We start from the raw sequence: 288,358 nt of genomic DNA, 5'->3' as shown, positions 1-288,358 counted from the left end.
CTTACTAACAATGGTACAAGTACCTAAATGTAAAACCTTAGAAAGTTCTATTTAAAAGGTTAAATTTAAAGTGCTGTGTTCTGGGAAATTTTGGCTTTAAAAAGTTTTTTTGATGCCTTTTGTTTTTTTCACCCCAGTAGTCTCCTGATAGTTCCCCATTCACTCTTCTTCTCCCCATACACACACTGAACCCTACCTTGAACAAAGAAAATCAGTTAAGCAAAATCTACCATCATAGCTCTCTAATATCCCAACCAATCAATCATTCTTTTATTAAGCACCTACTTTATGCCAGATACTGGGGGGAGGAGGGAACAAGTAGAAACACAACCCCTCTTTCTAAGAGCATACATTCTGTGGGGGGAGTGAGGGTAGTAAAATATGTTCACATACAAAATTTTGTAAGTGAGGAACCCTTTGAAATTTGGCAATTGCTTCAGCTGATCTTTTAAGATAGATAGGAATTCTAAGGAGACAGCTAGGTGGATCAGTGGATAGAGCACTGGGTCTGGAGTCAGGAAGACCTAATTTCAAACTCTGTTTCCATCATTTCCTTCACTTAACTTCTGTCTTAATCCTCTGGAGAAGGAAATGGCAAACCAGTCTAGTATTTTTACCACGAAAACCCCATGGATAGTCTTAGTGTGCTAGTGTCTGTGGGGTCTCAAAGAGTCTGACGTGACTGAAAAACAACATCAACAACAGGGAGTTGAAGAGGTAGAGGAGCAGAGGGAGGGCATTCAAGCCAGGGACACAGAAGTGGGGGATAATGGTTGGATAGTCCTGCAAAGAAATAAGAGCAAGAGGACCAAGTGGATTGGGATGTGGAATATATGAGAAGAGTAAATAGCAATAAAGCCTGAAAAGGGCTGGAGGCTGGAGGCACATTGTGAGGCCTTTAAAGGCCAGAAAGAGAAGACAATTTTATCCCAGGAGTAATAGGGAACTCTGGAGCTTGTTAAGGACCTGAGATTCAGGACTATCATTTTGGTAGTTGTGTGGTCCATTATTTGGAGAGGGAAAAGACTTGAAGCAAAAAGACTGATTAGGATAGGCTGGAACACTGTAGGCACATAATAAATGCTTGTTTCCTGTGCCCTCCCGCCCCCATATATGTTGTAAGCGTGTTCTTTTTTCTATTAGATTGTAAGCCTCTTGATAGTAAAGACTTTGTTGCAGCTATCTTTGAAACCCCAGGACCTAGGACAAGACCAGAGAAGGAACTTAATTTTTTTTTTTAAGTTAAACTGTGTTATCTTCATAGAATTGAATTGAATGATAGGAGCTAGGATAGACTCCAACCTACCTTCTCTGCCTCAAGTGACTCAACCATTTTTTAACAGTTGAATTGGCCAGGGGGAGGTGTGGGACTGGGAGCTCCTAAAGTGAGTAGAAAGAAGGGGAGTCCAGGAAGTGATATCAAAGTAGAATCAAGAAAACTTGTCAAACCAAAATAATTCTGAGGTATCATCTCATACCCATCAGATTGGCTAAAATGACAAAAGGCCAAGATAACAAATATTGGAGGAGATATGGGAAAGTAGGGACACTAATGCACTGTTGGTGGAACTGTGATGTGATACAACCATTTTGGGGAGCAATTTTGAATTATGTCCAGAGAGCTAAAAAACTATTTATATCTTTAAGCCCAACAATACCATTGCTGGAAGTCAAAGGATTAACCATCAATTGGAGGATGGCTAAACAAATTGTGGTATATGATTATGATGGAATACTATGAGCCATAAGAAATGATGAGCAGATTAATTTTTTTTAAACTTGGAAAGAACTGTACGAGATAATGAAGAGTGAAACAATAGAACCAAGTGAACATTATATACAGCTACAGATTTAATATTTGAAGAATAACTTATGGATGCTCACTTCCACAGAATGAACTGAAAAATGGAAACACCAAAGACATAATTTATGCATACACATCTGTTTGTCAGATGATGCCTTCTATGGTGGCATCTTCTATAGAAGAAGTTGAGATACCTGGAAATAAATTCTAATAATAAAAGAAAAGGAAACTTGTCAATTGATTGGATAGGGGAGGGGTGGGAAAGATAGGGAAGATAGGGAAGAGTTAAGGATGAATATGGAATTGTCATCCTAGTAACTAGAAGGATAGTGATGCCCTCTATGCATATAAGGAGTTTTGAAAGAAGTAGCTTTAGGGGAAAGAGAGTAAGTTTATTTTTGGATATACTGAATTTAAAATGTCTATAAGACAATGATAATGTAGCAATATTCTGGAACAGTAGGGAGGCAACATGGTACAAAAGAAATAAAGCAGGCCCTAAAGTAAGAGGACCTGAGTTTGAATTTCACATTTGATGCTTACTACTTTAGGGACCTTGGATAAATCAGTTAATTTCAATGGACTTCAATTTTTTCATCTGTTAGACTAAACAACTTCTAAAATCACTTCCTAAAGAGATGATAAATATAGTCAAAGCTGATCCTGATGACAACAGTCTAGGGACAGTTAAAAGCAAGAAATACTTGCAAAGTCAATTTTCTTGTTATGGCCATATTAGAATTCACATGATTTATTAAGTACTGAAACCTTCAATTAAAGAATTGATTTGAATAAAAAGGCTAAATGCAGCAGACAGAAAACAAATTTAATTTATCTGTCTCAAAAGAAGCACATCCTTCCAGCTTCCCAAATCTTCAAAGTAAGCAGATTCGTTATTCTGCATTGCAAGCAGTTTTTGTACAGCTGGGAAAGGACACTATAGATAAGATACATTGCAAAGGAAGCTCAGTGAAGCTTATGCTATGACATACTTTCCAGGAAACATATATGTCTATTATAACATATTTTTAGAATCATGGAATTTAGGAAGAAACATCCTGCATCAACAGTTTTGACTTATCTTTGTGGAATCAGAACATATAACTTTGAATGAACCATTATTATGCTTATCAAGATGTGCTAGTAAGCTAATTAGTTGATACACAAATAAATATTCCTGCTGAAGAACTCTTCAAGGCTCCTTCCTATCCTTGTCTTTGTGTATCCTCTTGCCCTTTTGCCTTCTTTCTCCCTTTCCCTGTGTCCAGTTTTCCTCATAGGTTAAGAACCCAAGTACTTATATTCTGTGTGGACTGCAGCAACTTCCAATTCTAGATCTATGATACTATGATTCTCATATTTCTTCACTTGGAAGTATATTTCATCATTTATTCTCTCAGACCAAGATTGGTCATTGTAATTCATTTGAGTCAAGCTGTCTTTTAATGCTGATATATTATTACAATCATTTTGTATATTAAACTATGGTTCTTCTGGCTATATTTTCCCTTCATTCAGCATCAGTTCCCATGAATCTGCCCATGTTTATCTGAAATCCTCATATTTGTCATTTTTTGAAGGACAGTAATATTCCTTTTGGGACAGCTAGTGGTGCAGGAGGTAGAGTGGTGGGCCTGGAGTCAGGAAGACTCATTTTCCTGAGTTCAAATCTGGCCTCAGACACCTATTAGCTGTGTGATCCTGGGCAAGTTACTTCATGTTTGCCTCAGTTTCCTCATCTATAAAATGAGTTGGAGAAGAAAACAGCAAGCCACTCCAATATCTTTGCCAAGAAAAATCCAAGTGGGGTCACAGGGAATCAGATATGACTGAAAACGACTGGACAACAAATATTCCTTTATTTTCGCATACCACAGTTTGTTCAGTCATAAGCCTATTGGTGGGCATCTGCTTTGTTTCCAGTTTTTACTTGACACGAAAACTCCTGCAATGAATATTCTAGTATATATGAAACTTTTTTGTCTTTGACCTCCTTGTGAGGTCACTACTGAGTGAGATTAATTAGTTTTAGGACAACAGATTTAGAGCTAGAAGGGACTTAGAGGTTATTTAGTCATCTAATCTTTTTATATAAAAAAGTTTTACTTTAAAACTAATTTACAGGTGAGGGAACCAAGGTCAAGAAAGATGGGTGATGTGTTCAAAGTCACATTGGTTCTAAGTGATACAGATTAGATTCAGAACCACATTTTCCGACTCCAAATCTGTGATCTCTCCCACTGAACATAGTTATCTCTAAGGATATGAAAAGACCTTTTATCATATAATTCCAGACTGATTTTCAGAATGGGTGAAACTCTTTACAACCACACCAGTAACACAGCGAGATTCTTAATATTTCTTTGGAAGGCCTTCTCCTCACAAAACCAGGCTTTACTGAAACCTGTTCCTAAGGTAGATTGTAAAAAGGCAGGTTTATTGCTGTTGTTCCTAAGGGAACTATTGTTTGTGAAATGAAGTATTGATGTAGAGAAAGAGAGAGGAAAGCTTTGAGACCTTTTAGTAGGAGAAAGATAAGTGCTGCAGAACTGTGACATTTTCTGTGGAGGGAGGCAGGGAGGTTAGAGCAGAGGGGTCAAGGGTAATTACACTGCCTCTTTATTGACTTTCATTAAATCTCCCGGCAAGGGAATAGTCTATTGGCTACTGAGGTGGAAAAGAGTCATGATTAGTAGAAAACAGAGGCTACAGACCCAGATAGAATTTAAAATTGAGAGGCTTGGACCAAATGATTTCTGAGTTCCCTTCTAAACCTAGATATGTGATCTTATGATTTATGAAAAACATATTCTTGTCTTTAATACTTCTTCCACATTCCACAATGTCTATAAAAAGAAACTGTATTCAGAACTAAGAAGTAGGGGGCAGCTGGATAGCTCAGTGGATTGAGAGCCAGGCCTAGAGACGGGAGGTCCTAGGTTCAAATTTGGCCTCAGACACTTCCTAGCTGTGTGACCCTGGGCAAGTCACTTGACCCCCATTGCCTAGCCCTTACCACTCTTTTGCCTTGTAGCCAATACACAGTACTGATTCTAAGATGGAAGGTAAGGGTTTAAAAAAAAAGAACTAAGAAGTAACTATTAATTCCCCTATTTCTATGTACATGCAACCCTTATTTGATCTTTCTATCTGCTAACTATTTTCCTATGTATCTCCTGTTCTTTGAGGCCAAACTCCTTGAAAAGGTTGTTGGTGCTTCCACTTTCTCTCCTCTTATTCTCTTCTTAATACCTTCCAAACTTCTACCAAAACTGTTCTCTCCAAAGTTACCTAAATCCAGTAGTCTTTTCTCAGTCCTCATTCTCTTCAACCTCTCTACAGCCTTTGACACTCTTGATCACCCCTCACCTCCTTGATCCTCTCTTCTATCTAGACTTTCAGGGCATCACTTTCTCCATGTTCTCTTACCTATCTGAGTGCTGCTCCTTTGCTGGATCCTCACCTAGCCTGGGCCCTCTAATCCTAGGTAATTTACAGGTCTCTGTCCTAGGCCCTCTTCTCTTCTTCCTCTATACTACCTCACTTGGTGACCTCATTAACTCCCATGGATTAAATGACCATCTCTGTGCTCATGACTCTCAAATCTACTTAACCTGCTCCAAACCCTCTCCACCTTTAATCTTGCATCTCTGACTGCCTTTCAAATATCTCAGGCTAGGTTTCCAGTAGACATCTTAAACTCAACATGTCCAAAACTGAACTCATTATCTCCCCCCCCTAATTCTCCCTCCTCCCTACTCTCCATATCCAATCTTTTGCCAAAGGCCTATTGATTTCACCTTTCAACATTTCTTGCATAATCCCCCTTCTTTTCTCTGATATTGCCACCTCTTGGAGCAAGTCCTTGTTACCTCACATATGGACTATTGCAAAAACCTGCTGATGAGTCTGCTTGTCTCCTTTTTCCCTACTCTAATTTATTCACCATTCAACCACTATGATGATCTTCTCAAACACAAGTATGACCATGTCACCCTCCCCTCCCCTCCAACCCAATAAATATCAGTGATTCCTTCTTGCTTCCAATACAAAAATCCTCTGTTTGATGTTCAAAGCCCATCATAACCGAGCCTTCTCCTACCTTTCTGGTCTTCTTAAATCTTATTTCTTACCTTGTCTACTTCAATCTATTGACACTGGCCTTTTTGCTGTTCCCATCAATTGACCACTACATATTTATTAAGTGACTACTATATGTAAGACACTGTGCTAAGCTAAGGGATTACAAAAAGAGGCAAAAGAAAGTCCCTGCCCTTAATAATCTGACCATCTAATGAAGGAGAAAAAATGAACATGATTAAAGGTATCCCTTTTATAGCATGACTTTCCCCATTTTGGTTTTGGCATATCCTGAGTCAGCACAAGAAATTAAATGAGTATTTTGGGGAGGTTTTTGGAAGTCACAGACCACACACAAATGCTGGTAGATGACATGGAAAAAGTTTAGAAACTCAGAAATGCATAAAATATATGTGTAGTATTATATAATATCAAAATATTTTATCTTTAATACCATAAACACACACTTTTAAAAGTTAAAATAAGAAAAAAGTTAAAATTTATGAAAGGAATGCTAAAGTCAGCAGATGACACACAAAGGCTAAAAATGTAGATATCTTTAAAAGTTTAGTAAGTCACAAATGAATAAAATGTATGTACTGTTATGTATAACACCTATACATTATGTTCAATCTTATTCTCCTCAAATGCATTTCATTTAAAAATTTTAAATATTTATTTCATATTTTTTATTTTTTTCATACAGCATTTTTACTTAACATTGACCTACATATAACTTTTTTTTAACCCCTTACCTTCCATCTTAGAATCAGTACTGTGTATTGGTTCCAAGGCAGAAGAGTGGTAAGGACTAGGCAATGGGGGTTAAGTGACTTGCCCAGGGTCACACAGCTAAGAAGTGTCTGAGACCAGATTTGAACCTAGGACTTCCCATCTCTAGGCCTGACTTTCCATCCAATGAGCTACCCAGCTACCCCCCTACATATAGCTTATGACAAAATAATAACCCAAATTTTACAATAAAATACTATAAACATTATTACATAAAAGAAAAAGAAAAAAATTGACTTCCTTGGTAAGAAAGGAAGTCCAGAAAATTTTAAATAGATTTTACAGATCTTGGGGGTGCTGTGCCCCTAACTCCCTTGATGTGGACAGAATACCTATATATACAAACATGAGATAGGTGAGGTAGGTGGGAAAGATATTATCTCCATTTCTTCCAGATCATGAAGTGGCTTAGAAAGAAGTTATTTGCCCAAAGTTGGGAAATCTTATAGTCAAAGAGCTAAAATTACCAGGTCTCTAAGTCCAAGTTCAGAGCTATTTTTACTATACCTTGTTACTTCATGATGTAATTTAAGGTGTGATTATTAGATCAAGGATTGGCAACCATAAAGAGACTGGGGCACAGGCTGGGATTTGCTGGAGCCAGCTTGAACCACCTCAGGAGAAATGATTCTTAAATTTTTATTGTGTACATTTATACCTCAGAAACTGGCTACAAATCAGGACTTGATTTTTTGTTTGTCTGAAATAAAGAAAATGATGGTGAAAATGTTCATAGTGAAGATTAAACTTAAAACTGGTATGTGTGGGGCAGCTAGATGGCTCAGTGGAAAGAGAGTTGGGCTTAGACACAGGAGGTCCTAGGTTCAAATCTGGCCTCATGCCCTTCCTAACTTGTGACCTTGCACAAGTCACTTAACTCCCATTGCTTAGACCTTACTGCTCTTTTGCCTTGAAACCAAAACTCAGTATCAATTCCAAGGCAAAAAGGTCAGAATTTTTTAAAAAGGTGTTGAATATTTGTACCATTTACTCCCCCCCCCATATCTGGTTGTAAAACCTTTATCAGCATACTACTGGATCAGGAGGATGGGTAGACTTGGAAAGGGTCAGGGATGAGGATATTCTTGGGTAGAGTAAAGGACCTTCACTAGGTCATTCATAATCATCTCAGGAGCCAATAATAGTCATTTTAGCTCTTAAAAATGTCAAATGTCTTCTGAAGAATTGAGAGAATATCTGGAAAAATTTTTCTGGGGTTGCAAAAAAAAAGTTTATCTTAAGGGAACTGCAGAAGAGATTACCAGAATCAGTAACTCTCCCAAAAGCAATCAATAAGGTCATGTGTTTTTGGCATTGGGTAAATGTCATATGCTGAAAGAGTATTAATTTTCCTGAAATCAATGTTCAGGATTTGCCCGTATTTCTTAGGTGACATTATGGATAGACTAGACTCTCTCAGTCCTCTTCTACTTCCCATCACTTCATCACTTGGCCCAGAGACAAGGAAACCATGAAAACCAGATAAAGTTTTAAAATTGTGCATCTCTTCTTCTTGACCGGTCACTCTCTTTACCTAACCCCTGGAAACTTTGAATCTCACTCTGATATGTGTAACTTGACATCACAAAATAAATGTCTCTTTACCACAGAGTGCAGAATTTTCTCCATACTTAAAATATACTAATAAAAATCAATGTTTAAAATAATTCTTTGGTTTTTTTTCTATCTGCATGTTGTATTTTAAGCAGCTGCTTACATTGTCTACTGCTAGGTTCCAGGTCTGACTTGTTTTCAGAGAATTCAATGCTCTTGGATTCCAAGGCTTTGGCTTTGGGCTTTGAAGTTGGGCTGGGGTGAGGGCAAGACAGAGTTATTACACTATACATGCTAAATACCAAAGACACTTCCAGGGTCCATCATCAGTGTATGCTGACATCTTTTCGTTGCTATAACATAAAAAAAGAGTTTTGAAAAAAAATCCAATATCTTTATTATTATCTGACTTTGTTTTCTACATCTTACTGAATCTTTCTCTTTTCTCAGTGGAATGCAAAGTTGGTGAATTCCAGAGATGGTCAGAGGAGCCTATTAATTTTCTTCTGTATTCTTCTTTAGTGTGAGGTTCCCCCCCCCCCAAAATGATCCTGCCTTCAAAGTATTCTCTGAATCTGTATCTACTTTAAAAAATCCATCTATGTGTTTACTTAAACTAGATAGCTAGCTGACACAATTAGTTCAAAGCAAAGATATTTAATGAAATATTTCCTTAGCATAATAAGGAAAATAGCACTAGAATATTGTGGGAGAGCTTGTTCTCCCATAAATATGCACACCATCAGTGAGAAAAGTGGTTATACCTAAAGAACATATATGAAGAAATAGATTCATAACAAATATGTGTGACCAGGGCAACATATAGAAGGTCAACATGTAGGGAACTCATAAGACCAGGACTCACACAGTGGAAGGGATCATACAGGGGGTGCTGGTAACTGTAAAAATAACTCTCTCCATGTAAAATATATGTACACATGTTTAAGTTTAATCTTCATTATTTACATTTTCTATCACTTTCTTAAGTTTAGACAATCAACAAAATAATTAAGTTCTGATTTATAGTGTTTTCTGATATCTAAGGTATAAACATCCAAACTGAAAATTTAATAATTGACTCTTACAAGCCACTACAAGTTGGATCCAACATACCTCTGGACTCATATACAGGGAACATGTATTTCCAGAAGGCATTTGCGGAAGGGCAATGCATACCTCCATCATCGAAGGACCATCCATATCTTCTGGTAATATGATAGAGTAGCCCCAATGCATCTGTTTCCTACTGGGTGTGACACGAATTTTTCTGCTATAATGTGTGATGTGACTATTATTTAGTCTTTGACAGGCTCTGCTCATTATGATCTCAATTGGTCATTTCTGTGTGTTCCACTGATTTTCTAGTGGCATACTTCAGCTGGTTTCTTGGCTACTGATTTATTCTCTACTACTAGCTTCTGGATTCCTCTATTCAGAGTACCAACTGGTCATTTTGGTTGTTGTCTATAGTCATAGCCAGAGCTCATATGAGCTACTTGATACATTTAAGATGAAAGTCAGAATGCCCTACTGCTATCATTGCATGCTTTTTTAACTCATGTCTAGGACTGAATCACATTTCTTTGTCTCTAAAACCTGTCTGACTTAGAGTAAGAAAATCCTTGTAATTTTTATTTAATTGTCTCATGGAGAGCCTGTGTTCCCAAATGTATTTTATGAATCTCAGACAAAGAAACTCCACAGAGCATGTGGTTTAAAAATACTGTGCTTTTTTTCCAGACTTCTCAAATCTTTTGGGCTTTGCCAAGCAAATGAATCTGAGCAAGCATTAATGTTAAACTAAGAGAGGAAGGTCATTTTCCCATTCCATTAGGCTGCATGCCTGTCTTTTATTATATTTATATGGCTGATAACAAAATTACCAAGATTTGAGGTCTCACATTAGACTTTTTTGAAAAATTAGACCAATGGATTGACTCAATGGTTTAGGGCAAAGAAGGTTTAGGAAACTTGTTTGAGAGGCTGAATGTGGTGTCACATGCTGATTATCCCTGCTCTTGGGATGGAGAAGGCTAGCAGATAGCTTGAGCTCTAAAGTTCTGAGTGGTGTAGTGGTCTGTAGTGGCCTGATCTTCAATGGCAGTTTCAAGCAACAATATGATTGCCTAAGGAGAGGCAAACAAGGAAGTCAAGAGTGCTTGTGTCACTAATGAGATCAGACCTGTGAGTCATCACTGCATTGCCAACCCAGGCAAGTTAGAGAGAGATCCAGGCTGTAAAAATAAGAAAAGAAAAGAAATGGTTTTGACATCTTAAAATCCAATTCACTTTGCTTATAGAAACAGTTTCTCATGTCTCTTCAATAGATAAGTTGTCATAGGACATGAATAATTAAAAAAAAAACCCTTACCTTCTGTTTTACAATGATCACAACTATTGATTCTAAAGCAGAAGAGTACTAAGGGCTAAGCAACTGGTATTAAATGACTTGCCCGAGGACACATAGCTAGGAAGTATCTGAGGCCAAATTTGAACCCAGGACCTCCCAACTCTAGGCCTGGCTCTCTAATGCACTGAGCCACCTAGTTCACCCTCATGAACGGTTATTTTAACAATAAATGTACTTATTTATTTATTTTTCAGTTACATGTAGAAACAATTTTTGACAATTGTTTTCTGACATTTTAAGATTCAGATTTTCTCCTTCTTTCCCTTCCTCTCCTACCCCAGGTAGTAAATAGTCTGATTTAGATTATTACCAATTCTTTCATGCAGTACATATTTCCATATTGCTCATGCCATGGCAGAAGAAATATATTACATATACAATAAAAACTCATGAAGGAAATAAAGTGGAAGATGACATGCTTTGATTTGTGACCAAATTCTAGTAGTTTTTTCTTTGGCTGTGGAATAGCATTTTTGTGAACAATTTTCAAAAGATTTGCAAACCCTAAATAAGTATATGAAAACATTTCCAATTGTTAATAGAAAGAAAAATGTAAGTTTATCTCACTCTATCCAAATTGACCAAGATGAAAGAAGATAATAATAGTCAATGTTGGAGGAAATGTGGGAAGATAAGCTTGCTACTTACTGTATTGTTGGTGGAGCTGTGAAGTAGTCTAATTATTTTTGATTTTATTTTTAATTATGTAAGAAAATTCATAAACTTTGACTCAACAAATCTGCTTCTAAGTATATTTTCTAAGGAAGTCAAATAGAGAAACGGAAGTCCAAAATATTCATTGTAGCACTTAGTAGTAGCCAAAAAAAGAAAAAGAAAAGAAAAGAAAGTGTATTTGTCATTTGGAAAATGACTTCAATAACTCTATAGTAGGTGTATATAATAAATATTTTTTAACCCTTGCCTTCTATCTTAGTATCAATATTGTATATTGGTTCTAAGGCAGAAGAACCGGGGGTTAAGTGACTTGCCCAGGGCTACACAGCTGGGAAGTGTCTGAGGTCAAATTTGAACCCAGGACCTCTCATCTCTAGGCCTGGCTCTCAATCCACTGAGCTACCTACTCCTATGAAGATATTATTGTGCAGTAAGAAATATTGATTATGAGGATGAGACATGAGCATGAATTGATATAAATGGGAAAAGTAGAAACAAGAAAATGTAAAATAGTGACTAAAGCAGAATAAATGAGCTCACTAAAGGGAAATTGAACTCTGAGTACTGCGGAAAAAATAAGTAAAGTCCTGAAGGAGATATAATGGAACATACTTTTTCCTTCTTTCAAAAGTAGGGACTACTTGTATAAAATATTGTTCACATTGTCTCAGAAAAATTCCTAGGGATGTTTTCATTTATTTTCCTTTGTCACAACTGTGGTTTCAGGAGGTAAAGGGAAGGGCTATGATGTAGACAACAGGCTATAATATATTTATATAAATGTACACATGCACATATATATATATATATGCACACACATATTAAACTTTCACAACTTAAACTCATAAAGTATGAACGCATAAAGCTGAACACAGTCCCAATGCATGCTTTTTCCTCTGCTGGAGACACACATCCTGGCATTCAGGACCTGGCATAATCTAACTTGAACCTAACTGCCAGGCTTTATTTTACACAATTTCTCTTTACATACTCTGTGTTCCCATCAAAGTGAATGATTATCTGTCCTCCTATTCTCAAACTATTTTATCCATGGCTATCTATGACTTTTCAAGTCAACATCCTCCTCCCCAGTACTTAGAATGGAATTACCAACTCTACATACAGGTGAATATACTTTTTTTGGAAAAGGACACATGAGCAAAAATAATTATAACATCTCTCTTTTGTTATAGCAAAAAACTGGATCTAAGAGTTTTCCATCAATTATGGAGTGCTGACAAACTATGGTACATGAATATAATGGAATATTATTATGCTATAAGAAATGATAAAAGGAATGGGCTCAGGGATACCTGGAAAGGCTTCTATGAACTGATATGTGTAGTCAAGTGAGCAGAAACACAAAAGTGGTTCACACAGTGATAACAGTATTGTAAAGATGAACAACTTGGAATACTTAGCACTCTGATCAATACAATGAGAAACCATGATTCCATGAGACCAATGATGAAGCAGACTACTCACTTCCTGACAGGAGGTGATGGACTTAAGTTGCAAAATGAGAGCTAAATTTTTCAGACACCATCAGTTTAGGGATTTGTGGTTTTTTAGTAAATAAAAATGTGATGCTTTGATTTTAGCAACATTAAGAATTAAACAGAAGTGGGGAAATGTTTAAATAAGGAAACATTAAATTCAAATATATATATATTTAAACCCTTACCTTCCATCTTGGAGTCAGTACTGTGTATTGGCTCCAAGGCAGAAGAGTGGTAAGGGCTAGGCAATGGGGGTCAAGTGACTTGCCCAGGGTCACACAGCTGGGAAGTGTCTGAGGCCAGATTTGAACCTAGGACCTCCCATCTCCAGGTCTGGCTTTCAATCCACTGAGCTATCCAGCTGCCCCCTTAAATATATTTTTAAAAAATCATGAATGCAAAAATATACAGTTAAAGAATATATCCATGACTATAGAAACCACAAGATTCTTTTATGAATTGCAGTCTTATTTCCAACTACCTGTTGAGTAATCTCACTTGTATTTCTAAGCATTATATAGTCTAAATAGGCTCATCTTTTCAGAATCACTTTAGATATTAGTTCTTTTTATTATTCATTTCATTAAAAGTAATTTACTATAAGTAAAAGTTGGAGGATTTGTTTTCCTAGATTGTGCATATTTGTTGCAAAGATTTTGTTTTTTTTGTTTCTCAAATTGGTGGTATGGGCAATAATTAGGGGAGGAAAAAGAGGTAGAGTTAGAACAGACAAAAAAGAAAGAAAAGAACAGAAGGAAAATAGGATTGTTGAAACATTTTCTAGTAGGAGTCATAGAAAAATAGTACTAGCTTAGAAAGGAATAGATATTATGGACTTAAAAAGAAAAGCAAGCTACATAATGGAGACTTGCAGTTTCATGTAGACTCCTTTTAGTTTTCCCAGGTATAAGGACATCTCACTTTAGTTGATGTTCATTCTAGAATGTTTTTTAAAATGGGAAAAACAAAAAAATGTTAAAATTCAGGAAAAAAAGAAAAAAGTTCTTCCTTTACATCAAGGTACAACTCAGATGCTACCTTCTCCATGAAACCTGATTAACCTTCCCCTCCCCCAGCCACAAAAGTCATTTTACTCCTTAGTTGATGTTTTCTTACTTATTTAACTTTATTTATTTTTAGAAGTTTTATAGTTGCCTTTTATATGCACAACACGTTCCTTCAATTGAAGCCTTTCTTGTACTAAAGGAAAACATCTAAGCAAAACCACTAGACACAACAACTATATGTGACACTATATACTCCAGTTCACATTTTTAGTGCCAACCTCTCTACTGATAGAAGGAAGGCATGTTTGTTTCCTTATCAGTTTTCAGGGAATGAGATCATTCATTACAGCCAGGTTGCAATTAATTCAAATAATGAATCCTCCTGATGTGACCATATGTATTCAAATTTGTACTATTTGAAGTTGTAATTATGTAAAATTGGATAATTTGTTCCAGGTCTAATTGAAATATGCAGTTCAACTTGAATAATGTGACCATTGCAGAGGGATTAATTATTTGTACTAATTGAAATCTAGCTGTACAATTCACCAGAGTTCAACTACTTTTTAGCATTTTTATTTACTTTATTATAGTTATTTAGTATGTTTGCCTTCATGGCTCTGTTCCTTTCATTCTTTGTTACTTCAAGCAAATCTTTCCAAGTACCTTTAAATTCCTCATATATGTTGTTTCTTTTGGGACAATGGCATTATATTTCTTTAATGTGCTACAATTTGTTCAGCTATTCTCAAATCAATATCAAATCAAACCCATTTTCTTTCCATTTTTTTGGCTACCATATACAGTTCTGCTTTTGATATTTGTTTACATACAAGATCTTACTTTTCTCCCATTGACTTTTTGGAGGTATATACCTCGCAGAGGGATCTCTGATTCAAAGAGTAATTTTCTCACCAAATTCTAAATTGATTTCTAAAATGATTGGACCAACCCATAGCTATACCAATAATGAAGTATGATGTCCATCTTTCCACAGCCTCACTAACTTTCTCTTTTAAAAAAAAATCATTTTTAACCAATTTGATGGTTTTTAAAAAAAACCTCACAATTGCTTTAATTTGCATTTCTCTTATCATCACTGATTTAGGTTCATTTCAATTTCTCTTAAGTTGCTCATTACTGATCTTTAATAAGGTTGTTGATTATTTGCATTTCTTTGTTCATGTCCTTTGACCATGCATCTACTGAATCAACAAGTCAACAAACACATATTAAGTTCTCACTATTTGCCAGGTACTGTGGTAAGTATTGGAAATTCAAATAGAAATAAAAATAAAGTCCCAGCCCTCAAGAAGATTACTTTCTTTTTTTTTTAAACCCTTACCTTCCATATTGATTCCAAGGCAGAAGAGTGGTAAGGGCTAGGCAATGGGAGTTAAGTGACTTGCCCAGGGTCACACAGCTGGGAAGTGTCTCAGGTCAGATTTGAACCTAGGACCTTCTGTCTCTAGGCCTGGCTCTCAATCCACTGAGCTACCCAGGAGACCCCCAAGAAGATTACTTTCTAATGGGAGGAAAAAAGCACATAAAAGGAGGCTGAAATGCTAAGGGTAGAGGAGAAGATATTTAAGGAGGCATGGTAGAGAAAGATATCAGGAGAATCAAAAGCAGAGCCTGGAGAAGAATGAATACATGAATATGATGGAGTCCTTCCTTAAAATGGAGGTTCTTGGAGGAACTGACCAATTAGAGGAAGAAACCACAGTAGCAGAGGGATCTTCCCAGGTTAGAAGGCTGCTAGGACATGATGGAGAAAGAAATCTTGAGAATCTGGAATGAAGCTAAAAGAAGAGAAAAGAGTCTTTAAATGTCTCATAACCCTTTACCATTTGCCACAATCATATTCTACCTCACATACTTGTTTTCATACATTTAATAATCCTCTCCAAGAGACTGTAAACTTATTGAAGTCAAAGGCTAAGTCACTTTTCATCATTGCATCCCTAGAATCTTGGATGGTGTGTTACATGTTGTTTGCTATTGTTCAGTAATTTCAGTTGTATCCAATTCTTCATGAGCCCATATAGGTTTTTTTTTGGCAAAGATATCAGAGTGGTTCACAGTTTCCTTCTCCAACTTATTTGCCAGGGGAGGAAGTGTACTTTGCCTGAAATAGGTATTTAATAAATGCTTTTTAAAAATCTATGATGATAGATCAGAAGTCTTGCCTTCCGGTAGGAAGGATGGCATTTTGGTCAAATTAAGGCTTTTTTCTTTGACTGAATCTCTGACAAAAATGACTTCCTTTTTGTGAGGAAAACCTATCTTTTCTTCCTACTACACTGATATATATCCAGGGATTGCTGTAGAATTTCATGGGTATATCAGACTCTCTCTAAATGATAAAGGACAAACAGTATCATTAAAGTAGGGGTAATGTTAGTCAAATGCAAACACATGCTGGCATTTGGATATAAAAACCACAGATGCTCTCTTGTTTATTATTTTTTTCCAAATGTCAAAATTCCTGGATTTGTTCAGGGCACAGAGGACATTCTTTGCCGTGGCCAGGAGGGGGAGCTCCCAGCCTAGATTGGGAACCATGGAAGGGCCTGCAGGAGATCTGAGTTGGGCAGAGTTTAAGAACAAATTGTCTTTGAAAGAAAAATACCCTCAAATTACTTTATTTTACATATTTGTAAAGAAATGGAGAGAGAATAAAGCACAGCTTGTAGGAAGACCCAGGGAAGAGTTCAGAACTTGGCTGAAGTCATTTAATGACTTGAATGTAAAATGTTTCTTCTATAGCTTGAATGCAGGCAAAATTACTTTCCATTTGCCTTCTGGCAAAGCACTATACAGTCAACTGGAACAAAACAGGGAGAAGCTGCATTTTATATGGTTCCCTCAAATGCCATTTATGTAAGTCTGTATTTCTATCTTTCGTTCTTTAGTTCAGTTTTCATCCATTCATAACTCCAGAAGTATTCAATCTTCCCATGAGTCCAAAGCAATTTTGTTGAGGTAGTTTTCTTATCTTACTCATTGGCTGCTCAGAGGGCTGATCCTACTGTCATGGATATTTTGACCTGCTCCATTTTTGACCTGGATTGATTCACTCCTTTTTAATGTCTCTTTGTGGCCTCTCTTGACCCCCAGAGGCTCACCACATTGATGTCAGACTTAGTGCAGAAACTCAATCAGCGTTAGCCCCACTGCAGCTCAGAACCCTAGAGATCAAGAGATCCAGCAGCCTCAGCTTCTGCAGTAGCAGGGATTACAGGCATGCACCATCACACAGAGCCCAAAGCACTTCTTGTAAAGTCTGGTAGCTTTCAGAATCCTACTTCAAAATATGTAAAGCTTTTTTAAATATATGGAAACTGAGACACAGTTGGAAATAATTATAATACAGTAATATATGGAACTGAACCAGAAACATCCAGTTCCTACCTTCTCTAACGTGTATACATGTATGAAAAGTTAAGTAATAAGATATGTATTGGGTGCATTTCAGATTATATATAGCCAAAAGACTTGTCCAATGCTTCATTGTGGCATTCGTAACCCCCACTCTCCACCAATGGAATGTTGGCTGCTCTAGGTCAGACAGTTTTTTCATCTTTGAGTTTCCAGTACCAAGGACAGTACCTTCCATTTAGTAGGTACTTGATGAATGTTTGTGGAAATGATGTGGAAGTATTTAGTGTGCTTGTGTTTTTATAGGGAACTGGGTAGCCATGGAATTTGTGACTTTCACCTGTAGGGCAGCCTAGTTAAATTTAGAGAAGTTTTATCATGTTTCACATGATAATACATATATAACTCAGATTGAATTGCTTACCAGGTCTGGGAGGGGGAAGGGAAGGACAGAAGGAGTGAGGGAGACAATCTGGATCATATAACTTCAGAAAACTTATGTGGAAATTTGTTATTACATGTAATTGTAAAACTAAAATAAAATAGAGAAGTTTATCAGGAAGATGACTCTAGGTAAGGAATTTTAACACCATAGAAACTCATGAAACCATCTACTAATTAATATCTACATAAGTGGAGGGAGAGCCTATATGAACAAAATCATACAATATTTTAAGTTTGAAGAAATATATGAGTGTATGTACATATGTAAGTCTATATGTACTTATATACATATATTCATGTATTTATATATACATACATATAGAAGAGGTAGCATAGTATTGTAGAGATGACCTCAAAATCAGGAAGATTTAGGTTTAAATCTTACCTCTCACACATACTGGCTGTGTGGCCATAGGCAAGTCATTTAATCTCTCAGTGCTCTGGACAGCTCTCTAAGACCATAAGCTAAACAGGTGATGACTTGCATTGGTAGAAGGAGTTTCCTTTTCAGAAAGATCCCTAGGTCAGTGAAATGACAAGTTCAGTTATTGTTCCTGTCCCTTTATCTATCAACATATGTAATTGTAGGATCCTGGAGGTTATCCAGCCTAGCCTTAAACATTTCCAGTGATGGGGAGTCCATTACTTCATAAATCAGTCCATTCTACATGTGGGCAGCCCTAATTGTAAGGAAATTTTTCCTCACATCAAACCTAAATCTACCGCTCTGTGACTTCCTTATCTAAGGTCTTTGGGGTCCAAGCCTTTGTCAAGAAAATTCCAGTTCATTTACAGATTGAACTAGATGATGTCTGAGATAACTTCCAATGCTGAGATTCTGTCATAGGTACAATAGGGAGAGAGAGTTTTTGGACTTTAAAATTTCCCAACAGCTCATGGAATCATTGTAAAGAGATGCTGCAGCTGGGTTGAAACCATACCAAATACTAAAATGAAAGCAGAGAAAAAGCCAGTCAATTTTCTGAGAGTTTAGGATTGTTTGGATACAGTTACCATCATTATTGGACTCCTGTCTTGAGTTGGGGTTAGAATTATAATGATATCAGTTCTGATAGTTTATTGATAGCTGATACAATTGGAATCAGTGATTCTTGAGCTGATTCCTAACAAGCAGGTGTCCTCATTTTAAAAAGCATAAAGCAAACTGCCCTATTTGGCAGCATTTATTTTTTTTTCAAACTTGTGTTGCAGCTGTATATGTATATGTATTTGAGAGAGGCAGTAAATTGTCTGTATCAAAGATATGGTGAATGTGTTCACTTAGATATGCTAATAATTAATGAGAGACAATATGTAGGAATAGAACCAGAAACAAAACCCATGGCAACAGGTATCTACATAAATACATACAACATGTGAGTAATAAGCAGGGTGAACTAGAAATTCAAATGCAAGAAGGCAAATTTAGTGTGCTAGGTAGCATTGAGGTTTGATGGCATGGGACCTAGGACTGGAATTTTGCCCTAAAAAATTTGCCTTATTTAAGAGGAATACTATAAATAAAAGGGGGATGGACTGGTACTATTAAAACTATATACTTATACGATAAATCCAAGAACCTAATGAGAGAAACATGGTGGAGAGCTTTTGAATGAGGAACAATTGATGTGGAAGTTAAAGTGATGCTGTTATAAGCATAAGGTATATACTCTATGACCAGAAGGAAACATTTAATGAGAAGATTGTTAAGCAGATCATAAAGTTGGCATGAGAGTAATTGTAATGATGGGGGACTTCAATTATCAGTAGGTCTTCTGGCACAATCTGCTCAAAGCTGCTAAATAGGTGATTTGATTTGGTGATAACTTTATCCTTCAAAAGATGAAGGAAACAATATGGGGTTGTCATTCAGAATCTGATTCTGATCACCAAGGAGTAGCTAATTGCTCAAATAGAAATATCAGGAATTTTGGGGGTCATGTGACCACTACCTCACAGAATTTACTAAGAGAGGAGGAGAAAGGTGTGAATAGATTGAGATGAACCTAGATTTGGGGAATGCATATTTTAAGGAGTTTAGGAAAAGGGCTTGTAAGATCCAGTAACCAGATATTTTGAAGTGAAAGTTATCTCAAGAAAGATAAGAAACTCTTAAGGATGACATTCTGAAGACCCAGGTAGAAATAATTACAAAAAAAAGGATAAAGGGGAGCTACCTAAGAGACTGATGTGGATGTGTAGGGAATTAACAGACAAACCAAGATGTTTTAAAAATTGTTAAGTAAGCAAAGACAAGTACATGAAACAATAAATGTTGTCATTAGACTATGTTATTGGAAAAGAAAGTAAGCTAATTATACAGAAAGAGGAAGAAATAACTGATGGGAAGCCTACATATAATGCGAAGACATCTTGATGAAGGTGTTCAATACATTGAATTATCTCTCTGTGGAGGATTTATGGAAGGATATGAATCAGAGGTGTATAGGATGAAGTGTTGAGTGGGTTGTAGTCTGTTCCATTAGAGGGAAAGCAAATGCTATCACAGCCCCACTGGAATATTGAAATACCAAGGTACCATTTTGTAAGAATTGCTTTAAGAGTACTAAAGTCTAGAATGATCTGAAGTTGATGGTGAATTCTAAAAACAAAACAAAACAAAAATACACAAAAAGTTTTGATAGCTATGTTGGGGGGCAAAAGGAAGATCAAAGAAAGGACAGAAACACTGATCAGGGCAGATAAAGTGATAATGAGTGATAGAAAGTGAGAAGACTGAACTATTCCTCCCTTATTTTTCTTCTGTTTTCTCTGTCAAGGAAAATGACCTCTGGACTAGGAAGGATAAAAAACAACTGTGGTTTCCAGGGAGTGGATACCTAAGAGAAATGGGGAGGAGGCAGCATTTTACTCCATTCCTGAGTTCAAGTTACAAGGCCCAGGTGAACTATATCTGAGAGTCCAAAAGAGTTGTGATGTAATTGCTGAGTAAAACACCATTAGTGATCTTGGAAAGATCTTGGATAATGGGAGAGATACCATGAGATTGGAACTTGGTAAATTTTGTTCTCATTTTATGAAATTGGAAGAAAGTGGATTCTATAAAATATAGAAGTAGGATCTAAATTTTGATTCCTTGAAAAATTAATTATTAAAGGGAAAACTTAGAAAAGGAAGCACTGATCATTAAAAGCTAACACGATTATATCATAAAAATTAACCAATTATTAAACTTTTTATGGTGCCTAGCCATCTGAATATTTAATCCCATCATTTTAGCTTATGTCATTACTAGAATAAAATATTAGGGAAGGAAAATACTAATTGCTTGAGATCATAATTTATACTAGGTAGTTATAATTTTTAAAAAAAAACTTTCAGCATTGTAAAGCAAAGGTCTCAAGTCTATGGATGGATTTTTGGGAGCTCCATGAATTTGCTTTAAAAATATTTTGGTAACTATATTCCAATATAACTGGTTTCTTTTGTAATGCTATATTATTTTATTTTATACATTTAAAAACATTTTAAGAAGGGTACCATAGGTTTCAGCAGACACAAAAAAGTTCTGAATAGATAAAAATAGCCTATTTCTCCCTTTTTGAGCCTACTCACCAGCATCACAGGTTCCATGTAAGGCCCTTTAGCATCTATAGTTTTTTCAACTTCAGCAAGATGTGATTCAGCAAGAGTTTACCAAGCAATGTCTAAACATAAGTTTAATAGCAACTATTGTGCAAATACATGGAAAATGCTTTTTTCTTGAAAGAAAAAATGGTACTTGGAAGAGTAAATAATTTAGTAATTCTTCACTAATATTCTTCATATTCCTTTAAATTGCTGATAGTATAATTCAAGCAACATTGTGATGGCTCTGTCAGACTATTTCCTTTGTTGATAGGGCAATTGGACTTATAAATATAGTATACCTAGATTTTAGCTAAGTGCTTGACAAAACACCTAATGCTATGCTTAGAGATAAGATAAAAAGGTGTGGACTAAGTAATGATAAAGGTATGTGGATTTGAACTGCTGTAATTTCAGAAGCCAAAGAGTAATTGTTAATGAGTGAATATCAACTTAGAGATAATTCTGTAATGGAGTGTCCCAGGGATCTGTACTTTATGCTATTTGACATTTTAAATCAGTGTTTGGGAGGAGGACATAGACAACTTGCTTATAAACTTTGCAGATGTCATGAAGTTGAGAAGGATAGTTAACAGGGTGGATGCTAATAGTCTTGATCCAAAAATATCTTGACAAACTAGAATGATGGACAAAATAGAAATAAGCTCAAATTAAATATAGTTCAATGTAAAGGTCCACATTTGATTTCAAACAACCAACTTTACAAATGCAACTTGACTCAAAGAAGTTTGAATAGAAAACAATTCCTATAAAAAAGATCTTGGGGTTTTAAGAGAATCCAATAGGAGGCAACTATGCCAATGCTAATGCTGTTCTAGATTGCATTAAGAAAGGTATAGCATTTAGAATGTGGGAGCTAGTGATTATACTATAGTATACCCTGTTTGGGACATCTCTGTCCCATTCTATTTAGTTTTGAGCATGAGAATTAGGAAAGCCATAGGTAAAATGAACTCTTGAATGAAAAGAGTACTTCACTGGGTACGAGGACTAGAGAATGACATTTTTATGATCAGGAGAATTAGGGGCAATAGGGAGGAGATATTTCAGAAGCTTAGGCTAGATGTAAGGAAAATCTTAATGACCAGAGCTTTCCAAAATTGAAATGGAGTCTTTTGGAGGTAATGGACTTCTCCTCATTGTGGGTAGTGGTAAGAGGAAGGTAGGAGTGGTACAACTACTTACTGAAGATAATGTCCAGAGGAGGGAGATAGCATGATTGCATGAGAGTAGGGATAGAAGAAGAGAGAAACAGGGGATTGGAAATCATGATGGATACTTAAATATCTATCAAAAGAATTGGGCAAGATTGACCTGAAAAGGGGAAGACTCAGGGGTCATGGTTGTTGTGCACTTGTGACCCACTTTTCAAGACCTCATGGACCATAGTTAACCTGGGGGTTTTCTTAGCAGTGGATGTCAATATGGAGTATGATCTATGTTGGGGGCAAGAGGAAAATAAAATATCTCAAATATTTGAAAAAGTCATATGAAAGCTGGATTAGACTTGATTTCCTTGTTTTTAGGGGACAGAACTATGCTAATGAGTGGAAGGTGCAGAAAGACAAATTTCAGTTGGAAATAAGGAAAAGTCCTAGGACTAAGAGTTATATAAAAGTAGAAAGGACAGTTATGTGTACTGGTGCTTTCTTTTTCACAGGTCTTCAAGCATAGGTGAGATGCTGTAGAGGGAATTCTTGTTCAAGTATGAGTACCTTTCAATATATTCGAAGGTCCCTTTTTGCTATCCTATACTTTTTATCTATCTTTTATATATCTATTTCTAGTTAGCTATTCTATATGTTTGTGATTCCTTTCTATTAACCCGAGTCTAAAACAGAAAGCTTTTCCCCAAGCTTTAAAAGTATGCTCTTTCTTATTTTAGACTGAAGGATCAAAAGAAGACATAACACCTAATAAGATGAGTGACCAAAGAGGAATTCCATTCTGGGAGAATACAGATGGAGGTTGGGGGTGGAAAACAAACCCCAAAATGCACTACAGATTACCTGACAGTAGATGGAACCCCTGTTCTTTCTTATGCAACACGTCCCTTCCCTACCCTACCCCCTTATTCCACCAACAAACACCTTCAACAAGATTAAAGGAATCTATCTTATTTACCACTTTCTAAGAATTCTATCCCCAGAAACCTAAAAAAAAAAAATACTCTGGGCGCTTGCCTATTCCATAATTTTAATTGCACAGTGAAAACCTGTATTTTACCTGGAAATCAATGGAAGGAGAAGGTTCATTGTGTCAGGAAAGATTGTGATTAAGATTTAGATTGTAGCATTCACACGTGAGTACAAATGCACTGGCTAAGACAGGTAGGGTAATACTATAAAATCCTGGGAAGAGAGAATAAAGTTACTGTTGCTTTGACAGTGACAATTCATTTTCATACCATATATTCTAGGATTGTATCTATTTTCTCTGGATCATCAAGACCAATGTTTCTCATGTATCTGTTTTAAATTATTTTCCTTTGGCTTATACTTTTGTTTTTTTCTAATTTGCATTTGGGATTTGGTTGTAATGGATGATAATGAGAAGGAAATGAAAGAGAGTGTATATAACTCTTGATAATTAATTTAAAAGTTTGAAGTTTCCACTTGTCAATTTTTTTTCATAATTTGAAGAGAATATGGAACCATTTCCCTTCTTTGCAGAAGTGGTGGACTATGGGTGTAAAATATTATATACATCCCAAACGTAGTTGATATGTTATTTAGTTTCCTTTTTTTTAACTTACTCTAAGTGCTGGCTCATTGGACAGGAGGAGGGGAAATGATGTATTTAGAAATGAAGGTAATGTAAAAACAAAAAAAACTATCACCAAAAATTATAACAGGCTCTTAGGTTTGTTGGTGGACAGACTTCCAACATCCTGTTTTTTGAAGTAAATTTTATTTCTTCAGTGCATACAAATTAGTCTTTTTTCCTTTTATCCCTTTGCCATTGAAAAAGAAAAACAAATTCCTTTAGCAAATATGCATGGTCAAGCAAAATAAGTTCCTGACCTGGCCAAGTCCAAAAAATAAATGTCTCCTTCTGAACACTGAGTCTATCACCTCCCTGTGAGGGGGCAAGTAACATGCTTCATTGGTCCTCTGGAATCATGGATGGTCATTGCATTTGGTCAGAGTTTTTACAACATTCAAAGTTTTTTTATTATAGTATTTTTTTTATTGTATCAATTCCTCTCCTACTCTCTTCATTCTGTATTAGTTCACAGAAGTTTTCTTTATCTCTATCATTTCATATTCACAGTAGTGATACATCACATTCATATACCATAATATGTTCAGCTGTTCCCCAACTGATGAGCATCCCTTTAGTTTTTAGTTTTTTGCTCCTATTATAAATATTTTAGTGGGGCAGTGATGTGGTACAGTAGATATAGCACAAGTCCTGGCATTAGGAAGATGAGTTCAAATCTGGCCTCCAATATTTACTAGCCTTATGACTTTGGTAAGTAATTTAACCCTGTTTACCTTAGTTCCTCATCTGTAAAATGAGCTGGACAAGGAAATGGCAAACCACTCCATTATCTTGGCCAAGAAAACTCCAAACGGGGTCACAGAGTTGGATGTAACTGAAACAACTCAACAATGAGTAAATATTTTTGTACCTATGAGTCTTTTCCTTCTACTGTTGATCTAATCTGTGGGAATAGACCTAGTAGTGGTATCACTGGGTCAGTCAAAAGGTAGTTATGACATCCTGTTGCAATTTTTTGGAAGACCTGTGTCCTTAAAATCATAAAACCTGGATTTAAATCCTAGTTCTTCCAATGAGTAGCTGTGTGTAGGTTAAAAATCATATGTCTTCTCTAGACTTTGATTTATTGCTCTCTAAAATAAGAGGCTGGACTAAATGACCTCCTGGGTCCCTTCTATTTCTGAAAATCCATGATTCTTCAATCCATCTCTACTTTTTGGAATTCATGATATCTGTGGTCATTTAGGCTCTTTAAAAAAGCCCTTACCTTTCACCTTAGAATTAATACTGTGTATTGGTTCCAAGGCAGAAGAGTGGTAAGGGCTGTGCAATGGGGATTAAGTGACACTTGAAGGAAGTGTCTGAGGCCAGATTTGAAACCAGGTCCTCCCACCTCTAGGCCTCTCAAACCGCTGAGCCACCTAGCTGTCCCCTCTGCAATTTTAAAGAAGCTCATAAGAAGAGCCTAGATAGGGGCATCTAGGGGGCTCAGTGGATTGAGAGTCAGGCCTGAAGTGGGAGGTGTGACCCTGGGCAAGTCACTTAACTCCCATTGCCTAGCCCTTACCACTCTTCTGCCTTGGAATCAATACACAGTATTCATTCTAAGACAGAAGGTAAGGGTTAAAAAAAAAAGATCACAGAGCAAGTACTTTCCTTGAGTTCTATAGTACTTTCAAAATTAATTGGGCTAAATTTCTTAGGATTCAGAAAAGGACACTGATTTTGAGGAATGATTTTTTAAGAATAAAAACTAAAAAGTAAATTCAACTTTTGGACCTCTTGAGTTTTTAGAAAGATGCCACCTTGCTAAAGATGGCCATCTTAGATAGAAATATTAATTCCAAAGTCTATTTGACTGATAAAGAACTCCAGGTATAATGGAGGTCCCCTTCTTTGAGCCTTTCTGTGCCCAAAGTCATCAGTAACAGGTTGAGTGCTGGATTTGGAGTCAGGTGAACTTGGTTTTGAGCCTTGTCTAGCACTCATTGTGTGGCCCTGGGCAAGCCATTTAACTTTTCTTAAACTCAAATGCCTCTTCCATATTATTGGAATAACAATAGCATCTACTTACACAGTGCTATTATAAGGGGCTTTGCAAATCTTAAAGGACTATATAAATGTCAGCTCATTCAAAGAAAGACACTCAGAGATCACTTAGAAAGTGAGTCTCGGGAATAAGGTCATTTAGGTAGAATCATTTAGCACAGTGATCCTCTCAGAGCTATTGTCCCCAGAGCCCCAGGGTTTTGACTTTGTAGTATTTGATGCTTGGCTCTGTCTAGCAGCTGATTATTATGGACCTATCTCTGTTCTGATTAAAGATTTGGTTTTGCTGACCACTTTAGTGGTTCTGTGTTTTTCCAGGTTGACATATTTGGAGGTCCCACCGAGATTCAAAGTTCTGATCAATTAAAATAGAGAAAAATTCCTCATGGCATGAAATGCTATAGCTTAAGGTTTTAATGGTTGTAAATTTTTGTGAAAAAGCTTCTCACAGAAGCTTGAGAACTTAAGTTCTGTATTTCTTCTGGGTTTTGCCTATATTGTATTTCTAATGTATTTCTTAGATGGAGGCTTCTCTAATAATAACCTTAAAAGTTTGCCATTTAAAGCTTAGCCAATAATGTCAGAAGTATTAAGAGTTGATTCCTCCCCAAAGCTGAAATGACAGAAACTTGATATCTGGATTTAGGAATCTCCAGCAGGAGACAAAAGAAGGTCCAGGATTCATAACTTTAAATTCTAATCTTTTCTTTCCAGTTTTGGCCTGGATAATGTGAGAAATATTGTATATCAACAGCAGTTAATTTTTAATGATGCTAATAAGGAGATTCATTTTATTCTAGGAATTAACTCTTGATTTGAATGCTATTATTTCACATTTTTGTTAAGGAATAAGGCCATTTACTCAGTGAGGGGGACCTTGCATGGAATTCCTGGTCGATTTGACTGGTGCACATTGGGATTTATAAATAGTCTCAATATGATTATGATTCAAGTTATAGATGTAGGACCAGAAAAGGGAGACAAGGAACACAGAAGATGGAAAGCATTATGGCTCAATGCCCCTCCCTCCACCCCCCACCACCAAATCAATTGCATTCTGATGCTTGGCAGAGGACTCTCTGGTTGGAAAGATTTAACTGCAAGGCATAAAAGGCGCAAGCAGCCCAGCAGCCCAGGCATCCCAGAAGGTGCTCCTTTGCTCATCTGCATCTGTTCCTTATCTTATAGTTGTTAACAACAAATAAACTCTCCAAGAGGCAACGTTGGGTTAGTAAGAGCTCCAAGATGATAAACAACAAAAGGCCTCATCAATCATACCTCCGGTTTCCAGCTACAATTAGCAAGTTCTATTATCTCCTGAAGGACACTTGTAGCACAGTGCAAACCATAGCATCCCTAATATTATAACACTGCATGGAGAAAGGAGAAGACTTGAATTGCATTAGCATTACATTAGGGTCCCATGACTGTTTATATCAGCACTTTGTGGTTATTTATGAATTCATTTATTTGCTAGGACAAGCCTTTCTGCATTCTGTTGCCATGGTTGCTGTAACTCCTGTATCCTATTAATTCTGCATGTTTTGAAATAAATATAGATCAGACAATTATGTTGGAGTTTTTTATTTTTTTTATTTTTTATTGTGTTGTTTGATTCCTGATGTCTTGGTAGGAAAGCTTTAGCATCTAAACATCTCATGGAAACATCATTCCAAACAATTCATCATATAACTGGGATAAGGGAGACTACCAAAGATCCAGAAAGACTCGGGCACTGAAAGACAGATGCAGAGAGACACAAATGTAGAGATCCAACGTATAAATATCTAGTTGAGTCAACAACTTCTACATTTTTTTACAGTGGTGAAAAGTAGTTACAATGTAGATTCATCCATTCATTCACATATATTTTTATGTGCTCACTATGAGCAGAGATCTTTGTTTGGTGCTGAGGGAAACACAGATAATCAAGACATTTCTCTTTTCAGGAGTTTATAGATTAAAAAGAAAAATATATTTCCCAGTAGGTTAATTTTTCTTTAATCTTATATAAGTGTTTTGTCTATCCTGAACAAAGCTTTACACATTGTAGTAATTTAATGTATGTTCATTCAGTTTTGATCAAAGAAGATAATGGAATCTTCACACAAATAAGCCAAAAAATATGAAGGAAAGAAATATTCTACTTCTATCTTTTGTGTGGTAACTGTTGGATATCTGAACCTTATACAAGCAAAGAGAGATTTTATTATTTGTAATGGGGAGTATTCTTTCCCAGAACCAATTTTGTTAAGTTTTGAGGGTTTACATGTTGGAGATTAGTAGCGGGCATAGAAGAAGATGGTAGAGATATAGATATAGAGGTCAGTATAATATAGTTAAAAGAGTATTGGATTCGAATTCAGAATACCTGAGATTGAATCTCACATTTGGAGGTAGCATTTGAGTTGAGTTTTGGAGAACAGATCGAAATTCAAGAAGTGAAGAAGGGGGGACAAGGTATTTTAGTTCACAGGGAATGAGTGATAATATAGATTTTGGAAGGTCAGGGATGATGAATCATCTGGTTTGGTAGGAGTGTGTGGAGAGGAATAATGAGAAATAAAATTGAGTTGAGTCAAATTATGGAAAATCGTGAACGGCAAGGAGAGGGTTTTGCAAAAGAAAGTCTTTTGCACAGAAAAGTGACTGAAGACTTTCACCAAAAAGTAATATAACCAGATTTATGTGTGAGCTCTGTTAAAATGGCTGAGTGTAGTAGCTATGTCTTGTCATTATTCTATTTAAAATCTGCATGAAGCTCTATTAAAGGAATTTTTTTACTGTGCCTTTTTGCTTTCCAAAGGACTTTGAAATGGTTCAAACAAACTGATCTAAATCTAATGTTCTCTCTAGTCATAAACTTGAAAATGGTGTCCAGTTTGTCTACATTTGGATGGAGAAGGTAAATATTTATAGATAGAAATGTGCTGTAGGGCCCATGGATTCGAATCCAAGAGATAATTTTCTAAGGTCTCTCTCTCTCTCTCTCTCTCTCTCTCTCTCTCTCTCTCTCTCTCTCCCCCTTCCCTTTTATCTTAGAATCAATACTGAGTATTGGTTCCAAGGCAGAAGAGCAGTAAGGCTAGGCAATGGGGATTAAGTGACTTGCCCAGGGTCACACAGCTAGGCAGTGCTGAAGGTCAGATTTGAACCCAGGAACTTACATCCTCAGGCCTGGTTCTCTATCCACCTCGCCACTTCACTGCCCTTTGAGCTCCCTTAAATGTTGAGATAACCATTGTGACACAAAGAATGCTAGGCTTAGTCAGAAAACTTGGATTTAGAGCCTTACTTTTAATTTATTATCTGGTTGGTCTTGAGCAAATTTCTTATTTCTAAAATGAGGAGATTGAATTGGATAATCTCTAAGGTTAACTCTAAATCTCATGGTTCTGTGACCTTGGGCAAATCTTTTACCGTTTTTGAACTTCAGCTTTCACATATGTAAAGCGACAGGGTTGGATGAGATGGCCTGTAAGGTCTTTTCCAGTTCTAAGATGCCATGAGTGGATGGATGAATGAAAAAGCAATCATTAAGTATTTATTATGTGCCAGGCACTAAGCTAAATGCTGGCAATAGAAATACAAAAGAAAAACAGTTCCTGCCTTCAAAGAGCTTCAAAGAGCTAATGGGAGAAGTGACTGGTGGTGAGAAAAGGGTATTTTGTTCTTGGAAAAGCAACCTGGAGAAATGACAAAGCTATTCTTTTTATTTTTAAAACTCTTACCTTCTGTCTTAGAATTAATATGACATATCAGTTCCAAGAGAGAAAAGCAGTAATGGCTAGGAAATTGGGTTGTGATTTGCACAGGGTTGAACAGTTAGGAAATGTCTGAGGCCAGATTTGAATCTAGATCCTTCCCACTCCACGCTTGATTCTATAATCACTAAACCACCTAGCTGCCCCTAAAGGCATTCTTCTGAGATGCCTACGACAAATGATACCATGTCCTGCTTAATTGCTAGTACTCTGCTTTAAAATTATCTTTATTTGTATTAGGGAAAACAGATGACTCTTTTTGGATTCTACAGTGCCTTCGGATGGGAGGGAGGAGGATGGGAGCCATAGCATCTGCTCAGTAATTCTGCTCCCCTTTGCTTCCATAGTGTCAGCCTGGTCTATGAGGTGGCTGATTGCTGTACAGTATTTCATGCTGTAAAATTGACAAACTCCTCACTCCGGGCGCCAACACTGATTGATCCAGTTTGTGTAAATTACTCAGAAGCGTCACAATCCTCTAGGGTCTTATACAGAGCATCCAAAGAGCATGAGCTCTCACCATTTTAATTAAGCTTAGTTTAATTAAAAACCTTGAGCTCTTTATTAGTCTCAGTAATTGATTTAATTTTCCTGTGGACTTCTATTGCCAAACACCTCTAGCTTGTATGCTTCTGAATTCCAGGCGGTAGAGATGAACCAGCCAAACGCCCCTCAGTCAAATATTCTTTTATTGAAGAAGATTTGCTTCATGTTGCACTTAGGATGTATATGTTCTCACAATACTTCTCAATTAGATTATAAAGATATGGCCCTTCCAGCATACTCTGCCAGTGACGATTCTTATGTTCCTTTTCATCTAGTCTCCAGTTAGAGAATTTACCTGTAGGGAAACAGAGGGGAAGGTAGTCTATTTCCTGCCCTCATGGCTTGCAAAATGGTAGATCCTTCTCTTTAGTCTTTATCCTTCTATAGTGGATAGTTCTCTCAGTTTCAAGCCCTGACACACTACCTGTGTGTCTGTGGTTTAACCTCTCCAAGCCTCAGTTTCTTCACCTGTAAACTGAGGGAGTTGGACTAACTGTCCTCTAAGGTCTTCTCTTGGCTGTATATCTGTGGTGGTTGGGGCAAACTTTCAGAAATGTTTGGACCAGAAGATATCTACTATGACATTTTATTCCTGGGTTTGTTTTATCTTCAGTTATAAAAATGAGAGTGATGGGTGAAATGATCTTTAAGGCGCCCCTTCCAGTTTTAAATACTATGATTCTAATGTGATGACTCTTGCTTTGGCTTTGAAAAGAACAAGAGAAAACTCCATTTCACCTGTGCATTTTCTATGTGGCTGGAAAATGCAGGGTTGGGTCCTCTAGTTTCTTGGGATGTATTGCTTCTTGAATGTTCATTGAGTTAGTTGTTTGGGGGGTTTGTCAGTGGTAATATTTGTACCCAGGTTGACTCTTCTCATTGAGGGTACCCAGCATGAGCCTAGTCTAACATTACACAAAATTCATGGGAATGCATGTTTTTCAAAATGCTAATATAATTAGAAAAGGGAATCTATTATTTCAAAGCTCACAAGACTATATTCTAAAACCGGAAATAAATAATGCTTTGAATATCCTCTAGCAGAGGTTATTCATGAAACTTTCCTTCACTGTTTGTATGGTTAATTGAGACCTAGGATTGCTAATATTTTGATCACTTAGAGAGGCAAGAGAAACAGGGAAAAAATGGTGCTACATTTCTAGACAGAAATATCCTCATATTTCCTCCTCACAAGAATACCACTGTCTTCTTTAGCTGGATTTAACATGCCTCTGAGGTCCCCAGTGAGATTAAAATATCCTGAAACATCTGGGGCACCACAGCTTGAGGTGATCCTTTATTATTAAGAACCTTAAAATAACTTTGAATGTTACCATGTCAATATGCAAGTACACCTTTGAATTTTAGGTTCTTTTGAGTCTTGTTCTCCAGTGTGCCTCTCTTAGAGATTTCTCTCTCTTAAAATTTGAAAGGACTGAAACATATCCCTTTGATATTAGTAGTTCCAGGTCTTACACTTATTTTCCTCCTTCCCCTCATTATCTGAAACACCGATATTTAAAAATAATAGATGCTTTATTTTCTGTTCTCATTGGCTAAAATACATCCTCATTGCTCTCTCAATATTAAACAGTCTCATGCCAAGATCTCAGAGGAACCACAGAATACTGATTGCTTATCAGTATCATTTTAAAGATCATTATAACCATAATAAAATATCTCATATCTAATGAAGTGCTAAATAGTTTCAGAAGTAATTTCATTCATCTGCCATTATCTAAATTGATGTTATATTTATGTCAACTCAAGTGAGTAGGTTAGGAAAGATTATTCCCATTTTGGGGGCAAGTAGGTAGCACAGGTTATAGAACACCAGTCCTTGAGTCTGAAGGGTCTAGGTTCAAATCTGGCCTCAGACATACCCTAGCTGTGTTACTCTGGGCAAGTCATATAATCCTGTTTGCCTAGCCCTTACCCTTCTGTATTAGTGTTGTTACTAAAACAGAAAGCAAGGTTTTAAAAAAAAGTTTTAAAGAGCATTCTCATTTTGCCAAAAGGAAAATTGAGGACCAGAGATATTAAATGAGTTGTATCATTTTTTGAAACAGGAATTGAACCCAGATCTTTAGACTTCAAGTCCATTGCTCTTTCTCCTATACTATATTGGTTGGAAAAAAAACCAAAATTTGATTTCTCCCTGCCTTTACCTGGAATACTTGAATTGAATTGTCTGGTTGGTCAGGACCTCTAATTGTGTTCTAATGCTTAGATAGGTAAGAAATCCTTCCTTATTCCAACTTGTGCACTTTGCTTAACTTGGAATGTTCTCTTCTAACATTTTTACTCTTCTCTTCTTTTTTCTTCTTCTTTCCTATAGTGCTAACTATATACTGCTCCTTTGGCATCTATATATGGCACTGCATTTAATGTAGATAACTCAAATACTGGGAGGCTTGTTGTCAGCTACTTATACATAGTAAAGAGGAACTAAAGACAAAGAATTATTTATACACAAAAAATGGAAGATTGCAATGGGATCACCTGTTCATTTTGTTGTTATTATTCTCTACCCCACTACATTACCAAACGCTCTTCATTCTCCAGGGATACCAAAAGACCTTTGGCATTTCTTAGAATATGAACCCTGAAATTATTTGAAAGGAAATCAGATTGACCATTGGAAAACGATGAATCTTAAAGGAAACTTTCTTCTTTCTTAATTTCTTTTTTATATTTAATATGTTTTTCTTGATGTCTTCTATTTTGTAAATCTTATAGTTTGTTCCCAGTATTCTTCTCCCTCCCCTTCTCCTAGAGCCATTTTATATAATGAATAGTATTTTTTTCCCAGAGGAAAAAAAATCAGCACAACAGATTGATATACTGAAAATTCCTGAAAACATGTGTAATGTGTAACACTTGTGGATCTCTCACTGTCATGAAGGGGCAAGTTAGGGTTGTTTTTTCATATCTCTTCATGTCATAGTTAAGGGACAGAGGCATTGAACTTCCTAATATAAGGCAGTAGGTTTAGAGATAGACTTATGAACATTAATTAGCTGACTCTCTTCTGTTATTTACAAAGAGCTTGGTCCTTGAATACTAATATTCTAGTAGTTGAAAAGCTTCTTTGGAGAGAAAACAAATTTACCCAGAAAAACTGAATATGATGTGATGAATCTGGGCAGTAATGGAATAGAGGACTTTCAATCTTTCCTGATGAAAACATGGAGCAGCCACCTTTATTGGAAGGGTCACTTTTCAATAATGCCAAAGGACTTTGAATCTCCTTTGCAAATGAATAGTGTATGTGGTGGGGTGGTGGTGGAGAAACTTTGAAGTACAAACACAAGAATGATGAGAAAGGGTGAACGTGAACGAACAATGAAAAAGGATCCTAACAAAGACAAACTGCTTATATTCAAATATGGGGTGATGATACACTGTCCCCTCTGTACCCTATCATCATCAGTGTTCATAGAGGGAATTTATTATGTCTCAATCTAAGAAAAGAATGGAAAGAGGGGGAGAAGAATACACTGGAGGGGAAGGAAAAGGAAAATTGGGAAGATTTATCTCACATAATGAGTATGTACAAGTAGAAAACTATATAAACTTCACTCTCATCTGAACTTGTTAAAAGAAGGAATAAATATGTAAAAAGAAGGAATATATACTTATACACATAGTTGAGTACAGAAAGTCATTTCAGGCAATAGTGAAATAGGAGGAAAAGAAGAGGAGAGAGAAAGAATTAGAGAGAGGGCAAATTAAGAATTAGTCCTAAACAAAACAAATTCTAAAGATGTACAAAAATATTTATAGCTCTTTTTGAGATGGTGAAAAAAGGAAATCTGAGGTTGGCACTCATAAATTGAGGAATAGTTAAACAACTTATGGTATATAAATGTGATGGAATACTATTGTGCGAACTTTTATCAGCGTAATTACCAACTAGGGTTACAGATTCATGATGATAAATGAAAAATTTAGAATGAAAAATGAGACTATGATTAGGTATGTGAAAGGCTTGATTTTTACTACCAAAAGAGCTGAAGTTTAAGCTTTGGTCCCTAGCCTAAAAGAGAAATGACAGACCCAATTCCTCCTTTCATAGGGAAAAAAATACCTCTTCAGAGGATTTTAGCTGAGGCCCAGAAGGTGGCAGCAATGGAAACAGGCCAGTAGAAATGGGGGAGAGGAGGAAACAGCTAGGTGACGTAGTGGATAGTGTGCTGGGTCTGAAGTGGGGAGGACCTGGGTTCAAATTTGACCTCAGACATTCCTAGCCATGTGACCATTAGTCACAATTCCAATTGCTTAGCTCTTACTCCTCTTCTGCCTTGGAACTGATACTTAGTATTGATTCTAAGACAGAATGTAAGGGTTAAAAAAAAAGAAATAGAAGTGGGGAGCAGCAGAGATGCCACTATGGGGATGGGAGGAGAAGATGGGGGAGACAGAAAGGAAGAGGTCAGAGAGCAGGTTCAGAAAAACCAATGCAGTGATACCACCAGAAGAAATTGGAAGTCTTATAGCATTGGAGGCAAAAACTGTCCTTTCATATGTGTGCATTAGACATACACGTTCCTATGTGTTTGTCCTCTTCATACATTTTCTAGGAACATCCAGTATCTTCACTGATTGTGAGAAGTATTGATGTGGGTATTGGTAAGAGAGTGTGTTGCTGGGTTTATGGGTGGCAGGGAGGAATAACAACTATTTTCCTTATTATATTGTGCTAATTTTGTCCTCTGGCTACCCAATAAAAGTAAATATGATAGTGGCTAATGGACTATGCTTATGATGGAACATGGACCACAGAACACATTGGCTCACATACGGGGACACTTTTATGTGAATGGAGTTGTCCTCAGATGCTACATTAGTTATCTTTTTACATGAAGATATTCTCTCTCTTCAGGTACATGTTTGATTTTTTTGTGCACATCTCAGTGTCTAGCATACAGTAAAAATGCAAGATATCTACTGATTGTGCAGTTGATCCACTTTAGAACATCCTTGGGGGCAAAACTCCCTTAAACCTAAAGTACCTGAATTCAGGTGCTGGGAACACCAGGTTAGGTCAGAAGTGTGAGGGAGGCAGAGTAAACTTTTTCCTCTTCACCCTATATATTTGCTCCTATGGATCTTTTTTTTCCTTCAACCCTTACTTTCTGTCTTAGTAACAACTCTAAGACATAAGGGCAAGGGGTAGGCAGATGGGATTAATTGACTTGCCCAGGGTCACAGAGTTAGGAAGTGTCTGAGGCTACATTTGAAGCCAGGTCCATTCAACACCAGGCTTGCTTCTCTATTCACTGATCCACCTAGCTAAGCAGCCCTCTCCCCCCAAGTGATGTGTAGGCTTCAAAAACCTCAAATGAGATAATATATGTAAAGCACTTTATAAACATTAGAGTGCTAGTTAAATGCTAGCTACTGTTATTAATAGTACTAGAAACATCAGCAGTAGTAGTGATGGTAGCAGTGCAGCAATAACAGTAGCAGTAGCAGCAGCTGCAGTAGAAATAACACAGCAGCGGGAGCAGCGCAGCAGCAGTAATAGTAGGAGTAATGGCAATAGTGGCAGCAGCAGTAACAGCAGCAGCAGCATTAACAGTAGCAGCAGCAATAGCAGCAACAGTAGTAGCAGCAGTGGCAGCGGTAGCAGTAGTGGCAGCAGTAGCAGTAACAGCAGCTGCAGCATTAACAGTAGCAGCAGCAGGAACAGTAGCAGCAGTAATAGTAGTAGTATCACACAGGCTCCCAGCTTCCAGTCCCTACTCTACAAGAAAAATGTTCACCATCTTTGGAAGAAAAACCAAATAAATTTAACAAAGATGTTGCTGCCAATTACTACTATTTGAGACCAGGGCTTCAGAGGATCATAGGTTTAAAAGCTAGAAGGGACCTTAGGTTTCATTTAGTTCAGCATTCTCATTTTATTATTATTTTTTATCAAATTAATATTTATTTTAAGATATTTTCCCATGTTTACATGATTAATTTTCTTTCCCTCACTCTTCCCTCCCCATTCCAAGAACTGACAAGCAATTCCACTGGGTTGTACAAATGTTATCACTTGATATTATTCATTTTTGCTATAAAGCAAGTTTTTAAAGCCAAAACCCCAAATCACATGCCCATATATACACGTGATAAGTGATGTCATATGTTTTGCTTTTGCATTTCTACTCCTATGGCTTTTTCTCACAATGTGGTTAGCATTCTTTCCCATAAATCCTTCAGGAGTATCCTGGATTGTTGCATTGCTACTAGTAGCAAAGTCTATTATATTGGATCATTCTACAATGTTTCGCTTTCTGTGTACAATGTTCTCCTGGTTCTGCTTATTTCACTCTGCATAAGTTCGTTGAGGTTCTCCTAGTTCACATAGAATTCCTCTAGATCATCATTCCTTACAGCACAATAATATTCCATCACCATCAGATACCACAATTTGTTCAGCCATTCCCCAATTGAAGGACAACCCTTCATTTTCCAAATTTTTGCCACCATGAAGAGTGTGGCTATCAATATTTTTGTACCAGTATTTTTCCTTATTATTTCTTTGGATGCAAACCTAGTTGTGGTATTTCTGGATCAAAAGGGTATATATTCTTTTAAAGCCCTTTGCAAATAATTCCAAATTGCCTTCCAGAATGGCTAGATTAATTCACAACTTCCACCAGCAATGCATTAGTGTCCCAATTTTGCTATATCACCTCCAACATTTATTATTTTCCTTTACTGTTATATTGACCAATCTGTTATGTGTGAGGTAGTACCTCAGCCTTGTTTTGATTTGCATTTCTCTAATTATGAGAGATTTGGAACATTTTTTCATGTACTTATTGATAGTTTTGATTTCTTTATCTGAAAACTGCCTATTCATGTCCCTTGACCATTTGTCAGTTGGGTAATGGCTTGATTTTTTTTTTTTGTACAATTGACTTAACTCCTTATAAATTTGAGAAATGAGACCTTTGTCAGAGGTTTTTGTTATGCATTTTTCCTCAATTTGTTGCTTCCTTTCTAATTTTGGTTGCATTGGTTTTGTTTGTACAGAAACTTTTAAATTTAATATAATCAAAATTATTCACTTTATATTTCATGGCATTCTCTGTCTCCTGCTTGGTATTAAATTCCTTCCTTTCCCATAGATCTGACAGGTATACTATTCTATGTTCACTTAATTTGTTTAAGATTTTTCCTTTTTATATTTAAGTCATTTACCTAGTCTGAGTTAATCTTGGTATAGGGTGTAAGATGTTGGTCTAGACCTAATTTCTCCCAAACTGTTTTCCGATTCTCCCAGCAATTTTTATCAAATAGTGGATTTTGGTTCCAAAAGCTGGGATCTTTGGGTTTATCAAACACTATCTTGCTACTGTCATTTACCCCTTTTATTCCATTGATCTACCCTTCTATCTCTAAGCCAGTGCCACATTGTTTTGATGATCACTGCTTTATAGTATAGTTTGATATCTGGTGATGCTAGGCCTCCATCCTTCACATTTTTTTTCATTAGTTCCCTTGATATTTGTGATCTTTTGTTCTTTCAGATGAACTCTGTAATAATGTTTTTCTAATTCTATAAAGCAGCATTCTCATTTTAAAGGTAAAGGAGGGAGCAGCTGGGTGGCTCAATGGATAGAGAGACCTAGAGATGGGAGATCCTGGATTCAAATGTGGACTCAGACACTTCTTAGCTGTGTGACCCTAGGCAAGCCACTTAACCCCCATTTCCTAGCCCTTATTGATCTTTTGCCCTAGAACCAATATATAGTATTGATTCTAAGATGGAAGGTGGGGGTTTAAAAAATAAATAAAGGCAAGAGAAACCAAGACTCAGAGACCTTTAGTGACTTGCCCTAAGCCATAAAGGCAATCACTGGCAGAGAGCTAGGATTTAGATCCATGGCCCTGCGTCTCCATCCATGGTTTTTTCTACTATACCACACTGTTCTTAGCGATGACCCCTTTCTGAGTCTGATGACATTAGCCAGGCCCTTCTGACTAACTTTAAAGAGCTGGAGGCTTTGATGGTGAGCTGTTTATACAATATGCAAAGCATGCTTTGCTTCTTAAGGAGATAAGAATCTTTACATAACCCATTTTTCCTTTAACACTAATCCTTTGCCTGGATTAAAGAATCTTAAAACATCTGGAGGGGCTTGGTTGACAGATGCATGGAAAAAACTACTCAAGAGGAGGACATATGATACACTAAACTTCTAAATGTATTATTTCTGCTGCAAAATAACCCATTTTTCTCCTGCTTCCTATTGAAAAATAACATGTTGGTGTAACCATTTAAAAAATATTTTGCCAGAATGAGGCAATTTGGTCCTTAGGTCAGTGGAAAGGGTACTGAATTTGAAGTTAGAAAACCTGAGATCAAATCCTGGTTGGGTCACTTCCAATCTGGTCATTCCCTTCACAAGTCACTTCCCTCTTTATCAACCCCTAAAAAATAAAAGCAGTGCACTAGATGTCTAAGGTATCTTTCAGCTCTAAATTCTAAATTCTAAAATCCTGTGACCCTGTTCTTAAAAAGCAATCTAATTTCAACTGGGTTATTTCTAATGCTCAAAGATACATGTGCTTCACCCCCCACCCCTTCCTTTTTTTATTTTTAAACCTATCCCTACCTGGAATCACTGACTCCCTTGTGAAATATCTATCCTGAGATCTATCTGAGGTACTCAGTGTTCATTACTAGATGCTTTAGGTTAACTTACCTTATACAGAACTGACTCAGGGGTTTTCATATCTGTTGATGTCTTTCATTTGAAGTACCTCTCTTCCTTTTACTTCCAACTTTCACTTGAACTGGGGTTTGGCTCTCAGAGAATGGCTGCTATCTTGGCTTTTTTTTTTAATCCTTTCTGTCTTATTAACAACTCTAAGACAGAAGGGCAAATGCTAGGCAAATGGTTAAGTGACTTGGTCAGGGTCACATAGGTAGGAAGTGTCTAAGGCCAATTTGAACCCAGGTCCATCTGACTCCAGGCCTGGAATTCTATCCACCAAAGCCACCTAGCTGCCCCATTAGTTGGATTCTCAAGGTAATCCTATGAGTGGCTATACCTATCACTGTAGCTCATGAGCCCCCTCACTAAAAAAATATTCATTAGCAATCAGCCAGTAGACACAATTAGCACACAATAAAGTATTTATTAAGATGGCATAGTAAAAGCTATAGTAAAACATTTCCTCCAAAATCAGCAGTATTTGATTTCCTTTAAAGACCCTCTATAAAGCTTACTTTTTCACAAAAACACTTACAGCAAGGGTCTTAGTGTGGGAAGAATGGGCTCAAATAGTAGAATTGGAGTATGACAGTAGTGACGTCCCTTTATAAGGTACTTATAAATTCCTTATACTATAGAGCCTGGAAATCTCTCTCTCTACTCATAGTCACCCTTAAACATAGCATCTTTTCCAAAGGGATTATTTCGTTGTACTTTCTTTTCAACAAAGTGATACATTTCTGTGAGATGCATTAGTTGGTTAAGTTCCCAGCACAGGTCTGCCCCCTCTCCATTGTTTGAGTCTCTTCTCTGCTGCTAGGAATCATATTCCTTGAAGCTGCCTTCTTCCCTGGGTAACTATCTCTTTATGTCTGGGATTTTCTAGAGTGCATATATCTACTTCCTGCTGGATAGTTTCCCTTACTGGTCCAGTACCTCTCCCTCAAATCTAAATGACTGATTTGGGGGAAGGGAAAGACCAATTCCTTCCTCTCTATTTTCTACAGGTGTTTCCTACATAGGCAACTTCTAGCTTGCAGTCCCTTTAGAGCTTGGCCATCTAAATCCCTAGTTCTCCCTATCTTGACTCAAAGGTTTATTTACGACTTAAAAAAGGGTCACAAGGTACTATGCTTGGTTAATATAGTAGAACTTTATGGTGTGAGCTGGGGAAGGGAAGGGTAGTGTGGGATCATGACCCCACTCCTTTACAAATTCCTGTTTTCTCATTCACTCTTCTGCCATCTTACTCCGGAACTTTCCTTATGGCCTGAAGTCTCCTTACCTTTCACCTTGCCAGCTGCTTTCATCCATTAGTGAGTTCTTTCCAGGTTTTCCATTTTGGGGAAGGGCCTAGGCCAGTAATAGTATTCGTGCCAAAGATGATATGCAGAGTGCTCTCTGTTGACATGTGTGCTGTCCTTCCCCCACCCCCACCCCTGAAAGGCAGAGGGACTCAAGGAAGAGCTACTCCTTTCCCCCTCTCCATCATGCCTAATGACATTTTTTTCACATCCTCCTCCTCTCTGCCCAGTAGCCCAATGGGAGAGCTTCTTCCCTTCCTTCCTCTGTGGGGAAAGGGGGGTAGGGCATGGCATGAAATTTCTAAAAGGTTCACCATCATTGGCCTAGGGTGACAAACCTTCATTCTCTTCTTAGCTCTGCTTCTGACTTTCTGGATGTAAGTTTCTTGGGGGGCAGGAAAGGGATGGTTTTTTGATGAGCTGTCAATCAGAGGACTTTATGTTTGATACTAGAGTTAATAGGAGGCAATTAGAAATTATTAAGTCAGGGTGGATTAACATGGTTAGATCTGATGTCCAAAAGGTATTAAATAATTGGGACTATAGTTCAGGAAAGAGAATAGGGCTAGATACATAGATCTGGGAATCTTTGGCATAGAGATAATAATGGAAACCATGAGAAATGGAGATTACCAAGTGAGATGGCATACAGTAAAAATAAAATAGAGCCCAGTATAGAACCTGAGGGAATCCTACAGTTAGTGAACATGACATAGATGAAGAATCAACTAAGGAGCTTAAGAATAAGGGGTCAGAAAAATTGAAAGCAGTGTCATAATTTTTGAAATCAGGGAGTCTATCTGGAGCATCTCTCCCCCTCCAAAAAAGGTAACAAAAACAAACCCAACACAAACCCTTTAGTTCTCATTTGTTGAGGTCTTATTGATTATTTTCCCATGGGGAAAATGTTCTTTTTTTCCTTTAAAAAAATACAAGTTTTTGTTTGTTTTTTACACTTTTAGGTGCTGATTGATAGTGCAGAAAAGGCCAATTATTTTGTAGCCACATTCTTCGTGGTTCAACTTGTTTTCCAACATACTATCTGGGAAAGATAATGTCAAATATAATGGGATAGAGAATCATGAAAGGCCTTCTGTAGGACTTGGGATTTGAGCTGATCTTGAAGGAAGCCAAGAAAAACAGTAAGCAGATATAAGGAAAGAGAGCACTAGGACAAGTATTTTTATACCCATATTGTAGATGAGGTAACAAAGTCACAGAGAAGCATGTTGTGAGTTGTCCAAGATGATACTTAAAGACAGAGTAGGGTTCCCAGTCAGATGGGAAATCTCCTTCCTCTCCTTGTAGCCTATTCTCTTCTCTCACAAATATATGTGAACTTATAAAAAAAACCAAAAACTCCTCCTAAATTTGTCCTTGACCTAATTTTTCCTCATAAATTTTGTGTTCATCCTTTTCAAAGAAAGGTTGAATCCCCTTCAACACACAGTTACACACTCTCATACACACATACACACCCCTGCCAGCTGCAATGTGGAGAGCTCACATTTAAGGAGGTTAAGAGGTGTATTAACCTTTTCCCCATTTCAGATCATTGCATGGCCAACAGTTACCACCTAAATAAAGAAGAAATTCCCCAGTGCCAGAAAAACAGTAAAAGAAGAGACAGAATCCCCTTAAATCAAGAAGACCATATCTATGTTCCTGTATAAGTTATTCCCCCTGCTTGTTAAGACGCCTCCCTCCCAAAATTTAATCTCCGGCACGAGGTACATTCTGGCTGTTTTACATTGTAATGTGGAATTTGGTGTGTGCTGTCCTATATATATTGATTTTGCTCTATTTTACTGGTTTTAACTTAATGACTAGAAAACCCATATAAATAAAATTTCCTTTAAAAAAGCAGGAAGATCAATGAGAAAGCCATCGAGCAGAGGATCACTATTCTACAAGCTGGTGGGGAGAAATCCCTCTGGGGTAACTCACCAGTCATAGCTCACGGACAAGCAAAGCCCAAAATACATTTTCAAAAGGCTGATTGAGGAGTGCAGGAGATTTTGTACTGGAACTGGGCAGCTTTCCTAATAAAAGGAAGAACCCCCCTGCCCTCCCCCCCCCACCTCCCACCCCAGGAAACATTCTACTTTATAGGCCTGTCTCCAGGTTGTAAAACTGGAAAAATTTAAAACATATTATTCTTCTTTTCCAATACATAATGGGCCAGGCCCCAGCGCCATGACCTTTAGGGGCTGACCAATGCTTCAAACCATAAAGACTTCCCTCAGCCTGGGAGACTGGGAACATCAGGGGAAATCCAGACCAACAGAAATGGCTCTCTTCACTTTATACCTCTTATTTATAACACTGAACCCCCTGCAGAGATATCAAGAAATAGGCACATATTTTCATAGAAGACAAAGGTGACTTTCCTCTCCCCTCCCTTCCAAATGAACAAGAAAATGGTTATATTTTTATTTACTGAATCTTAGACATGAAAATATACCAGCTGATGTGTTAAAACTTAATATTGAAACCTGGATTTTTTGTAGTTGGACAGAAGGAAGATCAGAGAGTGTTTGGGTTTTAAGAGAGATTTAATCTTATTCTGCTTCTCAGTAGGAAAAATACACCTTCCTTTGCTTGTTCTTCCCTTTCACTTTGATGCCTCTTCCTGAGTTCTCTTGGCTGAGCACATGAGTTCAATATCTTCTCTATCAGCACACCCCCCTTCTGTGGACAACTCTTCATTTCGGTTAAGAATGGCATGTCAGATCAGTATTCTTTTTTTTTCCTTCCTTAAAACCGTTACCTAACCTTCCTTACCTGCAGTTTGTTGATCCCAGGGCAGAAAAGCAGTGAGGGCTAGGCAATGGGGGTTAAGTGACTTGGTTAAACAGGAAGTGTCTGAATTCAAATTTGAACCCAGGACCCTAACTCCAGGCCTGGCCCTCCACTGAGCCACCTAGCTGCCCCCAAAGATCAGAATTCTAAACCTAGCATTGATTTGCTGAACAATCATGGGCATTGGGTCTAGGGGTAGAATACAACTTCATTGAAAGAAGAGTTCAATGAAATTACTCAAAAGCTTCAAAGAAACTTGAGGGAATTTAGACACCTTATATCAAGCACAAGACCAAGTACAGGGTGGATTCTTTCTGGATGTTGTAGTCAGACAGGTTATATCTAGCTGTTTACCAGCAAAGATCAGTCTCTGCTACTCCAGGGGAATGCATTCTTTGTCTTGGATCTTTGCCTTGACATTCTCAATAGTGTCACTGGGCTCCACTTCAAGGGTGATGGTCTTACCAGTCAAGGTCTTCACAAAGATCTGCATCCCAAATGTGAGACGTGAAACGTGCAGTGAAATGACATATAAGTTTCAAAGAAACTTGAAGGAATTTAGGCACCTCCTCTCAAGTGCAGGATGGATTCTTTCTGGATATTATAGTCAGGCAGGGTGTGACCACCTTATAGCTGCTTCCCTGGGAAGATTATTTAGTCTTTGCTGGTCTGGGAAAATGCCTCCATTGTCTTGATTTTTGGCCTTGATGTTCTCAGTGTCTCATTGAGAGATCACTGGCAAATCACTGCCACTTTTCAGAACTCAGTTTCCAAGATTATTCTTCTTGTTTTCAGATTATTGAGTAATTTTTCAGTCATGTTTGACTCTTTGTGATCCCATTTGGAGTTTTCTTGGCCAAGATACTAGAGTGTTTGCCATTTCTTTCTCCAGATCATTTTACATATGGGGAAACTGGGGCAAACAGGGCTAAGTGACTTGCCCAGTTACATTGCTAGTAAGTATCTGAGGCCAGATTTGAATTCAAGGAGCTGAGTCTTCCTGACTCCAGGTCTAGCCCCCTATCCAATTTGCCTCCTAGCTGCCCAATTTAGAGATTATAAAAGGAAGTAATTGAATTGGAGGAACTTTTCATATCTAACATTCTATATAACCTTCTTTGACAAAGGTTTATGTCATGGACCCCTTGGCATTTTGGTGAAGTCTATGGACCTCTTCTCAGAAATGCATAAAATGTAGTATATAGTATTATGGAATTACCAGTTATATTGAAAAATAGTTATAAAGATTTTTTTTTTAAGTTCAGCATACCAGGTTTAAAAATTCTTGTTCTATGGAAAGACTAGGAGACTAGACTCCACAGGTTAGGGGCAGGAACACCGTATGCCAGCATTATAGAATGTAAGGGAGCCAGTTTGAATCAGGATAAGTTCACCAATAAGTGATGAGCTGTCTTGTGGAAAATTGTTTCTCCTTTCCTACTTTGTGGGATAGAGTTAAGACAAGAATTTTCCTTACTGAGGTAAGGATAGTGGTACATCACCATTCACCTAGTCCATTTTTCTTTATCCCTGTGGTTAATTTGCTTTGGTGGTCCCATTTCAAGGCTAGAATAGGACCTTGTACTTTCTTTTTTTTAATTAATTAATTTACTTTTTTAGAATATTTTCCATGGTTACATGATTCATATTCTTTCCCTCCCTCCTCTCTGAGCTGACAAGCAGTTCCATTGGGTTATACATGTATCATTATTCAAAACCTATTTCCATATTATTAATATTTGCAATAGAATGATCATTTAAAGTCAAAATCCCCAATCATATACCCATCGAACCACGTGATTGATCATATGTTTTTCTTCTGTGTTTCTACTCCCACAGTTCTTTCTCTGGATGTGGATAGTGTTCTTTCTCATAAATTCCTCTGGATTGTAGGACCTTGTATTTTTAATGGGTAGAAGTTATGGAGATGCAGATTTTTTATTCAAGGTAAAAAAAATCTTGGGGCAGCTAGGTGGTACAGTGGATAGAGTGCCAGGCCTGGAGTTAGGAAGACTCACCTCCTTGAGTTAAGATACTTACTAGTTGTGTGATGATGGGCACTACGCCCTGTTTGCCTCAGCTTCCTCATCTCTAAAATAAGTTGGAGAAGGAAATGGCAAACTACTCTAGTACCTTTGCCAGGATCAAGAAGAGTCAGACATGACTAAAATGAATGAACAATAACAATGGAAAAACTATTTAACAACTAAAGTTCTTAGAGGAGCAGAATGATGAAATAAAAAGGAGAACAGAAGATTTTGGAATGGATCTGAGTTCAAATCTAAACTCTGATGTGTGGTCTTGGGAAAGTAACTTAATCTTTCTGTGTCTCAGTGTCCTCATTTAGAAGATAAGATTGAACTAGATGACTTTTAAGGCCCTTTTATACTCTAAGTCTATGATCCTATGGGTGTCTAACAATGGAACAGGTTGGACACATCAATAGAAAGAGCTTCAATGTAAGCTCATTGGGTTTTGAGCTTTCTGTCACTAGGTATGCTCAAGCAGAAGCTGGATGGTAATCTGTCTAAGATTATGTAGTAGGGATTCTTACATGGGACTGGGATCTTGGAGTAAATACTCCATTAGAGTCCCTTCCGACTCTGATTTTATGATTTTATGAACCTTGTGGAATTAATTCTTCTCTCATGATCCTACCTTCCTTCCTCCCCCACCCATCTCACTCAATATAGACCCATCAGGCTGACATGGCCCACCCTCCCTCTCTTCCCTTTCCCACCAGCCTCAGGCCATTAGCCTGATTACTAAGGGTTGGAGAGTTCAGACAAAAATGTCAATTTTCATTTGAAAAAATGATCCCATTTTCAGAGCAGTGTTTTCTTCTCTTTGCCTTTTTTGAGACACCCCTTTGACTGTGAAATCATTGCTCCCTGGGGGCTTGCAAATTCCAGGCTGCAGAGAGGTGCCAATAGCCTGGTAAGATTAACAAGGGTCAGCCTGGCTTTCCAGCTCCTCCTTCTGAGTCCCTGTTGGGGACCCCATCCAAGCCATATTAACTATTACCTATTTCCTCTCCAGGGTTCATCATGAGCATTGGGCTCTTTATAGATTTATTGACAGGACTTTGTCGTTAATCTCCTCAGGCCAGGAACAGCCCACGGGGGTCACTTGTAGGTCCAGTTCATACGCAAGATTTTTCCTGACCGAGGTAAGGATGGTGATCCATCACCACTCACCTCCCCCTTCTCTTCTTCATCCCTGTGGGTTCACTTGCTTTGGTGGTCCCATTTCAAGGTTGGCTCTACTGAAAAGAAGGGTAGAGGATTATCTAGTACAAGGAGAAGCACAGGGTCTACTGTTCAAAACATCCTCCCCACAAATATGTGCCTGATCCTGGAATTCCTCCACCAATTTCACTTTTGGTGGGGCTAAATTCTAACCTCCAAGATGATGATGAAAAAATTTCACATTTCAATACCACTTCATGGTCTTCAAAGCATTTCTCTACCTCCAATACCTCATTTGTCCTTTATAATACTTGTGTGAGGTAGCCAGAGATGATCTTTTTGCGGATAAGAAAATGAATTACATTTTATTTTATTTTCAAATACTCTAATTTTTCCCTCTCTTACCACCCCATTTGAGAAAGCAAAAAAAAATCTCTATCACAAATAAGTATACTTATACAAAATGAATCCCACCTTGGCTAAGTCCAAAAATATGTTTTAATCTTTGAGTCTTTGAGTTCATCTCCTCTTTCTCAGAAGGTGGGTAATATGTTTTATTGAGTCTTCTGGAATTGTGATTGGTCATTTTGGTGGCCAGAATTCCTAAGTTTTTCAAAGTTTGTCTGTACAATATTGTTATTATATACATTGTTCTCCTGGTACTCTTCACTTCACTGTTTCAGTTCATACAAGTTTTCCCAGGATTTTTTGAAACCATTCTCTTCATTATTTCTTACAGCATAATAGTATTCTATCACATTCAGATCCCACAACTTGTTCAGCCATTCCCAAACTGGTGGGCATCTCTTCAGTTTCTTTCTCTTTGCATTCACAAAAAGAGCTGTTATAAATATTTTTGTATTTATGAATCTTTTTCTTTCCTCTCTCTTCCCCTCTCCTCCTCTCCCATCCCCTCCCTTCCTGTTCCTGCTTCTCCCCTTCTCTTCTCTCCTCTCCTTTCCTTTCCTCTCTTCTCTTGTTTTCTCTTTGGAGTATGAATCAGTCTATTGTTGGGTCAAAGGGTATGCAAAGTTTAACAGTTTTTTGGTCATAGTTCCAAAGTGCTCTCCAGAACATTTGGACCATTTCTCTGCTACACAGTGGTAAATACACGTGTGTGTGTGTGTGTGTGTGTGTGTGTGTGTGTGTGTGTGTAGCAGAACACATCTAGGAGGAAATCAGGAATCAAGAAAGGCTTTGTGTAAGTTATGACAGCTGAGACTTGAATGGAACTAGAATTCCAAAAAATAGAAATGAGGAGGGAGGGAAGGCATTTCAGAGTTGGAATGCACTGCATGTTCATTGTAACTCATAGAAATGCACAGAAACTGGAGATGGAGCTCTGTTTATGAGGATCAAGAAGTAGGCCAAGTTTCCTAGAAGTTGAGTGTGAAAGGGGAAGTTCTCAATTGTCAGTATAGCCAATACCAGATTGCAAAGGGATTTAATGAAAAAAAGTTTGCATTTTATCCTAGAGGCAATAGGGAGCCACAGAGGCTACTTGATCACGGGAGTGAACCTGATTAGATATGTACTTGAGGGTGATTTTTTGGGGGAGCTGTTGAAGGAGGAACTGGAGAAGGAAGAGACTGGACGCAGGAGAAACAATTAGGAGGCAAAAAACTATAAAAGCTGTTAACCCAGCAGCAGTCTCTTTTGCTTCCACTTTCACTTTTTTGAAGGTTTTGTGTGTATGTGTGTATGTGTGCAGAGGTGGTGGGAGGCCACCAATACAAGCCAAGAGGCAGGAGCAAGGAGAGAGCACATCTATATTGAGGTCAGCAGGTGTTGGCTTATATCTGTGGTTTCAGCCATCAGTGGTAGGTCTTGGAACATATCCTCTGCAGATATGGAGGCCCTAGTATACTACATAAATGTCAGTTTTAAAATTATTATTATTACTACTACTATCCGTTGGCCAGGACATATTGTATAGCAGGAAAACACACCTGCAAGGTAGATAGTTCAGCAGTTTCAGACCTGAGGGTACCAATATGACTGTATTTTTCTTTTTTGTTGTTGTCATACAACACACACTTCTATTTTGGTCATTGTTATAAGAGCACACTCATACATAACCAAAAACCCCAAATAAAACTAAAGATGCCCTGATGTGAAAGACAACTCCAACAGTTCTTTCTCTGGAAGTGAATAGCATTCCCCGTCATAGATCTTTTAGGATTGTCCCAGATCATTACGTTGCTACGAGTAGGCAAGTTTTCACAGATAATCATTGTCCAATATTATTGTCATTGTGTACAATGTTCTCCCAGTTCTACTTATTTTGCTCAGCATCAGCTTCTGCAGATCTTTCCAGCTTTTTCTGAAATCATCCCGCTCATCATTTCTTATCACACTATAGTATTTCATCACCAAAATATACAACAATTTGTTCAGCCATTCCCTAATTGATGGGCATTCTCAACTTCCATTTTTTTGCCACCACAAAAAGAGCAGCTATAAATATTTTTGTACCAGTAGGTCCTTTCCTTTTTTTAATTATCTCTTTGGGATACAGACCGAGTAGTGGCATTACCAGATCAAAGGGTTTGTGCAGTTTTATAGCTCTTTAGGTGTAGTTCCAAATTGCCCTACAGAATAGTTGGATCAGTTCACAACATCAACAATGCATGAATCCTAGGATTCCATGAACATATGAGAGGATTTATGACTTCCCAGAGACATATATTTATTTCTCTGGTCGATGTTTCTTTGGGAGAATAAGTTTCCAGAACAGGGCTGGTCAGGTCTATCTGGAGCTGAGGGAGCTTCAGTTCCTAAACCTATATGCTAAATGACAAAAGAAAGAAGCATGAATAGGGAGAAGCCATCTTGGCATTAAAAACCTTGCCACAGATAATCCATAGAAGAGATATCAAGATTGATTTCTAGTATCAAATGTAATGGACTTCTCTACTAGTAGCAATATAATGATCCAGAACAATTCAGGGGGACATATGAGAAAGAACGCTATCCTCATTCAGAGGAAGAATTGTGGGAGTAGAAACACAGAAGAAAAACAACTGCTCAATCACATGGGTTAATGGGGATATGACTGGGGATGTAGACTCTAAACAATCACCCTGGTGCAATTATTATCAATAATATGGAAATGGGTCTTGATCAATGATACATGTAAAACCCAGTGGAATTGCACATCATCTATGGGAGAGGGTTTGGGGGAGGGGAAAGGGAAAGAACATGAATCTTGTAACCATGGAAAAATATTCTAAATTAATTAAATAAAATTCTCAACAAAACAAACAAAACAAAACAAAACAAAACGAAAGATTGACTGTCAGTTACTAAAATCAATAAGAACACAAAGTTCCGGGGAGGGCTGGATTCAAAGTTGGGGAAGTTGACTTTAGATGTCACCTTTACCCCTGTTAGTTATGTGACCTTGGGCAAGTTACTTGCCCTATCTGGATCTCTGGCTTCTTCTCTGTAAAATGAAGAGGTTGTACTAGATATCTTCACTAAGGTCACTTCCAGCTTTAAATCCATGATAAAATGAAACCTTAGAGTTGATCTCTTCACAGACTCCCTAAATAGGTAATAGAACAAACCCAGTATAAATTAACAAGAAGTATTATTTTCTGCTAACCCAGAAGGGATGACTACTGCCCCTTGAATTTGGGCCAGTAATTATTTGCAAGGCTAAATTAAACATTTTGGGGTGAGAAAGCAAGGACAGGAAGCTGGGGATAAAGTTCAACAAGATCTCCAAAGTTCAGGATTAAGGACACATAATCCTTTCATGTACTACTTGCTCTTTATTCCACATCTTAAAAACACAAGCTCATTAAATTAAATTTCCAGCCACCTCCTCCTGACATATATTTCCATATTCTCCTTGCTAATATAATTGTGGAAGTGGCCTGGGCTGACCATTTATAATGCACTCTGGTTGCCAAGCTAACCTTGTTTATTCAGGGTTTAAAGTTAGGTGGGACCAAGGGAAATCCTATCCCAGGTCTCCTCTAGAGGGCCCTGAGCTCAACCCTAAACCTTAGTGGGTAAAACAGTTCCAGAATACTCTTTGTTTTCTTTTCTGGAAGAGAAGAAATGTAGAGGTTATACAAAGAAGAATATTCCAAAGAATACATTAGAGTAAATGAGGTCTTCATCTGGGAGCAAGAGATCTGAGCTAAACTAAGGAGGGAATAATCTCACCAAGGGGAGTGTGCTCTTTAGGGCTGCAGTGCTGGAAGTCAGGGAACATGTTGCAGAATCTGCTCACTCTAGATATGTCTGCAGCTCTGGAGCCACAATCCACCATTCAAAAGTCTGTTGTCTCCCCTCTCTCTTAGTTTATGTCTCTCATGGTCCTGTCTTGAAGTGTCTTTCTGTCCAGCTACAGATGTACAACATTTTGTTCAATCAGGAGTCAAATCTCCCTCCTGTGTACCAGGGCTTTCCTTCTTGAAAAATTGGCCACTTAGGTGAAATAGCTCAGTGGATAGAGAGCCAAGCCTGGAAACAGGAGGTCCTGGGTTCAAATATGACCCCAGGCACTTTCTAGTTGTGTGACTTTGAGCAAGTCACTTAACCCCAATTGCCTAGTCCTTACTGCTCTTTTGCCTTGGAACTGATAGATAGTATTAATTCTAAGATAGAAGGTAAAGGTTTAAAAAAGAAAAAAAGAAAAATTGGCCACATAGTCAGGGGTGTGTGTAGCAAATGAGTAATCTACACCAACACCTTGTAAGAATTTAAAATCTAGGTTTTATGCTAAATATATGAATTCTCAAGTAATATTGTGGTCCCTGATTTAAAAATAGTACAGTTTAAGTCAAAATGACCTTTAGCAGCTTTATTTACAAAGAGGTAGAAAGAGTGAAAGTGAAAAAATGTAGATGGTGGGGATGGATTCTAATAAGCCTACCAGCCCTTCTCCTGAGAAGCCAGGCTCAGCTCCAGCAGGGCTTCCTCAAGACTCCATGATGAATCTGTTTAAGTACTACCATCTATCTATAGGAGACAATTCCTGGTCTCCTTAGCTATTTCCTGGTCCAAGATTACCTCGTGTCTTCTTTCTGTGTCTTGCCAATACTTACATGATATATATGTATATATATATGTATATATATATACACACACATATATACATACATACGTACATACACAGACACACACACTGTATCCTTCAATAAAATGTAAGCTTCTCAAGGGCAAGAATTGTTCTTTTTTGTCTTTGTATCCCAAGTACTTACTACAGCAAGCAACATATACTAAACACTAAATACATGTGTATCGATTGATTGACAAGCCTCTCCTACTATCCAGATATTATTTTCTCCATTTTACAAATGAAAAACTTGAGTCCTAGAGAAAGGAAAAGACCTGCCCAATGTTATAAGGCTAGTGGGTGGCAAAGGCAGGACTAAATTTCAGGGTTTTTGACTCTTGGTCCAGAGATAACTCTTTTTCCTTCCTTCCTTCCTTCCTTCCTTCCTTCCTTCCTTCCTTCCTTCCTTCCTTCCTTCCTTCCTTCCTTCCTTCCTTCCTTCCTTCCTTCCTTCCTTCCTTCCTTCCTTCCTTCCTTCCTTCCTTCCTTCCTTCCTTCCTTCCTTCCTTCCTGTCTTCCTTTCTGAAAAAACAAACAAACAAAAGACCCCCAACAAACCATTGCCTTCTGTCTTAGAATCAATACTGTATACTGGTTCCAAGGCAGGAGATCAGTAAGGGCTTGGCAATGAGGGTTAAGTGACTCACCCAGGGTCACACAGCTAGAAAGTATCTGAGATTTGAACCCAAGATGTCCCATTTCCAGGTCTGTTTCTCAATCCCCTGAGCCACCTAGCTGTCCCCTTCTTTCTTTTCTTTTTTTTTTGACAGTGGTGATAATAGTAGTTGTGTGTGTGTGTGTGTGTGTGTACACACATGTATGTATAGGGTATCCAAACCTGTGATTCCATCTACTTAGCAAGTTCCCTCTACCAATGCAAATATGCTGGTCCTTAGAGAGCTTCCTGGGGGCACTGAGAGGCCAAGCAATTTAAATAAATTCATGGGTGCTGAGGCCTCATTTTTCTTTTCTTCTTTTTTAAAAATCCTCACCTTCTATCTTATTATCAGTTTTAAGATAGAAGAGTGGCAAGGGCAGGCAATTGGGGTTAAGGTACTTACCCAGAGTCACATAGCTAGGAAATGTATGAGACTAGATTTGAAGCCAGTACCTCCTGTTTCCAGACCTCCACTGTGCTATCTAGTTGCCTCCAGGACTCCATTTCCTCATTTGTAAAATGAGAGGTGATATTCAGTTATAATATTCTAGAATCCACCATGGTTACCAAGGGAAATTAAGATGGGGGGAATTTTGATCACAGAGAGTAGCTCCCTTCATCCTTCATTAGAGATATAATTCTATGCTTGAGAGAATATGGGGATGATCTCAAGATGGGCTATTCCTTGTGTTCACAGTAAAATATCATTCCTTCTCTGCCTGGCAAAGACCCCACAGCTCAAGCCTGGCAGGTCTTTGCTCCTACCCCTGTCCCCCCCACCCCCCAGCCACAAGAAAGGATTTAGTGAGATTTACATAGCAGTCAAGGTCATTGGAGACTTTCTGGTTAAAGATCCAGTGCAGGGAGCCATCTATCATGGAACATCCCTTTGAAATGAAGTAACTTAAACGTAATTAAGGAACACCATGGGTGTTTCAGTAATGAGGAAATCATTGACTCACTAGAGCTGAGCCAGGGTTGGGGGGGTGCCACAGCTGAGCTTCAGGGAATTTGGGGAGCTGGGTTAGAATTTGGATTACATTTCAGGTGGGTAGTAAGGTACCAGGTGGGGACTGGTCCTAGGGAGGGGAATGGCTCTTCTGATCCCAGGAATTTGGACCCTCATCTTTAGCATTATAGCATAGGATTCTGGATTTAGAGCTGGGAGGGGCCACAGAGGCCATTTAGTCCAACCTCCTCATTTTACAGGTGAGGAATTTGGGGACCAGGGAGATTAAGTAGTCATTTAAATAAGTGATTGTCTAAGATCCCGAAGGTAGTGTCAGAGACAAGCCCTAAAATTCCAGAATGATACTCTTTCCACTATACTGACAGACCTAGCCATACCCTTTCATACAAATACTCTTTATGATATGACCAGTGACATATGTTGGCCCCGTGGCTATAAATCAATCCTTTGAATCCTAATTCTGGTCAGTGATCTTCCCGCCCCCCCCCCCCCCCCCTTTACGTTCTGTCTTGGAACTGATAGAAGTATCAGTTCCAAGGCAGAATCGCAGTCAGGACTAGGCAATAATGGGGATTTAAGTGATTTGCCTAGGGGTCAAATAGCTAGGAAGTGGCTGAGATAAAATTTGAACCCAGATTCTCCCAACTCCAAGGCTGATATTTTTCCAATAAGCCACCTAGCTGCCCCTCTAGTCAGTTATCTTATGGAATTCTCTCTCTCTCTCTCTCTCTCTCTCTCTCTCTCTCTCTCTCTCTCTCTCTCTCTCTCTCTCTCTCTCTCTCTCTCTCTCTCTCTCTCTCTCTCTCTCTCTCCCCTCTTTCTGTCTCTCTGTTTCTGTCTCTTTCCTCTCTTTGTTTCTCTGTCTTTCTGTCTCTGTCTCCTCTCTCTGTCTTTCTGTCTCTTTGCCTCTCTCTCTGTTTCTCCTCTCTTCCTGTTTCTGTTTCTCTGTCTCTGTCTCTTGCTCTCACCTACTTTCTGAAAATTCCCCAAATCTGTACATGCAGTAGAGGGAGACTTACATAAAGATTCTCCTTTCTTCTCTCAGAACAAAAGACATCATATAAATGGGATTATTGTAATAATTGCTATTACTTGATCTTCACATTAATGTGTATTGTTATGCCCATTTGACAATTGAGGAAATAGGGTCTCAGGGCATGACATGACTTATCCAAGCTTAAATTTGGATACTTAGTAGGAAAAGACAGGGCTGGAACTAGAGGAAGGGTCTCCTGATTCCCAACTCTGGTCTCTTCCTTTTTTTTTTTTAATCTACCTATAAATCTACCCAGGCAAGAAATCAACAATTTCTCTTTAAGGATTCTCTTCCTTCTCCCGTTGCTGACAATGTACCCCAATAATATTATGCAGTGTGCCTGACAGGTCTGGCTGTGTGCATACAGACTGTTTCATCATCCCTTCCCCACTTTATGCCCCCATGCTGCAATTTATTGGTGTTAGCCAGGTTAATGGAGTGTTGTTTTGCATATTTATGGTATCTTATTACTTCTCTTCTTAAGGGTGATGTCATGTCCTCTTGTTGGGGATTAATACCTGCTCTAGAATATTTCCATATGCACGTTATTAAAAAATCTTCATGATGGCTTCTGCGCACTAGAGTTGCCTCTTCACACTGCCAAATCCTTCCCCTAATCTGGCCCCATAGCTTGGAAATGGAAGTCAGGTGAAAGAGGGCAGGGACCTTGATCTTCAGTTTAAACCCCTACAATTCCTCTGACTGGCTGCCCCCTGCCACCACTAGCTTTGTACAAGATCAGTTGCCACAGGTCAGAATATAGTGTTCATGCCAGACTAACTCATCATGGAGATGGATGCTGCCACAAGTGTTTTCTTTCCTTGGTTCTAAGAGAAAGAGGTGAGAGAATGTAAATGTTTCTATGCAATCTATCTCTGCTATGGATTTTTATAATATTAGTCTTATATTCCAAAGATGCAGTATTATTATAAGACCTGATTTATCTAGTGAATGAAAAGTTTAATGAGTAAAAGAACATTAACTTATTCAAGAAATCAACAAACTTTTCCATACAGTGTAAAGCATTGTGCTAGGCATTGGAGATGGTAAAAAATGAAATAGTTTTTGTCTTTAAGGGACTTATATTTTGTCAGGTAAAAAAACATGAATGTGTTTCTTTCTGTGCAAAATCCATACAAAATAAACACAAGGTAATTTTTTTGGGGGGGAAGTAGAGTAAGGAAGGGTCCTAGCAGTGGGGAGGGGGGTCAGGAAAGGCCTCATTTAGGAAGGAATAAACATTTATTTAGTGTCTATTATGTGCTCAGCACTTTATAGATATTATCTCATTTGATCCTCATAACAATCCAATGAGGTAGGTTTTTATTTTTTATTGTTGGAAAAACTGAGTCAGACAGATGTTAAGTGATTTGCCCAGGGTCACACAGCTAGTATGTGTCTGAAGTCAGACTGGGAATCAGGTTGCTTGTGATTCCAGGCTGGATAATGTGTCCAGGGAGAACTAGTTCCTCTGGTGTGAGGGTTTGTGAGAGCTCTTTTTCAGGGCTGCTCATCCACTTTTGGTGTCTACCTTTTGTCCAACTCTCACCCGTGGCTCCAAGAAGTTGTAGCATGTACAACAACCACAGTCCAGTAAAATCATTTCCAAAGTTGGGCTAAACCAAATTAAAAGTAACTAACAAGTCTCAAAAACATGGATGAGTTGGGATCGATGTCTACCCCAAGCATGTGAAGGCTTCTCCAGTAGAAGGGCCAGATGAGAACAATTTGTTCCAAAAGCCTTGAAGCCAGCTGAAGCAGATGCTGTGGAATGTTGAGAACTTGGTCAGATATTGAAGAGGCCAAGGTCATCCACTGCATCATAGCCATCTCCACCCCTCTTGACTCTTGTCTTGCCATTGGACTTTGATGACTCTGGAAGAGAGAGTGAGGCTGATGAATTGCCAAACCCTTATATCACTGGTCCTCTTCAAAATGAAGGGCAAACAGTGGTTGTGACTCCAGGCCCAGTATTCTATCCACTATGCTGCCTAGCAGCTTCTGGCAGTGTTTGAGTTGAATTTTGAAGGAAATTAGTGATTCTAAGAATTGGTGGTGAGTAAGGGTGCTTTTGAGACATGGAGAACAACGTGTACAAAGATGTGGAGGTAGGAAATGGAACTTCATGTTCAAAGATTATTAAGTAAGCCAGTTTGACTAAGTAAAGGAGGGTAATAGGAAATAAGCCTGGAAGGATAATCAGAATCAGTTTGTGAAGGGCTTTAAATGTAAAGCATTGATTATATTTGACACCAAAGGCAATGGGGAGTGATAAGAGTTTATTGAGCAGGAGAGAATATCTGTTTGGTGGCTCTCTTCCTTTTTTTCAGTCTTAGATAATGAGATGACCCTTCTCATTGCCAAGAGCAGCCCTTGTACATGTGCTTTTTATTCCATTCTCTCCCATTTTCTCCAACAAACTGTCCCCTCAACCTTCCTCCCATCATCCCCTTTTCCTATTTACTGGTTTTTTCTTGTGGTCTAAAACATGATTAAGTCTCTCTGTCCTTTAAAAAAATCCCGACCATAATCTCAAGATATAGTTTTTATCACTTCATAATTTCTCATCCAAATGCCTAGAAAAAGCTATCCTCACTCTCTTCACTTTCTCTCATCTCACTCCTCAATCTTTAGTCTTTTGACCTTCACATTCACCTGAAACTACTCTCTCCAAAGCTATTAACATCTTAGTTGCCAAAGTTGAAGGTCTTTCTTCAACTCATTTTTGTGAGCTCTTTGCTTTGTCTGAAACTCCTGCCCATCCTCTCTTCCTTGGCATCTTCTTTTACTTGTCTGGTTACTCCTTAATTGCCTTTGCTGGTTCATCTCCCATATCATGCTCTCTAACTATGGATATATACCTCCAAACTTTGACCTGAGCCTTTTACTCTTGCTATATTCTCTCTTGGTGAGCTCATCAATTCCCATAGATTGATTTAATTATTGTTTCTATGTAGGGGACTCACAGATCTATAAATCAAGTCTAAGTCTCTGGACTTGGATACTCTTTGGAGTTTTCGCCCTGCATTATTAAACTACTACTTAACATTTGCAATTATATATTCCAAAGATATCTCAAACTCAACATGTCTAAAATGGAACTTATTTTTTTTTCTTCCAAATCCCTCTTCTACAAAACTTCCCTTGCTGTCAAAGGCATTACCATTCTACCATTCTCTCAAGTTCATAACTAGTTCATATCCGTAATTCCTCACTCTCATCTCAAATATTCAATGAGTATCTCTACATCTCTTCCATCTGTCCTTTCTACTCATGTAACTCACTGTGGAGGGAGATTTTGCCATAATGTTTCCCTTGATCACCTGAAAAATAGGTGAGAGAATATGGATGTTTCAGTGTAGCCTATCTCCATTTCTACAGATTGTCAAACTTTTACATTTCAAAGATGTAATATTGTTATAGGACCCAATTTGTCCAAAAAATGAAAACTTTAATGGGTAAAATAATTTTACTTAATTTATGCACAAAATCAGCTCTCAACTCTTGCATGGAATGATGCAAATAACCTCCTGATTGGTGCCCCTGCCTTGTCTTTCCCTACTTCAATTAAGCTTATACATAGCTGCCAAAATTATGCTTCCTCGGTCATAGATCTGACCAAGTCATTCCCCTATTCAAAAAAACTCCAACAGCTCCATATTGTTTCTGGGATAAAATATAAAGTCTGACTTATAAGGATCTTTACAACTTGGCTCCAATATCTTTCCAGCTTCATTATACATTATTCCCCTTCTCACACTATGGTCTAGCTAAATCAATCTTCTCTCAAACATGACACTTGATCTCCCATCTCTCTGCCTTTGCCCTAGCTTTCCCCCATGCCTGAAATGCCCTCCCTTATTACCTCTATCTCAAAGAATCTATCACATTCTTCAAGATATAGTTCCAGTTCTCCCTTTTCTATGAAACCTTTCCTGATCTCTGTAAGTGCTAGTTCCCTCTTTTCCTATCTTGCATATATTTTGTATTTATTCTCTATATACTTCTATATGTATATATTTCTTCTCCAATAGGACATAAACTATTTGAGAGAAATAATTGTTTCATCTTTTGTCTTTGTGTTTCTAGCACCTAACACAGTGCCTGGAACAGAGCAGTTGCTTAATAAATGCTTGTTGATCAATTGTTTTATTGGAGAAGGAGAAATCGATCAATAAACATTTATATTTTTAAACCTTTACCTTCTGTCTTAGAATTAATACTAAGTGTTGAAGGCAGAAGGTCTGCAAGGGCTAGGCAATTGGGGTTAATTGACTTGTCTAAGGTCACATTTCTAGGAAGTGTCTGAAGTCAAATTTGAACCCAGGCCCTCTTATCTCTAGGCCTAGCTCTCAATCCACTGAGCCACCTACATTTATTAAGAGTCTACCAAATGTTAGGTACTGTGCTAAAAACTGGGGAAATAAAAAGAGCCAAGAAAATAGCTCCTGCCTTCAAGGAACTTACAATCTAATGGATGTGGGACAAGACTATCTATTATTGTTATCAAAATGATTTAGGAAAGGCACGATAAGGAGCTACACTATAATGGTAGCTAGGTTAATGAAAGAAGCCAATTGTATTGTTAATTTAATATATCTTTTTTGAAGTCCTTGTGATTTCTCCTTCCCAAAGCTGAGTTTACCCTCAAATCAGATTTCTATTGTAGAAGAGATAAAGGCCACGCTAAGAATTCTTGAAATATCAAAATCAGAACAGAAACTTTATGTAGTTTTCCGTTCTGCCTGTCTTTCCTTTCTCCCTGATCCCCATTAGCTCCCATCTCTGTGTCTCCTTATCCTGCAACATAGCACTCTACTTGATCAAAACCATTTCCCATATTGACTCTTGCCTACATCTTGCTTATTTTCACTTTCATGCCCATGATTGGGCTATCTTCATGGAAAAGTTCCATGTCATCTCTTCTCCTAATCCATTTCCATGACAACTTTTAAAAAATAAAAAATAAAACCAGTTCAAGACTCACCACTTCTAAGAAACAATTCCATGTTTCATGGAAACAGGCAATTTATTAAACACCCTACTGTGTACTAGACGTTGTGCTAATCCCTTCACAAATTTATCTCATTTGATCCCCACAACAACCCTGGGAGTTAGGTGCTATTATTATCATCTCCATTTTACAATTGAGGAAACTATAGAACAGTAGTAGGCAGAATTTAAGTGTCTTGCCCAAGGTCACACAGTAAGTATCTGAGGTTGGATTGGAATATAAGTATTCTTGACTTCATATGTAGGTCTCTAAACACTGTGGTTCAGTCATTCAACTCCCCAGTCTTTTTTTTTTTTTTACTTTTGCCTTCTGACTTGGAACCAATACTAGGCAATACTAGAGTGGTAGGCAATGTCAGTTAAGTGACTTGCCCAGGGTCACACAGCTAGAAAGTGTCTGAGGTCAGATTTGAACCCAGGATGTCCTATCTCTGGGCCTGACTCTTAATCCACTAAGCCACCCAGCTGTTCCCCAATTCCCCAGTCTTAAATAAAATTTCTACCATAATAAATTTTCTTTAATTTTCACTATGTGCTTCTCTTGTCTTTTCCAACTAGATGACTAAGGACAAAGGCCTTTCTTTCTTCCATTCTGAAATAGCTCATGGTCAGATGCATAATAAATGCTTTATGAATAAATGCACAAATGAATGAATGAAATTTCTACATGCTTTCAACAGAACCAACATCACTACAAAAAAAAAGGCTAAAATTTTGAGATAATGTATAAACCTCAGGATTCTTTTACACACACTACCCTCAACCCACCAAAGCCCCAATAAAGCCAGTATCCCTGTCCTTATGGAATATCAATTCAGTCATGGCCTGTTAGATTTTTTTTAAGCCTGCTTTCCAAATGTTATCATGAGTTCAATTGTTTATACTTTTCATGAAAAATTAATGGCCAGGAATCTCTCGCTCTTTCTCTCTCTCTCTTTAAAACAAAACAGCAAACAGACAGACTCAGGTGGCTTGGTTTGCAGGTGCAGAAGAGAAGTTTTGGCAAGAAGGAGCAGATAAACACCTTGATTAGGCTGACACTCACCTAAAGTGTTAAAAGGGGGAAGTCAGCAACTTGAGGAATGTTTAGATGAGATCGCACTAAAGGGGGAGAGACATTTGCTGGTGCTAAGAAAGGGATTTAAAATGAGGGCATGTAAATATTTGGGAAGGATTGTCAAGAGTCTTGAGGCTTCACTGGGCTTTTCTGAGGGGTTGGTATGGGACCAAAGAGAAGTGATCGGGACAGAGCCTTCCTTCAAGAATCAAGAGTTGAAGGAACTGGCTGATAAAGAATAATTCACATTTTAGTACTTTAGAGATTACAAAGTTCTTTTCCTTGTGAAGTGGGAAGTATAATCACCATTTTTTTATAGATGAGGTTCAAGGGAGTCAAGTGACTACCCTAAGGTCAAATAGTTTGTAAGTGTTAGTCATGGAATTTCAATCCAGATCTCTCCTAATTCTAAATCCAGAATATTTCCCCTCAAGCTATTTCTGAATCTAAGTAGTGTTTATAGCTGGGTCATTAGATTCAGTTAATTTGGGGCAGAAGAAGATGTGTCTAGATAGGGGAGTGGGGAAGGGCCTGGACAGCTAGGGAAAATTGGAAAAGGTAGTTGAAGTGCTAGGTGAAGCCCTTCTTGACCCATTCATTATTCCTCTTCCAATGGCTTACCTCCCCTCCTGTCTGGTCTGAAATTCCCACTATTTGAATCGTAGAATTTTAGAACCAGAATGAGACCATAGCCTGTGTCCCTTAGGGGGGAAACAGCAGATTGGTGACCAAAACAAGACTAGATTTCAAGTGTCCTGATTCTTTATCCAAGATGTTTTTGGGTAGTTTAAGCTGGCCAGATGGATGAGTCATTAAAATCGGTGCCTTGTCCCCAAAAAGACCCTTGTTGAAAAGCACATCACCCAGAAGGAAATTTTTTAAAAAGATATTTGCAAATTTAATGATTTATATTAAGAAAACATATATTTATTTCTCTTAAAAATTGGTGACTTGAACTATAAGCCATGCTAGATTAAATCTTCATTTATTTTCTACCCACTGCCATTCTGAGCTGGTGATCACCCCATTTTCAGTCCCAAACCAAAGTCATGGTGCTCTAAAAATGGAAAGGGGTTAGGGAGAGGTTTGGCCAGAGGCCTGAAACTCAGATACTGGAAGACTCCAGTGCTTTGAGACTTTGGCTGAAAATGTCCTGCCAGACCTAGTCCAATGGCAGTCTATTCACTAGTACATCAAATGGATCAATTTATTAGACTATCTAGTAGTCATCTTTGGTCTAGCACGAGCCAGGAAAAAAATAGACTTAAAGTTCATAGGAGTGAGGAGGCCTGAGGCCTCAGCTCAGCTACTAACTTGATATGTGGCTAAGATAAGTCATTTATCTTCTCTGCCCAACTATAATATGAGTTGGATTGAGTAGATGGTTTCTAAATTCCTTTCTATCTTTTTGATGCTGTGATTCTATGATAAAATCAAGATAGAGAAAAGGCTGGGGGTAGAAATCCCTTGAAAATATGAGAGATCAAAAACTGGTTATTTCCTTTTTTTCCATCCTTTAAAAATATACTTATTAGGAACTTAGGAATCAACAAAAATGAGCAAATAAAGGAGCAAAAAATGTTCTTGTTCTATGTCCCCTCCTAAGTCTTCCTGAAATCCTACTACCTCTGGCTTTGATTTTCTATTTGGAAAGAGTTGTAGTCAATATTGGTACAACTTGAATTCAGCTCATCTTTTTGTACTGTATTAGTGGGGAGTGGATAGAGTGTTAACCTGGGAGTCAACACCTGAATCAAATCCTGACTTGGCTGGATGATCTTGGGCAAATCCCTTAATATTTTTCAGCCTCAATTTCTTTATCTATAAAATCAGGATAATAATAGCACCTCCCCCTCCCCTTCCCTTTTTTTGTTGTGAGGAACAAATAATAATAAGAATTTATATACATATATTTACACATAAATATATAATATTTCCCATATATTAAGCATTTATGTAGTACCTACTATATACGAGACCCTTTACAAATATTAACTCATTTGATCCTCAGGACATTAGGAGATAGCTATTATTATTATTATTTCCTTTTTGCTGTTGAGGAAATTGGGATAAGCAGAGTTTAAGCGACTTGTCCAAGGTCATACAGCTAGTAAATGTCTGGGGTTGAAACTGAACAGAGAAACTGACTCAGGCTCAGCATCTCTCTATCCTGCCTCTCAGCCGCCTCTTAAATGAGTTCATATGTGTAAAGTGCTCTGCAAACCTTAAAAAACCATATAAATATCTATAAAGAATAATAATAACTAACATTGAAATGGCAATTACTATGTGCTAAGTGCTTGATGATTATTATCTCATTTGATACCCACGACAACCCTGGGAGGTAGGTGCTATTGTTATCCCCAATTTATGGTTGAGGAAATGAGGCAAATGGTGGGTAAGGGACTTGCCCAGGATCAACAGACCTTATCAATGTCTGAGACTGGATTTGGACTTAGAAGATTAGAACCTCCTGACCCCAGGTCCCACGACTGTCCGACTATCCGACTATCCAGTGTGCCATCTCATTGCCTCTTAGATAAGATAATGCATATACTTCATATATATCATAGTACAAATATTTTAGTAGCGTATTATTATGTCATAGGGGTCTTTCCGTATTTCCTTGTGTGATTAGCTATCTTTCTCTTCCTAGAAGGAAGTTTGTCCCCCAAATGTGGGGCAGCCCAGAAGTGTAAACAGACTCCAGGTGGGTTTGCAAGAACCCCATTAAAGCCGGAGGGAGGTGACGTATGGAGGGGAAGTTGTTGGGGGCTGTCCCTGACCTCAAAGTGGTAAAGGAAGACAGTTCTGATCCTTCCCCAACCAGACCCAGACCCCCTTCATTAGAGGGATTAAGAGGCATAGAGAGAGTGGGCATCTTTTACAAGCTTTCGAATTAGAGGAGAGTTCACCCTCTTGTTTGGGAGGAGACCACCCATGCTGCTGGCCACACAGACCCCTCAGTAGCACCCTCCCCTCTCTGAGCAGGGCAAAAGGACATGCCTCCCCCCCCCCCCCCCCCATCTCCTCCTGGAGTATCAAATGACAGCCAGTCACCAGATCAAGGCCTGCAAAGCAACTTGTTCATGAATATCTCACAATTGCTTCTGAGAGCTCTGGAGGCAGACCTCGTGAATTATGCACGGGGAGAGGCCAGTGAGCAGATGGCTTTGCTGATGGAACCTGAGCTAGTGGTTGGAGAGGAGGCTTTGGGCACACGACACAGACAGCAACTAGTTAACCCTCCCAGAAGGGGAACTTGTCAAGTACTCCTTCTGGAGGACCCGCGTTGAAACCTGGCTCTTCTCTAATTTACTGTGTGAATCGGGCAAGTGGCTTCCCTTCCCAGACTTCAATTTCCTTAGCTGTGAAATGGCAAGGATCCCATGAGATGATTTCGACAGACACTTTCACCTCTAAATCCTGTCTGTAGAGAGGACGACACCCTTCAACCAATACCACTTTCTGCCTCTAGCCCGGGCATTTGGTTGCATAGACAAATAATCTGAATAATTTATCAAAGAAACTTTCCCCTTTCACACCAAGGATTCCCCTCCACCCTCCCTTGAATTACAGTTAAACTGCAGTTAATCAGAGCGAACTCAGCACCAAACTTTGAGTTCTACTTTAAGAGAAAGAAAACAAAGGGGCATTATGGACTCCGTGGAACAAAACCAATCTCCCAGAGCCTATCAGTGGCTGAGCAGCAGTTTAGAATAACCTCCTAGAGACAGTAAGGTACAATGGTCAGAGAAAGCCACTGGAAGTCAGGTTCTAAACCAGGAGATGAGAGAAGAGATGGAGGGTTAATAATAGTTTAAAAATGGGGGCAGCTAGGTGGCTCAATGGATTGAGAGCCAGGCCTAAGCTGTGTGACCCTGGGCAAGTCATTTATACCCCATTACCAATACACAGTATTGATTCCAAGACAGAAAGTAAGGGGTTAAAAAAATAATGGTCTAAAAAGGATGACTAACATTTTATAGTATTTACTATATAGCAAGCACTTTGAAAATATTCTCTCATTTGATTCTTACAACAACACTAGGAGGTAGCTGCTATTATTATCCCTATTTTATAGATGAGGAAATGGAGGCAAACAGAGGTTAAATAATTTGTCCAAGGTCATAGAGCTAGTAAATGCCTGGAGTTGGAGTTGAACCAGATCTTGCTGATACCAGGACCAGCATTTTCTCTACTCTACTGCTAGATGCTACTAAAATGAGACCATATGTGTAAAGTGTTCTGTAAACTTTAATGCTTATTAATAATAATGTATAAATAATATATAACATAAACACATTTTAAATATCTATATATTTACATATAGCATCCTATCTAAAGCTTATATAAAATGTTTATTAATAACAATAATAACTAACATTTATATAGCACTTTGTGCTAAGTGCTTTACAATCATTATCTCATTTGATCTTCACAACCACCCTAAGAAGTAGGTGCTATAATTATCCCCATTTTACAGATGAGAGAACTGGAGGTAAACAAAGATTAAGTGACTTGCCCAGGGTTGCACAGCTAGTAAGTGTGTGAGGTCACATTTGAACTCAGTTCTTCCTGATTCCAGGCCTTTCTTGGTATCCATAGCACTACCTAGCAGCCAGAGAAGCAAGTGTGGTAGGTATATTCAAGGCATTTTGGAAGATGGTGAGAGCAATGCTTCTGGAGTTAGGTGACCAAGGGACAAATCACAGCTCTTAACACTTTGCTATCTGCATGATCTTGCATGACTCACTTCTTTTGGTCCTTGATTTTCTCATTTGCAAAGTGAAAGAGTTAGTTTAGATATCTCCTAAAGTCCCTTCTACCTCTATGATCCTGGATAGAAGAGAATGAGCCCTGGGCAAGGATCTGGAAGACCCAGGTTTTAGTCTGGGCTCTTTTGTGGACTTGCTGTATAATCCCAAAGAAATAGCATCTCCTGGTCCTCAATTTGTCCATCTATAAAATGAGACTATCGAACAAGGCAATCTCATAAGACCTTTTCCAGCTCTAATATTCTAGGATTCAGAACCAAAAGGCAGCAAGCCACCTAACGATTGAAGCTGGAAAGGGCTTTTTGCAAGGACCCTCCATAAACATTTTCCACCCCAGAATTTCATAGCTTAATATTTCCTTTTTAGTAACTAGTTAGAGTATCTCCATATGTCTCTAGAATGTAAAGGAAAGGAAAAGAGGAAGGGGAGGGGAGGTATTCATTAGGTACCCACTAAGAGCCAGGCATTGTGCTAAATGCCTTACAAATATGGTTTCATTTGATCCTTACAACAAACCGGGGAGTTAGGTGCTGATATTATCTCCATTTTACAGCTCAGGAAACTGAAGCAGACAGAGGTTAAGTGACTTGCCCAGGGTTATGCAGCCAGTAAGTGTGTGAGTTCAGATTTGACCTCTGTTCTTCCAGACTCCAGCCCTTGTGCTCTGTCTGCTGTGTCATTTCACTACTACATTGTAATGTTATTTTAGATAGGATGTTTATTGTAAAGATTATGATATAATAATATCTAAAAATCAGATGGACAGACTTTAGACCTCACCAATTAGAATATTTAACTCAGATAGACAATGCAAACAGTCAATGAATTGGACCCAGATGTAGCCATGAGGAGAGTTGCCTGAATTGCTTAGGTTTGTTTTATTTTATTTTTTAACAATCTCAAGCTTTTCCTCAAGCTCATCTTTTTAATACTAAAATTCTTCAAGTATATGTAATGGCTGTGAGATATAAACACTTCAGTCCCTGGAGAACTGAGGCCAGGAACACCTTATAGTGTTCCACCCTAGAGGGAGAAGTAGATGCATGGTGCACAGGAACAGGTTGAAACACATTACGAACAAGGAAGTCCATAATTCCATAACATGTAAAAGATGTCATTGGAAGAGATGTTCAAAAGATCATGCCATCTAAGAGCGTGACTGAAAAAGAAGATAGGTTAGTTGTGTGGCCAGACCAAGGAATAACCAATGAATAGCCCTCAAACTCCACTGGTATCCTTATGCTAGCAAAAAGGCTTGACCCAGCTGTGTGACCCTGGCCAAGTCACTTAACCCCCATTGCCTAGCCCTTACCACTCTTCTGCCTTGGTGCCAATAACAGTATTGACTCCAAGATGGAAGGTGAGGGTTAAAAAAACAGCCTTGAGAGGCACCTATCACATTGTGTGAACCCCTTGGGGTGAACTTAGGGGAGGTTATAGACATTTCTAATATGGGAGCTGAATGTAAACACTTGGACACCCAGAAAATTCAAGAAACCATAACACCCACTTCTCCTTCAGACCAAGGAGACATCATGAGCAATTTCATAGGATTTGGAGCTGTAAGGAATGCCCAATTTAATTCTCTTATCTTTGCAGGATGTGGAGCATGGGGAGGGGTTGCAATCTGCATTGGCAGATGCAGTGTTCTTGCCAATGTCCTTGCCAATAAAATTGGAGCTCTGTTGCAGAATGGTAGTGTTGCCTTTTAAGTACAATGCAATTCCCAACGACATATTCTTTGTTCACATTTCTTTCAAAGACTACATATTAAACTCTGAAGAGATGCAGGGGCCCTTGGGGTTGTGGGTTAATCATCTCTGCCCTCACCTTCCTCCTCCCTACCTCCAGCGTGAATACACAGTAGTGCAAAGGTGGCGGTGATAGTGAGTGGGAAACCCACAATGGATTTAGACAAAGAGAGCATATAGACTTGAATTCCAGTTTGACTACTTACTATTTGTGTGATCTTGGGCAAATCACTACCTTCTCTTCATCTTAGAATTCTTTTCTGTAAAAGGAAGGAAGTGGTGAACTAAAGGATTTCTAAGATTCCTTCCAACTCTACATCCTGTGATTCACATAACAATGACCCAAAGGCTCCGTGAGATTATAAGATTATAACTTTAGAGCTGGGAGGGATTTTAGAGGTTTTCTAGTCCAACCTCTCCATTTGAAAGATGGGGAAACTGAGGCCCCTCTAGAGGAGTGAACTGACTTGTCCAAAATCAGATATTGTCAGCACCAGGATATGAACCCGGCTTCTCTGACTCCATATCTAGTCTTCTTTCCACTCTAGTATGCTCCTCAATTCACAAAGAAAGGTCCAAGTAGGTTCCCAAGACCATGTTTCTCTGGACAAGAAAATGAACTCAGACACTTCAGAAATATTTCTAGAACTTAGCTCTTAATATGGGAACTGAATGGAACATTTGGTAACCCAGAAAATTCAAATAACCTTAACATCCACATCTCCTTCAGACCAAGGAGAATTCATGGGCAATTTCATAGGATTTAGAGTTGTAAATGATGCTCAATTCGGCCCTTTCAGCTTTTCAAATAAAGAAATTATGTCCAGAGAAGTTAAGATATTTGGCTAAAGTAATTTTAAGACTTTCCTGTATATGTGAACTCATTGATGTGGACATTCCCTCCAAAACTTCACCCATCTGAGCCTGCCCATGCTAAAATCCTTTTGGCCAAGTTCTTTCACAAAAATCCCTCCCGTAGGGTCAATCTAACATTCCTGGAGCCTTCTGCTAAATCTCTTGACATTTTGCAGTGACTGATTGTAGCATGTTGGCTATCCATTTGTTATCTCCGGCTCTCACTAAGTGACCAGCCCCTCTTTTGGCCATACATTTCTCTGTAATTCATTGTTTGGAATGTCTTATAGCATACTCATGTCTATGGCACAGCCATTTGGGTGTCCCCTACGTAGTGAGTAAATAGCAAACATGGGATTCTAATGCAGGTCCTCTGACTCCAAATCCAGTGATCTTTCCACTCTTCCAGAGGACATTCACCCTGACTGCCTTTGCCTGCTATCCAGTACTTTGTCCTTTCCATTCCTTCTCTGAGGGAGCTTGGCAGCTCTTGATTTATGGTGGAAAATAAAAGTCATATGAATCCCTTTTAAAATGAAGAGAACATATTGATATTTTCTCCAGGAAGTGAAAGAGGGGCTATTATAACCAAGAAGCTACTCGGGGCATTGCTGGCTAGTTTGAAAGAAAAAAAACACATCAAAATCCTCAATAAATAGGAACAAATCAGGGGACAGCTGGGTAGCTCAGTGGATTGAGAGCTAGCCCTAGAGATGGGAGGTCCTAGGTTCAAATCTGGCCTCAGGCACTTCCCAGCTGTGTGACCCTGGGCAAGTCACTTGACCCCCATTGCCTAGCCCTTACCACTCTTCTGCCTTGGAGCCAATACACAGTATTGGACTCCAAGACAGAAGGTAAGGGTTTAAAAAAATATACATATATATGTATATATATATATATATGTCTCACTCTGTATCTTAAGTCTATAATCTTTCTGTCAGGAGGTGGGTAATATTGATCATTATTAGTCTTCTAGAGCCATGAATGGTCATTGCATTGTAATGTGTTTTATTGGTAACAACTTTGAAAGAGTACTTGAGTTTTTCAAATGCAAACAGTGTTCTTGAGTCTTTCTTGAGTTGTTTATCTTTACAATGTTGATGTGGTATAAATTGTTTTTTGGGTGCTGCTTACTTCACTCTGCATCAATTAATTTAAGCATTCCCAATTTGCTTTGAAACCAACCCTTTTGTCATTTCTTAGGGTACAATAGGATTCCATTACATTCAGATGTGATAATAAACTCAGTCATTTCCCAATTGATGAACATGTCCTTCTTTTCCAATTCTTTGCCACCACTAAAAAGTTGCTGTAAATATTTTTGCATACAAGTCCTTTTTCTCTTTCTTTTATCTCTTTGGGTTGCTATTCATTTTATCAAGATTTTTTTCTTGGTAGGTCAGGTCTTGATGCATCTTTATACAATAAATATCACTTGAATTTCTTTTTTTTTCTTTCTTTTTTTTTAAACCCTTACCTTCCATCTTGGAGTCAATACTGTGTATTGGCTCCAAGGCAGAAGAGTGGTAAGGGCTAGGCAATGGGGGTCAAGTGACTTGCCCAGGGTCACACAGCTGGGAAGTGTCTGAGGCCAAATTTGAACCTAGGACCTCCCATCTCTAGGGCTAGCTCTCAATCCACTGAGCTACCCAGCTGCCCCCTTCACTTGAATTTCTTAAGGGATGCAGTATTACTTTTAGTCACAACATCAATACAAGTCACAAAGATAGATCTCACCTCCCCTTTATGATTGTTTTGAGAGCTGTAGATGGATTTCTGAATAAGAGTTTTTGGCCCTAAGATCAGGGGTCTTGAATCTTTCTGTTATAGTCAATTTCCAACTGCAGCAAATCTTGCTTTCAAGTTCTTATTTAACCTAAGTAAGCAGAATTTGTGAGAATCCTAAGTTAACACAACTCTGATTTACTTTAACTTTAACTTACTTTAACTCCAGCGTGAAACTGAAAGACTAGTTAGAACCTGCAGTTTTCACTAAGATTACTTATGCCTCACAGCTTCAAGAGGGGATGAACCTTTCTGTTGCCACCATGGCAAAGACATAGATTACTCACCAGAGTTCCCACCAGCACTCATTTCTCTTCAAGTCCTTCTGTTGGGGGTGGGCTGTGTCCATCTCTCCAAACAGTGATTTATTTTGGAATTAAATGTATTACATAAAGAACTTGCCAGTAATGTCCTGCCAGCATGTGTAGGAAATCTGACTAATTAAATATATTATGCAGTGTAGACTTGAATGTTGTGCATGAATCAGCTTAATTACAATGAGAATCAAGCCACATAATTAAAATAATAGCTCTAAATCATAGGCAAAGAGGAAAGCCAGGTGGACAGACAGCCACTCCTATTCTCTTACCCAGAGGGACAAGGATAGGGAGATGAAGGCTAAATAAGAAAAAGTTAGAGGTCAAAATTACGATCAATCTTTGCTCCAGTGGCTCTTGCTCCCCACAACCTAGAATGCCCCACCAATCCTTCAAGCCCAGTTCCTCAGTCTTCTTCTAGAAGCCTTACTCCATAACTTTAACCTTTCCTGCTGACTTCCTCTCTTAACTGATTATCCATGACACCTATTACCTGGATTAGATATCAGAGCCCTCTATGATATTCCAACAATACATTGGTAGAGGTTCTCCTTAGATGTTCTCCAGTCATTTTCTCTTCATATAGCTTATCTTCCGAATAATTCTATGAACTACCTGAGAGCAAGCATCATGTCTCCTTTCAGAGAAAGAGTTACAGTCTCAGAATTCAAAGGAACAACAGAAGGCATCAAGTTCAACTTGTACTTGAACAAGAATCACTTCTATTATAGTATTTCTGACAAGTAGTCATTCCTCCTTCCCTATAGTTTAATATTTTTGGAGAAGGAAGAGGGACCCTTTGATTTTCTTGGTATAGTAAGATCCAAGTTAAGAACTTCCTTTGCTGATGAGGATCAGTACCTTTTTCTGCAACTTATAGATTTAGAGAATTGCGGGGGGCACTGAAAGGTCAAGTTATTTGCCCAGTGCCACATGGTTGTTGTTGTCCTTTCTACTTGAAGAGAAACAAAATGGCATCACTGAGGGATGTCTTTGCCTCAAGCATAAACTGAATTTAATTGAGGCAGAGTTGAACAGTTGTTTGCCCTACTTTCTCTTCCAGAGTCATCCAAGTCAAGTGGCAAGACAAAAGTCAGGACAACTGATGATGACCCAGGATACAGTGGCTGACTGTTTGCTGTCAGACCAAGTTCTATGAGCTTCACAACACCTGCTTCCACTGCTTTCATGGCCATTGGAACAAATTGCTCTCATCTGCCCCTTCAGCCAGGGAAGTTTTCAGACGCTTGGGGTAGATGCTTCCACCTCCAATTTATGAAAGGATTTGAAGTCTGTCCATTACCCTTAACCTGATTTAGCCCAGGGGCATGTAGTCACTACATTTAAAGAGTGGGGTTTGAATTCATATTGATGTAATGCTTTAAAATCTGCAATGTAACTGCAAATAACCCTGTGAGGTGGGAGGTATTATTATCCCCATTTTACAGAAGGGAAACTGAGACTCAAAGCTAGAAGTTTGTTGGCAATCATGCAGCTAGTAAATATTAAAAAACTTTTCCCACTACAAAGAGAACTCTCTTCCCATTTCACCACTACTGAGCACACAATAGTTGTTCAATAAAAATTTGACTTGAAGAAACTGGGAATATGTAGTCTAGTAGACCTAGTAGAAGTAGGATCCTAGTAGAAGACTTAGGGTTAACATCAACCAATTAATAGGCATTTATTAAGCACTCACTATAAGTAAAACACTAAAGACATAATATAAAAGAGTCCCTAACATTAAAGAATTTACATTCTACTTTGGGGAACAACATGTTTACAACCAAATAATGATGCACTATTTATTCATAAGAGAAATTCAAAACAATTATAGAGAGGAGGTCACTAATAAGTAGAGGATTCAGACAAATGAGATAGAATAAGTTTATTTCTTCCACCTGATTGACTAAGAGACAGTGGCTAAATTCACTAGACCCTACCATCTGCCCTTAAGCTGTCATACTCTCTCCTCATTTATACAACAGAGCTCCTAGAAAAAGCAGAGCTCTCCTTATTTTGTCTCTAGAGTGGAATTTGGAAATCAGTGGGATCTGGATTCAGAAAAGGAGGTCACTTGAGCTCAGTACTGAAGGAAACTAGGAAATACTTCTTAGAACTCTAAGAGGTAAGGGTAACTAGGTAGCTTAGTGGACAGAGAACCAGGCCTGGAGATGGGAGGTCCTGGGTTCAAATCTGGCCTTAGATACTTCCTAGCTGTGGGACCCTGGGCAAGTCACTTAACCCCCATTGCTTAGCCCTTACCACTCTTCTGCCTTGGAACCAATATACAGTAGTGATTCTAAGACAGAAGGTAAGGTATAAAAAAAATCAATTTGGTAGTTCTGTGGAAAATGAATTGGAGAAGGGAAAGTCTTGAGAAAGAGAGACCAATTAGGAGGCTGTTGCCACCATTCAATAAGAGGCAATGAGAGTCCAAATGGAGATGGTTATCATGGAGGTAGAGAGAAGGGAACAAATGTAAAAGATATTAGAGAGGCAGAAATGGGAAAAACATGGCAAGTGACTGGATATGGGAATCAAGAACACCAAAGTCTGGGAAGACTCTGTCGGGAATCTGAGCAACTACAAGCACGGTAGAAAGCTCAATAGAAAAGGGGCAGTTAGGAGAAAGATAATGAGTTCTGTGTTAGATATGCTGAGTTAAAGAAGTCTAGGGGACCATTTGGGTAAGAGTACTGTGCAGTTGAATATATAGGATCAAAGCTCAGGAAGACAAGGAGGGCCGGATATCCAGCTTTGGGAATCATTTGCATTGAAATAATAATTAGAACCACAGAAGCTAAGGAGTCCAGATCAAAAGAGAGAAATAGAAAGAAGGGGGTTCAGGCAGGGCAGGTAAGAGAATCATGATGGAAGTAATGCTGTGCAAACTCAGAGAGGAAAGAATGTCCCTAAGGAGTAAGTCATCAACAGGGTCAGACGCTGCGGAGAGGTCAGGAAGGATTAGGAGTGAATTAAAAATGGCCATTGGATTTTAACAGTAAAGTGATCACTGGTGTTCTTGGAGAGCGAGGTTCCAGTTGAGTCAAATTGCAAGAGGGTGAAAAGGGAGTGAGGAGGGAGGAAGTGTGGGGGAAGAGCTTAGCTTTTTCTAGGAGCTTGGCTGTATAAAGGAGAGAGAATATTACGGCTTGAGGGGATACTAGAGTCAAATGAACAGTCTTTAAATATTTGAAAGTCAACCATGGGGAAGAATTAAACTTCTCTAACTGACTATATGAACAGGACAAGGACCTAGGAGTAAAAATCACAAAAGTGTAAAATATGTATATTTAATATCATCGCATCTTTAATATTTTATTTTTCCCTAAAATAATTTTTAATATTTGTTTTTTAAAATTCAGAGTTCCAGATTTTCTCCTTCTCTCCCTTACTTCTCCCTGAGATAGCAAGCAATTTGATATGGGTTATACATGTACAGTCATGCAAAACATATTTCCATGTTAGTCATGTTATGAATGAAAACACAGACCAACCCCCCATCCCCCAAGTATGCTTCAGTCTACAGGAATGTAAAATAATCAAAGGACATTAGAATTGGAAGCGACCTTAGGGATCATCTAACCTAACACTTTCATTTTACAGATGAGTAAACCGAGGCTCAGAGAAGCAATGACTTATGCAAAATCACAGTTGGCAAAGTAGCAGACCCGAAACCCTGTTCTCTTTTCAGACTAATGGGTTAAGAGTTCACAATTAGACAGCACTTTAAGTTTGCAAAGTGTTTTATATATATATTATTTCATTTGATCCTCAGAACAACAACCTCATAAGGTAGGTGCTATTTTTATTTCCACTTCATGGATAAGGAAACTGAGGATGAAAGAGGTTAAATGATTTATTTGTTCAGTCATACAGTTAGATAATGTCAGGCAGGATCTGAACTCAAGTCTTCCTGACTCAAAGTCCAGTACATTATCCATTATGCCACTTATTTGCCTCAGGATTTGTTTATATATGGTGTGTCCTAGGTCTGGCGGCTGCCTTAGAGGTATATGGAATAGAGCCCTTGAGTGTGCTAAGGGGTGCCACGGAAAGGGTGTGAGGGAGCACTGAAGACAAACTTCCTAGACTTCACAGTTATTCCAAATCCTGACCTGCAGTTCCTTTTTCCTCAACCTAAGCCATGCAGCGATGGCAGGCATAGCCACTTCTGCTACTTCTGCCTGTGCCCTCCAAAAAGTTGTCAGAGGTCATGGCTATGCCAAACAAGAGTCCAATTGACATCGACACAGCTTTCCATCCCCTCCCCAGTGAGGACTCAAGAGGGGTCAGAGTCCTGGGGCAGGTCAGCTTAGGGAGCTGTGCCCAGAGAATACAGAAACAGGTCTGAAGGGCAATCAGACAACTCCACAGTCCGGAAAGCTCAGGGATGCGGGGAATGGGCATGGCCGATCACTATTTTATTCTGTTTTAATTTTATTTCTCTGATGAAAACAGCGGAATCAATTTTATTTACCATTCAGCAGTGTTACCCAATTTGCATGCTTAAAGATTGAACCTCTCCATTCCTAGACCTTCCCTTTCAAGACTTGTGGGGAAAGAGACACGGTGGGGGTGGGGAACCTTTCTCGCCTGTTATTTTGGTTTGATTGAAGCTGAGGTGTGTTTTGGCAAAAGGATTCAATTTCCAAGAGCGTACTCAGAATAGATTACCGGGGACTGCTTTTCCCCTGTTGCGACATTGGACTTCTCTCACTAGAGAGAGAGAGACAAGGAAAAAGTATCTTTAAAGAAGCAATATGTATTTGCTCAATGTCAATTCATTTCAACATCTCTGTCCAGAGGCTGGTTTGGGCTTGAGGAGTTATTGATTTTTAAACACTTAAAGATCCCCCCTCCCTGCACATACATCTATACACTCTTTTTTTTAAGTGAATTTAGTACATGTAAATAGTGACAGATGAATTCATTTGGATAAGATGAAGAAAGCTCTGAGTTGGGAATTAGGAGTCCTATTCCTGCTCTCTTTCATGGACTAGCTATGTGACCCTGGACAAGTCATTTTTCTCTTCAAGCCTCAGTTTCTCTAGATGTAAAATGATAAAATGAGACTATATGACTTTTAAGTTTGATATCCTGTTTTCTAAGTTTCTTATTTTAGCTCTGCCATTCTGAGATTTGTCTGTATCCTTATATTTGTTGTCCTTTGAACCTGAAATGATATGTTCTCATCTCTGCCACCTAGAATCCCTTGTTCTCCTCAAAAATCAGCTCAAGCATCACCCTCTTCACGAAGCCTTTCCTACACCACTCTCGCTCACTACCTAACCTACTATTGTCTTCCCCCAAAAGTTGCCTTGTATATACTTATATGTGTATATATATATATATATATATATATATATATATATATATATACACACACACACACAATAGAAAGTAAACTCTTTGAAGGAAGGGACTGTTTTACTTCTGTTTGTCTTCATTCCCCTGGGGCTCATCACAGTGACTAGCTCAGTGATGGTGAACCTTTCAGAGACTGAGTGCCCAAACTGCATCCTCACACTGCATGTGAGCCCCCTGCCTTAACCCAGACAGGGAAGGGAGGAAGTGCTTCCATTGGGCTGCTGAACAGAGGGTTGGGTGATATGAGAAATGTCCTCAGGCACTGTGGAGAGGAGGAAGGGAGAAGCCCCCTCTGGCACATATGCCATCGGTTCACCAACATGGGTCTAGCATATAGTAGGTTTAAAAAAAAAAACCCTTATCATCTGTCTTAGTCAATTCTAAGACAGAAGAATAGCAAGTGGTAGGCACTTGGGGTTAAGCGACTTGCCCAGGGTCACATAGCTAGGAAGTGTCTGGGGCCAGATTTGAACCCAGGACCTCCTGACTTCAGGCTCTATCAATTGTACTACTTACCTACTCCAAAGCAAGTTTTATAAATTAAATATTTGTTGATTGATTTATTGAATCTATGATTCTCTATTCAACCCCTCTGTAAATTTCACTTTGTCATTATTGTTCCATCATTTCATTTGTGTCTGACTCTCTGTGACCCCATTTGGGTTTTGGGGGGCAAAGATACTGGAGTGGTTTGCCATTTCCTTCTCTATCTCATTTTATAGATGAGGAAACTGAGGCAAACAGGGTTAAGTAATTTGCCCAGGGTCACAAAGCTAGTAAGCATCTGAAGACAAATTAGATCTTCCTGACTCCAGGTTTGGCATTATATCCACTGTGCCACATAGCTGCCCCAACTTTTACTTACTGAGCTAGTTCTTCCCTTTGAGGCCAGGAAAGATGGGGACTGAACTATGACCTAGATTTCATTAGGCCCATACTGTTAGCTGGACTCTATTCTTAGAGCCACTCAAGAGGTCAGATCTGGAGTCTCAGGAGATTGGCTTTCCTAGCAAGACCTCTGGTAATGCTCAATGAGAAATGCAAGCATATAAACCTTTGTTTGACCCGGGGACACCCTGGCTGCAACCATATCCCTTGTCAACTGGGAGTCATTTTCCACAATTTCCATTTTCAACTGGGAGATGTTCTGGGCCCTTCAGAGCCCCCTTAGTGCCAGGGTTCACCCACCCGGTAGGGAGGCTGGGTTCCTATTGTCTTGTCTTAATTGTTGCTTTCTTTCTCTGAAGTTGAGCTTGTACTCATCTTTCACTTTGCTCTTATTCCATGAAGCTGGTCAGATTTCAAGGCCTGACCCCCTCTAGCCTCACAGAAGCTATATTTAGCTGGGGAGGCCCAGCCGTTCTTGGCCATGAACTCAAACTGGGGAGGGTGCTCTCTTTTGAAAACCAAACTGACTGAAAGTAGAACCCAGAGAGAAGAATGGTTTTCTTTTGAGTATCTTCCCCTCCTCCCCCTCCCCGCGTTCCCGCACAACTTCTGTGTCTGATCCACACTTAAGCTTGGGCCGGGTACCTTCTGCTGTGCTTTGTCACCCCTTAACTCAGTCTGACCCCAGGCTCATAAATTTACTATGCAGCATATCCAACTAAAGTCAATTGTTACATTATAGGATCTTAAATAACACTATCCTGTCAAAGTGCCAGGAATAACCATCAACAAACTTCCCGATACTCGCATAAAAATAATCTTTTTATCTGCCTCATTGCTGAGGCTCTGGGTGTACACAATGCCAGAGAGGAATAAACCCACAACCCCACATCTAGATATTTCCAAATTCCAAGCTTTTTGGTACCATGGATGGATGCAGTAGACCTCCCTCGTGTCATGCACCCTGAGGACGATAATCATTCTTTTCTTATGTTTCTTTAGTTCTGCTTAGTTTTCAAAGGATTTTCATGTTGATTGTTTCATTTTATCCTTAAAAATCATCCTATGATATACTATATATAGTATAGTGGTTTTATCCTCATTTTACAGAAAAGGAGACTGAGGCTTAGAAATGTGACATGAATTGGAATCAAATATATATATTCAAACCTTTACTTTCTACTTTGGAATCAACAATGTGTATTGGTTCTGAGGCAGGAGGGCCGTAAGGGCTTGGCAATGGGGTTTAACTGACTTGCCCAGGTTCACACAGCTAGGAAGTATCTAAGGCTAGATTTGAACCTAGGACCTCATGTCCCTAGGCCTGGCTTTCAGTCCTCTGAGCCACCTAGTTGCCTCATGAAGAATTTTATAACAAAGGGATTACAGAAGTCATTTAATTCAGCTCCTTTGTTTTATAGATGGGGAAGATGTGACTCTAGTTGTGAAATGACTTGCCCATGGTCACACTATGGATTGGAACCAGAACCAGAACCAGAGACCAGGACCCAGACCTCCTGTTTTCTAATCCATTGCTATTTTCTAAGGCACTGTACTATATTATTATTATTTTTTAAACCCTTACCTTATGTCTTAGTATCACTGCAAAGACAGAAGAGCAGTAAGGGCTAGGCAATGGGGGTCACACAGCTAAGAAATGTCTGAGGTCACATTTGAACCCAGGTCTTCCTGAGTCCAGGTATGGTTCTCTGTCCACTTTGTTACCTAGCTGCCCTCTCTGTGGTGTTTCTCAAGGACAGAGACCATCCCTTAAATGTGTTTCCTTCTTTTAGTAGCAGTTTGTACCTATATCATAATAAAGGGGAATCGGTTTTCTTGATATGATAGGATGACAGGACTTAGAGCAGGCAGAAGAAGCAATAGTCTACGCCATGGCAAAGGACAAAAACAGAGGGAAATTCACTGCAATGATGATACCTGATTGCCCTCCTTAAAAATCTACCCACTGACATCCAAAGCCCAGCACACTGAAAATGGAATCATTCCAAATAGCAATAAACCTCAGTTTTTCTGCAGTGAGAGTAGTTCTGGTTGGTTTGTGGACTAATTATTTCTAACATCAACTTCAAAAAGGGATTAGAAAATACTTATGGACGAAGCTATCTTCAGACATAATTACCTTTTTGCCTGAAAGTGGGAAATCTGCAGAAAATAAGCTTCTTCTCATCTTCTCTTTAAAGTCCTTTAATCCCTTTCTTTGTACCCAGTCCACCCATTTCCCAGTAGCTTATTGTATGTCTCTTTTGTCCTGGCTCTGCTCACTTCATGCCTCATACCACAGAGTAGGTATTCAGTATTTTATTTGTTGAATGACAGATGTTCATAAACTTGGGTGTGTGCAAGGAGGATGTCCAATATAGGGACTGGAGATCAAGCCAAACAGTAATTAAGATGGAAGGAACTGGGGATACTTAGTCTGGGCAAAAGAAAATTTGGGAGGGACGTCATTGTCTTCAAGTATTTAAAAGACTGTGTCATACCATGGGGAGACCAACCTTATTTAGCTTATTTATAAAGGGTAGAGCCAAAACCAATGGATGGCAGTGGGAGAAAGAGAAATTTTAAGGAAAATTTTCCCAATGATTAGAGCTATCTCAAAATGAAATGACCTGCCTGGGGAAATCCATTAATCAATGGAACACCAAGTAGTTATTGAGTATCTATGTGCCAGGCTCTGTGCTAGACACTGGGGTACAAAAGACAAAAATGAAGTCATACCTGCCCTTGAAGAGCTTCCATTCTCTAGAAGGAGACAACATGTATGTCTTTAACATGAATACAAGAGATTGGGAGGTCCCTTCCATTGGAAGTTTTCATCACATTGGAGATGACAAGAAGGGATTTTTTTTAAACACAGGTTGGAGTAGATGGCATCTGAGGTGTCCTCCAATTCTGAGATCCTGCGATTCTTTGAAAAAATGAAAATTCAAATGAGTAAAAGTACCTGGTGTCATTTAAGGCATTTAATAAATTTATCATATTAATAATAAAAATTGAATAATGTAATAAAATAGAGAGGTATCTACATTTTAATGGTAGCTATGAACCCTAAAAGTCTTTAAGGCCCCAGTGGTAGAATTTCAAGGAAGGAGATGGGCAGAGGGTAGGGGAGCCATTTGAACAGGGGACCCTTTCATACCTACTTATCTTTGTGTGCCCGGCTACTCTCTGCCCAGGTGCCACATATGTAGGTTTCTAAAGCAGATATACCTGCTTTTGTGGGTCAAGTTTCTGAATGACCTGAACATATAAAGTATTGTAGAAAATTCATTATTTCCTTCACCAGGTAAGCTGGTGCCCATTCCCCTGTCTCAGGTTTGTGGGTCTGGTGAGCTCCCATGGGTGGCTCTGGCTAGGCAGATTGTCATCTGGGATGGAGTGCCAGAAGACAGGACCAGAGGTCCTAGCCTCTTCTCCCCTGCCAGGATCATAATCAGGGCTTGTAATCGGTTAAAAGAGCAGATTAAAAGATCTAAAAGAACCTCATTGGGGCCGATCAATCTCCCTTGCTCTCCCTTCAGAGTGGATTCCCTCCCATTCTCTTCAGCAATCTGTCCGCGCTGGCTTTCACGGGGCCCAGTTGTTACTCATTACCTTGGTAGAATCGTCACAAATCACCCTGACAGACCAATCAACAGGCCTGGAAATTTTTATACAGCTCTGCCTCTTGAAGGATGATTCACCCTCTGCAGCGCATTTCAGGGCATCAGAATAAATCTTTTCAAAAAACTTTTCCCCCCTTCCCCAAACCCTCCCCCAGGCTTTGGCTACATGCTACCAGTTTCCGCCAGGACCCGTTGCTTCTTTGCAGAGCTTCCTCTCCTCCTACCCAATGAGCACCGCCACCTCCCCATGTAGCTCTCACCACCCCGATGGGTTTTTCTTCCTTTGTTTCTGACCCGTCCACACTGACAACTTCATCCTAATAGTCTCCTTAACGGCATGATGAATGCAGGGGCCCCTATTGATCACTGCCGTGATTGATGACCAGATCTCTGTGACAGATGAGACCACTCTGGGCCCTGCCGATATCAGGCCACCGTCGGGGAAGGTTCCCAAACCCCAATGCCTAATGGTATCTGACCTGCCAGGGCAGAGAAGCAACACCCTCATTTCAGCAGGAAGAAAAGACTCTTTATAAAATAATTCATAGGAAACTTAAAACACTCAGACACCGAGAAATTGCAAATAGAGAAATATGATGGATTATGGGTTGAAAGAAGGCGACTTCTACAGGCAAAATTGATCCCCTGGAAAATGTTTTTGTCTGCTATGAAAAATGGGCAATATCTCGCCGGCACTCGAGAGCTATAATCCTGAAAATAATTTGCTTTTGATTTCCTTTTAGTTTCTGGCTCTCCCCCCCACCCCCTTCCAAGTTGGTGCCTTTTGGTTTTGCTACTCAGATTTGCTTTCTGGAAGGCAGGCAAGGTAAGGACTCTAAATTGAGTTGTGCTCCCAGCTATAAAGCTTCCCCCACCCTTTGAGTCAGGCATCCCATGAGAGGGATCTTTTATCCATCCACAGTGCAAACATTTGGCCAGCTAACAACCACAGCTGCTTCCCCAGCTCTTCTCCTCCCAGCAAAATCCAACTCACCTCCTTAAAGTATTTCCTCATTAGCTTCATGTCTCACCAGCCCATTCCAAATAAGAATGTATGGGGAGGATGGGGGAATCCATCAGTGGCTTTTGGGATAGTCATCTACTCATAGCTAGGATTTGGAATATTGATTTTTCTGAGGGATATTTCAATCAACAAGTTATTATAGAATCATCAAATGTCAAGTTAGAAGCGATCTTAGACATGATTTCGTCTTAATTCCCTCAATCTCAAAGGTGAGAGAATAGAGGAGAGGGGAAGTGAGACCCAACGTAGATTTCAGACCAGAACTTGGGTCTCTTAATTCCCACATCAGGACTCTCTGTACTAGTGATCAGAGAAAAAACCAACTAACCCAACTCCACAAACAAATAAAATCAACCACCCCCAAACCCAACAATGTTAGTAGCTACTGTGTGTTTAGCTCCGGGGGTGGGGGGTACAAGAGAATCTTAAGACATGATCCCTACTTTTAAGGATAGTACTATCTGGGTAGGAACCTACCTAAATAAAATCTAATGTAAACTCTGTGGCCCCGACTACAGGAAGGCCACCCTTGGCTTAGAGAGACTCAAATTATAGTCCAGGGTGGGTATGTACCCCCATACTGTTCCCTAAAACAGGCAAAACACACCCATGACTCTATGGGTCAGTTAATCATACAATTCTGAATGCTACTGCAAGTCCAGCAAAGTGGTTTCTCAGGTTTCTGCTGGCAACTGGGATATTTACAGTGAGACTAGTGAGACGATCTCCCTGGACAAATGGAGAGATGAAAATAATTTGTTAGACATTGAGGAAGCCAGAATCATCCTCTGCATCTCAGGCCATCTCCAGCAGTCCTGACTTTTGTCCTGCCACTGGGCTTCAATGGCTCTGAAAGAGAGAGGCTGATAACTTTGCGCAACTCTGCCTCATTTAAATCCAGTTAATGGGCATGTCACCGGTCCTCTTTGAAAATAAAGGATCAACAACCACAATCACAACAACCTAACTGTCAAATCTGATTTTTTATTTTTTGATCTGGTCCTTATGATTTCATCAATGTAGGTAGGGGGCAACTAGGTGACTCAGTGGATTGAGAGACAGGCCCAGAGACGGGAGGTTCTAGGTTCAAATGTGGCCTCAGATCCTTCCTAACTGTGTGACCCCGGGCAGGTCACTTGATCCCCATTGCCTAGCCCTTATTACCACTCTTCTGCCTTGGAACCAATATGCAGTATTGATTCTAAGATGAAAGGTAATGGTTAAAAAAAATAATTTCACCAATGTGAGGAATTTCTTATATAGAAAATTCCTCTTTCAATGCTGATCAAAGTAATTTATAATTTTAGCTTTGGGGCCCTGAGAAGTAGTGACCTGTCCATGGTCACACACCCAAAACAAGTCAGAGATAGGATTTGAATCCAGATCTCACTCCAAGAGCAACTCTCTACCCTATTTATCAACTCCATCATACCACATTGCCCTGTATCTGTGCAATAGTTTCTCAAAAAATTCAGCAAGATCCCTAAGTCACTCCAGGATGTCAGAAAGATGACTGTCAAAATCTCCCTAAAGAAATTCTTTCATATCCCAAGACCCCCAAGAAAGAGTTCCTTACCTGATTATTATAATAAAAATAAGACAAGAATTATAAAGCAGAAAGAGATGTGGGACGGTGCCCTAAATCAGCATGATGTGGATAAGCACTGAATTTTGAGTCTCAGTGCCCTGAATTCAAATCATAGCTCTGCTCCTTATAAACCTGTACGACTTTAGGCAGGCCTCTTTCCCTCTCCCTGGGTTTTAGCTTCTTCATTTGTATAATGAGAGGAGTGGACTTGCTCTTCAAAGTCCTTTCCTGTGATTATTTTATCATCTTCAATAAAATTGTGTGTGATAGCTACTCTTTTACCCTATTTAATTGAGATGCAGACATTTTAATTTTATTTTTCCTTCAGTAATGTTTTATTTTCCCCTAATTACATGTAAACCATAATTTTGGGCATTCACTTTCTTTCATTTTGAGCTCCCAATTCTCTCCCATCTGCCCTACTTCCCCGTTCCTCTCCCTGAAATGGTAAATAATTTTGATGTTGGTTATATGTGTATGTGCACATTTTAGAAAGCTTTCTGCTATGCACAGATTAGCCATCTCTGTCCAGCTAACTGGGATATCTGTGGATCATTTCTGTTTTTTAAAAAATAGTGTAGGGGGCAGCTGGGTGGCGCAGTGGATTGAGAGCCAGGCCTAGAGATGGGAGGTCCTGGGTTCAAATCGACCACAGACACTTCCTAGCTATGTGACCCTGGGCAAGTCACTTAATCCCCATTGCCTAACCCTTACAATTCTTCTTCCTCTGAACCACTACACAGTATTGATTCCAAGACGGAAGGTGAAGGTTTAAAAAAATAGAGTTGATTATCAGGTCCTTATTCTGAAGTTTAACCCACCATTATCATTTCACTTAATTTGTTGTCTAACTAGTCCAATCCCTTCAGTTTGTTTCTGTGGGAAAAATCAGATACTCATGGCTCCCCTGTCTACACAGCTTCACTTGTGAGGAGCAGAGAGTTTCAGGGAGTAGCTGAAAAGTGAAAATTTGCTTCACTGTACCCTTCCCATTGTGGGACAGGGATTCTCACCATGTCTAGCACCAATATCTGCCTGTTCTGATAAAGAACCAGGTCTTCTGAGCTGATCCTGCTTTCTTTCATTTGATTATGAAAACTACCTTGTAATGCTTTATGTTTCCCTTTTTGGTTTTGATGCCAAGAAAATGAGTCAATAATTGTGACCAATAATAGCGACAACTTCATTTCAAGGGCTTGACAGCATCTATCCATTCCCAACTTCCCCTACCCCAGCCCCATACCCTTCCTTATATTGTCTCTGTTTTATTTCCAGTCCTAATTGTGCCTTTGTGTATGAATGAGTTTTTACCTGAAAGATGCCTTTTGGAAAAGTCAGGACTTAAATGAATAGGGTTGGAGAAATGGAATACCCTATTGCTTTCTTTCATTAACGTTCCTTCTACCCAACTGTCCAACTTTCGAACAATAATGAACAATTTCCTTCCGTCTGTTTCTTCTGTCCCCTCCACCCTCAGAACCTCAAAGTAGCAAGGTCCAGCAGCAGCAGCAGCAGCAGTGAAGAGTGAATTAACTGAAGGGGAACGGGACAGACAGGAATCTGTTTAAATTGTCTCCATGGTGTTTGCCTGGGAGGGCTTATCCCCCTGCCCCCTTAAAAATGTCATCTCTCAGAAGGTCATAAATCATGTTGGCTCTACCTGGACTCAAGGTCAGACCCAGCCAAGGGCTTTGATGGGAGCAGATATGCCGCGAAACTGGGAAATTTACCAAACCTGGGTGTATTTCAAAGAGACATTTTCATACGTGGGTTGGGGAGGAGACACTAGTATCATGGTGTGATCTATTTCTATTGCTTTCAGGAGGATGGACTGGGACCAGTCTATAGAGCTGCCGCCAACTTAAGTACACACACACATGGACCTATTTTTCAAACAATTGATGAATTCTGCAATGAGTTCCACCGCAGTAGTTCACCTTATTGCTACAATGTATGACTTTCTGTTCCTCCTCCCTGCCTTTAATATTCCACAGCTGATGGGTGGAAACCGAGAAGACTCTCTCGAAAAGACTAATTCAAAACTTAGCCGAGGTCATTGATCATGGTTATTTTTTGATGTCAACTTTGAAAGCAGAAAGGGGAAGCTTGGGAGGCAAAGTTGAGGGGGTGTAAAGATGAACAAACTTCTGGCATTAGGGGCAGAGGTAGCCAGTGTAGCCTTAAACCTCTGAATGGGGAGAAAGAGGGAACCATTAACATGTGCTTCAAAAGGGCTACATCTACCCCAAATGGGTAATCTAAATCCTTTTCAAAGGTCCAAGTTAGTGGATAAAGTCACACACAAATTCCAAGTTCATCACTCAGACATAGGGGATATTTTAAGTGGATGCAAATCCTAGTAAAAATATTTTGGATTTGAAAAGAACTCATGAAAATGACCATATTAGAACTCTATCTTCAGATGCTGGTGAACTGGAGGGAATTTAGCAACTAAATCTATTTCATCAACTAATCTATTTCATAGACCCTAAAAACTTAGTTCAAACAGTCCTTGAAGGATCCTTTATAAAGTAGTCACTATATGCAAACATTGGGCTAAGTGTTGTGCATATGAATAGAAAAATAGGGCAATCCCTGCTCTCAGGGAGCTCACATTCTACCACAGGGAGACAACACATATAAGAAGTTTCAGCTTCAAGTCAGATGGAAAAGTCCCTCAATCCTTAGGGTGATGGTAATATAGGTTCTTTAATATCATTTCCCACTGATCACCTCATTTCTGATGTTGAAGCATTTGTTAGGACCAAATATTGGATGGACAGCATTTTCTTTTTCAGAGCTTTAGTAACTGTGGATATTGAAGGGAAAGGATGGGGGAGGACTACAGCAGGTTTCATGTTCACAAGGATTGCTACCTTGGACAATGGCTAGAATGGTGAGACTAAAAACAGGACCAGTGATTAGAATGGCACTGCCATCCCTGGAGCTCTTACTCAATAAGTGATCATTGATTAGCATTTGGCGTTGGTGGGGAGGATGACAGTGGCCTCCTTGTCTATTGAGGTTCCTCCTCTTAAGAATGGCTACAAGAACAGGGTTGGAAGTAAGGCCAGTGGTCTAGAGGGCACTGTTCTCAGGGAACTTGGGTTCAGGGTTCTAGATTGTCTGTCTCTTCTAAAGCTCCCCATTGGCACAAACATGGAGAATCAACAAAGACCTCTATAGTGCTGAGAGAGCCTATACCCCTCACCATTCTTTCCCTCCCCACCCCTAGCTAGGACCCAAAAAGACAGAAGGAGCACTGGTCATAGCTTCTTTGCCCAGCTCCTTCTTAAAAAACCTCCGATAGTTCATCACCTAAAACCAGCTGCTGTTGGTCGAGTAAGGAGGTGTTTTTGTTTGCAGCCCTAAGGAAAAGTCTTGATTCTATTAGACAGATAATTATTGATCTGGCTACAGTTTATCCCTGCTGTCTAATTTCAATAAACAGCAGTTTGGAGGAATTAGCAAGGGATTCTGTTTCCTTCCCCCTCCCTCTTTGTTCTTCCCCCTCTTCTTCTTTTGAATTTGTCAGAAACTAGAAGATTTATGGGGATTCAAGTCAGATTCTAATTTGTTCATAAGACGAAGACAGCAGGATTTGTTTGTAGACAGGTGCTGGAAAGACCTTGTATTTAAATGTTCTTACATAAGGATGCATGGGATGCCCTGCTCTGCATGCTAATTTCTGAATAATCACCAAGTCAGAAGCAAGAACATTTTCACCTGAAATGTCAGATCTGATTTCTCATTTGTTTCTTTTTTTTCCCTACCACAAATAGGAGCCAAAGAGCAGGGAGATGGGGGTAGGAGTAGGAGGGAGAACAGGGCTGGCTAGGATTTTAGGTTTAGATGATGCTTTTAAAGAAATTGTAATATTTATTTTCATTCCAGCTGCTAACATGACAGAGAGCTTCGATGGTGGGCAAAGCAAAAAGTTTGTGGCTGTATTGCTCAGCGGTAATATCATAGTAATAATGAGGCAGAGGTCATGGGGGTCAACTACCACGTGGACTAGTAAGTTTTGTTCTATTCCCTGGTGACAAGCTGACCTTTGATCCTAGCTACAGAGGAGCTTTAACTCTAGCTACTAGTTGACCTTTGACCCTGGCCACAGACTGACCCCTAACCTGAAGCAGAATCTGAGTCCTGATCCTCCTGGCCATAGACCGAGCCCAAATTCTGGCTCTAGACTGACCCCTTAACTTGGACCAACCACTCCACCAGCCACCATCTTGGGTTACCAGGGAGAAGAATAGAGAGTATGAATGACTTAATGCAACCTATTTCTTGGCTAGAGACAGAGCTCAGAAAGGGTTAGAAATTTTGTCTGTATGTATACAGAGAATTGTCCATTTGCAAGGACATTCAACACCAACACTTCCTTTAGAAGGGAGCATAGGTGAATGGGAATGAAAATGTGCCATCAACATCCTTTGCCATCCACCAAAAATGGTTTTAGATAAGTGAATCTGCGTGTCATTATTTCATACAACTAGAAGGGGCCTTAAAGATATTCTAATCAAATCTCATTTATGGGAAATAGAGGCTAAGTGACATGCACAGGTATACTAAGAAAGTAAGTGGCAAGGAAAGGATTTGAACTCTGGTTCTCTGACATTAAGTCAAGCATGTCTTTAGACTGCCAATGTGTTTATAAGGCTATTACAGTGAAAGTATACAGACTTCCTGTATTTTCAATTATTAAAAAAATTCCTCAGGCATATTCTTCCTTTCTTTTGAACAAGTTGAGGATTTTCCTAAATGATGGATTTTCCTTTACTTGTCAGAGAGGATTTTTTAAAAAGGAAAATGACAATTGTTGAAGGGGATGCAGGAAAGTAGGCAGTAATGTGTTGTTAGTAGAGCTGGGAAGTGCTCCAGTCATTCTGGAAATCAGTCTGGAACTAAGTCCCTGAAGTAACTTAATTGTGCTTATTTTTTGACCCAGAATGTCACTACTAGACCTATGCCTCAAGCAGATGAAAGAAAGACAAAAAAGACCCAAATACATACAAAGCTCTACCAGGCATTCATGTGTGGTGGCTGAGAACTAGAAACTAAGGGAAACTTGACTTGAGAATGAGTAAACAAATTATGGTATATGAATATAATGGAATAGTATTCTTCCATAAAAAATAATGAAAGGGATGGTTTCAGAGAAACCTGGGAAGAATTATATGAATTGATGTAGAATGAAGTGGGAACTAGAAGAACAATTTATACAGCATTTTCTTTTCTTTAATTTTTTTTGAAGAGAGCCAAGCATGACTTCAAGAATAATAGTCATGCCAGACTAACCTTTATTTCTTCTTTTTTAAACCCTTACCTTCCATCTTAGAATCAATACTGTGTACTGGTTGTCATGCAGAAGAGTGGTAAGGGCTAGGCTATGGGGGTTAAGTGACTTGCCCAGGGTCATATAGCTAGGAAATGTCTGAGTTCAGATTTGAACCCAGGACCTCCCATTTATGGGCCTGACTCTCAATCCACTGAGCCACCTAGTTGCCCCCTAACCTTTATTTCTGAATAACCTAAATTTCTTCCAGACATGTTAAATAATGTAAGCATTTTTTATTTCCATATTATTCATTTTTGTAAGTGAATAATCTTATAAAATAAAAATCCCCAAACATATATTCAAATAAACAAGTAATGAATCATATTTTCATCTGCATTTTTACTCGAACAGATCTTTCTCTGGAGGTGGATAATGTTCTTTTTCATAAGTCCTTCAGAATTGACCTGGATCATTGTATTGCTGTTAGTATTAAAGTCCGTCTATCACATTTGATCATTCTACAATATTTCAGTTACTGTATATAATGTTCTCCTGGTTCTGCTTATTTCACTCCACATCAGTTCATGGAGATCTTTCCAATTTACATGGAATTTCTCCAGTTCATTATTCCTTTTAGCACAATAGTATTCCATCACCAACAGATACCACAATTTGTTCAGCCATTCCCCAAATGAGGGACATTCCTTTAGTTTCCTATTCTTTGCCACCACAAAAAGAATAGCTATAAATATTTTTGTACAAACAGCTCCTTTACTATTTTTTTTAAATCTCTTTGGAATACAGACCTAGTAGTGGTATTATTGGATCAAAAAGTATGCATTCTTTTTTAGCCCTTTGGGCATAGTTACAAATTTCCCTCAAGAATGGAGTTCACAGGGGGCAGCTGGGTAGCTCAGTGGATTGAGAACCATGCCTAGAGACAGGAGGTCCTAGGTTCAAATCTGGCCTCAGACACTTCCTAGCTGTGTGACCCTGGGCAAGTCACTTGACCCCCATTGCCTAGCCCTTACCACTCTTCTGCCTTGGAGTCAATACACAGTATTTTTATTAAAGGGTTAAAAAAAAAAAGAATGGAGTTCACAACTCCACCAGCAATGCACGAGTGTCCCAATTTTGCCACATCCCTCCAGCATTTATCATTTTCCTTTACTGTCATATTGGCTAATCTGATAGGTGTGAGGTGGTACCTCAGGGTCAACAACAACATTTTGAAGAAAAAAACAACTTTGAAAGCCTTGATCATTCATCATTTCAGTGATCAATCATAATTCCAGAGGACTGATGATTAGTGGCTACACAGAGAAATGTTTGACTCAGGGTACAGACTAAAAATACATTTTTGACACAGTCAATACAAGGATTTGTTTTACTTGACTATGCACATTTGTTTCAAGGGTTTTGATTTTATTTTCAGAGAGGGATGAAATGGGATGTAGAAGAAGGATAGAGATATGATATTTTGCCCCTCTCCTTCCCTCCAAAAGAAAAGAAATAAAAAACTAGAGGGCATCTTTTAAATGATGAACAGAAAACAAGGTAGGGTAGGCCAGAAAAAATAATAGATAATGGGTGAGACCGTTTTGAAAGGGACAGTTTTAATTTTTTATATTTATATTTAAGAAAAGAAAGTTGTGTGTGATAGAGCACCACAATTTTAGTCAGTCATCTAACATTTTTAAAACACCTATTATGTGTCAGCCACTGTACTAAGTGCTGGGTGTACAAAAAAAGGCAAAAAAATCTTTGCTCTTAAGGAGCTCAAAGTCTAGTGGCAGGAGACAACATGCAAACCACTGTGTACAAAATATATACGTAATGATAAATCTGGGGTAGTCTCAGAAGGAAAGATCTAAGATTAAGGAGAACTGGGATAGATTACAGAAAGCCTCCGACTTTAACTGAGATTTAAAGGAAGCTAGGGAAGCCAAGGGGTGGAGATGAAAACGGAGATCTCATATGCAATTTGTTTGTTTTACTATGTACATGGAAATGCCCATTTTATTTGAAGTTTGTTAGGTTCAGAATAAAAGCCAATAAATAAATGATTTCCAGTATGACCTTGCATAAGTCACTTAACTACAAGTAGATTTCTTCATGTATAAAATGATGTGGTTGGACAAGATGGCCTCTGAGGTCTCTGATAGTTCTATCACTCACCTTTATAACCTCTGGTTTTGCTGAAGCATCCCTAGAATACACATTAGCTTTCTTAGGTACCCTGACACCATCGCTGATATATATCTGCATCTATCTTCACTATCTGCCAGATGGACTCAGAGATGCCAATTTCCAAATGAAAAACTAGTAAACCAGGGTTTTCTCCCTTTGCCCTTGGGGTAGAGTGAATCTGTAGCAAGATAGTATTTCCTAGATTAAGAGACTGAAGTTTTGCTAAACTCCTCTGAAGCCTTAAAGGCCTGGATCATCTACGCAAACCTCTAAGGGAAATGACACTGCCTTTTCTGGGAGCAGAAGATCAAAATGAGGATAGCCACTGGGACAAAGCCTCGGCTCCAACTGCAGGATGAGAACCAAATTGGATTGGGGTGAATGATCCACTCCTTGTGGTGTTTCCTCCAACAAAGTGATCTTTGGCAATGAAACCCCCAGCCCATGCAGGACAGATCATTAGCTTTAAGTAAATGTATCAAAAGGGGAAAATGAAGCTTTTAAAATTGGCCTCTTAGATAGCAGGGCACCTTCAGTGCTTTGGAGTTCTCACTCTGACTCAAGAAGAGAGCCTGGTTATTTTGGGAAAGAACTCTGGTACTGGCATCTGTTCCAATACCAATTCACCAATTTTTCCTTAACTCCAAGTTACTTCTCTGTGTCTGTGAGTGAAATCTTTCTAGTCCTTGTGGCTTGATGACTGAAACATCTTTGAATCCTTCCTTTCCCACAACACATCTGACAACTCACAAGTTTACTGATTTTTATCTCACAATGTCAAGTTAAGTCAACTGGAAATTAAATGCCAACTGTGTCCCAGGCGCTCTCCTAAACCCTGGAGATAAGAAGAAAAGCCAAGAAAAGATGCCTCTGCTCTCAGGGAGCTCACAATCAAGTGAGGGAGACCACATGCAAGCAACCATGGACAAACAAGATACAGACAAGATAAACCGAGAGTCTCAGAGGGAAGGCATTAAGATTAAGGAGGACTAGGAAAGACTTCTTATAGAAAATAGAACTTTAGCTGAGATTTAAAAGGGTGGCTAGATGGCACAGTGGATAGAGTACCAGGCCTAGAGGCAGGAAGCTATGTGTTAAAATCTTCATGTGTTAAAATCTGACCTCAAACACTTAGTTGCTCTGTGATCCTGGGCAAGTCATGTAACATGGTTTGCCTCAGTTTTCTCCTCTGTAAAATAATATGAAGGAGGAAATGGCAAACTATCCCAACATCTTGGACAAGATAATCCCAAATGGGGTCAGAAAGAGTTGAACATGACTGAAAAACAATTGAACAAAGGAAGTCAGAGAAACTGGAAGGTAGAGATAAGTTTGGACAGCAGATAAGGACCTACATTAAAGTGGAGTCAGTGTCAGAGGAGAGAAGAGGATACATAGGAGATGTTTCAAGGGAAGAATTAAAAGAATTTGGCAACTGATTGGTTATAAGGTGGGGTGAGAGAAATTTCAGAATTGAGGATGACATCTATGTTGCAAGGCTGGGTGTCTGGAAGAATAGTGGTACCCTTGACAATACTAGGGAAGATGTGAGATATATGGAAATCAGCATCACATGAAAGTACTGGCATAAACTTTATCAGACTTTTTACCACCTCAGGAAGAGGGGAGGGAGGGAGAGAATCTGAATTGCAAAATATCAGCAAACAATTGGTAAAAATGGTTTCTGCATGTAATTGAAAAAAAAATACCCCCCATCAGTATTAGGGAAGCAAGGAAGAGGGGAAGGTTTGGAGGGAAAGATAAATCAATTTTGGATATGCTGATTTTAAGATGTCTATGGGACATCCAGTTTGAGATGTTTAGTTTAGGTTCAGAGAGAGCTTAGGACTGGACAAGTAGATATGAGTTATCAGCAATGAGATAATCTTTAAAACCCTGGGAACTGATGAGATCACAAAGTGAAATAGTATAGAAGAAGAGGGCTACAAGAAAGACTTGAGGATGCCACAGTTAACAGGCATGATCTGGAAGAAGATCCAGCAAAGGAGACAGAGAAAGAGTAGTCCATTATGTAGGAGGAGAATCAGCAGAGAACAATATATTGAAAATCTAGAGAGAAGAAAATATCAAGGAGAAGAGAGTGATTGACAGTGTCAAAGGCTATAGAAAGGTCAAGAAAAATGAAAATGACAATTGAGAAAATGTCATTAAATTTGCCAGTTAAGAGATAATAACTTTGGAGGAACCAATTTTCCAATTTTTTATTCAAAGATTTTTTCCCAATTACATGTAATAATTTTCAACATGTTTTCTGAAATTATAAGACCCAAATTGTCTCCCTCCCTCCATTTCTTTCCCCCTCTCAGAGATGGTAAGCAATTTGATCTGGGTTATACATGTATTATCATGCAAAACATACTTTCATATTGGTTATTGTAAAAGAATATTCATATAAAATCAAAATGCCATAATTAAACCAAAACTAAGCTAATGTGAAAAATAATATGCTTTGATCTGCATCTGACTTTAACAATTTTTTTTCTTTAACGCCTTCAGAATTGTCCTGGATCATTTTATTGCTGAGAGTAGCTAAGTCTTCACAGTTGATCATTGTACAATATTGCTGTTTCTGTGTATGATGTTCTTTCAGTTTTACTTATTTTGCTCTCCATTAGTTCATGTAGCTCTTTCTTGCTTTTTCTGAAATCCTCCTGTTCATCATTTCTTACAGCACAATAGTATTCCATTACCAACATATACCACAGTTTATTCAAACATTCCCCAATTGATGGACATCCCCTCAATTTCTAGTTCTTTGTCACCAAAAAAAGAGCTGCTATAAATATTTTTGTATAAGTAGATCCTTCCCCCCTTTTTTAAATTATAATTTTGGTATACACACCCAACAGTGGTATTACCTGCTAAAAGAATATTCATTATTTTATAGCCCTTTGGGCAAAGTTCCAAATTGCCCTCCCAAATGATTGGATCAGTTCGCAGCTCCACCAACAATGCATTGGTGTCTCAATTTTTCCACATCCTGGAGGGAGCCTAGTTGATGTAGGAAGCCAGCCTGCAGAGAATTAAGAAGAGAGTAAGAGGAAAGAAATTGGGGGCACCAGAAAGTAGGGGTCATCTCAGTTAAGTTAGCCATAAAAAGAGAAGAGATGTGTGATGATAGCTGGTGAGGCTGGTTAGATCAAGTGAGGGTTTGTTGAGGATCAAGAAGACATGGGCATGCTTAGAGAAAGTAAGGAAGCAGTTAGTAGTAGGAAAGAGATTGACAATTAATGAGAGAACAAGGATAATAAAGGGGGAAAATTTTCTGGGGAAGAAGGTATGGAATGGGATCACTTGTGCATTTAGAGGGATTTGCTTTGGCAAAGAGAAGTTTCATCTTTTCATTTGGAGGGGATTAGTGGCAGAAGACATCTGAGTGATGAGAGATGAGGAGCAGGGGAAAAGAGGATACTTTCTACAAATTACTTCAATTTGTAGAGACAAGGTTCTCTATGGAGAGAATATTGGGAGAGGAAGCAGGAAGAATTAAAGAGGGGGATTGAAAAGGTTTGGAAAAGTTGTGAGTGAGAGCATAAGTCTTTTAGGGAGGTATAAAAAGATTGCCTTGCTGCAGTGAGGGCCCAGTTAAGATTATGTAACATAAACTTGTAGTAGTTCTAGTCATCATAGGTTTTTTAAAAAAGCTTTTCTCCAATTTTGTTCAGCAGAACATGCCAGAGCAAAAGCAGAAAATGGTGGGAATAACCCAAAGGAAGGGTATGGCAGGGCAAGGTTTTTAGTAGGATAAAAGGGGTAAGAGATTTGAGAGAAGAGGCAATATAGTTTGAACTGTTTCATGAAGGAGGCAAGATATAGAAAGGAAGAATGCAGCTGATGCAGGAAAGCTGGTCTATGGAAGAACTAAGGGATAGGGTGATTGGAAGTCATGGCAAGGATGAAGAAAAGGTTTTGAAGGTGCAAGACAGAGAGAGAAGCGGAATGATAATATATTATGATCAGATAAAGGAATTTAGGAATTCATAAACACATATAAAACATTTGTGGGTGATGGCAAGATCAAGGGTATGACCCCCATCTCTGTGTGTAGCTGTGGTAGGGTGAAATTGGGCATAAGAAAACAATAAATTAAGAAAGTGTGGGTTTGGGGTCTTTGAGAGACTACCCATATTTATGTTGAAGTCCCTTAGTAGGGCAGGAGTTGGAGAGATAGAAAGCCATGCGCCAAACTCATTAAGGAAGGAAGGAGAGTGTCCTGAAGGTCTATAGACAATAGCTACAGAATCTTTATTGGGTGATAAAAATGAACTGAATGAATTTCAAGGGAGTAGCATTTAATTATTGATAATGGTATAGGAAGAGTCTGGAAGGGGCAAGAAGTAATTCAACTCCTCTACAACCAGTGAGTGGGAGTGGGGAGAAGGGGAGATGAATGAAAGTGCAAACAGTGCTGGAAAGGGTGGTGAGGGAAGCAGAGTCATCAAGAAGGAGTCAGGTCTCTGTGAGTGCATGAAGATAGAGGGAGCAAGAAAAGAAAAGGTTTAAGAAGAAAGCTAGTTTGTTACTTATGGCGAGGCAACAAGAGAGTGCAGTGAAAAGGTTGGATACATTTCAAGTGGGAGTTTGGGTAAAGAGGGATGGGAATATTGGAGTAGTTAATAGGTAATGGAGATTGGGGTTTGAATAATGGCAGCCAGGGTTTTAGGAACATTGACCTAGGGGTGGTTATATTTTTTCAATGTCTTCCTCCTCCTCCTCCTCCTCCTCCTATTCCTCCTTCTTATCCTTCTCTCCATTTCCACTATTTCTAGATTAGTCAAAGTATCCATTTCATCCTGTAAACAAGCCTCAGACATCTTCCTGTTTCCAATCTCTCCATTTTTGAGCTCATCCCTAACACATTGCCAGATTTCACACAGACAGGGATGATCTGTGGTTTTTTAGCATAAGGAATTCCCTCTACTAAGGCAGAATTCAATCTTTATTAGAGAAATCCCAGAAGTCACTGGTGGGACACTGGTATAAAATGGATTACATAGTATGTGACAGAGGTGGGATTTGAACTCAGTTCTCCATAACTCCAAGCTTAGCAGTCTGTCTACTATGACACCAATAAAGAATATAAAATATTATAATGCATAATAGAAGGAGCAAATGTAGGAATTGGTTGACTCAGTTCTAAAAACTCCTTTTTCTGTAATCTTTTATTTTAACCTTTATGCATTAGAATCAACACTATGTATTGGTTCCAAGTCATAAGAGTGGTAAGGACTAGGCAAGGGGGGTTAAAGGACTTGCCCAGGGTCACATAACTAGGAAGTGTCTGAGGTCAGATTTGAACCTAGGACCTCCCCATCTCTAGGCCTGGCTCCCAATCCACTGAGTTACCCAGCTGCTCCCCTCCACAATCTTTTAAAGAAACCTTCTGGGAACATTAGCCTTGCTTATAAATTCTCTCGGAGGAAGCCCCATTTATGTGGTGTGTTGGCTCCGATCCAATACAGGAAACCTCAGATTCCTTTGGCTGTTGAAATACTGTAGGTATTTGCAAGAGGAGCAAGAATGGTTTATTTTCTTTTGACATCAAAATTACAGCCCCAGTGCATTATAAAGAAATTACCCACTCAGTGACGAGCACAATACATTAACAGGATCAGGCCCCTCTCTTAGCTGCCTCATCTCCTCTTAATTCATGCCTAAACTTAGCTACTCTGATGGAGAGTTTTGTCCTTGGAGAGTATGGCTTTGAGAGGAAAATTCCTGATGGCTCAACTCAATTCAAGCATTATTTCCTGAGCAACCATTCTGTAGTTGGCCCTTTGCTATGGGAAGACAGCAAGGGAAGCACTGCTTTCCAACCTTAAGGTAACTGCCTATAACTGCCTCAGGAGTGGAGGTACAAATGGAACTATTAAAGAATGGCACAAGACAGCAAACAACACAGACATACACTTGTTTGGCCATCTGCTTTTTAAAAATTGGAAAAGGTGTAAAAAACCATTCAGGCTTCAAAATTGTCTTTTTAACAATCATTATGACAGAATTTTTCACTCTACAATCCAGCTAGTTTGGAATTATGTAGGGAAAGGAATAGACATTTATATCGCCCCTTCTATGTGCCGGGTACTGTACTAAACACTTTATAAATATCTTATTTGGTCCTCACAACAAAACTTCAAGGTAGGTGCTATTGTTATCCCCATTGTGAAGAGAAGGGGAGGGGGAGAGAAGGATGAAGGGAGAAGGATGAAGGGAGAAGGGGAAAGGGACCCAGGGAAGAGGGGTGGGAACAGTTAGGGTTAGTGATGATTTTTTTATGTTTCCTTGGACTAATATACATTTTTAAAAGCCACAGAATTAAAAGCATAATAGAAGAGAGAAATGAAACATGTGTATGCTGAAACATGAAACCCAGCACTCAGCTGAGAGAGTCCTAACCAAAAATGAGTTAACAATCTCAATCCAGTTTCACAGTAGAGTTTCAGAAGCATTATTACGGTCAGGAGTCAAATGAAACCATATCAAAATTATTACTTATTCCAAGCAATTTACACAATACTGTAAGTGCAAGATAATTTGGGGGAGAGAAAGTAATAATAGCTAACATTTATATAACAGATCGAGGTTTAGAAAGCACTTTACATTGATTATCTAATTTGATCCTCACAATGCCCTTGTGAATCAGATGTAAAGACTATCTACATTTTGGAAATAAAATAGGTTAAGAGACTGTCTGCTCCAGGTCAAATATCTAGCCAGTACCTAAGGCACAATTCAAACTCAAGTCTTCCTCATTGCAAGTCCACTATACTGTGCCTCACTTGTTTCAAAGTAGAGGTTGATCCAAATTCAACTGGACTAAGAATATATGAAGTCAAGGGCAGCTAGTTGGCACAGTGGATAGAATGCTAGGCCTGGAGACTGGAGGTTCTCATTTCAAATCTGGCCTCAGACACTTCCTAGCTGTGTGATCCCGGACAAGTCACTTAACCTTAATTGTCTAGCCTTTAATGTTCTTCTGCCTTAGAATCAATAGTCTTAAATTTTTTTTTAAACCCTTACCTTCTGTATTGACAGAAGAAGTAAGGGGGCTAGGCAATGGGGGTTAAGTGACTTGCCCAGGGTCAAACAGCTAGGGAGTGTTTGAGGTCACATTTGAACCTAGGACCTCCTGCTATAGGCCTGGCTCTCAATCCACTGAGCCACACAGCTTCCCCCTGCTTAGTCTTAATTCTAAAATAGAAGGTAAGGGTTAAAAAAAAAGAATGTATGAAGTCTCCTACCATATGAATCCACATTAATCCTTTGAGTCCCTCAAGTTTGTTTGTTTTTTTTCATTCCCAAGAAAAAGAAAGTGGGAGATGCTAGAAGGCCTATTTCTAAGTAGGATGTATGAACACAGAAGAGATAAAAAGTAAGAGCGCATGAGAGATTTCATGTTCAGTTCTGGGAGGGTCAGAGATAAGTGAGAATTTGTTCAGAAGAGATTATCAGATTGGCAAAGGGATTGGAGACTTCCATTAAAGAATCTGGAGTTGGGTGTAGCCTGGACAAGGGCAGAAGAGACATAAAAAGCTGGCTCTGAGCCTTAGAAGGACTATCACGCTGGAAGAATTAGATTTGCTCTGTTTGTATGTAGAGGACAAAAGTAAAAAACAATGGGGTGACAGCTACAGAAGGGGCAGATGGCACAGTTTGAGATAAAAAGAATCCCCCAACTAGCAGGGCCACAGGGCCAACAATGGAACACATAGCTTTAGGAAGAGGTGGGCTCCCCTATTATCAGGGATAGGGGAATCCCAACCTAAGGCTGGGACACTTATTGTCAGAGATTCTGTAGAAGGGATTTTTATCCAGGTACAGAGTACATCCCGTGGTTCCTTCTCATTTAGAGTCTTGGAGGAAGATGAAGAGAAGGGGGTTGGGGAGAAAAGGAGGGAAGTCCAGTGTTCTTTCAGTCACTAACCCATTCCTCCTCCCCTGCGGACATAGATTGCTGCCACTGCGCCCCCCCCCCCCAAGAGCTTGCCTATCTAAAGATATCATCTGGTTCTTTCTCAGTCTCCTTCTTCTGGATTTGTCCAGTCCTAGGTCCAGCCCTACGGACAAATATTCTGGCTGCATTCAGAGCAGGTGTGTAAAATTCCCTTCTTGACTCTTTTCTTTATGCTTCTCTCCCCTCTACGGGATAACTTTTCAGAAGTTTCTAATGTGTTGGCTGGCAGGCAGCAATTTTTCTCTGAGATTATAAATTTCAGCTCTCGGCCTGATACAGCAGATGTTGGTCCTGTACCGGGACTCAATTGCTCCCCCGTGACAGAAAGCGATTGATTTTTTCCCTCAGACTGCATGGACGGATTAACACTGTGATAAATGACTCAGGATTGATTTTCACTTAATTGACAATTTGGTGAACCTGTTTTAAAAATCCCAAGGTTTGGCCCACGGAGTGAGTATTCATGGGTAATATATAGTTTGATCAATAAGGGCTGGCTTAACAGCCCATAGTCTTAGGAGAGGAGGCAGGTAGGCCAGCCCAGTAGTGGGAGGTGTCTGCCCCCCGGACCTGATGGGATGGAAAGAACAGCAACAGAGGGCAGTAGAACCCCAGTGAACATGGAAACTCTGGCTCCTTCCTTTTTTCCTATCCTGAACAGTGCCAGAGAATGAATAGGAAGAAACTGAACCCTGTCCAAGCTGGCTATTGCAAAATCTCTTAAAGGAAGTGATGTTTTAGCATCACTATAAATTCTATCTTGTAATAGAAAGGTTACTAGAGTCAGGGCATCTGGGTTTGAATCCTGCCCCTTCTATTTATTGCCTGTGACCTTGGGCAAGAATCCTAACGTTTGTGGGCCTCAGTTTCCCCATTTGCAAAAGAGGGGTGTTGGACAATGTGACCTTTAGAGTTTCCTACTGTCTCTAAGTCCTGTAGTCCTATGACTCCTACGTCTTACTGCATGTTCCCTTGGGAAGCCATATCCTTCACTTCCTTTTCCAAGGAGAAATTAAGAGCCCAAGTCTCAGACTTCCTCCCTTTTGATCAGGGCCTCAGTATTTATGATGCCAATACTGATGATAGATGAAGATGATAACATGAAGATGATAACAGCCACTATGGGATGGTCTCTAATTTAGAATCATAGAATGTCACAGATGGAAGGGACTTTTAGGTCCACTTAATTCAATCTTCTCACTTTACATATGGGGAAACTGAGGTCCAAAGAGCATTATTTGCTCAGTCACACACAAGTTACTGGCAAAGTTGGACAACTACTACTACTACTACTACATTGGTACTACTATAGCTAGCTAGCATTAATATAGCACCTAATATTTGCCAGGCACTGTGCTAAACACTTTATAAATATTACCTTATTTGATACAACCCAGCGAGATAGGTGCCATTATGCTCTTTTTACAGTTGGAGAAACTGAGTCAAACAGTAATTAAATTACTTCCCAGGGGCACAGCTAGCAAGTGTCTGAGACTGGATTTGAATCAAGATCTTTCTGGCTCTAGCCTCAGCACTTTATCCACTGTGTCACCTAATTACCTCTAAGACTAGCACTGAGGTCTCAACTCTACTCTGCTCTTTCCTCTCTATTGTCTTCAGGTATGAAGGTAGCTATACTGACTCACAGTCTATCTCCAAGTGACAGATTGGCTACCTGCAGCAATCTAGACTGTTTCATCTTGTTTCCCTGCTGACTAATGGTGTGGATTTCTAACCAAATATAGGTGTTTAGTCTGTATCCAGGGAGCAGAGTGAAACTATTTTAGAGGGTAGGATACCATCCTGACCCCCATGAGCAACATGCTCTACCTACCTGGCAATCCAACCACGGATCATTTTCCTACTCATTGCCCATTGATTTTCCTCCAACAAAACCCTCGAGTTTTTCTAGAGTGCTCAGAGAATACTGAAGAAACACATTGGAATATTTTTTGTCGAACTGCAAAATCTTAAGAGTTAGGACCAGACAGGGGGCAGCTGGGTGCCTCAGTGGATTGAGAGTCAGGCCTAGAGATGGGAGGTCCTAGGTTCAGATCTGACCTCAGACACTTCCCAGATGTGTGACCCTGGGCAAGTCACTTGACCCCCATTGCCTAACCCTTACCACTCTTCTGCCTTGGAGCCAATACACAGTATTGGGTTTTAAAAAAAAAAAAGAGGACCAGAGATGTCAACACTCCCAATCCTCACCTGAAGTATCTATTTTTAGGTATTTTATATACGCTTATATATGTCTCTTATAGATTGGAAACTCCTCGAGGGTAAAGACTGCTTCATTTTTGTTATATCCTTGGCCCCTGGCAGAGTGACTGGTATACAGTAGTTGCTTAATAAAATGTTTATTGATTGATTAAATCATTGATCTTTTTTTTTAACTGTTACCTTCCATCTTAGAATCAATACTGTGTACTGGTTTTAAGGCAAAAGAGTGGTAAGGGCTAGGCAATGGGGGTTACGTGACTTGCCCAGGGTCACACAGCTGGGAAGTGTCTGAGGTCACATTTGAACCTAGGGCTTCCCATCTCTAGGCCTGGCTCTCAATCCACTAAACTACCCAGATGCCCCCTCTTTTTTTTTTTTTAATACAACTCTTACCTTATCTTAGAGTCAATACTGTTCATTGATCCCAAGGTAGAAGAGCGGTAAGGGCAAGGTAATGGGGGTTAAGTGACTTGCCCAGGGTCACACAGCTGGGAAGTGTTTGAGGCCAGATTTGAACGAAGGCCCTCCTGTCTCTGGGCCTGACTCTCAATCCACTGAACCACCCAGCTGCCCCCTAAAGCATCAGTCTTATCTCTAGTATCCTTGACAAGTAAGCCATCTATCTTCCTTCTGGACACTTTCAGAACTAGGGAGTTTGCCACAGGGGGCAGGGCTGAACTTGGTTCAAATCCCAGCTCTGACACAAAGTAGCTATGCAACTAGGGAAAATCCTTTTAAACTCTTTGAGTCTTGTTTTCCTAATCTGTAAAATAGTAATAAACATATTGTCGCACCTGTCTTGGATTGTTGTAAGAAGGAAAGCAACATTTTGCAAGCCTTAAACAATGCCTGTTGTTATTGTTACCCCCCAAGGCAGCTCATTTCACTTGAGGACAGCTCTAAGGGCTTCCTTCTAGCCATGTGAAATTCATTTCCCTATAACTTCCCCTCATTGCTCAAGTGCTGTCTCTAGGGCCAAGAAAAACAAGTCTAATCCCTCTTTCTCATGTGTGTGGCCTGTTGGGAACCTAAGTCGAAGTGTCAGAGAAAAGTCACTTCGGGGACAGAGCAACCCCCTCAGTCCCATCTTCTGAAACGTGCCCGTTTCCCCCCTCCCCCCATCTCCCTCCCCGCCCAGCCCAGTGAGGATACTGTTTCTTAAATGAAATAAAAACAGCAACCAAATTCACCTTCGCCACCTGTCTCTAAACTCATTAGTGCTGGCTTAGGAGGAGCCACTGTAACCTAACCTCCCTATAGAGCGGGTAATCTCCACCTGGGGCCCACTGCAGACAAAAGGATAAATTAAGTCAAGGGAACAGTGAAAGTCAGAGGCCAAGTGGTGAGGAATTTGCTCCTCCCTCCCCGCAAGGAAAACAATGACTTTCCCCTATATTCACTATTGTAACTTTCCAACTCTCACCTGCTCTTGCAAGGGCATATCCTCAAGGCTTTGGCATTTAATATAACATTTGGATATAGTATTTTATTAACCACTTTTCTTTGATCTGAACTTATTTAGGTGGTTCTCGTACCACGTTGCGTAATGTAGTAGAAAGAACTTTGGTTAAAAGGCGCCCAGAAACATGGGTTTGAGTCCCAGTTCTGCCACTCGTGTGACTGCGCAAAATACTTACCCTCTCTTCCTCAGTTTCCCCAGTTATAAAAGGAAGATGAAGTGTTGTCTTAGTTCCCGTCTATCTTTAAATCCTGTAAAAAACAAAAACAAAACAAACAACAACCTTTCAGAATTAAAGGAATAGGGGACCTAATTGAACAAGTGAAGGCAGAGGACTTGGATTTGAATCCTGACTTTGTCTGTTGCTAACTGCTTGACCATAAGCAAGCCTCTTGGCTCCAGTTTTCCCCCTCTATAAGAGAAGAAGTTGGACTAGATGACTTTTAAGATCCCTTTTGGATAAGATCAGTTCAGTCCAGAGGCCTCTGTCCCAGGACCACAGCAAGCTTATGATGGGTAGACTTGCTTTTTTCTCTTTTTCTAAGCTATATATTTGCCATGAAGGAAAAATGAGGATGAGCTAAGTTAATTTCACCCCTTCATCCCCCTGGACTCCAACCCATCCCCTCAAACCTCATGAGGACCATGTTCAGAGAGAACAACTGTCCTAGTGGAGGGGAAAGAGCACCAGACTGGGAAGAGGGAAAAGAAGAATTTATTAAGCACCTACTATGTGCCAGGTGCTGTGCCAAGCACTTTACAAAGATCTCATTTGATCCTTGCAACAACCCTGGGAGGTAGATGCTCTTACTATCTCCATTTTACAGTTGAAAAAACTGAGGCAGATAGAGATTAAGTGATTTGTCCAGGATCATACTGATAGTGAGCATCTAAGGGCAGATTTGTGAGTTTATAGTTGGGTCAATAAGGTAGCAAAGAGAAGGTTTAAGATTAAGTCCTTGATCTGCTACTTCATCTGATGATGGGTCATTTCCCATTAAAGTGGCTCCTTCAGTATCATTGTCTATAAAATGAAGATAGACCTGGATGATCTTGAGGTTCTCCTCTACCTCTGGTGTCCTGGGTTTCTCTGATTCTATGGAAATCTTTATGTTTTGTTGTTGTTGTTGTTGTTCAGTTTTTTCATTTGTGTGTGACTCTTTGTGATCCCGTTTAGGGTTTCCTTGGCAAGGTTGCTGGAGTGTTTTGACATTTTCTTCTCCAGTTCATTATACAGATGAGGTAATTGAGACCAGCAGAGTTAAGTGACTTGTCCAGGGTCACACAGCTAGTAACTTTGGTAAAGCTGTTCTTAGATCATGGGGAAATCAGAGTGATGGCTCCAGTCCCTTTGCTTTTTTGGGGGTGGCAGGGGATGGGGTGGCGGGCTGGGGAGAGAAGGTGGATATGGAGGTACAGATGGAGAAATAGACTATACTGCTGACTGAACAGCAACACAAAGATCCAACTTGTAGGGAAGATCTGACATTCATACAAGCTAGGGTACCGATCCAATCACATTATTCTTCCACTCTAGAATACTTTTTTCTTTTGCCTTTAGGATAAAAGAAAAGATTGTCTATTATTTATTAAAGTCCTTTACAATCTGGGTTCCAGTTTACCTTTCCAAGTTCATTTCTTCTTTCAATCTTTTCTTTTTTTAAAATTCAAATACATTTTATTTTCCCAATTACACTTAAAAATAATTTTAAATATATGTTTTCCAAAATTAGAAGATCCAAGCCAGCTCTCTCCATTCCTTCTTTTCCTCTACTCCAGACATGGTAAGTAATTTGATCATGCAAAACACACTTCCATATTGGTCATTGTTGTAAGAGCACACTCATACAAAGCGAAACCTCCCAAATAAAACCATAAAAACACTGATGTGAAAATGCTTTTATTTACAACCATTCCACTCCAACAGTTCTTTCTCTGGAAGTGAATAGCATTCTTTGTCAGAAATCCTTCAGAATTGTCCAGATCATTGTGTTGCTCAGAGTTGCCAAGTTTTCAGTTGATCATCATACAATATTACAGTTATTGTGTACAGTGTTCTCCTGGTTCTGCTTATTTCACTTGCATCAGTTCCTGAAGATCTTTCCTGCTTTTTCTGAAGCCATTTTGCTTATCATTTCTTGTTTCCAGGTACATTTCACATGACTCTCCTTTATACATTCTATTACCTACCAAACTAGCCTTGTAGTTGTTCCACCTCCATGATTGTCCATCTGCCATTTCAATCCCTTTGCACAGAATGTCCTCTGTGTTAGAAATGTCCTCTCTCCTGGATCTCTACCTCTGCAAATCCTTCTTCCTTTCAAGGTTCTTCTGTGAGGCTTCTCTGGATCCCCACGCTTGGTGGAGTTCTCCCCTGACTCCTGACCATATCTTGTGTCTATTTTGTATTATTTATCATTTACCCATTGTTTCCCTTTAATAGAATGTAAATTTCTTGAAGGCAGGAATGATTTTGGTTTGTGCCACTGTAAATCCAGTACTTCATACAGAGCTGGGTGAGTGTATAATTGATACTTTGGAGCTTATTGAATAAATGAATGAACCAGGCTATATATCCTCCAAAACTGAGGCAAGGAGAAAACTGTCTTTTCCATTACCTAACTCATTGGGTGGTTCTGAGCAAAGTATTTCTTGACCATTAAGGGCTTAAGAAACGTGTTATTTTATCATCATTGACATGTTTCTAGATTCTCTCTTAGGGATTTGCCTTTGTGTTTTATTTCTTCTTTTCAAGGAGGTCTTTATGTTTTTTTCCCCCTTAAACCTTTACCTTCCATCTTAGAATAGTCAGAAGAGCAGTAAGGGCTAGACAATTGGGGTTAAGTGACTTTCCCAGGTACACACAGCCAGGAAGTGTTGGAGGCCTTTTGAATCCAAGATTTACTATCTACAGGTCTGGCTCTCAAACCATTGAGCCACCTAGCTTCCCTCTTTATATCCTTTTTGACTTGGTCTTATGAAGAGTAAATATATTGGGGAACGGGGGACACAATGTATTCTGGACCCTGGACCTTCTAATGATTATTTTGGTCCTTGTATATTTTTACTCATCTAAGTATCAACACTCTGGAACCAAATCAGTAGCATGGTGGAGTAGCTAAATTATAGACTCATATCATTTTGAGTTAGAAGAGGCTATGGTTTTACTCTATCCCAACTCCATCATTTTGCAAATGAGGATAGCTTTTTAAAAATCCTTATCTTCTATCTTAACATCAATACTAATACTGGTTTTAAGGCAGAAGAACAGTAATGGCTAGGCAAGTGAAGTTAAATGACTTGCACTAGGCCACACAGGTAAGCAATGTCTGAGGTTAAATTTGAACCCAGGACCTCCCATCTCTAGGCCTAGCTCTCTATCCACTGAGCCATTTAGCTGCCACTACAAATGAGAATTTTTGAGGCCTAGGGGCAGGAAATGACTTGTCCAGGGTCACACAGGAATGATGTAGCAGAGCCAGTGTCGGGTATGGAGTGTTCAGGGAGGATTACACCACCAGTTTGAGGGATTGCTGAGCAACTCTGCCTCACTTAAATCCAACTCACAGGCAGGTCAAGTTATCACCCTCATGACACCATAGGTTTTCTTTGAAAACAAAGTATGAACAATAACAGAGTTAGGATTCAAAGTCAGATGTTTTGAGTCCAAATTTGGTGTTTTCTCCACTATACAGCACTATCCTCAATGGCTTAATCTTTAAAAAAAATACTTTACTTATTTAGAATACTTTTCCATGGTTACATGATTCATGTTCTTTCTCTCCCCTTTTCCCTCCCCCACTCCCAGAGCTGACAAGCAATTCTCCTGAGTTATATGTGTATCATTGTTCAAAACTTAAAGGCTCAGCCTTAAAGGCTACCTCTCATGGTCAGAGAGAAGGGTAAGGAGAAGAAAGATTTCATTAGGGCAGATATTCCTGCTTATAGGTGAAACATTCTATTTAGAATACTATTTTATGAGACCCCTAGTCAAACTGCCTTTCTCCAAATAGTACAACTGTGTATAGATATGTCTGTAAAGACCAACAGAAATATAATCAGTTTTTGGTTATCATTTATGGACTAGGTGATCTTAGGTTAGTCATTCTTTGTGAACCTCAATTTTCCCACATATAAAATAGGAGAGAATGATTCACTGCTTCATAGATTTATTATAGAATGATATATGAGAAGCGTTGGCTGAAAAGTCTGTAAATAAGCAGATTTAAGCTTAATAGAAGGAAAAAACTTCCTAACAGTCAGAATTACCCAAAAATACAGCAGGAGGAAGGAAGGAAAGAAAGAAAGAAGGAAGGGAGGAGAAGAAAGAAAGAAAAAAGAAAGGAAGGAAGGAAGGAAGAAAAGAAGGGAGGGAGGGAAAGAAAAAAGGAAGGAAGAAAGAAAGAAAGAAGGAAAGAAGAAAGGAAGGAAGGAAAAAAACAAAAAAGGATGGAAGAAAGGAAGGAAGGAAGGAAAAATATTATTAAGTGCTTACAATGTGCCAGGTGCTTTATATCTCATTTTATCCTCACAGCAATTTTGGGAGGAAGGTGCTCTTATTACTTCACATTTACAGCTAAGAAAATTGAGACAAACAGAGGGTGAGTGATTTTTCCTAGGATCACCCAACCAGGAAGTTGGGGATCAGGAAAGCCTTTTGAGGGTGGCAGTATTTTAAATGGGTTGGAGGCTGGCCACTGGTTCCTACTCACCCCTGGGCTTCAAAGTCACTGAGCCTAAATCAGGTGGTTTCTATTGCAACCTTTTTAACAAGCTAAACAATATTCTGGCCCTATCCCAGAAAAGTTGGCAAACACTACACATTAGAGCTTTAATTATTGGATTCACAAAATCATCTATTGCCCATTGATCTGTTTTTTAAGAATGTCCTGGTACTGATTAAAATAGCTGGTAATTAACCAGTGATTAGAGAGATTTTCCTCTCTTAAGCCAAGCCCCAGAATTGGCACAGACTCGAATTCATCAAGAATTGCTGATAACTAGTAGACAAGTCTCATTAAAGATCGAAAAGCCCAAGCGTGGTTGGAGAAAAACAAGGAAAAAATCAAGATGCATAAGAAGGGCTTTTGTTAGCTGGAGCTATGCTAGGTTCCAGATTCCAACATTGTTGTCTCTGAGCTGTTTCAAGCTAACAATGATCAGCCATGACTTGAGGGGGGCTGATGATGAAGAAGTGATGGATCATATATACAAAATAAGACACATTTTTGGACATGGCTGCTATGGAAATTGGTTCTGTTTGAGTATGCATATTTGTTGCAGAGTCTGTTTTGTTTTCTCCAGTATTGGGGGACAGGAGTGATAGAAAAAATAAATGCTTGACAATTAAAAAATAAAAATAAAAACAAAGCCAAAATTCCAGAGCAGCAATGAAAACAAGGAGTAGATGATGCTTTTGGAAGTACTGCTGCCAGTGTTGCTTAATTCCAGGAAGCTGGGGTACTTAACCGAGGGACAAGCCACTGCTGCTCAAGTCAGGATAGTTATAATGGCTATAAGGCTGCTTCCCCAGATCATGAAGCATTTCTAGCCTAGTTCTATGGGGGAAAGGTAGGAATGAATTGGGGATCATGGGTCATTACACTAACTCTTTCACTCCCAAATAATCTTCAATCCTAAGGGACATTTCCTAGAGAACCAGAAGGTGTTGGTCAGTGGACACTACTATACTATTGATCTTCTCAGTTTGAAATCTACCTTGAAAAAATGCCCCAACCTATTTTTCTAGTCCTTTCCCCACTACTTCCCTGCTCAAACCTGGCCACCTCAATTAGACTGTCCTCCCACCTATTCACTAAGCATGCCTTGTACACACTCACCTCTATGCCTTTTTTTTTTTAAACTCTTCTCCAGTCTGGAGTGTTATGCCCTCTCTTCTTGCCTACATAAATTCCATTCATCATTTAGGGTCCAGATCAAGGTCCACCTCTTTCATGAAGTCTTCCCTGACTATCACACCACACTCCGTACAAGACAATTTATGATATACTTGCATCTGTGAGTCTTCTTTTCTCATCTAGGTTCTGAATTCCCTGAGAGCAGGAAGCGTATCTTATTTCTTTGAGTGGAAAGGGTCCATGATTTGGAATCAGATGATCAAGTTCAAATTCTTCCTTCAGTTACCTGTTGTATGGCCTCAGGCAAGTCCCTTTCTCACCCAGGACCTCAGTTTCCTCATCAATAAAATGAGAGACTTGGACTAGATGGCCTCTAAAGTCTCTTCCAGCTCTAAACCTACATATGACTGATACATGTGCACAACAATGATGCAGGACAGTAGCTTACAAGTTTGAAGCTCAGTAAATATTCAAATACTAATACACTGGAGCTAGAAAGGCCTTTAGGCTTCCCTCATTTTGCACTTAATAAATTGAGGTCTAAAGAAGGTAGCTGACTTGTCCAAGATCACATGGATGGACAGAGCTGAAACTAGAACACTTGAATCCCAATTCAAGGCTCCTTGCCTTGAAGCACAATGTATTTTCCTTGGATTCTAGAGATCAGAAAGGGTTAATGTGGGTTTTTTCTCCTCCTTCCCCTAAAGAGATTTTGCTTTCTTTGCTGCATTTTGATGTTGCAGACTTACTTCAGAGGTTCAGGGCTTTGTAGCTTAATCCCCACTGTAGTAATAAAAAATTTTAATCCTGTGTTTAAAATATGAGATTTACTTGTCAAAAATCTGGCTGTTGAGATCAGAGTGGGGGTGCAAAAATGACAATGTCAGTTTAGAAGAAGCAATTCTCTTCATGTCCAGCCAAAGACAAATTGGGCAGAGACTCAGGGCTGACCTTTTAGGGGTGGGGAACAGGTGAACAATCACATTGCCCTTCTCTCTCCCCAACCCTCCTGTAATATTTGTATTCAGGTAAAATCAAATTATGCTGGCCACCCAGGACAGGACATAAAGGTGAAATCCTTGGTAGCCTTCTCTTTCATGGTAAGCGATAAAATTGTATGGAACCTGGCTAGAATAATTGACTAAGTTGAGTTATAGCAATGAATTAAGCAAGAAGAATTTTCCTTGGAGCTCAGGAACATGAATGCTATGGTCTTTTCTCCCCAATTCACTTGTAAACTTCTCAAAGGCAGGTATACCAGATGGTATGGGGGAGAATGCAAAAGCGTTGAATTTTTTATAGAATCTTGAATATTTCTGGGTGTGTTTTATTTTTTTTTAACCCTTACCTTCTGTCTTAGAATCAATACTGTGTATTGGTTCCAAGGCAGAAGAGTGGTAAGGGCGAGGCAATAGGGGTTAAGTGACTTGACCAGGGTCACACAGTAGGAAGTATCTGAGGCCAGATATGAACCTAGGACTTCCCATTTCTAGGTCTGGTTCTCAATCCACTGAGCCACCCAGCTGCCCCCTCTGTGTGTGTGTTTTAACAAAAGAAGATACATTGGAAAGGGTTAGTTTCATTTTTTAAAAACCCTTACCTTCCATCTTAGAATCAATGCTATGTATTGGTTCTAAGGCAGAAGAGTGGTAAGGACTGGACAGTGAGGGTTCAGTGACTTGCTCAGGATCACATAGCTAGGAAGTGTCTGAGGTCATATTTGAACCCAGGACCTCCCATCTCTAGGCCTGGTTCTCTATTGACTGAGATACTTAGCTGCCCACAAGAGTTAGTTTTTTATTATCATGATTTTTATTTTTCAAACTCTAATATTCTTCCAATGATACTATGTGCCTGTGGGTCATAGAACATCGTAGTGTAAAAGAATAAAAATGTCAGGGGACCCAAAAGAAGGGAAAAAAGATGTATAGGGGATGCAAGAAGGTTGAAGCATATTACTGATGTGACTTGCATGAAAGAAATGGAATGAGACACCATTGAGGATATGTATGATCAGAAAGGGAAGTGAACTGGTCATGTAACAAGAACAAAGAATGAACAATGGCTGCACCAGTATTCATGAAATATTAAAAGATCCCAAGAAAAGCTTCCAATATATTAGGCAAATTCTCTGTGGAGGAGTTATAGAAAGACATAGACATGAGTTCAAATTCTGCCTCAGACATTTATTAACTGTGTGGCCCTGGGCAAATCATAAAACCTTTCAGCATCACCTGTGATATATGTATATACATACACACACACACACACACACACACACACACATATATATATATATATAGTCTTTCAATGTCTTCATCTATAAAAATGAGGATAGTTGCATTTATCTCTGAAGGTTGTGGTGAGAATCAAATGAAATAACTTGTGTAAAGTGCTTTGCAAACCTTAAAGGTTATAGATGCTAGCTATAGCTATATATGATAACAAAAACAATGAACATAAGAATTGTCTGATCTTTTTTAATACTTTAAGGTGTGCAAAGCACTTTTTTTAAAACCCTTACCTTCTGTCTTGGAGTCAATACTTTGTGCTGGTTCCAAGGCAGAAGAGTGGTAAGGGCTAGGCAATGGGGTCAAGTGACTTGCCTAGGGTCACACAGCTGGGAAGTGTCTGAGGCCAGATTTGAACCTAGGACCTCCCATCTCTAGGCCTGACTCTCAATCCACTGAGCCACCCAGCTGCCCCCCAAAGCACTTTTTTGTAGAGATGAAAAGTTTCTCAACTGACTTGGCAGAGGGAGTTGAGTGCCTGCAGATGAGATCACAATGTATCATTAACGTTAATTGTTATTAATAAAAATAATGGTTTAAGTTTCTATAGTGCTTTAAGCTTGACAGAGTGTTTTCTTCCCAACAAAAACTGGGAGGAAGGTACTACAACAATTTCGATTGCCATCGTATGAATGAAGAAACTGAGCCCCCGAGAAAGTAAGTGGACTTTCCAAAGTCACAATGTAGGGTTCAAACTCAGGCTTCCTAACTCCAGGTCAAGGTATTTTTTTTCTTAAGGGGTTCTCAAAGACCAGCAAGGCCAGGTCTTATTGATGCTGAGTGCCTCGTTTTAGATGAGAGCAGGTTAACATGGTTGAAGTATTCCCCCAACAAAGCAAGTTGAATTTATGCTGGGAGCTTTTAACCAAATGTATCCTTCTGACCCATCCATTATTCACACTGGAACTGGGCATCTGCCACTGCTGTCCCAGTGTTCTCAGAAAGCCTGACTCAAGAGGAAAAAAATAGAGAGGCTTGTTTCAACTATGTTAAAATGAACACTAATATCACTGGCATTTAAATAACTCAAGAGCCTAATCTCACACTCAGGGACAATTAAAGGGCCACTAGTCCTGATGGGTTCCTTCCTCAGGCCAGCTAAACATGCCTTCGGGGAGAGGTTATGGGAGTAAGAGTATGATGCATGCCCGGGTTTAATAAAGTGAAAGTTGTCTCATCCAAAAAAAATGGAGGTTTCAAGTGAGGGATTCAAGGACTGCCAGTGTGTGAGACTAATCAACCAAAAAGGTTTGGTCCTTTGGAAACAATTTGATTCATCAGCATAATGGCTTTGCAAGACGAATTTGAGGGAGCTGAGGTGTTAAGGCTTTTGTCTCCCGTGCCAATCACCAATCCCTCTGCCAAGGCAGGAATGTGGGCTCAAAATCTGCACAAAGCCGGGGGAACTAGATCTCCGTGGTCCTGAAACTAGAATCTCTCTACTTCCCAGGGCTGCTCTCCCTTCTTGGTTTTCAGGGGCTTTGGTGCCAGCATCGAATGTCTAGACCAGACATTCCTCCATGCTGGCCTCTGGTTCTGACAGACTGCTATGTCCCCCTGCCCCCAGCAGAGTGATTTCTCTAGTACGCTTAATTCCGACCGAATCTAACCAAAACACTAAATCTTTTTGTTTCAAATTCCAGCCTTCATTACTTTTTGTGAACTGACACATGATGACATTATAGTAAACCAGGGGTAGAAGGACGCGGAATTTAAACTACTAAATTATTCTGTGAGAGCCAGCACCTTGTAGGTAGTGTGGGCTGGCTGGGGAGCCAAGAAGACCTGGGTCCCAGTCTTGCCTCTGACATGTACTGGCTGCTCAGCTATGGGCAAGTCCCTCGAAGATGAGTGCTCCCAGAAAATTTCCTAAACTATAATGGCAAAACAGTTAATATGATAGCAATTTCCTACAAGACAAAATGGTATCATCCAGCTAGAAGGACATTGTTGTTATTGTTCAGTCACTTCTGATTCTTTGTAATCCCGTTTGGGGTTTGCTCGGCCAAGATACTGAAGTGGTTTGCCATTTCCTTCTTGAGGTCATTTTACAGATGAAGAAACTGAGGCTAATAGGGTTAAGTGACTTGCCCAGGGTCACACAACTAGTGTCAGGTCAGATTTGAACTCAGGAAGATGTCTTCCTGACTCTAGGCCTGGTGCCCTATCCAATGCTGTGCCCCTCCTCCCCATTTTACAGATTAGAAACTGAGGTCCAAGGAGTCTGAATGATATGCCAAAGTATCCTCCCGATAACACATGGTAGGGTCAAGATCTGAACCAAGATCCTCAGATTCTACATCCAGAGTCCCTTCTACTATATCACACTGCCTCACAGGTCTGGAACAAAATTATTTTTTGAAATGTTCTGGTAGCATAAATTATCTCTTTGTGTCAGACCATAGAGCCTTGAGAGAGGATGAATAGAAACAAATTTGCTTCTGTTTTTAAATTGGGTAATTAAGTGATTATTATTCCTCTAATTTCTAACAGAGAGAATCGCTTATTGACTTTGTACAAACCTGTGTTAATTTGTTGGGGAAGTGGGGGAAGAGGAATTGACTGTTGAAATGTCAGAAATGGTACAGGAATTTGAAGTTAGAAGTATATTTTCTGCTTCTTTTAAACTGAAATTAACAATTAATTAGCCAAATCCATCCCAAGTCTATGAAGGGATCAGAAAGTGATCATCTAATCAATCAGGAAAATATTTATTAGATAAGAGAGATACAGAGATACATAGATAGAGACAGACAGACATAGAAAGGGAAAAAAACAGGAACAGAGCAAGAAACAGAGACAGAGACAGAAAGATAGGGAGAGAGAAACAGACAGATGGGAAGGGGGAAAGGGAGGGAGAGAGAGAGAAAAAGAGGGATGGAGAGAGAGAGAGAAAGATGGAGTGAAGGAGAACAAGATGAGAGAATTGAGACAGAGAAAGAAAAAAGAAGATACAAAAGGTAATGTTGAAGCAGAGGCACTAGCAGCTGCAGAGTAACATGGTGCTTGACCTGAGTCTTAAAGGAAAACAAAAATTCTAAAAAGTGGAGGTGAGGAGGAAAAGCATTATAGGCAAAGGGTTTGTAGACAGCTGTTCTAACCTCTTGATGGTTTTTTTTTAGTGCCTCTGCACTAAAACTAAACTCCTCCTATGGTGCTGGGGGCATCTGACAGAGCCACGCTTTGCTGCTTCATGAAGAATTCTGAGTAAATTCTCTAATCATCACCTAGCAGAGACAAGCCCTGTTTCTTTCACCATCTTCCTCACTGTGTCCTAGACCTTGCCCTGAAATATCTAAATTTCAAAGGGGAGAAAGACTGCAAAGGTATTGTTTCAATTCTGGGGGGCTAACAATTTCTTGTCTTCAGTATCAAAGTGAATATAATATTCTTAGGTTGGTGTATCTGTACAGGATAAATAGTCCAAGGGGGAGCATATTTTAGAAAACTACAGAGTTTGCATTAGGAATGACATCCAGAAATTGAGAAAATCTTGGGATCTCTAGCCACTTGGTTTGGGTTTACAATTCCTCAATTGCTCAAACCGGCACAGAAGTTAGCAAAAGGAAGTTAGCTTTTTTTGTTGTTGTTGTATAAGAACTCAGAAGCTGCCAGGATTCTGTAGGGGAAGAAATGTAGGCAAGCTTTGAATGCCAGGTTCCCATCCTGCCCCATTCAGCACGTTTGGCCACTTACTTTGTCCCAACATAGTGACCTAAAGCAAAATGGAGAGAGCCAACCTTTCCATCAAGAAAGATTTAATTTATTGGGAGCTCAGAATAACAAATCATATGCCCTGAGATTTATAGCTTTCGAGATCGGAATTGACCAGAGAGAGAACACAACCTTTCCAAGCCTGGGAGCCATTCCTTTAATAAAGTTGAGAATGTAAAATATGTACGTGCATTCACGCGGCACCAGCCCAATCTGACTCTTATGTAAAGTATGCAATGAGTTTATGGAGGAAAGTAACATACGACTCTTCGCCATTTCATTATGGAGAAAGACACAGTGGGGACCTCTTAGGCCATAGCTCAGGCATTTATGATTTAAACAATCAAAAACATCGAACCAGAGGAATGGTAAGAGTGGCAATCCCAGATTGAATAGAGGTAAAAGGGAGTGAGAGGGCCCAGGGGGTTTATGAGGACTTGCTGTGGGTTTTGCTAAGTCTAAGGAATTTTATAAGGTAGGCATGGTATAAGACAGAACACTACAGGAATGGAATAAGAGGATCTAGGTTCCAATTTTGGTTCTATAATTTATTGTTTGTATGATCTTGAGTAAATAAATGGTCTTACCTCTTTGGACCTGTTTCCACATTTGTAAAATGAACAAATTAGATAAGAGAATTTCTAGGGTCCCTTTAGCTCTATATTTTGTGATTCCTATGGAATCTTTGTGGGACAGTAATGGAGAAAACTTTTAGTCTCCTTCCTGAGTCATAAATAGTGAAATGTGACAGGGCTTTTGAGATACCCAAAGTCATATTTTTAAACCACTATGGTCTGAACCAAGCCTCTCCCTAGGTGTTGTGTATGTTGCCAACTCTCAATTTATCCATCCATATTGGACAAGTCAAGATGGTGGACAATCAAAAATTCCAAGATCATAGACCATATTATCAGATTTAGAATTCAAGGGGTCCTTAGAGATAATCTGGGTCCCTTCATTTTACAGATTCCCAATAAGAGAAGACAAAATGTAATGACAATCCAAGAAGATATCCTGGGCAGTCCTGAAATACACTAGCTCTTTAAGGGTATTTTACCCTCTTCTTTATAATAATTCTTTTTTAAAAAAGCTTAAAAGAGAAACATTTAGGAGTAAGAAATTCTTATCTTATGAGGATTAGATTCATTATTAGATATCAAAGCGTTTTAAAAAAGTCAAAAGAACCAGGTACGGGTAGAGTGGTAGGAGTCCTTGCATGGGGGGGGGGGGTGTCAGAAGATCTGGGCTCTCATTCGAACTCTGCCAATAACTGTGGTGAGCTTAGGAGGGTGTACACACCCTCCTTAGGCCTTAGGCAAAATGCAGGGGTGAACTAGTTGGTCTTAGAGGTTCTAGGAAGTCCCAGAATAAGTTTAGGACTAAGGCTCACATATCAAGAACAGGAGGAAAGCAGGTTAATGGAGAGACTCTGGCTTTAGATGTTCTTGTTTTAATAGCCTGCTTTACCATGAAGCACATTGCTTCCAACAACTCTTGAGTGCTTGTTATTAGAAATATTGTTATCCTTTCATTTTGAAGATAAGGAAACTGAGGCACAGAGAGGTAAAAGTCTTCACTCATCACTAAACAGTTTGTGCCAAAGTCAGGATTCAAAAATATTGAGTTCAAGTTCCGAGCTCTGTGAATGGTACCACAAAGGCTGCCATTTGAGCAGGAGATCACAGCAGAACCAGACCACTGAGGAAACAAACAAACAAACAAAAGCTGCTATTTGGCATGATGCAAAGAAAGAAGCAAAGAGGTCACTCAGCACTATTTATCCCCTTTTCTACCAGTTACAATATTGTTTCGGAGTCGCCTGTGTTGGGCTTTGGGGAAGGGAGGGGATGTGGTATATTAGTACACAATCCCAGCCCAACCTTCAGACATCAATCTCTCAGCTCCGACGAAGATGCCTGCCCAGGCTCCTGAAAGCAATCTCGCTCCATCTCTGTGTGATTAGAATCCCGCCAGACCAGCAAGCAAAGAATAGCTCTGGGAGGGTTACTCAGCTGGGCTGCTCACCCCAACCGGCCTTTAACCCCCTGTCCGGAAGCCACAGCAGTGGAAAAAAGACACCTCTCCGAAGAAAAGCTAATCCCTTCCCAAATCAGACTTAATCCCCCATTCAGGTAATTTTTTCTTCTCCCAATAGGTCAGGGCTTCACAAATGTGCCTGTTAATTACTAACTGGACAGGGAACTTGACTTGGGGCCATGGATTGTTCTCATCACCTCTATCCCTGGGGCCTTTTATGTAATGTTTACTGGCAGAATTATTTCTCAAAATGTTGAATGACTCAGTCTAGCTCATGCAATTATCCCAAGCAAGTTTCCTACCCGCGGCTTCTGGCTAGCCGAACGCCAATTTGGGCAGCAAAGTTTTTATTGGATTAAGGCAAGGATATTTTTACGAAATAAGAAAGAGTTTCCTTTATATGGTCCACATTTTATCCATTCCTATTCCAAATGAAATATTTCTCCCAAAGAATTCAGGAAATGAAAGCAACTTCTACGAATCTCTTTGGACTATAAAACTCTGAGACATTTGGCATTTGACTCCTCTCCAGGCAGCTGGAAATTGTGCTTGTGCCAATCTGAGAGCCACAGTATGAGTTCCCCTTTCTGTTCTTTATTTCACCACCATAAAGTTTATCCATATGAAAACATGTAAAAAATAAGAGTGGCACAATAGGGAGTGCTGTCACAAATGTCTGCTCTTATTTCATTGTCAGGACCTTTCAGTATTTAGCTTTCAGTCACGGGCTCTAATCCTGTGCCAGGTGGACCACTCAGCACCAAAAGGCACTCTGGGGTCACTGCCTATGATTCTCAGTGTAACTAGTTGTTACTCATCCCTCAGCTTTGCCCCTTTGTGGGTAGTATTAACATTCCCAACTCTCTAAGGTAAAGGTTGGCATTTATTTCTTTTTAAACCCTTACCTTCTGTCTTTGAATCAATAGTAAGAATTGGTTCCAAGGCAGAAGAGTGGTAAGGGCTAGGCAATGGGGGTTAAGTGACTTGCCCAAGGTCACACAGCTAGGAAGTATCTGAGGCCACATTTGAACCCAGGGCCCCCTGTCTCCAGGCTTAACTTTCTATTCACTGAATCACCTAGCTGCCCTAAAAGTTAGCACTTCTATGAGCCAGATAGTTAACTCTGTCCTGATCCTACCAATTCCTCCTTTTGCCCCTTCATCCTGCTACATTTTTTTAAATGAACAAAGACATCATTATGTAGAAGCTTTAATCAAAATAGTAAAAATGGATCAAAACAAACTAATAGCCCTGCACCTAGCATGAATACTCAGCAGCCCTCACTTCTCCTGAAGTCCCCATGGCAATTCCTTAGCAGCAATCTGAAATCCTGAAATTTCAGTTTTCCATATGGCCCCAAATGAGCACTTCTGGAGGCTTTTCACATAGTAGATGAGAGGCTGATAAGCCACAGAAACTCCACATACTCCATTCTTCTTTTCTGAAGATGACATGGACTATGCAAGCAGGATGGTGTCTGGTGAGATGCACTTTTGTATAACCATTTCCCAGTTCCTAGTACTAGCAGGTGTATGGATTTAATTTATGAATTTGACCCTATAGAACTAGGGAGGTATGTTTCTGTGTAAAGAGACGTGCTCCTCACTAATGAAGTCCTAGATGGAGCTACGGATAGAATGCCAGATCTAGAATCAAGAAGACTTCTCTTCCTAAGTACAAATCTACTCTTAGACACTTCCTAGCTATGTGATCCTCAGTAATTCACATAATCCTATCTGCCTCAGTGTCCTCATCTGTAAAATGGGCTGGAAAAGGAAATGGCAAACTACTCCAGTATCTCTGCCACCCCCCCCAAAAAAAAACCCACCAAGCCTCAAATGTAGTCACGAAGAATCAGATATGACTGAAAACAACTGGAACAATAACAACAAAACCGAAGTCCTACCAAGGCAGTCAGAGGAGGAAAAGACACTAGCTTCTGCCAACGGATCTGTTTTCTCAGATTCACTTCCTACATTTTAACTCATTCCTTTTAATTTCTCCAACTTTCAGCTTCTGCAAGCTCCCTGGTCAGATTCATCCCTGAATCTTGAAGGAGGGGGGAACAGATAACATATCCTCCTCCAAGTGAACTATTTGCAAGCATTGCAAATTAGATACATCTTAACATCTGTGAACATGCATCATAGACATCATAACTCAGAATAAAATATAGTCACAGGTAATCATTCCAACTACACAGTACAATGAACATTCAAGTGTATAATATTCGGCATTCATATTAGAATGGCACGCAGCAGGGACAATGAGGTGGCTCAGTGGATGGAGAGCCAGGCCTGGAGAAGCATCTGGCCTCAGATACTTCCTAGCTGTGTGACCCTAGACAAGTCACTTCACCCCCAAATAACAGCCCTTACAACTCTTCTGTTTATTTAATCAACACATATTCTAAGATGGAAGGCAAAGGTTTTAAAAGAAAAAGAAAGGCATGCAAGTAGCATTAGGACATATGGCAAACATAGTATTTAGTACATAATCAACACTCTTGAAAACAGTGATTTTATTAGACTGAGAATGCAAAAGTGTTATAGCATTACCTACTGCATGTGACCAAATTTATAGGTTACATGAAGAAGTATAATAGTAGCCATGATAAAAATTGTTGACATTAATGAAGCACTTTCAGTTCTGCTAAACATTTTTAGATGCATTGTTTCATTTGGTGCATCAATCAACAAATAATTATCAGGCATCTACTAAATACCTGGCACTTTGTTAGATGTTGGGAAATCCTACAAGAAGAAAAGAAATCCATTGAAATACGTACCTATGTAAGTATACCCCAAATATGTAAAAAATACATAAGTCCAGGTTAATTTGAAGGGCAAGGAGTTAGCAGTTGGACGATGGTGGAGTAATTTATAAAGACCTCATGTAGAATGTGATGCTTGAACTGGGTTTTGAAGGAAACTGGTGATTCCCCATATGATAATGCATGCCGGGATAGATATCAAAGAAGGATAACATGGAAAGCAGATTTTGTAGCAAGTTGTAGGTCCCCTATAACACATTGCAACAAACTTGGCAGTTATATACAAAACATCTATTACATACTGCGCACCAATAAGCATTATCTGGGGATCCATTTCTTCTAGCGTTTCTCAAATATTTCTGAAGTCATTTTGGTCACTAATATGACTTCCTGGACCTGTGGATGGCTCAAGAATACTCTTTTTTTGTAAACCCTTACCTTCTTAGAATCAATACTAAGTGTTGGTTCCAAGGCAGAAGAGTGGTAAAGGCTAGGCAGTTGGTGTTAAGTGACTTGTACAGGGTCACACAATCAGGAGTATCTGAGACCAGATTTGAACCCATTACCTCTTGTCTCCAGGTTTGGTTCTCTATCCATGGAGTCACCTAGCTTCTCCTCAAGATTACTCTTTCTAGGCTCCACAGATATCCTCTCTTCCCTCGGTGTCTTCCCAACTGAATTATTAGACAGAAGAGGATTTAACCCTTTTACTCTGAACATGAGCCCCTCTGGAGCTGAGATAAATTCTGTTGATTTCTCTTATCCTATAGGTAATATCAAAGCTCAATACCTTTCTCATCTGAATTATTGTCTCCTGAGCTATTATTTAGCTTTGACAGTATCTCTGCAATTGGCTTCCCCACCCCTCCTCAGAGTCTATTTGACTGACTCTCCATTAGTCCTTTCCTTCTGCTCACCAAGGGATCTAATTCCCTAAAAGGCAATAGTTTGTTGCAGTGAATCATCTTGGTAGGACCCAACCACTCCCTGGGGCTATCTTATAGATGACAAGTTGCTCATTCTTTCAACTACTTAGTATGAGATGGCTTTCCAATAGTCTGATATCTTTTGTGTTTCCTACACACCAGGATTTTTTAGCAGAACTATCTCCTTGCTGCAGATCTCAACAATGAACTTAAGCATCATACCATTGCTTGTTTGTATCAGAGCTTTTAGGAATAGAAACTATAGCTAAGCAATAGGCCCTCTTTAGCTGATCTCTCCGATGAGAGACATAGAGGTTGTGTCTCTATATTTTCTCCCTCATTCCTTTATTCAGTCATTCAATAAATATTTATTAAATGTTTTCTATGTGCTAGCCACTGTAAGAGCTGGAGAAAAGAAAGAAATTTAAAAAATAGTCCTTACCTTCAGGGAGTAAGTACTGGCTATGTGACCCGAGGCAAGTCATTTAACTCTATTTGCCCCAGTTTCTCATCTGTAAAATGAATTGGAGAAAGAAAAAGCAAAACCACTCCAGTATTTTTGCTAAGAAAACCCAAATGGGGTCACGGAGAATCTGACATGACTGAACAATGGCTGAACAACAAGAACATAATCCATAAAGAGTAAGCAGAAAGTAGTCTAAGAGGAGAATGCTCTAATAGTGGAGGAGACTGAGAAAGATCTCTTCTAGAAGGTGGCATTTAAGTTGAGTCCCAAAGGAAGCCAGAAAGTCTAAGAGGTAGAGGTGAGGACAGAGTGTTCCAGCCTTGGAGGATACACCCAATGGAAAAGCACAAAGGTAGGAGAAGGAATGTGACATGTGAGGGAGGGAAAATATGGGCCACTATGATTGGATTTTAGAAGAAATAGAGGGAAGTTGTATACTTCTACCACTGTGGTGCATGCTTATGTCTCCTCACATCTGGGCTATTGCAATAACCTACTAGTTGGTCACCTTGCCTTGGGTCTCTCCCCAATCCATTTCATCCTCCACCCAGCCACTATAAGTGGTTTCCTTAAAACACAGATCAGAACTTGTCTCTCTCCTACTCCATAAATTAGCAAGTGCAGAAACTTTCTGTTTCCTGGTCTCTCTCCTCATCTTTGCCTCTTGGCTTTCTCCCTCACTTCCTTCAAGTCCCAGTTAAAATTCCACTTCTATAAAAAGCCTTTTCTGATCCTCCATAATGCTAGTGTCTATCTGCTCTTATTCATCTCTAATTTATCTTGTATATATTTGACTTGTACATGGTTGTTTGCATGTCGTTTTCCCATTCAATTGCAAGCTCCTTGAGGTCAGGTATTATTTTTGACTCTTTTTATATCATCAGTGCTCAACACAATGCCTGGCATATGATTGGATATATCCATGAATTCTGGGTGAAATGATCCATCACTGCCAGGTTATTGTTTATATTTTCCCTATTTCCTTCCAGAAAAATGGAATTAATGCACATAAGTCTCAATGGCTTGCTGGCATTAATATCCCCTAAGTATGTAATATGTCTTGGTAGTAATTTCCTTTGAACTTATCAGACACAACGTTTACACTTCTTGTCAACATATCCTACTACTTGGAGCCATTAGAATCTGTTTCTTACTAGCCTAAGTATCTTGACCCTAGTGTCCAAAGTCATTGCATAGTAGTTCCAAGGCTATAGAGTAAAATGTTTCAAGTAACACTAACTGCACTCTGGTGTGAGGTCAGTACAGCATTCCATTGTGCAACACCATTCTCTAGCTTGAGTACCTGAAGATCACATCCTTGATTCTTGATTCGGAACTCTTCATGTAGTTTTTTATTATCCAGTTGCTCCCTTTGTCAGTTCATCCAAGGACAACTGAGGGCAAAGAGGACTGGTCTGATGAAATAAAGTCCATGTCTACTAATGACCCTTTCTGGTGAAAATTCTGGATTCTCATCTATACTTTTACATACTAGAAGTCTATAATAGAACTTCTTTATCACTTTTCTGGACATTACCATAATTTCAGACTCATATAGCTTCTCATTCATCTTCCCTGGCTAAGAGTGCTTGCTGAATTCATAATTGGCTGGTGCCAATGTTCGTCTCTGTTCAATTTAGCACTGATTGGATTGTGTCAATGGATGGTTGTTTGTCCATACCTATTGAACTCTATACACATAGTCTTTGAACTTCTCAGTGACAGCCCACTTTAATTTCAAGAACTCTAATTTGCTTTCTTTTGGTTTTAGCCTATTTTATTTTTTAATTAACAGAAATCTATTTTCCCTCCCTCCAATCTCCTTCCTGTCATTAAAAAAGGGTAAATAAATACCCTCATAACAAATATACTTAGTCAAGCAAAACAAATTTCCACCAAGAATTAATTTGTGCAATAGATGTTTATTTATTAGTTGATTTAGTATTTCATTGTTCATCGTTACCCTGGGAATGGTGCAAATATTATGATTATTCTCTATTTTTATAGATGGAGAAATTGAGGACCACATTTCCCCCCAAATTCACATAGCCAGTAAAAGTCCCATATTCAAGTCCTGCATTGTTTCCACTTTGCCACACTAGCTCAAGACCATTGAAATAGTAGTCAGGAGACCCAGGTTTTAGAGCCAACTTCCATTTACTTACTGTATGACTGAGAGTAAGTTGTTTCCTCTTCCAGGAAGACTAGAATCTTAGGACCTAAAATGGGAGTAAGTTTAGATGTTTCATAATCCAACCTCTTCATTTTATTGATGAGGGAAGGAGGCTTAGAGATGTTAAGTAACCTGCCCAAGGTCATACAGCTAAAAAGTGGCAGAGTTTGGATATGGACCCAATGCTTCTTTCACTATACCAAGCTAAACTTTGCCCCCTTATCCCTTACCTCTCTAGCCAGTGATTCTCAAACATTTTATTCTCAAGATCTCTTTACACTCTTTTGAAAATTAGTGAGGATCCTGTACAGAGCTTTGGTTTATATGATTTATATTTATCAATATTTACTATAGTAGAAATTAAACATTGTAGTAGTATTAGTTCTTAAAACCCTTACCTTCCATCTTAGAATCAACACTGTGTATTGGTTCTAGGGTAGAAGAGTGATAAGGTCTAGGCAATGGGGGTTAGGTGACTTGCCCAGGGACACACAGCTAGGAAGTGTCTGAGGCATTAGTATTATTATTTAAATAGTTTTGATTATGTGTATTTCCTAAAAGGGCCATGGAGACACCCAGGGATCCCTGGACCACATTTTGAGAAACACAATTCCATACAATGAAACAGCTGTATGAAACTATTTCCAAGGACCCTTCTAATTGTGATCAATAGAAACATTGTCATTAAAAATAGAATATCAATAATCCATATTTTTCTCTGTATCATGAAAGAGTTGTTATTTTTCACATTATTTGTCAATGTATTTAGATAACTGAGATACATGAGATATCTTCCCTATAGTGGAGACTTATGGACACTGATTGTAAGACTCTTCCACTTCTGGAAAAGAATTATAAGTGGTTAGAATGGGTAGTAATAATAATTGTCCTGTGGTTTGTTGTGCTTGCTTCCTTTTATCTTAAGGAAAGGCTCACCTCATTGATAGTGAGAGAACAAAGTTGACCAGACCTGTGGAGAGCAGCATGGTTGGAGAAGATTGTGGCTGATCAAGTCTTCCTCTCCTCCCCAATTTCTACCAAGTACAAGGGACTGCTCTTAACTCAACATTGGATACTTAACAACTCCCCAGTTTCTTTAGCCTCCTCTCCACCATGATTGGAGGACTGAAGAGTGGACCACTACAGCCCTTTCAAAGCTTTTTTTGATGGAGGACAGAAATTGGACTTTCTATTCAATCCACTTTCCACCTGCAGTTCTGCTTGGTTTTAATTCTACAGATTAATATGTCCCCAAGTCAGGAAGTACCCAATTCTGTTACACTCCTTCCCTTCCATCTTTTTGTGAGTTGCCTTCCTCCATTAAATTGGAAGCTCCTTGAGGGCAGGGACTATCTTTCTTTTCCTTATATATCTCCTCAGAGCTTAGCACAGTCTGGCACACAGTAAGCACTTAATAAATGTTTGTTGAATTGAATTGAATTCATATTTTTGAACACTCTAGCCTCACAGATATTCAATTCACTAATTTCATATGACCTACTTCCCAGCCCTACCACAGATACACACAAAGATGGTCTTTGATCTTATCATCATCCACAAATTTACCACCTCTATGATTATGAACTGTCACCTCTTTTTCTCTCTTGCAACCACAAACTCTGTTCTTTCTCCTTATCATGACCTCAAAACCTCAGTTTTTCTGAATTAGGAGCTCACTCTGGCTAAGCAATCCCTTTATATCTTCTTAATTTATATCTCCAGTCACAAGTCACAACATTGGATTTTCCTAAACTTCGTATTCCTCCTCAATCCTCCCATGGTTTCCTCTCTCCCATTCTCCAATGAGAACCTTGCTTCATATTTCATGAAAAATTAAATTAATTAATCTCACATTACCCAGATACTTTATGCCACTTCCTTCACTCTAATATGAAGAAGCTGCCTTTCTCACTGTCAAATCTCTACATTCAAAAGTGATCCCATTCCATTCCTTCTTCTCCAGCATATTGTTTCTATCATTCTCACCTCACATTTATCTTTCATATTTATTTCTGTCTAGTGACTGTACTCCTTGTTCTGAGCTATTAATTCCCTTTCCAATTCTTTCTTCAGTAGTTTCACTAATGTTTTTCTCTAGTATTCTCATTTCAGTGACAAAAACAATTTTTATTCTATCTTCTTTTTTTACTCTATTTTCATTTCCCCAGAAATTCTAGTTTAATTTATACACAATGTGTGCTTTTCTTTAAGGCTTTGCTTATAGATATTTTGGAGTCCTCTTCTTCTGAATTTGTGTATTGAACATCCCAGTCACCATAATAGGTTTTTTTTTTTAATTATGGTGGGATTCTTTTTTTCTCTTTGCTCATTCTTCCAGACTACTTCCTGACTTCAGTCTTGATGTTAAGGCCAGGTTCTGTGTAATTCTGTAGGGAATATCTGAACTGTCCTGTTGCTGCTTCCTTGAAGTATTAGGTATTGTGTTATTCCAGGATCACAGGTATAGCTCATGCTCAGGACATACAAGCTTTCAGTACTTCTAAAGTGATCTGATTGAAGACAAAGTCTTTTGCTTCCCTTTTGGTCTGAGCTCTACAATTTCCTAATCTGGTGTAATATTTATTGGGAAAGGAAATTGGATTTGGAAAACAAGGGGATAATAATGGGAGGTTTGTATGGGGTAATGAGGAGTTAAGGGGAGAGAGGGTATACTGCCTGGTGAGGCAAGGGAGGGAGATGCCCCCTGCTGAGAGGAAACAAATAAATATTACACTGGGTTTGGGTCTGAACAGCAATACCACTGCTGGATTCAGTGACTGTCAGCCAGCTGGGAGACTCTGCTGGCAAGAGTTACAGAACTATAGGTTCCTTTTTGGTTTGCGATTTTGTCCAGTTATTCCTGTGCATACTTCAGGCTTGGCTGGAGGCTAATACTGATGCCCCACATTGCTCTTAGGGACTGAGCCACACTACATCTATGCTTCTAAACTTGCTCCTCTATAAGAATACTTACTGCCTTGGACTAAGATCAGATCTGTAGTCCAGAACTGAGTAGTGGGCAACAAAATTGCTAATTATCACATCTGTCCCTTTGATACTACTGGGATACCCTTCTTCTCCTGGTTCACAACCTCTCCCTTGGCACTGGCATGTTCCATTAACTTCTTGCTCCCCAACAGGCCCTGCCCCTGGTGTCCACAGATTTCTTTCTTTGTCTTCTTATGCCAACCTGGGCTAGAAAAAGGATTCACTGTGATTTTTCTTGGATTTCTCAAAGATGCAGCCTGGTATATTTTCTAGATTTATTTGCTGAAGGATCTCCCTTCCTTCCTTCCTTCCTTCCTTCCTTCCTTCCTTCCTTCCTTCCTTCCTTCCTTCCTTCCTTCCTTCCTTCCTTCCTTCCTTCCTTCCTTCCTTCCTTCCTTCCTTCCTTCCTTCCTTCCTTCCTTCCTTCCTTCCTTCCTTCCTTCCTTCCTTCCTTCCTTCCTTCCTTCCTTCCTTCCTTCTTTCCTTCCTTCCTTCTTTCTTTCTTTCTTAGAAACATCTCACTGTGAAGCTTCCTGATATTCCACTATCTTGGCTCCACCCTTCTTCTAGGAATTCTGACTGGTCTTGTGCTCAAGTTGAATTTTTGTATGTTTGATCATTCTACTTCATTTTGGACTTGATGTTAGAGCTGGGCTCAGTACACTTCTGGAGGAATGTCTAGACTGAGTTTTTGTTCTCTTGGGTTCTTGTGCTTTTTTTCTTCTTTCTGTTCTTGGGGGTATGAACTATTTTGACTTTTCTTTATATCCTCGATGCTCACAGCACATTGCCTGGCAGAAAGTAAACTTTAAAAATTCTTGTTGACTTAATTTGATTTGATTCATATAGGATTCATATAATAAATGCTAGTCTTCTCCCCATCCTTTCCCAAGATGGCAACAGGTACAACTTCTCAGGCAGGGCTTGGGTCAGTGAGATCAAAACTTCCTTGGACAGAGTCTCTTATAGAATCCTAAAATCTCAGAGTTTGAAAGCAATCTCTGAAGCATCTGATCCAAATCCCCACTCCATGTGGAAATCTCCTCCATAACACCCCCAAGAAAGAGGCAGCCATGCTCTTCTTGAACACTTATTAGTTGTATGATCTTATCTTCCTAAGGAATTAGTTTCTTCATGTATAAGATAATTGTATGAGATGGTCTCTAAGGTTTATTCCATCCCTAATGTTATATGATTTTGACTATAGTTATGAGGAACTCACTATGTATTAAAGTTATATACCTCTGATTCTTAGAAAATCAATTGTACTTCCATACCTTTTCTCTCTCAAGTTTCTCTCCTTGTTGTTTCCATTGTCTATTGAGATACTCAGTCCCAAACACTAACTATTGCAAAAGCTTCCTAATTTGCCTACATCCACTCTTTGCTTCCACAATTGAGCCAACAAACTGCTGCCAGAATGTTCTTTTTTATGAGTAAAATTTTCTCTTGTCATGCCTCCACTCAAAACCCTTCATTGGCTCTCTTTTGCCTGGCATCCAAGGTTGCTTTAATTTTATAAAATCTCACCTTTTTGACCGTATCTCATAATACTTTCCCCTCTAAAGCAATACAAACTACTTCTCTGGTCCTCAAACATGCTTTTCCACATCCACTGTTCTTTATTCATAGGATGTCCACACCTTTCTTCATTCTACCTGTTGATTTCTTTCCTGAGCTTAAAAACCCATCTCAAATTCTACTTCCTTTACAAAACTTGAACTGAAAGTCCTTTCTCTCAGTCATGTACAGTTCCCCTTTTCAAATGCTATCTCCTCCATGAAGCCTTTCCTAATCCCCCCTTTTGCTTTCTTGCCTCTCATATTTCACATTTTCTCCTCTCTAGTCCACTTTGCCATTCGCATTATAGCTATCTGTACATTAGATATACTATATACATCTCATCATTATCCTCTGTCTCTTTGATTGGAAGAAAGAGGTGAGGGATGAACTCCAAACCTCCCTTTAAGCTCATCTGAGACATCTTATCACTCAATTGATTGCACTGCTTTGTGATTTCTTTTTTAATTATTTCAGTTTTCCTTTATTCATACTAATCATAATCATAACAAATTATTTCAAATTCTATATTGAAAGGTTTCAAAAGTGACCCACTGAAATGATTTTAAAAAATATTTTATTTGTTTTTAAAAATACCTTCCAATGATATGTAAAACTATTTTATAACAATCATTTTTCTAAATTTTGAGTTTGAAATTCTGTTTTCTCTCTTCTCCTTGAGAAGGTAAGCAATTTGATGTCAATTATATGTGTGAAATCATACAAAACACATTTCCATATTAGTCACATTGCAAAAGCAAATACAAAAAATAAAGCAAGAAATATTAAGAAGGTAAAAAAAAATCTGTGCTTCAATTTGCATTCAAAGTTCATCAGTTTTCTATGGATGCAGATAACATTTTTCATTATGAGTCATTTGGAATTGCCCGGGATCATGATCTTGATCAGAAGAGCTAAATTTTTCACAGATAAATTAATCATCCTTACAGTATTGCTGTTTCTATGTATAATATTCTCCTGGTACTGTTCACTTCAATTTGCATCAATTCATATGACTCTTCCAAATTTTTCTGAAGCCATCCTGCTTATAATTTCTTATAGCACGATAGTATTCCATCAAAATCATATTCTCTTGTGATTTTTCTGACTTCTTCACCATACCCTTGAGCTAGATACCTCCTTTTTCTCCTTCTCTTTCCCATTTCAGTTATTTTTATGTTGGTTATTATAAGTATCTTGAGGGCAAAAACTATCTTTTTTTCATATTTGTATCCCCAATGCTTAGTACAGTACCTGACACATTATAGGTGCTTAATAAATGTTTTTGACTATTTTTTTATTCCTCTATTAAACTGAACTCCATGAAGTAAAGGGCTATGTCCTATCAATTTTCCTGTCTCTTCCAGTGTCCAGCATGCATTAAAAGTCAGAGTAAATAAAATGATTTAGACCCAACAGAAACCTAATAAATGTCTGTTGAATTATATCAAGCCAGAAGCTGCTTCCTGGCAGTTTCCACTTGTTGATCCAAGTTTTGTTTTAAGTGAAAAGACACCTTTTTCTTTTTTTCTTTTTTTATAGTCCCATAAGATTTAATAACTAATGTCAGGTTTCAATAGACCAGGTTTTGAAGTATGCAATGTTATCAGAGTTGTGACATTGTAAACTGAATATTCAAGACCAAATATCAGGTATCGTTCCATAAATTCCATAAAAAACTTAATAAATGATGTTTAAAAAATCATATTTAAAACTAACAAAACAAATAAAAGAAAAAAATATCATTTCTCAAACCTCATCAAAAAATTTAAAAGTTTAAACATGAGCATTTAAAAACATACAGATTACTTACTTAAAAGTTGTCTGTTATGTATTTCTAAATTGGTCCTGATTTTTTTTTTCACTTTAAACATTATTTTATTTGGTCATTTCCAAACATTATTCATTGGAAACAAAGATCATTTTCTTTTTCTCCCCCCCTTCCCACCACCTCTCCCATAGCCGACACACGATTCTACTGGGTATCACATGTGTTCTTGGTTCGAACCCATTTCCATGTTGTTGGTATTTGCATTAGAGTGTTCATTTAGAGTCTCTCCTCAGTCGTATCACCTTCCCCCCTGTAGTCAAGCAGTTGCTTTTCCTCGGTGTTTTTACTCCCATAGTTTATCCTCTGCTTGTGGATAGTGTTTTTTAGATCCCTGCAGATTGTTCAGGGACATTTCATTGACACTAATGGAGAAGTCCATTACGTTCGATTGTACCACAGTGTATCAGTCTCTGTGTACAATGTTTTCCTGGTTCTGCTCCTTTCACTCTACATCACTTCTTGGAGGTTGTTCCAGTCTCCATGGAATTCCTCCACTTTATTATTCCTTTGAGCACAATAGTATTCCATCACCAACATATACCACAATTTGTTCAGCCATTCCCCAATTGATGGGCATCCTCTCATTTTCCAATTTTTGGCCACCACAAAGAGTGCAGCTATGAATATTCTTGTACAAGTTTTTTTACTTATTGTCTCGACACCTTTTTCTTAAGGTATCTGTTATAGGTTATCTGAGAGCCCCCTTACCCCCTCCACACTCTCAGATGGAAAAGCTAAGGGAGGGAAGAGGAGGAAAATATGTTTGAAAGCTTTAATTTTCTAAGTGACATAACTGAATCATCTTTCATAATAATAGGAGTACACATTTTCCAAACAGGTTTACAAAGCACTTTCCTCATAACAATTTTATGAGGTAGGTAGTACAGGTATGGGGCTGCTAGGTGGCTCAGAGGATAGAATGACAGACCCAGAGTCAAGGAGACTCATCTTCCTGAATTCAAATCCAACCTCAGACATTTAGTGGCTCTGTGGCCCTGGGCAAGTCCCTTAACCCTGTTTTTCTGAGTTTCCTCATCTGTAAAATGAGCTGGAGAAGGAAATGGCAAACACTCCAGTATCTTTGCTAACAAAATCCCAAGTAGGGATTGTGAAGAGTTGGATGTGACTGAGAAAATGACTGAACGACAAGTACAGGTATCATAATACCCAATGCATGAATGAGGAAAATTGGGCACAAAGAAGTCTTCCCCAAGTTACACAGCTGCTGAGTTCCAGTATTGGAATTCAAACTTACCTTCTCTGACTCCAAGTCTTGGCTGGGGGAGGAGGGGAGGGTTCCTGTCTGTATCATACTATCCATTCATTTCAACTGGCCTCTACCAAGCCCCTTTATCTGCCCCAGTTCTGAACTACACCATGTAGGATCAAGGAGGAAGAGATGCTGTGATTGATGCTTTGGAGGAATTCATAGATGCAAGGAGAAAAGAGGCATGTACTAGAAATAGCCAGAGAACAACTAGAAGGGGTAAGGGAATTAACATTTATATAGTACTAGGCATTATGCTAAGCACTTTACAAATATTATCTCATTTGATCCTCACAACAATACTACAAGGTAGATGCTACTGTTATCACCATTTTGTGGTTGAGGAAACTGAGGCAAACAGAGATTAAGTGGTTTGGCAAAGGTCACACAGCTAGCAAGTGTCTAATCTAAGGTCAGAATTGAGTCTTTCTGAATTCCTGCTCAGTACTCTATCCACTGTGCCACCTGATTGTCTGAATACAGTATACAATCTAGTACTAAATAGTAAACCTGTGGGTAATTGCTATGGAGATTCAGTATCATTGCGTGGTAGAATTAGGCATGAAAGGCTGCTTGAGGGAGGCGGTTCTTGAGTTGAGCATTGAAGGATGGGTAGGGCATGGTTTGGCAGAGAAGATGAAATAAAAAATTGACCATTTTTGAATGCATTGACCAGTCAATTTATCAAATAGTCAGCTGGATTTTATCCCACTGATTTGATTAAATCAATTGACTGTTTTGGCATCACAAAGACACACAACCTTAGTAAAAATTTATCTTGTTAATTGATCAGCTATTCATTTGGTGCTTATAGAAGAGCAGAAGGAAAACAGCCTTCTAGGATATGAGAGTTGTAATTATACATCCAACCCAATGATCATGTTTTCTATAAAACTAAAACTTGAAAAGTCTTATTGAGAATATATTTCAAATCACAGATATGAATTTTTCATCTGAGCTTATTGTCAATAGGATGTAGGATCTGAGCTGAATGCCAGTAGGAGGGGAGGGTAAGAGCATCACTAAGCCCTTCCCATTTCTTTATCAAGGGACCCTTGTGAACAACAGCATTTGTAAAATGAAGGGAAGGATAAGGATCATCTTGGGCTGGTTTGGGGGGATCCCACCTTTGACCCAGCTGTAGCTGACCAACCTGATCTTTGCTTAAATCAACGACTTCTCAGAAATCTAACTTATAACATCATAATTTCCATGAACTTATAAAACAGCAAAGAAATAAATGGAAGTGTCCATTGTAGCCTGTCCTGTTCAGATCACATCTGAAGCATTCTGGGCACTGTGTATACTGGACATAATATTTTAAGAAGATCATTAATAATCTAGAAATTATATAGGAACACACAAAGTAGCAAAGGGCCCTAAGATCATGCTGTATGAAGATCACTTGAAGGAAACAGGAATATTTATCTTGGAAGAGAATGGGGTGGGGGAGGGAGAACTGCTTTCAAGTACTTAAAAGGCCCATGGGAAAGGGATTTGATTAGTTCTATTTAACTCCAAGGAATGGAACTGGGGGCAATTAATGCAAGTTTCAAAGAAGCAAATTTAGCTATGATTTAAGGGAAATTTTCCTTACAATTAGTGTTATACAAAAGTAGAATAGGTTGCCTGGTGACGTAGTGGGTTTCTCTTTACCAAAGATCTTCAAGCAAAGGTTATGTTAGTTAAGCTATAGCTTGGACATACTTTTAGGGTACAGGCTGACACAGATTTTCTTTGAGATAATTTTAAAGGCAGATATAGAGGGAATGGTTCTCAGTGTATCACCGTCATCCCCTTCTCTCTCTGGACTCATTTATTCCAACTCAAAGTTACACATTTGAGGATGTTCCTAAGAGGTTAGATTGGTCATGGGCCACTATGATACTACAACTCACTTTTTTTAAGCCCTTACCTTCCATCTTGGAATCAATACTGTGTATTGGTTCTAAAGCAGAAGAGTGGTAAGGGCTAGGCAATGGGGGTTAAGGGACTTGTCTAGGGTCACACAGCTAGGAAGTGTCTGAGGTCAAATTTGAACCCAGGACCTCCCATCTCTAGGCTTGACTCTCAACCCACAGAGCCACCCAGCTGCCCCCTACAACCCACTCTTATGGTCAATGGGCTAACCTGAGAGAGAGAGTGAGAGAGAGAGAGAGAGAGAGAGAGAGAGAGAGAGAGAGAGAGAGAGGTATGGTGAGGAATCACATATCTGCTTTTAGAACTTGGATCATAAGTCCCTACTGGTGTTCTTCTCATTTACACAAGTCAGCCACAAAGATAGTATTAACTCTTAAGTGTGAAACATTAGCTAAACATAAAAACTAAGAATAGTTGTAATATAACACATCCTCTGTGGAAGGCAAAAGTAAGGATACTCAAGACATATCAGTTCACCCTTAGCTCTAGATCACACTCTCTCACCAATCTGAATAGTTTCTTTGGGGAGACCAATTTATACAATGAGAGCAATGAGCTAAATGAGTAAGGAAATCCATGTGCCATGGCCAACTCTCTGGACTTTAGGCCTGGGTGCCTCTGGTTTCTTTAGAACATAGTACATTCTGTGCATCATCTTCTGGGTGAGACTACTTTTCTTTGCCTCTTCTCTCTCTTGCCAGATGAAGCTGCTTCTCTGCTATTCCTAGCTTTTGGCTAAAATCAACCTCAAGCCTGAGGTATGCAGAGGTCCCAGGGTCTATTCTCTTAGGTACTGAAGCAATGTGAGAAAAAATCTTTCATTGAAAAGTAATTTTCAATTGTGGGATCCACAAAGCTGTTCAGGTTTTGCCCTCTGTAAACTTTGAAGAGTTTTTCTATTCTCAGGCCAGAAAGGTCAATAAAAAAGACTTTGAGGTATTTCCTTTCTCTCAAGTTGTTGGTAGTTCTATAGAAGCAAGAGGCTTTTCCCTCTTCCAGATCTCCATCCTGAGCAGGGGACTGTCCCTTCCTTCAATCAGCTCTTCCAAACAGCGGGACTTTCCTCCAATCAGAGCCACTTACCACATCAATGGCAGAGCCTCTAAACAGGACTTTTAAGCCCTTGTCAATATCTTAGTTCTAAGTGTTGTTTTCTGTCCTCTAGCTTGACCTCTACAAGCATCCTCTTTCATTGACTTCATGGAGTTTTCTAATCTCTCTCCTACATGTTTTTTCCTTTTCTTTTTCGGGCCTGACTTCTGTAAACAGGACTGTTACATGTAGTGATCCATTTCAAACCATCTTAACTCAGGTTGCAAAATCTAAACTTTTGTTATATGTGACAGAAATAGTTACTATAAGTCGTCCCAAAATAATAACTTACATTTATAGAGTGCTTTACATTTTGCAAAGTGCTTACTATAGATTATTTATGAGACTGAGGAAGGTTCAGTTTCTTACCTTGGGTTGTACAGCTAAGAAGATCAGGTAGTATTTGCACTCAGGTCTTCCTGATGTCCATTCAAGCTCTTTATCCACTATGCCATCTAATTGACAAAACAATTCTTTGATCCAAAGTTTTTCAGCAACAAATGCAAAAACTTTGAAAACAGTTTTGCTTAAACAAACTTCTGTAAACAAGACATATTAGCCCTCTCTCCCATTAGTCAGAACTTTAGCCTATGAGATGCTGTTCTCTCCATATACTTTGAGAACTTTTATCTGAAAGGTTGCTTTTCTCTCAGGTTCTCTTGGTACAATCTGTACTTCTTAAGGTATTTTTTGCCTGTATTTCAGACAAAATGTCTTTTTGGGACTCTTGCAGTAAGCAAAACGCCTATAAAAGAATGCAGGTGGAGATTTGTTTTGGACATGGCTAATGGGAGAATTTGTTTTGCTTGACTATACTTATTTACAACAGGAGTTTTATTTCTTTCTCAATGAGAGGTAGGAGAGGAGATACTGTGGTGAGGGAGACAGAGGGGAGAGGGAAAAAAGCAAGAAAGAGGTATATTTTCTTTGACTGAAAAATTTTTAATTAAAAAATTTCTGTACAAAAAAGGAACAATTCTTTGCATTTCTGATTCTGAGATTCTATATGGAAAGGGAGGAGGAGGAACTAGTCCCAGTACTAGCCCAGGCCAGGGTCACGGTCCAAAAAATGGCAAAGCTCATTGTAATCCATTCATAAGACTTGATTCACTGCATGGGAAGGAGGCCTGAGACAAGAACCAAATGAGTGGGTAAGTGTGTTCTCTCTCCTTCCCCAAAAATCCAATTAGTTACCAAGTCCTATCACTTTCATATCTACAATATCTCTCATGTGAGGCCCTTCCTTTCTCCTCCCACTGAAACCACACTCATTTAAATCCTCATCTCTTTGGGTTTTGTCTTTTCAATTCAATTACCATCCTAACCAGCCTCTTTGCCTCCAGTCTAACCCCTGTCTAATCCTTCTTCCGAAGTACTTCCCAAATAATCTTCCTAAAATGCCCCTCTGACAATGTCCCTCACTCTACTCAAATTCCTGCAGTGGTTCTCCATTGCCCATTAAGTAAAGCATAAATTCCTGACCCTCCACAATCTGACTCCAACACTTGAGAAGTCCTATATAATTCCACTCTCTGTCATATATTCACATATTTCTCCATTTCTCTATTCTTAAAAAATTACCAAAATCCCATTTAGATGGGATGTCAAAGGCAATATTTTCCAAATTCTATCTGAAGAGGAATCAGTCCAAAAGACTGATGATGAACAATCACTTTGGCTTCACTAGAGGACTTCTCTTAAGGGGGAAACTCGCTGTCTCCCAATGGAGCCCTTTCCACTTTTGGACAGTTTTAATTTTTTGGAAGTTTGTTTCTGCCCTTCCTCCACATATTTCCATAACTTCATTCACAGCATCCCCCATGCTTGGAATAGGTTCTCTTCTGCCATTGTTGTTCAGTCATTTCAGTTGTGTTTGACTCTTTGTGACCCCACTGGAGTTTTCTTGGCAAAGAGGCTGGAGTGATTTACCACTTCCTTCTCCAGCTCATTTTACAGATGAGGAAATGAAGCCAACAGGATCACATGGCTAGCAAGTGTCTGAATCCAGATTTGAACTCAGGATAATGAGTCTTTCTAACTCCAGATCTGGTACTCTCTCCACTGCATTACCTAGTTGCCTTTCTTCTGCCATTGTTATCTGTTTAAATCCATGACTTCCTTCAAGATCAAAGTTAGATGATGCTTCCTCCTAAAACCTTCCTTGACCTCCCCAGGTGAAAATGATTTTTCTGTCCCCAAATTTTTCATAGCATTTTACCTATATATCTTCTTTGTACTTATTTTTTATTGTTTTTATTATTGTTTAATTTTTGCCTTTCTTTTATTAGATTGTAAATTCCTTAGCAGTATTGTCTTTCTATCTTTAATGAGGTCACGGAGTTAGATAAAGCAAACATAGGTCCTGGATGTGGTTTTATTCTGTTTTGTCAATTTAAAGACATGCCAGAAGGGAGGGGGCAAGGAATACATCAGGGAAGAAATGAGACAAAAGGGGGAGGAACTGCTCTTTACTATAAATAGGATTGACAAGAAGGATGATATACAAGCATATTGGGAAGCAGGCATCTAATAATTTCTTATCTGAATTGGACAAAAGAAGGCTGAATATACATATACATACATATACACAGGGAGTTCAGGATAGAAATATATCAAATTCAATTCAAAGTGTAGTCTTTACTCAAGAGACTCACAACAGAGACTTCTAGGCTTGACCCAGTATACTCAGGGATTGCTGTCATCAAAATGTATTGGGTAAAGGCAGTTAGGTGACTCAGTTGATTGAGAGCCAGGTTTGGTGATGGCAAATCCTGAGTTCAAATCTGGCCTCAGAAACTTCCTAGCTATGTGACCTTGTGCAAGTCACTTAACTCCATTGCCTAGCCCTTATTGTTGTTCTGCTTTGGAAACAATATACATTATTGATTCTTTTTAAAAAAATTTATTTAATTAGATGATTTAGAGTATTTTTCCATGGTTACAAGACTCATGTTCTTTCCCTCCCCCCACCCCCTTCCTGTATCTGTCAAGCAATTATTGATTCTAAGATGGAAGGTAAGGTTATTTTTTTTTTAATGAAATGGGGGCTAAGACTACAAAATTAAAATAGATGAAAGAGGTAATAATACTCCAGCTTCGATAGTTAATACTAACTGAACCTGCCAAGCATCAGTCAGTTCACAACCTTTGTGATCTTGGAATTAGGACAAAATTTTTCTAATTTTTGTAAGGTGTGAGATTATTTTTTTTTTGTTAATTAAAAATTAGAGATATTTTGTTTTGACATAGCAGCACTTGGCAACAAATTCCCAGATTTTCAACTGTTTTACTTATGACTCTTTATTATCATAACACTTCCTTGAACTTTTTTTTTGGTGGACATGTAAGGTCTTTTCCTAATATCAATGACTTCCTTTGAATAGGGCCCAGTAGTAAAATCTCTGGGTCAAAAAATATGAACCATTTAGTGAATTTTTATAGATAATTCCAAATCATTTCTCAGAAAAGTTAGATCATTGCAGGGGGTGGGGTAATTGTTGCCTTATAGTATAGTTTGAACTCTTATAACATCAAAAATCCCTGCCTTTTAATTGTATCACTTGATATTCTTGACCTTTTATTCCTCCAAAGGAATTATCTTTTAATTTTGTCTAATCCTATAAAGTACTGCTTTGTGTTGGCAGGCTTCTTGTGAGAAGAGATTGATTAATTTTTTGCCTGTATTTCTGGGGCCCACCATAGCACCTGCTACATAGTAGGTTCTTCACAAATGTTGATTGATTGATTGATTGATTGATTGGATTGGTGTAGTACTAGAACCAGAGAACAGTTAATTCAATTATTTTTTACTATATTGTCAGGATGGTTGTAAGATTTTATTTATTTTTTTTTCCCTCTAACCCTTTCAGATTTCCTGATGCTGCTCTGGCTAGGGGGTCGGCACTGGTAAAAGAAAGGGAAAACAGAATCCTGAACTCACGCTCTAGGGACAGAGAACTCTTTTCAAACTGGCCACACCAATCCCTTGGATGTAAACGCATCAGTTAGAGGGACCCAGGATTCTGATCAAGTCTCTCCTTGAGTCAAATAACTGACTTTATTTTCAAATTTGAACAATTTTTATTGGCATTCATGGCTTTCCATAATTTGGCACCACTCTCTCTTTCCAACGTTGTTTTATTGATGTGTGTATACATATATAGATATATAATGCATACATATGTACCCACTTGTACATAATGCTTACATGTGGAATAAAAATAAATTAAACACGTGTACAATTGATATTTATGAATATATGCACTCGTGTATACATGTGGGTGCGTTTCTATGTTTGTGCAAGGCATTTTGCTATGTACTCCCACTCTGTGTTGAAGTCAAACTGGTTTGCTATCTGAACCCTGAATGCATCAGAGGCTCTCTATCTTCACACCTTTGCCTGCTCTGTTCTTTCTGCCTTCTTTCCCTTTTTTCTTTCTAGAGCATAGTACAATGCTTTGCACATAGTAGGCAATCAATAGCTGTCTATGGAATTTGTCCACTAAAGTTAGAGCAAGAAAAGACCTTGGAGGTAATTGAGTACAACCTTTTCAGAAGGCGAAACTGAATGCCAGAGAGGCTGTGACTTCCCTGAGATCACTATGGTAGTACCAGAGTAGGGATTTGAACCCAGGTTCTCTGCCTACAAATCCAGTCCTCTTGCCACTAGATTCCACTTCCTGGCCTGAGTCTCTTCTAAGGACCCATCTCTAATTTCAGGGAACTAGATACGGTCTGGGGAACACTGAGATTCGCTGACTTCCCACCACTATGCCATAATTTTACTTCAGGGGCAAAAACCGGCCCATTTTGAAGCCCCGGTTCCTTCAAACTCCGAAGCTCGCCCGCCTGGTCCATCCCTCCCTTCCTCTCCTCTACCCTGAAGCACTCTAGTTAATATCTTTCTCATAAGGAGTTTTAAATTATAAGCCTAAATGAGGCCTATAAATTAGACTTCATAAAATTCCATGCGCATCATTTTCGAGCAGAAAAGGCTCCATAAGAAATATTTTCCCCGCGACCCCCTAAGTTCCCCTCCCTTTGCAATATAACATTTATTCTAATATTAAAATGGCAGCTGTTCTATAAATCGTGAATCATTAGCACTCTTCATCGATTTTCCCCGCAGCCTCCAGCCCTGGGCAGAAACCATGTGTGAATATCAGTCTATTCGATTGAGATTCATATCCTATTTGGGGGTCAGAGATCGGGACCTCGTGAGCTTGAACTTCTATCAGCCCAAAGCTGATCAATACTTGGAGATATATTTGGGCCTGGCTGCTCACACAGATTAAGTGGTCATAAATACAAGGGGAAAGAAACCGGAGACTGCTCCAATAAGTGGCGGAGGCCAGGAGGAGGGAGACAGCCAGTGAACTTGGCGACAAGAGGCGGAGATTGTGACCGCCTGCAGGGGCCCGGGGATGCTGGGCTTTCTTAGCAGCTGACAAGGTTTGGGATTCTGGAAAAAGAATTCCACTGAAAAGGTGGTGATGACCCAAGGCTGCCATTTGGGCCTGGATGGGGTCAGGGGTTGTGGAAGGAGAGGTCAGAGGAAGATTGTGGCTCATTGTCCACAGGCTGGGAGCTCAGGAACACTGAATTAAATTAAAACGTGGCTTGTGTCCCTACCCACTAATAGTGGATTCCAGCATACATTTCTGTAGTGTTTCAAGGCTTCCTAATGTCTTGCCGGAAAGTAGCCAGCATCATTGTCCTTCAAAAAAAAAAAAAGGGAGAGAAAAAACCAAACCAAGGCAAGTCGGGCATAGAGAAGGAAAATGACTGACCCATGGTCATTTAGCTAGATCAGGTTGGACTAGGGCTTTGAAGCCAGCTGTGCAGGACTGATTCTTTGCACAATGCTGGGTGATTTCTCAGTGTTAAGAAGACCTAAGAAGCCAAATTTGCTTCTGCAAGGCTTCTAGGGAGAGGGGAGCAAAGGAATTCCCTAGAAATGAACGTGAGCAAACGCTTCTCTGAATCAAAGGCGCTGCTGCCACTCGGTAAAAAGACATCAGAAACGACGGCATGAAAAACATACACAGATTATGAAAGCGGCATGAGCCATTGTATGCTCCGACATTAGGCTTTGTCAGTGACAAAGAGAAGCCCATTTATCACGGGTCTTGTTGAAGAAGGGTGGCCCACATACCTTTGATAAAAAATGAAAAATAACATCCTATGAAATCATCCAAAGACGTGCCACAGGCTTGTCGGCAACACCGAGGGAAGAAGTTCCCCCAGAAATTACCTGCCTGGTAATTTTACGGCTTTGCTCCCCATGTGAATCTTCCTCGGACCCCTAAACCCTGCTTTATCCTGGATCTTTCAGTCGGGGAAGGAACAGAATCCCTTTGTAGAGAAGAGCTAAGCGGGTCCTTTGCGTTAGCCCTTTCCGGTGTCCCTGGGCAGTGGGATCAGGGGGGCTCTGCACGGACCTCCTGCCGACATCCCTTCCAGCCCCAGCCCCCCAGCCAGAGTGGAGCTTCCCTTGGCCTGTCCTTGGGGTGCCCTTGCTGTGGCTGCATCATTACCATAAAGAATGTGTTCCTCCGCCTCTACACAAGTACCGCTTATTATCATCTCATATATTTCCCCACACAGTCACAGGGTCTCTCTGGTTGTGTTGCAAGGTCACTGACACATAATATATTCAATCTATTAAGTTATTAGGGAGATAAATAATTTGGGTGCACATTACACTCTGACCTTTTACCTTTTCCCCTGGTAGGTGGGACCTTCCTCCCCCCAACCCCGAGACCTCCATCCCCCAAACTAATCTTGCCCCTCTTGAATAGTAATTCCATCAGGGGCATGGACTACAGCTGTACCAACGCAGGAACCTCAAACATAATTTCTTTATGGAGATGGGCAATGGGAATATGAAAATTTAAGCCAAAGCGGATGTAATTTAACTCAGCATTATTTATTATGGACACAAATCCTTTCTAATATTGGAGGATAAGGAACGGACAAAAGCAACATCACATAAACAATCGGTAAAAGCCAAACGTGGTTCTTCGTCTAATGCAATTGCTTTCTGCTTTCCCTGGCCTATAATCAGCGTCCGTTTAGACAGTCTGGGTGCGGGTCTGTGAGCTCGTGTTTGCAGATTCCCAATTGCCTGATCATGTGAAATGAAGATAAAAAGGGAATCAGGAGAAGTCGAGAAATTACCAGACGTCCCCCCCCCCCCCCGGAAAATTCAGCCCAGCGAAATTTCAGAATAGTTCTCCTCCTCCCCTGCCCCCAGGGGGGCATAGAAGCTGATGGATGGTGACCCCAAGGACTGGGGGACAAAGTGCAGGACTTAGAGTCAGTCTGGACCAGGGTCCAGATCCTGCCGCAGGCTAGCTGTGAGACCTCAGACAAGTTACTTAATCTCTCTGATGGCACTTTTTTTTTTCATCTCTAAAATAGGGATAGTAATAGCCTCCTTCTGTGCTCAGTGGTTTTGTTTTTTCTGACTCAAAGGAAGTGGGTGTCTTTAGGGAATGCTTGAGGTACAGTGAAATGGATACTGACTCTGGAGGAGAGGATGGAGGGTTCAATTCCCACCTCAGTCATTTATAGCCTGAGTGACCCTGGGTGAGTCACTTAACCTCATGTAAAAGTAATTAACTTCTCCCAGACAAGGTAGTTGGACTAAATGACCTCTGAGGTCCACTTTAGCTATAGAATGATATCTAACCTCTCCTGGCTATTGTTAGGGTCAAATGAAGTCATTTGCATAAATTGCTTTGCAAGCCTTAAAACCAGGCACCTGGGTGGTACAGTGCATTAAACACAAGACCTGAGTTCAAGTCTGGATTCAGACATTTACTAGTTGTGTGACCTTGAGCAAGTCACTTAATCCTTGTTTGCCTCAGTTTCCTTATCTGTAAAGTGAGCTGGAGAAGGAAATGACAAACTGCTACTGTATTTCTGCCAAGAAAATCCCAAATATGGTAACAGAGTCAGGGCTGAAATAACTGAACAAAAACAAAATTTAAAACCCTAAATATAAGAGGTAATTATTCTTTTATTCCATGTAAGGCAGCTATACTAGGTCAGAGAAAAGGTATTCTGACAAATAGATATGCACCAGGCACTGTGCTACATGTTTATTTATTTTTTATTTTTGGCAGAAAAGCAGTAAGGGCTAGGCCAGAGATGGCAAACCTTTTAGAGACCGAGTGCCCAAATTGCACCCTCACATGGCATGTGAGCCACCCTCTTACTCCAGTCAGGGGAGGGAGGAAGTGCTGCCATTGGACAGAGGGGTGGTGATGAGAGAAACATCTGCAGGTGTGGTGAAGAGGGGGTGGGAAGTGGCCCCCTTCAGCACATGTGCCATAGCTTCACCAACCCAGGCTAAGCAATGGAGTAAGTGACTTGCCCAGAATCACATAGCTAGGAAGTGTCTGAGGTCAAATTTGAACCCAGGACCTCCTGTCTCCAGACCTGGCTCTATCCACTGAGCCACCTGCTTGCCCCACTACATCCTTTTTTATTTTTACAAATATTACCTTATTTGATGGGGAAAAGGAATGGCAATAAAACTTGAGGCTCCATGGAAGCTACAGTCTTTGTGGGCTGATTCTCATAGGAGCCCACAGTGTTGAAAATCAGATCCAACTGATTCAGAGAAAAATTGAGCTAGTTGAAAGGGAATGATGGTCATGATCAAAATGATAATCACATTTTAAGTGCTTTGAGGCTTACAAAGTACTCTCTCCATGCTATCTCATTTGCTCAGTGGGGGTAGAATTTAGTGCTAATGAAAATATTCAAAGACATAATGGAGTAGCAAAATACAGTTGACTCTTGTTATACACATAACCTTCTCCTTTGATCCTTCTGATTGGTCCTGGGCTCATTTCCTGGCAGTCCATCCTGCCTGTGCTTCCTTTCCCTGGGATATCCAGGGATAACCTGCTGCTTTCACATTCTGGGTTTTCCACTGGGAGACTTTTCTTTCCTTTGACATGTTTCATTTGACTCCCAGTCTCTTCTCTGGGGCAACTGGTTTCTGGGTATCTTAGTGAGCAGAACAAAATGGAAGGAAAAAATTCCACTTTTTGGAAATCTTTGAAGGGATCTTGGAGATTTTAGAGGAATAGTTCCTGAGCATTCCCTCTGATCCTGGGGGTGGAAGGAGGTTGGGGCTTTCATAAGAAGCTGCTATGGGTCAGGGATCAGAGCAGCCCAGTGTTCTTGAGAAGGATGGAGTGGAGGGGGAGGGGTTTGACAAATAACACACTAGTGGCAACAGGAGGCCATTCCAGGGAAGCAAAGCAGGAGGCTGACCTGACTTGGACCCCAAGGGAACCTCCCCAGCAGTGCCGGGGTGGTGAGCTGCGAACCAGACAAAGGGCCAGATGGGAAGACAGACCCATGGCCAGATGCCCCCCTCTGAGGAGGGGAGAAAGACAGAGCTCTGGCTTTGGCACCCATACTCAGGTTGTGGGACAAGTTGTTGTATCTGGTCCTTGCAATGGGAGCTTGATATGGGGGGCTGGATGAAAGAATAATACCATATATACACATTTAGAGGGAATAGTATTTTTCAATATTCTGAAGCTGAAATGTAAAGGTCACCATTCCAGGATCAGATTTTGGCAGAGGAAGACACCCTGTGACCCAGCAGCCCATCTATGGTTTCAGCCCAAACTTAAGCACCAGGTTTATCTAATTAAAGAGGCAGAAATTAGGAGCCTCATAGAGTACCTAACAACACCTTCATTTTGCAAATGAGTAAATTGGGGCTGGAAGGCAGGGAAGGGGCGTGCTAAGTCACATACACATAGCAACAGATCCAAGCATCCAAGCCCAGGTCCCTGGCTCCAGATTCAGTGAGGACTCTTTCTGTGACACCACACTGCCTTTCTTGGTCCTCTCTTTCCTTTCTAATTCCCTCTTTCACTTCTCCCATCTTCAAATTGAGAAGAGAGAGACCCTGCATTATTGATTAATTTATTGTGAATTTTATTTTATTATCATGCAAAATACACTTCCATATTGGTCATTGTTGTAAGAGCAAACTCATACAAAATCAAACCCTCCCAAATAAATTTGTAAATACACTGATGTTAAAGATAGTAGACTTTGATCTGCATCTATCCAACTCCAACAGTTCTTTCTCTGGAGGTGGATAGCATTCCCTATCATAAGTCTGTAAGCAAAGAAGTAAATAATCATTGCATGTCACATCTGGAAGTGACTCTAAGCAGTCATCTTGTCCAATTTCTTCATTTTACAGATAAGGAAACTGGAGCCAAGTGAGAGGAAGTGACTCATTATCAGACTGTTCATGACAAAGCCGAGACTAAAACTGGAATCTCCTTGCATCTGATGGGTGGAAGATAATCTGGCAGGGAGATGTCCCGGGAAGCCTGATCAGAGTTATTTGGGGGAAGGGTTAGATAGAAATCAACTCATCGATTCCCACTTGTTCCTTAAAATCATGTTCCAAAGTGGCAAGATGAAGTACCTCCAGCCTCTGTCACCTCGAGGCAGAAGATACATAAAAGGATACTGTAAGTATTTTTTTTTAACCTGGGTCAAAAGTAGTTTGATGGGGTGGGGGAGCATGGAGGACCATCTGGCCATGAGAACAGTCCCATCAATGGAGAGGGTTTAATCCTCATGTCTGTGGGAAGTGTAGAGAAAGGTGGGCGCGGAAAGGAGCACCATAGCAATGAGCTCCTTGTTATGGCAGCTCTGCTGTTTGGTGGTACCCAGGCAGAAGACCACATGGAGTAATGAGCACTTTAGAGAGGATATATGTTTTCCTGGGAAGGAAGCACACTTTCTAGAGGAAGAGGCATTCCCATTTTCTTGTCCATCTTTCTACCTTTCCCTTTGGACCCCAGTGCATGTCCCACCCCCGAGAAAGGATAGCAGTGTCCTTGGTCAAAGACTCACTCTCCCTAAGCTAGTCACGGCTCTGCCTATCTATTCCAAGAGCTCAGAACATAAAAGTCAGATTTGAATTTTTGTTAGCTGGGCTCATGGGTCTCTTTTCCTAGGGATGATGAGAGACTATGCAACCCATTGTCCTGGAGTTGGAATATTAAGCCTGCTAAAGTGTCCATCATATTATTTCATGGGTTTGATCATGAAGATTGTGTAACCTGCTGCTGCTGACAACTTCCCATAAGATTTCCACCTCTGACATCTGATGTCAGATGAATGATTTGGGGGAAGCGCATGTGAAGGAAGCCTAAGGAATTAGCCAACTTTAGAATAAGCTATTTCCAAGGGGAGGTTCCCAGTAAAGAGATGTGCCATAAAACTTCCTTCTAGGGTTATTAATTTCCTTATTGCAAATAGCTATATATTCAAATACCACCCCACCCCACCCCCTGCCTTATTTTAGCTAATAGGACACTCAATTTAATGAGCAGAGTTTGCATAAGAGGAGGCTGCTAATTAAATTTTAAGCCTTGTCACTTTAAGGATTTGTTCCTGGTAGGGTGGGTCACTTGGAATCCTGGCATCTGTCAGAGAATAATGGCAGAGCCTTATAGATACACCTATTTGCTTCAAATATCTCTTCTGTCTGGCATGTGAGACTTACCATAATGTAGCTACCTCACCCATTCTGCCTACCTGTCCCGGTCCTCCAGTTTTTCTCCAACTCCAAATGTCTTTTTGTCTTCATTCTTTCTTTTTGTTTTATTGTATGCTCTCTCCCTTCCAATCTGGAATGTCCTCCCCACTGATCTTCTCACCTGGACTCTCCCCATAACTCAAATACCAGTTCACTTTTACCCCATTACCCATTTAATCTCATTACCCTTCTCAGAAATGTCTTTCCTGATGGTTCCAGTCTCGGTCATCATTTCTATTCATGAGCATGAAATGGCCTACGACATCTGTGGCACATGACTTTGCACTATATGATCTTGTGTTGTGCTCAGCTTGAGGCATTTCTCCAATTAGACCATCTTTGAGAAAGGACATCATGGATTTTTTTGAAATTTTGAAATTTTTTAAAAATTTATTTATATTTAAAACAGCTGGTAAATAAATCAGTACACATGCAGAAGACAACAGTTAACAAACAAATGATTATAGCTTTATAACTGGAAGAGACCATGGAGGTCATCTAGTACAACCCTTTCATTTTATTTTTATTTTTTTCTATTAATTTTTAATTTTTATATTTTTCCCACCCATGATTCTACTATTCATATTTTCTTCCTCCCCTCATCGCTCCCCCTTCCCAGAGTTGACAAGCAATTCCACTGGGTTATACATACATACATATTATCACTCGAACCCATTTCCATATTATTCATTTTTGTAAAAGAGCAATCCTTTAAAACCAAAACCCCAAATCACATACCCATATAAATAAGTGATAAATTATTTGTTTTCTTCTGGATTTCTATTTCCACAGTTCTTTCTCTAGATGTGGATAGCATTCTTTCTCATAAATCCCTCAGAATTGTTCTGGATCAATGCATTGCTATTAGTAGCAAAGTCTATTACCTTTTATCATCCCACAATGTTTCAGTTACTGTGTATGTCCTTCTGGTTCTGCTTATTTCACTCTGCATCTGTTCATGGAGGTCTTTCCAGTTCTTATAGAAATCCATCAGTTCATCATTCCTTTTAGTACAATAGTATTCCATCACCATCATATACCACAATTTGTTCAGTCATTCCCTAATTGAGGGATACACCCTCATTTTCCAATTTTTTGATACCACAAAAAGCACAGCTATAAATATTTTTGTACAAACAGATCCTTGCCCAGATTTTTTTTTATCTTTTTGGCATATAAACTTAGTAGTGGCATAGCTGGATCAAAGGGCATGCATTTTTTGAAGGCCCTTTGGGCAGATCATGGATTTTTCTTTTGAACCCTGAGAAATATAGAGAAGGAAGGCAGAGTAACAAGAGGATATGGCCTATCTCTCAAAGGAGTAACCTGTAGAGATGTTTCCTTTCATTTTAGATAAAACATTTATTAATCACTTACTATGTGCCAGGCAGTGTACTAAATGCTGGGAATACAAATACAAGCAAAAAGAAAGACAGTTCCTGCCTTCAAGGAGCTTATATTCTTTTGGGGACTAGACAGTATATAAAAGGGAGCTGAAAAGGGGAGAAAGGAGGACAAGGTGAAGAAGTCCTTGAGAGTCAAGAACAGCTTGAAGAGGAGTGAAGGTGTGTCCTCTAAGGGAGGTTCCAGAGAGGTGCTCGCTAATAGGAAGAGAGGCACAAGGGGGTAAAAGGGTCTTCCAGATGAGAAATGTGCTGGGGCATGGTGCAGAAGTCCAGAGAGTCAGGATTGGAGCCAGGACAAGATGAGTTGAGCTAGATCCAGAGATTCAGAATTTCTTAAAATTAAAAAAATTAAAATTAAGCTCATGTGAAGGGAGCCTAAGGAATTATCCAACTTTAGAACAAGCTGTTTCCAAGGAGAGGTTCACAATAAAGAGACATGCCATAAAACTCATATTGTTTGCTTGTTGATTACATTAAAATTCCCAGGAATCTCATCCCCTCCCTTCCCTCCCTGCATCACTAAACAAAAAAAAATATGTATGTATAAATTATGTCTTGTGTTTATCAGTTCTTTCCCTGGAGGTAGACATTCACACGTTATTCTTCAAATATTAATTCTGTAGCTGCATATAATGTTCTCTTGGTTCTACCCATTTTGCTCTTCATGATTTCACTTGGATCTTTCCAAGTTTAAAAAAATATTAACCTGCTCATAATTTCTTATAGCACAGTGGTACACCACTACAACTATATCCCACAATTTGGTTAGCCATTCCCAACTGATGGACATTCTCTCTGTTTCCAGTTCTTTGCCACCACAAAGAGAGCTGCTAGAAGTATTTTGAAACATATAGGTTCTTTTCCTTTTTCCCCATTTCCTTGGGAAACAGACCCAACAGTGGTATTGCTAGGGCTAGGGGGATATTTAGGCTTAATAGTTTAAATAAAATAACAAATCCATGTTGTAAAGATCAAACTCAGTGGGAGCCAAGATACTGTCCCATTTCTCCATTTTCTCTCCCTGACTGCCCACCTTTCTCCCTGCTTCTAACTTGCTGGAAATCAAGAGCATGACTTCTCAGACTGATGTTCAATATAGACAGGATAAACAAAGCTCTCCACCTTTCCTCTGAGCTTGCCATGTTGCTGAGGCTCTAGGAAAGGTAATTAGGTCACAAGAAGTATTTAAGTGGGGGGAAGGACGCTTTCTCAGAGTGTTTGTAAAGGAGACTTTTGGAATGCGGAAGGTCAGATTAGATGACTCTCTGTTCCCTTTCACCTCCAAATTCTATCATTCTAAATGTTTTGGCTCAAAATGCTTTTCCTTCCAGCTTTTGCTAGCTAATAGACTGAATAGAGCAAGAATAATTGTTTAAAGCAAACACTAAAAGAAGTTAAAATCAAGATTTGCCAGGGCTCACTCTCACTGTGGACGGGCACAATCTGACTCATGCAATGATAAATCTGCTGGCACTTATATTTCCTGTATCTAAATTGTGTAGCTGGTTATCTTAAGGAAGAACCATAACAATCAATAAATGCCATGTTTGTGCTTTGAAGATGCCACTGACACTGACAGAGACTGGTCTCTCCGGCCATGGAGATGGGTCACACTGAAACATCCATACTCTCTAATTAGGTCTAATTATTTTGGAGAGCATGTGCTGTCTGTGAGACCAAAGTTATGAGTTCCATCCCCATGTGAATTAAATGGCTTTTTCCAGCCATAACCACAAACCGATAACCGTTGGCACAGGCAGTCAACTCACCAAGTAGACCAAATGAGAGTGTGGATGGCTGAGGGGCACCCATCCCCACTACCGGTCTGAGCAGATGGTCCAGGGGGTCAGTGTCAATGATGCCTTCAAAACATGAATATCTCACTTGCTGTGGCCTGTACAGTCCTCCCTCCCAGATCCTTCTTTGTCATTCCTTCTTCTCCTTCCAGCTCAACGTCAGAGGACGACAGAGAGGGGGAAAAGGGACACACGAGGGCACTTGGGAACATGACAAGCATTTCTTAGAGTCACAAATAAAACATCCCAGGCCTTGACCCCTTGACCTCTCTGAAGCCAGAACAAGGCAGGTGGTCTGGGAGGGGCGGAAGACTTTGTCCCTCTACAATAGCTGAGTAGCAGATTAAAATGTGGGAACCTCTCAATGAGGGACAGGATGGAGAGTCCCTTTATAAATGGACTGCAGGACAATCAGTCATTTGGACCCAAATCAGAGTTTTCCAAACACTGCAGGGTATCTCTTCATGCCGTGATTCAATTTCGTGCCAGTCCTGTGCTCCAATTCTACCAAATTAACTCAGAATTACATTTGCCCCTTTGATTCTAAGCACCTGGCATAATCACTGCCCTGATCCAGGGAGATGTGTTTGGGGAACACGAAAATTGTCAATATGCATTTTTAGTCATTAACATGCTGATGAACTTCGCCATAACAAGTAGTAATCAGATGGTGTGCCTCCAGCTGGGATATTTAAGAGAAGTGAAATATATCCTCTTTCACAAATGGATTTTAGCTTTCTTTTAGCTCCTCATAACCCAGCAGAAATATGGCCCTAAGACTTTCCCGACTAGGGCCATCTCATCCCTGGGAGAGAACCCAAATTTGTTATTGCAGGATTGCTGCTCAGAAATACCAATAATGATGTATTTCAGAAAAGAATTTGGGGGTTTGAGCTGAGTGTTGATAACTGAACTGTGGAATTACTGTACATGGGCTTGGGGGAAGAGAAGGGCTCATCTCAAATGGAAAAGTTCTTTTTTTTTTTTAAACCCTTACCTTCCATCTTAGAATCAATCCTGTGTATTGGTTCCAAGGCAGAAGAGTGGTAAGGGCTAGGTGATGGGGATAAGTGACTTACCCAGAGTCACCCAGCTGGGAAGTGTCTGAGGCCAAATTTGAACCCAGGGCCTCTCATCTCTGCCACTGAGCCCCCCAGCTCACCCCTGGAAAGAAATTCTGATGATTAGACATATGTTGCAGGCAGGAGAGAAATTTTCTTCTCTTCCCATGCAGTCCACATTACCTAAATTCAGGTTTTCCATTTATAAAAGGATGGGGATTGGATCACATAGTAAAGGGGCAGTGTAGGATAGTGGAAAGATAATGGGCTTTAAGGTTGGAGGACCTGTGTTCAAATCCTCCCTTATTCTCCTTAGACTCCATTTCTTCATATATAATAAAAGGAGGAGATTGGATTAGATGGTCTGTGAGTTTCTGACTCTAGATCTTTTATCATTAAAATCTTTTCCAAGTCTAACCTTCTATGAATACTCCATATTCCAGAAGGAATTTTTAAAAGATCACTTCTCAGTGTATGGCTATCCAAAAATGCAACAGCATGATATTTTTTAACGTTTTCTAAGGACTTTAAAATGTTTCTTTGCCAATCTAGTACTTCACAAATTTTAAACTTATGACAGGCATCGAGGTGGTGTAGTGGATCAAGTGCCAGGCTGGAGTCAGGAAGACTCACCTTTCTGAGTTCAAATCCATCCTCAGACACTTACTAGCTATGTGACCCCGGGGCAAGCCACTTAACTCGGTTTGCCTCAGTTTTCTCATCTGTAAAATGAGCTGAAGAAAGAAATGGTGAATTACTCCAGTATCTTTGCCAAGAAAACCCCAAATGAGGTCAGGAAGAGTCAGATACAACTGAAGCAACTCAACAACAACAAATGTAGGAAGTCCTTTTACCTGACTCATCTAAGCATATACAGCTATAGGAAAACTGACATGTTAGTGAAAACACATTCTCTTTTTCACCCCCTGCTCTGGGCTTGTACCTCTCTTCTTGTTCAGGAAGACCTACAGTGCTTTTCACATAGGAAGTCTGGAAGCCTTCTTGGGGAGCAGAACATAGTGTCATCACCTTTCCTCCCCAAGTCCTGTCAGTGTTCACTCCACAGGAGCTCTCGCAGATGTCACGATCTCTTCTGTGCTCCTGCCACCAACACCGTGGCATCAGTGAATTATCAACTGCCCAAGCCATTGCAGTAGCCCTCTGTCAGGGTTCTCACCTCTCCTCTATGGCTACTCCAAACAAACCTCCTACCACTGCCACCATAGAAGTAGTCAAGTCACTCTTCTGCTCAGAAAGTTTTAATGGCTCTCCATGACTCCTGAGTGCCTGTCCTGTAAGACTCTCTACAGCCTTAACCTTTTCTAGCTTTCCCTTATTGCACTCTCTTTTATATGCTCATTAAGAGACACTTCTCAGTATCCCCCTGAACACATCCTGGGCTTTTCCACCCCTTACCTACATTAATGATTTTCTCTTTCCTCATAAGTTCCAATCTTCTCTTCTTTGCCTGAAGAATTTCTCTCTCTCTCTTTCTCTCTCTCTCTCTCTCTCTCTCTCTCTCTCTCTCTCTCTCTCTCTCTCTCTCTCTCTCTCTCTCTCTCTCCCCCTCCCTCCCTCCCCTTACCATTCATTTTAGAATCAATAATAAGTATTGGTTCCAAGGCAAAAGAGTGGTAAAGGCTAGGCAATGGAGGTTAAGTGACTTGCCCAGGGTCACCCAGCTAAGAAGTGTCTGAGGCCAGATTTGGACCTAGGACCTCCCCTCTCTAGGACTGACTCTCAATCCACTGAATCACCCAACTGCCCCTAAGAATTTCTCTTCTTCATGCTCAAATCAGATGTCACTTGTTTCACAAAGCTCCAGGTAGTAACAATTTTCTCCAGGGCCTCTCACTGAGACTCACAAAACACAATGTAAATGTATTTTTTAGGTAAAAACTCTGTATGCTTTGATGATCTGTGTTTGTGTCTCATTCTCTTCCTGGACCATAAGCTCCATGAGGGCAGAGACTGGGTCTTAGGGAAACTTCACAACTCCCTTATGTTTAGCTCAATGCTTAGCTCACATATGGCACAGTGACTACTGGATAAATATTTGGTGATTGAATTTGGTGAATGAACGCCACCCTCCCCCAAGACATTTAAACTGAGATTAATTAATGTGATAAATATGGCAGCTTTCTACAATGCAGCTCATGTGTTAAATGAGGTTCACCTGAATTGACAAGACTTTACTTGGATCTAATTTTATGGGGCAGGTAGAACTTTCTAGAAGACAACTATTTATTTGCATAGTGAGGGGAGGCAGGTATATGGCACATTGAATGTGGAGCTGAGATTGGAGTCAGGAATACCTGAGTTCAAATCCAACTAGTTGTGTTTGACTCTGGACAAGTCACTTAACCTCTAACTCAGTTTCCTCAACTGCAAAATAGGAATCAACTTGTTGTGAAGATCCTGTGAGATAATATTTTTAAAGTACTTAGTACAGAAATTGGCATATAGTAGGTGCTCAATAAATACTTGTGCTCTTCTTGTTCCTTTTCTCCTTCTTCCTCTCACCTCCCACTTTTGGTGACCTGTGTTATAACATGAAGAGACAGCATGATCTAATAGAAAGTATTCAAATCTGGGAGTCAAAGGACCTGGATTCAAATCCTAATTTTACTACTTATTATGTGACCTTGAACAAGTCATAATATATTTGGGCAAGTCTTTTTCTTCCTCCCTCCCTCCCTCCCTCCCTCCCTTCCTTCCTTCCTTCCTTCCTTCCTTCCTTCCTTCCTTCATTTTTCTCTAGATTTTGGTTTCCCCTCTTATAGATGGGGATAACATTTCCTGCTGTTATAATATTATATAATGTTATGTAACATTATAGAAAGGTGGCCAGGATCAAGTGTGATCCTCACAATTCAGGCTGTTTTGTTAATGTGAGAATTACTTTTCCAGGAAATAGCTGAGACCTAAGCCAAAAGATGCTGCCTTGTGGCCTGTCAAACAACCACATCTCCTGGTCCTTTTAGTGTTACCTAAGGGACTCTTATGATCATCATTATGATTTTCAAGTGCTCCCCACCTGCCTGCTGAGAGAGGCCCCTCTGCCCAGTGCCTGCCACACTCATGCCTTAAATCATCCCACCAGCCACTGCCCTCAGAGGCTCTGACAGGCCAGAATTGACGACATCCTGGACGCCCCGTTGTAACCCACCCCCGCCCCCAAGAGGCCAGAGCATCCATCCTCCCCTCCCCTCCCACCAGCTGCCAGCAGAAGGAACTTCCTGGCATATGGAGAGGGCCACCCTAATCCCTACAAGGTCATTAACAGCCATGAGAGGTGGACAGAAAAACACAGCGCATCCTACCAGCTGGGACATCCTGCCTCCCTCTCACTAGCCACAGAGACAACTCTCTATCGGAGACTTCAAGAAAAAAAGGTTATATACCGTGTTGAGCCCTTAGACCCATGGAAATGATAAAGATGAAGAATTCAGGGACTTGGGAAGATTTATATGAACTGATGCAGAGGGAAATTTGAAGAATTAAAATGATCTACGCAACAATTATAAACATGTAAATCAAAAGATGAGGAACCTAAGCTATGAATGACTGAAAAATCAATAATGGTCCTGGAGAACAGGGAATGAAATACCTTCCTCATTACGGCAAATCAGGGCAAAACGATTAGGTCTGAATGGCATATGCACTATTGAATGGTTTTGCTTAGTTGTTTTTCTTTATCAATCTGGAAGGGCCTGGGTAGGGTAACTAATTGCAACAATGACTACGATGTGGGAAAAAATGGACAGCTAGGTGGTACAGTAAAGACAGCACTGCACCTGCAATCAGGAAGACTCATCTTTCTGAATTCAAATCTGACCTCAGACTCTTACTAGCTGTGTGATCCTGAGTAAGTCACTTAATACTGTTTGCCTCAATTTCCTCATCTGTAAAATGAGCTGGAGAAGGAAATGGCCAACCATTCCAGTATCTTTGCCAAGAAACCCCCCCAAAAGGGCGCAGAGTCAGACAGGACTGAAACAAATGAACAAGGAAAACAACAACCCCCCCCCCCACACACACACACAGGGCATCTATTTTAAAGAGAACAAGTCCAAGTTGTCCTATTGAGTCTAGATTTGGCATTGGCCTAATTTTCATTTTATTGCTATCCTTAGACAAAGGTTGGATGAACACTTAACCAAGGGTACCACTGAGAGGATTCCTGTTCAAGTAGGAGGACTAGGTATCTGGTAAGCTAAGTTTATAGGATCGGACCTGGAGCTAGAAGGACCTCAGAGATGCCTAGCAGAGGAGGAAGAAAGCACAGATAAAGAACTGGGAGGGGACCATCCAGTCCAACCCTTTCATTTTACAAATGAGGAAACTGAGACTCAATGAGATTAAGTTCCCTGGGGGGCGGGGGGGGGGGAAGTCACATAACTAGTCAGTGTCAGAAGTGGGAGTGAAACTCAAGTTTTCCTCATTCTGTGCCCAGGTTTCTAGTCCCATTTTCATCTGAGTTCTTCCAACTCAGAGATCCCATGATCTGGGGTGAGACCGTAGAACATAAGAACTGAAAGGGACCTTAGAGATTGTCGCTGAGGATCCTGAGGCCCCTGGGTCCAAGGTAACGCAGGTACTAACAGAGCCATGCCAGAACTAGGATTTATTTCCTGACTCCCTAGTCCCTGTGCCTAAGCCTCTGTAGCACTCTGCTCCAACGCAGCATTGGTGGCAGCAAGAATCTGGAGATCTGAGCTTCAGCCCCTCTTCCGTTGACAGCTGGGTAACTTCCAGCAAATGATGCCACCTCTCAGGGCCTCAATTTCCTGATCTGCAAAATAGAATAAAGTATGCCACGCTTCCTTCCGAAAACCTCTGTGGGGAGTCAAATGAGAAGATCTGTGTGAAGGTGCTTTGTAAAGGGAGATAGATGTCTTCTATAAATGTGGAGCATCATGACCTGGATGTGTGCACATTTGTGTGAGTGTGTGAGAGTGTGTGTGTGTGTGTGTGTGTGTGTGTGTGTGTGTGTGTGCGTGTAGGGGATGTGTATACACACATATTTTTTGCCTGCACCCACACACCCCCTAAGATGATGTTTATGTGGCATATACAAACACACAGAAGGCCATGCAGTATGACATTTTCATAGGCCATATTTTTCTCTCACCCTGTGATTTTTCCTCTGGCTTTACCCTTGGCTAACACATGGAATGAACCAAATGTGACAGCCTGCCCCCACATCCCCACCTGCTTTAAAATGCAAAGTGGGAGACTCAGATGGTCAGGATGGAATATTTTTATGATAAAAAATAACCCTACATTACATTAGCCCCTGGGAGTGGGGGTGTGAGGGGGAGATGGTGTCACCCCGCAGATTACGGAGGCAAACTGATGAAAATTCCGTTTATGAAGTCGCTGCTCTATCATTAATTAGAGACCCCTCTGGTGTGGGGGGGAAGGAGGGGGGAGGAAAGAGGAATTGGAAAAGTGCTGCATTTCCTATCTCCTCTGCCACACCGTGAAAGCCTTGTCAACATTTTTCCACGGAAGAATGAAAATGTAAATAACTTTCAGATTCTTCAACGTCACTGCAGTATGGAAAAAGGTCATATTGCTGGAGACCATTTATCTCGTTGTGGATTTAAAGAGCTTTTTTCTATTAAATTTTTCCAAATTAATGTTTTATGTTGCCCAGAGTAATTTGAACAATTATGGGTTTAAAGGATTGATCATTACATCTGCTGGGATTTAGATAGCCAGACTGATTTCTTTGAAAACCCCTTGATTTATGGGTGTTTTACAGAGGTAAATGGCTTAAATGTCTGATTCGGAAAACCAACCAGCCTCAGAGATGAGTGGGTATCATTATAGTCCTTCATGCCATGGACAAGGGGCACCGGATGCATGGCCAGATGTCGGCTAAAGGACAAAACTCACAAATCTGTTGGAAACTCCAAACAGAGCCACACAAGGGACTTGGGGAGATGGAGTGATCTGAAGGGGTGACTGACCCTGAGAAGACAGTCTAAGAGGAAAGTGAGGTGGCCTGGGTCTGGAGACATTCAGATGAAGAAAGCATTCAGGTGGCGGGCAGAGGTGGGGAAGAGGGAAATGAAGTGGTTCCCCAAAACTGAGGTACTAGAAACAAGAAGGAGCTTGAAGGAGGCTGATTTAGGATCAATCATAAGCTATCGATCATAGCCAGTTCTTGGCTATAGAACCTGGATTCAGATTTCATCTTTGCCACATATAGATGATGTGATTTTGGACGAGTCATTTCTTTCTGGGTTTCAGTTTCCTTATCTGTAAAAATAAAGAAGTTGGACTAGATAGCCTCTACTAACCTTTCCAGTTTTAAGACCTATGATCACAGAGTTCCTCACCTTTAGGAGCTTAGATTCTATCTTACACATGTATACTATTTGGAATGAGCAAAACCTGGATTCAAATCTCACCTCCACTACTAACTGCGATCATGAACAAGTCATTTAATTTCTCTGAGCCTTAATTCCTCATCTGTAAAATGGAGATTATGATATCTGTGTTACTTGACAGTTGTGAAATAACAATTGAAGAATGTTGCAAACTTTAAAACACTATAAATCTCAGGCACTTTTAATTCACTTTACCCAATGGGGACTAAACATGCAGAACTCACTCCTAGACTAAATAAAGATAGGCTTTGGAAGGGTTTTGATAAATTAGTAATTATGGGAAAACTTGAGCCTCAGTTTCCTCATCTGAAAATAGGGTTTTTTAATAATAACTTTACTTCAATGGGCTATCATAAAGAATAGGTGAGATAATAAAGGTTAAGTGTTTTTCAAACCTTAATGCCCTATATAAATTTCACTTATGATTATTAGTGATAGATATTATGCCTCATTAAGAAAAGCTGAGTGTTTAAGAATATCCCTGGCTTTTAATTATATCAGCTAGGGGACAACTAGGTGACTCAGTGGATTGAGAGCCAGGCCTGAAGATGGGAGTCATGGGTTCTAACATCAGATTCACTGTGTGACCCTGGGTAAGTCCCTTAACCCCCATTGCCTAGCCCTTACTACTCTGCCTTGGAACAAATACACAGTATTGATTCTAAGATGGAAGATAAGGGTTTAAAAAGAGTAAAATTAGATAGAGGAGAATACTTATTTATTCCCCCAAGTCATCTTTTGGTGTATTTATCAGAGATAGGATAATGGACCAGAGGCACCGATTATGATGCCCGTTTATGTAGCATCCTTTCTCATACGACCCATGGGTCTGAGAGCTAATCACTTGGAGGGGACTCTCTTTGCAGGGGACAAGTTTCACCTGCAATCATTTAGCCCAGTATCAGGCTGGTCAACAGAGAGAATGGAACCTCCTGGCAGTTTTCAGGGATCCTATCCCCAGAAAGAAAATTGACATTTGGCTCAAGAATGGCAGGCATTGAAATCCTTGGACCATGCTCAACAACCTGCCTCTTCATCCAAGGCCAGATCAATTGAGGCCGTAGTTCTGTTCCAGAAAAGTACCTGGGGGACCAATTTGGAATTTCCAAACATGCCAGCAGAATGATAAGATTAGCACAAATTAAAACCCTGGATCCAAAAGGCCCTTTGTGGTCTGCTCCCAGGCAGAGTCAAGCCTGGGTATTCTGGGAAAATGAGTTAAGAAGAGAGAGAAGCTGATCACAAGAGAATCCTTGCCATCCCACTTCAAAAAAGAAGCCTATAAGTTGGTGATTTTTACCCAACAATAAATCTACATTTTTGAAGTGACTTTAAAACTCGAGGGCCAATGAGCAAAGTGGAATTTAACAATAGCATATTTTTGTAGCACTCTTTCCCTGATCAAATGCTAGAAGGAAAGCAATACGAATAATGTTTTCCCCATTTTTCAGATTAGGAAACTAAGCTTCATAAAGGTTAAATGACTTAATTGGGAGCGTGACAGAATAGTCCCCTGAAAATTACTACTAACTCATATACTTTGGTCCCATGACCTCTGACAAAGGCATATCCCAGAGAATAAGGAAGAATTCAGAAGGTAAGGACTCAAGGATGCAATTAACCTTTCTATAGTTATCAATTTACTACAGAAAATATTAAGTGCCTACTGTATACAAGACCCTATGCTAAGGAAATAACCCTTATACTCGAAAAATTAACATTCTGAAAAAGAAAAAAAGGAAAGAAATAAGCATTTATTAAATGCTTCTATGTGCTTGGCACGGTGCTAAGTGCTTGACAAATATCAGCTCAATTTATAATCACAATAACAATCTGGAAGGTAGATAATATTATCACCCCCATTTTGCGGATGAGAAAACTGAAACAGAGGTTAAGGGACTTGCCCAGCTATTTAAGTGCCTGGATCCAGATCTGATTCAAGGCTTCCTAACTCTACTGCTCTATCGACTGTACCACTTAGCTGCCTCTGTAGGAAGAGGATCATATCAAGTTCTTACCAATATTCATAGTGCAATTAAAATTATTAATGAGGAGGGAAATTGGGAGAATTGGGAATGGCTGAATAGGGGAGGTGGCAGCTAAGCTTAAAACCCCTGATACCTAAAAAACTTTCCTTAGACTCTACAATTCCTACAAGCTCTCTTTTTAGACCTCTCAACCTTCCTTTTCTCAGCCAAACTCCTTGAAAAAGCTATTTTCTCTCGGTTCTTGGATTTCCTTTCTTCTCACTGTCTCTTCTCTTGTTTTTCTAGACTCCATAGTGCATAGAATGCTAAATCTGGAATCAGGAAGACCTGAGTCCAAAACTTGCTCTCATTAGCTGTGTGCCCATGGACTAGCCACTTAACCTGTTTGCTTTAATTTCCTCTTTTGAAAAATGAGAATAATAGCACCCCCCTCCCATGATTATTGTAAGAATAAACTGAGGTGATATTTTGGCACTTGGCAAACCTTAAAGTGCTATATAAAAGCTAACCAAGATTATTATTCTGATTTCATCACTGAATTAAACCTATTCTCTCCAAAGAGATCAATCTAAGGCCTTTTCTCAGAACTCATCTTTTTTGATCTCCCTACAGCCTTTGACACTATTCACCATCATCTCTTCCTATGTACTATCTTCTCTCTGGGTTTTAATAACATTTCTTTTGTTCCTCTCCTTTTTAGTCTTTTTAATTCAGCAGTTTCCAACTCTTCATAACCCCACTTGGCATTTCCTTGGCAAGGATATTGGAGTGGTTTGACATTTCCTTCTCCAGCTCCTTTTACAGATGAGGAAACTGAGGCAAACAGGGTTAAATGATTTGCTCAGAGTCACATAGCTAGTATCTGAGGCCAGGTTTGAATACATGAAAATGAGTCTTCCTGAATCCAAGTCCAATGCTCAATCCACTATGCCACCTAGCTGTCTCTTAGTCTTCTTTACTGACTCAGTATCTCAGATCCATATCTTTTGTCCTAATTTGGGGTGTTTCTCACACCTTTGTTTTAGGCCTTTTTCTTTTCCCTCTTTATATTCTTGTTGACTTTATCAATTCCCATGAGATCAGCTATCATCTCTGCTAATGACTCTCAGCTCTATATGTTTAGTCTACTTTTTCTCCTGAACTATAGTCCCACATTATAATGGGCACATTAAACATTTCTAATGGGTTGTTCCATAGAAATCTTAAACCCAACATGTCCTAAATTGAATTAATTTTCTTTTCTCCCTAATTTAACCCTATCCTGAACTTCCATTTTTAAGGTGCTATTTCCTTCCTAGATAAAAATCTAGATGATTTTAATAGCATCCACTCTAATCTATCCTTCATGCAGTTGCCAACTGATTTTCCTAAAGCACAAATCTGACCATATCACTCCCCTACTCAATAAATGCCAGTGGCTCCCTATTATTGGAAATATCAAACCCCTCTGTTTCACATTTAAATCTTTCATAACTTGGTTTTGACCGACATCTTCCAGTCTTATTGCACATTATTCCTTTCCATATATAATCAGACAATCTGGACTTCTTGCTATTTTAGCTAGATGGCACTCCATTTCCCAACACGGGACTTTTTCATAGGCTATCCTCCATGTCTGAAGTGTACTTCCTTATGATTCCTGTCTTTTAGAATCCTTTGCTTCCTTCAAGATTCAGTTTCAAGCATCAAATTCTATATGAACCCTTCATCTACTAGCAAGTAAATCACCTAAATCACCTTGTATCTATTTCATATATCTCCATCTCACTAAGAGATACCTATCCCTTCATATTTTATTGTTACTAGCAATTTCTAGACTGTCCTTTTCTGCATCAATGTGAACTCATCACCTAGGCCACCTCTTACTGTTGGGAAGCAACCCTTTGCTGGACCCTCAATGGAAAAAAATCAATAAAAATAGAGTAGTAAGGCCTGTCTTGTTCTCTAAGTACTCCCATATCTCAAGAATTCTCCATTTTCTTCATATTCAAAGTCATAGCTCTTTGGGATAGAGAGAAAGTAGAAATTACATCACTTTTCCCCAAACCAATAAGATAAAGGAAGCCACAGATGAAAGTGTCTATATTCTGTCCATTTCTCATATCTCAGCTCTTCAGTCCCTTTGGGTTTTGGAAAAGAATCACATCTGTATGTTTTCCTATGCTGATCTATGAGTTATTTAAGTCATTTAAGTCATTTTTTGTCTTTTTATCTCTATATACTGCTTTGCACAGTACCTGGGACAAAAAGGGTGATCTATTGGGTGAAGCTTGTTACTTGATAGACAAGAATTCAGAGAGGTCATGCATTTCAGGCATGGAGGATGAACAGAGATGGGAGAGAAAATAATGAGTTTCAGAAGTCAATTGGTATAGTGAAAAGAGCAGGGACACTGAAGTGAATCATAAGAATTAAGTGGTCTTCTGTAAGTAAATTATTTTCTTTTTGCCTAAATTATCCTATCAATAAAATGAGAGATCATCTTGATTTCAATCCATGATCCCAAGGATTGTAACTGAGGTAGAACAAGGAATTTGTAAAGAAGAGTGGTATAAAATTATGGTGGAAAGTAGATGGGAGCCAAATTGTGGAGGGATTTAAATACAAGAAGACTTTTTCTTTGGATTCAATGGGGAGCCACTGAAGGTTTATGGGAGTATCAAAGGTAGATCTATGCCTTAAAGAGATTATTTTGCCAAAGGTTTTTTTTTTTTGGTAGTGGAAAAGAATTAGACATTAAAGGGATATCCATCAACTGGGAATGGCTGAACAAGTTATAGTTTATGATTGTGATGGAATTCTATTGTTCTATAAGAAATGATGAGTGGGATGATTTCAGAAAGACCTGGGAAGATTCATATGAACTGATACAAAGTGAAGTGAGCAAAACCAGGGGAACATTGTACACAGTAACAGCAATACTGTGCAATGATTAATTATGGACGACTTAGCTATTTTCAGCAGTACAAAGGTCCAAGACAATTCTGAAGGACTTATGATGAAAAATGTTGTCCACTACCAGATAAAGAACTGCTGGAGTCTGAATGCAGATAAAAGCATGCCATTTTCACTTTTTTTTTCTTCATGGGTTTTTTTTGTCTTTTCCCATAACATGACTATTATGAACATATGTTTTATGTGATTGCACATATACAACCTATATCAAATTCCTCACCATCTCAGGGAGGGGTGAAGGGATGGAGGAAGGGAGAGAATTTGTTACTTAAACTTTTAGAAAAAGGTTAAAAATTGTTTTTACTTAGAGTTGGGATGAAATTAATTTTTTTATTTCGTATTATTTTATTAAAAGTTCTCAGAAGTTGTTGACTTTTTCTTCTTCACATCCTGCTCTGCAACCTTCTTGGTTTATTTTGTCCTGATTCCAAGAAGTTGGGCCTTTGACCTAGACCGTTCAAAGACTAGTAAATGCCTTGAAATCTTTTTCATCTTCAATAATGACTAGAGCATTCTCTTTTTTGTAGACATTTCTGATGAGTACACCTAGTTCTGAAAGCTGGGTTGCCAAATGAGTTCTTCATGAAAACTATTTTCCTTCTTAGGTGTAGATGGTTTCCATGGGAATAGTTTGGAGTGATATTCTTTCAGCCACTGAATATTTTCCTGGAGAGATTCTGTAAATGTATCTCGGTGATGAGGGTCCACAGAGATACCAATAGTCTGTGCTGCTTTTATTTTTTTTTAATGGATATCAGCCATCCAAAGTTCTTTCAACCTGAATCCTCTACCAGCACGGACTTCAGTGTGGTATTAGATAGTAGGGCACCTTATTATTAATCTGATAGGACCAGATACAGGATGAGAAACAATTTGGCCAGCTTTTGCTTGTTGAGATTTTCATCTTCTGATCTTCTTGGCTGGCTGGTTAAACCATGTAGCAACTTGTCTATGACAAACTTTGTGGAAATGGGCTACAGAATCATGTCATTTCAGCTTCGTGCCTTGGCTGCTTGGAACTCTCCTCACAGGCACAACAGATGAGTAGAAATGAAAAATAAAATATTATTTTTAAATTTTCATTTTATGTTATTAATTTCTTATGTATTGTTACTTTTATTTTGTTAAGTTACTTTTTGTTAAAGGATTATTTTGCTGGTTGTATGGAGAGAGGATGAGAGAGGAAATATATCAGAAGCAGGAATACAAATTAATAAGATTTTTTTTAATCCAAGGGAGATGTAATGAAGGTATGAACTGGAGTGATGGTGATACAAAAAAGAGAAGGGGATGGAGGAAAGAGATCTTGTGGAGACAGAATCAACAAGAACTGGTAAATAGTTTTATGTGAAAGTAAGAGAAAAAGAAGACTTGTGGATAACCCTGAAGTTATAAAACTGAGTGACTAGGAAGATGGTGACCCTCTCAAGAGAAATAAGGAAATCTGGAGGAATGGAAGGCTTAGGCAAGGAAATAATGATTCCAATGGTCATGTTGAGTTTGAGATGCCTATGAGATATTCAAGAAGATATGGACCCATGGCATCACCAAGAAAACACAGGTAGAGTGAGAAGATGAGAGGATCTGAAGCAAAGCTCTGGGAAACACTCACACTAAAAGGTCAAGAGAAAAAGGAATGTTCAAACAGGTTGGAAGAAAGTCAGGAAAGAGCAGTGCTATTGAAACCAAGAAAAGATGATCTATCAAGAGAAAGTAGGCAAAAGCCTCAAGAGCCCAATTGGGTCAAAGGGTATGAGAAAATGTCTAATGAATGAAAAGAACTAAGAGAACATTGGCAACCTTGCAAAGAGCCATTTTAGTTGGATAGTGGGACTAGAAGTCAGATCAAAAGGGATGGAAGAGTGAATGGCTGGTGAGGTGGTAACAGTAATTTGTGTATATAATCCTTTTGGGGTGATTGTCAGTGAAAAGGATGAGTGATGTGGGACAGTAGCTGGAGGGTATGACCTCCTCAAGTGATTTCTAAGGAAATTTTATTGCTTTTCAGTCATTTCAGTGGTATACAACTCTTTATGTCCCCATTTGGAGTTTTCTTGGCAAAGATACTGGTTACCTTTTCCTTCTCCAGCTCATTTTACAAATGAGAAACTGAGGCAAACGGTATTCAGTGATTTTTCCAGGATCACACAGCTAGTAAATGCCTGAGGCTGGATTTGAATTCATGAAGGCGAATCTTCCTGATTCTAAATCAGTGTTCTATTCCCTGTGATATCTAGCGATATATTCTTTTAAGGAAAGGACAGATCTAGTTACATTTATAAGCATTAAGAAAAGAGCCAGCAAAGATTGAAGATTATATTATCCAATAGTAGCTAACATTTATATAGTACTTTGAAGTTTCAAAGTGCTTTATATTTGTTATTTTGTTTAATCCTCAAGATGATCCTGTGAGTTGGCATTATTCTTCTCACTTCAGAGATGAGGAAACCGAGGCTAAGAAGATGTATTGCCAAGAACCACACAACTAGTAATTGCCTAAGATAAAATGCAAACACAGGGCTTCTTGACTCCAAATGCAGGGATATGTTTAGTGTACCATCTAGTCTACCATCTCATGATTAGAGTCAGAGAGGCAGAGACAGACTTAGAGGAAAACAGAGACAGAAACAGAGGCAGAGAGAGCATGAATAATGAAACTTCCTGAAGAATTGGTCTTGGTAAAGAATAGGGCCACTTCCTCAGAGTAAGGAGTAAAGGAAGATGTAGAGAGGCTTTGAAATATGAAAGATGGCACCTATTTCCTCAGTAAAGCAGGAAGAATTGACATATGCTTTGAGTGGAGTGGAAGAGGCATTGGGACTTTGAGGAGAGAAGAGAATCCTTGGAACAGCCTCTTAGAGGAACAGGATAGAGGAAAAATACAAGTTTTGCCAAGCAGAAATTAGCAGCCATTTGAAATCAGATAACATGACTTTGCAGTAGGCTCAGCACAGATGTGTGATTTTCTCTAACGGTCTTCATTGCCTCTGAAGAAGAGGAAAAAGGAGATGGTGAAGGTAATCCAGGATGGAGGATTGGCCAACTGTAAATGGAGATCACAAAAGTCTGGAGCAAAGGAGTCAGTGCAGGACAGTAGAAGGTTGAACTGCTCACCTAAAGAGCCAAGACTTTGCAGAGATGAAGATGTGGCCAGATCAGGGAGGAAGACACAGGGAGTATGGTCATTGAAGGTTGTGGTGAGTTCCAAGAATGGCTTTAGGAGAAGTGAGGGACATCTGGAGTCCTGAGGAATGGGAGTTATGGGTGACAGTTATATTCAGAGTATGGCCATCTCTTTGGGTAGCTAAAGAAGAGTGAAATCCTTGGGACTCACTTGGGACTTCACCCCCATGACTTTTCACTTGGGAATTGAAGGGTTATAAGAGTTGGGGAACTGATGATCATGTATATGTATATTATATGCTATGTATACATATCACACATATACATACATGTAGTATGTGATAAGCTCCTTTTTAGTGGATATAGGCACATGGAATACCTTTAACCTGGAAGACTTTTCTGGGAGCCCTGTAGATGAGAGGAGGCTGCTGAGATACTACAGTTATATTAAACTATAGCCTATTTCTCTTAAACTTCTATTTATTTCTCTAATTTCTGCCTTTTGGGTCCAAACAGAATGCTTACTTCCTCTTCTATTTGATAGCACTATCATACTCCTACTCCAGGCTTCTCCAGGCCAAAAAGTCCCAATCTTTTCAATAAATTCTCCTATGGCAGGACTTTCAATCCCTTCCTCGTGTTGGTTACCCTCTTCTGAATATACTCCAGCTAGTCATCCTCCTCCTTAGGATGCAGGGGAGGGAACGAGCATTTATTAAATGCCAACCATGTGCCAAGCACTATTTTAAGTGCTTTATGAATATTATTCATTTGGTCCTTACAATAATCCTGAGAAGTTTTTTATATCCTATCTCATAGTTGAGTAAACTGAGGCAGACAGAGGTTAAGTGATTTGCCCAAGGCCGTACAGCTAGTAAGTATCTGAGAACAGATCTGAATTCAGGTCTTCCTGATTCCAGATTGAGGACTGTATCCATGGCTCCACTGAGAAATTAATATAGTCATCCATATGTGGTCTGACTAGGGCTGACTAACTTTAGAGCATCTTTATCTCTTTCTCTCCCATGAACTTCCAGAGCTCTTATCTTTGCTTTTTGGGGACCCTGATTACCTACTTCCTTTCTGAAATTCGGGGATTCCACAAACTATTTAAGCAAGTCTTCTTCCTGCCTTGACCATGAGCTAGAGGGGAAGAACTCTGTCTCCTTCCTTAGTTTTCCCCTCAGTAACTAGCACAGGTCTGGGCATACAGGAGGCATCAGTAAACACCAGTTGAATCAAATTTCACTTGAAGCTCCGTTAAGCCTGGCAGGATTCTGGGTGGCCCCACAAAGGGGTACATTCCTGAGTTGATTTGATCATCATGGGATTGGCTGCCTCCAGGTGTCCCTCATTTACCTGCCAGACTTCCGGAAGGAAGAAGAGGTGAATCCACTTCAGGAGAGAATTAAAATATGCAACACTCATGAATTAGTCGGTAGTGATGGGGAGGGGGTGCAGAATAGGGGGCCTCTGCTGCCTGGGAAACTTAATTAGATTGAAAATCACCCTGTCTATAGCTGCACACATGGTTTTGGGGAAGGCTTGGCTCTGTCAGGAGAAAAGTAATCGCTGAAACCTTTGCATTTCTGAGTCATCAACTGCAACATGATGGCCCTGATATTGTGAGCTGAATTCAAACCCCCCAAAATAAATTGTTTCATTTTCCTAAATAAATCCTCTTTATTCTCCCTCATGCAGAAAACTGAGAGATGATGGCTTCGCCTCGCTATGAGCTGCTGGCTCAGCATTACTAGGACACTGCAGAAACTCAGGGGTGGGGGGAGGATTTTCCCTAAGAATTCTCAATTCATTGTTCTGGTTCAGATTTTGCAACTTTCAGAAAAACAAAAACCCAAACCCTGATGGCCTCCATGAATCCAGTTTGGTCTGCAGGCCACTGCCACGTAGATCTTCCCACAGTGATGCTCCCCTGCTCAGAATGTGGTCCTGCCCCACAGCCCAGCGGGGCAAGCCCAGACTTTATTCAAGGTCTCATATCCTTCCTGCTCCTCATCAATTCTACCTAAACTAGATTGGTCTTATTACCGTCTTGCTCACGTCCCCACCATCCCCGCTCTGCTGGTGCTGCTCCTTCAGCCCCGAATTAGCTTTATTTCTCCATCTTGTTTTGTCAGATCAAATCTCCAAGTGCTAAGAAGCGCTCCTTAACTAACGCCTCCCTACAGTGATCTCTTACTTGCTTTCCGTTCCTAATGCACTGAAATGCTGTTTTCGTTGTATTACCTCGTCCTTTTCATGTGTTCTTGTGTAAAACATGGCTGCTAATAATTCTGATGCTGATGATTTCATAAAAGTTCATCTTTTTATAGTTTTTCTGATTACAAAACATTTCTCTCACACTGAACATTACTAACATCCCTCCCAACGAACAGAATTAACATTTCCATTTCACAGATAAAGAAACTGAACCGCATACAAGTGAAACAATTTGCTTAAAGTCACATAGCCAGGAGGTGAAGGTCTGGCATATTCCCAAGGCTCCAGTTCTTTTCATTCTGCCATGTTGTCTTTTCCACTTAGGTATCCCCTGCCTTTCACTTAGACCATGAATCCCTCCTGGGACCCCCACCCTCATGCAACTTGCCTTTTTCTTTCTCAATAAATACCTGCCAAAAGGTAGCTGGGTAGCTCAGTGGATAGAGAGCCAGGCCTGGAATCAGGAGGACCTGGGTTCAGATTTGCCCTCAGACACTTCCTAGCTGTGTGACCCTGGGCAAATCATTTAATGCCCATTGCCCAGCCTTTACCACCCTTCTGCCTTGGAACAAATACACAGTATTGATTCTAAGATGGTAAGGGTTATATATAAAGTGCCACCTTCTGCCAGAGGTCTTTCCTAGGCTCTCTCCTTCCCAGTTACTAGTGCTTTCCCTTCTAAGTTTATCTTCAATCTTCTTTGTATATATTGCCAAGATCTATAGTCTACACATTCACTCACATAAACACTTATTAGCTGAGTGATCCTGGACAAGTCACTTAACCCTGTTGACCTCAGTTTCCTCATCTATAAAATGAGCTGGAGAAGGAAATGGCAAACCACTCTAGTATCTCTGCCAAGAAAACCACAAATAGGGTCACAGAGAATCTGACATAACCAAAATATTATAACATCATATATCGACATATTGTCTTCTCTCTTATTGTTCCACGTTTGTCTTTGTATCTCTAGGGCCCTGCACCTAGTAGAAGCTTGATGAACATTTCTTGATTGAATGACAGCTAAATAAATGCTCATTTCCTAAACAATGAACTATAGATGGGAGAGAGTGATCACATACTCTTACGCAGATAACATAGGAGAAGGGTTTGGAGTTCCCTTCAAGCACAAACACTCAGAATCATAGAATCCCTGAATGAAAAAGCATCCCAAGGACTACTACTAATAATAATAATGCCCATTTATATAGTGCTTTAAGGTCTGGGAAGTGCTTATAAATATCATCTCATTTTATCCTCTCAATAACAACCTTGGGGAGTGGATGCTATTATTATCATTCCCATTTTGCAGATGAGAAAATTGCAGAGGTTTAGTGACTAGCTCAGGATAACAAACTAATAAATATCTGAGGCTGGACTTGAACTGAGGTCTTCCTGACTCCAGGTTCAGTGCTCTATCCATCACACCATCTAACTGCCTAACTCTAGACATTATTTATATGAGAGTCCCCTCTATGTCATGCCCAATTATTGGTCAAATTGTTTTTCCTCAAAAACCTCTAGAAAAGATGAACCTGTTACTTCCAAGAGTAGCCAAGTCTCCCTATGCACAGCTCTACATTTTTTGCATGCCCTGCCCCTCTCTCCAGTCAGCCAAAGCAAGTACTTTCTCCCTCAACTCTCTCCCAGTAATCCAGGGGTTCACAGACACCTTGAATTTGCCTTCTGTGCACACAAACTCAGAAAAGGTTCACAAGGAAGGTAGGCAGTGGGGGTTAAGAGACTTGTTCAGGGTCACACATAGCTAGGAAGCATCTGAGGTCACATTTGAACCCAGGACCTCTGGTCTCTAGACCTGACTCTAAATCCACTTTGCTACCTACTCCTATAAAGATATTATTGTGTAGTAAGAAATATTGATTATGAGGACAAAAGATGGAGGGAGATGGGGAGATGATGGGGAGATGGGGAGACGACAGGGAGACGACGGGGAGATGGGGAGACAGGAAGACAACCGGGAGAAGATGAGGAGACGATGGGGAGATGGGGAGAGGACGGGGAGATGGGGAGACAATGGGGTGATGGGGAGAGGATGGGGAGATGTGGAGACGGGGAGAAGAGGAGATGATGGGAGATGATGGGGAGATGGGGAGATGATGGGGAGATGACGGGGAGATGGGGAGATGATGGCTAGAAGGGGAGATGACAGCTAGACAATAGCTTGACGGGGAGGTGATGGGGAAACGATAGGGAGATGGGGAAACGACAACTAGATGGGGAGACAAAAGCTAGAAGGGGAGACAATGGGGAGATGATGGGGAGATGGAGAGACAACAGCTAGACGGGGAGACAAAGGCTAGACGGGGAGATGGGGAGATGATGGCTAGATGGGGAGACAATGGCTAGATAGGGAGATGATGGTGAGACGGGGACATGATGGCACAAAGGCTAGTCAGGGAGATGACGGCTAGACAAGGAGGCAATGGCTAGATGGGGAGACAATGGAGAAACGATAGCTAGATGGGGAGACGATGGGGAGACGACAACTAGCAGGGAGACGACGGCTAGATGACGGCTAGATGGGAAGATGATGGCTAGACAAGGAGGTGATGGTTAGATGGGGAGACAATGGGGAGACGATGGCTAGATGGGGAGACAACGGGGAGATGACAACTAGCAGGGAGATGACGGCTAGATGGGAAGACACCGGCTAGACAAGGAGGCGATGGCTAGATGGGGAGACAATGGGGAGATGATGGCTAGATGGGGAGATGACGGGGAGACAACAATTAGCAAGGAGACAACAGCTAGACGACGGCTAGATGGGAAGACGATGGCTAGACAAGGAGACAACGGCTAGATGGGAAGACGATGGCTAGACAAGGAGACGATGGCTAGATGGGGAGACGACGGCTAGATGGGAAGAAGACAGAGAGATGATGGGGAGATGAGGAGACGATGGGGAGATGGGGAGACGACGGCTAGATAGGGAGATGATGGGAAGATGGCGGGGAGACGACGGCTAGGCAGGGAGACGACAGGAAGATGATGAGATGATGGATGGATGGGGAGACGACGGGGAGACAGAGAGGGAATAATCTCCAGCATTGAGAACAAAAAACAGTCTAGTAACAGCCATGTTGTAGGATGTATAATTGATATACTGAAGTTATAATTGCTGTATATTAATGCTGTTCCCAAGTAAATGCCCATTTCCTAATTCAAAAGGGAGAAAACACTTGTTTATGCAAGCTTCTCTAAGCAGAGTATTTCTGTGGGGTTCTGGGCTACCTGGATTCAGTCGGCATTTAATCCACTCTTTTCCTTCAGTGGGTTACACTGCAAACTGAGAAGGGCCATAAGGTTTACTGTCTCTGGCTGCTGCTTGCCTGCTGTCAAAGTGAAAAGACAGATATCAGAGGATAGTGGGCAGCAACGAGCAGACAGGGAGGCAGCCAATTCTCTCTGGAGTTTGATAATTATTTTTAAACCCTCACCTTCTGTCTTAGAATCAATACTGTATATTGGTTCCAAGGGAGAAGAGTGGTAAGGGCTAAGCAATGGGGGTCAAGTGACTTGCCCAGGGTCACACACAGTTTGGAAGTGTCTGAAGCCAGATTTGAACCTAGGATCTGCTGTCTTTGGTCCTGGCTCTCAGTCCACTGAGCTACCCAGCTGCCCCCTGAATAAATTTTTTTTTTGTGAGACTGTCTGAATTCAAGAAAGTGGATTTGAGTAACAGAATGGCTATGTTTAATCAATGAGTGTCAGCCAACAAGCATTAATGAAGCAATTAATTGTTGCAGTGGATAGAGTGAGGCTCCTGGAGTCAAGAAGATCTGAATTCACATCTGGCCTCAGACACATTCTAGCTGTGTGACTTTGAGTGAGTTACTTAACTTCTACATGCCTCAGTTTCCTCCACTGTAAAATGGAGATAACACTAGCATTTACCACTCCCAACTCCCAGGGCTAATGGGAAGATTAAAAGAGATAACTGTAACATGTTTAGCACAACACCTGGCACATAGTAAGCACTATATAAATGTTAGCTATAATAAGAGAAACAATGTTTATTATGTGCCAGGCACTAAACTAAGCACCTGGGATACAAAGTAAGGTAAAACAGGGATGCCGCTCGCAAAGAGCTTCCCTTCTAATGGAGATGGGCATTCCATGCCCCCCCCCAAAAAAAGAGCACCAAAAAAACAGTGTCACATACAAGATATATAGACCAGAAGGAGAAAATAAACTCAGATGGAAGGTACAAACAATGATTGGGGTGAGCCAGTGGAAAGGCTTTTTAAAAAAGGTAGGATCTGAACTGACTCTAGCAGGTATTTATTACACACTTGCTACATGACAAAGTTTGTACTAGAAGCTAAGGATACAAATACAGAGAACAAAGCAATCCTTAGTCTCGTGGCACTAATACAAGGGATCAACAAATTGACCAATATAACAGTAAAGGAAAGTGGTAAATGTTGGAGGGGATTTGGCAAAATTGGGACACTAATGCATTGTTGGTGGAGTTGTGAGTTTATTCAGTCATTCTGGAAGGCAATTTGGAACTACGCCCAAAAGGCTATAAAACAATGATCCAGTCATACCATTACTGGGTCTGTATTCCAAAGAGATCCAAAAAAAGGAAAAGGACCTACTTGTACTTCCTCTTGGATGTTTGTTTTTTTAAACCTGGGTAGTGCCTTCTTTGGAAACATGACGAGATCCTCCCTGAGGATGAAGGGAACTTCATTTGGTTCTGACAATTACTTTACTCAAAGTTTGTTTGGTTTTTGAAAGTTCCACCCATGATGCTCTGTAGCCCTTAACGTGAGTCAAAGCTATTTCAAATGATAAAACCCCTCCCTATCATCAAAACTTAGACACTGCAAATATCCCAGTAACTTTGGCTGACTTTTGGCAAGTCCGCTTCCACATGCCACCCAGATACTTTAAGAAAAGTCAAGGCACCCTTAGTATGTCACCAAGTTGAATGTAGCAGATGGACTAACAGCAGGTCTGTTTTTTAAGCCTGGGAAAGAACTATCCTTTCCAATTTAAGTACCTTCTGAAGCTCATTCTTAGCTGCCTAAATCTTAGGAGCATCAGATGAAGACTGGAAAGGGCTTTCCAGGTCATCTGGTTCAACCTTTTTACTTTACAGGGAAGGAAATCGGCCCAGAAAGGTCACAGGACTAGCAGAAAATCATATCAAGACAGAAATTAAACCTGAGTCCTCTGTCTGCAAGTGCTCATTCTGCAGCTCCACAACACTCCTTCGAATGCCCTTTGACTCCTTGTGACAGAAGAGAAAATCGATCCTGCAGACATAGATTACTTGATTATACAAACTTGTGGACTCCCCAAATCACTTCACCTCATAGGTGGAGGTTTTCTGTTGAACCTGAAGAACCTGAAAGGACAAAGGGGGTTGCTTCAAGCAGCCTTGAAGAGTTGGGCCACACACCAAAGATACCACACAAAACAGTGACCCACAGACCTTAGAGAACATCTAATCCAACCCATTCGTTTTTCAGAAGAGGAAAATTAGGTCCCCAAATGATAAAAGTCATAAAACGAGTATATGACTGAATCTATATTATGAGCCTGGTAACCCGAGTCATGGTCCAGTTTTTAGAGCATCTAGGTGATAGAGTGCTGAACCCAGGAGTTGGGAAGTCTTGAATTCAAATCCTGCCTCAGACATTTACTAGCTTTGTGATCTTAACCCTAGTCTGCCTCAGTTCCCTATTCTATAAAATAGGGATATCATCGACCTCACAAGCAGAGGTGTTCTGAGGCTCAAATGGGATAATATGCAAATCTCTATGTAAACTTCCAAACCCTATATTACTGGGTTTTTTGTTGTTGATATCCTTTCTATTATTTTCAGGACACTATGATGATAGATCCCAAATTGTTTTGGAGATAAAGAAAGATAGAGCAGATAGGTAGCACAGTGGATAGAGCTGGGCCTGGAACTGGGAAGAAGCTGTGTGACCCTGGGCAAGCCATTTCACTCTATTTGCCTCAGTTTCCTTATCTGTCAAATGAGCTAGAGAAGGCAATGGCAAACCATTCCAGCATCTTTGCCAAGAGAACCCCAGATGGGGTCAGGAAGAGGTGGACATGAATGAAATGATTAAATAACAAATAAAGATATGGCTGATTGATAATTAAGTCACTCCAACCTTTCAGTTATAGCTTTGACCAGATCTACTAGGACTCCCATTCTTTACCTCCTACTCCCACTAAAATGAAAGACTTAACAACAAATTAGTTTGACCCTATTTTTTCCCTCTTTGGCCATAAAAAATGAAAGAACTTGAATAGAGTGATTATGGAACACTCTCCTTAAGACAACAGTCCTCTCAATGCCCCAAATGACTCCCTAGAGCAGTGATGGCAAACCTTTTAGAGGGGCAGGTGATGTCCTCAGGTACCTGTGGAGAGGGGGTATTGAGCAGCCTAGCTCCACATCCTTTCTAGTAACCAACTCTGTGCCGGGGCAATGGTGGATGTGCCCAGAGAGAGGGCTCTGAGTGGCCCCCCTTCTAGCATATGTGCCATAGGTTTGCCACCATGACGCATTCTTATACAATGGGGTTATTCCTTTCTCTGCTGGGAAATTGGCAGTGGGATGGGTAGAAAGGGTAAAATAGGCTACACATCACTGTTTAAATCAACTGGAAGATGCATTTTGAACACATTTTAACAGATAATTACTATAGATTAATGCATTTAAAAATAGAGTTGTTCTAAGTATACAAAATGAACTGTTGAATTCTCAGTATTAAAATAAAGGTACAATTCCAATTTCAGCTGTTAGTCTTATGATTCTCAGAAGAACCAGTACTTAGTCATAAGAAAAGTTACACATTGGAAATGGGGATGACTACAATTGAATGTGAAGGGCCCTTGACTCAAATTAGGAGCCATCTGCTAATTTTTTAACTTTACCAGATTTATCTTACAGAAACATTATTATAATCAATTGGGGACAATAAACATGCTTTGTCTTTTTGCCACTTAATATTTCATTTCAGTACTTTAATCCAGTCTTGTGAGAATTTGGAATCAATTGAGGTACTTCAAAGAAGAAATCTCCTTTAGTTAGGCCTATAGTTAGGCCATGGCATGATTTTGACAGTGCATCATTTTTACAATATTATTAAAAATCATTAAATCCGCTTCCAAATTTCCATGTGAATATATTTTGGAAAGAAGTAGAGGAGGCAGCTGGGTGGCTCAGTGGATTGAGAGCCAGGCCTAGAGATGGGAGGTTCTGGGTTCAAATCTGACCTCAGATACTTCCTAGTTGTGTGACCCTGGGCAAGTCACTTGATCCCCATTGCCCAGCTCTTATCACTCTTCTGTCTTAGAACCAATACACAGTATTAATTCAAGACAGAAGGTAAGGGTTAAAAAAAAAAAAGAAGTACCATCTCCAGGGCTATCTTTCCATTGTGTCAGATATATGACCACAATACAAACATTCTTATAATCAATGGTGCAATAAACCAGGTGGCTTTCAAATGATTATCAGTAGCAAGACACTATCTTCTCAAAGAAATGGGCAAAGAAAACCTGAGTATTACAATGTACCTTGTTGAAATAATAACAAAAGAAGTTTAAAAATTTAGTCTTTTCCTTTTCTGCCAGTCTATCCATTTTTCTTTTCAATGGGTAAAATGCCCAAAGTACAAGGTAATAGAATTCAGGAATTTCTGACTCGTCTTATTCATTTAGGATTGATCATTAGAGATGAAAGGGATCTTAGGGGCTGTTACAAGACTGGGCCTTGTGAATCTTGAGACCACCATGACACATTTCCTTTAAGGGAGGCTGTAGCTTATAGAATCTATGCATGAAAACCATTGTTCTAAGCTTAGGCCTGATAGTTTTGAGGTCATCATAATAATCTCCCTTCATGGGAAAATACTGACAATAAAATTTTCTTGAAGATTGGTACATCTGTGTCCCTCCAAAAAATATCTTGTCTATAGCCAGATTATTTTTCCCCCTGATAACAACTTGCTTGACCCCAGATTTGAAATTCAGCTTCCTCCAGGGAAGCCATCCACAATCATAATTTAAGAGCCTCAATCTCAGAAGGATGCTTTGTTAATTTTTTAATTGAAAATTTTCATTTAATTAATTCATTTAGAAAAAGTTTCCATCATTACATGATTTATATGCTTTCCCTTCCCTCCTCCTCTCTGTCCCCCCTGCTCCATAGCCAAGACCTATATCCATGTGGTTGATGTTTGCACTAGGGTGATCATGACATCCCCAATCATATCCCCATCAACTCATGTGATCTATCATATGCTTTTCTCCTGCATTTCTACTCTCACAGTTCTTCCTCTGGATGTGGATAGTGCTCTTTCTCATAGGTCTCTCAGAATTGTTCTGGGTCACTGCATTGCTACTACTGGAGAAGTCCATTACATTCGATTGTGCCACAGTGTATCCATCTCTGTGTACAATGTTCTCCTGGTTCTGCTCCTCTTGCTCTGCATCACTTACTGGAGGTCATTCAGAAGGATACTTTGGAGCATGACCTCCTCTCCTATAGAAGTACCCCTTCCTGCTGAAGCATATCTGCCCTTCCAGCAGGAGCACCCTTTCTAACTAAAATACACCCTCACCTCCCTAATGGACCACCTCCTTCCTGTTTAATGGACCTATGTCTCTGTGTTTCCCAATTCAGTGCTGTCTTTACATGAATTATGCTCTGGGTTAGTGGGTGTAAACGAGTTGTACCCTTTCCATCTTTCCCATTCCCCCTCTCTTCCTCTTTGCTTGCTAATAAAGCATTGCATTGTTTTATATGTTCGTTATTCTCAGCATAAGAAGTCCTTAAGGGGTTGTTTTCCAAAGTGTCTCTGGCTAGCCCCAGGGCCTCTCCATGAACATAAGCTGAGTATCAGAAATAGTACTTAACCTATTTCCAGTCATACCTACACTGGGGGATTAGAGTACTGTGAGCCTAATTGTAGAAATCAAGGGTCAATAGGGGAGCCCTACATCTTCCCAGGAGAGACTATCTTATTCCACAGGGCTGCCACATGAAACTGTTGGGTCTCAAAACAGAGGCCATCTAGTTCACGTGTGGAAACTGAGACACAGAAAAGTCAAGTGATTTGTTCAGGGACAGCAGCAGATTTTGAACTAAGGTCCTCTAGTTCCACAGCCAATCCTTTTTCCATCATACCAAAAGAATCACAGAGGTTCTGAACTGGAAGGGATCTAATCCAGTGATGTCATTTTATAGAGGGGTATAGAGAATAAGCAATATGCCTACATTCACCTGTCTTGGGGTTAGAAAAATGCATATCTTCTGACTATCTGAGACTTTTCACAACATTGCATTTCTTTCTTTTTGTTCCTTAAATGGATACTAGGCTAATAATGACCCCATCCAAAGTTTCCCATGAACACCAGATTTTTTACAAAAAACATCTTCTTACAGTCCTAAAAACCTGGATCCTCTCCAAACACCCTACATCTCTGACAATACTTTCCAATACGCTAATCAATGTTCCTTCTCTCATGCCCATTGACATTCCTGGGCAAGAGGAGGACTAGACTTATATCCTCTATCCAGAAGCAGGTGGCTGTGATCTGCCAGCCCTGTTGTTATCATCTGTAGTATTATTTTGATTTCTTCTATAAACAGGGAATATATCTCAGGGAATGTGATATCAGAGTCCAAGGGAGGTGAGCATCTCACAATGCTTGTTCGAGAAAAGATCCTGTTGAAATGTTTTTTGCCTATCTTTTCCAATTTCCATTTGTATCTATCCTCTTCTCATTTTTCTACTTTAATGCCATTGGGATGATTTTGTTTAGCTTTTAATAGTTTGCTTAAATATCTCAGGGTAAAATCTTAAAAGTATTTAGTATCTTTTTTTTTACTTATTACTCTTCTTTGTAAACCTCAAATTTCCTTAGACTTATAATTGTTGAAAATTTCACCATTGGGATATTTCATACTTGGAAAATTTCTTACTGATAGTCTATTGGAATGGGAACTCCATTGGCATGGGAGGTTCCTTCTCTTCCCTTCTTAAGATTACTTTAGGACAGAGACCCTTTGCTGAACAATGGAAAGGACTTTGACCTATGCTTGAGCATAGAACAGGAATTTCTTTGAGTCTTGATTGATTTTAGAATTGATACAATGGAGATACTCCACCCTATTCAGTCCTAATAGGATTGAGTAAGGGCTGCAGCCTAGATCAAAATTTAATTATTCCAATCTCTACCATACTCAAGTTAACAGGATTTAGAAAGGGCTGTAGCAAAGGATCAAAGATTTAATCATTTGAAAATATGACCTTCAACAGACATGTGCAAAAACCAGAAACCTCTGGGTGGTCCTGGGTTAAGCGAGAGCCTCCATTGACAGGGAAATTGATGAAGAGTGATTGGTAGATGTGAGGACTGAGGGGAGGCAACTTGGATGGGGTCCTTAAAGATAGGAGGGTCTGGAGACTGGGGGAGATTGATTGAGTTTTGGTCGGTGTGGTTCCTGGGCTCTGAGGAGCTTGCTCTGAAGGAAGCTGAAGGTGGGGGCCTCTGAGACTGTTTCTCCATTTTGGACACGTGAGTAATAGGGACTGATCTCTTTTCTTTGCCCCAGCTATCTAAGGGCTTGGGCCTTTTGGCCCAGCCTAAACAGAAGGGGTATTTAAGCCCTATTCCCTTCTCTCCCCTTTCTCTCTATATATATATCTCTAATTCCTTTCTTGCTCCTATTGTAATTAAACTCCAAAAAAGGCTGACGGCTGACTTGAGTTTTTCATTTAGGAATTACATAGCTGATTCCTTGGCGACCTTAAATTAATATATGTCAGTCTTTTAAAGTGATTCCCTTGTAACATTGTGGCTGACCACACGGGAGTCTAAAGAATCCTCTCAATAAAACTTTTTCCTTGCCTTTTTACTATACTGTTTCACCACTTAGTCCTTTTTTTTTTAAAAAAAAAAAAAACTTGGCTTAAAGACACAGCTGCTAGAACACGTGAGTATAAAAAACTTTTTCTCTTTTCTCCTTAAGTTAAATTGGAATCAGCAGTTTTTTCTTTTTCTTCCCTTTAATCTTAAGGGACAGCTGGGTAGCTCAGCGGATTGAGAGCCAGCCCTAGAGGCAGAAGGTCCTGGGTTCAAATCGGACCTCAGATACTTCCCAGCTGTGTGACTCTGATAGACAGAAAACAGCTGTTTTTAAATCTCAGCAACAGGACTCTAAAGTCCTGGCTGGAAGAACTGTTTCTAAATATCCTTTCCCTTAAGGAACAACTTCCTGGATTAAAAAAAAAAAAAACCCTGTGGAAAGTTTGTTGCTTTGCCCTGCTCCCCACGTGTTTTGTGAAATTACAAAATATACATATAAAAATGAGTACTACATTCTTTGACAATTATATGGCAGCTGAAGAAGTAGGGGCATTGAGGAATGAAGGATACCTCCAAATTTTTATATTAATAGGTACTGCCATTTTTGTACTCCTCAATACTATATTTAGAGATGAAAAAATAAAAAATATTGAGGATAAAATAAAACAAAATGAGGATAAAATAAAACAAAATGAGGATAAAATAGAAAATATTGAGGATAAAATAGAAAATGTTGAGGATAAAATAGAAAAAAATGAGGATAAAATAGAAAATATTGAGGATAAAATAGAAAATATTGAGGATAAAATAGAAAAAATTGAGGATACAATAGAAAAAATTGAGGATAAAATAGGAAATATTGAGAATAAAATAGAAAAACTTGAGGATAAAATAGGAAATATTGAGAATAAAATAGGAAATATTGAGGATAAAATGGGAGATATGGAAGATAAAATAGGAAAAATTGAGGAAAAAATGCAAGCCCAATTAGAAGATCTAAAATGTTTCTTACAGGATCAATGGGCAAACACCCACTCTACCAGAAACAGACCTGTTTCTGAACCTTTGAATGAGGAAATTTCCTTCCCTGAAATAGAGATGGAAAACACCTTCCCTATAGCCCAGTTAACAGACTGCTTCTCTCGTGCAGTGCAAATCTTGTCTGAATTTAATCCCCAAAACCCTTCCCCTGCAATCCCAGCTTCTCATGTTCCTTCTCCTACAGAAAACCAAATTCCAATGCAAGGGAGATCTTGTCCTCCTAGAGAAACCTGTCCTTGTCAAACTGACCCACAGGTGCAAAATTCAACTAGAGGCCTGTTTCCTTTAAGAGAAGTACCTGAAATAGGACGAAATGGGGATGTGGTGACTTTAAGACATAGGATACCGTTTACTCCCCAAGAAATAAATGAATTTACACGAAATATCCCCACATATGAACAAGATCTTTTTCTAGTAACAAAAAAGATGGGAGACATATTTTTTCAGTATAATCCGTCTTACAAGGACGTTGAGAGCTTACTACAGGCTTTTTTAAGTGAACGTGAAAAAAATAAAATAATTGCTCATGTCAACAAAACCCGGGGGCGTAATGCAGCACATTGGCTATCTCAGGATCCCGAATGGGACTATAATAATCCTGAGGACTATCTACAACTATACCGTTGTAGAGAGGCCATCCTCACGGCCATGAAGGAATGTGCGGACAGTACAGATAAGTGGATGGAACTGGAAAAAATTAAGCAAAAGGAAAACGAAACACCCTCCAGATTTATGGACAGAATTATCGAGTTTGGGGACAGATACTTAGATTGGGACTTAAATAAAGAGAATAGTTTAAGACAAGTTAGAAGAATCTTTGTAAATAATTGTTGCAAAGTAATTAAAAATTATTTTAAAACACAATGCCCAAGATGGTCAGATATGGACCTTGAAGAATTGCGAAAAACAGCTATATATGTTTTTAAGGGAAACGAAGAAAAGGAGAAAGAGAATAATGATGACATGGAGGAAATGAAGAAAAAAATGAGATGTGTAATAGATAGGATAACTAAATTAGAAAGTGGGCATGATAATGAACCAACGACAATTGCCCCTCTCCAGAAATCCAATTATCAATCCATTACTTGCCACTTCTGTGAGAAGAAGGGCCACAAAATGATGGAATGTAGAACCTTTCTTAAGATGTTTGGAAGGAATACACAGTTTAATAATGGTTTTAGAAATAATAACTATAGAAATTATGATAATGGTTATAGAAACCAGAATTCTAGAAATTATAATAATGACTATGGAAATAACTATAATGAATATAGAAATAAGAACTTTAGAAACCAGAATTATAGAAATAGGAATTGGGAATTTAATGACAATGTTCCAATTAAAGAAAATTATAATGAAAATGAACAACAACAATATATGAGAAATGGAGCTCGTCCAAAAAATACTCGAGGTGCTAATGATCCTCAGAGAGGTGCCCTTCAGGAGGGTGCCCAGGGAACTTCCCAGTATAATAAAGATGATTCTTCTTAGATTGTATTGATTTTGTTGATATTAATTAACCTTTTTCAGTTTTTTTTCTCCTCTCCAAATAGTAGGAAAGATGAATAAAGAACTTAAGACTATGATTGGCAAATTATGCACTGAGACCCATTTAAAATGGCCTGAAATTCTCCCTCTGGCCCTATTTTATCTTAGAAGCAGGCCTAGAGGAGACTTACATATTTCACCATTTGAGATGCTTTTTGGACATCCGCCTATACAGGCTAAGCCTTTCTCCCCGGCTTATACATCGCTATTAGGGGGAGATATTACTATTGCTTCCTATATACAGGAGTTACAGCACAAACTACGTGAACTTCATGAATCTGGAGCTGCAGTACAAGCTGGACCATTAGACTTTTCTCTGCATGACCTGAACCCAGGAGATAAAGTTTATATCAAGAATTTCAAGCGAACTGGAGCAACTGAACCTTCATGGGAAGGACCATTCCAAATATTATTAACTACTCCAACATCTATAAAGATTGGAGAAAGAGACTCTTGGATTCACTGTTCACATGTGAAGAAAGCATCTTCTGCTGAGACTGATTAACTCTATCTTATCATATGAATTGTGACTCTATCTTATCATAAGAATTGGAGATAATAATCCATAGACAAATGGATATTTTTTTTTCAAGAATATATTGAATTACTGATTTTTTTCTTATTTTTTCTTATTTCTTTTATTTTTTATCAGAATATTTGATTTTTTTTTCATTTTTGTACTGAAGGTACACATAATTAATATTAATATTATTTTTTTCCCTGCAGTAATACAAGTTAATATATATACTCTTGCTATAATATCAATATATGCCTAAAAGCTTTAAACTATGGGAACCTGCCATTTATTGATAAAATATTATAGGACTGTGATTAATGTTTGTGTCTGATTCCAGGAAAAGGGATAAAAACAAGGAGCACAGACTAAACCTGAATAGTGCCAATAGAGCACACATGAAATATTAAAGTGAGACTCAAGGTTGCGACGCTTAACTTATGTTTAAGTCGTAGGACTTCCTTGTATCTACACTCCTTTCAAAATACTCAAACAAGTACAAAGCTTGACTATCATGCTGGCTCCCTATATCCCTGAGGAAAAAATCAGACAAGGGAATGACATTTCCCCATCAAAATAGAATTCTAATTCTTTCCTTCTTATATTATGGCAACTTCCTGCAGTCTTGGCTACAAATGGCTAAGTGAAATATTACTGTATTCTGTCCTACATACTTGTGGGATAGAAATTACTTTAAACTGGACCTATACAAGGCCTATTTTGAATTTTTCTTATGTTTTTGATTATTTTTCTATTCTTTTGATAATTGACACATACACCCCCATAACTGAACATTGCATTCTGAGCTAAACTTGATATATATATATATATATATTTAAATACTTACTTCAGGGGGGATTGTATTTTAATTTAAAATCTAAGAATTTTTGAATTTTTTTTTGTTTGAGATTGTATTTTTATAAAAATCCAAGACTTTTGTTTAAGATTTTACTGTTATAAAAAAAAAATTTTTTTTTGTTCGAGAAAAGATCTTCAAGAAAGAAGCTTGAAACTTTTATATCCAGAGAATGAACTGTTGCAGAAAGATGCCAAAAACCTACACTTCATCAAGAAGATTAAGAATGAACTTTCGATGTGATTGATTGGACTGAACTTTTGATTGAACATTTATTGTAACATTTATGCCAAAAGGGACTGCCCCTAATTTGGCTTTCTGTCAATGCGCCTAGCAAACATTGGTTTTGCTTTCTTTTCTTTTCTATTTCCTCTCTCACTATTCTAATTTCTCTTAGAAAATTGAATATTGTGTATATCTTTAGTTAGAAGTGAATTTAGAACTACAAAATGATTATGTTAAATGATCAATGGGGAGACTAGTCTCCCAATGATCATCAGGGGGGATTGTAAACCTCAAATTTCCTTAGACTTATAATTGTTGAAAATTTCACCATTGGGATATTTCATACTTGGAAAATTTCTTACTGATAGTCTATTGGAATGGGAACCCCATTGGCATGGGAGGTTCTTTCTCTTCCCTTCTTAAGATTACTTTAGGACAGAGACCCTTTGCTGAACAATGGAAAGGACTTTGATCTATGCTTAAGCATAGAACAGGAATTTCTTTGAGTCTTGATTGATTTTAGAATTGATACAATGGAGATACTCCACCCTATTCAGTCCTAATAGGATTGAGTAAGGGCTGCAGCCTAGATCAAAATTTAATTATTCCAATCTCTACCATACTCAAGTTAACAGGATTTAGAAAGGGCTGTAGCAAAGGATCAAAGATTTAATCATTTGAAAATATGACCTTCAACAGACATGTGCAAAAACCAGAAACCTCTGGGTGGTCCTGGGTTAAGCGAGAGCCTCCATTGACAGGGAAATTGATGAAGAGTGATTGGTAGATGTGAGGACTGAGGGGAGGCAACTTGGATGGGGTCCTTAAAGATAGGAGGGTCTGGAGACTGGGGGAGATTGATTGAGTTTTGGTCGGTGTGGTTCCTGGGCTCTGAGGAGCTTGCTCTGAAGGAAGCTGAAGGTGGGGGCCTCTGAGACTGTTTCTCCATTTTGGACACGTGAGTAATAGGGACTGATCTCTTTTCTTTGCCCCAGCTATCTAAGGGCTTGGGCCTTTTGGCCCAGCCTAAACAGAAGGGGTATTTAAGCCCTATTCCCTTCTCTCCCCTTTCTCTCTCTATATATATATCTAATTCCTTTCTTGCTCCTATTGTAATTAAACTCCAAAAAAGGCTGACGGCTGACTTGAGTTTTTCATTTAGGAATTACATAGCTGATTCCTTGGCGACCTTAAATTAATATATATCAGTCTTTTAAAGTGATTCCCTTGTAACATCTTAAACACTAGAACGTATAGGAATAGAAGGGCCTTTCCTAAAAATAATAAACAGTATATATCTAAAACCATCAGCAAACATCATCTGCAATGGGGATAAACTAGAAGCCTTCCCATTAAGATCAGGAGTGAAACAAGGATGCCCATTATCACCTCTATTATTTGACATTGTACTAGAAACACTAGCAGTAGCAATTAGAGAAGAAAAAGAAATTGAAGGCATTAAAATGGGCAATGAGGAGACCAAGTTATCACTCTTTGCAGATGACATGATGGATGACATGATGGTCTACTTAAGGAATCCTAGAGAATCAACCAAAAAGTTACTCAAAATAAAAAAAAATACTCGAAATAATACTCGAAAAACAACTTTAGCAAAGTTGCAGGATACAAAATAAACCCACATAAATCATCAGCTTTTCTATATATTCCCAACACAGCTCAGCGGCAAGAATTAGAAAGAGAAATTCCATTTAAAGTCACCCGAGACAATATAAAATACTTAGGAATCTATCTGCTGAGACAAACACAGGAACTATACGAACACAACTACAAAACACTCTCCACACAACTAAAACTAGATCTTTATTACTCTTCCTTCTTCTTCTGTGCTAGAAATTCTGTCCTTAGCTCTGATAGTCTGACTGATAGCTATCTCAGGGATGCCTCACACATCAATAAGTCATTTCTTATGTGTTAAAATATAGCCAATTTAATTCTTTGTGATTTCTTTGGTGCTTCCCATGTTTAAGAACTAACCAGTATTTCTTTTTGAGAAATTACTCAAGATATACAGGCACGCATTTTCAGTATTATCTACAATCGAGCCAATATTCTGGGCCATACTATCTTGACATCCTTTCTGTAAACTAAACCAGCAGAAAGAAAAGTTGCAGGTAAATGGAAGAATGGTTCCCAGGTATGTTTTGGGGAGGTTTAGTAGTTTTTTTTAAATCACATATGCCAAAGTCACAAGAATGATTTTATTAGACATTTCCTCATCTTATAGTGCAGCCCTCATCATAACTCTCTGACAAAAAAAAAGACCGGCATGAAAATAATGCAGCTTCTACAATGACCACAGTTGCTGGGAACTAAGTGGTAAAGAAATTCTGTGAAGACCCTGCAAATAACTCAACACCTACTCAGATGCTTGCTTAGTGCCTTCAATGAAAAGAAGGGAAAAAAGAGAAGATAAGGATAAATACATGCTAAGTATGATAAAAAAAAATAATAATAATAAAAAGAAACAAGAGGCCAAAGGCTCAGAAATACTATCTTTCACTTAGCTAAAAATGTCCTGGTCATTTTAAAATGCTGTAAAAATCCAAGATGTTATTATTATTTATAATGCTAATAGCTCATTTTTATGACTCTTTAAGAGAACCTTTTCCTCACCATCTCAAGTCTGTCAGAGAAGGAATATATGTATAATTTGTTTTCCACTTAGTAGAGGAGAAAACTAGAGCTCAGAATGGCTAAGGAAGGTTTTGATTTGGCTCTCCCACAGCTGGTGCTCAAATCTTTTACTCCTAACACCAAAGTCACTACAACCAACTACCTTTCCATTTATTTAGCAGGAAAGCCTCCAATCCAATAAATATTTACAAAGTACCTACTGTGTGCAAAGTACTCTGCTAGGTACAAAACCAGTGATAAAATAAAACAGATCCTTCTCTCTGAGGAACTCACATGATACTGGTGGGAACAAACTGCAACTAAGTATATACATTTGAATAGGAAAAAGGAAATAACCAAGAGAACAGAGAATGGAGCATACCAAGTCAACAATGTCCAAATTAAAAATCAACACCTTCTTTGAGAACCTACTATCTCTTTGACTCTCAGCTGCAAGAGGCAAAAAAAAAAGTTCTCTATCATCTGGGATCTTAACTCTCTACTGAGAATATGACACAAAAAAGATTATAGATATGTATACACACACATATATATTGTATATATATCAAACACACGAAAACTTCAAGAATACTCCTCGTAGACACTATAGTATAAGATGTATCAGAGGTACCCTACAAAGTGCTCTACGACTTAAGGAAAAGAAAGTGTTCTCTCTTTCCCACGATTATCATTTAAAATTTTTTAAATATTTGTCCATGGTTACATGGGTGAGACATTTAGAATAGCAAAGTGGGATAAAGCTTCTTTTCTAACTATCTAATCTAAATGGGTGGTGGAAGGGGGGGGGGCCCAAACTGTTCATTTTAACTATATGCCTGGGCCAAATGCAGAATATAACCTCCAAAGTAAAGTAGTATTCCATTGTTAGCACATCAACTAAAACGAAAACGTATTTATCTCCAAAGTCTTCAAGATGAAACTTAACATAGGGGCAAAAAACCATGATGTATTCCCTTTGGAGTCTTTAGAGAACTCCTTATGCATTCATTCAGAGTTTGTCCACTTGAGGGGAAGTCCTTTGAAATCTGCCTCAATAACCATTTCTTCCTTTTTTTGCTGCTTTCAAGAACCAGCGTCTTTGGGCTTTAAATTTTGATCAGAGGACAAATGCAAATGATTGTAACTTGTGTCTGTATCATGAACCAGGAATCAAATCCCTCACGTGACAGTGTCAATGAGTTAAAGTCCAAAAGACATACAACATTTATCGCCTTTTAAGGTCTTGGTTAAAAGAAAAATCTCCCCAGAAGAAAAAACAACTCACACAGAAGCCCAGTGGGTATAGGGTTGGTACATAATGATAGAGAAAATGTAATATGCCTCCATTCTTTTCTTTTGTTTGTTTAGAATGTAAAGCCCAAAAGGTAAATCTATGGCCTTGCCCTGAGTTAAGACTAAGGTCTATGAACTAAGGTCTTCATTTAGCTAGCATTTATACACATAGAAACACTTAAAATTCAGTGAAAAAGTTTTTAGTTTTATTCCAAGTTTTTCATTGTTTCCAGAAGGAAAGTAATTAATTCTCGGGGATTTTTGGACAGACTTCATAACACCTATTAGAGTCTGGGAAATGTCTTTCCTCTCTCTGCAGGTTGAGTTTTCCTTTGGCAAGCAAGCTTGCCAGTTAGAAGGAAATGTGGGATAGCAGCTTAGTTTGTTAAGAAAACCAGTATCAATGGAAGTGACAATGGAAATGAGCACACTGGAAGCCAAGTTTGAAAAGGTTGCTTGCTCTGTGAATCTAGGGAGCCCTAGACTGAGAAAAAAACTAGTCAGAGCAGAAGTTTAAAAATTACCGCTCAAGGGGGCAGCTGGGTAGCTCAGTGGATTGAGAGTCAGGTCTAGAGACCAGAGGTCCTGGGTTCAAATTTGACCTCAGATGCTTCCTAGCTGTGTGTGACCCTGGACAAGGTTCTTAACCCCCCACTGCCTACCTTCCTTGAGAACCTTTTCTGAGTTTGAGTGCACAGAAGGCAAATTCAAGGTGTCTGTGAACCCCTGGATTACTGGGAGAGAGTGGAGGGAGAAAGTGCCTGCTTTGGCTGGCTGGAGAGAGGGGCAAGGCATGCAAAAAATGTCCTTGTGGGTTGGGAAGAGAGGGAATGGAGCAGCTCTCTCTGGCTGGGGACAGCATAGGTGCCAACACTTCACCAACACTGGCCTAGTCCTTGCCCAACCAATACACAGTACTAATTCTAAGATGGAAGGTAAGGGTTTTTTTTTTTTTTTTTAAGAAAGTTATGGATTCCTGTGGCCCCTGGGACAATATAACACACATGCCTATTTTCTGATCCCTAAATGGTGATCATTTGGCATCAACTGAGAGTGAGGGGGCAGGAATTTAACCCTGGAGCAATAGTTCCCACTTCGAAATGGTATGCAAAGTCCATTCCTCAACTCACTACCTCCTCACCAGGGAGGTAGAGATTGCAAGTATCAATTCCATTTTACAGAGGAAGAAACTGAGAGGAAAGGAAATGATTAGACCAGGGTGAAATTTGAACACAGATCTCGTGGGTGTTTAATGCTCTTTCCACTAGAGAACGTTGAAGATATATGTACCAGGAAAAAGGAGAATGGTGCAGAATTGATAAGGCAGTTACGGAGAGGCCAAACAGGGCCACGACTTTGCTCCCTACCAAAATGCATGGGATGCTGCTGCTTCCAAATGGCCATCCCGTGATCCGCTCCGAGCAGGTTTCTGGAGCCCGAGCCATTGCCCGAAGCCGGAGCTGGGCTCTCTCCCACGGTGGCTCTATCTATTGTTTTGAATCCCCCGTCCTCTACGGGAGAGAGGGGGAGGGGAACTAAAGGGAGCTGCCGAGGGACGGAGCTACAGAAGCAGTTCCTGAATTAATTTAGATTTCTGCTGCCAGCTGGAGAGAGCAAGCTTGATGTTATCTGTAAACAGTCTGAGGGTCCCACTGGGACAGTTAGCACTTTATAAACCTGTCCTGCCTTAAAGGGCCAGAACTGGTGGCTAAGCAGGGGGAATCCTCCGGGATAGCTTACTGGGCTCATTGGCCCAAGGAGGAAGAAGGTCCCGAGCCGCAGGATGCTACAATTTTGTTGTTGTTGTTTTGTTTTTGAGACTGTGGGTGGGGAGGAAAGAGCAGCAGCACAATTTATTCATAAGCACTTGAGCAGCCCCAGGCTGAGTGCTTTGGTAACAGATGGAGACACCCAGCAAGCCCAGGGCTCAGAGGGCTTGTCTCAGATGCACCAGCCTGGCGTATTCAGGCTGCGGACAAAGCCGCATCTCATCCCAGGCACCTTGCCCGCTTCGGTCCTGGTTGCGTCTCTGAGGAGCCATTTCCAAACAGTGGAGGTGGACCCTGTTCTTTTACAAGTCTGGGGCTTCACATTCATCCCCACAAGGAATGATTATTAAACTTGTGCCAAAGATAGGGACCAAGCCTCAGAGAGCTGACCTGAATCGAATCATCCCGCATCACCCAGGGAGCTGGGAGCAGAGTTAGGACTCACACTCAGGTCTCCAGACTCCTCGGTCCATTTTCTTCTATTGTAACCACAGGACAGATGGGGGAAAATTGGGCTTGTTCTTTTATAATTGCCCCAGATTCATTAAAATGAATGTTTGAGTCAATATTATTATTATTAAACTCTTACTTTCTGCCTTAAAATCAATACTTTGTACTGGTTCCAAGGCAGAAGAGTGGTCAGGGCTAGGCAAATGGGGGTTAAGTGAATTGCCCAGAGTCACACAGCTGGGAAGTGTCTGAGGCCAGATTTGAATCCAGGATCTCCCCTCTCTAAGCCTGGCTCTCAATTCACCCAGCTGCCCCCTTGAGTTATTATTAGAGGGGTCCCTCGATGTAATGGGGTGAATGATTAAATTCACGAGCACTGATTAAGTTCTATGTGGCAAGCCTGGTGCTAGGAACTAGAGACACAAATAAGAAACAGTACCCGCTCTCAAGAGGCTCTTGCTCTAACTGGGGACAAAATACATGTGGGAGGGCTTAGCTGTAGGGCAGATGGAAAGGTCTAGAAGTCCTAAGGTCAGCAGTAGGGCAGATGGATGTACCCAAAGGTCTGGATTGCACAGGGGCAGGACAGATGGTAAGGTCTGGTATCTTTCATTTTGCCAGAAGTAGAGTTGACTTCCCACACATCGGAGTTGTGTGAGTAATGATATCTGCTCTCCAAGGGTGGGGGGAATGGGAGGAATCCACCTCAAATCTACTGAAAAGGGGGGAATAGAACTGAAAATCCAAGCAGGCCAAGGATTCTAGATGTCCTCCAGGGGGAAGATGGGAATATCAGTGTCCACCCGGAAATGGGGAAAGGGTTAGAAAGGATTGGCAGGAAGGTTGGAGAAGAGCACATCTCAATACTTTTCTGGATGGGTTTTGAGTAGTCTGGAATGGGAAAAGGTAAGAAGACAGGGCTTCCTGGTGGGTCTCAAGTGCCAAATAGGCTGATAAAGCACTGGGCTTGGAGTGACAAAAAGTTGGTCTCAAGTTCTGAGACTGACACTAGGTCTGTGACCATGGGTAAGTCACTCAATACTTCAGTGTCTCAGAAAACCCTCTAAAAGGGGGCAGCTGGGTGACTCAGTGGATAGAGAGAGCTGGGCCCAGAGATGGGAAGTCCTAGGTTCAAATCTGGCCTCAGACACTTCCTAGCTATATGTCCCTGGGCAAGTCACTTAAACCCCCATTGCCTGGCTTTTACCACTCTTTTGCCTTGGAACTAATACTTAGTATTGATTTTAATACAGAAGGTAAGAGGCGTAAAAAAAACCCCTCTAAATCAGTAAGTTACACTTGCATTGCTAAGGTGCATTTCTGCAAGAAGTTTCCATTTCACTGGTCTGGACCAAAATATTAGAATTCATATTTCTAATCTCAGCCTAACCTATCTTATATGTTGTTATGAGGAAAGTATTTAGTAACCTTAAAACACTGTATAAATGTGAATTCTTATTAATTTGACCACTTACTCTTAGGAGGTCTCAATCAGATGTAGAGATGACCCTGAATTCTTGGTGCTTTGCCAGTGGGGTGCAAACCCTGGCAGAATCTATCAAGCTGAAAGGCTTTGAGTTTGATAGACTGCGTGTTTGTTGTCTGAGTACCAGCCCAAGTACAGAGAGATTCAGCACTAGAGGCTGACCAACAAGTGATGAATTTTTTTCAGTGACTTCAATTCATAAAGGCTGTCAAAGCATGAAAGTATTTCATTCTCTGCCAATGCAGGGAGTGCCCACACCCTCCACATCATGGATATTAGAAATGTTGATGTAAGTATTCCCAAGGCCAATGGGCTAGAGCTGAAAGACCCCCACAGAGGACAAGGGGTCAAAGCTATGGCCAAATTAGAACCTCCCTCTGTGCACACAACTGATCTTAGAATTCACCCGGATGAGAATCCATGGTTTTTTCTTTTCCTGTTTCCAACAAGTCACTGTTACCAGACTCCCAGATTCCCTTCCCTCAGCCATACCCCCCCCCCACCCCCGGGGAATGTCAGGGCCCAGCCGGCAAAGTCAAGCCTGCCATGCAGCCTGTTCATTAGAAACTAAATTGTTACATGAATTCTAACTGCTGTGTGGCACTGAAGCTGTCAGCTGTGATTAACTCCTCTGAGACTGACTGGGCACTTGTACAAGCTCCCCACACAAGAGTCAGGCCAAAGGGGAGGGAGGGGACAACAGTGAGGAGAGACATATCACTCCTATTAGCCCATGAGGAGACCTGTGGCAGTAGGAGGCACTCCTGTGAGATGACTGCACTCCCAATTATCCAGAGAAGAGGAGTGTATGGGAAGGAAGTTGGCACCAAGGGCACCCTCTGGGTCACATCTGAAGACGCATGGTGTGAGGGATACTATCAGGTATTTTCACCTGTTCCATGTCAAGTCCACTCCAATTAGGTAGCCCAGTCCACCCCGAACATGATTATTGTCCTCCTGGACAATGCAATCCACTACCACCCTCTCATAGATCTGTCCTTCCCCCCTCGTCCTCCCTTCTGCTCTCCTGTCTTTCTTTTCCTCTAGGTATCCACTCCTTTTTCCTTCTATTACTCTTTCTCCCCACCACCCAACTCTTCAGGTGGCAAATATCTATTTAACACGTTCTCTATGTCCAACTAGTGGGTAAAAAAAAGCCGAGTCTTTTAAAAGCATTTGTTGTGTACCTGGAACTAGAACTTGTATATACAGAACTCTGTACTTGGAGAGCAGCTGGGTGCTTCAGTGGATAGAAAGTGAAGCCTGGAGATGGGAGGTCCTAGATTCAAATGTGATCTCTGACACCTCTTAGAGGTGTGGCTCGGGGCAAGTCACTTACCCCTCTATTGCCTAGCCCTTACCACTCTTCTGCCTTGGAACTAATAATTGAGATCCATTTTAAGAATGAAGGTAAGGTTTAAAAAATAAAAAGAATCCTATAGGGGCAGCTGGGTAGTTCAGTGGACTGAGAGTCAGGTCTAGAGATTGGAGGTCCCAGGTTCAAATCTGGCCTCAGATACTTCCTAGCTGTGTGACCCTGGGCAATTCACTTAACCTCCATTTGCCCAGCCTTTACCACTCTTCTGCCTTGGAACCAGCACAAAGTATTGATTCAAAGACAGAAAGTAAAGGTTTAAAAAATAATCCTATCCCTGGTAGGAATTTTTAGGGATCCTCCAACTTTCCACTACAAGCAGGAATCTCTCCTCTACTATCATTAGGCATCCAGATTCTTTTTAGACCTACACACCCCTCCTGATGGCAACCTTAATATATCATGAGACAGTGCATTCCTTTGTTGAAATTCTGAGAGAGGCCAACAACCAAGTCAACACTATTGTCTCTTCTTAGGTAATCCTGGACCAAGGATTCCAGAACTATCTCTAGCTCCTATGTGCCAATTTTAACCCTATTAAATTGAACCCTTTCCCAAGGATGAGGCAATAGAGGCATTCCTGTCCCTGACCCTTGTGTTCTATAATTTCTACACTATTCTGCTTCCCAGTTTCAAAGAGAGTATGAGCAAACAATACTTCAAAATCCAAATACAAGGATTTAAGCCTCAGCTCAGCTCATTTACTAATAATGACCTAAGAAAAGTCACGTAATCTTTCAGGCCTCAGTTCTCTCATTTGTAAGATGAGATATTAAGGGAATCCCAGAGTCTGAAGGAACCTCTAATGGCATCTTCTCCAATTCTCATGAGATCACAATATCCCTTTTACCACATAACCACGTGGTCTTCCAACTTTCCTTATTTCTCTGGTGGTTGAGAAAATCAAATGAGATAGTAGAGGTGAATGTGCTTTGTAAACTCTGAAGAGCCTTCTGGGTAAAATGAGATTATTAACATTAATCAATAAATAGCCCATGTACCCTGAATTTTTTACCAAGCTAACCACAGAGACCACTAGTCCACTTGCTTGGGCAAAAACTTTAGAATTAACATGTATTAAATACTGACTAGTTCCATACCATTTGGGGAAGTTTTCATTGACTCTAGGTATCTTGTGTATCTTATGCATCCCCCAGTATCCAGCAAGCCTTTTCTAGCTGCAAAGGTTGTACCAATTGGCTAGTTCTAGGAGACAGTTTATTTTATTCGTACTACACCTGATTCTACTGAAAAAGACAATTGTTCCTTTAAGCAGGATTGCCTAGGCCAGCGATGGTGAACCTATGGCACAAGTACAAAAGATGTCAAGCAGAGCACTCTCTGTGGGCATGTGGCCACCCCCTTCTCTCCAGAACCCATTACTAGAAAGGCAGAGGGCCTCAGGCAGAGCTGCTCTCTTCCTCCTTTCCACCATTACTGATGACATTTTTTCACATCACCTGCCCCTCTGCCCAGAAGCCCAATGGGAGTACTTTCTCCTTCTCCTGTGTGGGATAAAGGAGGGGAGAGGGGTGTGCCTGGCAGCCCATCTCTAAAAGGTTCACCATCATTGGCCTAGGCATAGTCTATGATTTTCTTCCCCAAAGACTTAGAGTCTCTTACCTGATTAAAGTATCAGTTTGCAATATTGACAGATCCAGCAGAGCAGCTCTACAACTTTCCACTTGGGCAATGGCTTTCTTGACTCAGAGCAAAACTTCTGGATATTTAAATCTCTGGACTGGCCTTGACAACCTGAACAGCCAGAATCTTGAGTTGGAGCAGGTTCACTGCACAGATACTATACAAAATAACCTACAGACTGAGCATGTAATACCTGAGGGCTTGAGGCAGAGAAGGGATCAGACAGGTGGGGTCAGTAAGGGAAGGTTTCCTAGAAGCAGGAGAGGAAGGGCACAGATAAGCGGAGAGGGGAGTAATAAAATGGGGAATTGACCTTCCCTTCTATAGATTGCTTTTGGCTTAAATAGCTGAGACCCTGAATCGGTATTGCCCTCCACTTCCCTGCCCTCTCCAATCTGTCTCCATCCCATCTGACTTTAGCTTTCTAGATCTGGAGATGGCAGCCAGGCAACTCCAAATGAGGTATAAAATTCTGGCTCTGGAAGGGCTCTTATAGATTATCTGGCTGTATCCCTTCATCTTACACAGGAGGAAATGGAGTCTCCAAGAAGTGAAGGGACCTACACCTTATTTGGTTATGTCACAGAAAGTTAATGGTGAAGCCAGGATTAAAACTGAGGTTACTTGCTTCCTCATTCTCACCTCCCAAAGCTCTTACCAATCTATGCCTTAAGGAAGGATCATGGGAAAATTTGTCTTTGGTCTCCACTCCCCACAGTCTTCCCCAAAGCACCTAGTTTCCTTTATGTGCTCTTTTTCTCCACCCTAACCTCATGATACTGTATCTAAGCAACATCCCAGGATTTTATCTGAAAGCAAAGATAATAATCCTTCACAAGGTTATTATGAGAAATGAGTCTCATCAACTTTAAATAGCATTGACTGATAGAGTTGACTTTGAGTTGGCCTTGGCCTTGGGTCAGAGAAACCTGGGTTCAAGTCCTGCCTCTGACCTGTCCTTGCTGGGTATCCATGGGCAAGTTACTTTACCTTTTAGACCCTCAGCAACTCTATAAATGACAAGTTTATTCTTAAAAATGATAGACATAATCAAAGACTCCAGTTATTGATAGAATCTAGGACTATAGATTTCAGTTAGATGAGTGGCTGATCTGCATTGGTAGAGAAGGGGTTTCCACACCAAGAAACTTGACAGATTCATGAAATTATAGGTCCACACCCCCAACAAATGTTCTGAATACATGAGTTCATAATTACATATAATAAAACTTTATCCATGCAATATAAAAATGTAAAGAGCATTATAACAAGCCTTATTTCTGCAACCAACTTGCACAAATCACTTTCTTTTTAAACACCTACTTTCTTATCTATACAATGAAGTTGTTAACCAATATGACCATGAAAGTCTCTCTTAACTGATGATATTCTAGGATCTTATGACTCTTGAAAACTTTATGGTAGAGATGTCAATCACAGGAAATTATTTTGTAGATCTGCAAGGTTTTTCAGCCAAAAATAACCACAGTCATTTCTCGAAATTCAATCCATGCTAATGAGAAATCAAAGAAACCTTGGAAGAATTGCATTCAAACCAACTCCATATAAGTTCAGTAGGTCTCCTTGAGTAACCATCATTGATAAGGACTCAGAAGACTGGCCAGAATAAATGGCCTTTTTGATGTCTCATTGCAGGAAGCTTTAATCACATATCCCAAAATAACTTCCTGAATGGGCTTCTCACATGGCCTGTTATGCACTGTCAGTCCACTCTGTGGGGCTTTTGCTCAGGCCTCTTCCTCTGAAACCTCCTCCTTGCATCCACCTCCCTTCCTTGTGCCAGCCTCAATCCTTTCCCCACCCCCCATACTAAGAGATATCTGAAGCATCTCCTGGCTTTGAATAAAGAAATGACTCATGAGCACCTCAAGACAAATCCCAACAAGTGCATGAAATGCCCTGAAAGACTCCAGAGAATTGCAAATGCAGAAACTATCTCTGTCATTAGTAAATTTAAACTGGCACACACACACACACACACAAACACACACACACACACAAACACAAACACAAACACCTTCCATGTCTTCTAGTACAACCTAAACTTATGAATGAGTATTTTGAGACCTGAAAAGGTGAGATGATTTTGGTCAAGGTCACAAAGGTAGCCAATAGTGGAAGCAGGATTCATACCCATTTCCTTTGACACAAAATTATTTGCACATAGTAAGTACTTTAAAAATGCTTCATTCATTCAAATTCTATACTCATCACACTATGCTGCCTCTCTAAATCCTCTTAGTGTTGCACATAATCTTCAAACAGCCCAGATACTCAGAACTCTACCCATAAATTCTTAGACCTAGCTGAACCCCCATACCAAGCACATTATTTGTAATTAAAATGCGTGTGGTTGTTTACTTAAACTGACCTATGTGACCTATATCCTCGCACATATGTCTCATCTCCATGCTTTTTTTTTTTAAACCCTTACCTTCCGTCTTGGAGTCAATACTGTGTATTGGCTCCAAGGCAGAAGAGTGGTAAGGGTAGGCAATGGGGGTCAAGTGACTTGCCCAGGGTCACACAGCTGGGAAGTGTCTGAGGCCAGATTTGAACCTAGGACCTCCCATCTCTAGGGCTAGCTCTCAATCCACTAAGCTACCCAGCTGCCCCCTCATCTCCATGCTTTTGCAGAGGCTGTCCCTTATGCCTGGAATGCATTCCATCCTCATTTCCACCTCTTAGAATCCCTCCCTTGGTTCAAAGATAAGTCCAAACTCTTATCTTCAAAAAAAAAAAGCTTTTCCAGATCGCCAGCTACCTTCTAGGGCTTCCCTGACCCCAACATTATATGGCAATATATATTGCTCATAATTATATCAATATGCATGTGTTATTTCCCAGATAGAAATATAAATTTAATGAGGGAGAGATTTTTTTTCAGTGTTTCTCCAGTATCCCCAGGGACCTCAATGGACAAAATAGGTGCTTAATTAAATACTTGCTGATGGATTGACTAAACCCCTAACACACAGGGGAAAAGTACAAACTACTTTGCCCTCTCTATATATGCTTAACTTAAAATCTAGAATAAATTATGTGATTTCAAAAATCCCTTCCCCATGTAACCAGTTATATACAAATTGATCATGCATGTGCGTGTACACACACACATAATCTCTATAGAGCTGAATGATCTCAGAAGCCAATTCTGAATTCCAACTTATTCCTGAACAAAAATAACTCCTACGCTATTTTAGCATAGCTCTGTTCATATTCCAAATCCTCAAAAACATGGCCAAAATCAAAATGACAAATGGGAGTCAATATTCAGACAAGATATAAATACCCCTATACTGCTTACTGCTGTGCCATGAAGAATGTAAAGCCCTTTAAACAAAACGTTTCATTATTTTCCAAAAAGGGATTGGGTTGCCCAGACTGGGTATGAAGTTAGTGAAAGACATTTAAAAATAATGAACTTTAACTGACAAATTTATTGAAGTCTTGAAATATTTGATCATCAGAGAATAAATAAAAGACACTGGACGCTCACATAATCTACAGTTAGTTCAATATTCAGCTTTACAGGTAACAACATACATGTGATTTTGTCTTTTTGTTCTCATTTTTCACAATTAACTCTCCCTGGGCCTGAAGGGTCTTCTTGAAATACAGATGCCTCCTATGGTGACCAGTGGCCAATGGCAGACAAAATAGAGTCATGGGACAGACTCCTTGCCCATGGGAAAGCTGTACCAAAGCCCAGATCCAAATCCAACATAGGGACAAAAGTAAGGGGGAGTTGGCAACAGACATTAAGTGCAGTTCAAACCATTTTGGGGTTTCCCCATGTCTTAGAAGAAACTAACAAACGTCGAGTCCCTTGTGTTTACAAACTTAAACCAATCTTGGCAGGGAAAAGAGTCTCTTGGAAAGGACAGGCTCAAGCAGAGAAGGAGGAGCTGTCCACTGTACTTGCCAGTTTGATGTGGATGGAGGGAGCAAATAAACAGAGACAGCTCCAACCAATAGAGCTCTTCCTTTCCCAAGAGGTCCGACTGTGAGGGTGGGGGTGTCAATGAGTAAGAAGTGATCTAGGAAGATCTCCCTTGTTCAAGATAAACAGTGATATGTTCACATGTATAGGGTGGGGTAGGGGTGGTGGTCAGAGCAGAAAGGCTGCCAGAAGTAGTGAAAGACCCACATTGCAGAAGATTTTACCCATTCTCATTATAAAGGAAGGTACTAAAGGACTCTGGTAAATGAAATTATGTTAGCCAGTGAAACCCTGTAATAGACATCCAACCAGTCAGTGTTCTGGAAGGATATGTCAGCAACACTGAAGTTTCAGGTCTCAGCAGAGTCCATGCTGAGCTCTTGGTTCAATGAGAGTCAAGAATGCCATGTGGAAAGTAAAACAGATTCTGAATTCATGGAGCTCCAAATAAAGAGGGCTTTTTTTTCTTTCCTAGACTCACCAATATTTGATGTGTAAACAATAAATGCAGATAAACTAATAATAATAAAAAAATCCTATAATGTTAGCTGAAGTGTTGGATCAAGGTAGGGAGGAGCAGCCAGAGAAGAATGCTTAAAAAAGGGATTGGCTGTAAATGGAGCAACATTTCTCCTCTAGCAGTACAGACATATTCTGTTAATGGATGAAATAGAAGACTCTATTTAAAAAAATACAAGCAAACACCAGTCTTTTTAGCTGGAGACTGCTCCTGAGGCCCAGTCTATGCTCATGTACAAGAATGAGCTGGGTCAGAAAGAAAAAGAGGAGAGTTCTTCAAACCTGAAAAGGCTCCATCTGGGGATTCAAACTTGTCCCGAAAGCACCCAGGGAGCCCCCTGACATTCTTTCCCTGCATCCAAAGTCTTCAAGGTGGTCCATGACCTGGTTGAATGTTCAGCACATGAAGAGGGAGGGAGGGCAGGGGCCCAATCTTCTGTCCCTTCACTCCTTCCTCCCCATAAATGTGGCCTGGAGTCCTGCTGTTTCTTAGATACCCAGCCTGTGGTCTCAGGCTCCATTAGAGCTGGGGATGTATCCTATATCAAAACTGGGCATGGTCAACCTCGTCCAACCATGAGGCAGGGCTTGCTGGGAAGTCAGGGTAGCCCCCACTGCTCCCTGTTGATAAGTCAGAACTGGGTCCATTTCCCCCCATCACCCGCATGGGTTGGGGCACACCAGGTCCACCTGGAGCCACAATGCCCAGGCCAGGGTCAGGGTAAACCAAGCTGGAGATTAATGGCTGGTGACCAGGCAAGGTCTGCAAGGAAGCTGGAGACTGGGGGATGCCGTAGGGGCTACTAGAGCGAAGGTCATGATACTGGTCCTGAGCAGGAAGGCCACTGTGCTCCATTGGGAAGCTACCATTGGTGCCCACTGGCCTTCCCATCGCTGGTGAAGCCTCATTCAAATTGCTGTAAATTCCATTGGAATGACTCATCTCTGACATGGATGGCTCATCTAGAATAGAAACAGAAACAGTTCTATGAAAACCATTGAATGGCCTGAATTTGAACCAATCCACTTGTGAACCCAAAGTAGCTGGGTGGTTCACTTAAAAAAGTGTATCCTAAGGCCAGAGATTGAGCCCCAATTTTAACCACAAACAGGATCAAAGTCTGAGCCATTCAAGATAGAATCCTGATCTCGTTAGATTCCCAGGTACAATGAAACATGCTACTTTACCCACAGACTGAGGGTCAGCCCTGTTCAGTCATCTCACAAATATGAATTAGTAGATATGAAACAAAATGTAAAAACCTCCTAGGAAAAAATAACTCAAAGAATATTAATTCTTGGTGATCAGCAGGTATATCACTTACACACAAGGAAGGGGAAGGCATTCTTGTAGACAGTAAAACTGAGGTGGATGGAGGGACCTATAAAAGCTTAGTTTTGAGATTGCCCTTCCTCCACCTTACTCTCCCACAATTGCTTCCTGGTGGTCTTCCAACAAAAATCTGAAATGGGATTTTCCTGTGATTCTGCCTAATCATGCAGAAGGGAGTAGGGGAAGGGGAAGGAAGAAGAAATTGCTATTTATATAATATGTGCCAGGCACTGTGCTATGTACTTTACAACTATTATCTTATGTGATTTTTCAAAACCACTTGGGAGGCAGGCATTATTATAATCTCCATTTTTCTGTTGAGGAAACCAAGGCAAACAGAGGCTAAGCAATTTGCCCAGGGTTACACAGCAAGTAAATGTCTAAGGCTGGATTTGAATCCAGGTCTTCCTGCCTCCAAGTCCAGTGCTCTATCCATTGTGTGCCCTAGCTGTCTCTAAGGAGGTAAAAGATGATGGTCTCTATCAAAAGATTTGTCTGATTTACTAAATCAAATTTCTAAATGATAGGCAAAAAATTGAGAGGATTCTGCCCCTACTTATTTATCTTCTCCTGCTTTACTTTATCCAGGAGGTGTGAGAAGGCAACAATTATAGTTCTGTCCAGCCCACCATAGACACCCATAAAAGGCTGACAGATAATGAAGACTAATCACCTCAGACATTGGTGTGGGACTGAAAACTCTACAGAATGCTTTAACTGACACTACCAAAGAACACTGTGAGGTTAACTGGATACGTTATTCCCACCCCTATTTTACAGAAAAAGAAACTGAGGCCTAGAGTTGTCTGGTGACTTGCCTAAGTATGCACAGCTAATTAGAGGTAGAACAAAGATCAGAGTCCAGCTTTGAATTAAGGTTTTCCATCCATTTTCAGATGGAGACCTTTTGTATAAATAACACCTAGATTACCTAGATAGAAGTATACTAGCCATAATTTCTGAGGCTACTCCTAACCCTGTCTTTTTTTTTTAATTAACCATTGATAAAACATTTCCCAGTAAACCTTGCTGCAGTATAACTGCAAGAGCTTTGAAGTAGGAGAGCCTAGATTCTAACTTAAGGCTGGTCAATAGGAGCAAAGTGGTCAGGTAATTATGCAGTTCAGTTGATCAGTGTAGATAATAAACCCACATAATCCAGCCACCAGAGTGGATTAAAAAAAAAAAGTTTGTCTATCTTCACTGTCTAAATTAACCAACAATTGCTGGTTGGGGTGGGGAGAAGTGTACACTGGGAAATGCTACAGACAGGCAGGAAAGCTGTATATAACGAGAGAGTCTCTTTTGCTACCCCCTTCCCTCCCCGCCCTTTGCTCACCTGTGAAGGAGACCTCAGCATCGCTGTCGGGCCCCTCCTCCTGGATGCTGTCCTTGTCAGATTTGGAGTTGCCCCGGGAGCGCTTCATGTTGCGGAAGTACTGACCCCAACGCTGCCTCCCGGCATCCTTCTTTAGTCGCTTCTCCTTCGCTCGCCGGTTCTGGAACCAAACCTATCCCGGGCAACGAAGGACGGGGGGCGGGGGAGGGGAAGAAAGGAGGTGAGGGCCTTGTCAGGTGAACTAAAAAGGACAACCCTTGACTTCCGCTTTCGGCCGATCGAGGGATTGGAGAGAGCTTTTTACTCGCGTTTGTCCTTCTTTAACCGGAGGGAGGAAGCGCGCTACGATACGAATAAGTGAGCTTGGACAGCAAGAAAGCTGAACTTTGCCTGCCTTCGGTTAAGTGCGTAGAGGTCTATTCCCCCCCCCCCCCCCGACTCCATTTGTAAATACAGATAAATATCTAGGTCAGGGATTCTTAATCTGGGGCCCATTAACTTAAAAAAATATTTTTGTAGCTGCATTCCAATATAATTGGTTCCCTCTACAATCTTATGGCTTTTATTTAATGCATTTAAACACATTCCGAGAAGTCTATCGAATTCACCAGACTGCCAACGGCTTCGGGCTACACGGCAAGGTTTAAGAGCCCCTGGATTAGGTTGGGACTGAGAAGAGGAAGGGGGAATGAAAAATGATTCTAGGTTCCCACTTTGCCCCCCTCTATTGACACCGGATCCTGCCTCGTAGCGTTGGGCTCGGCAGGTTGGCGTCCCCAGACAGCACGCTGTACTTCAGGACCCAGCAGTCGAGCGGGCCCGCGTAACTGAGGCCCTCCGAGTGGGGCGGGGCAAAGGGCTGCGGCAGTCCCTGACCTGAACCACCCGCATGTCGAGACCAGTCTCCGACGAAAGCTGTTCCCGGACATGGCGCGCAGGCTTGGGCGAGTTGTTGTAGGCATTTTTCAGCGTCTCCAGCTGCTTCGCCGTAATAGTGGTTCGAGGCCGTTTGGCAGTAGATTCGGCCTCTGCAACGAGAGAAGGGGTCCGCTGACTCCTTTCTGCAAGGACACCCTCGTCTGGTCCTTGGACCTCTCGAAAGCCAGAAAAGCCAGGAAGCATAAAACGAGAGGAGGGAGGAGGGCCAGGCGATTTCGAAGATCCCTTCCAGCTCTGATATTCTATGTTCTCCAGGCTTTTCCGGCTCCAATATTCTCAAATTCCGTGGTCCTAAGATTATGGGAGTCTGTGCGCTTTTCCTAGTGAAAAGGCAGGCCCGTCCCTCACAGAGTAAATTGTCACATCTAGTATATTATTTAATAAGAATAACAAGAAAAATTTGGTTTTGGATTTCATATAGATGGCCTGTTATAAATGTCAAATTCTACCCTCCTCCCCTTCTCTTTTCCTCTTAAATGAGTAGAGTCTCTTTTCTTCACCTCATTCTCGCGTTTTTGACTTGGTTTGCGGCCAGAATGGAGGGGTTTAATACGAAAATTAAGTTCACTCTTCGCCTATGGCTGAATTATTCGGATAATATTTTTCCTTTTAGCCAACGAAAAGGAATCGGGGGAAATCTAACTTCCTTTTCCAGGAAGAAGAAGAGCTAACGTGATTGTTATACTTTTTTTTTTTTGAGCCGGGGTGTGCCTCAAGAGAGAACCACAGGATATCCCCCCAAAGAGCCCGATGAGCTCTATTCCCCAATAACCCCCTTTCCATAGCCAGCGCTGCAACTGCCTTACCCCGCTGCTTAGCAGTCTCATAGTCGGCTTTGCAGACCAGCCGGCTGTCCTCCATGAGATAGAACTCGTCGCCTGTAGCTAACTGCCGCTTGCAAACCACGCAGGAGAAACAGTGGAGGTGATAGACAAAGTCTTGAGCCCTCCGAACCACCTGCGTGGGCGGGATGCCCTGCTGGCACGCTGCGCATTTGGTCCCGAATCTCCTGCAAGACCAAGGTCAAAGACTTAGAGCTTGGGGAGAGGTGGGGGAATAGGAGCAGGGAAGTAGAGGGGACACAACTGATGAGAAATACGAGTTAAAATCTTTCCGCAGCAGAAAGAGCTCCTGAACTCCGAGTCAACAGACTGGGTTCTAGTCCAAGCTCTGCTTCTACTGGCTGTGTGATCGTAAATAAACTATATCACCTTCGGAGACCCTTAGTTTCCTTTTCTGTAAAATGGCTCTTTCTATCTCACGAGATTGTTGTGAGAGTCCAACGAGATCGTTGATGGGAAAGAAATTTATACAAATGTGACTGTAATGTCACCTAATTTTTACATGTAATTTTCAGTTAATTATAATAAATGCTCAGCCCATGTACTTTTAACTTTTCAACAAACAATTCCTCGTAGAGCTCTATTCCAAGGAGTCAAAAGGGGAATAACCTGGATCCTGAGCCTTCCCTCTAGTCACAGAAACCCGGTTGTCTGTCCTCCCTGCAAAATCAGATCTTTTGGAAGGCCACGGCCGAAGCCAAAGACGGAGAGCTGCTGCAACAACAGGGGGCTACCCAACCAACAGGTTTTCCTCTCTCCCGGAGGGAACGAAGCTGTCCTAGCCAGATTTCGTTATGTGTTGTTCCTCTCTACGCTCCGGATCACAGAGAAGTTCCCCCGTACTCAACAGGACTCTCGTTCGATTAGAAAACAAACAACAGTTACCAACTAATTTTCAGTAGGGAGAGTAAGGGCCGCCCGGCTCACCACCCGGGGTCCCAAAGAAGGATTTCCTGTGGGTTTTGGTTTCGTAAGAGACAGAAGATGCTAGCTTCTCCTCCTCGACACCCCTCTCCAAAATCTTTCACCCCACTTTGTCTTGTCTCGGTTGGATGCTCCTTAATTGCACTTTAAGGAAGAGTTAACAGTGCCTGGCTGTTTGCCTTTCTGGAAACTAATCTGAAGCCTTTAGCCCTGTTCCCAGTTCCCAATGGTCCCCGCCGCCCACTCACTTGAAGAAGTCCTCCTTGCAATAGACACCGTCTCCACGGCTGAAACACTTCTCCGCCAGCGGTGTCTGACAGTCGCTGCACTTGAGACACTTACTGTGCCAGTGCCGGTCCAGGACCTTCAGGATGAACCTGTCCACGATGTGCTGGTTGCAGCCGGCGCACAAGGGGATCTCTGCGTGGAAGGAGAAAGGGGGAAGAGAGGCTCACTTGGACGAAGAGCTCAGCTCTTGCTCGCTTTTCCTGTGACCCATCTCCAGGCATATTAGCCAGAAGGGAGAAGAATCTTTTCCTACAATTCTCTTCCCTAATGCTTTGCCAACAGAGTTGGGAGGATTCCTGTTGCCACTCTTGCTTTTCCACCCTGGCCCTAGGGATTCCACATTCCCTGAGATTGACATAGAAATTATCTGCGTCATTTTGGTAAATATGGATTCACACGTAGCCTTTGTATGTCGCTAATGTGTAATGTGAGTGTGCAGGGCTAGTTCCTTCCTAGAAAGAAACTTGGATTTTATTCGCCATCTTCACATTTGTATGAGTATGTGATGGAAACGGTAAAATATTTGGCTAGACGATGCACAGGAACCAACGCATACATCTCTCGTTAGATCTGTTGGGTACAGATTGCCTCAGGAGCAATTGCTTTTCCGGATATATTATGCAGCATTGTTTGAAAATTTTATAGCTGGAGTTGGATCTGATCACACAAAGTACTGAATTGTTCTTTCACAAACCTGCAGACTATAAAGCAGGGATACAGAGAAACAGGTCTAGAGAGAAATATACTACTTGTCGGGTACACCGTCTATATCTTAATCGGACTCACTGTGGATATCTTCATTAGTATGCAACATTTGCGACTGCTTTCGAATTTACATTCCCCCATACACACACACACACACACACACACACACACACACGGATGCACGCAGCGTCTATGAGGGCTGTTTGTCTGCATAGACACACACGTGGACACCCTCTCCTTCCAAGTTTGTTTTCTAGGTCCATTTGCCCTTTCCCTAATTCTCACCACACCAGGGCAACTGATCCCAGGACTATTTCCCCTCTGTTCACCTAACTCCGCAAGAGTTAGAGAAGCTCACTCAGGCTGCAGCCAGTGGCAGAACCTAAACTGAACTACTGGGAGCTTGGAGTCCTATTAACAAAAGTTGGGACTATTTCACTTGAATGGACAATAAGCGGGTGTTTCCTTTTATCTCCAAGGGCACATGTGGAGTGAGGATTCCATCCCCCCTCCCAAGAAAAAACGACTTGTACACAAAAGATAAAAAACCCCAACAACTATATCCATTTAGAAATACAGCCAGTGTTAGCCATTCACCCCCTAGCCCTAGCTCTTTCAGGAGAAATGGGGTATGTGAAGGCGGTGGAGGGGGGTTCTGGGGAGGTAAGAACTCAGTCAGTCCTGTATCCTTTCCCTTATCCCCTCATTAGTCATCTCACAGATATGACAGTAGAATTCAAAGCCACTGGAGCAGTCAAAGCAAGTGGGTGGGAAGGAAACGATTTCTGTGGTTTCCAAACTGTTTTAGGATGTTTTAGGTTCGAAGATGGAAAGTCAAGGGTCTCATGTCTTTCTTTGCTCAGACAATGTCTCAGTAAGTGTTGCCTGTAAGGCAGAGGTCACAGGGCTCCCCACACTCGGGACCCAGACTACACACAATATGGATTTTACCCTGAAATGCTATCTAGTTCCCGGTTTAGGGGAAAGTATTCTGAGTAGTAGTTGAAGCCCATTCCTACCCATTACAGTTGAGAGAAATTCAGTCTAGAGAGAAGGCTTCTTCTCATTTGGGTCCACAGAAGTACTGCTGAGACAGGCTCCCTGAGTTAATATCTAACTACATTTACTCCAGAACCCAGCCAACAAAACAGGGATCACGCCCACCCATTCCTTCTATGTCCCCCAGAGACGACTGGCTAGGTCTCTGAAGAGGAATGAAGGGCGGTGTGACAACGAGTCCCCGAAAGTTGAGAGAACAAACAAGCGACAGGGCAAGCCTAGCTTCTTTAGTAAGGGTTCCTCTCAGATTTCAGCACCCCCAAACCACGGACAGCTCCTCAAGCTGCCGCAGAAGTCCGCTGAAGAAGACTCAGAAGCTAGATTCAACGCCCATCTCTGTCTCTCAACGTCGAGTAAAATTCGGTTCAGGATACTATTCTTGACAGTTGCTTCCTTAAACAAAGACCTCTCCCTCTATTCCTTATTCTGCTCCCGAAAAACACCTCCAGACCTCCTGCTCTATTCCCATCCATAACTTCCTCAAAGAAATTTCTTACGTTGCATCGTGGCTGCAGACAGATTCCGCTCTGCTAGACCATGTTCTGGAGGGCATACAGACGTTTCCCCTTCTCTTGCGTACTCCTTCACTTTCTCCAGGAGTAGGTCTTGCTGGAAGCTCTCACTCCCTTTCTTCCCACCCCACTCCACCTCCTTCCCCTCAGTCCCTTAGGCCAACCCCTCCCCTGGAACCTCCGTTAAAAATAAATAAGTAAAAACAGACTGAATCAGAACCTGCACTCTAGATCTGACCTTTCTTCCTTTCCCCACTCCCAGGATTCCTCCCTCTTTCTCACCTATGGGAGTCATTCAGTCTCTCTGGGCTTGGAAGCAAGATACCTAAGTTCCAGTCTTGCACCAGATGCTTTGTGGTCATAAGCAAATCATTTAACATCAAACCTCAGTTTTTTGATCTGCAAAATGGGCTAATAATGTGTGTATTACCTAACACTTGCACTTGTTATAAGGGAAACGATTTGCAAACCTTAAATAAATAAACATAGATACACACAATCATGTATATATTTACATATGTAATTTATAATGTAGTTGTATGTGCTGTTATTACTGTGTGACCTGAGAGGATTGAGGTGTGTATGGGGAATCACTGGGAGGTAATGCTCCATCAAAGCTGAGGCAGGTGGGGGTGGGGGGTGGGGGGGAGGGGGGAGATAAGGGAGGAATTACAGACTAGAAGTGGGGGGAGGGGGTTCTGATCCACAAACTGGGACATTTTGTCATTATTATAACTGACCTGAGTGGAATGGCAATTTCCCCATCAGTCAAGGAGTTGGCTCCAACTTTCAAAAGGTGCTGAGACCTAAGGAGCCTCAGATGAAGGGAAACCCCAAGACCTGTGTCTTGCCTCTGTTCAGAGCCTCTGGCCTTGGAGAAGAATCTGTGTAGGCTTCTGTGACCTATCTCCCAGGAAAGTACCTTAAAGTTTGCCACCAAGAGGTCCTAAGCAGCAAGTAGGCTCAGAACTGAGGAAACCATGAGGTGGATATTTGGGGACAGGTTCAATCTGTACCTTTGGATCTGGATTCTGAATTGTGAGCCTAAAATTCCTCTGGGTTTAAAAGCCACAGAGGTGGAGTGGCTTAGAGAGAATGGAGACTGTGGGCCTGCTCTGAGTAGGAAATAAAGACAATGTGTCTAGGAGCAATAGGATTGGAAAATCCCAGGAACTGAACCTCATTGGGCCTTCTGAGAATAGGACCATTATTTCCGGGAAGAGTTTCTCTTGTCCTGAAGGCATGCAACCCACTGAGGAGGCCTGCTTTCTTTACTCAGCCCTGAAATGCCCTTCTTTCTAATTTGAACTATGCCTTCTTTTTACTCCTCCACTTTGGCCTCTGCATCCTCAGCATGAATTAAAGGAAAACTCTGGCCTGGGCTGGGCTCCCTCTTGTTGACTCTTCCTTTGAGACTTGACTCCATCAGGGGCGAGTCCATCCCCAGAACACAGAACCTGTTTCCCACACTGAAGGCCTGAGACTTAGAGACTGAGTCCCAAAGAGTCATACTTATGGGTGAAAGTCGAATACCCATATTAACCCAATCCATCTCAGAATAGGATACACATGAACTTAACCCAACATAACATTTAAACAGCACAGGGCAGATTATACCAACAAAATCTCTTAACCCAATTCAGCACACATTAAATTAACATCATAAATTAGATATTCCCAGACACCAAGACACAGACCTAGAGAGAGATATAGGACACACATAAACCACACACACGACACAGTTGCACAAATACACACTCCCATATAAACAATACAAAACCTAATATTTTCAAAAAAGACACATAAATACATCCAAGACTCAACGACAAGGGAAAGAACCAGTTCCCCTAAAACACGTGAATTTACACCCACACCCCAAAACTCCAAACACTTCCTATACATAGAGACTCAAAACACACATGTTCCCAAATCTAACACAAATAGGAAAGGAAGCTCAGCACAGAGACAGCACCAACAATACACCTCTACAATAATTTACACACTGGAAACACCTGGTTTTCAACATGTGGGAAAAACCTGCCTTGGGACCCTGGCTCCTGCAGTCCCACCATCTTTGGGGATGATACTGGGGGAGTTTCCATTTCCTTAAACAGGATAAGAACCACTGATCCTGCTGTCCTGAGCTCAGGGCCTTCACTCATCCCTGCTCTTCAGGGGACAGAGACCCGGGAAGTCACAATAGCTCTGGGCTAGGAAAGGTGTAGGAGAAAGAGACCTGAACCCATGAAGAAGTTACCTCAGGCACAGAGAGCACGCGGCCCTCTCAAAACTGAGAGTGGAATAGTCTGAAGATTTGGGCACGATCCTCCGGTGGTTTTAGGGCATCAGCCAGTCTGCCTGTCTATGGCCTCTGAAAACAAACCATCTCCTAATACCTCTTTTCCTTTCACTTTATCACCAGCCTCTCCCCGCAAGTTCTGAGAATCCTCCCCAAGCGGGCTTTGGTGCACAAGCTTGCCTCGAGAGGTGAAGGAGCTGATTCTGAACTCAGGGCATCAGAGAAGATGTGGCCCAAGAAATCTCTATCCAAATAATCTTCACGGAACAGGGGAAAGAGAACAGGTCCACTAAGGTCCCCCCCCCCTACTCTGGGCCGCGCTGGGATCCCAGCACAGGCCTTTGTACCCCTACCTTTGCGCAGGTCCTCGTTCTGTGCTAGCAGCGCCAGAAGCATGTCTGTCCCAGCGGAGTCTTTCCCCGACCCCAGTTCTTTAAGAGCGTCCATCTTGCATAGTCCGCCGCCTACGCCCCAGGTCTCTGGAGCCAGGGGAATCCCCGGAGGACTCTTCAGAAAATAAACTTTAGTACTGCCGAAAACGCAGGGCCAGACCCAGGCCAAACAGCACGCTATAGGCTTCCTGGATCTCTGGATTCGCGCTCCTGTGTAGGTTTGGATACCAAATCTCCTTTCCTTTCCTCTTCTCCCCACGCCCCCTCCCGCTTCCACCTTCTGTGCCCCCGCCCCCCTTTGAGAGTGCACTGTGAGCTCCTGGCGTCTACCGGGGAGTTCAGAGGCCGCCTGCACTGGCAGACCAGGAGACTTAGCGGTGGGGGAGCTGTAGCCTGGCAGACGCGCCGGAGCGCACAGGGGCGCAGAGTGACTGGTTCCTGCTGTACCCTGAGACAAGACTAATTAACAGCCACGGCACCCAGAGGCACGGGGCTCTGCTAGCCTCTCGGGGCCTGGTAGAGGCGGGGCAGTTGGAGAGTGAGATGTCGTGTTTATGGGTGGGGGATGGAGGGAGGGGGGATGAGGACGCAAAGAACCTCTTTGGTCTGATCGCCACCGGCAGCGTGCTCGAGATTCCCGCAACGGGTTTGCCCACATCCCGAGTTATGACCGTAAAGAAACACAACAGACAAGAAGGGTGCTTGGAAACTAATCTGCGTAATTTACGTGCGATAATTTGAAGTTGGGGAGCTGTCATTAGAAACCTAATCCCGGCAACCCGAGAAGTAGTCCCTCATCTTCCGTCCCTCTCACTGTCGGGGGGGGGGGGGGATAGGAGAGAACCTAGACATAAAACTCAGCAGATAGGAATAGTTTCCTCGAGAAATTTCGCTTTGTCCTGGCGGCAACTACCATGACCGCTGGAGACCCCAGTTCCGGGAATAAGAATAGATGATTCCAGAGGTCCTTCGGGTAAAGCGTTTATTAGGAATTCTATCTCGCTCCTTCTATGCTCGCTTCTGGCCACAGGTGTCCGGAGCTCCATGGACCTGCTCCCCCCTGCCTCCCATTCCCAGGCTGAGAGCGGACTCCGGCTAACTTGGCAGTAAATGCTCCAAAAGGCTCCAGTCAGTGCGGAGAAACAAATTCCCTTTTGAGAAAGGGATGGTATGAAAGCTGAATTCTTCCGAAGTTAGAGCCCACAGGACAACTGGCCCCAAACCATCCTCTTCTATTTGTGGGTAGCCAGATCTGTACTGGGCCTCTTGAATGTCCATCCCTCCAGGACTGGGTTCTTAGCGTCCCAGGGCTGGAGAGATCGAGCATTGCTGATTCAGTGACTGGAAAGAGGGATCCAGGAGGTATTAGCTCCTGTTAGCATGCCTCATTCTGTCTGAGATCCTGCTCCCTTGCACATTTCAGTCCCTGAAAAAGGAATTCTCCTTTCTGAAGCGCCTAGGGAAATCAGTCAGAGTGCTGTTTACTGGGATGATCATAATTGAAATCAACCACAAAGATTCCTGCCTTTCTCCAAGACCCAGACAGAGTAGACGGGAAAGGTGTGGGGCCCACCGCTGTCTTAGAAAAGACTTGGGGGACTTTAAAAAGTGATTCGACAATCCTAGAACTGCACCCAAGACCTAAGAACTCCAATTGGCGATCTCTCCTCATCTTTCCTCAGGATTTAGGATGGAATAAGGGTTTGAGGGACATGAGCAAACAGAGGGCTGAGGCAGTGATTACCTTGGATCTCTCCTGGGCCCTTGGGCTCCGTTTTCCTCTCAATCTCTCTGTTCCTTCCCATAATATTTCTACTTTGGGTTCCATCCCTCTGCATTGATACCAATTTATGTACTCCCTACCCTTCTGACCTGGGCGGAGGATAATTTAAAATTTGCTGGAGTTTGGCTTTTGCCATGAGCTAAACTGTTCTCTTCCAAACATCTGTTGTTTAAAACCCCTCTAGGGAACATGGGCTGGTCTTCTCTCCCATCTCTGTAACCCTAGGGTGTGATCTTTAGAATTTGGGTCTTAGGGAACAGGTAGACAGTGGAAGGAAGGCAAGGCTCCAGTGAGATACATACACACACACACACACACACACACACACACACACACACACACACACCTTCAGTATGCAAGGCTAAATAATCTGAGGGATTCTGCTTCTAGTTCACACTTCAATTCTTTCAATTCTTGGGCTCCAAAACAGGGACTGAGACATTGGGGAACGGAATTCTGGAGTCCTTCCCTTTCCCCCTTCCCATGGGCAGAAAAGTAAATTAAGCAAATGGATTCAAGGTAGTGGAGTAAGGATGGATTCTACTACAGAGCTCAGATCTGTGAAAGTAGGAGCCACTCAGACACAGAAAGACAAAATCAAAACTACAGATACTCTAATGGTAGAGACATACAGACTGTGGAGGAAATGAATAGGACAGGAGAGAGAAGGAATACAGTGGAGATAAACAAAACTAGGGTTAGTCTTAAGAAAGGAAATGTATATTTAGATCTAGCAACCTTTCCCCCTTTCCACACTTTTGTTCTATATCAAGTTTGAATTCTATTAGTTTCTGTCTTTTGATGGGACCTGGAGGTGGGGGTGGGGTAGAGAGATAGACAAAGATACAGAGAGAGAGAAACAGAAACAGACAGATCTAGAAACAGACAGAGACAGAGATACAGAGAGAGAATTCTCAAACAAGAAATACAAACAAGAGAACACATTACTTTCTGTCCCAGAATTCTTCCGATTTTCCCAGCTTTTCTAACTCCCTTCCCTCCCTATCAAATACACACATTGATCTTGTAAAGCATACAGAAAACAGAAAGACTAGGGTGGTTGAGCAAGAGGGTATAGATAGGGGCACAGTCTGTCCCTATGTATCACAGTGTGATGCTTAGTCCCATCCCTGACAGTGCTGAAGGAGAGGGGGCGGGCTAGCCTGTCCAGCTGAGTGATGGGTTGGGGGCGGGTCCCCCACGCGCTGGGCATCTGGCCAGGGTGGTACCAACAATCGCCCTCATTATTCAACCAACGACCTGGAGAACTAACGGAGGTGGCGGACTAGTGAAAAATCTTGTGGGAAAGCACTGTAGGCCTGGAGATACACTTCTACCACCATCACCAACCAACATAGGATTCCCTTCCTAGATGCATTGAAAGGTCATAGGAGTTACACCTGTGGGGTGTCTTCTAAAGAGTTGAGATAAGAGAAGCCTCTTTCTGAGGAAATGCCCCTGGCTGCCCCACATATCAGTTGTCCGGGGATGGCTTCCCAGGACGTCCAGGGCCCAGGAGCGGGGGTTTATTATCCTATATACGAACATAGACAGGACCATACTTTTAAGGGAAATATAGGCACACAGCACAACATACTACCTTCATTCCCACTCCCACATTTACTACCTTTACTCACTCCCACATTTACTATTCTCATTCACTCTCCCACACTTTACTACCCTCGAAAGCACCACGACAAGAAGTTTGTCTATCTCACACATTTACACACTCACACATAGAGGCACAGTATACCCCGGGGTTCGCGGGAAGTCAATTATTTCGGGCCTTTTAAGCGGGCTCAGAGTTTTTACCTTGGGTCTCGCCGAAGGCGCAGACCGCCGCCGCTGCAGGAACTCCGGGTCTCTCCCTGTCCCGCTCGGGGTCGGGTTCGAGCAACATCTCTGATACCCTGCTGCGGCTGGCTGGGGCTCTGGTTTCCGGAGGCTGACTTGGAAGGACAGAGGAGACTTCTCACCCAGCCAGTTCTGTGGCGGCCTAGAGGCTCAGTGTGCGCTCAGCCAGGGTGAAGGGCTAGGCTGAGAGGGCGGGCAGCGGGGCAGGGGCCAGTGCGTAGGGAGAGGAGTTAGGGCAAGCGTCGGAGACGCCCCTTGCCCTTCCCAGGGGCCAACTCCGTTGATGTACTAAGCTTAACAAAACCGCAGCCCGAAGGCTCTGTGAGGGGAGCTGTCCAGCGTGCTGGAGGGAGGCACCCACGCGGCTTTGCTCTCCGCCCCTAAACCTGCCCCCGCCCAATGCTCCGCCCTGGTCCTGGCTCGCGGGTCGCGAAATACGGCCAGCCCCCAGCCCTCGCTTAAGACTCAGTCGAGAAATACAAAGCCTCCCACAGCGACCCCGCAAGCCGAAGTACGACAGGTTTCCTGACTGTATTCGAGCCTGGAACCTTGTGTGTTTGGCCCCGGATACTATGTATTCTTCGCGGTTTGCAGATTTCCACCTGTAGGACTGGGTCGCAGACATAAAAGATGAGCTTCCCTATTCTGCATTTGAGCCAATCCGGCTTCCACATCCTCCTGCTCTTTCCTCCGGACACAAACTTGCTCTTGAGTGACACTTTTAAGAAGCAGGAAGCCTTTGGGGGTTGGGGGTGGGGGTGGCGCTTAACACAGAAGATGCGAAGTTTCCTGTTAAGGTGTCACTTCCATTTATTTTGTCTTAGATACTTATTAGCTGTGTGGGCCTGGGCAAGTCATTTAATCTCTTTTGGTCTCAGTTTTCTCATCTGCAAAATGGTCTCTCTTACTGGGTAGGATAACGCCTATCTTATAGAATTGTTGTGAGGATCAAATGAGACATTGTATGTAAAATATTTTGCACACCTTAAAGCGTTTCATAAATGCTAGTTATTTCTCGTAAGTTTATCTTTTATTTTATCTTAGAAAATGTATTTTCCAACTTCACTGAGAAGCCCGACGAGGTTGGGCTGCCACTGCTGTGGAGAAAACCCCCCATCCCCAAATATCTTAGGAAATTTCGCCAAGGAAAAGATCACAAACGACTGCACCCCGAGCTGGCTCAGAGGGGAGTGGAGAAGAACAACCTCCAGTCCATTCTCGGACCAGGTATGGATCCAAGACGTGGTCATTTTGTTGAGTCTTTTGGACCAGTTTTAAAAGGGAACATTTCTATCTCTTTTTCACTTCTGGACCCCTCATCGACCCCAAGAGATTCACTGCAGCCTCTTCTCATTTGTCACCCTAGCCTTCGAGTATTTAAAGAGACACCACTGCTGTACTGGGGGAAAGAGCGCTTCTAATCCCACTCCCCGACCAATGGGGTGGAGACCTTCCCTTGCTCGAGGGGCCCGGGGCCCAACAAAGATTTCCAGCCTTTCCGTGGGTTTGGCAAGCTCTCAGTTCTTCCTCTGGGACGGGGAGAAATCACTATCACCTCTTCAAACAGGTCTGCGCCCAAACTCTTCCACGATGCTCAGTTAGCTCTTGCAAAGTATAAAGGTTAAGGCGGCCTCACCGCTGTCACACTGTCTTGCTTTCTCCGCGCCTTGCCCTGGAACTAATGAAAGTGACTGGAGACCGCGGAGTGACCCAAGTGTAACGTGGTTTAGGAGGCTCTTTGAGAGAGATTAAAGCCAGATTGCTGATAAAGCTTAGACGGGGATAATAAAACCTTCTTCAGAACATTCTTGTCTGTCTGTCTGTCTATCTGTCTTTCTCCTCTCATTTTCTTTTCCTTTCCATTCCTTCTCTCCCACCCTTCAGGAAAGAGTTTTTCTTCTAAAACCTACTAGGGCTGTGCAATCATTTTTTTTTAGGTTGGAAACGGAGGTTTTTAGGAACACAAAGATGAAAAAAGGAAACAGCACTTGACCTAAAACAGCTTATCTTCTACTGGGGACATTTTCACATATAACTAAGAGGAGGAAATATTTGACAAGGAGAGCTCCCCTTTCAAGGTAACATCTGAATGGGTTCTTTTTTTGGTGGGGGGAGTTACCACTTATTTTGTAAAATATATAACATAATATGTAACAATAATATAATACATATGATTTGCCATAAATATGTAATAAATTATAATACATACACATGTCCAAGAGAAACAAGTTCTCACATTAGTTATGTTCAAAAATTTGTCTCATTCTTTTTTCCTCTTCCTCCCTTACCTCTCCCCTGCCCAAGAAGGTAACGAATATGATACAGGTTGTATTTTCATACAGTATCATATAATACTTATTTCCCTGTCCTTCATGTTGTGAAATAAGAAACTAAAAATCACCTATCCAGCAAAAGTGAATATAATTTTTCTGTGAGGGAAATGAATATTTAATGAAATGGAGGGCTTTTAAGCATTCCTGAGGAAAAGACAGAGCTGAACAGAAAATCTGACATTCAAACACAAGACTCAAGAGAAGCATAAAAAGGTATAGATGAAAGAGAAACCAGAAGGGACTCATTGAGATCTAACTGTATATTCCTATATGAAAATACAATACATGTAACTCCTAAGAACTTTATTATTAAGGAATTAGTATACACCAAGGGCATGGAAATGAGTCAATTGTATTGAGACCATCTTAAAAACACGAGGTGAAAAAAAGTGCATTGGGAAAAGGGGGGAGGGAGAGGAAGAATGGGGGAAATTATCTTTCAGAAAAGAGACATGCAAGGAAGAGTTTTTCTAGTGGAGGAGGAAATGGGGGGCAATGTTTGAACTTCACTTTCATCAGAATTGGTTCAGAGGGAGAATATATATATATATATACATACACATTCAGTTGGGTATAAAAATTATTTTACTCAATAGGAAAGCAGGAGATGACAGGGATAAAGGGAGGTGAGTGATAAAAGGGAGGGCAGATTAAAGGAAGCAGTAGTCAGAAGCAAAACAAAATATTGAGAAGGTACAGAATAAAAAGAGAAAGAAGAATATATAGAATAAAAGAGGTTAGAGGGAAATACAGAAGTTAGAAACCAGTACTGAACTTATAAATGGGACAAATTTAGTCATAAAATTGAAATGGACAGCATAATGGATTAGAAATCAGAATCCAATAATATTATGTTGTTTAAAAGAGATACACTTGAAACAAAAATACACAGAGTTAAAATAAGGGTCTGGAGAAGAAACTATTATGCTTCAGCTGAAAAAAAATGCAGGGGTAACAATCTTAATATCAGATAAAGCAAAAGCAAACATATACCTAATTAAAAAGATAATAAAGGAAACTCCACTTTGCTAACAAGTACCAAATAAAGTAATATAAAAAAATCATAGCAAGTTTATCTGAGAGAGGCCTCGTTTCTCAAATATACAGGGAACTGAGTCAAATAAATAAAAACAAGAGCTACTCCCCAGTTGATAAATGGTCAAAGGATATAAACAGGCAGTTTTCAGAAGCAAAGCTATCTATAGCTATATGAAAAAAAAAAGGCTCTAAATCCCTGATTAGAGAAATGCAAATTAACTAAAATGACAGAAAAGAAAAATGACATATACTGGAAAGAATGTGGAAAAGTAAGGGCAACAATGCTCTGTTGGTGGAGTTGAAAACCAACCTAACCATTATGGAGCACAAATTGGAACAATGACCAAAGGACTATAAAATTGTATATCCTTTGACCAGCAATACCACATCTAAGTCTATTCCCCAGAGATCAAAGAAAAAGGAAAAACATATTTATAGTAACTTTTTGTGGGGGCAAAGAATCAGAAATTGAGGGAAGGCCCATCAGTTGAGGAATGGCTGAAAAAGTTATGATATGTAACTGTGATGGAATACTATTGTGCTAAAGAAAATGACAAGGGCTATAGCTTCAGAAAAAACCTGGGAAGGTGTATATAAACTGATGCAGAATGAAGTGAACAGAACCAGATCTTTGAACACAGTAACAGCAATACTGTAAGGGTGATCAACTGTGAAAGTCAACTATACTCTAATATGTATATATATAAATATATATACATATATAATCCACCTCCTGAGAGAATTAAATTCTGAATGCAAATTGAAGAATATATACATACATATATATATTCACTTTACTTTTGCTTCCATCTCCATGACATGGCTTATTAATATGGAAATATTTTGCCTGATTTCACATGTATAATAGATCATATTGCTTGACTTCTCAATGGATGGGGGAGTGGAAAGAGGAAGAGAATTTAGAACTGAAAATGCAAAACAAATGTTAAAAATGAATGTTGGGACTCCTGGGCTTGGAAAAAACAAAACAAAACAAGAGGGTTGTCAAATAAGGCCCTCTTATAAAATCTGGAGTCTTGAGTTTGCTATATGCACAGGAATTGCCTTATTGGAAAACTGTTTTGCTTTAATCATTAATTTTGTAAACTAACCAGCAAACAAAAATAGGTTTGGGAAGAACTTACGTAAGTTCTGTATCAGGCAATAGTGGAAGCTGACCTGTCAGGGGGAGTCATAACTATCTAAAAAACTCCCTCATGCTCTCCAAAGCTAGGGATTGTGGAAAAGTGTAGCACTGATGATTATTCATTTGTGGTATTTATACCATAATCATGGTTAAATTTCTCCACCCTCAAATACATAGTACTGTTATCCTTTATCTGTAGGAGTTAACAAAACTACGATGTTTTATCTTATTTGACCACAAGCCAGTAGATATAAGCCTTATTATCATAATTTTACCTATTGAAAACAGGTCAAGAGGTTAATCCTATGGTCAGAAATCAAGTAAATATTGGAGGTGGGATTTGAACCCAGGACTTTCCTAACTGTAAGTCAATAGCTTATAACTTACCACCAGCATAGATTGTTTTTTAGCTAGCAAGTCACACACTTCCATCAGAAGTCCTATCCAGGAAGAAAAGGTTTGTTGGAAGACTCATCCCTGGATTCTCATGTTAACAGTTTCCTTAGCTTCAAAGGCCCTTCACTTCTTCCTTCCAGGAAACTAATAGTTCCCTCAATTGAGAAAGGGAAATAGAATAAAGGAAGTTGGAAAATAAGGACCCCTAGCAGGAAAAAAAACAAAACCAAACAAAACTGGGCTGGGAATGAGATTTGAGTGTCTCAACTCACAATTTTATTGAAAGAATGACCTGGGACAAGTCACTGCCTTTCTCTAGATCATATTCTTCTCATTTGCCAAATGAGGGATCTGAACTAGATGATTTCTATTCCATTCCAACTGTGAAATTCTTTTAACGAAGAGACTGCTGGATGTATCATTTCTTCTTTAGAAAGAAAGCTTTGTTATCTTTGTAAGAGTCCTATACTGTTCAGGGCTGACTCTGTGACCATTTTTGAGTTCAGAACTGTTTTATTCTGTTGTTAGAGACAGCAGGACATAGAGGATGACCTTGGTTCAACTCTCACTCCAAATATTTTAGGTTCTTGCTTTCTTTTTCAAACCATTTTTCTAATGTAGTTTTAAAAAAAGTGATGCTGTCAAGTCATTTAACTCCTCAGGGAGCCCAGGAAGCTATAAGTTGCAGAAAAGGTATCTATCTACACTGGCAAAATTCTTCACCAAGTTTCCTTGTCATAGACCTGGTCTCTATCATGCTTGGTACTACCTGATAAAAGGTCAATCTCACAAATGTATTTTGAGGGAACTTTTCTGCTGCTCACCTTGGCTCTACTCCACTTCCAACCCCCATCTTCCCTTGCTCCTTTAGAGTAGGAAAAAAATTGGAGCTATCTAATCCAATATCCTATTTCAGGCAAATAAACTAAGGCTATTAAGTGACTTTCTCAAGATAGGACAAGCAGAACAACTAGGGATTTGTTCCCTAGTCATCTGAATGCAGATTCAGTGTTTCCCCCCCACACCATCATGTCTTTAGTAGGCAGGCTGCAATTATCCAAAAATAGATTATGAAAAATATTTAATCTCTTTAAGATCATTACTCTTTCAGTTTGTTTCCTCACTGCTAATCCACAGAAGGCAAATGGATTTTTATATTAACATCTTTAAACATGAAAGGAAAAGTAACTCCAAAACAGATAGAAATCCTTCCAAAATCAAATTTAAATTTTTTTGCATTATCCACTCTCATGCTAAGAAGTTCAACTGCATGTGCAACTTACAGAACATTTAAAGATTCAATTCAAACATTAATTAGTATGCAAGGTACTGTGCAAAAGTATTATGGGTACAAAGATTTTTTTATAATGGCAATGCCTGCCCTCAAGGAGCTTACATTCTATTAAACTATAACTGTCAGATGAGAAAAATTGTCTGTCTGGTCTTCAAAACTTGTTGAGTGAAATTGGATCCACTAGTTTATTAGTGTATTAGGGATGATAAAATCTGGAATTAGTCTTGAATATAGACATGCCCAGATTTAGGAAAATGTATATGAATTAATTTTTGTGAGGAGTGGGTGCAAATTTTTCACATTTCAAGAGGACTAATGAAGTTTCTTTTTAAATAGCTAAGTCTCCTTGTACTCTTAAAATACAATTCAAATTTTAAAATGAATTTCTAAAAGAACAAATTTGTTATAAAATAAGATACAGCTGCATTGTATTACAACTCTCAAGAGATCAGTTTCAAACAGATGGAATCTAGTTTTAATGTGATAACTAAAGAGTCTTCAAAAGAAATAGATCTTCAAATGACATACTTTCAGGAATATTCTTGATGGAGAATGAATTTCAAAATCTAGGCTACCTGCTGATTAAAAGGGTATGTGGAAGGGAGGTTTGAAATAAATTATGTATTCATTTTTGGAGCTGATTTCACATATTAAAACAGCCACAACAACTCTCTAAAATGTCAGACTTCTTTATTTAAAAAAATGTACACAGTAGAATTAGCCAATTCTATACAAAACGGGCCTTTTCTGTGTAAAGAAGAAATCACATCAATGCTTTATTGATTGGCTTTTCATAAAAACCTTTCAATTAAAAAATAAATAAGCATTTAAATTAACGAAATATATTTATCAGTTTTCAACAATTTTTTATGCTCAGTCTTAGAAAATACACCTCATTAATTTCTAAAAGATACTAATATCAATTTCAAACATGAGAATCATCTGTAGAATGGCAATTGTAGTTCAAAATGAACTGGAAAAATATTTTTGGTTCTCTTGGCACAGTAGGCCCCTCCCACCACAGATATTAGAGAGGAGAAATAATTTGGCTCCCTGGACCTGTCCCTGAATGAGAATTTCACATTTATAGATCTGTGATGAAATTATTTTGTCATCACTCTTCAGGAAGACACAAACCTATCCTCCAAAAACTGTAACTTTACAATACGATGCTATGAAATTTAAATGCTCATTATGAATTCTAAGAGCTTTTAGCAAAATAACTTAAAAAACCACATGTTTTAAGGTGACATATAATCACATGTAATTAATATAATTTAAAAAGAAACTACTTTAAGGAAATGGCATTTAAGCATGAACCAGAAAACATATTTTGATTAAGAATATTTGACTTCGTACATTTTATTTTCATTTATTCCTTAACTCCCCAAATTTAATACTTGACTCTTTCATGTTTCAGCAATTTGGAACTTTCAATATGAAAATAAAAGGCATAAAGATTAGAAGATCAAATTCAGATCAAAGTCCCACATTGATAGTGGAATTGATGAAATTCAGGTTTTACCCTCTAAAAAGAGAAGTGATGTTTTTTAGACTTGCTTTCTTTTTCAAACAATCTTTCTAATCTAGTTTTAAAAAAGAAAAAACATTGGTGATATTTGTGCAAAAAAAAATAAACAAACATCTTGTTGAATTTTATTTTTTTTTACTAAAACACTGCTCATTACCCTAAAGTTTTAACAATGAAATCAATGTTGAAATTGTTTTGTAAACACCAAAAGGTTCTCCTTCAGTCAGTTGTCACATAAAAAAAAAAAGGAGAAACAAAGCACTGCCTTCCACAATCATTTAAAAAATCCATCCATATATGTTTCCAGATTAAGCCTTTATGACAAATCAAAAGTTATAAAGGCCTTCTGAAGCCACTCCAGAAACATTCCTCTGGGTCCTGTTCTCCACTTTAGAGAAAACACTAGTTTCCCTTAAGAATGTCATTGTGCTCTACTTTCAAAATCCTAATGCTATATCCTGTTTAAAATAAAGTACCAAAAGGGGGGAAGGGGGGGGAGGCAGAATTTGGGCAAATATTGGGATGGGGTTAACAAAGTCAGATATTTCTTAAAATTAAACTTAAAATATGGTATAGAGTTTGATTTAAAAAAATAAAAAACTCAAACTTTTAAATACACAAGAATTTTAATAATAATGTGCCAGTTTAAAGAATCTTAGAAACTTTTTAAAAAGGACTTATCTGTGCCTTCTGAAAGTACTAATCTGCTTTTGAATTTTTTTCCCTCTAAGAACACTGGCAGGATAGGTGCTGATAGAAAAACTGTCCCTGTGAGACTAGGGAATCACTAGTTTTTTTAACCTTGTAATCCCAAAGTCGCTGCCCAATGGTATTCTTCCTTCTTCTCTTCCACTATCACCAGTCCAATCCTAAATTTTGAAAAATCCCTATTGGCCTAATTGACTGTCATTTGTTACTAGTAAGCTTTCCTTCCCTTAATCAAAAGTGAGAAAATGGTGAAGTTAGAAATTACTACCAAAAAAAAAGTGACATTAATATGGGGTTAGCTAGATGGCTCAGTGGTTAGATAGCCATGCCTGGAGATGGAAGGCCCTGGGTTCAAATTTGACCTCAGACACTTCCTTGCTATATGGCACTGGGCAAATCACTAAATTCTGACTGCTTAGCCCTTACTGCTCTTTTGCCTTAGAACCAATACTAAGTACATATTCTAAAACTGAAGGTAAGGGCTTATATTAAAATAATAATAATACAAGATAATGCAGTCATATTTCTATTGACTTAGAGATGGTCTTCCATTTTTGTATCTAGATTCTAATTTCTATTTCTCATTTATCTCTTTTGAGGTCAGTAGCCTAGCATGCTTCCTAAATATATATAGAGCCAATTCTCTCCTTTGTTATCACCTCAGGCTCAAAATGGCTATATCGTTTAAAAGTCTTGGATTCCAGGCCTTAGTAGTTTTCTCTCTGGCATCCAGAACAGACTGGCTGGCTTTTTGAGTTTCAGAACTAGGTTTCCTCCTGAATTCCCATCTAGTTCCAGCAGTAGAAAGTGTCCTGTAAGAATGTTACTCTGTCCTGATCTGTTTCAAGTGCAGCTAAAGACTGGCAGCCAATGAGATTCAATGAACATATCTCACCTTTCCAGACCAAACTACCAGCCCTACTTTCACTATGTTCTCAAAGTAAAAAATAATACTAAAATGACTGCTTCTTGGCCTTTTAGCCAAAATCAGTAATAATCAAATGGGTTCCCACTCCTCCCCACTAGAGGAATAGTCCCTTTCTAGAAATTCATTTACTCTTTTGCAATATTTCAGCACTTTACATCTACAATGATAAAACAAGAAAATTCTCCAAATAAGTGAAAGGTCATCACAGTGCTTCATAAGATGTTTGACAATAAAAGTAACATCTCATAAAAGCTAAATTAATCATTTAATGCTGGCATAAACTTAAGTAGATTCCTTAATTTAATTATTAAAAGTTGGATACGGCAACTTGCCTACTTTTCCATCTCCCTGGCAAAGACCTGGTCTTCTAACTTCGATTTTAAAGTACACTTCTGTCAAGTAGCCTGGCTCTATACTGAGTCTGTAACAGAAATACCGCAATGGTCCAAATCACAGTGACACTGTAATAATAACTCTTTATTCCATTAACATTATTACTGAACATGAGCAGAATCCAGGCAAGACAGAATCCACTCGCAGATAATCACAGGATGGAGAGACCTTAAAAGCATTCACTTGCTCACATATTTCTTATGAACAGGTTGGAAAAAAAAAAAAACACCCACCCAGAATCACACCTTTGAAGATCTATTTCTTCTGAATCCAAATAATTTAAACTCAAAGAATGAAGTGAGGAGGGGTTCTGCTCGTTCACAAAACAAATGTGTTATTTGTGTTTTTACTTGAAATTTATTTAAATAAAAAATTTACCTCCAACTCAATAACTTTCAGACCAAATTACTATCTGCAATCTTCAAAGCATGGGAATAATGAGGACTCTTCTACTTTCCCAAGAGTCACCGGCTCAGTGGAATCACTACTATAATTCAAACATGATCTTGTTCGTTTTTCAGGTTTTATGCTCTATCTCTAGTGAGTGTTCTCTTTAGTTTATGTGGGAACAGTCCAGAAGGTAAAAACCACAAAGGATAATGAAATTATCCAAAACTTAATGTGCTTCAAGGAACTGTCATCTTAGAGGTGATTTTAAACATCCAGAAAGATGAATGTTTAACCCTGACAGCCTTCTCTTACCAATATGCAGTCTGTACCATAAAATGGACCAAAAAATGCTTGAACTATTATCCTTGAAAATATCAATATGTGCTTCTCCATATACAAAATCTTGGCAAATGAGCAGCAAAAAGACAATGTTCAGGAAACTTAGGATGTAGAAAGCTTATTTTAAATGTGTGGGATAATATTTAAATTTTTTCTTTCCAAAATATGGAAGTGAATAAAGAAGAATAGTTTTTTATATTATAGGTCCATAAAAGATGCAAATATTGAATGCTATGTACTATACAAGTAATGCCACAGAAGGGTTCAATACTTTTTTTTTTTTTGCAAGACAGGACATTTGTATAATGAGTGATTGGCTATAGAATGAGGAAAATATATTTGGAAACCCAATTCTACCATGGCAGAAAATCCCTGATCATAAATATTAAAGCTGCATCGGGTGCTGATGATTTGCCATTTACAAAGAAACTTAAGTCTCTGATTTATCAACAATAATAATAATAATTTTTAAAAAATGTTTTATACTGGTGAGCGATAATACTTTACTTTCCACCACTTGGACCTCATTCGGGAAAAAAAGTACATTATCATTAAAAAGACAGATGATGCAATATATAATAGAACACAAAGGCTCATGTCAATGTTGGAAAAACCAGTCCCTAAGAAAGATCCAGACTGCTTGTTCTCTTTATGAATCTTAGATTCATATGGATGTTCAATTTTATCTCTGTCGGGTCTATTATTTAATTTATCTAAAATATGAGATTTGGGATCCAAAATATCTGACAAATCCAGGTTCAACTCTTGTTCTCCATTTTTTTTCTTCAGGACAATATCTCCTTGAGATTCCTGTTTGGTCTCTACTACTATTCCATTAGGCTCATCCTGGTCTTCAGTATACTTATTTAAAATATTTTCGATGCCATAATGATGCTTCAAGAACATTAGAACTTGTACTTCATTCCAGCTGTCCAGGCCCTTAACTTCCTCATGGCAACCTGGGCAGAGATCTGGTGTTGGCCACTGAACCTTTGGAAATTTTGGATCTTCACTTGGCTGGCCTACAAAGTACAAAGAAAAAGGGGGAGGGGGGATGGATAGAAGACATCAAATCAATTTTATCCCTTTCATTTACCAGAAATAAATGAAGTAGTACTTTAAATATATATGGTACATGGATTGAGAGCCACGCCTAGACTAGAGGTCTAGGTTCAAATCTGGTCTCAGACACTTCCTAACTGTATGACCCTAGGCAAGTCACTTAACCCCAATAGCCTAGCCCTTACTGCTCTTCTGTCTTGGAGCCAATATTTAGTATTGATTTTAAGATGGGTTATATAATATAAGGTTATATAAGAAGATAAGGGTTATATAATATATATCTGTGTATATGTATGGTAGATACATGTCTACAAAGGCACTATACAATGCTTTGCACATAAAAGGTGCTCAATAACTATTTATTAAAACATTGATTCATTATTTGCAGCAAAATTACAAAATATATTTCATTAAATATTATTAATCAGTGATTTGCAAGCCCTTTTCTATTTCAATTTTTTGCTGCTTATTTAATTTCACAGACATCCTGGCATATGACAGTGCTGATGGAGATTTACTTTTTAAAAAGTGAATTAAATTTACTTCTTCCTTAAAAACTTTTCAGTACCCTGTGAAATTAGTGAAGACAATCTCCAATTATTGAAAAAAAAAACAGTAATAACTATTAAGAGCCACAGAAATAGCCTTTTCAAACTGCTGCTGATAGTGAATGAAACACTGCTACATATGTAAATTGTAACTAATGCTACATATCCTGATCCAGGTATTAAGTGCAAACAGAAACCAATTTTCTTTAGTGCTTTACTTATGTTTTTGTAATACAATGGATTAAATAAAAGCCAGTATTTTATTGTTGTTTTCCATCCATCTTCAATGAAGATTTATTTGCCAGTGGATTTATTTTAAGCCTAATTTTAATCAACTAGCAAATGATTTAGAAGTAGTTTAAATGCTAACTTTAAGAATATGCATTCTATTCTACTAGTATTACTTTTTGAACATTGCTGATTTAGTGGGCTCTCTGTATAAAAAAAAAGACTTTAATAAGATTTTAATGAGAACTATTCATAGTCTGAGGAGTCAGCTTTTATTTGGTCAGAGATATTAGCTGTGGGGGAGGAGACAGCATATCTACCAGAAGATCTATACTCTTATTTAGTTTTGGACAAACTTAAGGATGCATCTCTGATAAATGTATTCCAAGTTGTTTTGATATAAAGTAGTTTATCACTGTTGTGTGGGGGCATTTTAGACATGGCACCAGACAAAGAACCAAGCTTACATCTCTAAGAACAATATCTGGTTTGGTCAGAAATTAAAACCTCTCTTCTAGAAGTCTACACTGAAGATGTATTGTTCTGTGTCATAACATGAATATAGTTTGTCTTATTGTGCTATCCATCTTATATAAGGAAGGATACTGCAAAACCCCATTTTCAACAGAATGTATATTTTAACCCAGGTTTCTAATAGTTGGAATGAACTGCCTTGGATTACCAAAGACTTGTATTTGAGAGAAGGATTGATGGGGGAAAATGTGGCATCTAGGGTTTCAGAACAGACCCTTTCCTTCCATGGAGCCAAGTGGCCCATTTTAGGATCTGAAATTGCAAACCTAGTTTTTCATTAGCTTTGTATTTAACAAATTATCCTATCATTTCTAACTTTTGAACTAAATAACAAAGCCTCCATTCAAAAATCATTCTGCTCTGGATATATTTAACTTGTGTATACTTAAAGAATTACAGAATTTGGAAGGGACCTTAAAGATCACCTGGAATTCAACCTCAGAAGAAAGAAAAGCCCAAAGTGAAATGACTTACCTAAGTTTGCATAGTCAATTAGTGGCAGAGCTGGGGTAAACACCCAGGTCTTCTGACTCCCAGGCTAGGCCTTTTTCATCTGCCCCAAAACAACTGATCTAGAAGCTTTAAATCATAATATTTTTTTTTCATTCTGTTCTGTTTGTGCTTTCCAATTTACTGATGAAAATTTATTCCCTTGAAAGCTGTACCAGTAAAATAATAATTTTCATTACATAAAAGAATATGTGAGATTGAGAGCCAAGATGGCAAAGTAGCAGGGAGACTGTGAATCAGGGTAAGAAAGGGTCCTAGACCTAGACCAGGGCAACTTCTGACCTATGCCAGGGTCCCATGAGACAATAAGAAATATTAAAACAAAGTCAAGAAGACTGAAAAAAAATAGAAGAAAAAATAATGTATTTTGTAACAAAAACAACTGATTGGAAATAGATCAAGGAGAAAAAACTTAAGGATCACCGGACTATCTGAATGCTATGAACAAAACCTACATATCTTATTTCTTAAATATCTTATTTCAAGAAATATTGAAAGGAAATCTCTAGATCTCTTAGAACCAGAGAGCAAAGTGGAAATAAAAGGAACTTACCCGTTATTTTCTGGAAAACAACAACAACAAAAAACCCCATCCAAAATAAAAAAAAATTTAGGACTACAATAGCCCAAATCTAGAGCTTCCAGATCGGAGAAAAAAATTCTGCAAGTAGTTTGAAAGAAAAGATTCATATTGGGTAACCACTGTCAAGATCACATGTGACTAAGTAGTCATCACTTAAAAAAGGAGTGGAGAGTTTGGAATATTCCAGAAGACCAAGGATACAGGCGTAAGAGTTAATTAAGAATGACTTACCTAGGGGGCAGCTAGGTGGTTCAGTGGATTTAGAGCCAGGTCTAGAGACAGGAAGTCTGGGGTTCAGATCTGACCTCAGACACTTCCTAGCTTTGTGACCCTGAGCAAGTCACTTAACCCCCCATTGCCTAGCCCTTACCATTCTTCTGCCTTGGAGTCGATACACAATATTGATTCCAAGATAGAAGGTAAGGGTTTAAAAAAAAAAAGAAAAGGAATGATTTACCTAGCAAAACAAAATGTAATCCTATAGGGGGAAAATTGATCTTTAATGAAATAGCATACTCCCAATTATTCTTGATGAAAAGACTAGAACTATGAAAGGGGATGGAAGTGAACTGGCAGCCTATTACTTAATTCTGGGTCAAAATTCAGGGCATTCTGTGTTTACTCTCACTTAAATCCTCTACCCCAAGGAGTTGAAGACCCGAAACAGTGAGAAGAAAGAGGAACAAGTGCAGAAGAAAGCAATGGTAGCATGGCTCAAAGCCTAGAGGCAAAGTAGGAGTAGCAGTTCCAGATTCGGGCCCAGTCTGAAGCCCACAGAATAACCAAGGCAAGAACCCCTGATCAAAGAGGAGCTTGCAGTTCTATTACTTTGAACCAGCAAAGTTCCACTGCTTCCTGGCTGACAGATGCTGAAGCCAGCTGCAGTCTACTATTGCTCAGACCCAAACCCAGGTCAGTGGCTTGCAAAATTCAGATCAGAAGGAGCAGCAATTGGTTTTTGCTTTGGATTAGAACATGTGAATCAAAGGGGGTGCCAGTAAACTAGGGAATAGCTGAACAATGTATAGTATGTAAATGTGATGGAATACTATTGTACTATAAGAAATGAGGAAGGAGATGGCTTTTGAGAAACCTGGGAACGTATATGAAAGCAAATAACTTTAAAAGAATAAGGAATTAATTTCAGAGGACTAATGATGAAATGCTCCTTACCTCCAGATAGAGGTAAAGGATTCAGAGTACAGAATGAAATGTGTATTTTTTTGATCACAGCCAATGCAGAAATTTGTTTTGCTTGACTATATATGTTTGTAACAAGAGTTCTGTTTTTCCTTTATTCTCAATGGTGGAAGTTGGGAGTGGGGTTAGGAGGGGAGAGAGCAAAGGTGATTTCTGCTGACTGAGAAAAAACAAAATGTAATTAAAATGAAAAGAATGTGTCTTTTAGTACAGGGTATTGTGAAGCATGCTTCCAGGAAGCTCTTCTGTATGCGACTACTGTGATACTAGACCACAGACCAAAGACAATTAAAATTCTATCCAGAGGGGCAGCTGGGTAGCTCAGTGGATTGAGAGTCAGGCCTAGAGATAGAAGGTCCTAGGTTCAAATCTGGCCTCAGACACGTCCCAGCTGTGTGACCCTGGGCAAGTCACTTGACCCCCATTGCCTAGCCCTTATGACTCTTCTGCCGCGGAGCCAATAGACAGCATTGACTCCAAGATGGAAGGTAAGGGTTTAAAAAAAAAATTCTATCCAGTCACCAAGTTGGATGATACAGGGTTAATGAGAGACACTCATGTTCAACTTCTCACTCAAAAGAGATTCCTTCTGGCCACACTAGGTGCAAAAACCTGGTTAGTTGTAACCCTATTCTATATAGAGTCTATAGATTTTCACTCAATGTCATTTTTGTCATACCTGCTAGTCTGTTATTTACTATGTTGTGTGTCTTCCATAGCCAGAGGACCGCTTGGTCCAGGGTTTTCACTGAGTCCATGGATTCTTTAGCCATTTCTTCAAAATGCTGAGCACATTCTCTACATCCAAAAAATGTCTCAAGGTACTGTCTCATAATCTGCAAAACTACTTGGGGATTATCTTCAAAACCTGCAAGAACAACACCAGCTTGATTACCTGCACTATACATATGTCATTCAAAGTTGTCAGTTGGCTCATCTAGAAGGGGTAGTTATGTAGAAAAATACAAATGTTTTCAGTAAAACCGACACAATTGCTTAGCATTTCAAAGCCAGTCTATTTTATTTTGTACTATGTAGAAGTGATGTGTGACTGATATCTGTATATCAGTAAATAAATATGTGCTTTTAAAATCTATTACACAACCATTATTATAGAAACATGAAAACAGATCTTCCTTCAAGCTTCTTTATGCTTTTAGGATACTAGACTATTACATACACTACAAGTAAAGAAGGAACACATCTCTCTTAAAAGCCTGGTCTACTGGCTAGTGGCTTGGGAACTAGGGAGAAGTCATAGTATTTAAATGTCATTGTTTAACATGGTCATTTAAAATTATACTTTTCATTTTTCAATTATAATGATAGTTTAATTTGTTCATAATGGTTAAGTTTTAGGACTAGGTCAGTTATTTATTACTGGCCATTAAACACTTAACTTGGTATTTACATTTCATTCACCTCAAAACTTGTAAGATTTCCCTGGAGGCTACTATAACTATATTCAAGTGACTGTTAGGTGTTCCTGATTCAAGTTTTCCTTTTAAAATATAAAGTGAATAGGCTTTGAATATCTCACAAAACCCTCAAACACTACTTTAGTTTTATGGTCATTCATCTTTTGATTACTATCTATTATATGAGTGATTAAAAATTACTAATTTAAGTTTCTTTAGCTGCTATTATATTTGGGGGGGGGTGACCACTTGTGCTAATGATCATAAAACTGGTAAAAGGTTTGAAACTGTATATAAGGCTATACATCTTTGAATTAGAAAAGTCAACTTAAAGTCATGTAAACAAAAAGTTTATTTGCCAAAGGTAAACTAAAAGATGGGTATGGTGACTTTTTTGCACAATTATGCACAGAACCAGGTCTCCACATCATTTTCTGGGTATTACCAACTTTAAGCCATATGATGGTCCCCCTTTATATATCATCTTCCTCCATTAAAATGCCAGCTCTTTGAAGGCAAGCACTATCTTAATTGCTTGTATTTGTCTCTCCAGTACTTAGTAGAGTGCTAGGAATATAATAAGCACTTAATAAATGCCCTCTTCCATCTTTTTCTTCCTCTCTTGAATGCAATTAATAAAAAGAAATGCAGTCCAGCTCTAGGAAAGGAAACTTCAAAGTCAAAAGGAAGTAATTAACATTATGCTGGAGTCAAAAACATACAAAAAGCAAAAGAGAATCAATTCTCTATTGAACCCAGAAATCTCCACTCAGACATCCAGTATCAGAGATTGAACAAAAATGTACAAAGACCCATGAGATTAAAGTAGATTGTGTATTAAAAGAAATGCTACAAAATTATTTCAAAACAATCTTTCATAATCCAAAAGTCATGAATATGAAGCCAAATGAACTACACTAATGAATAACATTTTTAAAGGTTAATATGATATTTATTTAAAGGCAGTATAGAAGAATTCTTATAAATTACAAAAAATTTTATATTTCCAGAGGGATGACACTTTACACAACAGCAGAAAATAAAGTTCCTGGTTTAAAGATGCTTGTAAATAATGTTCATGGTTCTTATCTAATTTAATTTAAAATGGGTTGGAGGTGGGGGTAGGGAAAAATAAAGAGCATGTGGTTGACTCTTTGAGAAAATCTTTTAAATTTAATGATTGAAATAGTAACATTTGATGTCACAAAATTTTTCACTTGTGTTTATATTCTATTTTCATATCTTGATGTATACATGTATATATTTTAAAAAGCATTATAGAAAGAAAACATTTTTAAAAACATTCAATCATAAGCTTCCATTCTAATGTGAAATTGTCCCAACCAAGAAAAATGTCCTTGGTGTGTTTTTTTTTTCCTTCCATAAACACAAAATGGATCATTTTTTTCTTTTTCAGCTGAGAGCTGGATCTTCTGTTAACATCTGCCATGTATCACTGTGTAATCTCCTCTTTTTTCTCTCTCACAAACTAGTGCAAATTTAGGGTAACTCTAATCTTTAAAATGGACAAGAACCATAAAACCCTACCTGTGGTGGGGAGATTAGAGAATGAATGCATCATGCTTTTTAGTAGATGGGATTTAAACATGCAATAAGGAGAGGAAAAACCTTCCAAGACATAATCCGGCTGTCTCAGACTGACCCAATTCTTTGAGTATAAGATACACTCATCTCATATCTGCTCTAATTTTTTTTTACTAAGTTGACATATACTGAGGATCTTTAAAAATGTTACTTTTTAAACTTCTCTTTCTTTAATTTTAGAAGACTTGATCAATTTTTGTAGTGATATGACACCAAATGAAAATAAGATGCCAAATGGCTTTCATTTATAAAATATTTTTTTATGGTATAACTAAATGAAGGAAATAAGCCTTAATTTGGCTCAAACTATGTACCAGGTACTGTGCTAAGCACTTTACAAATATTATTTCATTTGATCTTTACAATAACCCTAAGAGGTAGGTGCTATTAATACTTTCCTTTTAAAGTGAAGAAAATGAGGCAGACAAATAAAGTGATTTGCCCAAATCACAAAGCTACTAAATGCCTGAAGCTGGATTTAAAATTCAAGTCTTCTTGACTCCAGGTCCAGTGTTCTATCCATTGTGCTACTTTGTTCAAGGGCTTCTTTAAGGAAAAAAAAGTAGCTAAGTAGCTTATACTGTCAATATAGTGTTACTACAAATATCTGGACTATTCTGCAGCCCTTGTTCTTGATTTTCCCTTATCTCTCTGTCTGTCTTTCCTTTCTTTGTCTGTCTGTCTGTCTCTCCCTCTCACACCCACACCCCCATCCCCCATCTACTCAGCTGAAAGTTATTTCTCATTGCTAATTTTATTTTGTTTTTGCATGAGAAATTTGTTTTACTAGTTGAATTTCTATTATGATAAGCATATTTCTAACCAGAACAAGCATCATCACATATGCTTCCTAGTAACTTTAGATAGAAAGAGTTCATGCAGAAAAGCCTTTTCACAAAGAGAATTTATTATATAAAAAACATGTTACTCTGATTAAAATTGGATTATACTCTAGCTATAGGAATACCCAAAGCTTCCTTGAAATGGGCCAGTTTAAATTTTTTTGTGGCATTTTGACTCAACCGCTTCTTTGCACTTATCACATTCATGTCTATATCCCAGTGATTTGTATACATCCTTTCCCATCAAGGATGTGATCAAAGGATCATAGTTGGAGATGATCTAGTTCAATCTCCTTATTTGAAAAATGAGGAAACAGAGAGAAACCCAGAGGGGGAAAATGATTAACTCAAGTTCACTCCAGTAAATAAATGGAAGAGGCTGATTTTGAACCTTTCTTCTGCTATCTCCCTTAGATTATAACTGCTTCAAAATGTAGCATCTAAATATTTTCTTTTTCTCAAGTGAAAGACTTCTTTCACATAAAAATTGGATTTCTGTGGTTTAGCTTTATGTTCCAGATAAGATTTAGTCAGACTTTCATAAACTGAAACTATTGTTATTCTTTGAATTTCTAGTACCACACCCCAAATTACTTTGTATAGATTTTGTATTTATTTATCTGTGTACTTGTTGCTTTATTCCAACAGAATGTAAAACTTCTTGAGGGCAGGGTCTACTTTTATTTAGTCTTTAAAGTCTCAGCATTTGGCTCAGACAGTCAATAAACATGTAATAATTGTCTACTCTGTGCCAGGCATTGTGCTAAGCTAAGCTAAGCACTGGGGATATAAAGAGAGATGAAATGTGGTCCCTATTCTCAAAGAACTCAGTCTAATAGGAGTGACAGCATGTAAACAACTATATATAAATAGGTATAGGATAAATTGGAGATAATCAAAAGAAGGACGGCACTAGAATTAAGGATTTGGAAAGGCTTCCTATAACAGGTAGGATGTTAGTTGGAACTTGAGTAGGGAGATGGAGTGCCTTGTGTAAGGAATAGCAAGGAGTTGAATGAATGGTATTTTCAATTTCTGTTTGGGAGGAGTATGAACTCCACAGGGTCTTACCTGGAAGACTCAACTCTTTTTTGCTTCTATACGATTCTTCTTGAATCAAGACTTATAAAGATCTTTTCTTCTAGATAAGGCAGAATGTTAAGTTTAATGGACCTGAAGCCTAGAGAACTATGTCCAGAAAAGAAACTGTTCCTTTGTCTGTCAGGGATTACTATAACCTGAGAAGCTAGCAGAGCAAAATCCCAAATTCATAAAATTCAGAACTTTCTTCAATGAACTGATCAACAGATAACCAATCAATAAATCAATCTACAATAATTATTAGTCACCTACTATTTGCCAGGCATCATGCAAAGTGCTGGGGATGCTAAGACAAAAGTGAATGTGTATGCCTTCAAAAATTGTATATTCTATTGGGAAAGGGCAACATGTACAAATAAAGGCATACCCAAAACAGATACAAAGAGTTGGGGCAGGAATGAGGAGGTGCTAGCAGGATCAGGAAAGACTTCTTGGAGATGGTAGTGCTGGAGTTGAGTCTTGAAGGACATTAGGAATTAAAGAAATGGAAGTGAGGAGGGAATACATTCCAGGCATTTGAAGTAGTGCAAAGGCACACAGATGGGAAAAGGAGTGCTATGTCTACAGAATAGTAAGTTAGCCACTTTGACTTGAATGTAGACTAGTTGAAGGGGAATAACATGTAATAAGGCTAAAAAAGTAGCTTTAAAGGAAGCTTTAAGAGTGTTTATACTTCATTCTAGATTTAATAATGGAACTACTGGAGTTTATTGACTAAGACAGTACTATCATACTTGAACTTTAGGAAAATCATTTTGTAGCTGTGTGGAGAATGCACTAGGTCAAGATTTGCATCAGGGAGATCAATTAGGAAATATGAAACAGTAAGTCACTTTACTTTCTTCAGCTATAAAATGGGAATAATAATGCCTCTCCACTTCAGGAGGCTATGTGAAGCTCAAATGAGATAATATATAAAAAATGTTTAGCAAATTTTAAAGGGTCACATAAATGCCAGCTGTTATATTATTATGTAAGTACTGGTTGGCTTTCTTAAAAATATCACTGTGACTTTGTATTTTTACCCATTTTTAGTGATCCTGAGGAATACAATGTTATTCAAAAAGAGGTAGAGACAAACCATTCCAAGTTTCTATCATTCTTCTTTTTAAATTACTTCTCCTAGACTTGTCAAGTTCATTCTGGCATTTGACAGAAGCAGAAATTCAATTAATTTCAGAACTTCAAGTTCTGAACTTTAATTTTCCCAGAAGAACTTAAGAAATTACTATTATCCATCATGATTAACCCAGGGACAAGAGAATTATGCCTATTTTCTGATGACCTGAGTCAAATGAATGTAGTACATGTTTTCTAAATAAATATGTTATGTTCCATAATCACTGAATTTGTAAATATCACATACCTGTGTTGGCCAGAGCTTTTGGACGAATGACAGCCTGAACGGTTAAAGTATGAAAAAGTTTCCAAAGAGAACAAGTATAACCCCTTAACTCTGGTCTGCTTCCTTGGCATCCAACCCACTTAACATGATTACTTAGAAATATTCCAGAAATCTGAAAGAGAATTTATAATGTTTGTTTCATTTTAAGATCAAACTGATACTAACCTGCATTTAGCTATATCACTGATGGTCTTCAAAATACACAAAAATTATTTGTTCTCTATCAATGGACCTTAAGATATATCACATTATCCCTATATATTTCAGTAGAGTATCAATATTATTTCAGAAGATGTTACTACTGTCTCAAAAAATTATAATTACTCTTAGTTTTCATGTAACATAGAAAAAAATAAAATAAAATAATTATAATAAAAGCCTCAGATTAGAGGTACTAAGTTATGTCAAGTGTTTTGAAAAGCAAACTGATAGATAAACATTATAACAGCTCAATAAGAAAATTAGAATTGAAAAGGCAATTATTAAAAAGTGAATTATTAAAGGTTCTTTCAATCAAGAATAATGATTACTGATAATAAATTATTTTAAGTTATGTTTGGATATTTTAGCAGCAATTTAAAGTTTAGTTTAATTATTTACTTATCATTAATTCTTATTTCTTATAATACATATAAAATATGTATTATATGTTTATATGTATAATACATCATGATATACTGCATCATAGTTTTGTCAAAAATTTTTAATTAGTGTAATGGGACACATTATTCAGAACTTAAAACTTGTTAAGATAGGGGACAGCTGGGTGGCTCAGTGAATTGAGAGCCAGGCCCAGAGATGGGAGGTCCTGGGTTCAAATTTGACCTCAGACACTTCCCAGCTGTGTGACCCTGGGCAAGTCATTTAACCCCCATTGCCTAGCCCTTACCGTTCTGTCTTGGAGTCAATATTGACTCCAAGATGGAAGGTAAGGGTTTAATTAAAAAAAACAAAACAACTTGTAAGATACTTTGAAGGCACATTAAAGTAGAAAATAGATTGTCATTTTTAATTCTAAATTCTGATTAATGAAACTGAGAAAATTTATGGGGTAAAATACCTTCTTAATAAGAGTCAACTGGAAGAAAATGTTAATTAGAAAACTCATATCAAGTAGATATTTTGACAAATATGATATTTTATTTAATTCAAGTTATTAAAATATTTGGTTGGCAATAAAAAATAATTTACCTAGAAGAGTTAAAATAAATGATGAAAAATTCTTTATGGATACTAACTGAGGAAACTCATAACCCTTAATGAATATGCAGTACTAAATGCAATGTTTCTGGTTCATCTGAAATTATGATAGTTACTTAAATCATATTCTGCATTAGTGGGGCAGCTTCCAAAAAGTTTGTTGTTGTTGCTTTTAAATGGATCTAGCATTGTGGTCAAATAAAGATTTTCAAATTTACTTATTTAGCAAATGAAATTAATTTTCAACTTACATGAAGATATGAAATTGAGATATATCTACAAAAAGATATTTGCTGATTTTCAGGTATACCTACAAAAAGATATTTGCCAATTTTCAGAAGACCTCAGGTTGAAACTCTACTCTGCTACTTGACTAAATGTTTGATAAGAAAATCGTTTTTCCTCTTAAGTCTGAATTTTCTTACCTGTAAAATGAGGGGGTTAGCCTATATGGTCTCTAAGGACCTTTAAGCTTGTTGAATCTTATGACAAAAAGGTTTCTATTACCTCTGAGCTTCACTGAACTGTCCTAATATTGATGATGATGTTAAGATATTGACAATAGCAAAACAGCTTATTGGGGTGAGGGTGGGGGATACAAAATCATCCTGAAAATATGAACAACAAAAACTGTGGACCTTATCTCCCAAGGACAAAGGAATAAATGGTTCATCTGGTTGGAGATAGGGGTAGAGGTGAGGGATGATATATACTTAAACTCTTTACCATGAGAATATTTGGGACACTGAAATAAGGACTTTCTAAATCATCCATTAAGGCCAAAGCATACTATACTCAAAACATTTTTCTTCCTTCTAACTTGTAGAATCTAAGCCATGTTTTAATGAATTCTTACCAGACCCCTGTGGGTTAGGTTGGAGAGTTGTCCAACTTAACACATAGGTTAGACCAGATGCCAGACCAGAACTAAGGATAAGAGTCAGAAGGCAGTATGCAATCTCCCTGACTATAAAAATGCATCTCCTTTTAAGTTTAAAAAACAAAGTTAGAAGTTACCCTCATTTTGTTATTGACCAGGTCCAAGATTGCATTGTAAGGGATTTTGTCCAGAGGAAGGCTGACCAACCACTCCTGTAAAGTTTCCAATAATTTTACCACAGGTGGGCGACCAGGAAATAGCTGAAAAAGATGAATACCCATAACCACATAATTAATGCAGAAAAAATTCCAGTGTCATATTCTTGCAAAGGTAAGTTTTGATTCGTTTTTTACAACTGATTCTAATTGTCTGGGTCTCTGGACACTGCATCTCTCAACAAATGAAATGAAGTGTAAACCTTGCTAAGCAAGGGAATAGCTTTAGATTATTCCTACATAACAGTCTCTCCAAGTCAATGGTTTTATTGACAGAGAAGGAAAGGGAAATCTAAAATATGATGGTGTGGACCTATCTAGAACCTTTCCCCAGATTAAATTCACTGAGAAGTTGAGGCTACACCAATTCCCTTCCAGTTTCCGATGAATCCAAGAATCATCCTTCCCTTTATATTCTAAACAGCTGCCCAGTTCCATTAAAATAGCTGTCTCATTTTCACTCTGAGATAGCTACTTTACAATGACAGATGAAATGATCCCTGAATATGGTTTATTTATCAAGTTGTCAAGTGCTTTGCAGGCCTATCTGAAATAACAACCCACTTATTTATGTGATGTTCTTTGTGATAAAACAGCTGCTAATTCCTTTTCCACTTAGGTAGGGCCTCTGGTGCTTTTTTGCTCTTGGCTTCTTTGCTATCACTCTATTTAAAATGTGGATCAGCAGGTATGGATAGCATATATATGTTCTCTATTTGGTATCTATTTCATGTTGCTCTAAGCATCAGTCACCTAACTTACAGACATTAAACTAACATTTTTATACGTAAAAACTGTAATGTTCTCCTTATTAAGAATCTATATCAAATGAAAGTCTTAGTACATGTGTAAAATAAAGGTAATTACAAGGACTATTGAAAAGAAAATTATATTTCAAAACAAAAAACTAAATCATCAATCTCATATTTAATAACACTGAATTTTTTAGATCAGGATGCAGAAAGTTGTGTATTATCTATTTCCTAGCAATTAAAAATTTATATTCTAGTGAGACATTTTCCAAAGTAAATGACAATTTTTACTGTGAACTACAGAGCCATCCAGATCACATATGCGAGACCAACAGAAAAACACTGATTTAAAATTAAAGGGAAAAAGTAAGAAAATACCAAGAGAGAAAAAAGCATATCTAATGAGACAAGAAGAGCCATGGTTTGCTAATAGCTATGCAATGAAATTGAATCATCTGGCCAGGATCCATCAGAAAGGACCAAGGCTATTTGAGGGATAATATGATGAACAGATTAGTGCTATACTTCCTTAAAGGAAATGAGGGCAGCTAGAGATTTTTTTTTACTACTACTGAGTGGCACTATGAGGAAAAACCTGATTAAGACTGATTTTCATGTACTAGATACTTGAAATATATTGCATTAACCTCATTATTGTTTGAAACACAATCCATTTATTTTGTTTTTTAAATTCTTAACCATAAAAATTCTGATTTCCCAAAATGCCTTAATAATGAAGTCTATTATGCATATATTTTTCTGATATGTGTGTGATAAATATTCACAGAATCATAAAATTATAAGAGACTGCCGATAGCTAGTCCAATCTCTCATATCATGAAGGAATCCCCTTTAAAACATTTCTGACAATGATAGGAAATAAACTATTTCCTCAGGCAGACCAGTCTTCTGGGTAGTTCTGTAAGTTGTTATAAAGTTCTTTATAATAAAGAATAGCTAAGATCCATATCTGTATACCTTTCACCCGATTGGTCATATTTATGCCCTCTGGAATTACAATGAGTAAACCTATTACTTGGATAATGGTTGAGGAGGATAATGGTTGAATCCTTTGAATGGTCTCTTTTAACTCTGGTATCCTTTGGTTTTACTACTTCTCAAAGGTTTTACTACCCTTCAAATATCAGAAGACAACTATCATGTTCTCCTATCATCTCTTTTCATTCCTAACTTCAACATTTCCTCATAAAAGAAGATCTCTATGCCCCCTTTTCCCCTAGTCACTCATCTCCTGATATGTTCCACTTTTTCAATGAAATTCAAATATGGCACCCAAAACAAAGTAAAATACTCCAGATGGTTTTTGAACAGTCAATAATGGAACTATTCCCTCATCACATTGACATTAGTCATTGTTAAGCAAGGTCTTTTTACCCTAACATTTGTTTGATTTTTTGAACTAACAGACTTCACACTTATACTGCTAATTTTAATCTCTTTAGTTTTGGCCCAATCTTCAGGATTGTCAAGATCTTTTTGCATCTTAGTGCTGTCATCACCCAAAGTATAAACTATGCCTCTTTACCTATCGTGTTGCTGTTAGTTTTGCCTAGATAAGCTTCTTTCAATTACATTTTTATTAATCTTTCAGACAATTAATAAATGTCTAAGGAATTTAGAACAAAAAACTATTTAAAAATCATATCATTGGTGATTAAGGAGGAGGAAAAGGAAGGTATATTGTTTTCCAGTTTTAAATTTGAGATAAAATAGAATGACAGAGGCATAGGAGAATGAGTCTATTTAAAGGTTAACAGGGGGCATCTAGATGGCTCAGGGTATAGAGCACCAGGTCAGATGTTGGGATGATCTGGGTTCAAATCTGACCTCAGACATTTCCTAGTTGTATGACCCTAGCCAAGTCATTTAACCTCATTTGCCTAGCCTTCTGTCTCAAGAGTTATTACTAAAAGAGGGTATTTTTTTAAGTTAAGAGAGATGGAATGTTAAAAAAAATAAACCTCTTTTTGAGTTAAATTGTATTCTGAAGAGACACTAACACTAAATCTAGTAAAAACATGAAGTCTCAAAACTAAATTCTATTATCAGGAAATAAGCTCCTTTTAAATAGGGTTTCAGAAATCATCTACCAACCATGTTTTATATACTGAAAATCAAGGTCCTAAAAGACAGTCTAGGGTTTCATGGATTTGGGATGTCCTCCATGTCTTCTCAGTTTATAGTAATCAATCATAGCCAAGAATAATTTCTTACTTGGGAACTGTAATTTGGATCTCTAGGATCCAAACTCATAAACCATAACAATTTATCTCATAGAGAAGTACTCCTTTTAGAGGATGAAATTCTTTATAAGACTTGCTTCAAGAATTGTGCAGAAAAGAGCAGCTTGGTAGCTCAATGGAGAGAGAGCCAAGCCTGGACATAGGAAGTCCTGGTTTCAAATCTGACCTCAAACACTTCATAGCTGTGTGGACCTCAGGCAAGTTATCTCCCCCAATTGCCTGGCCCTTACTGCTCTTCTGTCTTGGAACTGATACTTAGTATCTATTCTAAGACAAAGGGTAAAGGTTAAAAGAAAAAAATTATGCAGAAGCATGTTAGGGCTCTACTAAACCATCTGAAAATGTCATAACTTTTGGTGATTGAAGATCACCAAGGAATGAATTCTTATGCACTATGAGAGGGGAAGAAAATGAAAGCAAAGTTTATATAAAATATCAAATCGTAGGATACCAACTTTTGGACTAGTTCCTATACATGTCAGATAACATAATAGAAGATTTAAGGAAAGGTTTTGGAGTTTTAAAAAATTAGTTAATTCAGAAACTGAATAAATAGGTTTTATAAACATGATAAAGCAGAGAATTAGTAACAGAAATGGGGAGAAAAATTCAACTTCTCAGCTTGGCTCAAAAGCACCAGCAGCTTCCCATTTCTAGCTTGGTTTTTGAGCAATAAAATATCTAAAGCTAAAATAGTCACGGTAAAATGGAAATAGTTTGTAGTAGTTGGGAGGTTATTGTAGTTGTAGTAGTTTGGAGGTAAGAGGAAATAGGTTGGAAGTGCAGTCTTGACACTAGTTGGTGGTATGACCTTGAACGAGTTATGGCTTCTGTGGGTTTGTTTTATCATTTGTAAAAATTGAAATAATACCTGAAATACCTACTTCTCTTGACTGTTATGAGGAAAATACTGCATAAATCTTAAAGTACTATAAAATGTGAATTATTCCATCATCATTATTATTATTATATATATGATTAGTTCTTCTTGCTTACTGACCCTGAGAAGTAGTTGAAAAATGGCTCTTGAAACATTAAAATCAGCAATAAATTTTTCCTCTAAAGAAAGTGCTTGAATAATTTTATTCTCTTTCTAGTGAGGCCTTATTTAAGAAATAAAAAGAATGACACAGCAGGCAAAAACGAATATTTTTTTTATATAGCTGTCCTGTACTGGTTCATTAAATATCACAGTTCTTAATAAAATGATGCCTTTTAAGTATCTGTGATACCCAACCAAAGAGCCACCCCAAGCTACTTGTGCCTCAGGACTTCTCTAGAGAAATAGAGTCTTGAAACATTTGGGTTTTATACTGGAAATGATAGATCACTTGAAATCTAATCAAATACATGCAGGTTTGTTGGCTTGCTAAGACACAAAATACACAAATACACATTCATACATTTTATGCCAGACAATCTAAGAGTGGTTTTAAGGAAAGGTTTTGATAGAAATTATTTCCAAAAGAAAATGTAAGTTTGGACTATTAAGAGAAACAAAAATAAATCATTCAAGGTTTGAAATACTACAATCATCAAAAGTGCTGACTATTTCCTTCAACACAGATTAAATTTCCCATACAAATTTATATAATCAAAGACTGCAAATGTATACTATACCTTTGCAATGACTGTAATAAAATTCCTGAAGGTCTTCAGCTCAGCTCCCTCCAGTGTCTTATGAGCAGCAAGCTCCACTCGAAGGAGATAATGCAAGCCTGACTCAAGATCAGCCATGTAAAGTTTTGACCTAAGATATATATATATAATAAATTCTGCTTAAAAAGCTGCATGGATTTTAAGAGGAATTCTTTACCCTCACTCCTCCCAGTGGAAATATAGATGGAAAAATACTTTCAAAGAGAGTTATTCTGTTAAGTGTGGCTCAGAGGTTGAACTATTAAACGAAAAATTTCCCCAAATATTATCATTTTATAGTGTTTTTCCTGTTCTCATCAAATTTAATTTTCTAGATGGTCAACTATTCAAATAAAGTCTAAAATAAATACTTACTCATCAAATTCTCTCCAGACTGTGATCTCAGAATTGTCATCTTTGTTTGGTTTGACTGTAAATGGAAACGGCGAAAGCATTTTTTTTCTCACGCCAGGTAATGACTTTAAATAGGAAGAGAAGAAAGAACGAAGAGGCTTTAAACTGTAAGAAAGGAGAGAGCATAGGTAAGAAATCATAGATAAATGATTTTATGGGATACCAGGGTATCTGAATTTAAGAATGTTTCTAACATCCATAACAAGTTAATTTATATTAAAACTCTAAGAAACCCTTCTCATTTAATTTAGGAACTTGTTGGTTAGATACCACTAGAGGAGCAGCCTAGTGCAATGACCTGAGTTCTAGACTTGGGGAGACCTGGATTAGATCCCCAAGTTCAGAAAGTTAACTATGTTATCTGGGCCAAGTCACTGAACCCCTCAAAGTATCAGTTTTCTCATCTGCAAAATGGAGGTAATAAAATATGTAATAACTTCCTCAGAAAGTCATCATAAAGAAAATTAAAATAATGAAAAGAAAATAATTTACAAACTTCAAAGGTCTATATGAATGCCAGTGATTACAAATCATCCTAACTTACAGTGTGCAAATTGGCTAAAAAAACTCAATAATGGTTGAATAAAACATTTAACAAATCAGACTTTTAATTAATAAGTTAATTTCAAATATAGCACAAGACAGTGCTTAGGACATAACAGGCATTTGATAGATGCTTGATGAAGGACTAATTTATCTTGTTTCTAATAACTATATATATTTATTAGAATCTGTGGATCCCTAACCAAATCCTGCATATAAAATTACTTACATGTTAATTAATCCATGAGATCCATTTGGATAAATAAGGTAACATGAAGGGACTGAAGTAACCCCAAGTTTCTTGAGAAATGCTTTATCAGAATTCAGTGCTCTTTTTACCACAATGTTTTTGTATTGAATCAAGTCTAACATCACCTAGATGATGAGAAAATAGAATGTAAAAGGTGTTATTCATGGCAAAGTTTTTCTAAGGGAAAAAACAGCATAATAAAATAAATTTAATATCTACATAATAATAATAATTTTGTAATAATAAGACATCTTGATCAATTTATGGTGAAAAAACATTTCTCATTAATTGAGCTTTAACACACATATAAAATAATGCCTATGAAATTAAAATAACCCATGATTTAGAGACACCTTGCATTTATCACTTCTATAACGTAGTTAAAAATTTTCCAACTTTGTTTTTGTGTAACTTAAGACAATGTGAACAAAAACTTTACTTAGATACAAAAAATGCAATATATCATTTTATTAGACTTATTAACAAAAAGCCAAAGTTAGCAGTCAAAAATTTTTGTTAATTTGTTTTTTAAATTAGTCCACCCTCTAAAACTATAGTTTTTCCTAAAAAATATTCCAACCAGTGAAAGGTAGTTTTCAACCTTGGTTAATCATTAGCTGGTCATGTAAGTAAGCTCATGTGGACTGTATAGAAGCCTGGGGTTCTCTTCTAAACACAGATATTATTTGTGTTTTATCTATTTTATAGGTTGCAACTTTTATCAGCAGAGGAAATGCAAAATGAATTAAAGGTTTTCATACATAGCCAGTGTATCGACAATTGTTCTAACTATACATTTTTTATTAGTAAGGGATAGCAATGGGGAGGGGGGAGAGAGGGTAGTACTAGTGATACAAAAAGAAAAAAAAGAACATCAATAAAACATTTAAAAATTCACAAAAGAAAGCAAAAAAGTTCAAAAGGGGACATCAGTAAACAGGAAAGTGACATTACTATCCTATTAAATGCAACATTCTTTAAAAAAAAACTATATATAATAGGGAGACGGGGTAGGGCTAGTTAATTATAGGGTAGCTATCAGACAAGGACTTTGCCTTCTTATGAGAAGTCACTTTATACTTCTTCAAAGCCTTGGATTTATCAGGGAAAAGGACAAAATCCTTTTAGAAAACAGGTTAGGGCATTGTCTCTGCTGGTTGCATTGTCCTCCCCACTGGGAAATACCAACACACCATAGCACAAGGTGCAAAAGTGGTGGTATCCAGCTTAGAGACAGCCAGGCAAAGTTTTGATATCTATTTGTAGATCTTAATTGATTTGTTTAAGACTTCTAATGTAAGGTGTGTAGAACATGATCCCAATTATCCCTAGGAAAAGGGAAAGGTTTAGCATGGTTTCCCAAAATTCAGAGATAATAGAGATAAATTTAGTCTAAGAGTAGAATTCTTTTCTAATATAATTCACAAATACAACTGCTGCCTATTTACTTCACAATAAATTTTCAAGTGAAGAAATGATTTTAAAAAAGATATTGATATGGAAAATGTATAATATTTTAGTCAGGACAATACAATTATTTTTTAAAAATTTAGTCATTAAATAATTCTCCTTTCCACGAGAAAAAAAGGCAAACTTTTCCTTCATTAACCTTTTAAACAAATTTAAAAAAAAGTGGGGAGGGGAGGGGGGGTCACTTCCAGATAAGGTCTATCCTAATAACTAAACTATAACATGCTACCTTTTATGTTAAAAGCTATCTTATAATTCTGCTCTAAATACAAAAGGAATTGAGAATGATCTTAGCAAAGATTTTGGCTACCAAATATATAACATATGATTTCCATTTCCTATGATAATAAAGAAGATCACAGACTATGCATAACTGCTCACCATCCTATGACTCTTGTCTGTCTTTTCAGACAGATTGGCCACAGTGGTTTCCCCTAATATACCAACATTGAGGAGATCACAAATCTATTGGACCACAGGGATAAATTAAGTCCAGGAATAGATAAAATCACATTTAAAATAAATAGTTTTAGGGGGCAGCTGGATGGCTCAGTGGATTGAGAGCCAGGCCTAGAGATGGGAGGTCCTAGGTTCAAATCTAGCCTCAGACACTTCCCAGCTGGGTGACCCTGGGCAAGTCACTTGACCCCCATTGCCTAGCCCTTACCACTCTTCTGCCTTGGAGCCAATACACAGTACTGATTCTAAGACGGAAGGTACAGGTTTAAAAAAATATATAGTTTTAGCTTTCTCTCCAACCAGGCCTCTCTTCAAAGTGCTGAGAAGTTAAATTGATTTGCCCAGTCTTTAGGGCCCTTGTTTCTTCTCCTGGCCATTATATGGGGGGGGGGGGGAATGAAGAAAGGTAATTCACAAACTGTAACACCTGCCCTGCCCTTAAGAATAAGATTCTCAGAGAACATTAGTCGTTCATCTTTACAATCGTATTAAAGTTTAATTTGGACTATGACAAAATGGTAAAATTCCACAGCCTCAAAATGAGCTCAAAGTATAACAATATATCATAAAAATTGATTTTTTTTCATTATAGAAAGTGGTTTAAAAATGCTTTGGACATAAACAAGTTTTCTTAAATAGCCATAATGACAATGAGCTTAAAATAAAGAAACAACTCTAGGAAAACATTCAAATAGTCAGAAAAGTCTCAAATTACCTTTGAACTTTAGATATGAAGTTTCTAGTCTTATGTTAAAAAACATTCTGACTGGTTGAGAGCCTCAATTCAATTCAACAAAGTCCAAATGTCTCCTAATTGCTAGGTACTATTCTGTGAGATGGCAACACAAAGGAAAAGTCCCTGCCCTTACAAAGCTGACATTTTATAGAGGAGATAGATGGGCATATAAGTACAAGATAATCTGAGGAGAGAGAAAGAACTAATAACTGAAGGTATCCGTGAAGACTTCATGAAAGAGCTGGTTCCTGAACTGAGCTTTAAATGAAGATAAGGATTCTGAGGAGGAAAGAAAGAATGAATACAAGCCAGGGGAACTTAAGGTCACCATCATATGTTGGTGTATAGCAATCCCAAATTACCCTGTATTTATTTTTACATATGTCTATACATGTATGTATACACACACTATCTCTCCTTATCAAATAATACCTGTTCTTCGAGGGCAGGGACCATTTCACTTTCATCTTTGTATCCCCAAAACAGAGTATAGTGCCTGGCACATAGTGGGCTATTAATAAGTGCTTATTGGGAAAGACTTAGCTACTTTCATATAGTGATCTGGGACAATTTCTGAAGGACTTATAGCAAAGAATGCTATCCACCTCCAGAGAAAGAACTGTTGGAGTCAGATGCAGATCAAAGGATACTATCTTTCACATTGGTTTATTTATGGTTTTACTTTGGGGTTTGGGTTTTATATGAATATTCTCTTACAACAACGACCAATATGGAAGTGTGTTTCACATCATGAAACATGTATAATCCAGATCAAATTGCTTACCATCTCTAAGAGAGGGGAGGGAAAGGAGGGAGTGAGACAATTTGGATCTTATAATTTCAGGAAAAATGTTGAAAATTGTTATTACACATAATTGGGAAAATAAAATATTTGACTAAAAAATTCTTATTGGTTTTAAATAATCAAAGCTATCTATAATCATATGGAGAAAATGCTTCAAATTACTTTTTGTTAGAGAAATGTAAATTAAAACAACTCTGAGCACCTATCAGATTGGCTAATATGACTGAAAAGGAAAATGATAAAATGTTGGAAGGGATATGGGAAAATTGGGACACTAATGCACTGTTGGTGTTGTTGCTGGGAGCCATCAGGCTCTGTGTGACTTCTCTCATCAACATCCTCTACTAATGGATTTGGTCTCTCCCTAGTCCTAGAAGGAATAATATAAGAGCAAAATACTTGCACACTATTTACCCATAAAATTACCAAAAGATTAGACTCACAAATCCAAACCCTATCATGGGTTAACTTTTGCTTAGGTATATAATTCCTTACAAAAGCCATGCCCAGAAATCCTCTACTCCTATGCACAAAAACAAATTCTCCTAAGTCAGTACATAAATCATTCCTAAGGAGAGGCCTGTACAATATGCCTTAGTACATCATGCCTCAGTGACTTGATTTACTGACCAAAACCCATCTTGGAAAACTCCCTAACTAAACTCTAATAAATGATAAGTCTAATATTAAATCTGAATTGTGCTTCTAGCACTTCTTTGATCCCTCAACTTGACTACTATGATTGCTGATTGTCTTTTTATTACAGGTAATAAGTGATTTTCCTTGATTGTCTGTAAACTCAAGCTCCTCACAGGTTAATGAGAAAATTAAGCCATCTATGACAAAATCATTTATCTTGTGCAAAACCTTTGTGTATCTTGTCAGAATCAATAGTTACAATATAAGTGTATGGAATGATCACAGAATGTTAATCAAACGATTTGTCAAAAGTTAATATGTCACTTACACAATTATCTGCATTTGAACATGTATGTTGAATAATGTAGCTGTGTGCCAAGAAAATGGGTATAAAAATAAAAACCAAACCTGGGTCAACTTAAGCAGCCATTCCATGCAGAGCCTGGCCCTCGGCTGGCACACACAAACAGCTGTCTTCTATCGTTCATTTCTGCCTACGAGGCAGAATTTCCACCTGACGAGGACCCCTGGAGCCGTGAGCAGGGCTGGACCCAAGTTCTTGGCATGTTGTGAACTGATCCAACCATTCTGGGGAACAATTTGAAACTATACCCTAAGGCAGCGTTGACAAACCTAGAGATGCCCAAACTACACCTTCAAGTCAATTGTGAGCCTCCCGCATTACTCCAGAGTGGAGGGAGGAAGTACTTGCATTGGTCTGCTGGGCAGAGGGGTGGAGCATGTGAAAAATGTCCTCAGATGCTGTGGAGAGTGGAAGGAGTGCAGCCCCCTCTGAGCTGGGGACACACATGCCACGTCTTTGCCAACATGGCTCTAAGGGTTATAAAGCTGTATCCTTTAACCCAGCAATATTACAACTATAAAAGAGAAGGGACAAAAAAGAGAAAAATATCTATTTGTCCAAAAATACTTTTAAGTACCTCTTTTTGAAGTGGCAAAGAACCAGAAATTGAGGGGTTCTATCAATTGGAAATTGGCTTAATAAATTGTAGTATATAATGTAAAAGAATACTATTGTATTCCATGAAATAACAAACAGGATGATTTCAGAAAAGCCTTAAAAGACTTATATGAACTGATACAAAGTGTATTGGAGCAGAATCAGAACAGTACAGTGTAAAGCAATACTATACAATGATCAATTGTGAATGACTTAGCTATTTTCAACAATAAAATGAACCAGATAATTCCAAAGGATTCATGATGAAAAATGCTTTCTAATGCAGAGAAAGAACTGATGGAGTCTGAATGCAGATATAAGCAAACCATTTTCCACTTTATTTTCTTCATTTTGAAAAGTATATGTGGCTTCTTCTACAACATGACAAATATGGAAATATGTTTAGTATGTACTTGTTGAACCTATATAAAATTGCTTACTTCATGCGGGGGCAGGGAGGGGAGTGTCAGGGAGGGAGAGAATTTGGAACTCAAAATGTTCGAAAACAAATGCTAAAAATTGTTTTTACATGTAATTATGAAAAAATAGAATATAACTTAGGAGTTAGAAAAGGGAAAAAATCCTGATGTACTGATTAAGATGGAAGATGCAAAGTTTGGAGAACAGCCAGTAATACAGTTTATTTAAAAAGCAGGGTATATGAAGGTGAATAACAAGAATTAAGACTGAAAAGATGCTAAAACTAATTACGAAATAGCCAACTGCTTCCATAAATGAATTTTTTTGTTGTTCAGGTGTTTTTCAGTTATATCAGATTCCTCATCACCCCATTCAGGGTTTTCTTAACAGAGATAATAATGGAGTGATTTGTTATTTCCTTCTCCAGTCTACTTTACAGCTGGGGAAACTGAGGCAAACAGTGTTAAATAACTAGCCTAGGGTCACACATCTAATAAGTAAGGAAAGTTGGATTTGAACTCAGGAAGATGAGTCTTCTTGACGCCAAGCCTGGTGTTCTATCTACTGTGCCACCTGGCTTCCCACAAATGAATCCTCACTCTACACAAATGAAACCAAATTATGTGGTTTGATTTTTTTTAAACCCTTACTTCCTGTCTTAGAATTAATATCATGTATTGGTTTCAAGGTAAAAGAGCAGTAATGGCTAGGCAATGAGGGTTAAGTGACTTGCCCAGGATCACACAGCTAGGAAAGTGTGTGAGGCATGGTTTGAATCTAGGACCTCCTATCTCTAGGCCTGGCTCTCAACCCACTGAGCTACCAAGCTTCCCCCCATGGTTTGTTTTTTTAAAATGATATAAAATGAAAAAATTATACAGTACCTCTCGTCCGACATACGAGTTATTGCTTTCAAATAAAATAGCAATGTAATGACCACGACTGTTTTCCAAGAGAGGAGAAATGTCACTGGATCTTTCAGAAAGAAAAAAGAAAATATTTTAATCTACATAAGGGCTTAGCCACCTCACTGCCACCTTCAAGTAGCCACATAGTTAAAGAACCCATCAGTTAAAAGGGAACTGAGCAATCCTTTGATATGACCCCCAGCAGCCAAACAAACCCAGATAAACCTGAGTCTAGCAAACAAATCAGTATCTGAATAGAACTAACTTGAGTCTTTAACTTGGATTTCCTTATATCGTTTTTTCTGGAGACAAAAATTTTACTTTTTTTAACCAATATGCTTACATAACAGGATCCAAAGATGGACAAGCAGGAGGTCTGTTTCCTTGGGTATGATTCTGAAGGAAATCAATCATTGTTTGCCTTACTGTCTGTGGTTCTCTATCAATTCCTGCTAGAAAAAAAAAATTAAATCATTACTACTTTTCTAAATGGCAAACACCAAACACAAATGAGGGGAAAAAAAACCTTTCATAAAAGTTCTAACTTGTTCTTGAAAATAAACAACCAACAGATTATAGTACTGATGTATGTAAATTTATTTAGGGAAGGGAGGGTTGATATAATGCAGTAAGGTGAGTGCTCCAGCCCAGAGATGTCAAGCATGTGAGCTGTAACATTCCTAAATGGGACCAGAACCAAATCAAAATGTAATTGGGAGATATTTCACAAAATGAACTTAAAAAGAATAGAACATAAGTAATATTAACATGTAGTTTTCTAAGTCAATGTGTAATTTGCAGGGATTCTTATTTAATGGCTTACTGCTCCCATTTTCATCCCTCCCATTCTCTACTTGAGTTTAATATCACTTTTCTAGCCTGAGGTCCATATAAATGTAAACAGATTACCAGATAACCCTAGCCTATTTAAAAGATAATAATAATATTCATACCTTTGTAATTTTCTCCAGTTGTGAACTCTTTTGTAAATGCTTTAAAATACTAAGGAAAAACACACAAGAAATAAGAAAATTTCTTGCTAATAAATACTACATATGCAATATATTCAAATGTGCCCCTTCACAAATATACCTCTTTGAACAATTTTCTCCAAAAATGACTCAGTCGGTTTCAGAAATTATAGTTTATGTCTTACAACATGACATGATTTAAAATGCTATTCCTGTTCACATAAGCAACTAGATTTTCTAAACTATCTAGCATTCAGAAACTATTTTTTCCTGATCAGTACAATAATAACTCCATGTAATATAATGGTTTAAAATTTAAAGGAAAAGTGGTTAAGAAAACTCATGTTTATGTAGTACTTTAAGGTTTAACAAAGTACCTCTCCTCAGAACAACCTTCTCAGGTGAGAAGTAGAAATATCTTTACCCTCATTTGTAGATGAATAAACTGAGGATCAATAAGGTTAAATAAATCATAAATTTTGTACCCTTAGTTATGGGACTTAAACCCAGGTCTTTTGCTTAAGTTTGGTACCAACAATCTTTCCATCATAGCATGCTGCCTGTAATCCAAATTGATATGTATTTTAAAGTCTATTTAGCTGCATCACTATTTTCATATTGTTGCCAGGTCTAGAGAGGTTCTCATTCCAATTAAATATATACTTTTAGACCCAGAATATGCTAGAAATTATTTTAGAGGTCTAGAGATAAATTTAGTCTAATCATTTTCTTTTAACAAATGACAAATCCAATGCTCAAACAAGCTATTACTTGTTCAGATGTCATAGAAGTTAATTGAATTATTTTAGAGTTGAAAAAGTACTTTTAATCAATTATTTTTCTTATAAAATATGTTTAAAAAGACATTTTACATTTTGGAAATATCTATGCATATATGTATGGGAATAAAACTGACTTACCAAGTAGGGATTTCCAACTTAAAAAAAAAACAAAATAAAACAAGATTGCTTGTTGATTCCGTTTCTTTGTTTAAGCAGGAATTCAAATGCCAGGGAGTCATAAAGCTTAAAATTTAAACCGTGCCCTCTAGTGGGAGGAAAAAGCACGACCTTGTCTTAACATATCAAAGAGATCATCCTCTGTAGTGTTAGCTGTATTTTCCCCTCCTCAATACCCTTAGCAGAATGGCTGGCATTCGTGGGATCATATAAAAAAAAAAGAGCATTAAAAATAAACACCGTTCTTTGCATACATAGTTGCCTTCTATATATTCTACTAATATTTGTTTCTGTACTCCAGACTGCTTTTATTCAAAGTTTTAAAGGAAATAAACTAACAAAAACACAGTACATTCTTGTGGGAGCTTAGGGTAGGATGGAGCATTTGCAAAATGCACATAAAGCCTTCTGACAAGTTCAAGAACTGGGTCTAAATGGTAAGAATAAACCATGGGAACATAAATGTAATGAGGTGCAACTTGGATGAAATCCCTTACAAAAAAAATTTTGACAGAGGGTGAAAGAGTAGAAATTATATGGAAAGATGTATTAGTTCATGTATGAAGTGCATATGATGTGGTAGATAAGTAACTTACCCTAAAAGTTGGGTAAAAATGAATACCATAGTCTCTGCAGGTATCGTAGTTTTCTTCTGCAGCACAATCCAAGACAGCAACTCTAATGGCAGGAGCCCAGTCTGAAAAAGGAGAACAGGAATTATCAGGAAGCTCAGGGGCAGCAGGAGTCTGAGGGAGAGCTTCTAACTATGGCTTTCCCTCACAACTCTGGCCTAGGTCACTCTCTTTATGATCTCATGGATTCAATAATCATCTCTATGCACTTGACTCCTAAATCTATATGAAAGGCTTCGTCTCTCTAGAGCTCTAGGCCTGCACCAAGTCCTAAGTGCCTTTTGGACACTTCAACCAAGGTGTCCCATAAGCAGTTCGAAATCAGTATTCCAAAAGAACTCATTATCTTTCTCCCAAATCTACCTCTCTTTGGAACTATCATATTTCTGCTGAGGACACCTTCATCCTTCCAATCACCTAGGTTTTCAACTTTGGAGTTAGCCTCCACTTTTTACTCTCTCCCTTCTACCCGATTCCAATAACTTCCTGAATCTTGATGTTTCTACCTTCACATTTCTCTTTCTTTCAGGCCTTCATGATTTCTTTCATTGACTATTGCAATAGCATCCTAAGTGGTCTTGCCTCCAGAATCTCTCTGCTACATCCGCTACACAATTACCAAAATGACACTCTGAAAGTACATGTTTGACCATGTGACATTTTTACTCAAGAAGTTGCAGTGTGGAAAGACCTCCAGGAATTGATGCAAAGCAAAAGGAACAGAACCAAGAGAATGTTGTACACAGAGACTGATAACACTGTCACACAATCAAATGTAATGGACTTTTCTACAAGTAGCAATGCAACAACCCAGGATAATCCAGAGGAATTTAGGAGAAAGACCACTATCCACACCCAGAGAAAGAACTGTGGGAGCAGAAACACGGAAGAAAAACATATGATTGATCACGTGGTTTGATGGGGATGTGATTGGTGTTTTGATGTTAAAAAGATGTTAAAGATATTACAAATATGAATAACATGGAAATAGGTTTTGAACAATGATACATGTATAACACAGTGGAAATGCTTGTCAGCTCTGGGAGGTAGGCATAATCATGAATCATGTAACTGTGGAAAAATATTCTAAATAAATTAAAAAAAAAAGAAGTTGCAGTGGCTCCCTATTAATTAACAGCATGTAATACAAACTTTTCTGTGTGTCCCTTACAGTCCTTTATAATTTGGCTCCAATCTATTTTTTGAACTGATATTATAAACAACTAACATCTTAAATTTCTGATTCACCCAGTTATTAGTACACTTCCCAAAATTATTTTATATTTACCCATTATATATTTTATTTACTTATATGTACACATATTGTTTAGCCCTATAGAATGCTAGCTTCCTGAAGGCACATACTCATTTTTTGTTTTGGATCTAGATGGTTTATATCAAGAGATCCTGGAAGATAACTTAAATGTTTGCTGATTGAATGATTTCAATTGAAAGATAATGAACAAAAAGCACCAAAAAGGAGTGGGCTTCTTTGTCATTCATCTTAAGTGTTAAATTTGTGTTTGAGTAAACAAACACTGTTGCTTTTTGTTTCACCAACTGAATACATTTAATATATTTTTTCTGTCAAATGAGTAAGATGTATAAAACCTCTAACGGAATGAATGCATCTTCTATTATAGATGGCAATAGAATACACAAATTTGCTGAATTTGCAGATCACTCAGCAGCTCACAATACTGCACAGACTCCTAATTAAACACACAAAGCCAATGATTTGATTGATGAAAGTTCTGTTAACAGAAACTGCTGTCAAAGGACAGTGTCTGATACAGCTACAGAAATACTTAGCAAGTATTTACTGATTGAGAAGTGTGGTTTGGAAAGCTGTTCTTTTTAAAATGGCTGCAAAATTTTCATTCAAATAAAGGTAAAATAAAATTTGGCAAATATAAGTGACAATAGGGCTACCAAATCAAATATATTGCTGGCATATAACATTTTCCTCAAAATCCCCTTACTTTCATCCTTAGGTAGAGCAGTTAAAAGGGAATTTTTCCTTTTTCTTTTTTCAAGTAGCCAATTTCCTTTAACTAGGAAATTGAAATTATGTAGCAGTAATCATTCACAAACTTTAGCTCTGCTACTGGTGGAGGATTTTTTTTGTTTTGTTTTTGTTTTTTATGATCTCTAGATTCTTAAGCAAAATTACCTCCTTACTTTGACTTTAAACGATATATCAATAAGGTTGTGATGGGAAGCCTCCATGAGTTTTGAGTCTTTGAGACATGGAATAAAATTTAAGGCCTGGCTTTGAATTTCAGGTTCAATTTAGAGCTTTGTGGTAATAGACAAGTCATGCTCTAATTTCCTCATTTGTAAAATGGAGATAATAATATACTACTTAGTCCACAGAGTTGTTGTGAGAAAAACACATTATAAACTTTAAAGGGCCATATAACTATTATAAGCATTATCATGATCACCATTATCATGATTATCATTATCATCATCTACAATGGCCAATTTTCTTTGAGTTGGTTTTTGTGATGCATTTTCTAGTCATGTTGCCTCAAACTATAAAAGGAAGTATGAAAATGTGAGAGGAGGAAAGAGCAAGAACATGTAGAATTTAAAATTAGCCACAAATTGTACAAATTTGAAGGTCCACATATGTCAAGTATTCAATGATATGTTCTACCTAATTTGCCATCTTTGTTTAAAATATGAATTTATTTTTACTCTGTAAACATTCAGTGAATTAAGTATATATGTATAAAAATCAAGAAAATAAAATGAACATATTGTATCATTAATAATACTGTATATGCAACATGTTTGTTGATCAAGGCAAGCCAACTTAATAAATTTAGTTATGTTAAAAGGATCAGAAGAAAAACAATATGACAACAACAGACCTGGATTACAGGTCACATCTTTCTATATTCTCAAATCACACAGAACAGCAAATACTCTCATCCAATTAATGTAACATAGGGCAAAAGAATGTTGAAAAGAAAATTATTTTTCAATAATTTAACCCATTCTCAATATTTCTCCCAGACTACAGTGTTTAGGTATATATAATAAGAAACAACTTATGTATACTTTTTTTTTTTTTAATGATTTATTGGTTCTTAGGCAGAAGAGTGGTAAGGGCTAGGCAATGGTGGTTAAGTGACTTACCCAGGTCACATAGCTAGGAAATGTCTGAGGCCAGATTTGTAACCAGGACTTCCTGTCTCCACAACTAGCTCTCTATCCACTGAGCCAGTTAGCTGCCCCCATGATACTTTTTAAAGCAATTTATCATCTGCCGTCTTAACTCACTTTCCCACACTAAACACAATGTACTCTGCCATCTTTCTCTTATTTCAATGTCATTTCCTCTGTAAAATCTTCTTTAGCTAGCAAGAACAGTGTCCCATTTTGCCTTAAACATATCTCCCATGGCATTTTCTTCATTCACCTCTTAAGAAATTAGAGAATAATGCAATATCAGAGTTAGAAGAAGCTTTCTCAATATTTTACAGTTCAAGGTTTCTCATTTTACAGAGAATCTAAGATCCCATGTCTTATCTTAGGTTCCAGAGTCAGTGGCAATCCTATCTGTTCCTTAACAATTACACAACCATTTATATATTTAAGCTCAGTTTAGCTGATTGTTTCTCTTTGTCATGTTTGCTCTCTGCTAAATTTCTACTCTGTCTTGTTACAGCAAGGAGGGAACCTAGGGTTCTTTTTTTTGTTGTTGTATTTTATTTTTGCCAATTACATGTAATAATACATTTCTACAGAAGTTTTCTGAAGTCATAAGATCCAAATTGCTTCCCTCCTTCCCTTCCTGCTCCCCTCCCGGAGCTGGCAAGAAATTCAATCTGTGTTATACATGTATTATCATGCAAAACATTTCTATATTGTTCATTTTTTAAGTAAATATATAAAGCCAAACCCCCCAAACAAAAACACATATAAACTTAAGTGAAAAAATCATATGCTTTGATCTGTATTCTGACTCCAACAGTTCTTTCTCTGGAGGTGAATATCATTCTTTGTCATAAGTCCCTCAGAACTGTCCTGGAGCATCTTATTACTGAGAGTAGCTAAGTCTATCACAATTGATCATTCCACAATATTGCTGTTATTGTGTACAATGTTCTCCTGGTTCTACAATTTCATTCTGTATCATTTCATGTAGGTTTTTCTAGCTCTTTCTGAAATCATCCTGTTCATCATTTTCTTATAGTACAAGAGTATTCTATCACCATTATATGCCACAATTTGTTCAGCTATTCCCCAACTGATGGACATCCCTTCGGTTTCCAATTCTTTGCCACCACAAAAAGATCAGCTATAAATAATTTTGCATAAGTAGGCCCCTATCCTTTTTTTTTAATCTCTTTGGAATACAGACATAGTAGTGTTATTATTAGAGCAAATGCACTATTTATAGCACTTTGGGCATAGTTCCAAATTGTCTTTTAAAATGGTTGGATCAGTTCACAACTCCAATAGCAAGGCATAAGTGTACCAATTTTGCCACATTACCTCCAACATTTATCACTTTCCTATACTGTCGAATTGGCCATTCTGATAGGCATAAGGTGCTACCTAGGGTTCTTAAAAACTATACTAGATGGGGTGGAGCTAAGATGGTGGAGAAGGTACCCAGACTCATCTGAACTCTATCAAACACCCTCCAAAAAACTATGATATGCCTCAAAATGAATTCTGGAGAAGCATAATCTAAAAAAAGACAAGGTGAAGTAATTTCTTGTAACTCCAAAGAACTTTAACATTTTTAAGGCAGTTAGAAGTAGTATACATAGACAGAGAACAAGAGTGTTAGGTGAATATGGGATGATATATAAAATAAAACAAAATAAAATGATAGAATGAGAAAGAGGAATGCACTGGGAGGAAGGGGAAGAGAGAAATAAAATGGAATAAATTATTGCACATTAAAGAAGCAGGAAAGAGCATTTACAGTGGACGAGAAGATGGGGGGAGGTGAGGAGGGAAGCATGTGAACCTTACTCTCATCAGAATTGGCTCAATGAGGGAAGAACATTCATATACAATCAATTGGACATAAAAAGCTATCTTACCCTACAGAAAAGTAGGAGGGTAAGGGGATAATAGAAAGGGAAGGAAAAAAGAGCAAATTGGAGGAGGTAGAGATCAGAAACTGAAAAGGATTGTAAATAGGATGGAGAGTAGCATATAGTAATCATAATGATGCAAAGCTTTTTTTTATAAGTCTGTCTAATAGAGGCCTCATTTCTCAAATACATAGAGAAATGAGTTGAATATATAAAAATACAAGTCATTTCCCCAATGAGAGATGGTCAAAGGATACAAAAACAAGCAGTTCTCAGACAAAGTAATTAATGCACTCTATGATCATGTGAATAAATGCTCTAAATCATTATTAATTAGAGAAACGCAAATTAAAATGCCTGAAGTACCACCCCACAACTATCAGATTGGCTATTATGACAGAAAATGATAATGACAAAACTTGAAGGGAATGTGAGAAATTAATGCACTGTTGGAGGAATTGTGAACTGATTTAGTCATTTTGGAAAGAAATTTGGAACTATGCCCAAAGGACTCCTTTGACTCAGCAATACTACTACTAGGTTTGTATCCCAAAGAAATAAAAAACAAAAAGGGGAAGGACCCATATGTACAAAAATATTTAAAGCAACTTTTTGTGGGAGCAAAACACTGGAAAGTGAGGGGATATCCATCAAACCAGGAATGGCTGAGTAAGTTAGTGTAATAATTGCAATGGAATATTATGGTAAAATAAGAAATGACAAGCAAGTTGACCACAGAAAAACCTGTAAAGTCTTACACAAGCTAAAGCTGAGTTAAATAAGCAAAACCAGAAGAACATTGAACACAAGGAAAGGAATACTGCACAAATGAACAATTGTGAATAACAGCTAGTCTCAGCAATACAATGATCCAAAACTATCCCAAAGGATTCATGATAAAAAAAATGCTATCCGCTTCCAGAGAAAAAGAAATGATAGTCTGAATCCAGACCAAAGCAAACATTTTTACTTTCTTTAAAAATTTTTTTTTTCTATTTGGGTTTCCTTACACAAAAGGATTAATATGGAAAAATGCTTTACATGATTATAAATAAAAAAATCTATATCACAACTGGAGTTAGGAGAGTGAAGGGAGATAATTTGAGACTCGATATTCTTTGAAAAAATGTTAGAAACTTTTTATATGACATTGGGGAAAATAAAATAAAATTTAATTAGTAAAAAAAGCTATTTCAGACAAAATTAAGCTCAGCAGATTCCATCAATTCAATAAGTGTTCATTAAGTGTCCATCTAGATTCAGGAAGTGTGCTAGAAACTGAGAGAAACAAAGACAAGGAAAAATGAAATATCCCTGCCCTTACATTCTACTGCAAGAAAACAAAATGTACATAGGTAAGTAAATAGGAAATAATAAGTTGAAAGTAATTTTGGAGGTAAAAATCAAAATAATGGTGGGGGGACTTTTTTAACAACTGAAGGAATGAAGAAATGACTCGTGTAAGAGGTAGCTCTTCAGATGAGATTGGAAAAGAGACCACTTATGTATTTCAGAAGGCTTTAGCAAGAAGTGGCACCACTATAGACAAGTGGGCCACCAATGCAAAGGCATAGTAATGAGTTTAACTGACATATACACAGATTAGCAGGTATGCCACAGTGTGGTTGGATAGTAGGGTACAGGAAGGAGGAGGTATGCAACTCCAGTTTAGAAAGATAGATTGGAGTTAATTGTGAAGGGATTCAAATGCCAGGCTGAGGAGTTTGCATTTTACTCCTGAGGCAACAAAGAATTTTTTGAGCAGGGAAGAGAAAAGTAAAAGCTGTGGTTTAGGAATGTCACTTGGGCAGCTATGTGGAAGATGGAGATGCTGGAGTAAGGGAGATAAATTTGGAGCCATTGGCTATATTCAGAAGATGGGTAACAAGGTCCTGAGCTAGACTGGAGAAAAAGGGGCCATATATAACTCAGTGGAGATAAGCATAAGAATGAAGAATGACTTCTAAGTTGAAAAACTGGGTCACTGGAAGAATGTTGGCACTTTTGCCTGAAATCAGAATTTAGGAAAAGTGAATTTGAGGGGGGGAAATGAATCTTGTTGTTGACACACCAAGCTTGAAGTAGAAATGTCTAGTAGGCAATTAGTGACACAAGACTTGAACTCAGGAGAGATGCTGGATGTGTACATCTAGACAGAGATGAGCCCCATGGGAGATGATGAATAGAGAGACAGAGCAGAGGAGGGGCTGGTCACTGTCAAAGGTTATAAAGGTCAAGAAGGATGAAGAATGAGAACTGGTTGCTGATTTTTTTTTAGTAAGTATGAGATTGTTGATAACTTTGGAAAGCAATGTTTGTCTAGTGGTGAAGTCAAAAGTCAGTATATAAGGGAATATAAAATGAATGGGAAGTAAGGATGTGGAGACAGTGAATATGGATAGCTTTTTTTCTAGAAGACTGGCTACCGAAAGGAGAAGATATATGGGATTATAGCTTGAAAGGAAGAGAGAATGGGGGCCTATGTTAAGGAGATAGGAGGTATATAACAGGAAGCTCATAAAAGGTAGGATTAAGGCTGATTCAGTTTTTTTTTTTCCAGTATGAGGTTAGATCCTCTGTTGAGAAGTAGGGAAGAGACTAGTGACGGTAGCTTGAGGAGACATCAGAAGACATGGAAAGAACATAAAAGAAAGTCAACCCAGGGAAGAATAAAAAGACTGGCATACAGCAATGGGAGTCCAACTGAGATAATATAACAAATCTATAGTGGACTCAGCAGCACAAGAGTTTGAATTGGAATACTTGCTCCATCAGTATTCAGCCGCACAGGAAAAGAGGAAAAGGTGGATGAAGAAAATAAACCAGAGTTAGGGTTTGGAAAGAGATGAGTGGCAACAGAATTGGGGGGGGGGGGATGTTGGGGAAAGTAAAAGATTCAACAATAAAAGACAGCAAAAAATCTAACCAGTCAACATTTTGAAGGAAGGAGAAGTAAGCCTTAGAGCAGTGGCTCTCAACTTCTCAATTTGTAGCAATGAGAATACATAATGCATATCAGGTATTTACATTCTGAATCATAACTGTAGCAAAATTACAGTTTTGAAGTAGCCACCAAAATAATTTTTTGGTTTGGGGTCACCACAACATGAGGAACTGTATTGCGGGGTAATGGCATTAGAAAGGTTGAGAACCACTGCCTTAGAGCAAGAGTGACTGCCAGGGAAATCAAAGAAGTAGAGTGATCTGATTCTCTTTGACCTGCTTGTAATGTTGAACATCGTGGATCTCCTTCTTCTGGATACTCTCTCCTATCTTGTCATAATACTACTCTCTCCTGATTCTTCTTTCTGACCATTCCTTCACTGGCTCCTTTGCTAATTCTTCATCAATTCTTTTTTCAATCTGTTCTCACTTGGTGGTCTCAATAGGTTTTGTAGGTTCAATTACCAACTTTTTGCATATGATTCCTCCATCTAAATATCCAACACTAGTTTCTCTGGTCAACTATAGTCAAATATCTACAACTGCCTCTTGGACATTTTGAACTGGATGTCCTATAGGCATTTCAAAATATGTCTAAAACAGCACTTATTATCTTTCTCCCCAAACTCTTCCTGTTTTTTTGAACCATCATTCTTTCAATCACCCCAGCTTACCATATCAATAATTTTTTGAAGTCCTCACTCTCACTTACGATACATATCCATTGCCAAATCTTGTCATTTCTTCACAAAACTTCACAATACCTCCCATACATGTCCCCTTCTCTCTACTCATCCAGCTAACACTTCACTCTCATTACTTTCATTATGAGGCCAAAAAAAATTTTTTTCCTAAAGCTTATATTTGACTATATCATATATATACACAAACACATCCTGTTCAATGAGATCCAATGGCTATTAACTCCAGGATCACATGTATAGTACACTCCTCTGTTTCACATTTAAAGTTCTTCATAATTTGGACCTTTTGACATTTCCAGGCTTTTTTTTTTTAAATAAACCCTTACCTTCCATCTTGGAATCAATTGGTTCCAAGGAAGAATAGTAAGGGCTAGGCAATGGGGGTCAAGTGACTGCCCAGGATGCTAGGAAGTATCTGAGGCCAGATTTGAACCGAGGACCTCCCATCTTTAGGCCTGACTCTCAATCCACTGAACTACCCAGCTGCCCCCCATTTCCAGACTTATAAAACTAAACTGGTCACAAATACAAATAAGAAACTAATTGTTTAAAATTACATCGACATTTTAGTGTACGAAAATTTGCATCTAAACTGACATGAAATTATTTAAAGCCATGATTGACGACTTGATGACTTAGTTTGTTAAACTAGATTGTTTGCCAGCTATATTTGATCTTAGTAATTTCTCTGATGCAATATTGGACTGCAGTAAGCTTTATAAAATATAAAACTTACCCATTTGACAATGGTTCAGATCTTGTGTATCTTTCAATTGTATTGCTTTCTTTGTACCCTTACTGCCAATAGCTTAGCTCAGAACTTATTTGTATATAGATGACTGCAATAGCTTCTTAGATGGGGGCAACTAGGTGGCTCAATGGACAGAGCTCCAGGCCTGAAGATGGGAGGTCCTGGGTTCAAATTTGACCAGAGGCATTTCTTGGCTGTGTGACTCTGGGCAAGTCACTTAGCCTCCAATGCCTAGCCCTTACCATTTTTCTGTCTTGGAAAGGATACGTAGTATGTATTCCAAGACAGAAGGTAAGGATTTTTTAAAAAGTTGCTTCCTAGATGGTCTCCCTTCCTTCAGACTCCTCCTGATCTGATTCTTTCCTGTATATGATGTTAGTCCACTGACTGGAAACCTTCAAGGGTTCTCCACTGATTATGATAAAGCTCATATTTTTTAGACTAGAATATAAGACCCCTTAAAACCTGGTCCCAATCTTCTTTTCCAATATTCTACCTTGATATCTGTATGAAATTTCTGCTCTAGTCAAACAAGTTCAACTGTTACCAAAACATAAGGTACTTCTGCTCTCCACATCAGTAATCTAGAATATCCTCATTCCCAATCTACCCCTTTCAAATCCAAATTCTATTAATTCTCCTAGAAGTTGCTTATATCCCACATCTTCTATCAAGTCTTCCTTGACCACTTAGCCTTCTCTAAACAATGGCAATTACTGTCTGTATAATTCACTTGGCAATTAATCACATACAGGCTTGTGAAAATGTCTGTTGCAGTGGTCTTCAACTGTCATTTAAATGTCTCCTTTGCTATTTTACTTTTCACATCTTTATGAATTCTTTTCCCAACTCTATTACAAAACTCCTTAAAGGCAGGACCCCAACAAACATGTCTATAACTTCTGCAATAGTACCTTAAATTTACAAGCTCTTCAATGAAAAAAAAGTCAATTTGAAAATTATATTTTTCCCATTATATGTAACAATATGAATGTAAATAAATACACACAGAGATATTTGGCATTTATAGAACATTGAGGTCAGAGAGACAGAAGGAAGAAAGGAAGGAAAGAAACAACCATTTAGGGAGCAGCTGGGTGGCTCAGTAGATTGAGAACCAGGCCTAGAGATAAGAGGTCCTAGGTTCAAATCTGGCCTCAGACACTTCCTAGCTGTGTGACCCTGGGCAAGCCACTTATATCTGACTATATCATATATACACAAACATTGCCTAGCCCTTACTGTTCTTCTGTTTTAGAACTAATACACAGTTGTAAAAATGGAGATTTGAACCCCAGACTTCAATCCTCAGAAGTCCTTGGTACTTCCCAGAATTCCCTATAATCTCACCTGAGTCTCCACCTGGATGAGATCACAATTTATTATTTAAAAGGCTCTCTGCCTCTACTCAGAGATTGCAAGATATTGTAAGTAGGCTGTGAATGGGCTAATCTAAATATTAGGCTAAATGTGAATGGGCACATTGGCTTCTTATTTTGTATCCTTGTTTTCTAATAATTGTTAATAAACCTCATAAAATATAATACTTTTATTACTAGAAACTAATTTAATTTTTACAGTTTGGCTGACCACATCAGTTGTGAGGAAATATCCTCAATCTTCTTAACTTTCCTAAATCTTTTCTCTACTGTGACTAAGTTCAGCTTTTAATAGCTACTGCCTACATTTTTTTTTGAGCCACATTTCTCCAAGGCTTTTCAGAAAAGCCTCTTGATCAGCTTGAGCCTGCCTGCCCGCCTGGCTTGCTGCCTGCCTGCTTCTGCACTCCTGCAATCCAGACCCAGATTGTTCTCCTGGTCCCAACCTGTCCAGCTCCAGACCTGGCCCCAGCAACTCTGGCCTTGGAGCCAGATCGAAGATCGCCCCAGGCTGCTGGTAGCAGACCCAATTTCTTTAAGATAAAAAAACCAGCTGGTAAAACCATGGGTATTCTTTCTTTAGGCTACAATTAGCCTCCATGTGGACTAGGGCAGGGGATCACAGTGGGGGAGAACGAAGAGAAGGAATAGACTTTTCCAAAGAGGAAGTTGATTACAAGCATGACTTATTTCAAAGAGTATCTTTTGAGTGTATTGATTCTGTTATTTATATCACCTGAGATTCAGGGGGAAAATTCAACTCCCTGCAATTCTTTGGTCCAATTTGAGAATCCAAAAACTCACCCTCACTATGGGGATGCAGCTCAGTGGATTGAGAGCCAGGCCTAGAGACAGGAGGTCCTGAGTTTTAATCTGACCTCAGACACTTCCTGGCAGTGTGGCCCTGGGTAGGTCATTAAACCCCATTGCCTACCCCTTACCAATTTTCTGCCTTCTAACAATAGGCATCTAAATGGATAATTAAAAAAAAAAACAAACCAAGGAACTTTAAAGAGACTGGAGGTTATATTTTTAAGGCATTTCAGACTCCAATGTTTTATAAACTAATTTAATTTTTACATAGTATTGACTCTAAGATGAAAAGTAAGGATTTAAAACAATTTAAAAAAACCACCTTTTATTAAGTACTTACTATGTGCCAAGAATTGTGTTAAGCACTAGGTGAATATTTTATTTGATCCTCACAAAAATCTTGGGAAGTAGGTGCTATTATTATACCCATTTTATAGTTAGGTAAACTGAGGCAGATAATAGTTAAATGACTAGCCCAGGATCATATAGCTAATAAATATCTGAGGTCAGATTTTAAATCAGGTCTTCTTGACTCCAGGACCAACACTCTATCCATTATGCCATTCAGTCACCTGAACTTTAACAATCAATTAATTAAGAAATTAAAATGTCTGTATTTTGCTTTACCAAAAGGCAAAGCAATAGATGTAAAGATGCTCATTTGATCACATATGTATGATGTTGAAGCTGATGTTATAAAAAATTTGTTATCTTACAAATTTATTGATGGCAGTATCTATCAAGAGACATTTCTGATATAATTGACAAAGATTTAATGAAAATATACACTCTGGGAGAACTGAGTTGGACCAATTTAGCTTAGCTGATATCATTAAAAAATTGAATTTAGAAGCATAGCTTTAAAATGAGGTCCCTTGTGTAATCTGGATATAATGTGTGCTTCATAATCACTTAAATTAAGAAATAGGAAAGAGGAGTTATATAATAGTTTTTTCAAATTATGACAAGGGATATAAACTATAAGTACATCATAGGGAAGGTTCTTTGCAAAATTAGGTGATGATGAGGGGCAGAGAATATTATTACAAAGCATACTAGCTTTCTCATGCCAAAGAACTTCAAATAGTGTTGGAGCTTCAAAATTAAAAAGAACAAAACCATCATTTTTTCTTAGCAGTAATATTAAATGAGGGAAATACATTTTGTGACAAAAATGTCTTATCGAACCTCAAATATTTGGTGATTACTTCCGAAAAGCTGAAAATTCCAAATAAATCAATGCAAAAGTCTCAACTGCATACCTTAATTTTTAAAAAATAAGTCAAAGTGCCCATACTTACGTGGTTATTTTTATGAAAGTTCAAAGTAATATTTTTATGTTTCCCAATTTTACAAATATCTACTTTGTACATCAAATATGAGAAAATGAAGTGCTAATTATTAAATTACAAATCATTTGACAGGTCTACAGAAGCAATTATCATTAAATTATAAAGGCCTAGTAGTTATAAACACCAAAAGGTACCAAGAACATATCAGCAAAGGGCAAATATGATACTGTTGGCCTTATTGCATTAAGTACAATTAAAAGACATGTCTTGTGATAGTATCCTGAAATCTGAGCCAGAAAGTCTTATGTTTCATTTATGAATAAATGACCACTCTGATTTATCAAAGAGTGGTACATGCTGCAAATTTTGTTAGTGTGATATAGGGTTTGCTATTGTAGTTAAAAGAAAAAGACAATGTTTATCAATGGCTAAAAAATCATAAGTACCAATATGAGTAGCACTAGGTTTTGAGAAACTGTACCAAAAAATCCCATGCATCCTCCTCCTCCTCATACTACTACTACTACTACTACTATATTATAAATATTTAAATGGCCAATGAATTTATAATAAATATCTATATATTCATTTTGTTATTTGATATTTATATATTATAAAATCATAATAAATTCTAAATTGTATTTGTATAAACTATGAGCTAATAATTATTTTCATAGACTGTTTTATAAAAAGTCTAGATACTTTTCTGTCACACAAAAGCTTCACTATATAGAGTTCAGGTACCATTCTCCTTAAAGTCCTATATAAATGTGAGTTATCATCATAAGGCTTTAGCACAATCATTGGATTCTAATAATACAAATATCATGTGGATAACAGCTCTGAAAGTTATTAGAATCTTATAAAACAATGAATGTGGAAGCATTTTAGATCCACAAAGCATATAGAAACATGAATTATTATTACTGATAACAAAAAAGGCAATAATAACATAGTTTTATATTCTTCTACAGACACCCATAGATTACTAAGGAACATTAGGGATATGTTTCTTCAAAATTACTTTCCAGATCCATCTATTTACATATTAAAATTATAATTTGTAAGCTGAACATAATCTAGCTTTAAACACTTGAATTTGGATAAGGAAAACCCAAGTGGGTACAAGATGTTTCCATAGGTTCTAGCAGAGTGCTTGCTTGGTATATAGATGACTTTTAAAAATATTTGTTGATTCAGAGTCACCATTCACACACATCCAATACTATTTGCTAAGACAAAAGAACAAAACACTTCAATTCTGAAAAGAGACATTTGGTGGAGAAACAGGAAATAGGGTTAAGATAGGAAGGGAACAAGCATATATTAAACACCTATTATGTGCCAGACACTGTTCTAAGTGCTTTACAAATATCTTATTTGATCCTCACAACAACCCTGTGAGGCAAGTACTATTATTATCTCCATTTAATAGATAAGGATACTGAAGTAAGTGTCTTGTCCAGGGGTCACACAGCTAATATGGGGTTAGATTTTAATTCAGTTCTTCCTCACTCTAGTAACTTTTAACTGAGCCGCTTGGCTGTCCTTCATAGGAGAAAGTGTATAACAACAGTTACCAAATCAAATCATAAGGATAAAGAAGAATTGGTCCTAACCTTTTTCCATGCTTCCAGGACAGTCAATTGCCTATGGCAAGGGCTCCTATTTTAGGGCCCATGGTCCCTGCATAGACTTTAGGGCATCTACAAATTTGGAAGGGGAAAATTTGCATCTTTAATTTCACTATCTTTTAACTGAAATTTAGCATTTTTTCAATTACTTAAAAACATTCTGAGAAGAGGTCCACAGGCTTCAATGAAACTGTCAAAGGGATCCCTAACACCCAAAAAAGTTAAGAACCTCTAATCTGTGATCACTGAATTCTATCACCTAACCCCCCAACATCTATCTTGTGCTCCCTTAAAAATAAAAAAAAAATGAGCCCATGCTATGATTTGTTTGGAAAAACTGTCTGTAGATGAAGCACTCAGTTTGATGTCTTTGCTATACAAATACTGTCATAATAATAATAGCTAAATGCCAGCATGTATATAGTGCTTTAAAGTTTGCAAAGCATTTTACATGTTATCTAATTTGATTCTTACAAAAATGCTGAGGCAGATGTTAATATTATCTCCATTTTATAGATAAAGAAACCAAGGATGAGAGAGGTGCAGTGACTTATCCAGAATGACAAAGCTAGTAAGTGAGACAGGATTCAAACTCAGGTCTAGCTGATCTGACTCTGAGTCCAGTACTTTACTCACCATACCAACTAGCTTCTTAGACTAACCACTTTTAGGATCTCACATTCCACTGTTATTTGTCTTCAAGAAGAATGCATATTTGGTTGGCTAATAAAAGGTATTATTTTCAATCTGATTTTGGACATAAACATAATTACTTGAAGCTAGGTAGCATGGTGGATAAAGTGTCAGGAAGCCTCATTTTCCTGAGTTCAAATCTGGTCTCAGATGCTTACTAGCTGTGTGACTCTGGGCAAGTCACTTATCCCTGTTTGACTCTCAGTGCCTCATCCATAAAATAAGAAGAAGAAAATGGAAAACTACTCCAGCATCTTGGCCAAGAAAACCTCAAATGGGTTCATGAATATAACTAAAATGGCTGAACAACAACAACAAAAATAATTACTTAATGAAGGACCTGTGATCTCATTATTGAAGGTATATCTACTCGACTCAAATCACTGTACCTCACCATTTTGGCAGATGAAGTTGTCTTAGGGGAGTACTAGCCTGAAAAATTCACTACTCTTTGGTCAAGCTGTTGATGAACTTCTTTAAACTTAGCTAGAGTGCTTCAAAAGGCCCAAACTTAAAGTCTTTTCAACTTGGCACATTTTTACAGAGTTTGTGTCCTATAAGCTTAGCCTTCCAGAACCCAGGATCACGTCTATGCAGAAATGGGGCACTGAATTAAGATTTTAAAGGAATATAATCATGCAACTAAAAATAAATGGTAGTTTGGTTCATCACATAGAACCAGGTCTCTTTGTTCTCTCACTAGAGCAGAATATAATAAACTATTTTCATTAGTTAATTTTTGCCTAAATACAAAGATTTATACTTTCCCTTTTAAAAAAAAAGTCTTTATCTTGAAATTTTTAAAAGAATTTAGTTAAAGGAGTGCAGGGTAAATGTAGGCAATTGTAAAAGTAAAAAAAAAGGCAATAAAAATCTATTAATTTTTTTCAGGTTAGTGAAATATTTTTTTCCCTCAGTTCACTGGGAAAAAATCCTACCAATCTCTGGAGCACATGACCTGAAACATAGAATTAAGTATCTTATTACTTAGAAGTAGAAGAGATAGCATGCTTTCATTTCTTATCTGCTATAAAAATGGGAGAGGGAATTGTCCAACATGTCAATACATGTAGCATGAAGCTGATGTCCTACGTTTTTATAAAGATTTCTGTAAGTGAACTAGTATATTTCAGAAGCAACTCAAAGACACTTGTTAAAACTATCTCTCCATTTGGAGCCAAGAAAATTTCATGAAGTTCAAATACTGACAGGTAGTTATTATGAAATGAGGTTGACAAAATTTATCTTGGTCTTTGTGGTTGTTGTTGTAGTAAAGAAATTCTCTATGTTTAAATTAGGAAGGTTGGAGCAGCTGATGGAGAATTTCAGTTACTATGGCCATATCAACAGCTGAACAGGCGCCAGTAGTAACTGCAAGCATCCCACAGCAGATGGAAGGGTATTCACAAGACACAAAAGATACAACAGTCTATTTTATCAAATAAAATGCAAAAAAAAAAAAAAAGTTAGGCTTCAGGGTATCTGTCTTATTCAACTTATACCACTTCCCCCTCCTCCTGCCTTTTCCACCTGTCCAGATCCTGACCTACAATGAATGGAGAAACACTATAAAACTAAATGCAAATAGGGTACTTTTATAACAATACAAGCCCATCCCTAGCTAAACACTTAGGTTAAAGAGCACCAGCTGGGATGCGATTATAGTGCAGTTCCTTCTCCACTGCCTTTCTTCCTCCCTTTCTTTTTAAAAATAACAAATCCCACAGCTTTTAATGAAAGCTGGAAATCATGGTGGTTTTTTTTTAGGGGGGAGGGGTGTTGCACATTAAAATTTATTTATATCAGATTGGTTATCCTTAGTACTAAAGAATTTTAAAATTATCACCTAAATAGGTTTCTGTACATATGTAAGATAAAACATGTTTTGAAAGTCCAACCAAAACTAATTTTTAAAAAGAAAGTTCTAGAAGATGGAATTGATGGCAAGTAATGGAAGATTCATTATAAAGCTTAGCAGGATCCTCTAATTTTTACTTGTTCATTGCAGGAAATTTACAGTCAGAAATGCTAAAGTTTACAATAAGCTGAGGTAGATAAGGAAAGGTAAGATTTTTGTTTTGTTTTATTTTAAACTATGTTGCAGAAATGGTTACCAAAGAAACAAAAATAGTAACAAGTTGACTATAAGGTATAACTCTAATTTTGCTGGGGTTTTTTCTGCCCCCCAAAATTATCTTTGAACTGTAAAGACTAGAACAAAAGTGGCTATTAAGTTGAAACCTTAGGTAAGTAGAGAGAGAATAAGTAAGAAAACACTTTGACTCCTTCATAAGTTCAGTTCAGCAGGCCTTGACAAACTAAATTCTATAATACTGAAGGAAGTGGGAAAATATAATTCCTGAAGTAATGATCATGGAAAAACAGAGGTGCTACAAAACTACATAAGGGCAAAAGAAATTTATTTTTTATTTTTTATTTTTTTTAAACCCTTATCTTCCATCTTGGAGTCAATATTGTGTATTGGCTCCAAGGCAGAAGAGCGGTAAGGGCTAGGCAATGGGGGTCAAGTGACTTGCCCAGGGTCACACAGCTGGGAAGTGTCCGAGACCAGATTTGAACCTAGGACCTCCTGTCTTTAGGCCTGACTCTCAACCCACTGAGTCACCCAGCTTCCCTCCCCCCCCCAATTTTTTTTTTTTTTAAAGAAGAGAGCTGATCAGATTGATAGCTGGGCCTAGCGATGGGTGGTCCTAGGTTCAAATCTGGCCTCAGACACTTCCCAGCTGTGTGACTCAGGACAAGTTATTTAGCCATGCTTATATCAATTTCCTCATCTGTAAAATGAGCTAGAGAAGGATATGGTAAATTATGCCAGGTTCTTGGTCAAGACAACCCCAAATGGGGTCATGAAAAGTCAGATATGACCGAAACAAATGAACATGTCAGACTACATCTCGATTTATATGTTTAAATGATCATCATACCATATATTTAGAACTGGAAAAGGTTTTAGAAGTCATCTAGTCCCACCAACCCCTGCATTTTATATATGAAGAAGTCATTATGTAACATACTCAACAAGATCATACAAGAAGTGGCAGGGCTGAAGATTTAAACCAGGATCTCTATTTCAAAATCCAATACCCTTTTATGGGTATCATATTTTGAAATAACTCTGATTCAGAAGAAGACCAAGAAAATAGAAGTTCATACCATATAAGAATTAACTGAAGGAAATGGGAATATTTACCTTGGAGAAGAGAAGACTTATAAAGGGATAAGACTTTGTCAATGGAATAACATTAGACTTGATCAACTTAAGCAAGACCCCTTAAAGGAAATGACACCTACAGTGAGTAGAAGCTGAAAAGAAGTACATTTCAACTGAATGTAAAAGTATTTCAAATAGTGTTTTCAAAAAGTGGAAAGGGTTACCACTAAATGCCAGGGTACATAGTGAAGGCAGGTAGTATAGTAGACAGCACACTGGGCCTGGAATCGGGTAGACTTGCATTCATATCTAGCCTCAGATACTTACCTGGTTGTCTGACCTTGGGCAAATCACTTAACCTCTGTTTGCCTCAATTTCCTCATCAATAAACTGAGGAACATAATGGACATTACCTCCCATGATTGTTGTGGAGATCAAATGAAGTAACATTTTAAATGGCTTAGTATAGTACCCAGCACATAGTGGGCTAGTAGTAGCAGCAGCAGCAGCAATAGTAGGTCCTAGACCTACGTGTACAAAAATATTTTAAGCAGCTCTTTTTAGGGGGTAAATAATTGGAAAGTGAGAGGATACTCATAAGTTGGGGAATGGTTGAATAAATTATAATATGTTATTGCAATGGAATAGTATTGTGTTATAAGAAATGATGGGCAGGAAGAGCTCAGAAAAATCTTTAAAGTCTTACAAGTCTTACAACCTGAAGCAGAGTGAAGTAAATAGAACCAGAACAACATTGTACACATTGACAACAATAGTGTAAGATGAACAACTATGAATAATTTAGCTATTCTTAGCCATACAATGATCCAAAATAATTCTAAAGGGCTCAAGATAAAAAAAAATGCCATCTGCTTCCAAAGAAAGAACTGATAAGAATTTGAATCCAGACCAAAGCAAACTTTTTTCACTTTCTTTTTTTTTTGTTAGTTCAAGTTTCTTTCCACAAAATGATTAATATAGGAAAATATTTTACATGGTTACCTATGTAAAATCTATATTGGATTGTTTACCATCTCAGTGGGAAGCAAAGGGATAGCTGGGAAGAAGAGAATTCAAGTTTTAAAATTCTTTTTAAAATGTTGGGAACTGTTTTTATATTAAATTGGGGGAAATTAATTTAATTTAAAAAATTATTAAAAAAGGAAATGATGGATGAACCACTTTGGAGATAAATTTTAGTATGGATTTTCAGGATAGTTGGACTAGATGAATTATGAAATTCCTTCAAACTCTTGAGATTCTAGGGCATTAATTAGCCCTAGAAAACTATTCATAGTGGTTAATTAATTTCCCTATTAGTGGTAACACACAGAGAAGGCTTTGCAAAGCATTTGTCTCATAACGCCCTACAAGGTAGGTAATATAAATTTTATTATGTCTATTTTAAAGATGAAGAAATTGAGGTTAAATGAAATTATTAATTAGCCCAATAGTTAATGAAAGCAAGATTAGAATCCAGGTTAGGTCTCTTGATTTTAATTTCTATCCATCCAATAAGCTATGGCCTTCTCTTTAATTCTTGAATCAAAAACACTATCACAAATATAAAAAGCAAAAGGTTACAGTAAAATTTTCTCACTCAACATATCATAGAACAACATTCTGGACTTCTAATCCTCTTCTCCAATTACCAGAAAACACTACTTTATGCATATCATAAGTCTTTTCTTTTAGAAGTACAAATTACAAATGCTAGATTTATAAATCTGGATGGAGAGATTATTGAGCTTAAGAGCAATTTTCTCTTTAGTTATTAATAGTATTAGTAGGTTATAGTAAAGAAAAAAGTGCTGTGAAAAGTTGATTAGGTACAAAAGACTCAGAAGAAATCAAACATAAGAACACAGTGTTTGATAAACTCAAGGACTTCAGATACTGGGTTAAAGATTTACACTGCAACAAAAACTGCTGGGAAAACTGGAAAGCAGACCAGCAGAAATTAAGTTTGGACCTACATCTCTCACAATATACTACAATAAGCTCCAAATAGTTGCATGACTTAAATATAAAAAGTCATGTCATAAACAAATTAAAAGGATAGGGAAGAAAATATCTTGCACAAGAATTCTTGACCAAACAAAAGAGAAGAAAATAAAAGATAAAATGTCTGGTTTTGATTACATAAATATGAAAAGTTTCATAAAAACAATGAAGTTAGAATTAGGAGAGAAACAATCAACTGGGGAAAATCTTTTTGTATATGTATTTAAGTCTGATATTCAAAATATACAGTAAATTGGCAAAAAATATATAAGAACAAGTTTCATTCCCCCAACAGGTAAATAGTCAAGGGACACAAAATAGGCTGTTCTAAAAAAAATAAAAAGAATAGTAGTAGTGGGTAATCTACCAACAATTATATGGAAAAAATCTTCAAATAATTAATAATGAGAAATGCAGATTAAAAAACTATAAGGTTCTAACTCTACCCATTTGATCAGCAACATAACAGAAAAAGACAGTAATAGTTATTGGAGGGACTATAGGGTGACAGTAATATAATGCCTGGTTGGTGAATCTCTGAAGTAATCCAACATTCTAGAAAGCAATTTGGTATTATACACAAAAGTCATGACATATGTATATTCTTTGAACCAATTATCAAATTCCTATGCATATATATAACTCAAAGAGATCAAAGAGAGTACTTGTATACACAAAATATTTACAGTAGCACTTTTTGTATCAAAGAACACAAAAAAGGGGAATGCCCATGAATTAGTGAATGACTGAGCAAATTATGATATGTGAACATGCTGAAATAATATTGTGCCATGACAAGTGATGAAAGGGATAGATATATAGGAGCGTGGGAGAACTTGTATGAAATAATGCAGAATGAAGTGAGCAGAATCTGGAGAACAATTTCTATAATGACTATAATACTATGAAGAAAAAAACTGTAAAAGATTTAGTGAATGAATGTAAAAATATTTATTAGCATGCATTATATACAAAGCATTGTGTTAAGTGCTAGGGATATGAATAGAACCTGATGTCAAGAAGCTCATATTCTTATGGGGGAAGATAGCACATAAAGGAAGTTTCAGCTACAAGTCAGATGAAAAAGCCCCATGGTCCTTAGGGTTGAACAGCAAAATACCTAGTAATTTATCTTACTTAATGCCATTTCCACAGACATAATTATATCTGTTTCTGATGTTGAATCATTTGTTGACAGTTCCAAGGACTTTGATGGCAAGAATTTTCTTGGGGGGGGGGGGGGGGGGGAGTCTTCAGTCACAGTGGTTGCTCAAGAGGTGCCAGTACCTCCCAAAAGGAGTGGCCAGGCCTTATTTCCACAGGGGATGATGACTTCCCAGGATAATGGCTGTAGAGGCTAGGCTGGAAACAAGATCACTTTTGAGGATGGGCCATTCCCAGGGCTCATGGGCTTTACCAACATATTAATTGTGTGAATTTTAAAACTATTCCACCTTAATCAGATCATACTTTAGAAGATCTGATTTAGCTATTTCCTAATCAATAACAATAGAGATACTGGGACTAACAGAATCGTCTTGGGAACCCTGCATTTCTCCACCCTTCTTAGTTTAACAAGATTAGGAAGGTCTGCATCAAACTCAAGATTTAATTATCTGAGGAAATGGCCTTCAACAGACATGTGCAGAAAAAGCGGACAGACCCCTGGGCTGTCCTAAGTCAAGCTAAGCTATCATTGGTACAGATGAGATGCAGGAAAATCACTTCCTCTCTCTTCCTCTTTCCCTGGAGAGGCGACTCTGGCTGGAAGCTTACTAGGCATTCTGACAATCTTGGAGTGGTGGCAGTTATTTTGTCTGGGTTTGGTGGTGAGTTTGTCCTGGAGCTGATTTCAGGTTCTGGCATCTTGGCTTAGCCCTTTCCTTTTTGGAGTTCAAGCTCACTCCTTCCTCCTTCATACTCTAAAACCTTATCTCCTAATCTCCAGGTTGGGGGAGGGAAGAGAAAACCTACTCCTTTCCTTCTTCCTTCTCCTTAATCTCCTCCACTATCAATTAAATCACCATAAAATTTCCAGCTGACTTGGGTGTTTCATTAGGATTTTATAAATTAAATCCTTGGCGACCAAAATAATTATTACATTCAGTCTCAACCATAATTTTAACCTTTACAGTTGTAGTTAGTCAATGGTTGGTATTTGTGGTTGTTAAGGAAGACGAGCACCTTCTCCAATGATTGCTCCTCTAAAGGATGGCTGTGGGAAAAGGCCAATAGTTGAGGGCAGAGTAGTAGTATAGATTGCTATTCCCAAGATAGGTTCAGGATGCTAAGTTATCTCAACATTGGAATCTAAGGGAGGGGAGTGGTTGAGGAGGTAGCAAAGATTTGCCTCCTGTTTCTCTCTCAGGGTGCCTTGCTGCTTTTGCTGCTTAGTTGGCAGCTGGTAGGGATAGCTAGTCCCTTCTCTACAAGATCTGCTTTCCCTGGATGATGGGATTAAAGAGGCTGATCTAGAGCAGGGCCAGTAATCTGGGGCACACTGTTGTTCTGGGAGGTTCTTGGGCCTATCTGCCCATTGGTGGCAATTAGTTAGCAGCTGGTTTTGCCTAAAGTATTTTATAACCTGACTGCTATTTACAAGAAACACACTGAAAATGAGATACACACACAGAGTGAAGGTGAGAGGCTGGAGCAGAATATATTATACCTCCACTGAGCCAGAGAAGGCAGAGGTAGTATTCATGATCTCTGACAGAGTTGGGACTAAAACAAATATAACTGGAAGGGATGAATAGGGTAACTATAGTATTATTTGATAGTGGTATTATGGATAATGAAGGATTATCAATATTAGACCTGTGTGAACTAAGAGTTATAACATCCAGATTTTTAAAGGAAAAACAAAATGAGATACAGGTATATAAATAGATAATGAAATAATAATAGCAAGGAACTTTAATTTTCCCCTCTCAGAATTAGATGAATCTAACCAAAAATTAAATAAGTTAAGGAGATAAATAGAACCTCAGATAAGTTAAATATGATAGAGATCTGGAAAGTCCCCACATATCTACATGAAGTTAGCAGTAGATCTAAGCCTGATCATACACATAATAGAAACCCCATAGTTTCTGGTGGAACCACAATGGTCTAGAGAGCATAAATATCTGTAAAAGTTTGATTTTAATATTAATCATACTACAGAGATAGTCCTGCATTCCTGAGGGGTTGTAGCCTTGGAACAAAAGTTCTACTGGGTATGACCAAGTGGGAAAGTCTTGATTCTGAAAAGAGTATGGTCCTGGCAACAGGTTGTTTCTTCTGTTTAAGGACCAATCTAGCTAAATATGGACCTAGTAACAGATGTTAACTGACAACCAGATTGGTTAATTTGATCAAATTAAATGAGTATAGGAACACAAGCAAAAAAGGCCCAATACTACATTACTAGAACAGCTGTGAATTGTTTTTTAGAAAACAATATGGAAATATAAATTAAGAATTGTAAAGCTTTTCATGCTCATAGGGATTCCATTATTAGGATTAGGCCCTAAGGGCATCACTGACTGGGTAAAAAGCTGTGTATATATGAAAATATTCATGGAAACTCTGTAATGACAAAATAATCAGAAATAACATAAATGCAATGATTGTGGGAAATAGCTGAATAGATTGTGATATCTGAATATAATGGATTGTATTATGTTATTAGAAATATCAAATATGGGAAAATAAGGGAAATATATGAAGACATGAAAAGAGAAAAAAAGAGAATACATACCTACATAGTATGACTACATTTAAAAAAGCCACAAAATCAAGAGAAAAAAGTATAAAAAAAAATCCAAAGGGAATTCAAAAGCAGAATGTTTATATTAGTACATATATATATATACATATCTTTAAACAAATTGCAAACAATATGGAGTTTCTGGTTTTGCATATACATTTTTTATGCATTTATTTAAATGTTTTTTGGTGGTGGTGATTAAGTATACAATCTAAAATTGGAAAAAACAAAACAACCAACAACTACTATTCTTAAGGGAACTCTGATCATTTCAATGACCAATCAAGGCTCCAAGCAAAGATATTCTAAATTGCAGAGGTAAAGAAGGAGTAGATTAGAGAAAGCAAAAGACCCAGAGCTGGGAGATGAAATATCATATCTGAAAAACAGAAAGGTAGTTTGGTTAGATGGTAAAAAGGAGCAATGTGTAAATAAAGTTGGAAAGATAGGTTGAAGTCAGTTGCAAAGAGAATTAAATGACAGAATTTGATCTTAGAAGCAACATGGAACTCCTGGAGCTCATTGAACAGGGAAGTGACATCTATGAGGAAAAATTTAATGCAGTAAATGTAAGGATGTATACTTGAATTCAAACAATCCACTATATAGATATAAAATGGGCAAGTAATGCTAATTATAGTTTATCTGAAAAAGATCTAGAGGGTTTTAATGAATTTCAATTAATATAAGTCAAAAGTGAGTTATGGCAGTCAAGAAAGCTAATGCCTTAGGCTGCATTAGGAGAAGCATAAAATTCAGAATGATACCATGATTGATGGAATACTATTGTCCTGAAAGGAATAATGAACTGGAGCAATTCCATATGAATTGGAATGACCTGGAATGAACTGGAAATACCTCCACGAACTGATGCAGAGTGAAAGGAGCAGAACCAGGAGAACATTGTCACAAAGACTGATAATATACTGTGGCACAATCGAATGTAATGGACATCTCTACTAGCAGCAATGAAAATATCCAGGATAATTCTGAGGGACTTATGAAAAAGAACACTATTTACATCCAGAGAAAGAACTGTGGGAGTAGAAACACAGAAGAAAAACATTTCCTTGATCACATGTTTCGATGGGGATATGTTTCAGGATGTAGACTCTAAATGATCACTCTATTACAAATATTAATAATATGGAAATCGGTTTTGAACAATGATACATGTGAAATCCAATTGAATTGCTCATCAGCTCTGGGGGGGGGGGGAGAAGGGGAGGGAAAGAACATGAATCATGTGACCATGGAAAAATATTCTAAATTAATTAATTAAATAAAAAAATTTCAAGGATGATAACATGATAAAACCAACTATACTATCTTTATCTGACCATATTTGATATAATTTGTTAATATTTTTAAAAAGATATTGACAAGTTGGAATAAGGCATCTAAGTGGCACAGTAATGTTGGTCTTTGAGTCAAGAAGACCCAAGTATACGTCCTACCTCAGATATTCTCTAGCTGTGTGAACCTAAGTAAGTCACTAAACCACTCTCAATCTTAGTTTTCTTATCTGTAAAATGAGGATAATATCACCTACCTAACAGGGATATTGTGAGGATCAAATGATGTCATTATATATAACATGCTTGTCCACCCTTATATAAATGCTAGTTATTTCTGTTATCATCATCATCATCATCATTATTTTTTAAAACCATACCTTCTGTCTTGGAGCCAATACTGTGTATTGGCTCCAAGACAGAAGAGTGGTAAGGGTTAGGCAATGGGGGTCAAGTGACTTGCCCAGGGTCACACAGCTGGGAAGTGTCTGAGGCCAGATTTGAACCTAGGATCTCCCATCTCTAGGCCTGGCTTTCAATCCACTGAGCTACCCAGCCGCCCCCCCCACCCCCCATCATTATTTGAAAAGATGAGGAAACCGAAACACAGATTAAGTACTTTGCCTAATAACACAAAGTTATTAAGTCATAGAACAAAATACTCTTAAGTCCATTAGTTTTTCCATGGCATCATGCTATCTCATGCTATCTATCATCTTTTCTTTGATGATGGCTTCATCCTAACTAGACAACTCATATACATGTTCTTGGTCACAAGGGCAATATTGTGCTAGAAAATTAGACCAAAATCTGTCTCTGAATCTAGAAAAGTCACATACAATTTTAAATTCTACTGAAGTCAATAGATACTCTGACTTAATACAAATAACTCTAGAGTCAGAAAACCTAGTTCCAAATTTCATCTCTGACATGTATGAACTCAAATAAGTCACAACCTCTCTGGGCCTCAGTTTTCATATATATAAAACGAGGGGGTTAAACTAGGTCACCTCTGAGGTCCTTTCCAGGTTTTTTTCAATGATCCCATTACCATTCATTGTAAAGGGCAGCTCATGAAATGGAAGAAAAATAAATGCTTTATGAATTTAATGTTTGATATAACATAGAGGTATTTAATTTCAATAATTATAACAGTGATAATTGCTTTATGAGTAAAAGGACCTGAAAGAATGAAAACACGATTAGAGCTAATTTCCAGAGTTTTTCAAACAATTATTCAACTTTTCTTTCTAGAGAAAATAAAATTGGGCAGATATGATCCTAATACTTGTGTCCCACAAAATTCACACAGTTCTAAAGATACATGTCTTCAGATTTGCTTCACTGTGGGGTTAAGTAAGAAACACATATCATAGGGGCATCTAGGTAGCTCAGTGGACTGAGAGTCAGGCCTAGAGACAGGAAGTCCTGGGTTCAAATCTCACCTCAGACACATCTTAGCTGTGAGACCCAGAGCAAGTCACTTCACCCCACTGCCTAGCCCTTATCACTCTTCTGCCTTAGAACCAAAATGTAGTATTGATTTCAAATGGAAGGTAAGGTTTTTAAAAAAAAAAAGCAATTCTAGTTTTATAATTAAAGTGTCATAGTTCAGTGGAGAGCCTGGAAATGATATGATTCTGGTTCCAGGCCATTGAATCTTCTTTGCCATTGTACACATTAGCTTTGCCAATAGAAGGCACTGTTCATGAGACGTGAATTGTTTATTTCTGTTTTTATATCACTACCTTCTAGCATGAAACCTAGTACCTAATAAATGTTTAATAAATGCTTGGTGAGTTGAATATAAAAGCATGTAGGATAACTTGAGAACCTTAAAAATAACCTGTTTGAGCCCAAATTTAAATTTAACAGATAATAACAAATAATACAATGGAGGAAACCAGACTCCCTGTATTTAAAAAAATTCAAAATATGTGATAACACTACAAATGGCTAAATATATCTGTACTCAAACATCACAGGAGCTGTTATCCTCAAGATATAAAATGCCTCTAGAAATAGATCCTTTCCTTTAAAATAAACTGTGAAGACAAAGTTTCATCATGTTCTCACTGACTTTTTTGTGACCTTAACAGCTACATTAAAGAGACTTCTGGTTTGTGGGAGAAACAAATTGGAAGATTAAACATTTTCTTCGATCACTATGACCTCTCAAAAATCCTCAAAATAGAAATATGTGATGAGATAAAGTAACTTCAGCTGTCTCCTTGGTCCAGGTTACCCCAAATCCAAAATAAAGTTAAAAAAACAAACAAACCCCCAAATTGATGCTCATTGTCCCTGAGTTCCCTTGGTACCCCTCCTGAACCTCCTACACCACTAAGGCTGCACTAGTAAGACTAAAGGACATAGCACAGGCTTATTTCTAGACCTGTTCCTATACCCCTGCCTCCTCTGTCTTTCCAATGCTGTGGAGATCCCAGTTCCTGGCTGTTGAAGTTTGTTTCTACCTTAAAAACCAGTTTAGCTACTGTTCTTCAGAGGGAAAAAATCTGACAGGGGCTGCAACTCACAGGAACCAGCACTACTAAGTAATGCAGTGTCAGTGCCATGGAAAACAGGCTCTAAACTGCCAGTTTTAGACCATAAAACCAAGGAACAGAGGGAGTGGGACAGGTCACCAGGTCAGGACAGCATGCATGTAGTGGGGATATGTAGTACTGAACCAAGCCTAAGGGAATGAGCATAGCACCCAGCTAAGGTAGTTCTAAACACTCAAAAGTCAGTTGTGGCAGACACCTAAGATGGTGTTCCATGAACTTCCCAGTGTGAGAGGAAGCTGAATTGCTTTGAGATCCAGCCCTCAAGGAAACCACAGTCAGAAGCGAAGGAATCAGGAAATGAATGATAGGCAAAATAAGAGGGGGAAAGGGACAGAGTATTGAAACACTGTAAGATTTCAGGAAGAAGAAATCTCAAAGACTGCACATAAACAGATAAATCAATAGGAAAAATACTAACAGAAGGAAAGATAGCCTCCAAATCTAGTATGAATTTGGGCATCTATAAAGGCAAATAACCCAAAATTTGATTAGACTGAGAATGCTGTATAATTTAAAGAGAACAGGGAACTATAACATGCTGTTCTTGAGTAGTTTATAAGAGAAATGAAAATTATGAGAGCAGAATTTCTGTCTTAAATAAAACAAGTAATGGGTAGAATAGAAAAATTTGAATCTGCAACAGCGAAACTCATAGAAGAAACAAAATAGAGAATAATAGATTGGGAATGCAAATGCACAGAAGTGAAAGACAACCTAGAAGGAGAACAAAACCCAAGAACATTAGAATAAATATGCTAATTATGTAAGCAAAATTACTGATCTTGAAGATAGGCTATGTAGAGACAACTTAAAAATCACAAATAGGTCACCCAGAAGAACATGATAGGACAAAAAACCTTAATACCATAATGAAGGGCATTACAAAGGAAAGGATATTCAAATAATGTAAGACTATTCCACAGTCACTCAAAAACAGAGAAGGGAATGTGTTCCAAAAAGCAGTGGAGCTCAAGATGCAGTCCAGTATAACCCATCCTACAAATCTGAGCTTCATCATATAAGACAAAAACATTCAATAATGTATGAAATATTTTTTGAAAGGAAAACAGAACTGAAGAGATTCTTTGCTTCTCAAACACCTCAAAAAAAACAAAAATCCAGGAAGAGTGAATAAAATCAACAGGTAAGGACAGCAACAACAACAGAATGATTGCAGAGATTAGTTAAGAGGCATCTTTCTTAAATATACACAAGGAGACAAGAGTGAAGGTATAAATCTGGTAGAAGTGATGGGGAAGACAGGAAACATTATGGAGAGAATCTGTTGACATTCTGCCTACATCATTCTGAAAAGAGGTCCATAGACTTTACCAGACTGCCAAAGGAGTCCAAGAAGAGTTAAGAACTTCTAATACAGTCCAATCCATGACAGAACAGAACAGAATCAGTTCTATGGTATCCCTATCAATTATTTGTTCATCCTTGGCTTGAGGATATCCAGTGAGAAGAAACCCACTTCCTTCCCACTCAATTTGGATATTAATTGTTAGCAAGTTTTCTTTAACCCAAATTTACATATTCCTAATTGCAACTTCTACCTACTTTACCTAATTTTGCCCTCTGAGATTCAGTCTAATTTAATGACCTTCAGTAATGGCTATCTATGTTAGAAACATCAGGGGGAAAAAAATCACAGATTATGGGCCAGAAAGAAACTTAAGCAGTCAGCTAGTACAACCCTCTCATTTTACAGGTAAGGATATCAAGGTTCAGAGAAGGTAAATGATTTGCCAAGTCACATAGATAGCTTGTAGCTGAAGTGAGATTTGAATCTAAGTTATGTAAGTGCAGATCTGTTCCCATTCTACTATTCTCTCTCTTTCCAAACTTTGATAACTAACAATTCAACAGATCCTTGGACCCTCTGTCAATACAGAAGCTACTTTTCCCAAGTTCATGTTCATAGTGAGTACTGGACCACCTTTCTGGCTCTCTACTGTTTTTATTCTTTTCTTGAGCAGCTCAAAAGACCATTAAATGACTCAAGCCCTCAACATCTTCAAATATCTGAACAGGTGGGAAGCATAATAGTAGGATAAAGAGAGTTCTAGAGTATAGTCAAGACAACTGGGCTCTAGTATCTACTTGAGTGCTTTGGACAAACCATGTCATCATTCTAGGTCCATGTCCTCTTTTATAAAATGTGTAGACTAATTGACATTAAATTTCTCATCAGCTCTAGTATTCTGTTCCACAGGGTACCTACAATAAGTTGAGAGAATAACAATAGTAGCAGCAACAGCAGCTGGCATTTACATAACCCTTTAAAGGTTGCTAAGTATTTTACTTATAGTATCCTACTTGGTCCTCACAACAACCCTGAGAGGAATTTACTTTTATTGTTTACATTTTATAGATGAAGACACTGAGGCTAAGAGAAGTTAAGTGTCTTGTTCAAGGTCACACAACTGGTAACCGAGACAGGATTTGATCACGTCTTTCTGACTCCAAGTCCAACACTCTTATTAATTATACCACCATAACTGATACACACATACAAATATATATTTATATATATGCATATATATAAATGAAGCTTTAGAAGGTACTGATAACATCCTATTAATGTCCTTTGCTAACTAATAATAAAGTAATACTTTATAGAAAGTAATCCAAATAGGTTCCTGTTACCATTGACTCTTGGGATGCTTCAGTTTCTGAATCTCTAAATCCTTAGATAGCTAATATTTCAAGGATTTTCAATATCTTATAAATATTCTCTCTCTCTCTCTCTCTCTCTCTCTCTCTCTCTCTCTCTCTCTCTCTCTCTCTCTCTCTCTCTCTCTCTCTCTCTCTCTCTCTCAGATACCACAGGAGATAAAATGTCTTCAGAGACATTTTTTATATTTAAAGTTCATGTAGACATAAATCAGCATTCAAGTAGCAATGAGATTTTATGCGCATAGGGCTAATTTAGCATTTGTTTATAATGCCCCAAATATCAGCATCTTCTCTGCCCTTTTCTCCCCTTTCCTTGTGCCTATCTTTTCCTCAGTAGGTTCCTTCTTTTTCCTCCTCTGTTCATCTAACTATCCTGCACTATTTGCTTCTTTTTTCCCCCTCTGTCTATCTGGCACTATGCTGAATAAAATATAAGATACCGTATAAAAATATAAGAAAATAAAATAAATACTCCCTACTACTTTGGGCAGCTAGGTGGCAGAGCAGATAGGGTGCCAGGCTTGAAGTATGAAAGACTCATCTTCCAGAATTCAAATCTGGCCTTAGACATTTCTTAGCTGTGCGATTCCCAGGCAAGTCACTTACACCCTGTTTACTTCAGTTTCTTCATCTTGTAAAATGAGCTGGAGAAGGAAAGGACAAAACCACTCCAGTATCTTTGCCAAGAAAACCTCAAAAGGAGTCATGAAAGAGTTGGATACAACTAAAAACAACTGAACGGCAACCACCATTTGGAGCTCATAATGTAGTTACAGGGAGGGGGGTGGAGTGTGACTGGATGAGAGACAGGACAACAGGTACACATCTAAGTAAATATAAAAATATATACAAAATAAATATGAAACACACTGAAAGTCCTTGTGTAGAAGATGGCATATGTGATAAACATTGAAAGGATGATAGAAAATCTAACTAGTGGAGATGACAAAGGAGGGCATTCAAAGCCTAGGGCACTCTGCTTAAAGTATGAACAGCAAGTATACTAGTTTAGCTGGAACGGGAAGGTATGTAAGGAAGAATATGGTCTACCAGTCCAGAAAGACAGGTTAGACCCATATTGTGAAGAGCTTACAAGAGGAGTCTGTACTTGATCCTAGAGCTTCCTAAGACATCAAGTGATACAATCAAACTTCTGCTTTAGGAGTGCCACTTTGGCATCTGTGTGGACCATGAATCAGAGAGAAAAGAGACTGGAGGACAGCAATGAGGAGGTTATTGCAATAGTGTAGGAAAGAGGTATTGAGAACCTAAGTAGGGTGATCCAACTGTGAGTCAAGGAAAAAAAATTAAATACAAGAGATGGTATGGAAACAACAACACAAGGCAACTGACTGGATCTGGACTATAAGCAGAGAATGAAGAGTCAAGAAAGAATGTACTTACCAAAAAACTCTGTACATAGTAACAATACTGTAACAATAATTGATTGTAAAAAATTTAGTTATATATCAGTACAATGATCCACAACAATGCCAAAGGACTCATGACCAAAAAATGCTATCTGTCTCCAGAGAGAAATCTAGAAATCTAATGACGTATAAGGGCAGACCAAAACATTTTTTCATTTTATTTTTCTTACTTTTTTCTCCTCCAACATGGCTAATGCAGAAATATTTTGATAGTTTCATATGTGGAATAGTTATCATATTTCTTGCCCTCTCAATGACTGGGGGAAAGATGAAGGGAGGGAAATAATTTGGAACCGAAAAGAATATTTTTAAAAATTTCTCCAAGATTGGGAATATGGGTGAGTTTCAAAAGGCTAATGGTACTCATGAGAGAAATGAGCAAGTCGAGCAGCATGGGTAAATAAAATGAGTTCTGTTTTGGATATACTGATTTTGAGGTGTCTATGGACCACCTACGTAAAACTGTCAAGAGGCAGTTGGAGATTGAAGCCTGGTTCTGAGGAGAAAAATGAGGGCCAGGTATATGGATATGGGAGGCATCTGTATAGAAATAATCACAGTTGAACACATAGAAGTTGATGAGATCATTAAAAGAGACCAGGATAGAACTTTGGGTTAAAGCCACATAGAAGGCAGGATATGGATAGTATCCCACTGAGAAAAAGAAGACTCAGGAGCAGCACCCTGACAGGTAAGAAAACTAAGGGAGAGAGAAGTACCATGAAAACCCAGAGCAGAGAGAGCAATTAACAAATATCAAATGTTGGGAAAGAGGTCAAGAAGTATGAAAAATGAGAAAAGGGTTTGGCATTTAAAGAGGTCCTTGGTGTAACCTTGGGGAAATCATAGAATCTGAGAGTTAGAAGGAATTTCAGAGTCCATCTTATTTTAAATCAAACCAGAAAGAAATCTCTACTATAAAATATGACAAGAGACCATTCATCCTCTGCTAAAGGCCTCCAATAAAGGGAAACCCACCCACCTCTTAAGAAATTCTACTTTTGGTGAAAACTAATTGTTAGAAAGATTTTCTTCCCAGGCATCAAACACATTTTACTTTTTTCATCTTCTTTTATTCTAGATCTCCCTTCTGAGGCCAAACAAAACAGGGATGATTCCTCTTCCATATGATAGCTCTTCAAACATCTGAAGACAGCTATTATGTGCTTTTTGAATCTTCTCCAAGATAAATATTCCCAGTTCTTTCAACCAATTTTCACCTGACATGAAATCAAGGTCCTTCACCATCCTAGTTGCCTTCATTTGGATATTTTCCAGCTTATCAACATCCTTCCTAACCTGTGAAACCAAGAATTGAACACAATACTCTAGGTGAAGACTGATTAAGACAGAATAAGAGGAACTTCCTTATTCTTAGACACTAGACTTCTCTTAACCATTAATTTTTTTGATGCCACATTATGTTTGCTAACATTATTTATATTTTGCTAAAATTTCCAAATATTTTTCAGACAAACTACAAGCAATACTTATGAAATTGATTTTTTTAATCCAAATGTAAAAACTACATTTATTCTTACTAAATTTTATCTTATTAGATTTCATTCAAAGCTCTCGCCTGATACTGATCATCATTCAGTGTTAGCTATCCCTCTCAGTTTTGACCCATCTAGAGATTTGATGAGCATGCCATCTATGTCATTAAACAAGTCAATGATAAAACAGCACAGGATTGAGCATAGATTTCTGGAGACCTGCTACACTAACACTGAACTATTAGCAACTACTATTTAAATCCAAGCATTCAACCAATTCTGAACCCATCTAATTTTATTATCCTCCAGTTCACGTCTTTCAATCTGTTTCAGTTTCAGATGAGCGATACGTTTAGGTGCCAGACTGCAGAGTTGAGAAATTAGTGAGAGAAGAGTAAGCAGAGATTAAATGAATTTCTCAGTTTCTCTGGTACTAGTCTCTTTTTAAATACATGCATATGTGTGTATATCCTTTTTCCAATCCCATTTTATTTATCTCTCACAGATATCCTGCAGTTTTTTCCTTCAGTTTCCTCTTCTCTTTCTCCATTAATTTTTGTCCCTTGATCCTCCCACCCAGTATTTGAATCGCATTAGTCAAGTCACTGCCTTCCTCAACCTTCTGTTTACCAGAGGTAAAAAAAAAATTAGAAGCAAAGAGGAAAAAGAAGAGTACCATATAAGAATGACATGAGTGCTATTTGGTCTATGACTGACAATGTTAGATTCTAGTCATCCTCACAAAACTCAATTCGATTTTGCAAATATTTATTAAGCACCACTGTGTGAGTGGCACTACACTAGACCTATGGGAATTAAAAAAAAAACAGTTAATGCTTCAAGAGATTTATATTCTATGTGGAGAAGAGGGAAAAGTGATACAATAAATATAGAGAAGGTAATTTTAGGAGGAAGAAAGCACTAACAACTGTGGGAGGGTTAGAGGGATGGGATAGAAAGAATCAAGTAAGGATCTCCATAGGAGGTGGAACCAAAACTAAGTTGAGATAAAAGGAAGATTCTGGGATTTAAGATAAGGAGGAGGAAAGCATTCCAAGAATAGGGGGGAATTTGTGCTAATGCACTTAAGTAGTGGGCAAGGGCAGAATGAGATTCGGGAATATCTAGTGGTCCACTCTGGATGGAATGTAAAGATTGTGAAAGGGAATAATGTAAAATAAAACTGGGAAAGGTAAACTGAAGGCAGATTGAAGAGGGATGTAAAAATCAGACTTTGGAATTTGTTTTTTATCCTAGGGGCAATAAGTTAGGGTTATTGAAATTTTTTGAGAAGAAAATTTGTATCAGTCTTGTATTTTAGGAAGCTTAATCTGAAAGCTTTGCAGAGAATGAATTAACTGAAATATTCAACTTATTGAAATTCTCACTGGAAAATTCATTTTCAATCTACCAGCCAAGTAATAGTAGGTAATATCTATTTATGAAGATACTCATCCCCCACCCCACTCCTGCTTCCAAGGCTTGGGGATGCCCATTACAAATTAAGTATGCATCACAAATTGGGTTAGCCATCATTGCTCCAGGCCAAATGGTCTACAATGAATAGAGTATGTTTTGTTTTTCAAAGTACTCAAAGGTGAAGGGAACAAATTCTATCAAAATAAACACTGGGAAAACTCTAGGCTATACTATACAATAGACCTTCTGTTAGCTTAAGTCAACCTTTATCTTAAAAAGTACTAATACTATTTCCACCAAACTTGAAAAGAATCAAAAAGGCACTGAAAAGCCAAAGAAATTTCAATCCAGAGAACTAGAAAAACTATTAAGGATTCCAATAAATTATCCATAAAAGTCAGCCAGTAAAATGGAAAGAGCACTGGCTTTAGAGTCAGAGGACCTAGGTTCAAATTCTGCCTCTGTCATTTACTACCAGTGTGTGTTTGGCAAATTACTCTTTCATCCTCAATTTGCTCAATTGTAAAATAAAGTGGGACTAGGAGGTAGTTTAAGGTCCTTTCCAGCAATAAGTCCTCAGTCTATACATCAGGATTGGAAAAAAGTGTTTTTGCACTATGTAGATTCACTTCCAAAATTTTCCAAGTCATGGTTCTTTCTGAATAGCTCTCATTTTACTGAGGATATAAAATTGTGTAAACAAATGAAAAAAGGCAAATAAAAAGGACAAAGTGTTCAACCCATATCAAAGTTATCAAAAAATCTAAGTTCTATTAAATTTCATGCTCTGAATTTCTTATGTTAATGAGAATTTCTAAAAAATACAAATCAAACATGAGTTGTACTAGAGCAGGACTATACTTTCCTCAGAAAAGTGGGATTCTGTAAAACACAGATTATAAACTTGGATACTTACATATTGTTTTTAATAGGGAACAAGCAGGGTATAGTTGGAAAAGTGCTTGACTTGGCAACATGGCAGAGTGAATAAACTGCTACTTTTAGGGTCAGGACGATTCGGTTCAAAACTTACCTCAGATATATTTTTTGCTGTGTAGCCCTGGGTAAGTCATTTAACCTCAGTTGGCCTCCATTCTTCATCTATAAAATGAGGGGATTGGACTAGATGGCTTCTAAAATCCCTTACACTTCAAATCTATGATCCAATGACCCTCTAAGGTGGAGTCTTAGCTCGGATCCTTAACAAAAGAGCCTGTAACAAGCCCCTTTCTGGGCCTCAGTTTCCTTGTCTGTAACATGAAGGGGTTGGACTAAGTTATCTTTAATATTTTCTTCCAACCTTAACTAGAAAGGCCATCAAAGACTTTCTAGAACAATCCAATTAGGCAAGATTTTAACTTATGCATTTATACTTTTTATAACCTAAAGAAGTCAGGCCTATGTCAATTATAAAACCCATTCCCCTATATAACCATTAGTCTGTTTTCTCACTCAGGGTGATAAACAGAATTCAAGATCTCTGCCTACAACATACTTATCTTGGTAACAACTAATGAAGTAAAGATACTCATGAGGTCTAAAACATATAAAATGGTCATTTGCAAGAAAAGTTTACAAAAATCCTTTCTTGCATTAAAAAAAGAAGTACCTGCTTAGCAAACACTAAAGGGAAAAAGAAAAAAGAAAGCACCAATTTGCTAAGTCCTTTGCCTATGGAAGTATATAATTAGAGTTAAGTTCAACACTCAAAAAACAACCCTGACCAAACCTACTCAAATTAAATAAAGAGTTCCTTCTTCAGATGACTTGAAATACAATTTTAAAACAGCAACTTTTACTAAAGTTTTGCTATCTGCTTTGCCTGGTTAAAAAAGAAAAAAAATCTATCACAGTTTGAGCTAGCTATGAAAGCCAGATGTGTAAAACAGTAAAGGAAAAAAGTAGACAGTAAAAGGGGAAAAGGGATCCAAAAGGCCTTCAAAATATTACAATATAAACCAGTGAAATAATCAATACAAAAGATCTGTGGAAAGCCATGATTATTTTCATAGGGGACAGCAGGGATCTCCCAAAGAAATGTTTTAAAGATCTCTCATCATTGTTTTAATATAAATAAAGCCCCCGTGGTACTTCCTTCACCAAGAAAATCTGGATATTTGGGTTTGCAAATTGAGGTCTGTGGTTTTTATTTTGCACTTGACACTATCATGTCAATAAATCTAACAAAAGCAACCTTCTCAAAGTAGAGCTCTGGGGTAATTAGTCTAGAAAGATTTTCAGAGCAAAGATAAGATAAAGCAGTAGTAGACCCAGATGAGATTCAGATGGACTCATAAATAAAGACTGTGGTGAGAAGTTCCAGGTTGGAAGATGTTAAGAAATGGGGAGGGAGTGACTAGAAATGTTATGATTCAAAAAGGCTAGAAGTGTCTTCAGTCATGGAAGGACTCTGAATAAAGCAGATGGCCTGGAATGGGAACCAAAAACTTGACAACATATAGCTCAATGGTGAAAAGTTAACTACCTGGAAGAAGGAACTTCCTCAAGCATGTGTGGGGAGGTTCCAGATACCACAAGCTAGAGGTACTAGAGTGGCAGAGAGAGACATGACAATCACTCCTATGATTTGAGTGTATATGAAAAAGGACCCCTTACGGTCATGAATTATTGTGGTATGAAGAAGGAACTGGAGACCAACTCAGACTTTACAGTCAGGGCCCGAGCCAGAAGGGCCCATGCCATTCAACTGAGGCAATGAAGAGGATTGGGGGTGGGGGCGGAGGGTAAAGAGGCTGATGTGAGAGATCTCTGTGATAGTTTGAAGGTTTATCCAGGGATGCTTTCTAGGACCCTCTCCTCATTTTACCAATACATAGAAGGGGAATGTGGGAGGATGAGAGGAATAATCTGGAGGTTAGGTTTCTTCACACCTTGAACCTAGCAGGTATATGGAGAGGGTGATGGGGTGTCCATAGATAGGGGTTTTTCTGATAGGATGGGGGGGGTCGGTGTCTGCGTTTGTCTGATGTGCCTCAAGAAATCTCCCTCTTTGCCTCGGTCTCAGGCGAGGTGCTAGTCCTGGGTCATACTGTTGACGTAGGGGGTCGGGGTGATGGGGGTCTGTCTGAAAGGGGAGGGGAGGGAAGGGGAGGGGGTAGAGGAGAGTGCCGCGTCCGGCCCCGCCGCGCCTGCGCGCCCCGCTCACCTCGCACGTCGCGCGCCAGGGCCCGCCACACGGGCGCATAGTGGATGCAGTGACCGCACCACGAAGAGTAAAACTGCACCAGCCACGCGGCCGAGCTGTTGCCCGTGGCCGCGCGCACGCTCCCGGCGTCCAACGCCCACACAGCGTCCGCGCCGCTGGCGCTGTATAGCCGGGCCCCGGCAGCTCCGACCCCGGACCCCACCAAGGCGAACAGTAGTATCCAGAGCTGCGGCGGTCGCGACCACCTGCGGGGCCCTCCGCCCGAGCCCCAGCCCCAGCCCCAGCGCCCCGCCGCCGCCATCTTGGACGCTCCCGTGGGGGGGGCATTGACCTTTCACCCTGGCAACCGCCGTCACGTGCGCCGCCCGCCGCCTTGGCTACAGAGCTCTCTTAGCAACGCCTGGTCCCTAGTCTCCCCAGTCTTTCTGGGCGCGCTCGTTTGCTTGCTCGCTCCCTTGCTCTCGGCTCGAGAGAGCTGAAGGGAACCTAGCCTGTGCCGTTAGATTGCCAAGTCCAGACCTATGGGGAACAATCTAAACTGGGCGGACTGGGTGGGGAGGAGAGAAAAAGTCGTACCTTCCAGAACCGGGGACCTGTTCTGTTTTCGATTCCCACCCCATTTCCCCCCGCTTCCTTCTCTCTGTCATCTCATTCTCAACTTTTTCCAAAACCAAGCCATGGCGACATGTCGGGATAGTTAGCTAGCTTCTCTGGTGTTGCAGCCGGGGGGTGGTAGGGGTGCGTTGTTCTGTGACTCTAGAGCAGCCTTTTATCACTTTTATTATCCCATTTTATTATCTCTTCCTGCTCGGGCTGGCCCACTCTAGACGCAGCCCAGATAATCGGAATCTTAGGGAAGTCGTTTCCTTTTCTTAGGCCTCAGTTTCCCCATTTATCAGTTAGGTTGGGACCAAAGGACCTCTAAGGCTCTTTTACACCTCATAGCCTCTGTTTTCTAACCTGCCCAAAGTGACCCTTTGATGCCCGAGAACAGACTGGCCATGAGGCATATTGGCTGAACAGAACTTATTTGGGTGTTACTTCCCCATCCTTCCTCATGGTCTCCTCTTGCTGATCTAGCTTAGTTTAGGGAAAGCTGTGAACCTGAAAGGAGATTTGGTTATTTTTAGTCTAAACCCTGGGCTTTGTGACCCCGAAACAAGTCACTTTACTCCCTGGGCATCCATTTCTCCATCTTTATGATGGTGCTGGGCTAAATGACCTCTTAGGTCCTTTCCAATACTGATATCTATGGTGAATTTGTGCTATCACAGTATGACATTATTCCAAGAGTTTATGGGACTTTCGAAGACACTGAATACTATCAGATTGCTTTTTAGTTTTTCTCCCCTCTAAAATCAACTGCTACTGTGCACCTCTGGTTTAAAAAAAAAAAGGTTAATTTGAAGTTATTTGAGGGATTACCCTATTCTAGGAGGTTTTGGGGAAGGTGGATGAGCTTTGTGCCTAGTACTGCTCCACTCTTGAGGCATTTTGTCCTTCTCAGTTAACTGTTTTGGATGACCTCTTTATAAGTGAGGCATTACAATATGCTTTCAAACATTGTTTTAGTAGTCAGTTTTATTCCTAGGAGTAAAGGAGTAGCTTCAGTTTATAATATGACCTCAATCAGTCAGCCTCAGTAGGCCTCAGTTTTTCATCTATAAAATAAGGAAGTAGGATTAGCTCATCTGGAATGTCACCTCCATTTTTCACATTCTATGAGTATGCATTAACTTGAGAGTATGGATTGTGCTTTTTCTTGCTTCACTCAATCCCTAGAACAGAACTCAATGGAAGGGAAAAAAATCCCTAAACAAACAAAAACCTTGTAAGGAGAGTGGCATAAATTAAAACAAAAATACCCTATGGTATTAGGGGAGGCTTCTCTGATTATTTTATAATCCTGCCACATCGCAATTACATCAGTATTTGCAAAGGAAAGGGAGAATGAAAGTCCAACCTGAGCAATGCTTTCTGTAATAAGGAAAGTATTTCCTTTGGATCAGAGACACAATGTGTAACTCAACTTCTAAGGATCATATACCATCTCTAATTCTGTGGGAATTTCATGAGGAAGAACCAAACATGGTTAGTTCTTGCACACTATCGATCTCTGCTGCACATATACATCCACTTAACCCAGGAATTGAAACAAAAATATGAAATAACCCTGGTATCAAACTGTGTTTAGTATTCTTGCCTTCCCAACATAATCACTAAGCCTTAAACTGGGGAAGAAGGGTTGTCTGACATCTTTTGTTTGAGAGGGAAAACTCCAGTTTAATGA

The 288,358-nt window shown here is 39.0% G+C and overlaps 2 protein-coding genes and 1 pseudogene across 4 annotated transcripts; all 3 read right to left on the bottom strand.

The window, feature by feature from the left end:
* Nucleotides 1-159,565: 159,565 nt before the first annotated feature.
* On the bottom strand, nt 159,566-185,134 carry LOC100020923 (60S ribosomal protein L13-like; annotated as a pseudogene).
* Nucleotides 185,135-193,854: 8,720 nt separating this feature from the next.
* On the bottom strand, nt 193,855-209,445 carry LHX3 (LIM homeobox 3). 2 transcript variants are annotated; one of them, XM_001366212.4, is made up of 6 exons: nt 209,124-209,445; nt 200,522-200,693; nt 199,314-199,516; nt 198,445-198,596; nt 197,569-197,740; nt 193,855-195,859 (listed from the first exon to the last, which is right to left on the bottom strand). In XM_001366212.4, the coding sequence occupies exons 1-6, from the start codon at nt 209,209-209,211 to the stop codon at nt 195,441-195,443; spliced, it is 1,206 nt and encodes a 401-aa protein (XP_001366249.1). In that variant the 5' UTR covers nt 209,212-209,445; the 3' UTR covers nt 193,855-195,440. The 2 variants fall into 2 exon arrangements, with proteins under 2 accessions (XP_001366249.1, XP_001366305.1); XM_001366268.4 differs by lacking the exon at nt 209,124-209,445 and adding an exon at nt 205,490-205,687.
* A 6,601-nt stretch (nt 209,446-216,046) lies between these two features.
* QSOX2 (quiescin sulfhydryl oxidase 2) lies at nt 216,047-286,561 on the bottom strand. 2 transcript variants are annotated; one of them, XM_007475324.3, is made up of 12 exons: nt 286,069-286,561; nt 247,779-247,879; nt 246,206-246,254; nt 245,596-245,704; nt 245,229-245,319; nt 238,834-238,979; nt 238,023-238,166; nt 237,630-237,759; nt 232,916-233,038; nt 230,660-230,810; nt 225,007-225,195; nt 216,047-220,684 (listed from the first exon to the last, which is right to left on the bottom strand). In XM_007475324.3, the coding sequence occupies exons 1-12, from the start codon at nt 286,367-286,369 to the stop codon at nt 220,143-220,145; spliced, it is 2,076 nt and encodes a 691-aa protein (XP_007475386.1). In that variant the 5' UTR covers nt 286,370-286,561; the 3' UTR covers nt 216,047-220,142. The 2 variants fall into 2 exon arrangements, with proteins under 2 accessions (XP_007475386.1, XP_001373189.1); XM_001373152.4 differs by having other exon boundaries at nt 245,596-245,701.
* Between the last annotated feature and the right edge of the window lie 1,797 nt (nt 286,562-288,358).

This window comes from Monodelphis domestica, chromosome 1 (genome assembly GCF_027887165.1).
Source record: "Monodelphis domestica isolate mMonDom1 chromosome 1, mMonDom1.pri, whole genome shotgun sequence".
Taxonomy (NCBI): Eukaryota; Metazoa; Chordata; class Mammalia; order Didelphimorphia; family Didelphidae; genus Monodelphis; species Monodelphis domestica.
Note: the sequence above shows the minus strand (reverse complement) of the source record. Positions and strands in the feature narration are given on the sequence as shown.

Bases quoted from the DNA above. Each gene is read 5' to 3' on its own strand.
- QSOX2 (XM_007475324.3), bottom strand. From the start codon at position 286,369: ATGGCGGCGGCGGGGCGCTGGGGCTGGGGCTGGGGCTCGGGCGGAGGG. The intron at 245,320-245,595 runs GTAAGCATATTG...TCTTTCTGAAAG, and splicing joins CCATCTTTGGATCCTGTTAT to ATCCAGTGACATTTCTCCTC. The intron at 225,196-230,659 runs GTATGTGATATT...TTGTTCTTGCAG, and splicing joins AAAAGCTCTGGCCAACACAG to GTTTTGAAGATAATCCCCAA.
- LHX3 (XM_001366268.4), bottom strand. From the start codon at position 205,583: ATGGACGCTCTTAAAGAACTGGGGTCGGGGAAAGACTCCGCTGGGACA. The intron at 198,597-199,313 runs GTAAGGCAGTTG...CTCTCGTTGCAG, and splicing joins TGAGACTGCTAAGCAGCGGG to AGGCCGAATCTACTGCCAAA. The intron at 195,860-197,568 runs GTGAGCAAAGGG...TTTCTATTCTAG, and splicing joins TGCTGAGGTCTCCTTCACAG to ATGAGCCATCCATGTCAGAG.